General features: G+C 40.7%; 7 protein-coding genes and 1 long non-coding RNA gene across 17 annotated transcripts; 3 read left to right on the top strand and 5 right to left on the bottom strand.

The window, feature by feature from the left end:
* Positions 1 to 9,044: 9,044 nt before the first annotated feature.
* Positions 9,045 to 16,456, bottom strand: SERPINC1 (serpin family C member 1). The gene is made up of 7 exons (XM_084211433.1): positions 16,357 to 16,456; positions 12,900 to 13,278; positions 11,089 to 11,304; positions 10,641 to 10,778; positions 10,160 to 10,553; positions 9,748 to 9,812; positions 9,045 to 9,538 (listed from the first exon to the last, which is right to left on the bottom strand). The coding sequence occupies exons 2-7, from the start codon at positions 13,272 to 13,274 to the stop codon at positions 9,365 to 9,367; spliced, it is 1,362 nt and encodes a 453-aa protein (XP_084067559.1). The 5' UTR covers positions 13,275 to 13,278; positions 16,357 to 16,456; the 3' UTR covers positions 9,045 to 9,364.
* Positions 16,457 to 18,786: 2,330 nt separating this feature from the next.
* On the bottom strand, positions 18,787 to 81,820 carry RC3H1 (ring finger and CCCH-type domains 1). Of its 7 annotated transcripts, none has more exons than XM_084211327.1 (20): positions 81,660 to 81,820; positions 57,757 to 58,122; positions 50,390 to 50,510; positions 48,961 to 49,200; positions 47,672 to 47,847; positions 46,649 to 46,849; positions 45,364 to 45,496; positions 43,732 to 43,850; positions 42,327 to 42,439; positions 39,422 to 39,703; positions 38,894 to 39,111; positions 36,807 to 37,180; positions 35,648 to 35,779; positions 34,915 to 35,085; positions 31,953 to 32,163; positions 30,496 to 30,586; positions 30,248 to 30,383; positions 28,177 to 28,320; positions 27,474 to 27,589; positions 18,787 to 26,505 (listed from the first exon to the last, which is right to left on the bottom strand). In XM_084211327.1, the coding sequence occupies exons 2-20, from the start codon at positions 57,985 to 57,987 to the stop codon at positions 26,352 to 26,354; spliced, it is 3,363 nt and encodes a 1,120-aa protein (XP_084067453.1). In that variant the 5' UTR covers positions 57,988 to 58,122; positions 81,660 to 81,820; the 3' UTR covers positions 18,787 to 26,351. The 7 variants fall into 7 exon arrangements, with proteins under 7 accessions (XP_084067453.1, XP_084067455.1, XP_084067457.1 ...); XM_084211329.1 differs by having other exon boundaries at positions 18,787 to 26,502; XM_084211331.1 differs by having other exon boundaries at positions 34,915 to 35,067.
* Positions 81,821 to 81,926: 106 nt separating this feature from the next.
* On the top strand, positions 81,927 to 97,023 carry LOC311156989. Of its 2 annotated transcripts, none has more exons than XR_014616379.1 (6): positions 81,927 to 82,071; positions 84,739 to 84,816; positions 85,522 to 85,563; positions 86,828 to 86,885; positions 87,590 to 87,684; positions 95,829 to 97,023. It is a non-coding gene; the product is annotated as an uncharacterized lncRNA (long non-coding RNA). The 2 variants fall into 2 exon arrangements; XR_014616380.1 differs by lacking the exon at positions 95,829 to 97,023 and adding an exon at positions 90,359 to 91,677.
* Positions 89,755 to 105,608, bottom strand: UCHL5 (ubiquitin C-terminal hydrolase L5). Its single transcript, XM_084211338.1, has 11 exons — positions 105,401 to 105,608; positions 103,984 to 104,047; positions 101,800 to 101,905; positions 95,474 to 95,599; positions 95,328 to 95,389; positions 95,120 to 95,250; positions 93,728 to 93,791; positions 92,566 to 92,668; positions 92,005 to 92,118; positions 91,688 to 91,786; positions 89,755 to 90,354 (listed from the first exon to the last, which is right to left on the bottom strand). Exons 1-11 carry the CDS (start codon positions 105,480 to 105,482, stop codon positions 90,310 to 90,312), a joined length of 996 nt encoding a protein of 331 aa, XP_084067464.1. The 5' UTR covers positions 105,483 to 105,608; the 3' UTR covers positions 89,755 to 90,309.
* A 2,588-nt stretch (positions 105,609 to 108,196) lies between these two features.
* RO60 (Ro60, Y RNA binding protein) lies at positions 108,197 to 122,969 on the top strand. Of its 2 annotated transcripts, none has more exons than XM_084211737.1 (8): positions 108,197 to 108,785; positions 109,474 to 109,694; positions 109,958 to 110,104; positions 111,346 to 111,483; positions 111,706 to 111,822; positions 112,571 to 112,684; positions 113,088 to 113,234; positions 114,122 to 122,969. In XM_084211737.1, exons 1-8 carry the CDS (start codon positions 108,206 to 108,208, stop codon positions 114,272 to 114,274), a joined length of 1,617 nt encoding a protein of 538 aa, XP_084067863.1. In that variant the 5' UTR covers positions 108,197 to 108,205; the 3' UTR covers positions 114,275 to 122,969. The 2 variants fall into 2 exon arrangements, with proteins under 2 accessions (XP_084067863.1, XP_084067864.1); XM_084211738.1 differs by having other exon boundaries at positions 108,429 to 108,556.
* A 1,069-nt stretch (positions 122,970 to 124,038) lies between these two features.
* Positions 124,039 to 127,137, bottom strand: GLRX2 (glutaredoxin 2). 2 transcript variants are annotated; one of them, XM_084211740.1, is made up of 4 exons: positions 126,295 to 126,715; positions 126,126 to 126,195; positions 125,229 to 125,405; positions 124,039 to 124,704 (listed from the first exon to the last, which is right to left on the bottom strand). In XM_084211740.1, exons 1-4 carry the CDS (start codon positions 126,306 to 126,308, stop codon positions 124,585 to 124,587), a joined length of 381 nt encoding a protein of 126 aa, XP_084067866.1. In that variant the 5' UTR covers positions 126,309 to 126,715; the 3' UTR covers positions 124,039 to 124,584. The 2 variants fall into 2 exon arrangements, with proteins under 2 accessions (XP_084067866.1, XP_084067865.1); XM_084211739.1 differs by lacking the exon at positions 126,295 to 126,715 and adding an exon at positions 127,058 to 127,137 and having other exon boundaries at positions 124,042 to 124,704.
* Positions 127,138 to 132,330: 5,193 nt separating this feature from the next.
* On the top strand, positions 132,331 to 234,492 carry CDC73 (cell division cycle 73). The gene is made up of 17 exons (XM_084211807.1): positions 132,331 to 132,477; positions 137,911 to 138,016; positions 138,995 to 139,064; positions 140,072 to 140,134; positions 140,222 to 140,274; positions 140,675 to 140,763; positions 142,138 to 142,354; positions 152,604 to 152,702; positions 153,946 to 154,024; positions 163,036 to 163,100; positions 214,920 to 214,977; positions 218,009 to 218,044; positions 218,454 to 218,541; positions 227,029 to 227,190; positions 228,964 to 229,064; positions 232,111 to 232,252; positions 233,081 to 234,492. Exons 1-17 carry the CDS (start codon positions 132,347 to 132,349, stop codon positions 233,115 to 233,117), a joined length of 1,596 nt encoding a protein of 531 aa, XP_084067933.1. The 5' UTR covers positions 132,331 to 132,346; the 3' UTR covers positions 233,118 to 234,492.
* On the bottom strand, positions 186,448 to 193,745 carry LOC311156828 (beta-1,3-galactosyltransferase 2). The gene is made up of 2 exons (XM_084211096.1): positions 193,305 to 193,745; positions 186,448 to 188,527 (listed from the first exon to the last, which is right to left on the bottom strand). Exon 2 carries the CDS (start codon positions 188,393 to 188,395, stop codon positions 187,127 to 187,129), a length of 1,269 nt encoding a protein of 422 aa, XP_084067222.1. The 5' UTR covers positions 188,396 to 188,527; positions 193,305 to 193,745; the 3' UTR covers positions 186,448 to 187,126.
* Positions 234,493 to 239,730: the final 5,238 nt, after the last annotated feature.

Here is a 239,730-nt window from a genome sequence, read left to right as displayed (position 1 = left end):
AAAGCATCATGGGGCTGGCTCAGCACACAGGGCACAGAGCCAGGATTTCAGCCCTCTGTGAGCTCAAGGTTGAAATACATGCACAGGACAACTCTCCCTGCTTGTCCTGCTCTCATCTTGTGACAGCTCCGTGGCTGCGTTTCCATCCCACACCTCTGCAATAGGAATGTCACTTAACTGTGGGATGCCCATTTCAGGAAGTGATTCCAAGCAGTTTGGTTTTGGAGTAGAGTTCTTGCCACTTTTGGGTGATTCCTAACAAGGATCCCAAGGATGAGCCCTAACAAGGCCTTTGCAGGAGCAGAGTTGTAGCTTTTATTTGCTGCTGACTTCATCTCTCCTGCAGAATCCAACATATAAATAGGAAGACAGCTGCAAAGGTGCAGCTGATTAAACTGATTTGGGTGGAAGGTGGCCTGGGAGGTACATAGGATCGTGCATCTTGAAAACCAACAAAAAACAGCCCTTAAAATTATTTAAACTTTACCAAACTCTCCTCTTTGATCCATGACATGCCTGCCAATTTAGCCATGTCAGCATCCAAATGTTTCTGCAGATTAGTGACATCAAATGCTGTTCAAGCTCTGCTGGAAATATTTTGGAGATGGGAAAAGTCCCTGCTCATGGCAAGATGGTTGGACTAGATGGCCTCTAAAGGTCCCTTCCAACCCATACTCTTCCATAAGTCAAGAAGCTATAATTCAAGGAGACTTTTTGCCAGGGTCTGGGCTCTGAGTTTTCCCTAAGAGCTGAGTCTGTGGCCAGGACTGCAGTTGGAAAGCTTGGGATCCACTGCCATAGCAAAATAATTGTGGTAAGCATTGCTCCTGTCACAAGGTGACAGCCATGCCCAGAGTTTTGATATCTGCAGTTAAAGGGCCTAAAGAGGAGCTCAGAATCCTTATTTTAATCACTGTCATTCAAATGATATTTTAGTATAAAATACATATGTACCTGTGTATGTATATGTGTATATACATATATTTGTAACCAAATAGAATTTAGAACTATGCAAACAATACTGGCTGCTTCTTGAAACTAAAATCTACCAGAACATTTTGGAATAGAGTAGATTTGAAGTACACTTGCTGTGGAGGTTTTTTGGGGGGGGGGTGTTTGTTTTTTTGTTTTGTTGTTGTTGGGGTTTTTTTGTTGGTTTTGTTTGTTTGTGTTTTGTTTTGTTTTGTTTTGTTTGGGCTTTTTTTCTTTTGTTTTATAACCAGTAAAATGCAGCAGACCAAAGTTTTGCTGCAGTTAATCTTACTAGAAATGTAGGTTATTCCTAACCTGAAACCCACTCAAGTGGGTTATAAAATTATCTGAAGAGTCCTACCATCTCTAAAATATTTCCATCTGCTGGAAGGCTTTGGCTTGGCAAACATAGAAAAACACAGAGGCTGAGAATTAGGAGAGATTGAATGTGGTGTTTGGGCTGATGGAATCAAGAAAGGACTGGGAGCATTTCTTTTGGATGTAGGATTGAGTTGGTTTCAAGGAATCTTCCTATGTGGGAAAATGTGCATTGCTGAGATGGAGGCAGTGATCAGAGCATCCCCAGGATGAATTCTGGTTTTGATGGAGGTATTGAAAAGCTTCCTGCTGAATCTGATGGTACAAGAGTTTAGGCTGCTGGGAGAAATTCCACATGCTTTCTGCCATTTATTTGTGTCATATCTGATCTTTGCTTTTAGAATTAACTGCAATGTATCTGTAACTTTCAGTGAGCTTTGGCTTTTTATTCCTGGAACTGTAGACAAATCAGGTTTCCCATAACATTATCCTCATCCCAACTGTGAACAAGTTACTACTGCTTCTTATAATTTATTGTCTTTCTGTTCCTGAATGTCTGTGTGATCCAGCTGGTCACCAGCACCACCTTCCAGTGCTTCATTAGCTTTTATGCACAGGGAATTGTTGCAATGGATAAGTTGACCATGCTAGTTGGAAGAGTAGAAGCTTCTGGAGAATGACTTTTGCTTCCTCTAGCTGTCATTAGGGAGTGCACACACACATACCTGTATATACATATATAGAAACAAATATAATGTGTTTCAATATAAACTCATTTAGCATTATTCTTATTTAATTTATATTTTAATCTAGTTGTAAACCAAAGTATTACAGCTTGTGAAATGATGTCTCTCTGAAATAGGAGGAACCTTTTTTAGGTGGGAATTCTGAAAGGTCTTTGGTGACAAAAACATGGATAGGAGTAAGACTTAAGAACTTGTGCTGCTGGGGAGTTGCAGCCTTGAAAGGATTTGAAACTTGCTGAGTAAAGTTGGATGGTGGGGCCTTCTGAAGGTGTTCTTCATGGTCCTTAACAGTTTTGTTATAAAACAAGGACATTCTGGCAAAGCTAGAAATAAAAGGGGAGAAAGCAGAAAATCAGACTGTGACCTGGCACAGCCAGGAGCTGGGGAGGAAGCCACAAAACCAGCCACTGATGTATTTAGCGTCTAATTTAAAGTTTTAGGAAATGAGCCATTGCTATTTAGTGGTGTCTAGAAGTGGCTGGGGGTTTGTTAATAACTTCTGTAAAGGCACGTGTTCTGCTGTCACCGCTGGGAAGAAATAATGGGTTCAAAGATAAGATCTTGCTGGTTTTTCTGTGCCAGGGAGTAATTACCTTTCTGAGGAATTAGCAAGTGCTAAGAACAAATTCACCTCTAACATGTCCCACAGGCTTGGCAGTGGCTCTACTTCTTCTAGGGAGGAGGAAGAGAGCTGAAATCAGGAGAGAAGCTTATCTGCTTTCAGCCCTGGCTGGTGCTGGTGGCCCTGGAACCACACAGGGGCATGGGTAGAAACGTGGAACAGCAGCAAAGCATCACTGGGAAGAGGTAGTGCATGTATGTGGCATGCCATGGATGCTGTGGGCAGGGAAATGCTGGGTGTAGAACCTGCACAGGGGCTGGAGCATGCAGGAAATGCTGCTGCCTTGCGAGACAGGTGTCCAGAGATGCCTATCCTGGCACATGACAGCTGAGCAGCACCAGTGTTTTCCTTGCTGGAGCTGTGAATAGTAAGAAGGAAAAGGGGTCAGTCCCCTGTGGGGGCAAGATTTGCTGTGAGCATTTCAAAAATGCCATTGGAAGGAACTGAAGAGTGGGAAGTGAAGAGTGGAAGGGGCAGTACTAGACTTCAAAGTGCCGTTTTCTGAGTTTTCTAGCAAGTGGTGAAGACTGAAGTTGTTTTTGTTTCAGTGCTTTCTCCTTTACCTATATAATTTTTCCTATTTAAACTCCACAGCTCAGGGAAGGGTGCAGAGAAGATGGAGCCAGACCCTTCCTGGAGGCACACGGTGGAAGGAGGAGCAGCAGTAGGCAGCAGTTTATACAAGGGAAAATCAGGTTAGGTATGATAAGACACTATCTCACCATGAGTACAGTCAAACAGCATTGGATCAGGTTGTCCAGAGAGGCTGGGAAGTCTCCACCATGGGAGAGTGCAGCCTCCGAGTTCCTGTTTCCATTTCCATTAGACTGCACCAAGCTGTATTTTTGTTACCTTTTTTTTTAGTTTTATCATGTAAAATTGGCAGCTTTACTGGCCTTCCTAGTTTGTATCAGTTAAGCTTTTGAAACATGTTCAGGTATTTTAAAATACTGCTGTGTAAGTTCCTTTTTTAATCTGACATATTCTGATTTATTATTTTACTGCAGTTACCTAAGGCAGTACTTAAAAAAATCAGTGCATTAATTTTTTTGCAGACTTTTAGCTTAGTTTTTGATACTGTACCTAACAACCTTCCCCTCAGATCTATGGTGAAATGGCTGCATTATTTTTATACTGCAGTGAGACTTATTTATTTAAACCTTCCCATTACCTTGGCAGTCAGACCCAATATCATTGGCTACGAAACTGTGAAACTAATGAGAAATGAAAAATGAAGTTGGATTGATTCATTTTCTGCTGGACAAAAACTGTAGAAAGTGGCAGTATAAAAAGATAAAATACAGATTAAATTATTTACTCAAATCACAGAATGGTTTGGGTTGGAAGGGACCTTAAAGCTCCTCTTATTCCAACCCCCCTGCCATGGGCAGGGATGTCTTCTGCTAGAATTCCAATAGGAATTACTGAGTCTGGGGCAGGGGGAGGAGTCACAAAACTAGTTTGAGAGAAACAAATTTTAACTTGATGATGCCAATTAATTGGTTCCCCATTTGGTCAAGTTTTAAAAGCTGTTTCTTGAGGTTTCCCTGGCTCTGCTCATTCATCTACATGTCTTGGGCATTGGTTTGATACGGGGGTTCGTGCCTCTGAGAGTGTTTTCTGAGAGTTTACATGTCTAAGGAACCTCTCTGAATTACTGTGAAGCTTTCCTTGAACCCTTCCTTGCCTGTGCATTGGTAACTGAACACAGCTCCTGCCTGCAAGAGGCCAGTGGGAGGAGGGGGGCAGCACTGGGTGACACTAACAAATGGACAGTGCAATTCTCGGGCTGACAGATTGGATTTTGGCAAGGGGCATGAAGCCCCAGCCCCACTGTGGCTGTCTCCAGCCCCAGGGTGTCCTTTCAGTCAATGTTTGTTTGCAGGGGCTGTTTACAGGGCAGCCTGGATCTCCACCAGAGATGCAGGGAAGGAGGGTGTAGGTGGCATGCAGGCACTTTTCTGATGTTTTAGAAGATTTCCTAAGCCAGGGTTGTGCTGTTGGGGGAAGCACCACAGGTGGGATTGAGAGTAGAATTTTGTCATACCCTTTGCTTAAAACTAATTCCTTGGGCTTCCCCTCTAAGGCACTGGCCTGGGCAGAAAGCTGACAGCAGACAGCTTCCAGGGCTGTGCTGTCACGGGGCAAGTGCCAGTGAGGAACATTGGGAAGGAAGAGGGAAGTGGTGTTGTTCAAATAAGGCATGGTTCTTTTGCGTTGGTGGGTAACACAGCTGACATTTAGGTCAGTCAAGAGCAATCCTGGATGCCAAAACAGACTTTTGTGAATAAGGTCTTTTAGAGGCTGAATGAGGAGGAGAATAATATGCACCTGTGTGTTCTTGCAGTAACATATTCCTCACCTCGTGCCCCGCACTTGCAGGGAGAATTAGCCAAGGATGAGAAGACTGGATCAGATGGTAATTCATGGCAATGGAAGCAAGGTATTCAAAGCACTGCTTTAGTCTGAAAAGGGAAGGGAATGAAGGCAGTTTTCCCAAGCCTCTAGTGTGTTGAACACTAGTTGAAGCTCCTGTGAGCTGTGTCCCCGTTGTCCCCAGAGCTCCCCTCATTTCCCTGGTGTCACCCCACCTTTCCTGCACAACACTGTGAATATGATATCTGTAGCTCTTTTTGAAATGTTGGATTTTTCCATTAAAACTGCTCAGAGCAGGAAATACTGTCCTACTGCAGGAGCAGACAGGATGTGACCCAAACAGGGCATGGATAGTTGAGTAGTGGGAGAGAGAATTTTAAGAGTTAACAAGAGGAGTGGCTTTGTATAGCAATTTGCTAATCAAATTTCATCTTGTAACAAACTTAACTGACAATCAATTTCTAAAATACAAAAGCCTCTTAGAGGAAATAGTCAAGTATATCTTCACCAGAAAGATTTAACTGAGATAACTTAATAAAGAGCACAGGATTTTTTTCCTCTTTTTTTTTTTTCTTTTTTTTTTTCTTTTTTTCTTTTGAGCAATCCCTCCAGAAATGGAGTTGCATTAAGCAGCAGCATATTCACAGGACAGTAACTACCTCTCTCTCTTGGAGTGCTGAGGTTACCACACTACACACTCTAGCAGCAAAGCTTTCACTTTAAAGAGATTTGTTTTCCTTACCTCTGTGTTTCAGAAATGCAAGTCTGCTTTGTAAAGTGACTCTAATGAAAATGGCATCTGGCAGGAGCAATGAGAGACCCTTGGGGTCCACAGTCCTTCTTGGCCTTCAGTTCTTTACTGTGACCCTTTGCAGGTTGGCCATGGGGCTGTGACAGTTCAGGGGGACTTTGTCGCCTCCCGTGTGCTGCATGACAGTGAACTGTCCCCTGGGCCAGAGCTGTGAGACCACATTCCTGCACTGGGAAATCAGTTAATGGTGGCAAAGGTAAAGGAGAATCCATCTCCCTTCCTGCCTCCAAGGCAGCAAGCAGCAGTTAAAAAAAAAAAAAAAAAAGCAATAAGATAAAATACAAACACTTTTATATGTTGTTCATTAGTCAGCAGATCTGACTCTGCAAATTTATATATATATACACATACAGAGAGCAAATCTGTCATGTGAAAAGGTGCCATTTTTTTTCTAAACAGTCCCTTTCCAAACTAGAACAGCACTTTAAATAGGTTCCTCTTTAAAAAAAAAAAAAAAAAATTTAAAAAAAATTAAAAAGCAAACCCTTTTCTGCCGCAATGCACTTTAACTCGTCAGAGGAGTACAGCTGTGGCTGGCTGGGGACACAGCTGTACAGGCAGGCAGCTCCTGGGCAGCCACAGCTCGGGGGGAGCAATGCTGCCAGAGCCTTGGCGTGGCAGCTCTACCTCCAGCAGCCCCCCGGGCCCACACGGCCCCCACGCTGCCCGGAGCAGCCCCGCCGTGCCCAGGCACCAGTGGGGCTGGTGGCTGTGAGGAGACTTTGGAATCTTTCAAGAGAAACCCACCCTTGCCTGTCAAGAGGATTTAAACCCCGTTTTTTAACAGGTCAGAAGTTGCACCCAGTTACAACCCAGCTGGCAGCCCAGGGCTGAGCTGAGCTGAACAGCAAAGCCAGGAGAAAGCTGTAACTGGGGCTGTGGGCTTTTTCCATAGCATAAATATGGAGCCCTCGTCAGTTCTGTTTGTTTGTTTTGGTTTTTTTTTTTCTTTTTTAATCCAAGTTTGTGTGTCCCACATTGATTCTGCTCTGAGCTGGTTTGCAGAGTAACCATTTGTAACAGAAATTGTGCTGTCACCTTCAACTAGTGACCTATAAATCAAACCTTTTTAGGACAGGTGTCCTAACACTCAAGACTTACTTTCACAGTTAAGAAATTTCCTGCTGTACTAATTATTCTTTTTTTTATTATTTTATTTTATTTTTGGTTGCAGTCCTTATTTCAAGAAAAAAAAGTCAGTGTTCAGACTAGTCTGGAGTAGGCTGAAGAGTAAGCCTGCTGTAACTTGTGGATATCAGACTGTTCTTCAGTGATTTTCGAAGCTGTTTCCAAACTGGCCCTCCATGACTGCTTCCCTTTTCCTCTTCCAGCAGGCACTGGCTCCATGGCCATTGTGTCCAGGGACAGCCAGCACTGCTGGAGGGGGGTGGGCAGGGGTGGCAGGGGTACCAGAGTTGGGAAAGGGGGAAATAAAATCAAGGTAGAGGGGACTGTACAATTGCATTGAAAGCAGTTTAGCAAAAAGCGCTCTCGTTGGACAGCTTTAAGAACAATGTGAATGAGAACTTAGCAACTTGGGTAAGAATCTTGGAAAATTCTATAAATGTATACTTGAAATTCTGTTTGTATTAAAAAAAAATGCATTTTCTTCTTTCTTTTAACACTGTGTAAAAGAACATTATGCATGTGAGTGGTTTGAGAATTAAATGGTTTAATACTCAGATTTTTGTCTGTGTCTTATAGCTGACTGGTCCTTACCCAACGTGGATTTTCTGTCTGGTCCTGGCTGTGGTGCTCCGCTCTCTCCCTAAGCTGAGCAGCTTGAGAGAGGTTGCACAGTGCCAGGCTCCTGTTCCTGGCAACTCAGATTGTTTCTGTCCTTTTTGGCTGAGTTTTGGCTCACCTCTTCAGCAGGCTGAGCCCTTTTCAGTCTCCCCAGGAGGACCAAGCCCTGTGCTCTTGCTGCAGGCCAAGTTTTGGATGTTTTCCCAGCTGCCTATGGCAGGGGAAGCATTTTGGTTCAGTGCCATGCTAGGGAGGCCCAGGCCTCAGCCCTCCTCTTTCACCAGTGTCCAGCTCCAGGTTGTGTATCTCTCAATGATGTTCACAGGCAGAAGATGGGATCCAGCAAGACAAGCCACAGTGGTAACTGCCAGAGGAGGGCAGGGAGAGGGAGAGGAAGAGCTGCTTTCTGAACTCTCTGTTATTTTCAAAATGCTTCCCCCTTTCTCCCAGGGTTCCAGCCCATCACAGCTTCTTTCCAAGGTATTGCTCCAGGGGAGCATGCACCTAAAGCAGTCCCTGAAGGACGCCTCTCAGATGTGCAGGGTTTGCCATGGCCCATGGAACAATGGAGAGGTGGCTCTCCACATCCCAGTCACACACTGCTTGCACAGATGCTCAAACAATCCTACTAGGAACAGGAAAGATTCAAACCCCTGATAGCTTCCAAAACTAGAGACACAGTGACCAAAGATCTGGCATACCAGCTCTATCCCAGTTAAGTCTCTCACTGCTTGGCTGCTCTAGCAGCTCCTGCCAAGCGAACCTTTACAAAGGTGGATATTTCACTGGTCCTGCAAAATCCATAGTAAGTGGCCCACTGGGGAGTGCACCCCACTGTCTGCACACACCACTTCCATCACCTCCTGAGGACAGAACTGTGCTTTCACTGCCTGTTTGGTTTAAAACAGCTGCCTGAAATGGAGAAATCTGCATCTTCAGGACAGCCCTGCCAAAGGTCCTACAGCAATACAGCCACCCTGAGAAGACAAGATCATGTGTGGCCTGGCAGCAGGCCAGGAGACTTCAGCTCCTGGACTAAACTTGCAGATGAAATAATTTATTTTTATCAAAGCTACATGTACTGGTTACCTTACCTGGGCACTGTCGTGGTTCATGGGCACTGCTGCTACAGTAACTGTTAGATGAAACCTTAGCATTAAAAAAGAATTTTACAGCCTTGCCTATGCAAGGCTGTCACTAGTGACTCCCAGCACTTGGGCCCACAGGACACACCAGAGCTGCTGGCAAGCAGGGCACAGTGTTTGGCAGCTCTTCCACCCACAGGGAGCTGCAGAAGGGTATTCCTAGCCCAGCCAGCACAAGCCTTACAGCTGCTGTTCCACTCACCTTTTCAGTGTCGAGCCTCATTTGTTGGAAAAGAAGGATTTCAATAAGTCTAGGAAGTGGCTCAGTGTAAAGTGTGCATTCAGAGAGCAGTCTGTTACATACAGATCTAAAGGTTTTAATGAACCAAGTGGTCAGAGTTACAGAGAGTTGGGCCCAGGAAGGACAGCAATGCTGGACTTGGGTGCCACAAGAATACTGGTACCAGATGAAATTCAGCTTTTCTTGATACAAAGGACAGGACAGTGAAGTGACCTATGAGCCCCCTCACCTGACATGGCAGGGAGAGCAGGGACAGCCCAGCTGGATGCAGTCCCTCACTGCAGCTGGCACCAACCACCCCCCGGGGAGCAGCCCATACTTTGTGGCAATACCCCACCTCCCTTTTCCCGAGGCAGAGGAGGGAGAAATGAGGCCCTACCAGCCCCTTTAGGAGCAGGGATCAGCTATCCTGCCCATGAAGATGATGGTGTTGAGGGCAGCTTCCCGGATGAAAAGCAGGAAGGGCCTGTTGGCATTGAAGATTTTTCTGTTCATAGGGAAGGAACGGCCAGAGATGGTGACAGCTGTAGCAGCTGAGGCCTCGCTGCCTTCTTCATTCACCTGCCAGCCAAAAGAGAAGATGGGATTAAAATACAGGCATTATGCAGCATGGAGAGGGCTCACCCTCCTCCTCCTCCACAGAACACAGACCAGCCTCCTTCCAAAGCCCCAGACTGCTGAGAATTGAACACTGTAGGTTCAAAACTATTTTTTTCCCTTTAATATTTGTTTTTAAAAAGCAAAACACGCTGGCACAAAACAAGGCTCACCTCAAGGAAGGCTTTGTGGAAGGCCTCAGACACGTACAGGTCCGTGCGGCCCTCTGCAACGATACCTGAAATACAAAAATATACAAAGGTGAAACTCCGTTTAGAGACAGCTCAAGAAAGAACACATTCCCATTCCTCACGGCCTGGGATCAGGCAGAAGGCATGGCTGCCCTAACCCCAACAAAAACATCCTCCTCCATGTCCAACTGACTGCTAAGCTGCCATGTCTTCAGCACAGAGCAGGGCTGAGTGTCCATGGTGGGACTTCACCAGAGAGTCCATCACTGACTGCAGCAACACATAAATGCTTTCATGTGCTCTTTCCTCGTGTGCTGCTGCACCTACTGCCCTGCCTAGGGAGGAATGGCTGCCCCTCACCTCTACCCTGCACTGCCCTATCTCCACATCTCACCTGGGAGTCTGGCATTTTCTGGACTGAAGAGATCTTCCAGCCCCATTTTCCTCAGCTTTTCCTTGAGACTGAAGCTGTCCTCGACACGGAAGCGAGGCAGGTAGACGAAGAGAGACATCTCCTTCATGGAATCTATCCAGCCCTGCAGCTTCTCTGATGTCAGGTCTCTCTCCACCTCCTCCAGTGGCGTCCCAGCACTGGGCAGGACCAGCAGCATTGTGATATCGTCTCCTTTGTAAGGCAGCTCCAGCACCTGGACTTTGTCCTGGGCAATGAATGCATAGTGGAATTTGGACTCCTGGTACATAGTTGGGACTTGGCAGGTCTCACCATTGGCTTTATGAAATATATCCAGTTTTGTGTTTGGAGTTGGGAACTGCGATTTCCAGTGCCCCTAAAAAGGAGAGGGGGAAAACAAACATGAGCACCATGTGTGCTCCAGGCAGGAGTGCTTCTCCCCAGTTCTGTTAGCTCTTGTTACCTTAAAATAAATGGTGTTGACCAGGACCAAGACAGTGAGATCATCAATACCACTTTCTGGGATCACTTCTGTAATGCGCTTTTCTGTCTTGTTAGCCACCCACTCATTAATGATCTGTCTGGAAAGTTCTGGCTTCTCCTAAAGGAAGAGACCAAAAAAAGGTTAAGCCTAGGGTTTTAAACCCCTCTTTGTACCCTTTCTGCAGGAGACAGGTTCGCAAGGGTATGTGCTAGGGGAGGACAATGAAGCTTAGGTATGACAAGTGTGGAGGTGGCCGTGGTTAGGGTGAGCTGAAGTAGAGGAGTTGCATCCCAGATTCCCTGTTACTTTCACTGGTGTCCCACGCATCCAGAGCAGAGCACTTCTTCTGGCCAAAAGACAGGGATGGACAGGGGATAGGGTGTGGAACCAAACAAAAAAAGCAAAATCCTGAGTAGGTCAAACTCACTTTGAAGTTCAAGGGCCAGAGTTTTGCTCCATAAACGATTTCACTGATGTTCTGGTAAGTCTCATTAAAGACCAAAGATTTCTCCCCGAAGAGACGGTTGGCTGACACCAGCTCTGAGGATTTGTTTGCTTTCTTGTAAAGGCGGCAGTTCAGCTTGGCAAAGAAGAAATGGATCTGATCCGATGTCTTCTCCGAGATGGTGTCAAATCGAAAGACCTGGACAAGCCAAACAGCAACAAGGAGTCCATGAGGAGGCTTTTGTGCTCCTGGGCCCCAGGCGAAATAGTGGTGCAGCCTTTGCCTCAACAGCAACAAATCTGCAGGCCTTCAGAGTTTCACCCTCCGTGCGTGGGAACCCAAATTTATGGAAAATCAACACATCACCAGCCCAAGACCTTTAAGTGCTGTTAAAATGAACACGGTGTTCATAACCCCATACCACACCCCAGAGATGAGCATTGCACCACAGGGCCTAGAAGCAGCTCTTGGGTCATACCAGGTCATGGGAGGACTCACATGTGCTAAACCCTCCTGTGAAAATGCTAAAGGCTGCTCTTTCCCAGGAGGAATTCTCATGGTCTGTTGAGTACTTCTGGTACATCTTATCTATTTTTACAGGGAATGGGAATATGTAGCAATCATTTTGAGGGTAAATTTTTGCAGCACAGGGAATTTTTTTATCTGTTCCCAGCTGCCAGCTGGAAGGACAATTATGATTTGTCTGCTGCTATCCAACCTCAGGGCTTTAAGGCAAAGAAAATCCCACAGCATATCGCTCTTTATGAACCTCCTTTGGCACTGTTTCTTGCAAGACATTCCTGGTGTTCCCAGCCATTTCATAGGGAAAAGGGGGGTTAGGACTGCAGGTGTGGGTAGCTCAATGGAGAAGGTTCCCCTTCCAGTGGGAAGGGCTGCCCAGAGGGGAACACACAAGTGAAGATTTTGGAGATGTGGTTATAGCTGCTCCATTCAGGCTGTGTGGATAGTGACAGGAGACCACCAACATTATTTGTTCCAGAGGCAGGATTTGTAAGGACAGCAACAGAGGTGTTTCATTCACACCTCCTCATTGCAGGGAGAAAGGTTCCTCTGGGCTGAGGTCTCCCATTGGAGAAAAAGGTATGGGCAGCATCAAACCCCACACAGCAGTTGAGTGGGTCTGGCATTGAGAAGGGCGCTAAGACAGGCAGGGAGTTAAATCAGCTGCATAGAAGAGCCAGAACTCAGAATTACCTCTTAGAATGGGATCAGAACTACCCCCTGAGTACAGGGCCAACAGGTGGAGGGACAGACTCCCTGTTTACAGGCTCCCCTGCCCTGGATGTCAGGTGGACTGCAAGGTCTCCCATGTGTCTCATTTTTGTCCCAAGGAAGAGAGAAGGACAGTGAAAAAGTTCCTCTGCAGGAGGACTTGATATCATGGCTTTTCCTGCTTTTTACAGAAGGAAAAGCTTAGCTCAATCTGCAAGAGGCAAACTGTTGCCATTCTCTTCCCTCACCTTCCAAATGAGCTTCCTTTCCTCCAGATAAAAATTAACAGCTCAAACCCAGGAATGCTGGATCCAAATGGGGAGTAAGGGGAAAGAGCTGGGGTCTAAACAAATCCAGAAACAGGGCTTGGAGCAACCTGGTCTAGTGGAAGGTGTCTCTGCCCATGGCAGAGGGTGGAACAAGATGAATTTTAAAGTCCTTCCAACTTGGAATTTCCTCCCCAAGGCAAATCCTGAGACTCTGAGAGCAGCCATTAGCCATGATCACCTTTCCTGTCTTTCAGACCTGCTACAAGAAAAGGCTGAGGAATCTCCACCAACCTCCATGAGCTGCTGGAGGGTGCTGCCACAGGCTCCGAGCTTGGTCATGGCGAAAGCTGTGGAAATGCTGAGGGGTGACATGAAGATATTTTCTCCACTGTCCTTGGAGTCAGCCAGGTACTTGTAGAAGATGACAGCAAACCGAGAGTTGGCCTTTGACAGCTCCCAGACCCGGGGGTTGGTGGACTCTGGGAGCTTGTCCTTTGCTGGCTCTTGCCCCTCACCCTCCTGGGGCTTCTTCTCGGGGTTGCGATAGATGCAGATGGGGTTCACGGGGATGTCGCGGGGCTTGGCAGTGCAGACGTCTTCCACGGCGTAGTGCTCCGGGGCAGCCAGCCCCCAGACACTGAGCAGGCACAGCACAAAGAGATGCATTGTCCTGGAACCAGAGAGAGGCCTTACACACACGGCCTGTCTGTGAAACCCACGCTGCTGCCACGGCCCTGGGCCCCTTCCCCAGCACCACAGTGACAGCAGCCCCACAGCCCCCTCCAGTCATCCTTTTGCCCTGCACCTGCAGAACAAACAAGGACAGACAGACAGCAGGAGGACAAGCTTGCCTGTGAGCACACAGTGCTTTTAGAAGCAATACACTGAAACCAGTTTTCCCAGTGACCTGGGGTCCCTCTTTTTTAAGCAGCAGGCTCAGCCCTGACGAGTTTGTACCAAAATGGATGATTTGAACTTGTCAGTCCTCCCCACTGGCCAGTGAGGTGACTACAGTGTAAGGACCCTGCCAGGCTCACCTCAGCTTTACAGTACTTTTCAGCTACTGATGTAGGAGACACTATGACAGAGACGAAAGGTGATAAGGAAAAGGTCTCCAAGGAAGTTGGTCCCTTCGTGGACTGAGCATCTCTAATTCCCAAAGAATGTACTTTATAAGTATGTATGGTGTAGCTGATGCATCACACCAATTCCTGTCCAAAGTTCATACCACCTCAATCCAAACTGCTTGTCCTTGGTACCTAAAGAGTGCAGGCTAATGGTAATTACTGTGTTCCAGCAAAAGCAGTTCTCTGAGAATCTTCCAGCAAGAGAGAGATAATTTATATTTTCCCCTCTGCTAAAGAACACTGAACCTCAGAATGGTTTCAGCTAAAAGGAACCTTAAATATCATCTGGTTGCACCCTTGCCATAGGAAAGGACACCTTTATTAGACCAGGTTGTTCCAAGCCCGTCTGACCTTAGACACCTCCAGGGATGGGGCAGCCACAGCTTCTCTGGGCACCCTGTGCCAGGGCCTCACACCCTCACAGGGAGCAATTTCCTCCTAAATCCCATCACCCACCAGCTCTGGCAGCAAGGCCTCATGAGCCATCCCAGGGCCTGCTCGCTGTGGTTCCCAGATGCCCTTTGCATGACTGCTTTGTTTATGTACCCCATGGGAGGAAGCTCAAGCACCACAGCCACAACAGTTTGGGAAACAACTTCTGGGAGGGGCTGGCAGCCTGCCCAGGTCTTGCCTGCTACAGGGCACTTTTTCAAACCTGTGTCTAAGTTAGGCAAGTCTCTGCCTGCCTCCACATACTCACTGCCATGGCTACAAAGAATTGCCTTCTAAGAAGCTAAATTAGAAGTCACCTGCATTTAGCACTGGTGACCTCCATGTCTGTGATCTTCCAGGGCTGGTGGGCCAGCACCTGCTGGAGGAAAATGGGAGCAGGCTCAAAAGCTGATCTGGGATGAAGGAGACCTCTGGGTTCTTCCACAACCCCCTCCCCAGGCTTTTGGCCAATTACTTCATCTGTGCTCCAGTTCCTCTGCAAAAGCAGAAACTACCTCATCTGGCACCAAGACTGTCTGGAGCCCAAGGCTGTGTGATAGCGCAGCAAAACAAGAGGGACTCACTCAGGCCACGGCCACAGCTCTTGCTGGTAACGACACAGATATCATCTTGCGAAAGGTTTAGGACAGCAAAGGGAAAAAAAAAAAACTAAAAAGGGAGGGTTAACCAATTAAAAACCAAAAAACACCACCCAGGCCAAGAGAAAGGAAAAGTATTAAGACAATTGAAAATACTCCAGGAAGTGCTGTGCTTCCGAACCTTTCTATCCCACAGGAAAAGTCAGCCAGCAACAAGCCAGACACACTCCAGAGTTCTGCAGTCCTGGGCCAGGAGCAGAGCCCTTCACTGCTTGCAGCAGCCCTCCCTCACCTACACTTGGTCCTGCAGCTCCAGCAGCAACAACACACTTTGTGGCCAGTCCCACCATGGAAAGGACAACCTCACCATGGTCCCTGCCCTGTCACTCCACTCACCTCCAGGGAAAGTCATGTCCTGAGCCTGTCTGTACAAGGACAAACACCTGCTTCTGTCAAGCCAGAAGCAGCTCGTAGTCTTTGCCATCACACAAAGTGCTGCTAATCTAATCTCATATTTTTAAAGGCCAAAGCACATGAGTGGGGAGAGCACCTCCAACCTCACCCAGTCTTCATTAAATGAGAAAGACTACCTGTTTGTACTCTGCAGTAAAGCCCTGACTCCATCAGTTCAGGGAAGATACAGGACTTTATGCCAACACCTTAAATCTACTTTACCATCCATTAAGATTGACTCAGGCTCTGACACATCCAGTCTTGTCTCTTACAGGCAAGAGCCCCTGCTGTTTCTTAGACCAGCTCTTTGTCACAGCATTTGGCCAAAACCCACTCCTCCTCCCCCCACAGCTCTTCAACGCTCCCTTTTCCTCTGCAGCACTGACATGCACTCCATGTGTCAACCTGGAAGGATACCAAAAGTATTCCCATAACAGCAGTGCCTGAAAAGGATTACTGGCAGGGGAAATGTAGAAATTAGAAAAGTTTCTTACAAGGGTGAAGCAACAAAAAGTGCAGAAAGCCAAGAAACCAGCTGCTGATTCAGCTCAAAATCAGAAGACTCTGGGGAAGCATTGAGAAACTCCCCATGCCTCAGCTGCTGCACAACATGGCTGGGCTCTCACCAGCACATGCCATTTCCATCCCACTCTTCCATGGCAGCAGGACAGGATGAATAACTGGGCTTACAGACCCCCAGCACCCACCCTACTGAACCTACTGGGGCTACTGGTAGTGGTGGGAATGTCCCACAGCTGCCAAGCACTGTGCTACAAAGCCCAGCTAATACAAAAGAACTCAAACCATTTTGAGATTAATTTAGGCTCCTGAGAAACCTTCCCCAGTGCATCACACCCAAAATCAGAGTCCAAAGCAAACCAGCAGTGTTCTTTTGCAGCCAGCAATTACTCAGGGCTTCTTGACTTCATTAATTGCCCTCCACACCACGCTTGCTGCAGGCTGGGGATAAGCCAAGCCTGACAATTTAGAATAACACGTAGGGTGGGAGGACTCTCTCTAATAGAGCAAAAAGCCACTCTAGCAGCAGCTAAAATTCATAGGCTCCTACTAAGGGAAAAGCAGCTGTTTCAAGAAATTAAATAACAATAAAAGATGTGTGCAATCTGTTTTTCTTACCTGCTCCTTGTACCTCCAGCCTTCTGCTTTTAGGAGGTGAATGCAAATTTTTGAGAGAACAGTCTTGCTTGAGCCCAAAGCAGTCTCCCCACTGGATTTCTGCACTCAAACAGAGCTGAGACAGCAGCAGGGGATGGTGGGAGGGGAGTAGGATGCTAAGGCCAAAGGCTGATGACCAGCTGCCGAAGGTTAAGCAAAGAGTAGGAAAAAAGAGGCAATGTTTAGTTTGAAAGAGGTTTTAAAGTTCAGTCTGACAAGGGAGAGTTTGACCATCTACCGCACACAAGTGCCACATGCCCTCAGTTTTTGCCAACAGAAAATGAACGGCTTATCCCATGAAAAAAACCTCAAACCCTTCAAGAGTTTGAATAAAAATTATATAAAGCTATTTGTAGATCTAATTTTGGGATCTTGTAGCTAAGCAAAATGTTTCCCCCATCTGTCTCAAGCCCTGTCACCTGTATCCCATTTCCTGAACAGACACAAGTTGGGAGAAATTGCCCCACTTCCCATTCTGTAGTTTCAAATACATCCCATCTTAAACACATTCACCTGGAACAGGCTCCCCAGGGAATGGTCACAGCCCCAAAGCTGCCAGAGCTCCAGGAGCACTGGGACAACAATTTCAGGCACAGGGAGGGATTGTTGGAGGGTCTGTGCAGGGCCAGGAGTTGGACTCTGTGATCCTGGTGGGTCTCTTCCAGTCCAGGATATTCTGTGATTCTGTGACCTTTCACTTGTACAGCTGGAAAGCTGAGGATTAACAGCAGCTTCCCCAACTCCTGTCCAGATTCACAAGGCAGAGTAGTGAGCAGGACCAAACACCATTTCTGATCCAGGATGCAGCTGGTCCACAAATCCTGCAGCATTGCCCCCTGAATTTCAAATCCCAGGAGCAGGCTGGCTCAGCAGGTGCTGAGCCTCCAGTGAGAGGAACATTTTCCCTTAGTCCTCAGGGAGTTGGAGTACACAGTTAGGAGGAAGGAGGTTACAGAAACAACTGAACACATCCTAGCTGGAAAGAAGCAGTTCTTAAACATACCTGATTGGTGAGGAGGAACATAAATTGCCTTGATTTTGTTTTGTGCTTTGGGTGTTCACTGTTGAATTTCATGGATATGCACAGACTCTTGCACTCACAGAGCAAGACGGGATCAAGGAATCTCATGAGCTAGCCTTTTCAAGATTCTTTCTATCCTGCTATCCATATCCAAAGGGGAAAAAAATTCCAGCAGGTACCATCCACTTGAGCCTGCTCTCCCCTCTTTTCCACATAAACAAACTCAGCAAGTTTCCCCCAATCTCTCTTGATGCAGAGCACCCACCACCTCCTTCCATAGGGATCTGACTCTCCAGTGCTTCAGATCTCCCTTTTAAAAGCCAGCCACTGTAGGAATTCAGCTGGCTTTTTTTTTCCTTTTGAAGTGAATCACTACCTGAGGATTCTCAATCCTCAGACTTGAGGGAGAAAAGGTAAGGAAACCATCACCAACTGAAACTTAGTTTTCTGCTGGATTTCCCACTAAATACAATTCCTTTATAGGAACTGAATGCTTTGACTCATCTAGCAAGTAAGTAGAAGTGTGAAGGGGCCTAATAATGAGCAGTGCTGGGCTTCAGCCCAGCAAAACACACCTTACCTTGATCCATGGTGCCCAGGCTCAAGAATAATAAACAATAGTAATGAACATTATGCACAAACTCAAGGGGCAGAAGGCTGTGCTTGCCCTGGAGTAGAAGGAACAGTATTTCAGTGAAGCAGCAGCTTCATCCAGTTTCAGATTTACAGACAATGACTTGTTAAAGACCACAAAAAGGTGTGAAAGGAGAAGACTAAAAACCACAAAGCAGACTGTGGAGCAAAACTTACTTTCACTTTAAGGCAAGCTCCAAACCAGGCTCAATGTTAGACAAATGCTGCTCACTCCTTGCTCTGAAGGGTCTGGTTTGCTTTTAAAATATGTACACTCTGAGCAATTAAAAAAAAACCTGATTATTTTGAATATCTTTTCTTGTTCACCTCTGATGACCAGGCGAAGGACCCACTTTGTTTACAGGTGAAGTCAGAAGAGAGCAGACCAAACCCAGGTGACATGTGGCTTCTCTGCTATTGGGTACCTCCTATGCTCCAGCCCGGCAGAGAACACACCTTGAGCTGGTGAAAAATCTTACTCAGATGGTCCAGCAGTCTTACACCTCACACAAAATTTAGAAAAATGTACATTCATCCCAGACAGAAAACAAGAGATACTTCAAAGTGTTCTTCATTAATTTATCACTTAATATAAATGCTGACAGAAAAGCAGGTAAGACCTTGTAGACATTTCCATCTATTTACAAACCACATAGTGAATCACTTTCCCACTTTTTTTTTTTTTTGTTCAATCTGCAGCTCAAAGGACCCTCAGACATTCTGTGAGAGTAAGGTGAAGTCAGGGAGAAAGAGAGAGAAAAGCAAGATGAAGAGGGAAGAAGAAACAGCATTTCAACATATGTTTTTTTCTATGTAACTGCCACTCATGTACAGTAGGTCTCCACTCCCTTGTTCTTTCACACAGAACTGACACTGTTGGCTCTAGAGGTCTGAAAATTAAATAAAGACCAATACTGACTTTCAAATCTCTGGATCCTCTTGCCTTTTGCCTCCTTCAATGCATTCTGTCCCACTTCAGCAGAGTACCCAGAAGATTTTTCTGTCAAGTCTAAAAAGTATATTGTAGGAGTAAAGCCACAGGGAGTTGGATATAGAGAACTTTCTTCTACTCCTCTTGTTATCTCAGTTTTCCCAAGAGGTAGCAAAGCATCTAACCTTTCCTGGAAAAGACAGCAATTCCCCACATACCTTTGAACATCTCCCCCATGACCAGGCCTGTATGTACAAAACTTCATAATTCCTCTGAACTTGCAAAGAATTCAATTTATGGAATTCTTCTCATACATTCTACTTCATCTCTATTCCTATTATGAGTGTTTTGATAGCTATAAACAATAAATATCCATATTATCAACCCAGAGTCAGCCACTCCCATGAAGGATTGAGAATTTTTGTTTATGGGAAAGAGAAACAGGAAAGGACGAAAACAGCAGAAGAAGAAAAGCAAGGAAAAACACAAGGAGAGAATGAATGATATTTTGTTTAGCACTGATTCATGAGAACAGCAGATGGAATTTCATTTGTTTAAGGATCCTATATAAATTTAAGAAATAGTTCATAACCTGACTCAACAAATTTCATGGTTTCCTTTATTACCTAGGCTATCCTTTATTTTATTTTTTGTTAAATATACCTCTGCAGGGCACAATCACATACAATCAATACGATTGGATAATTACATGAGCTCTATCCCAAGCATATATGCACCAATGTTAAAAAGTTATTTAAAAAACCAAACAAAACAAACAACCCAAAAAAATAAAATAAACTCCACCCAAAAAGGTGATAATGACTGCAGAATGTCTCGGGGAGACTTGTAAGGAACTAACAAGATCAAAGAAAATTAGACTTACAAAAACCACAAAAAAAATCATATATCGAAAAATCCCACAACTGGAAGTAGATGACTTCAAAGAAGTGGGAGCTGTCATACAGATCCCACAATTCTTCCTCCCTCCTCTCACACATCTTGCTTCACCTCTTCCTCCCCATAGCAACAAATACAAGGAGGGGAAGAGCTTAACACAATGCTACCAGTTAGAGATAATGTGGAAAAATAGCCAAGCTACAGAACAGCTGCTAAGCTGACTTGAAGGAAAGATCCTTTTAGCATGGAAGCTGCTTACACAGCAAGCAGAGGCTGAAGGGGGAATGGGAACTCCTTAAAATCAGGGGAAACTCTCAAAGTGATTTGTTTTGCCCATGTTGATCAGCTTCACTTAGGAGAGGCTGCAGATGAATGGCACCAATTGTGAGCTGTGCAGCAGCTGTGATGTGAACGGGATTGCTTCTTCCTCTCAGGTTGCATCATGAATTTATTAAAGGCTGCTGCCAAATTTCTTTTTAAAAAGCTACAAATAAAGAGGTCAGTGCACACATCCAGTTGTGGGATCCATCTGATATACAATCTGGTTTGGATGCCAAAGACTTGTGAGTACTGTCTGCCACAGAACTATCAACGAAATCTTTTTAACATTATGAAGAAGCAAATAATTTCTTGAGCATCAAATACTCCACAATATTTTTTTTCATCTTACAGATACATTTACCCCATGTGCATTTTACATGTAATTCCATCATGTCTAATGCTTTTTATTTCCAGAGACTGCACTACCTGTTGCTTCTGTATCTCTCAATAGTGTATTTTTCAAATTGGACAATTGTGTTGTCCTAAAAGCTGCAGATCTTCAAAACACTAGTTTCCTGGCATATGAAAACATCCAACCAGTATATCCAAGGAAAGCTGCCTTGCTGGATGAAGTTAGGCACCTAAACCCTCCCAACTGCTGAACACCTTGCAATTAGCACTAAAAATCATACACAAACTCCCTGGAATTGCAAAGATTGCCTGGGAAAGATCAGTTAATTACTCACATTACTAAGCTACAGGAATCCAATTTTGATTGTTATGACCATATATTTTAGGCATCAAATGACTGTGATGTTCCTGATGCAGACAAATCCACATTGCCATGTGCTCTTTATATTGGGAAATTACAGAAAAAGCTGCAGCTTCTTTGCTTGCCACACTTCTCACAGAACAATATTACACTTGCCAATAGGAAATAAAATTATAAAGAAAATAAATGTTAAGTTTGTTCTCCTTTCTCTGCTAACCAAGGCTCTACCTGCATCACAAGAAGTGCTCTGAAGTCTGTGACAACACTAAGCAGTTACATTCTTCTTCCTACAGAAGAATAAAGGCCACATGTTAACTGTAGAAGGACACTGCTGGGATAACATTTCCCCAAATCCCTTTTTTATGTTGTATAACTAGAATTAACTTCAGTCTGTCATCCCCTGACATTCCAACAGAATATAATGCAGTTGGTAACAGTTCACTATGGAAATGATAATTCCCAATGAAGTATTTGACATTTTAAGAGTGTATTTGAATTGAGAGCAAATCAATTTGTGCTACATAATAATCTGCATAACAACCACCCATCTCTTGGCACCACAGCTGTACACAAAAGGTGGCTAAGAAGAGCTGCTTCAGTTTTACTCAGAAATTCAGTTTACACTTACTCAAGCAAGGTGGATGTTTTTCCTGTTCATAACTCCATTACCATGTAGGCAACTCAAAAACTCTTGCTCTCTCTTTCCCCCCAGGGGAACTGATTTATTGTGATACACGAAATCAAGTTGCTAACACGATAACTTTTTTTTTGGTTGTTTTTAAATCAGCAACATCAGGAGGCAGGAATGGAAGGCTGTGTTTTGGAAAGTGAATGATGACAAAATCTGAATATGAAGGTAACATCATGCCCCAGCACTATTGCTCTGTGTTCCTTCTATCTATCCTATGACCAAAATCACTTCTGCATACACACAGAGACAAGCACAAAAACTTGCACACTGCGTATGTTTGGGTCTTTTCTCCCATTTTTAAGCAGAGAAGATGGCTGGCACTCCCACTGTTGAGCCTCCTGAACACTGGCATGGCATTTCTTGGACCATAAAAGCACATCTGAAAGAGCCAGTCCAGGAAAGAAACTTTACACTGGGGGTCTTTCAGATAACTCTCCTGTAAGTCTGCTTTGTTACAGTACAAAATTATAAATGACAGTGGAAATGAGGGTTTATGCTACTTGGACTTTAAGAGATTTCTCTTTGAACTTAAAAACTTTAGTTAGAAGTCTGTGAGAGTTTGAGTAGCTCAAGGAAAGGAAATGCCAGCAGCTTTCTTGTATTATCAACAAAAGCCTCACTCCTGGCCCTTTCTAGTACAAAATTTCCCCACCTTACTCAGTCCATGCTGTCAAGAGACAATATCATCACAAGTTTGGTTCTTCCACATCTAATTTAATGCAATGCTAGTGTTTCACAAAACTTTTCGGTCCCAGTGGACTTAAAAGTCAGTCACATTTGTAACACAGATTTATCTTTTACTGTAACTGAAGAAATTTTCAATTGGTATTCAATTTAGAAACACTTAAAAACAAGGCTTTTTGAATTATAACATTTCTATGTTCCTTCTCCCTCTCTAAAAGAGCCATTCAGTCAGCTGAAAGAGTGCATGAGAGACTGAAAACACATCACAACACCTCAGATACATCTCAGTACATTGCAAATTGTATGACTAAATGGAATGATTTTCCACAATTCAATGCATGGGCAAGGCTTGACAATCATTAACTTCTGGAAATTGTTATTAGGATAATACAGTCAACTCACAATACCCTACACAAATGTCTGACAATCAAAATGGCTACACCAGGGGGAAAAAAAAAGTATAAAGCACAAGTCTTTGGCTCTCCTTTAAAGAAAAACAGCAGTTTACCATGTTTATACAGATCCCCTGTTTGCCTACCAGTAGGGGCAATATCACATTTGTGCATCACTGAGTAATAACACCATTAGAAAAGGCAACTTCACAGAAGTTATTGGCTAAGCGAATTCATTTGAATGCTCTGTTTTGAGGCAGCAAGCTGTCACTGTTACACAATCAGGGAGGGTGGATGGGAAAGCCACAGGACAAAAAGACACAGAAAGGGGAGGGACAGCTCAGAAAAGACTACAGAGAGAAGAACTTGAGAAGAACAGGGATAAAAGTGCTGCTAGCTTGAAAGGTGCTCTGATCTACAGAAAAAAAAGTCCTACTCTGAAATAGGACAGCATGCAAAAAGGGCAGAAGAAAATGTTTAAACTTCTCCTATTAAGAAAAAAGAACTAGGTCACAGGACAGACAGATGAGATGTCGACAGAAGGAGGGGAATAACACCACAGAACAGACATCATCTATATACTGACTGAATCACTGACACACTGAAGCTTAACCTACCACTTGAAGCTTCCTATTCTGAAGGTTTGTCCATGCTGTCCATCTGGCTGAAACCCAAATATCAAGAGTTGTCTGGTGCAGCAGAAAATTTAACCTACCTACCAAAGGATGCAGCAGCGCCCTGACACCATGGTAATACTGCTTCTTCTTGCCCAACAGAAGGAACTAAGCCACTTGGTAGCTAAGACCAATTTCACTGAGGTGGCCAGAATTCCTGTACAACTGGGACAATGATGGGCTACAGGACTGAGTGCAGGAAGACAAAGAGTCACTCCAGACATGTTCATGCTTGTTAGCTGTAAACATCAATGCTGCCACTACATACAGAGCTAGCTGTCCCCCAGGGTCTCCCAGTTTTTCCAGAAAACTGGAACATTTTAGGTGCAGTTTCCAGAAAAAACTTAAGAGCGTGCACTGCATTTTGCTGTTTCATTTGTTTAATCAACTAAACTTCTGCAAAAAAGGCAGAAAAAGGGTAAGAGGAAGAGGGGATGAAACAAAGTTGAAAATCAATACTGTTAGTAGATACTAAGTAAACTATTTAACAAGCCAAACTATAATTCTGGGCAAACAGGGCATTCACCTGGACACATTGATCACAACAAGGACGTTATGCACAAAGTACAGCACAGAGAGCTGGATGAAGGAGAGAAAAAACCCAGTAAGGTCCCCCTTCTAATCCACAGATTTTGGAAGCATTCATCATATGTAGGCCAGCAATCTAAAATAGTGCTTACTGAAGAATTCCAGGAGAAAATGTGGAGAAAAGAATAATCCCTAACCTGGTGAGGGAGCTGGGAAATAAAAGGTAAAGAGGTTTTTGCCCCTCTAGATTTTCTTCCTAGTATTACAAATGAGTCTGTAGTGTCCAACCTATCATAACCATCTTTGAAAATTAATTTTACATCCACAATTACTACGGTCAAAAAAAGGCACATTCTGGGCTTGTCCTCCTAGATTAGAATATTGCACTAATTATCTTGACTAAGATGAGCTCCCTGTGTTAATAAAAACACAGCAGGAAGGAGCAAACTAATTAAAATGAAGGAGAAGGCTGACCTGAGGGTGGTGTTCTGCACTGAAGGATGAGAGGGCTCAGGGCCTGTGTCAGGTGACTTGGAAGCAGGCAGCCAGGAAAAGACCTTCATCCTCCTCATGCCCAGAGCTGAGAAGGGAGGAACAGACCTGACAGGCTCCCAGCTGCATCACCCCAGTTCTGCTCAGCTCCAAGGAGAGTGGCTGGAATGCTTGGCTTCAAGTAGGAGATACAGATGGATAGGGGCAAGGGGAGATGAAGCTGTTTCAGTGCAAAGTTGATTCTTTGCCAAAAGTTAAAAGAGGCATTAGAAAAAAGCAAGCTTCAAACTACTCCAGGCAATTAAGAGGCCAAAGTTCAACTAAGAGTGAAATAAACCCGTGTTAAGACACATGGAAAGTGTGGGGGGGGTGTGCTAAAAAATGCTTTTATTTTCATTCAGTGCTTCTACCTCCCAGACATTTGATCACAACAGCTGCGCTCATGCGAAAAAATTCTTAAAACATACCCAATATATATACAGATATAACTATGTATATATGTATATATATATTTATATATAAATTTTTATTTAAATAAAAAAGAAAGCTCGAATCCCAAGCCAATATGTGTATCAAATCCTTGACCAGCCAGGTCTGTAGGGCATAATCAAATTCAATGTGAAATAGTATATAAACGCGGTGCCTTGACTGGGCAAATTAAATAATTGCTACTCAAAAGAGTCTTCTGTTTGGACTCTCCTACTGGTAGGCAATAGTGAGACTGTATCCCCTCCCACCCCCCTGTTGTTTTATCTAACAGTATGATGAATGCAAAGCTTAGCCCAAGGTTGCTAGAACCTCAGCAGGAGTTAAGGTTAAGGAAAAAAAAACTAAAACCCAAGAAAATTTATTAACTCTTGCTTTACCCAACCAAAGCAATGCAGTAATTTATTACATAACCAGTGCTTTCCCACTTAGTAGTCTAACCCAGAAAGAAAAAATGAGGACAGGCCAAGAAGGTTGAGAGGGAGCAGCAACTCAAAAATCATTTGCAAGAGGTCTTCATATCCAGGATCTTATCTCAGCATATGCCAAAAAAGCAAAAAAATGTGCAGCAAGAACAAAATCTTTAATCTAAAAAAAACAATAAAAATCAAAAGACACGGCTTCTCTGGCTTATGGCCACAAGGCATCTACTTGGAGAAGTATTAGATCTATCAGGCAAAATTTGCTTCTCAATACTTCTGGCAAGATCTGTGCTGCACCTTCAGTGGTTACTTTGGTGGAATTCTCCCCCCATGAAACAGGAACCCAGGGTGGATTCACTGCAGCCCTGACAAACTGCAGGTTGATATTCAGGTGTCAAAATCTAACACACACAGACCTTAAACAATGCCAGCCTTTAAAAGGGACCACACCTTTGCAAAGACTCTGTCATTTGTAGTTTAAATCCAGCAATTTAAGCAAGAAGCTCAGAAAAAGTTCCTGGCCACAATGGGAAGAATTGTGTTAAGATGAAGTTTGCTGCACATCTTTTGACACTGCAATTGACAGCTACTCTCCAACCCTCATTCCTTGTTTACCCTTAAACCATACAAGGAAGTGGCCAAAATGTTGCAGTACGGTAAATAAGGAATTATGCACTGGGTATGTAATAATACCAAAATAAAAGAAAACCTACTTCATTAAGATCATACAATTAATCAAACAGAGTATATATATATAATATCTTTTTTTTTAAGCCCTGGGATTCAAGGCGTCCAAAGTTATTAAAATAAAGTTCATTCACAGAACAAAAACAAATTTAATTTGAATTGCTTGCAGATACTGCTAATTTTCATTTTTTTAATTAAAAAATGCGTTAATGTGAACTATGTGCAGGATTTGTTTCTAGTAGTTGTGTTTGTGCACATTGCCTCTGGACCTGCTGCTCTGCTACTACTGCTGCTCCTGGGTTATCCAATCATCCCTGGAAAAAAACACAAGATGGAAGCTGCTGACACCCCAGCAGAAGGAGCTCCAGGGTGCGCTGGCCTCGCTTCATGGAGCAGATGTGGGTGTCACTCCCCCCCGCTGGGAGTCATGGCCATCTCCTCCTCCCTCGGGGTCCTCTGACAGGCTGAGAGATGCCATATTGTTTGACAGGAGCCCAATGTTCTCTTGGGTCAAAGCTGATCCATTTGGAACATCACTGCTGAAGGGAAGTTGAAGAGAAAGGAGAAGTGGGTGAAAAGAAGCAATTAATCAATGAGATTTTTCCTTCTTTTTTAAGAGGACTTCAGTGTACATATTCTAGAATATTTAACTTACTTAATAATAATTTATCTTCCCCCCCCCCCAGTTTTTAAAAATATAAACAGTTATTTTGACTTCATTACTTTCACAACACCATATGGAAAAGTTAGTTCCTGTTCTGGAGGTGTCAATCTGATGGTGCAACACAAAACTCTAGAACTGATCATAAAAAGAAGGCACAGACTTCATCAGCAATAGTGTATTTATTCAGAAAATGCTAATTCTGAGTAAATATTAATATTCCAAATGGCTCACATGAGTTATGTAAGCATGCAAGCTTCTCCGTTCAGTGCTGGCCTGAATACACATAGGTGCTTGTGGCTGTTTGAAAATACTTGCTGTAGAGACTTCCAGCATTCCCAGTCCACATCTTATTCTGTCCATTAAATGTGAACTGAAATCAATTCCAGCATCTACACAGATAATAGTCCACTACTGACAGCTGAAAGTGAATTTAGTTTCAAAGTGTGTGCCTTCCTAGACAACATCCACATCACAAACCTTAGCAGGATGGAATACCTTTCACATTTCAGAGATTTCTTTTATTTGAAACCAAAACAGCGGATAAGGATTTCTTTTGTGGTGGCTGTGTAACTCCTGCTTCTCCCTACTAATCATCCAGTACTGACCAGATGGATTCCTCTCTGCAAGTCTTCTGTTCCATTAATTTATATAGTCTTATTCCACTCACCTACTCCACAGCAAGAGAGGTCCTTAATTCACACCTGCACTATAATTTTTAGTCTCTTTGCCTAGTAGGTGCTTCCTCATCATAGCTGATATGAGGCAAGGGTATTTATTCAACAGGAGAGTGGCCCTGAAGAAGTGTCTCCTGTTACACAAAGACAGGTTGAAGGCCCGTGTTACCTGAATGTCAGTGTAAGGTCCTCAGCTGGAACCTTGTTTTGTGGTTCTAATTGTCCATTTTCTGTCTGTTTAGTGGTGCCCAGCTTGTTTTTCATATCCAGTGAAGACTGGCTCTCCTTTAAAGAAAGGAGAGATGAAAAATTCTGTAAGAGTGTGTTGAAAGAACTGGAGATTTCATTCCTTAGGGACAATGAAGAAGGCCTGTAAATTGCAGTCACACAGTTTAACCCGCAAAAGCCATGGGACAAAAACAGACTCTTAGATATGCTCATCCTCTCAGGACACAATATTTCCCAAAAGGAAGGGATGATCCTTGTAACAACAAGCAAAGGCCACAGACTGTAACAGCACACAGACTTCTGAACACTAGCCTGTACCTGCAGACAATGTCTCCTATGTTAAAGCAGTTTATAGAGCTCATGGCACAGTGACCTTGGAGACAATTTGGTTTCCATCAAAGTCAACACCACACTTATTTCAAATGGTGACAAATTAACAACATTTAAAGAGGCTACATTAAACTTCTTCGTGAAGAAGACTCAAGAAACTCCTCAGGAGGTTTGGAAGAATAGAGGTGAAGAGAAAGATGGATGACTCCAGCTGTGGGCATCCAGTAGGGAGCCTTTCTGCCAGGGTGAAGGGGCTGCAGCCAGTACATGGCTCTGCACTGCATCTCTCTGCCTCCCAGCCCCCCAGCACTCACCATGCTCAGCTCACGGGTTCTCTTCCCAATTTCCCTTTCCACCTGGTGTAGCTCCAAGCTCAGCTGTTCACTTGAGATCATCCCAGGCCACTTGGGAGGTGGGGGTGGGGGCTGTGGTTGGCCTGCCAGGGTAGTCGCCTCTCTCTGCAACAGCAGCCTGTTACTAACAGCCTAAATGCATAAAGCCAAGCACATACACAACTGAGCACACAACACACCAAGCACAGAGAGCTCTACAGCCATAATTCCAGAGTATTGCTCATTTACAAAACCACGGCCACACTTCACAAAGTCCCAATTGAAATCACTTCCAATGCAAGTTTCAACAGGTTTCTGTAGAGATGGACATGTATTTTAATTTTTAAACAAGCAGTGTTAAACACCTCTTGCTGTCATAAATTTGCATGTGTTTTCTTCGTGTGTCACTCTCTTCTCAAAACTAAGACTAGGCCCAGGAACAAAAACATTACTCTCTTCTGAGCTCTATGTTCAACAAAAGAAAACTGCAGATAAGCAAGTCTGCTGCTTTATTTACAGCAGTAGAATTTATCTAGTTGTACAGCAGAGCCAGAATTATTATTACATCATCTTGAGAGATGTAGCTGTAAATATGCAGGTCTCTACTGGCCCACATTAGGGAACAGAGAGGGGTAAGTGACTATGGTCATTCACAAGTAGAAGTTACTAAAAGCAGTAGCCATGTCAGCCATTCTAAAACTCTGCTAACACTTGTGAATGAGTCCTGCAAGTGTGGGCTCTGCATTTAAATACATCATCTTGTACTCCACACAACCCAGCATTTGGCTGGTCTTTAAGTAGAAATGCTCAGACAATGCAAAAGCAAAATGATCTAGCTCTTCATGCTCTGGCTGAATTGATTGCTGCAACCTTGTAATAGACAAACCAGTGAAGACTCCTTGATTTCCAATATCTATGTGCAACTTTAAACATAAGAGATAAACTGAAAGCTGGTCTTAATCAAAATAACTAATTCTGCAAAATTCATATTATGTGAAAATAAAGGGTCAACATTCAACTCTGTAGAATTTAACACTGAGACAATCACAACATGAGCAGAGAAGGCCACTTACTGGTTTTGCAACTTTTCAGTACTCTTGTATTATGGCAAATGCAGACATGCAAGATTGAAAACATTTTGTCCTCTAATTCCCAAACAAGAGCACAAGAACACAAGCTATGTTTCAAATAACTAACAAATGCATATTACTGCAACTACTGCTGTGCCTTAATTGTGAGCTCTTAATCTGCAATACCCCTCCTCTGTAACATGTGTTCTCAACTGACCATAGCTTCAGCAGAAGCTGCTATCCACTACTTACAGCAATTTCTTCTGGGAAAATGTTAAGACAAATAGTTGCTGAGGTACCTAGAACAGTTTTCTGGTAAATATTTACTGACTTTTCTGAAGAGGAAAAAAGTAACTAAGGCTTTCTAAAACTATTAATTCATTATGGCTTGACATTACTCCTGTCTCACAAAATCAAAATATTTCAGCTCATTAATTCTTTTACAAATACATACTCATCTTTCCTTATGCTACATTTCTTCTAAGCAAAGAGCCATAAAACATTAAGTCTTAATTTTTCAAGCTAAATATATTACATATTTACTTTCCTGACTCTTGTGGTTTGTGCTATTTAGGAAGAAACAGGTGCAAACACAAAGCCAAACACAAAACAGATGAAGCTCATGGCTTTCTGTACATAAAACCAAACATTTCCAACAGCAGTAAAGCCAAGAACAGGCTCCTACACCCCAAGTCTGCCTCTGAGTAGAGCTGAACACGGGGGGGGTGAAACAGAGAATGACAGCAAGCAAGACTGGGCACAGACTGTAGGTTCAGATATGGTGTTGATGTGCATGTGGAGTGCAGGGAAGTTTCTGCTGCTGAGCAGAAAGGCTGGAACTTGCACCGCATCCCTGACGCCTGGCATCACAGGATTAAGTATTGTTACTGGGTATCACCACAAAGGTCAGCCCTTCAAAGGCTTTACCAGTCTCATCTCTCTGCACCCCAGCCCCCAGTGCTGCTCCAAATGCTGGTACCAACCTCCAGCCCCCTCATTTGGGTCTGCTGGCTGATCTGATGGTCAACTTGCTGCAGTTCCATGCGCAGCTGCTGCTCTCGTTCAGCTGAGGGCAACTGCTTCCCGTGACCAGCCACATCTGCCATGGACAGCCTCTCCCTTTGGGATTGGAAAAAAAGGAGATTTCAAGAAAGATCTTTACTCCACTGGCACAGAAAAAAATAGGTAAGAAAATTTAGAGAAAGGCAAAGAAAAAATAAAGCAGTCCTACCTGTCATTGAAACGTCCCTGAGAAGGTATATTTTGATGAGGAGAATATGGAGAGCCTCCCCAGCCACCATGGGTTTCATAAGGACTGTAGTCTATCAGGGAACAGAAGAAAACCACATTGCATTACTACAAAATCACCCTTTCAGTCATTCAGCCAACACAGAACTAGACAGAGAAGAAGAAGAAAAGCCAGCCCTCTAATTATGAGAAGTTGAACATTTCTTCTGATTAAATGAACACAGAAATGCTCTTTGTGACTGGTCTCACATGCCTAATACACGACTCTTCCTGTACGACTAACAGTCTGTGACAGCCTTCCAGAGACTGAGATTGTGAAGGACTTCAAATACTCAGGCAGATGAGCAAACACAGAACAAAACTTACAGACATGATGATTGCAGCTATTTTTACTACTGAAGTTCCTAAAAGACGCAGGAGTTCATTGATAATTCTGACATACCTCGGTAACTACAGTTTAAAGATTAAGTTTTCACCTGTAATAAAGTCTAAAAGATTACTGCCTGAAAGAGCTAGAAGCAAGTTTGGGGGAATATAATAATTCAATATTTTCTTAAGGTTATGCAGTGCACCTCAAGAAAGAGACAATTGTTTGGAATAAGACGTGTGATTAGAAAATAGATGTGCTGGAAATTAACTACTACTTTTTTGCTTTGCCTAACAGTACATGAGACAATGGCTGCATTAAGTTTGCAGGAGCAGCTACCATAAAGCAGGAGAGCAGCAGTACAATACTCCATCAAGTCGGTTTTGCACAGTGTATCTGGAAAAGTGCTAAGCTTCTGGATTCTGCTGCTACAGATTTAAAATAAGCTTCCTATCAGAGGGACTGGCAGAACAAAGTAACTTCTTCCAAACAGCAACAACATATCACTAACAAAGACACTGTGTATGCACAAACACCTCATGGAATCATTGCATATCCCAAGTCAGAAGGGACCCATAAGGACAACAGAGTCCAACTCACACCCAACAATCCCACCCTGTACCCAAGGGTACTGTCCATATATTTCTGGATCTCTGGCAGCTCTGGGGCTGTGACCATGCCCTGTTCAGTGCCCCCCTCTGAAGGAAGAATATTCTCCCGATATCCAACCTAACCCTCCCCTGATACAGCTCCACTCTTATCACTGGTCACTAGAGAGAAATCAGGACCTGTCCTTCTGCATCCCCTCGGGAGGAAGCTATAGACTGCTATGCGGTCTGCCCTCAGTCTCCTCTTGTCCAGACCAAGCGACCTCAGAAAGCTGTGGCAACCTTGTTCTGAATTCAATCTTCTCAGTATAACCCTACCTGCAATTACTTTCAGTGGCATAAACACACCACAGCTGTATTTCTAAGACAAGATACAAGCTTACGGGGCTTGTCTTCCACCTGTACAACACTATAGCAGTAAAGAAAATAGCAACAACCAGCAAAATCCAAGAGCACAGATTATACCGGAAATGATGGATTTGGTGGCAGCTCCCTGAACTGCCATGGCCTGCATGGGCCCAGAGTTCTGGTACATGGCTTTGGAAGTACGGGAGATGGCCCCAAATCTTGACACAGTTGGTCGGTCTCCAAAGGGAATGAGGTCGTCGTCCCCCGTCTCGGCCGCTCGCCGCTGCAGGTCCAGTCGCTGCTCACGCATGGCTTTACTGTCCACGTTCTGCACGAGACATGGAAAAGGCACTCCAAAACTCATTCCAAAAGCAACAGGACACATTCCTCTCACAACAATATGGTAAGTGCAGTTAGTTTCTCTTGTATTCCCTATTCCCTTCACTTTTCAATTAGTTTTTGTCGTCAGAGGGGACATCTCCTTAATGGTCCACCTTAAGATGACCATTACTACACCACAGTGAAAAAGCTGCAAAACTAATTGTGATCAAATCCAGAAGAAGAGAGCAGCAGCAAAAGGAAACTGTGACAGAGAAAGTCTAATGGGAAGAGAAGGTGGAAAAAACCTCCCCCTCACATAAACTCAAAGAAGAGACCAGTGGGCAACTCTGAGGAATACACATGCCTTCTAGAATCAAAAAAGAAATTTCTCTGGAGCCCAGTGCTAATAATTGTATTACCTAACAGCCTGCAAATGACTCAAAATGAGAATTTTTCAGTACTGCACTTAGTTGGACATGTCTGGTATATCTTTTCAGGCATTTTTCATAAAACAGCAGTACTGTTTGGAACATCCTGGTTTCTAACTGAGTTGCAGACTCACACACCTTAATGGGTCAGCGTATGAAGAGAGAAAGTGTTCACTCTGTCCTCCAAGAGCTGAGTTAAATAGGAAAGCTATCTGTTGACTACCAGAAAATGTAACATGGTAAGAATTGCTAAAATCAAGTTAAGACTTTGCTAAAGAACTAAAAATTGTGCACAGTAGAACAAAAAGAGCAAAGTAACTGGGACCACTACACCAAGAAAATTGTCTAAAGGCTACACCCTTTGGTATAGCCCAATAATAAAATAAAACTCTGCAAGCTTTCAGTGGAGATAATGATTGCTAGAAACAGTTAACATATCTGAGGCAGGAATAAAGGGGTAAAAATGGCAGTAACAACTAAGTTGGAAGCTAAACTCAAGAAATGTAATACTTGGAAACTGAAACATTAGGGAAAATTTACTTTGGAATTCTGGAAAAAAAAATTACATTTTAATCTCGAGGCCATAGGATGCTAGTACCAATTTTAACATCCTTCTATTTACTCAGTAAAGCTGCATGTCATCTGCAGAATATTCAGCATTATGCACTCAGATAATACTACTCCCATCCTTCAAAAAGAATCTTATTAATGATTAAAATAAAAAAACACTGAAGAATTAATTCAGTAAAGGTCTCTGGATAATTTTTTCCTGTGAGGAGACAAAAACTGAAAAGCAGCAGAGATCCCATTTTGCTTATCTGAAAATTAGCTCTGGGACAGAAGCCTTGAAAAACGAGGTTACTTCTCTAGAACCTTATTACTCCTGGCAATTGAGCTGCAGGTTTTTTACACAGTTTTCTAGCAGCAGGGATAAAAGCCAAGAGCTGTTTATCACTCCTGGATGCTGCCACTTTGACAACAATAAGCTGATTCCAAGTAATCTCAGTACTTCCCCAGGTCAAACGTGGCAGTGCGGTAACTCCAGACAACCACACTGTGTAGGACTGAGAGCAAGAGGACAGATAAAAAAGCCAAAGCTGCAGATGAAATGCAATTTTTTGCTCTGCTTTTTTCAGTAGAAAGCTTCCTTTTTGGGTGTACTTCCAACAGCAGCTTCAAGGTTTTATAAGGAAAGCAATTGAGCAAACAGAAAAAAAGACAAATTTAATTCCAATGGGGCAGAGGGGGAAAGGGGAGCCTTTCTGAGGAGAAGCTGAACCAAAAAAATCCTGATTTAATAAGTGGTTGCAACAGGTGAGCATCTGTCCACAGAAGAATGAATTCTGATTAGAAATGTTCCCCCCAATCTCTTGTTGGCCAAAGAAAGGTCTCCATGACCCCAATAATACAAAAATAAGTCAACAGATCACTTTTGCAGATGAGGGGTGAAGGAGAATAGATGAATCTCTGTAAAACAGCTCCTCAGGCTAAACAGTCTTTTCTCTTGAAGAGCTTGAATGACTTGCTACATACATGGGCTACCAGCCTGGTCCTCATGTTGAGTTATGTGTGATTGTCAGGAAGAAACTGAATAGTGGTGGTATGTAAGACTCTTTATATTCTTCTCCATTCATGACTCCCAATAGCAACACTCAAGCAGCCCTTGCATTTTGTAACACTGACCTAGCAAAAAAGGAGCAGCACAAAACAAGATCACAGCCCACCTCCCAGAGTTCAGTGAAGGGCTGAATAAGCGCAGCAGAGACGTAGAAATTGCCTTCAAGAAGGAACAGCCTAGTGCAAAGTTTTTACTGCTTTTCTCAAAAACTTCATGCAAGTTTTGGGTACTCTTGCGGCCAAAAATCTCAGTCCTTCAAGTAAAAACTAGTAACACCCTTAACAGCAGTAACAGCCACCTTAGAAGGAATTAATTGTCTAAAGTTAAGTTACAGCACCTTTCTCTGACAGAAAGAAATACAGGCAGCAACAGATGGACATGCTTAATTAACAAGCTGCCGGGACAGAATAATTTCTGCATTTCAAGTAAGTGCAAAGAATAATCCTTGCACAATATTCTTGCTATCTATGGCTTCGTAGCAGAGAAGTTATCCTGCAACTATATGCAGAATTTTGTACCAGCTACACAAGGATAGGACTGTTCATAACCTTGAAAACAAAATGCTTCACACACCTGCAAATGCTTTCTGTGACTGCAATGCACTTCTGACCTTAAATAAAAGCACTGCCACCATCGTGGAAAGTAAATCAAAGTCCATCCCAACCCACAGAAATATTCACTCTTCTTCTGTTTTCCCCTTATCCCTGCTTACCGCCATCTCCACACTCCTTGCTGCCACAACATCTTTGGGTTTTGCATCTTTGGTTCCAATGTAGGAGCCGATGGTGTCACAGGACCACGGAGAGTACTGGCTGTAGTCATTTCCTTTGTATTTCCCAGCTACCTTCAGGTCTTCATCCAAGTACTGTACAAAAACAAAAATCTGGTTCTGTAAGTGAAGGGAAGAAGCAGTTTTACAGCCATCCCTGTTCACTTCAACAGTAGTGAACTTGAGAAACATCACCAGGATTATTTTTTATCAGAAACATCACCCTCTGGAATTGGGCCAGAGAACACATGAAGTGCGTGAAATTCTGAGCCCCTGGCTACGCTCCCAGTGCTGACTGTTCACTTGGCCAGTTCGAAGGTGATATTTTGACACTGGTTAAAAAAAACAAATCTCTATCAAGCTGTTACTTCATTCTAAATATGTCAGAAGTCTAGTAACTGTGAAGAGCGATTACTTCAATTAGTAATGGCTCTAAATTAATTTTCTTGGCTGCACCAAAAGCAGAGAGCTCAGGATCAGCGGTAGATCAACAGCCAGCTGAAATAATGGAGACTGTATTACAAGGGCTTCCCAGCTAGGCACGAAATCTACTTTCCCCAACACTTGCCAGTGCTGTATTGTTCTGATCTTCTTGTTGTCTACACCAACCAGCATGTAAACACCCAACTATTTTCTAAACATGCCAGTATCTCATGTTTTGTCAAAATACGCTTACCTCCTCTGAGTGAAAAGGATGAGGCAAGGTTGGTGATGGTGCAAAAGGAGGTGGAGAAATCACCTTCCTTTCTTCCAGCTGGGCCATGATCTCTTTCCTTCGTCTGTGAAGTTCATCCAGGCTGGGATGAGGCTGAAATGAAGACAGGAAAATGTTTCAAAGCTCCTGAAGCTTTAAAGTACAAAATGAATCATTTTCTAAGTGTTCTTTAACTGAACAAAATAAGGCAGCTATGTACTGCAAGGAGAGGGAAATGCAGAGGATAGACAGAATCATTAAAGCAACAAGTAATGATCACTTTGTTAAAGTCTACCTGTTAACTTTCATACAGGACATACACATTCCTACACTGGCCAGTGTTAGTTCAAGACACCCCACAAACAGGCAACGTGTTACAACTTGGCAAAGTCCCCACTGGCACATGTTCAGCATGGCAAGTTCCCATTACAGTCATGTAGGGTAAATTGATAGAACTCTACAGGTCACTAGTCACATTTATTATTCACTTTGCAATAGAACTAAACACACACATGGCACACTCAAACTGATAAATCTGTAAGTTATGTACTCATTTCCTGTACTCAGCAATAGGATTCAGAGCCTTTAATCTGAATGACTTAAGTCCAACTATTCTACAGAACTCTATTCCAGCTGGTGACTTATCAAAACCAATTTGTAAACTTACAACAAGAAGACCGCCCAGTTAGCTATCTAACTAGAAAAAATTCAGAAGAGCAGAATTTTTCATTCTTTTATCAAGGCAGGTTTATTTAATGTTTATTATTGAGGTACAGAGTTGGTCAGTCACAGATGGGCAGTACAAGAATGCTCACGTGATCATTTCCACCCACTGTATTTACTCTGCACTTGAGTAGCCCTCTCCAGCCTTATCTTTGCTGGAGAAGTCACTTACAAGATTTCCAAAGTGAATTACAATGCTTTTCTACTTTGAGCACTGAAGCAGCCGACATTTACATATTAACATCATTTCAACTGCAGAGCTGACCAGTAACTAAACTACCTTCCAGTTTTTCATCTGCTTCCTAAATTTCAGACTTTCACAAAGGCCACCCCCCTTAGTACAAAAACATTCAATTCTCCAGGCAGTTGATAGTTTCTCTCCCAAAACAACCACAAAAACACAGTGCAGAACCCATACCCTGTGGCACGAAGGTCTGATCTGACCAAGATGCGGAGCCACTGGGCAGTAAGCCTCCGTTTGCTGGTATCTGTCTCTGGCCTCAGGCACGTAGAGGGGCACGGCCGCCTGCGGGATGTCGATGGGCACCGGGCTGCCCCGCACCACGTCCTCGCGCTGGTAGGGCTGCACGGGGGGGTACACGCGGCGGCCGTCATAGTGCGGGTACATGGGCTGCGCCAGGGCCGGGTACCCCTGCGGCTGCGCGTACTGCGGGCTCACCACGCGCTCCGGCAGGTACGGCCCGTAGTGCTCCAGGTACGGCGTGCCCGCCTCGGGCGCTGACGGAGGAGGTCGGACAAAGCGAGACATGGACTGAGTTGGATAGTACACTCCTGAAGGGGAAAACACAAGATACAGAAAGTGATTACCACAACTGTCCACAAAAATTGACCGCAGAAAACCCTGAAGAAGCAAAAGTTGATCCAAAGTTCAAGTGACATAGTGTAATTACCTAAGACACCAGCACGGTGTCAATGTTACAGTAGCTGATGTTACAGAGCTGGTGAGACTGAGCCCACCACAGGTGCCATGCCAGCACACTGAATAGAAATACATCACCAGAATGTCTCTGCAGATTGCTACAAATGCTTTCAGCTAGGTAAGACCTAAAAAGTAAACTGAAGATTGGTCTGTACATCTTCATCCATGCAACTAAATTCAACTTATCTCACGGAATCACAGAATGACTACGTTGAAAAAGACCTTCAAGATCATCAAGTCCAATCCATGCCCTAAACACCTTAACTAAACCATGGCACCAAGTGCCATATCCGGTCTTTTTTTGAACACATCCAGGGATGGTGACTCCACCACCTCCCCAGGCAGGCCATTCCAATATTTTATCACTCTTTCTGTGAAAAACTTTTCCCTAATATCCAACCTACATTTCCCTTGATGCAGCTTGAGACTGTCCTCTGGTTCTGCCAGCCAGTTGCTGCCTGGAGAAAGAGACCAACCCCACCTGACTACAGACATCTTTCAGGATGTTGTAGAGAGTGATAGGGTCACCCCTGAGTCTCCTTTTCTCCAGGCTAAGCAGCCCCAGGTCCCTTAGTCATTCCTCACAGGGCTTATGTTCCCAGCCCCTCACCAGCCTTGTCACTCTTCTCTGGATGCGCTCAAGCATACCAGAGCCATTGGCTGGGTAAAAGAACTTGGATTATTAGGAAGTCATCTAGAGATCTGTTCTACATCCTGAACAGGAGAAAGACATTTCAGAACTGCAAATCATGAAAGACTTGTAATATCACATTGCCTGGTTACCTGAAGATTTTATTATTCTATCTGGGATCTCTGGATAATTTTAAAACAAATAGAACATGTGCACTATGTCAAATTTTGTGGACAACTCAGACATTCACTGGCACATAATGAACAAATGTAAGTAGTTTGTTTTTCTTCAAAATGCTCTGCAACTTTCTCAGAAATGGCTTCTCCCATGTCACCTTTCCTTTCTAGAATTTCTGCTTTTAACTTCCTTTGGTCTTTCCCTGCTTATTTTTTCTTTCACATTAACTTCACTTTATCTCACTTCTCTCTGCAACCTCACATTGCCTAAGAATCATTCTCTGTTTTCATATAGATAGCCATATCTTCTCTTTTTAATCCCCTTCAATATTATCTTTCTCCACGTGCTCTCTTTATAGTGAAGTTTTTCCTCTTAGTTCTTTTTTTATGACATTTTCTTCTTCTGTGAACACCCTTCTCTAATTTCATTTATCTCTACTCATCACATGTACTCTATTTCCATTTTCTCTGAATCAAACTAAATTAAGGTTTACCATACTGCATCCAGACCACTTAGGAAGAACTGAAGACAAAAGAACTTGCAACACTTGGGACAGATACAGGTATTGTTTTCACTTGCACTGAGGTCCTCAGTCATGGAATAAAATCCCACCAATTTCCATTTTATTATGACATCACCATATTATTGTCTTTTGTCCATGTCATTTGTAAGAAAACTTCAATTAAAGGGCTTAAAAACCAGAGTGGGAAGAAAGACTAAAATCAGCACGAGGATGAAAGAGCTTGGTCAATCTTACCTTGTTGGTAGGGCGCTGGATCAAACGATGGGGCAGCCCCTCTGGGGTCTTGATAAAACATATCTGCTTGTTGTGCACTGTACAACTGAGACCCTCGTGGTACCATTTGCAACTGCTTGGTGACAGACACCGAGGGCAGATCTGCTGGCACCCGAGCAGGCACAGGATGAGGGTTCACTGGCAAGGCCGAAATAGAGCTCTTGGGGACAGATTCCAGCCTAAAGAAGTGGAAAGATGGCACTGCTCATTATGGCCTGGTATAGTACTCTACCACACTGTTATTTGTCTACACTCCACCTTCTGAAGGCTTCTATCAACTTCTCTAAATAAATATAGGTAAACAGGGAATTAACACAGTTTAGAGCTTTAGCTTTCTATTCTACTATATAATCACTAAAAAACCTCCCAAACAAACACAAGAACAATCACAACCCCAGTTCTGTTTCTTTTTTAAAGAACTGGTTTACTTGGTTTCTACCCCCCATTTACACACACAACAAATTGAAGAACAGGTAGGAAGAGGCGTACAAGTCAGGAGGGGATCCAGGGGCACTGCTGCTCAGATGGTCCATCTTCCCCGGCTTCAGGGCACTTTCATAACCGGAGTCAGTCCCTCGAGAAATCAGTTGTGTCACTGTGCTGCCTGTTGACACAATTCCATTTGGCAGAGCAGAAGTTTTCCTATTGGGCAAGTCCACTCCCCCTTCCTCTGAGAGGATAGCTCCTGAAGGCAGGCCCACCTCATTCAGCTGGCCCAGGGAGGCACTAAGGGGTCTTCTGGGAACAAGACGCTTGTTCATTTTACGGAATCTTCAGAAAGACAAAACACATATCAAAAATTGAAACCAAAAAAAGGTAAAAGGAGCTGTACTTTCAAGATTTTTCAAACATGGATTCTACTGAAAGCTTCCTTTTATTCAAGTTCTTCAAGAAGCTTATGAAAATACCTCTTAGAATACAACTTTCCTGATAGTTGATCTATTATCAGGAGTGTCAATCAGAACAAGGATGGGTTTTTAATGACAAGTACATCAAGAATTCACAGGTAAATTTCACACAGCAAATTTACAAATCCCACTTTCTTTACACATATGCATCTCAAAAGAAGAAAACCAATACCAAGCATCACAAAATACTATTATCACATAAAATACAGTAATACAAGCTTCAGAATACGAATCACAGACTGTTCAAGCCTGTTTTATTCAGAAAAGAAACTGATAGCAGAAAATTTAGGTGAAAAAATATGAAGTTATATCCTTTTGCTCTGTTTGTCCAATAATAAGCCAAGTGTTTGCTACCATGTGATAAATTTTAAAGCACATTTTAAGCTTAATGTTACTATATCAATATGCAGCTTACACCATTTCTGTTGTTTGATAAAGTGATTGCAGAGATAAAAACTCTCTGAACATGCAGCAATTCCAAAAATCTAACTGCTTCTGACTAAAGCCAGAACAAATACAAGCATTTTAACCAAACTTCCATAGAAACCAGCAGGCCAACAGTACTGGAGAACAAATTCCAGAGTTGAAGGTCCTCCACTAAATACCCTGCCATTAACTCAGATCCCAGAATGCAAGTGTGAGAGCACATGTGCAGACTGAGAGTTCTCACTGAACAAGAAGCAAACAGTATTTCTTCAGCAGGGTTGAAGCCAACACTTTTATATCATAAATAACAGTCAGAGTGAGATGGGAACTCAGACTAGGAAAGTATACAAATTACTGCAGGAAAAGGTGGCAACTGATTGATTACTCAGTCTTTAGATAATCTCTGTAGTTGCCCATGTGCATTAACAGCAACACAAGAGAGCTAAAAAGGGGTTTTATTGTTGGGGCTGTTTTGTTTTTTAGATGTTGTTGCAGTCTCCACATGTGCAGGACACAAATTAATTTTTAAAAAGTTCAGTTCTTGCCTATGCACACAGGGTCTTTGTCTCTTGTCAAGAGGGGAATGAGCTGCTGCTTAAGCAAGTTTAGATGATAACATGCTATCTAAACATTACCACACATTTCCCCATAACCTTCCTCCAAAGTTAAAGCTATATAGAGAGATAGAGGAGTCACTCGGCAACAGCAATGAATATTAGTCACACTAAGCATTTTTAAAAGGAGGAGTGCTAACACAATAGCTACTTAAAGGAATTAAGCAAAGATAAAAGGTACAAGGAACAATCAGAACTCCCAAGTTCCCCAACCACCCACAGAACCTGAATAAACCTTCTCTTCAGCCCAGGACAACAGTAGTACCAAGGCATGCAAGTCAGTCTGGCTACACCAGGCCTCTCCCCCGTGCAAAGCTGACAAACAGTCCTTGATACATACAGCTGGCCCAGCAGTGTAACACTGACCCACCACCCAACACAGGTTAACAAAATCAACCCAAAGCTGCACTACCAATCTCCATTTCATTAGCCTGATGACAGAAGGCAAAAAACTTTTCAACTGTTTCTGCAGCACATAAGTACTGAAGTCCTATTCCTTGTTCATATGAATAACTGTCTTGGTCACTCTAACATCACATGCTCTGCTCTTCTTTCTCTGTGTTTTGCCAATGCACTGCATGCTGGCTATACAGGCCATGAACTGACATTCATGCTTTGAGTTTCAGATTAAGAAATGAAAAATAAACACTGCATGCCAATTCCAAGCCTTTGCAGTATTCTTCTCTTTAAAAAGCACCTTTTCCTTGAATTATTGTAGCCTAAAAAGCAAGTAACAAGCTAATATACTACATAAAATACACTGCATTTATTTCATTGAGCTCCTAAATAATCCATTTTACATTAAAAAAAAAAAATTAAAGCAACCTGCAAAACAACAGCACCTTTTTCTTGCATAACTGGTAGCCCTGCTAAATCTGTAATGGATCTAGACTGCAGATTTGATATGAGCATCATTTTTTAACTCTACAACAACAGATGTAACCAATTGAAAGTACCTGCATGAAACTCTCTGACAGATTGCACAAAGAATTGTTGCAGGAAAAAATCTTGACTTGCTTGTTTTTAGCTCTTTGGAGAGCTAGCAACACATTCCTTACATTTGGAAAACTGCCAGCAACTTACCTGAATGAAAAGCGAAGAGAAGTACCCCCAAACAAAAGCCATTGTGAATGCCATCACACAGCACGTTTAGTCACACTTAAGAAGTAGGAAAAACCCCCACCTCCAAAAACTTTGGATAACACTTGTGTAACATCAAACTTTCAGAGCTGCATTGCTGATGAACAAAGCAATATCCTGCTGTATGGAAGAAAAAGTAGCTCCAAAACCTAAGAGATGACTGTTACAAGTTTATCACATTACCTCTTACTAGTTTAACAGCCAGGTTATACCTCCTTTTCCCCTCATTCCTAAATATGAGACATTACTCTTACAGACAAGATGAAACAAGGACTGGACTGTTTCTGCTAGTAGAGGCACACTTACTTTTCCAGCTCCTCCTGTGAGTGTGCAAAGGTGCAGCTGGCTCCCCGGGGACATCCTCCTCTCTGCTTCATGTCTCGGCACATGTATGTCTTGTACTTGCTGTGCTGAGGGGGCTGACAAGGTTAAAGAAACCAGGTGAGATACCTGAACATGAAAGTGCACTTAACCAAGCTGAATGTATCCTCTTATCAAAGGCCTGGAGTTTGACCGTTGATAATTCCTCTAATTCAAGTGTTTCTGGAATACCTGACATGAAATAAATGACTGAAGTACTTGTGTTTGCTTCTTCAACAGAGCCAACAGATTCAAGAGTACGTGTTTTGACAACTAAGTCACTCTCAGTTTTCTACAGCATTTTTATTCAAATTCCTTACTAGAGAGCTTGACTGGAACACAGCTGTACATTTTAGGATACAGTTAAGTGGACAAACTGATACAGGATGAAAAAATTACCAATAATCAGATATACCCTATTGATAGTTCCTCCCAAGGGAAACATCTCTAAGTCAACATGCTTTCTGAGAAGCCAAAAGGTGAATATCTGTCAGAAATCACCTGCAAACTGTTGGGGTTTTTTTGTTTGTTTTGGTTTGGCAGGGTTTGTTTGTTTTGTTTGGTTTTTGTTTGGTTTGTTTTGGGTTGGTTTTTTTTTTTGCCTTTTACTGCAGTAGGAAGATTCAGGCAGAGCGAACATAAGTCACACAGACTTTTACTGGCCACTGTTGCCAGGTAGTGCAACTTTACCCAGACTCAGCAGACATCCCTTTCCTACTCATGAGGCTCTGGGCTCCCTTCCAAGCAGCACAGCATGTACCGCAGGCACTCCACAACACAAACTCTGGATGTTTTCCCCTCCCAGATTCCCACTAATGGATTTCTACTGTTTTTCGTTTTGCTGGTGACAGTGCTCATTATCCATCCCAAGTAATGCAAGAAGATGAAACAGCAGAAATAATTAACTTTAGGTTTTTTTTTTTTTGGCAGAGATAATCTTTTTACTAGTTGAGCTTCCCAAACCAGCTCTTCAAGAGGATGAATGCCAAAGTGACAAAGGAGTAGGACTGGGACAGGCAGCTCTGTACTTCAGCAGCACCCAGTGTCCCTTCCCCACCCTCTACTCAGGAAGGTTGTTAATCATTTCCCTAAGCCTGCAGCTGGATCATACTGTTCTCCTTCCATCCTAGTGAGCTGTGAAAATCAGTTCAACAGGTTTTGGAGGTAAATATATGTTGTTTCATGTTTTTTTCCTTTCTTGTTTCTTTTTTGATAAATATGAATCACAGTGATGTTTTCAATTAGCTCCTTGTCAAACCAAATCTTTCCAGATGACATCAGTATACCTCCACTATAAGATACAGCCAAAAAAACTTAGGAGTACATATTTCCCAAATTATGTAGCTTTTACCTGTTGTTGATCTGTTCCTTTTTTGCTGTGATTCTGGATATAATCAACTAAACCATGAACCACAGTCCTCACAGCAACTAGTCCATTTTCCAGTTGTTCCCATGTTGGAGGTGGAGCATCTGTTGCAAACACCAAATATAAAAAGAAAAATCAGAAACATTTTCCAAAACCAGGTACAAAACCCCACAACAGTATCACAAAACTTGACTAGCCAAGTTCATAAAAAACATTTCATCAGTAGATAATAAGCATTCAGCACCTTAATTCTGGGACATCTAGCTCTTACAGAATAGAGGTATCTATCAACTTAAGACTGAACTGCACAAAATACCGAATGAGCCAGTAAGACCATTATTAGAATGTAAAATTATTTCCTTTTACAAGAACTTTCTCATCTCACAAGAACTCCAGAGTAAAGGCACTGTACAAACTCTTCTCATTAAGAAAAACATCAGGTTCAAAATCCCTCTTTGCATTCAAACCTCTGGAGGTAAAATTATTCCATACGAATACAGTCATCACTAGCCTGATTACACAGGCACAGATGTAGCACAGCAACAGAAATTAATGCCTCTCATGGAAAAACATCACAAGACAAATCTATGAATCAGACCACCATCTAAAACACTGTGAATAAATTGTACAGTCTCAATTCTATAGCAGCACTTTTTCTTTCTAGCCAATTTAGTTTTCTAAGTTTTTGAATCTGTTCCAGCAGCTGACACTCCCACTGTGTGCCTGCACACTCATCTGCAAAGGACAGTACCTCAAAGAGCCTTTCAAGATCTTTAGCAGAATTAATGACATTATATTCCACTCATAGGGACTAAATTCTTCTACAAGTACTTCCACATGCTTCCCTACTGCTCTTTAGGCAACTCAACAGTACAGAAAAAAACACAAAGGCCAGACTTGGCTACCAAAATCAAGGGAGGCTATTAGTGATACCACCTTCCATATCAGTTTTTTGCAAACAAATTTGCAGTACACAGGTTTGTCCCCAGCTTGTTTCAGTGTGAAAGATTTGGGAAGAAAGTACTGCATCTCCTTTAGCTGTGAAGAACAACTGGTCCTCATTGGAAAGGAAATTTAACTTCTGTTTGTTTAAACAAATACAAAGTATGATTTTTCATCCCCTGAAGTTGTAGTTTATATCTTACTATTTTGATAAATAATATTGATTTTACATATTTTAGCAGGTGTAAAATAACACTTCAGCCACAGGACTTTGTTCTGTCCCTTCCCATTTCCCTCAGATAGTCCTTACAGCACTGCTGACATTTTCCACAATTTCTATCTTTCTTTCCTCTGTCAACAGCTTAAGTTTTATTTCCCAGTTAAATTCTTTCCAACTATCTTCTACTTGCAAGACTCTTTCCTAGTTTTGAAGAATTACCTATGAACAAGAAAAATACTGAATTCTGTAGGGTAACAAACCATTCTTGTCTAGACTGACTTTTGCCTAGCTTCTCTCTATTCAATCTACCAAAATTCTACCTTGGAATTCAAAACTCTTTAGTTGATGAGTAAGGAGGACGTTTCCTTACACTCGATGATCAGCTTTCAATCCTTGAACAGTGTTAAGCTCATCTGGCTAAACGTAAAGGTTTTTATGAAAACACCCAGGTTTACCTGGACTGGGATCAATATTTGCTAGGAGCTCTAGGTGAGGTCTAAGACGATTCAAGTTCGCTGGATCTCCAGTCCTCTGAAGAGCAATAGTTAATTCCTGAACACTCTGTGCAAACGAGGCTGGGGTCTGCAACTTAAAAAAATTATCATAATTAACTTTCTACAGGCATAGCAATCCTCATGGTTTCTGAAGGCTGCTCCACAGACAAGAACTGTCTGTCAAAACAAGAAATAAACAAACATCTTTCACAAAAGCTCATTTCAGTGAGCCCTTTCTATTAAGAATGCACAGTTCTTTGACATTGCATTAAATTACGCTTCAAAATAAACACCAGCCTCTATTTTGTAATTTCTAGCAATAAAACCCATTTCTTTTGTGTTGTGCTGCTATCCAAAGAAAAAAATGGGCCATACTGGAAACCATTTAATTTAGATTTCTGGAGAGCCTAACATCTCCAATCCCCAAACCAACAGGTTTGCAGCCTGCTTTAAATTGAGTACAGTAAGCAGAAAATAAAGAACAAGATAGTTGAAGGAAAAGATAGCTAGCAACATTCTATTTCCTAACATCACTCAATTCCAGTTTTAAAACTGTTAATTCTACCTAGATCCTTCAAGAGATGTTTGGCAGGACACTTCAAAAGGCAGGCAAAGTCATAAATATACAGCAGAAGCTATCTTGAAGCTAATCCTCTTGCACAGCCGCCGAAGCAGTTGTTTCACAGCTTTCATAACTATTCCACAAAGTTCAGTTCTTCCCACCTAATTTAGGCATTTAAAAAAACATCCCCTAATCTAAAAGCCCATTTATCCTATGTTGCTTCTGAACACAAAGAGGTCTGGGCATTTCCAGAGTTTAAGTATTTTATTTACAAAATGTGTTTCTACCGCTCTGTCTTCAGACACAGGCAAGGGGACTTATTTTTTTATCCAACTTATGCACTAACTTCCTGCCCGGAAACATGAACCATTAGCCTCTGTCACTACATTGGCACTTATCAGCCGTTCATAAAGGTCACTCCCCAGTTATTTAGCTAAACTTTGTGGGTTTCCATCTGCAGAAAGAAATAAAGTAGCAAAAATGTCCAGATGGCAGAGGAAACAAGATTCATTAGATTACAAATATATATTCTAATTATTTAGAACATAATGGGTTTTGAAATAACAGGACAAATGATTAATGGGCAAGTCCACGTGGGCACAGTTTCTAAGTTCAATGTTACGAACATTTAAACCTACTACAGCTGCAAGCAAGATGGACTGGGCTGATTCTAGGTGGCTTTACCTTGTCAATGATACTCTGCATGTGGGATTTGTGAGACTGGTCTCCATACAAGAGCGAGGACCACTGGTCTGGTGCAATGCGCAAACCCGCTTCCATTGCTATCTGAACTATCTGCGAGTCGTGTTCCCTTCTCAGAGCTTCGTAAGTCCGAAATTCCTCCTTCAGTTGCATCAGGGAGGAATCCTCATCTCGCTTGGTCACCTAGTGAGGAGAAATGAGCCAAATGCAATTAAGCAGGATAAGCCCAAGATTATGTGAAGTCCGAGGCAAGTGATGTCTTCAGTCAGCATCTAAGTCCTTCTCCCAGACTAAAATCAACTATGACACCACTCAGTGAACATCAGTTCCTACTAAAGAAACACACCCTTTATAGAGAGGAACCACTATAAAATGGATACAAAACATTGTTTTCTTGGACTCTGACCCATATATTGGTCGAAGTGTCACACTTCCAAATGACTTTATAGCACCCACACCTTGAATCAAGATATTTTGTTTGCATTGCAGAATTTTGTGCAAGGGTACAATTAGCAAAACCTAAGCATTTTCCTATTCATTTAGCAAGAGTAAATGACATTTAAGTTGAGCATCTAGTAACATATATAAAATACTGTAAAGTACATTAAGCAATTTTTCTTCATATAGCTGACACTCAAAAGTCTCCTTTTTCTTTGATTCTAACAACACCACAACTGAATTAATAGAATTAGTGATTTTTTTTGGCTTTAAGCCACTTCTAAGAAGATAAGTATGCTGCTTTACAGCCAGGTTCTAATAGCACCTCGATGAAACTAGACCGAGGCAAAACCTACCTTTACAGCTTCAAGTTGCTGCTTCAGCCTACACTGCCATCACAGCTGAATAACAAAGAACTCTAAATTCATGTGGGACTTAACGAGCAATACTTCCTCTAACTACACATATTTTTAGGCATATTAAATGTTACAGGACAATGAAAACTGAAAGTGAAAATCAATGGTTTTCATAGCATTATGAAATCTCTGGGCAGAACCTTCTTCATACCTTGAAGCAGGAGGCTCTGTAAAGGAGCTGGACAACATGCCCAATGCTAGTCTTGGAAGCCTGAGGGAATCGCGGCTCCAGTCTCTGCACCACAAAGAGAACCAAGACCTTTCGTGACAGAGCAGATCCATCTTCCAAAGCCAGCAGAACCAGCTTTAGAGCCTCCTCTTGCATTGCTGGGAGTCAGGGGAAATGCAAAAAGAGACAAAGGATGAGAGAAGCCCAAGTAAAATTTTTGCAGTTTCTTCTTCACCTATAATTGGGACAACAGCTAAAAACTCCCACCAACAGACCCACAAAGCCACAGAGAAAAAAAAGGAACCGGGCAAGAAGGGAGGGCAAAGAAAGAAGGAACCCCTCCAGATTCCCAGACATCGACTTGGGAAAACTGGACTTTTTACCTTTAGTATTATCATCATTATTGTGATTTACTATTATATATTATATTAATATTATTATTTCTACCACTAGCACTACAACAACATCTGTTTTGGGCATCATCTGATAGGAATGTTCCTGTCTCTACATCTCTTGATCATTAATATGAGTTTTCAAAAGGCAATGCCTACATCCCACACTTATCCCAGAAGAAAAAGCTGACAGGCTAAGGAAGAACAAGGTTCATTTCCATGCAAGTAAAACAAAAAAGAATGCCCACACCAATGAGCCAGGCTGCAGCACTGCTATTTTGTTACATAACCAACCTCTCTCTTCCCTGAAGTGGTAAAAAAGTTAGTATCTCAAAGTCAGTCTTCATCTGTTTCAGTCAGGAAAAGCTTCATTATTTTTCATTAAGAAATTGGCTTCATATTTCAAGACTCAACAAGTGAAGTCTATATTTTCAATAATGAGACTTCATTTTTCTTAAGCAACATTGATTTCTTTCTAGTATTTTAGGCAAAGGAATTTAATTTATAAATGCACAACTTCTCAAAAAATATGTACACATAACTGTAACAAATCTATCCCTACAACTGTTTTGTATGTTGTACGCCCTAAGAAGGAATAGAAAGCATGCCAGTCCCTTCCAGTAACCTTATTTTTTCTAGAAGGATCTTCAAGGAATAGACAAGAACAGGACACCTATTCTGAATTTTACAGAAGACTTGAAAAAACATTAAAAATTCAAGAAAACCCAACAGCAGCAGTCCAACAGACACATAAGTAATTCTGAAGATTACTATTAAGAAATTAGGCTGTTATTTAATAAAATCCCTTGGGCAATTGGACAGTCATTTATCAGTGGCTCAATTCTAAAGTGCTTCTAGTACAGCAGTGATGTCACCTACCTGGCCCAAGGAACTGGCACCCTCTGGCTCTCACTGCAGCCCAGAGGTTGGAGGAGAGCTGCTGAGGGTTTTGATGCTGGAGGATGAGCTCTGTGACTGTTCTTTCACCCAGCGACCGTGCTGCACGCATGGCTCTGATCCGCCCTTCCTCCTCCACCAGCTGGCAATGGACTAATGTCACAAGTTTCCTCTGCATGGGACGACTCAGCACACTCTGAGTGGTACTGTTAAGACCCACACCTTCAAAATAAAATGAAACAGAATAATAAACTACCTCATACTCCTTGTGCCAGTGTTCAGTGACTGTACTAGACAAGTGCAAACCTAGCTCTCCTGTGTGTCCATTTCGTCAAAGGGAATACTAGTCAAGGCACAGCATAAGTTCATTTCACTTGCTTCACTTGGCAATAAAAACAGTTTTCTTGTAGTCAGCTTCCCCACAGGCTTAATCTTGTGATTGACTTTTTAAGAAGATGGAATCTCTAATAAATCCTTTTCCCGTGTTGGTAGTTTGTCCCACACCCTCCCATACAGATTCCCAGTACATTCATGGACTTTAGGGACATTTGTTTGTTTTCAGAACACATTTAGTTTCCTGCCTACATGTAGTACCTTCATTGTTTTGGTTTAGAGCTTATACGAGTCATGAACTGCTGGGGTGATGCTTAATTTTGTGCCAAAACTCTGAATCACAAACATGCTTAGAGCCACCTAATTCAGGTTAAAGGAAGAGGTGACTCACTAGACATACAGCTGCCATGCTGAGTTTGCTCCACAGCCAGAGCTTGTTCACTGGGCCACCAATTCCCAGAGTGATACTGCTGTCACACTGCACTGGTCACAAAAGACTCAGACAGCTTCTCAAAAAAATAATTTTTGATAACCCAATGCCCATGATGATCAACTCCACTACTGGGGCTGACAGACTGTCCAAATCCAGCATGTGTAATATATATAAAATCCATACTCTTCAACATAGTGCAGGTTTGCTAACTTAAAACTACCCAGCTGTTGTATTTGACCTTGTATAAACAAACAATTTTCCCTATCTATCTTATATGTAGTAATCTTCTCATATCAGTTTATTCATCCTCTACAGAACAGCTGCATCACTATAATTATCACAAAGCAGAACTGAAATAAAAGGGCAAAGTGATCTAGTTTTACTTATTTTGCGAAGATGAAATCAAAATATGGCATGGTCATAAACCTCAGCCTTTTCTCTGAATGATTTTTGACACCTTTCAATTCTACATCTCCCTCCCCTCCATGAAAACATCATCTTAATGTTTAAGAAATCTGTTTCAATTTGTTTCTAAACTAGATTTATATCCATTTTCCAAACATACTAACTAATAATTTGGATAGTTTGTTTTGCATCTTATTTGGTTTTTTGTTTCATTTTCCAAGGAAGCAATGCAGGAACTACCTCTTGCACTGCTGAGTGGTTTGAGGTACAATGCCAATTCTTCCACACATTTCTTGCCCTCCTCATAATGCTTGGTATCTTCAGCTCCACTGCATAAAGTAATCGGCTGCTGCTCAGGAACCTGAGGAGAGATGACATGTACATCTACTATGAATACGCATAAATAAGTGGCAACCGTGCTTACAAGCACTTATAACTACACCACATTTCCTGTTTTGTTCTCCTTTTGTGATTTTGCTATATTACTTAGCATTTTTCAGCTTATTTACTAAACAAACAGCGTAAGAAACCCTGTGAGAATGAAAACAAAAACACAGGATTTATGTTTAAGAGACTTCTTTTATTTAGTGGCTGAAAGGAACTAGAAGCAGAAGACTTAACATGGCATTTCCTATAACTATAAAACTTTGGCTAAAATAGAACACATTGAAACATCCCCAAAGCTAACCAGCCAAAAAACTCAGGGGGAAGAAAAAAAAAAAAAAAAGATGAGAACGCTGGTCTGCTGGTAAGTACAAATTTGTATCTACGGCTCACAGCTCTAAAATCATCCAGGGATAAGAGACTGCAGCTACTTAAGATTAGTGGAAGAAAGACCTAGCAGCAAATACAGTAAGACACCCCTGGAACATATTCTGAGTAGACACAGTTACAAAGCATGACCAGGTTATTTCTCTGTAGTGCATATGAACACACCCTGTGAGTATTTATCTGATGATAGACGCCAACTACATTCTTGGGGTTTTGTGCTTGGTTTTTGTCAGGTGACATTTATTTCTTCCAGACATTGACCAGAAATCAGGATTTTTCCAAGGGATTTGCATCACACCCCTCCAAGGCATAATTTTGGTTCTACTTTCCTCTTGGAAAATTCTTAAAGCTTTCATCAAATTTGAGGGTGCAGTATAGCACCCTCAAATTTGATGAATTGTACTAACAGTTCTCAACATCACTGTTCAGCAGTCAACCCAATATGACAGTACAGAGAATTGGAACTCCTCAGAAGACTAAACACGAGCACTTTTTCTTTTTGCTGTCAAAGTGCAAATATATCTCAGACTTCTATTTCCAAGTCAATCCCTATCCCAGTGGCAATAACAGCAGGCTAATCCCACACAGCTGCTTACAGGGACCAACCCAGGCCTTCAATCTAAAAGCAAAAGCCTTTAATGCTTCAGTTAAATACAGATACAAACCTGCTTACCTTCATGTGTAATGCAGCCACGGCAAGAGCAGCATTATGATTGCAGCACCAAATAAAAGCAGTAAATATGTATAAAATATATATACACACATGTATATAGTTACCATCACCAATGTGAACAGCTTTTATATCACTTTTAATAAAAAGCAATGCTTCAACCATATCACACTTCTCCTTAGACAACCGCACCACCCTGCTAACTTGCTCATTTGACACACAGAGAAAAATAAAAAGTTACTATCTTGCTTTTCCAGCAGGTAACAAAGAAAAGTCTCAAAATGCAACATGTCAGCTGGAATTAACATAGTATCAACCCAAAACAACAAAAACAAGCCAGAAGCTGTGTCTGATCTAGACTTCCATTCTTACTGAAGAGAAAAACCCAAGTTCAATCACACCAACACAACAAGATTAGCCTCGATACTTATCACTGATGCAAGTTAACTTGTAATGTTCTGTGGGGTTTTGGTTTTGATTTTGGGCCAGCATTTGTTTGGGGTATTTTGGTTTTTGGGTTTGAGGAGTTTTTGTACCTGCAAGCAAGAATATTTTCAGCAAAAGGAGATATTGCGACTCTGTATCTTAGAGTGGTCAGCTGTAAACAGTCACGACAACCTTGAGTGGTTTCTTGGGATTTGGGAAACAATTATTGACTCCTGCAACATTTGCCTGCACCTTAACAGAATATTCCACACCTCCTTTTCAAAGGCACTGCCTTTTAGCAGTCTGCTTCTGCCAGAGAAGTTACGTGGCAGAACTGGCTTACTGAGCAAATGACACATCTCCAGTGAATGTGTCCAGACACTGCCCTATCTCTGGCCTATTTCCTGCAGTCCCACACTTTGTACAAACTCCTCTTGCTCCTGCAAGCATTCCCTCTGGCACCACCGCCAGCCCAAACAGTGACAGCGTCGCAGCCCCTGGCAGACAAAGGGGCTGGGAACAGACGTGGGACAGGAAGCCATGTTCAGCCCTGGATTTCGACCCTGAATTGAAGTGGGTTTAGCACACATTCAAAGCAGTGGTTTGGAATGCCAGACACAGCACAACTCCACCAGTGAGACACAAGGACTGTCTAGCAACTAACAGAAAGCTTCCCCTTCCCCCACGGAAAAGCTGGCAGAGAAAAACTTCCAAGAGCTAATCAAGCTATTCAAACACTATCTGCATATTGTTCCCATTCCTTCTCTTTTGAAGGGAAGCTTCAATGTAAAAATCTAAATGCTTTGTACAACTGTACTGTTTGCAAAATGAGCCCAAAAGAGATTCAACTTTTATCTGAAGCTGGAGTAAGTGCAGTACTGAAAAGTAAAATATGCTTTTTCTGTGGTTTTCAGGAGTGCTCAGGAGAAGAGAATTTAGTTCTCATGCAGTGTATTCATTCATGCAGTGCACTTCACAACAAAATTTACAAGTAATATTCCTTTTGCTGGCTGTATTATATGCACGTTCACAAGTTATTTTAGTATTTTAGGGTTAGAATAATTGTAAGAATAGCATCTACCAAAAGAAAAAATCATGAATACATAATTCATATAAGTGACAGGAAATGTGAATTTTGACTTTGGCGCCATCATGGAACTGCTGAGGGACAACTGAGAAATAACTGAAGTCAAAAGCATTTTCGCTTCCCCTTCCCAAAATATCCTTTTAATAGCATGCATGACCCTATGGTTACTGCTGTTTACAATGCCTCTCAGGAGCCCCAGAATAGATGCCCCACAGAGTGAGCTCATTATTTTCACACTCAGTCCATATTCTGTTCTCTCAGACATCACACCCTTATGACAGTTTCTACTGCAAATATATTCACATCATGTAATCAACACCTCCCAAAGGGGATAAGAGCAAGACAGGAAAAATGATCTCAGCTGTTTAATTGCTTTAAATCTGGGATGGTTTTGCATGTATCTGCTTTGGCAATGACTGCAAGTATCCTGACAGTGGAATGTTACCCATCAGCATGGCTTGTGGCTGTGGGAAGAGACAGGTTATGACAGAATAAGGAAGGGGACCAGAAAAGAATGCTAAAGCGTCATCTCATACCAGGCAGTGATTTTGAATTGGTGATTTAAGTGTAATTTGATGAAGAAAGTCAGCTTGAGTTGTCAGTAATTACCATTAGACATCTAATTGCACAGAATGAGAACATGTTAAACAGACCAAACCCCTTTTTGTATGGTTTGAAAACTGTTTCTAGCAATATTTTCTTCCCCCTCCCTGCAAATGAACGATTTGCTTCCTGCCAAGAGAAACCAAACAAAACCCAAAGCCTAATGTTTTTAGTTCCTCAAAAGTTTATATTAAAGACAACTTTTTCACAGATAATTCCTCTTTTGTGGCATTTAATTTTTTATTTTAACTTTTGATGAAATAATCACATGTGCCTCTAACAGCTCTGCACTTTCAACCTTCCCCTTTTGAAAGGGCTGTAAGTTAAGATCACTCAGTCTCTCATCATGTACAATTCCAATGTCTAGAATCGTGTTTATCATGTCCAGCAGGAGATTATTCCAAAATTAAAGCACCACAGGCATTTCTGCCACTCTACATCACCTGTTTGGAATGTGCATGCTGCTGTTTCATCGTTAAAAAACCATGAGGGAAGAGCTTAGATGACAGATTCATGATTAGGTACCTTCAAAACATTAGCCAGGTGAATGCTTAAAATAGTTACATATAGTGAGTAAGATGTGGATGCCTGAATAGCTAAAGCTCAAAACCTTACTCTCACAGAAACAAACTTAAGTGATTCCTTTACCCAGGAAGTCTAAGAAGCAAGTAGTTCTATGAATGCCTTGCTGATTTTTGTCCAAGGCCATTGTGTCTCCCTTCCCCCACAGTTCCTGCTTAGGTACTCAGCTATGTCCAGCTTTCACAGGAATAATAATTCTCATCTTCCCTTTATGATCCCTCTGCTCCCCTCATTTTTTGCAGGAAAACTTATCTAGACATGGTCTGAACTACCTGAACTACCTGAGGCTGTGGATATCCCATCCCTTCAAGTGTCTAAGGCTAGGCTGGATAGGGCTTGGAGCAAGCTGGTCTAGTGGAAGGTGTCCCTGCCCACAGCACAGGGCTGGAATGAGATGGCTCTTAAGGTCCCTCCTAACCCAAGCCATTCTGTGATTCTGTTCTATTCTGAAACCACTGCCTTCCAGAACAGCCCCTGTAACCAGTGTTGATGTGAGCCATGCTACAGGGGAGCAGATAGAAAATCTGAATCTGCAACAGCTAATTTTCACACAAAGGGTGGCTATAAAACCTGGGCAATGGGTTTCATTTCAGAAAGGGGTGGGGAGAGGGAAAAACTAAGAAAGAGTCTAATTCAAGTAAGAAACCAACTTTTTTCACCATTAGAGTGACAAATTCTACCCGGAGAGAGAATGATACTGTCAGAGAATACGTTACTGCTTTCCTGGGTGACCGTGTGACAAATTCAGTGTTTTCCCCAGAAGTACAATCTTGCTTATTTCACTCGCTGTACTTGTGCAAAAGCCAAAGTGACTTGCCCTGGAATCCTGTCACTGATGCCAGTCACAGCAGAATAGATTTGTTTCTTTAAACTGCCTGGTCTCCTCCTCCACCTCCAGCAAAAAAAGCACTTTACAAGTATAAATGTGTGAATTCCTCAGAAGTCACTCCAAAGGGAAAAGAACAAACTGTTCTTCCCCTTCACAGATAAAAGCTTTAGTTGGGCTTTACTGTATTTCCTTCCAAAATGAAACCTGTTTTTTTGGAATTTAGCATTTACAAATAAAATATTACTGGTCTCTGTGGACTTAGGTTAAAGGTACAGAGGTTTGTTGGAGATTAAGGGACAGTACTGACACATACATACTCCTGAAACTAAACCCTGAAGTGGAAAAACAAATAGAAGTGGTTTCAACTGAACTTGACACTACTCATGCTTTGAAAGCTAGATTGCTGCTCACAGACCATTTTTGGTGAAATAGAGTAAGAGTACACTCTCTTAGTGGGACAGTTCAAAATCACTAGTTTCTCTAAAGTACCTTTTTTTTTTTTAATTTGTCCTTAAACAAAGCTTTTTTTTAAAAAAGATTTTTAAAAATGGCCTTAGACAGTCTATTGGAAAATAGCAAATGTTTCCCTGTTCTTCACAGGAAAGTAGTTGTATTCATTTTCTAGTAATCCAGTGTCTGGTAAACATTGCAACAGCTGCCAGGATGGGAAAGGGAAGAGAAAGGAGAGCGAGTTGTACTGAACACTGATTTCATTCACATGTTCATTTGAAATGAGGAGCTGGCAGAGAAGGCGCTTCAAAGGTCTCTTAAGGGGAAAGTCTGTCAGTAATAAATACCCAGCTAGGATCCATGGTTACTGTCACAGGTAACAGAATGCTGGGAGTAGCAAAGAATCAGAAATGAGTGGCAAAGAACAGGGGTGGGAATAACGTATCCTTTGGTGGCATTTGCAGCTTTGAGGTCATGACGAAACAAGGTCCTGTGAATCTTCATCACACAAAATTTTTAGATAAAAAGGGAGCACAAAACGATGTCATTAGTGCAAAGTCAGAACCTAAAGTTCAGAGTGCTCTCAAGACAAACACTATACTATAAAACCTTTCTTCATACCTCACACATATGGATAACAAAACTCTAGCTGGCTAACTAGTAAAACCAGAAAAAAATTCTCAGTTACCTATACAGAGCAGGGTGGATTTCCATCTCATTCCACAGAATCTTGTTTTCATAAAAATTTAAATTCTGGCAGAGGTCAAATTGAATCTATCATACAGCTTCTCATAAAGGTTAACAAGTGCACACAAAATAACCAAATGCAACGGGAAGACATTTATCACAAATGTGGACATTCAGATGCAACTAGAAATATTTAACTGCAGAGGGGAAGAACATGTAAGAGAGAAAGAGAATTGCAACTTTTTTTAATGACATCACTTATAGATTTAATACTGCTTGGAAGCTCTTCAAAGATGGCAGCATATCACAGAAATGGGAGTGCACAATCTCACTGCTTCCTCCTGCAGAGCAGGATGAGTCACTTAGCACAGCCAGAAACACCGTTTGATTCTGAGCATCTGAAATAACCTCTTTACCATACACCAGGAAAGAAAAATAACAAATTAGCCATATTACTTGATAAACTAAGAAGTAGCAAAAGCACACCTGGACCTGTAAGTCACAGTACCTAATAAAAAGCAGCATAAGAGCACCTCTCTTTCCTCCACACTTTTTACAGCTCTTCTACAATTCTTTCCTTTTCCTGAAACTACAGATCTCATTGATGTTTCTGCTGCATTTTTGTCACTTATCCCAGACACTGGAGCAGTACAAAATAAAGCAATAACCCCTTTATGGTAACTGCATCCCAGCGGCGTTTTCATTCTTCACTCATAAGTTAAACAGGATTATCCCTCCTCTCCTAAGACCACAATCCTGTCCACAAGCCTTGGAAGGTGTGGGTCACAGGGAGCTACCCATGACCTAACATCCAGAAGCTTTTGCCAGCTTAAGTCTGTGCTGCAACTGAACAGGGTGGTCCTGCTTTCCACACATCCCTGCCCTTTCTTGGGGCTGTTGGAAGTCCCAGTGCCACTCATCCCCATCATATCACCACTTCAACTGACCTCACCAGTTTATTCCAGAAAAAAAGGGAGCCTCAAGCAGGCTTCCCTCCCTCACCAATATGGATTTAGAGGAACATGTCATCTCAGGAAGTCGTATTCCCATTGCATAGTTTCACATAAGGCTGTATAAAGGCTACTACCAGAGAGATCTGTTTCACATCCTTTACACGCCCCTCCTGCTTTTGGAACAACCAAACACAGGTTTCACAAGGTGAATACAGTAAAGCACATAACCTACCACAGAAAAATGTCTTCCCACAAAATAAGCTCAGAGCATGGCTAGGTAAGAGTTGAGGAAGATAAAAGGAAACACAACAAACCTCTTCTGGTGACAGCCCACGGAATTAGATATAACAAAAGTCATGGTCACCAGAAAAATAAAGATTTAAACTATTGATTCAGGCACCTTTACTACTTCTTGTAGAAATCTACAAAAAGGTAGATGCCTTTTCTTCACATAATTAAGACAATATCATATTCTTTATTATTCCTGACTTGTCCTCCCAAAAGAAGGAAAATACTGAAACAGATTAAAAAAAAAAAAATCAGGGATACCTGAGCACCCACAAGTTGCAGCAAAGCTGAGTTCACAGGAAGGAGTTCAATGTCTGTGTTGATAGTGGTCTGGTCAAAGGGACATGCCTTACGGTGGAGCTTGTTGAGGCACATCTTGCAGACAGTGTGGCCACAGCCCAAGCTGATGGGCTTCCGGATGGTTTCGTCGAAAGTCTGTGTGCAAATCGGGCAGGAGAGAAAATCCGTCCATTGTGGAGCTTGTACAGGCATTGCTTCAGGAGTTAATTGACAAGACAAAAATCTAAAGCACAGATTCCACTGGAATCAAAATTTTGCAAAAAAGTCTGTTTGGTTTTAAATATCTTCTGTAAGTACAGACAGTCTGCACATAGTGTGAAACATAACCTAGAAGAAAACAGAAAAACAAAGTTAGCATTCTGTACTAGAACAGGCGGTGAGCTCCTCTGTGCTAGTACCACTCCTCGAGGTGTAGCTGAATTAAATACAGGACTGAGTCACAACTTGCTTTAATTCCAGCTAGTCTCTGGTTCTCTATAAATGAGCAAATTGACATCAACAAAATGTGAATAAAAAAGACAATTCCACTAATCCACTTTTGTACAATATCAACCGTACAAAATAATTAAATATTTAAGTAATTTGCTTAGACAAGGCTTCATTCAAAGCCTCTATCACAAGCAACCTTTCTTCTGAGTCCAGCGGGCTCTGGATTGGCACTCAATGACTCCAGAAAGGTGTGAGCTGCCCAAGCCTAGAGGGAGATAGGATGAATGGCTCAGGGTCAGTCAGACCCTGTGCAATGCAGCTCTCACGCGTCACTCAGTGATGCTGTCTGCTGCTACTCCAGCACCTTCACACAACATCATATGTACCGAGCTCTGTGGTAGCACATGGACCCATCCAGACACATCTCAGTTACCCTGGGAATCTGTATGCACTCTTGCTGGAATTCAGCACTGTTAACTTGCCCTCTGTCTGCCATCCAAGCACCTCCATCCTTCAAAAACCGGAGGACACTTTTAGTGGTCAATTATGACTGGATGAATGACAATTGTTCCTTAACTGTTCCTTTTGAAACCCCAGTTTATATCATTCACTGCCTGCCTAGAGATTATACTGATAGAGAAAGCAACACTTTTACTCAGTTGAGAAACCACACAGAAGCTACAATAGAAGAAAAGCTGGGAGTTCTTTATTACTTATTGGCACTTTCTAATCAAAATACTAAGAAGATCAAATGCTACTCATTATAAGGGAATGGAAGATAAGATAGTGCTTTGGGACAGGAAAAAAGCAGAACTCATATGAGGAGAAATGTATAAGAATAGATGGACCACATGATATGAAAAAATCATTATCAAAAAGAAAATTGGTAATTATATAATTTCAGATGTCTGGCTTACTTTCACCAGTGGAATATTCAATTTTTAAACATTTTTTCTAAATCAAGGAGTAAAATGACAACAAAAACGCCACCCCAACCACCCATATATACTAGTTTCTCTTTTCCACACACCACTGGCTTCAGTTTCAAACCAAGGACTGCACATTTACTTGCAAAGCGTCTGTTCTGACAGGAAGTTCTTCCATAAGCAAAACAGCAACTTTGTATCAAATCTTCAGCTTAAAAAAATGTTTACAATTAAAATCTAAACTCTAAACGCAAAGAGAGAAACTTTATATCAGGACCAGTGCAATTCAGAGTCAAGACATTTTAAAATGGAAAAAAATTTCTAATGCTAAAATAAAGACTCTGAAAAGCCTCTCCCACTTTTTTTTTTTCTGGAAAAAAAAGGCTTCTTTTTTTCAGAATTTAGTGCGATGTTGTTCACATGACTTGGCCAAGGTAAACACTGAAGTGTTACGAGTTAAGCTTTTAGCTGAGTTTCATCAAACACCTAACCTTAGCTCTAAAGCTAAGGAAAAGGAGTTGTACTATGATGACGCCTCCGAGTCACTTCCAACTCAGGATGCTTTATGATTCTAGGGGAAAAATAACTATTTCTCTCTTCAAAAGACAATATACAATGCCACACAGCCTCTGGTTCCCAGCCAACAGGTAATCAATAAAAAAATCAGTATTACCCAGGCAGGGGAAAAATAACTATTTCTCTCTTCAAAAGACAATATACAATGCCACACAGCCTCTGGTTCCCAGCCAACAGGTAATCAATAAAAAAATCAGTATTACCCAGGCAGGGCAGCACAAGGAAGAGGTGGCACCATATGTGGTTAACCCGGCCACCATCATTGCACAACAAGATGCCAAGGTTGTTCAGGGTTCCCCCTTCCAAAATGCCTCTTTAATGGCAAATCAGCCATTTTCTTCCATCTTGTCAGCATAGGCTCAAATCATTCTCATTACTCATGTATCATCACAACCCAAATGAAATCTTCTATACTTTTAGGTTACTACACTAAACCATTCAGCAAATTTATTTCCAAGCCTTCCCTGGCTACCTGCCCTTTTATATACTCAGCAAACTTTGGTAACAAGCATTCAAGCTAGAACTATCCTTTGTAAACCAAATCTGCAACAGAAATTATCCAGCAATTCCACAGAAATCCTTCTGCAAAAAGCAGTACACAGCTTGGTAAATCTACTGTATGTATGGCTGTGCTATGAAATATCCTTTGGGGATCAAAATTTAAGAGCAAAGTTCTTCCTTTTGACCACACTGCTATTAGAATATCTAGCAACAATTTCCTAAACTTCTCTGCAATTCAGAAACAAACTGAGCAGTCTACTTAAATCATTAGCCAAACATTCAGGAAAAGAAGTTTTCTACTAACTGAGGAGACTTAAAAACAGAAGCTAACATGAAGCTGTACCATCAAGTCTAGAAAGCAGATGTGAACATGGGGATGCCACTATACCAAGCTGTGAACTGGAACAAAGGAGTTGAATGCAACTTTAATGTTAGTTAACTAATTAAAAAACCCCAGTAAACAGAGCCATGTTGTTGCTACCTGTACCTCTGGCATAATAAAATAGGTCATATTTATTTACAAATTCAACAGTTGAAAGAGAAGTTTGGGGAGTCTGGAGATGAAGGAACTAATTAGTGGCATCCATGATCCTCTGCCAAGACAGGTCTCCAAAGGCTGGGGAACAAGGGAAGCAAAGCTTATACTTAAGCACAGCTCTCAGAGACTCTACAGTGTCTGAGCCTGTGTCCTGGGACCTAAATGCCAAAAGAAGGCCTCTGACAATATAATATACAGCTGTGAGAAACCTCAGCAAGTCATCCATTTCAGCACAGCCTAGCTGCTGCAACCGATAGCTAACTGGTGTGATGCAGCCAATCATTTCCCCACAGACAAGAACAGCTGTTGGAACAATGAGCCTTGTGCTTCTGAAGAATCTCCACAGCAGATCAGCACAAACCTGTGGAAATTCCTCATCCCACACAAGACAGGAATGGCATCCCAGGGACTGAGGATTCACCAGCCACATGCACCAAACCAAGTACTGCTGGTGCCACAGCTTTCCACATATATGGTCCTGTTTCCCCCCAGATCAACCTTCACACAAGGGAGCAGAGCCAAGCACTGAGATACAATGTAAATCTCTTCCAGGCACCAAGCTCACAGATGTAGAGACGTGAAGCTGCTGAAGATACCTGGGCCTTGTATCAAGGTTTGTGACTCACTGTGACCTTGGAAATAACTGGAAAAAACCAGTCTCTAGCTTCAAAGAGCTATTTTGAACAGGAGACATTACAAATGGCAATAAAACAGTGGAAATAAGACAGTTTCACTACCACCGTCTGCTATTGGAACCATCACCACTACAGTAAGAGAATACTTTGAATATGTACAGCAGGAAAGGTATATTCACTTTTACAGTACAAAGCTTTTTTTAAAAAATGTTTCTCTTCAGCATTATAACAGAGGCAAGCAAATCATAAAGAATGCAAAAAATTACAAATGACATAACTATTAAAATAGCCCACCTCTCTATAATATTACATTTTTAACCCACACTCAATTCACTAAGTATTTCACACTCAATAGCTTCTAACACTGTAAAATGTATATCCATACACACTTCTTGGTGCATGATTAAAGAAAACAGATATGTAAAAACCCAAGAAAGCAAAAAACTAAAAAGTTAAAACTAAAACTAAAAAGTTACACCTTTTTGTCTTCCATAAATTGGAAGACAAAAAGGTGCAATTAAGAATGAAGATGCTCCAAGGCAGAGTTTGAATCATACACTGAAACCAGAGACAGACTGACTTTGTTATTTCTGAGTTTGAAAATATAAAGTACCTGTATGCAAGTCTCATCCTCCTGTTTACCCCTGCATAAGCTGTTTTACCCACATCTAAAACCACCTGGAAAAATGTCTCTTCTCTTCTGGGCCTCCCAACCCCCCAAAAATCCTTGAAATTCCATCCTTCAACCCAGACTGGAAATGTCATGCTGTAATCAGATCGGTGACCTGTCTCCTCTGGGACCCTGCCAGTGCTTTAGAGAAAGACATGATTATTCCATAAACCACTGGAACAACCACTCAATCCTTACTCTGCTGGACAATGCAGAGTAGCCTCATGTCCAAGCTCTGTTATGTCTGTGGCAACCGGAGTCTTCCACGTGTCCTCTGCAAATTTAAGTCTTGACAAAAAGACGCTTGTAAAACGCAGAACAGTCTGTACCAACATGCACTGGCATCAAGTTCCTCACACAATGACACACAGGAAAACTCCTCTGCTTTCAGTTTGAATTAAGTGCACTCTGAGGGAGCCCTTCAGTGCAGTCTCCAAGCACACCCCAAATTCTCTCACAAACATGTTATTTGGACACAGCATGCTCTTGCACGGACACATCACATGCTGTTTCATCACTGCCGAGCTGGCACCGCTCTCGCCCAGCAGCAGTCCACACTAAGTCATGTCACAGTTTAAGCAGATGACTCAGCATACCTAAGGGGCACCCTTGGCTCAGCTCCTGCCAATTCTGTAGATAGAGCTCTTAAGAGCATTACGCCCTCCTGAGTTTTATGTATTCCCACAGCATTTCATTACCTAAACAGCATGATCACCTTAACCAAAAATCAGTTTAGCTGAAGCTGTTTCCTTTTTGCTGAGTATTACTCCTGGCTAAACCAAGCCGAGCTTCCTGTTGCAGTTACCAGTGAACACAAGTAAAGCCTATTTCGTGCTAAGCTTAACACTACAGCAGCTCCTCAGAGCCAAAACAAACTCAGGCTTGCCAACTGAACTGCTCATGCAGATACAACTCTTGAGTAATCACTATTCATTCTAATAAAGAAAACACCATTTCATTAATTCTTTTAAAGACACTTACTCCTTGATAATAACTTACACTTTTCTGAGAAAAAGTAACCACTTCTCTCTTCTGTGAGACCGGTCCTGTGGTACATTAACTACTTCAAAACCTCTGACACTTCGAAATTAAAAATAAATCAACAACCTAAATTAAATTAACAGACCACAGTAAAGCAATTCCTAACTCATAAGGATAACCAGATACCCATAGTACAATTCTAGGCAGCAGCTGAACCTCCTCCATTCCTGTGTAATGCCAAGCAGACAAATTTTTGCCGTGTTTCACAGAACCTTTTTGTTTTCTACTCCAGTGTGCTCATTGTAACAAACAATATTTCTGAGGGCACTTAAGTAGCTTTCTTCTTTTCCCTGAGGAAATACTTTAAAAAGTCCTGAATATCATTTTAGGGAAAAACTAACCTGACAACTCGTGGGAAGCCCTGACCAGCTAAAAGTAATGTGTATTTTTTTACAAGCACCCTGTACTGCCAATTTCAAGGTTCGCAGAAAGGGGTAAATTACATTAGTTATGTTTTCCATATCCAGTTCCACAGAAAAACCTCTGAAAAATTTTAAAGAGAGAGGGAAAGTCCTGACCAGAGAAGAGAAGGTAAAAGAAAAAAAGCTTCTTACCTCTGCCTGGGAAGCTCCATGAACAACACATACCATAAGGCCAGCAGAGTATATGCGACAGATTCAGGGGTTTTTTCCCCTTCCTGTTCGCTCTCTCGAGCTCCCCAGTAAACTCCTCTGGCAGCAAGGGCCCGGCTTCCTCATTCCTGCTCCACGCATGCGTGCTGCCAGCACACACCCGCACCGCTGAACACTGCCCACAGCACGGAGCCCAGCTAAGAAATCCCCACCCAACCCACAACCTGCAAGTCTGTACGTAATGCATATTCCGGCCCTTCCTTCAAAGCCTTGGCTGGCTTTAGTAGCTGGGTAATTAACCTCTTAAAAAAAGAAGCAGAGATAAAATCATGAACATCGTCAAAACTATGTCCCAAAGTAACCGAAGCTCAGTTAAATCAGATTCAAGATCTACTTTCTCTTCTCCTCAGTAATTTTTGACTGTGAAAACAAAAGGGGAAATTTATGTCATTTCAGGCAAAAATCTCTTACTGGGTAGAGTCAGTGAAGTACCCTAGGAAAATGGGGCCAGTTAAGGACAAGATGTTATTCCTTATTTGCAGCTTCCTGCTTAGTAATAACACAAGGAAAACAAGAAAACCAAAACATCAACATCACAACTCTACCGAAATACCTCCCCAACAGAAGCTCTGATAGCAACTTACAATGATTTAAGCTTCCCAACATCCTGTGAGGCAAGACCTCATGTCTTCCTACAGAAAAAAACTGTCAAATGAAGTTATTTATACGGTGTTTAACAGGAAAAACATGGAATGAAACCTCATATATCCTTTTCTTTACCCCTATTCTCACCCAACCACCATTAGGGTCACGAACATTAAAAGACAACATGTAGACAAAATTTAAGTGCTCTTGCTCATGCCCTCCAAAATATAAAACCTGCATGTGAATAAAATAATAAATTTTCAGGGAAGTTATACAGAACCAGCTTCATAATTTCTGGTTGATATTTTACATCCCTTACAACTTATTTAAAAGAGGAAATGACAAGTATCTAAATAGCAAAATGGTTTTATGATCTACCACCTAGAAAATTTTTTCTACCAACAGACGATAAAGTCTAGGGAATTAATAGCAGACAACAGCTCTACATGTTCCTTTCACTTCAAATTAGGAGTTCTTGCATTTGTCAATGAAAACTTTAACAGGTACACAGTGATTAAACCAATATTCAAAAAATCAAGGAAAAACCAAACACATTAATAGAAGAAGGGCAGAAGGCACTTCAAAAATTCACAGTAGTTTTCAAGCCAGGGACTTGGGCTTAATGGGTCAAATCCTCAAGAGCTCTCAACCCTCCTGCCAAGAAGGCAAGCTAATAATTTGCTTTTCCCAGAGAAGACACATATTTGAAAAAAGCTATGACAAAGATAAAGAGGACAAGTTTGTAGAAGTCTTCAGATTCAAGGGTACAGAGAGATATTACCTCTCAGTGTCAGCTAGAGAAGCCACTACTCTTTCTTTCCCATTCCTTCCTAAGATATTCCAGCTGGACTGGTTGCATAGTTGTCCAAGCTGAAGTTTTAAACATAGATCTTTATTAATAAACACAGGTAGGCAGAAATGTGGGTGGACAGCAATTACACAACCAATACCTCATTTTAAATAAAACGAGGCAACAAATCAGCCACACAAACAGCTTGTCTAAAATAACCCCAAGTAGTAGACTTGAGGAGAAGAAAGCAATTGCAGTGAGTAGTGTTCTGGATCACCAAGACCAGTATTGTTCTTTTCCCTGCAGGAATGATCTACAGTTATCTGACATCTACTACTACTACAAGCATCTGGCAGATGAAAATGAAAAGTTGAGGAAAAGAGGGGGGAAATCTCGGTGTCACTACAATGCCTTTATCCTTCCTTAGTCATGAATCATTGAGAAGGCCCAGCACAACTCAATGAGAAAGAAAGAAAGCATAAAAAAAACCCAATCTAACAAAAAGGTATAAAATACAAAAAAAACCCAATCTAACAAAAAGGTATAAAATACTGCTTGCCACTTGCTTAGAAACAGCTTTTCTCTCTACTTAATTCAGCAGCTCTAGTTCTGCTTTGATGTCATTGACACTACAGCTACAATAACATCACAACTGCAATGTCAAACAATGAGACAGAAGGGCAGACTTATAGTCTGGCTGGAGATACTGGTCAAGAACTGTTCAAAAAGCCCTCTAACCTATAATACAACCTTTAATAATTATCCCCCACCCCCAGCTCCCCAGCAAACTTACGTAAGAATACTGTTTCCAAAAGGAAAAAATAATCCAGAAATTTTACTTTTTTTTAGTGAAATGTGAAAATATTACTGAAAAATTTTATTTGATAAACTTACAAGAAAAGAATCAAGCAATAGTCTGAACTTCCTCCCCACCTCCTTCCCCTTATGTCCAAGTGTTGGCATTACACTTGTCATTCTCCTATTTATTTGTTTTCAAACTCACTGACAGACTTAAAAAAAACAAACCTTATATGACAAAAATTCCAGGTGCAATAGTAAGGAAATGCTGAAATATACTGTAAGAGCAGTGTTAAGTGAATAGAAATGCTACTGCCTAGCACAGGCAATAAAATGCTTCTATTGCATTGTTATTGAAAGTGTAAAATGGAAATGTAAAATCCCATTTTATGAAGAACTCCAGGTAGAACTCCACAGAAGAAAACATTCTCAGTGTCCACCTGAAAACTTAAATCGCAGGATTTCTTTATTGTGTTTCCTTCTTGCTTCTCATTTCTCTGACTGGGAGGTGGCTTTTCTTGTAACTTAGTAGATGTCACCCTTATTTTAAAAATAGATGTCAAATAACTTCATGTTAATAACATATAATAACTGCTGTTTACATAACTACTCTCCAATAAAGCTTCAGTTATTCTATTTGCCTTCAAAGCAATTTATTTTGGAAGACTGCATTTCAACATCAAAAAATTTTTTAATAAAAGCAGAAAGTCAAGAGCAATGAAAACTAATGAATTTTTTAACAAAACTACCAATGTAGTTGCTTACTTGCATGTTTACTGTACGAGTTCATTTTAAACATCACCATCACAAGAAGGGCTATTTTTTTCTGTGTTACATACAAAGCCACCTCTAGACTACTGTGATGTTATTTCAAAAGACAATGGAGCACCTTGTTTTTGTGGCACATATACTTTATCATAGTGGGAGTTCACAGTGACAAAGAATATTTTTTCACCCTCTGAGCCTTACTGTATTTCTATCTATTACACTGTTCTCTCAAAGATGTTGATACAGAATTATTGAACTATATCAGCTTCAATAATTTAGATACTTTACTTCATGCACTTGTTCAGTCAAGCATGTGATATCATTTCTGCATTATGATGAAACTGCATGGCACCATCAGCTTCAGAGAAAAAATGCCCATTTACAAACAATGTGCACGGCAAAATGCTTTTGTGCCCACCACAACACAGCAGTTTTACCAAAAACTTGAGGCAGGCAACCTGAGGAGTTGCTAATCTAGGTTTCCCTCATTTCTCTCCCAGATCAGTCAAGTCTAGCTGCTAAGAGAATTGTCAAACATTAATTGAACAAGTGCCTTTGTGGCCAAGAAGGCCAATGGCATTCTGGGATGCAATAGGAAGAGCATTGCCAGCTCTCCCAGGGCTGATCCTACCCCTGCTGTGTCCAGGTCTGGGCTCCTCAGGACAGGAGAGACCTGGAGCTCCTGGAGCAGGTTCAGTGGAGGCTGAGGAGATGAGGAAGGGCGTGGAGCAGCTCTCTCGAGGGACCTGTGGCTGTTCAGCCTCAAGAGCAGACCCAGCTGAGAGGGGCCCTCATTCCCCTGTGTCCCTGTCTGCAGGGAGGGCTCAGAGCAAGGACCAGGCTCTGCTCCCTGGGGCCCAGCAGTGGGATGAGAGACCATGGGCACAAATGGATGCCCGAGAAGTTCCACCTGAACATGACCAAGAACTTCTTTCCTGTGCAGTGACCAAGCACTGGAACAGAGACCTGAGAGGCTGTGGAGTCTCTCACTTGGAGGTATTCCAGACCTGTTGGGACACAATCCTGTGGCACGTGCTCTGGGATTGACCCTGCTTGAGCAGAGAGGTGGAACCCAATGACCCACTGTGATCCCTTCCAACCTGATCAACTCTGATTCTCTGAAAATACCCAAGCTGTAAACAAAGAGCAAATCACAGCCACTACCTACAAGCATGATACTTCAAATGAGAAATAGCACAGCAGCAACAGAATCTCTTTGAGAAAGCTAATCACCTTAGCCTTGTGAGGGTCCAAACATCCAGACTCATATTTGCATTCTACAACCAAGGAAGACAGATACTGAAACTTTACCTATTTAGCATTCCCAGAGCATTTTCAGACATGGGCTTAGAGCAGGACTTAAGTTACTTCACAGAAAGTACTCTCCATGCCCATGCTTCATCTGCTAAGGACCTAAGCCTACCCAAATCAAATTTTCTTCCTTCTCACATTTTTTTCTAAAAGGTTCCAAAAGATGTTCCAGATCTGTTAAATGGTTAAGAAGTCCTGGAAACAAGGGAAAAAATGTGGGAAGCACAGAAGAAGGAGCTTCAAGACAGACACTTTTAGCATGAGTAGACTTGTCAAGTTCTTAGGTGTAGTCTCATAAGCAGCTTACTTGGGCACAACCAGGGCAACACAGACTTTTTATGTATTTCTTCATTAATGGAAGCCATCTTGAAAGTATTGCCTAAATTTTAACTAGCTACCTAAATGTTATTCAGCAGTCCTAACAATAAGGATGACTACACTAATAGGTTGGAATGATGAGAGTAGGTGAAATGGAATAAGGAATATGAGCAATTGGTGGAATTGTTACTTTACATTAAATCCAAAATTACCTAATTTCAAAAACAGTGCTAGATTTAAGCAATGCTTAATGGTGCAAATTACACAAATACATCCTTTCAGCTCATTGCAGTTACAGCACCTAGTGAACTACTGTCCAGAGAATGCTCTAGCAGTCCATAATTCACATCACCTTACTGCCCCTAGAACCTAGCTGCAAATAGGAAGCAATTGTGAATGCTACAATAGTTGATACAAAAATAGCTTACAGGGCCCAAACAAAACCAGACATACTTCTTTGTTGAGTCCTGTAATAGCTTCACTTGCAAAAATAGCAGGAATATTACTCATCTGTGAAACTTATGTTCGTTATCTTATTCTACCTGTTTTCATGACAGAGACTGCAATTGTGTTTTAATAACACAATCTAATCTACACTACAGCTCTGGAGTCATCCAAGGTCAAGAGGCAGCTGCGGCAAAAATGGCACTGAGCCTGGAGAATTTCAGCTCTCTTGTTAACAATTGCATGAATACAAAATTAGCTAGTCAACACACTATACAAGATTTCTCCACATCTCTAACAGATTTGATGTAAAAATCCAAAGAGTATTCAGCACTGACAAGCCTGCTCAAGACTTTTAGGCAGTGTTAAATTACCATTCACACAGAGCTTAAAGTCTTTAAGTAGCAGCAGGAGAGGTCACACAACTGTTGCTGAAAAGCAGGTTAATTCAGGTACGTCTGACTCAGAATGTAATTGAGCCTCACTTGCTTTAAATGATACTGGCAGCCGGTGATTCAATTTGTAGCACTGCTAAAAAAAGCAGTTCCAGAGGCCAAAAATAGCCTAGGGCAAGGTACTCCTTTTGAATTAGACTTTTCAGGCAACCTTCAATTACATGAAAAAAATCCCATCCTTAAATATTTTGCAGCTTTTGTGTCAGTCTTACCTTCTAGATCGATAAAAATAGAATATTTTCTTTACAGCTTGACAACATCATTAAAAGTTGTGTTAGTTTAACACTATCTGACTTTTAGTGGGGGTGGAGGAAGCCACAGAGGTTGCTTCTGAAATAGAAGCTCCTCGAAATTTCTACTATGTCCAGCAGAGGCAATCCCTAAAGGCTCCGACGATGGACATATTGGCTGGCCCAATGAGGGAAGCTAGCAACGCCTCTGTGACGACATAGTTAAAAAGAAAAAAGGGAACTCAATTCCTCTTCTGGCCCTCCAAGGGGTAGTGAGAAGGGCCACTGGGCCCCATTCCCAGCGTGGCCATCAGGGCCACGTTGCTGGGGGGACCATCCTGGCACCAGAAGCAGCCACGCAGCCGAATCCACGTGGCCGGGGCCAGCGGTGGGAGCAGCCACACAGCCAGGACCACATGGTCAAAATCGGTGCGGAGCCACACAACCACTGCCATTTCGGCATGGCTCACAATGAACTTTACTTGCTTAGCTGCTTTTAGCCAGCCATGCTGCGAGCAGAAGGGCAAAAGCAGCAGCAGCTTTTCTTTTTTGGCGCCCTGCATGAGGAGAGGCGCTGAGTGGAGCCAGTGGCCGGTGCTCGCACAGCGCTGGCAGGGACCACATGACCAGCAGTGAGAGGCATGGCGAGCAATTCCCGATGCGCTCCCTGGACAGAACCAAACTTTGAGCGCTGCGGAACGCTATAAAAACTTTACGGTTGATAGAACTTGATAACAAAGGAACCTACGGACACCAACTCTCTTCCGAGTCAGAAAAAGGAGAAGGTGAAGACATGTGAGGAGAACAACATGGCAATACTAATGTCAGTGGAGGTGCTCCAGGCATGGGAGCTGAGATGCTTCTGCAAGCCATGGTGAGGACTATAACACAACAGTTGCCCTGTAATTCATGAAGTTCATGGGGAACATGCAGAATTCACCCACAGTCCATGGAAAAAAAAGGCGCTCACACCAGAGCGTGTGGATGCTGAAAAGGTGTCATCTAGTGAGAAACTTGAACAGAGACAGAGAGAACCCTTGCTTCCAGAGACAAAGGAAGAGGAGCCTTGCTTTTATACTAGAACAGCTCATTCTTAAAAACGACATGCCCCAAACTGAACGGCCCATGAAAAACAGTTGTGGGAAGACTGCTTTGCCCATGGGAGGGACTCACATTGCAGCACATTGGGCAGGACTGCTGCTCCTGAAAATCAGAACCACGTTTGAAAAGTTCACAGAGAACTGTCTCCCATGGGAAGGACCCCCCAGCATAACAGAAGAGGCTCCTTCCCCTAAACAAACTAAAGAAAAGATTTTTAGAACTGACAAACTGACTATAAACTCCATGTTTTGTCTCCTTGTACTGTCAATGATGGGAAAAGAAGAGCTGCGGGCGTGAAGGTGTTTTAAAGGTTTATTTTACTTCTCATTATCCTCTTTTAATTCTGTTAATAAATTTTTCTTTATACCTTTTAATTTTTGAGCCTGTTTTGCCCTTAGAGTGTTTTCTCCTAATCCTTATCTCACCCCATGAGCCTTTTAGTTGTTCTTTCCCCCTCTTCTGCTCAACTACAGAGAGGAGAAAAAGTTAATAGTTTTTTTGGGTGGTTTTTTTTTGGTGGGTACCTGGCTTCTAGCCAGTGTCAAACCCATGACAAAACTACCCACCATTCTAGTGAGTGGTAACAAAAGGCTCAATTCTCAGGGTTTCCATTAAATACTACTCTTAAAACAGTAACAAACATTTCAGGCTTAACCACAAAAATGAAAGCTGTTGCCTTACATTTTTTAATAGAGCAAACAACGTAAGATAGTCATGTGTAAGAGAAAAAAACCCAATGCTCAACATCTCAATGATCTTCCCATCAGTAATGGATAAGAGGTTTATTTACTTTTTGCAGGAGCCTGAATTCAACTGGGAAAAATAATATCCTACATCCTCTCATTAAGAGGTTTTGAATTATAACCCTAGTTATAGAAGTTTAAAGTTACCTAACTTGAAAATTATTCAATCAAGAAGGCAAAATGCAATAATCCTGGGAATAATCTACTAAAAATCCAGTGCCAACTTGATGAATTTTGCTGCTTATAACTTGTAAAAACAGTACTCCTCCAAACAGGAAATGCTGTCCTCTAAAGTAAAGTCCTCTTACTTACTGCTTACTTTGCATGAGACTTATTCTAAATGGAGCAGTCCACAAAGAATTTTTCTCATTCCCAGTCTTCAAAGATTTATTCATCTCTAAAAACATATTACAACTATATTATTGCAGTATCAGCAACCAGAAGGATGTAAAATAAAAAATACATGTGATACAATTTCAAAAACTATCTCACAAACTACTGCCAGAGTTGTGTTACTAAAAATTACACAGATCTCCACAGCAGGCTGAACCAGCTTAACTTTTTAAAAGCAAAGGGTAAACTTGCACTAATGAACTTTAGTCACAGAGATTTGGACTTCACTCACGGAAAACTAAGATACTGGACTAGATAAGGCTTATCTAATCCAGTATCTTAAGACTGAAATATGCTCAGAAAGAAAATAACAGTAGCTACAAAATCAAGCATCTCTCTACTTCATCTGGGTGATTTAACTTCCATTAACAATCTCCCTGAAGTAGTGACAGCTCACCATGAGATTTCAATAGGCATTTTCCCAGACTGCCATGAGACTACAAGTGACTGAGCATTTACACACTCTGACTGCAGTGCTACCTTGTCCAGCACCTTGAGAGTACAGAGTACACCTGATCGATGTTTTACAGTTATGGCACACATGAACTACTCAGAAAGATCCTCCCATGTTTCAAATTTCCTGTTTTTAAGAGTTTTCAAAATAGAACTCAGCTGCCCATTGCACCACTGTTGCTGCAGTCCAAACCATGACAAATGACAAGCCAGCCACGTACAACCAATATTTGCATGATTTGATAATTTAAATTTCCTCTGGCTTGTGTTGTGTAAGCCTGGGTTAACAGCAGATATCCAAATATATGGTAAGGTATAGGAAAGGAAAACTAGGCATTGAAACTCTTACCACCCATGCAGTTTCTTTACACATATTCCTGTATTCGGACACTTGCTGTTTTTGGAATAAAAGTGATGTCAGTACGCTAAAACCTAATGACAAACAATTCAAAAAAGAAAATTCTAAAAATGGGTAAGCCAGAGGCATCTGTAATAGCACTAGTGTATCCCTCATAACTGCACTGTGAATTATTCAGCATGCAAAACCTTACAAGACCAAAGTATTTAAATGTATTTATTAGCATACTCGAGTCACTGGATTTCCATAGGCTTACTGTCCATTTTTGTTCTGTAATGACAACTCACATATCAGCTTGTCACATCAACATCACTGACTATTCCCACTTCTCAAATGCTACACCAAGTTTCTGAAATTACATTAATGAATTATCAGATGTACTTGAAGGAAAGGATTGCTGTCACTCACTTCCCTGTCCTAAAGGCTCCCAATTACTGTCATATAAACTGGTAAATAAGGAAGGGCTTTTTCCCCCTTTTGTCCTCTCCTGGGGAAGGACAAGCCACATTTTTATTTATCAGGTGAATGAATACCCGTATTACTCACTGGAAGACACTGTAGAAGGTTGGGTTTTTTTTTTCCAATTGAGATTTTAGTTAAAATATACCTGTGACTGTTTTAATACCTGGTGAGTAATCCTGACTCCACACCCCTTTCCTCTCCCGTAGTGCCTAATGCGACAGCCACATCATCACATCCTCAAACGCCAATACCAAAGATTTCTGTGGAAGCCTTTCCTCCTGGTATGTCCTGAAATCACCCACATCATGGCCAAGCTTCAATTTGACAAAGCACAAGTTCTGTTTCTCAAGCAGTCTAGTGAATCTAAAAACTCACATAAAAACTGCTGTGAGCATAGAATTCTCCTCAGAAACACACCCACAGACATCCCCACCCCGCCCCTGAGTGCTATTTTGTTAGAAGCATTTGACAGAAAAGTTCCACTGAGAAAGGAGTGACCAGAAAAGCTTACTACAGATCTCTGCTGAAATCATGTAAATCCTCAGATTTACAGAAAATCAGGCAGGAAATAATGCATTTCTACGAACTGCAGTGCAGACGTTGAGACTTAGGTCATTCTGCCTTAACTGATGAATTTCCAATACTCCTGGTATAGGAATGAATGCTAAAAAAAAAAAAAAGCCTGAAAGCTACTTGCCAGTGTTGATACCACCTTATTAGTCCTATTTTTATTTTTTCCTTTCTGTAAATGCTACAGAAATGAGAAAGAACATCATGCATTAAGGACAGATGAAAATTTTGCCAAGTTCCCCCCCACTAAGAATATATTCTGCAAAAATCACACTTCTCAAAGAGAAGTCTTAAGTCTAGTAATAATTAGAGAAAAGGGGTAAATTTAGTACAAGTATAACTAAAGCAATTTATTTTGATTTGCAGCCAACTGGGTTGTGCCTTTTTGCTTCCCATTTAAGGTGTTTGAGAGCTTTGTGCACAACCTTTCACTGAATTATTTTAATGAAAATTAAAAGTATCTTGCACTCCAACAGAACTTTTATGCCTACACGCAGGTCACCAGTAAAATGCAGCATCACTGAAGGAAAACCCAAAAAGCTCAGTTTCCCAATGCATTTTGGCACGAGTTATTCCACATACCTCCATTCTCATACTGTTATCAACAGGGAACTGCTTCTAAAAAAAGATATGGGATGGTATAGAGGGTTTCCAAACACAGCCACCTGTACTTTGAGCATCTTTTCTGTGCACTGAAATTATTCATGTCCCTGAAGATTCTTAACACAAATACATCCTTAAAATGGAATAAAATGTTCAGGAGACAAAACCAGATAAAATCAATGCGAGATGTCTTCAAACCAAGAAATGGTTTTGTAAAAACTACAAAACAGTGGATAAGCAGCATTAAAAGGTAGCATGAAAGAGGTCTACTCAGCTAGCATGATTTAATACAGCACACAGGTACAGGAAACTAACAATCCACACATAGGTTAGCAAATCCAGAAGACAATCCTAATCCTGATGGATCACATCTCTGTAGTAGAATCTGACAACAGCTGGCAACACACAGTTACATTTTAAATAGTCTGGTCTACTATAAACAACCAAAGTTTAAGCAATTCTCACTGCCATGAATAACATTTTATTTCCACTGTTATGATTCACTAACAAAGAAGTTACAGTGTCAATCTTCTATCCATTAGGCCTGGTTTAAACAAGGAAAACTAATATTCAAATTGACTATAAGTTTTTGCAGCAATAATAAGGCCTCCTTTTTAATTAATTCTACAGGAGGCCTTCTGACACAATTAAATGGCAGAATGACTCATAAAACAGGAAGGACAACCTGAGTGCCTTTGGTTTAACTAACCCAGTCCACCTCATCAGGCCAGTTTAGCCTAACTTATTTTTATCTTTCTCCAATGTCTCCTTTCAAATTTACAACAACAAGGTGGTCACAATATTCCTTAACGTCTCATCAGGTCCAGAGGAAGCAGTGAGGTTTCAACAGTCCTCAGTAAATTCTAAGAACAAAGAGTACCACAGGTTGCTCCATTATCCAAACCACCTATCTTGCAACTCTGAACTATAAAGAAATGAAACTAAGAGGCAATAAGCCATCTCTGTTACCTGCATTAGCTGGCTAAATTGATGAGTGGCTCAGAGCAGAACAAAGTTAAATGAAAAAAAAAATAGAGGAAAAATAGAATAAAAGAGAAGGAAAGATCATTAAAGAGAAGAGGAGAGGTAAAGATAACCAGACATCCAGGGTAAAAAAAAATCCTACAAAGAAAGCAGAGCATTTTAGCAAGCAAAGAGATAAAGACTCCTTAGAGAAAAGTTATTTCAAGTCTGGAAAGGTACATCAGAGAGTGGTATTTCCTTTGCAATTGCTTTATTAATTTATGAGACTTTTCCCTGCTTTCATCTATTTTTGATCCAAAATCCACATCCCCTCAAAGCAAGCAAGACCAAGAATTACTGTCCTTCAGAGCTGCTAAATAAGAGCATGCCATTTTCCAGCTTCCAAAACTTTCTGGATTTTGTCTACCCATACAATAATTAACAACAATGCAGGTACTAGTGACAATTTCTGTATGATGATAAACAGCTATTTATCAAGATCTTTCCACTGTGATTAATTAGTTCTGTTTACATTAGGGGACTGGTGATTAGGTATGAAGCCCCTCAGACACTATGGTAAACAAACAATTGCTCTAGCAGAGCTCAAGAAATACATGTGCACATCATACATAGCTGTGAAGATTTTTCTGTAGAGGGTTGAGGCTGAGATCTGCTTCACAACTCCTGCTCTTCCTTCCATACATAGATTGTAAAGCAGGACAGCATGTTGCTATTTCCTATCTCCTCAAACTACCTCAATCTGTGGCACAAAACCCAAGCTTGATTTTTGTACAATGAAATAGGAATTTTAAATTGTGACACATCACAAACACAGATGACTGCTTCACTGGACTCATAAGCAGATTTTTCAAGATTTCATTAGCATAATGTTCACTCATAAAGGCAGAGGAACTTTTTCTACTAAGCCTCCCAGAGAGCAGCTTATATCCAGAAAAGTGAAATTATATTATCATTAGGCCTGCATAACTGCCAGAATCATTAATGGTCATCAAATAATGTTTATGCAACATGCCACAGTTCAGGAAAGCTACATAAGCTAATCAAACTCACTTTCTTCAATTTACTTTACAATTTGGTTTCATTTCAAGGCCATTAATTTCAAGGTCTCTCCTTCAGTTCTTGCATCTTAGCACAGAACTGGAAAAAAAAAAAAACCCAAAACCACAGGACAAAACGCTTTATCTTGCAGTACAGTGAGTGGCTGGATAATGAAGTCCTAACAGTTCCATTTGTTGGTACAGTTCTAACATCAAATAGCACCTCAAGGACTTCTATTCTAAATCGGTAACAAAAGGAATAGAGGTGGAAAGAGAACAAGCCGAAAGAATGTGACTTACAGGAAAAGTAAGTCAACCTTAAGAGTTTTATTTCAGTCACTTTCCAAGGGCATTTATATTACCCAGTGACTGTAGTAAGACATGGAGAAGTTACTAATTCAAACACAATTGCTACAGAAAGTGAAGAGTGCCAAGTCATTATGAGTAACGTTTACTCTAAAAACAAAGCACAGAGAAAGTTAAATGCTACCGAACACTGGGAGTGTTCTACAGAACCTGGTTTATGAACAAGCAGGTAATTAAGACCATCCTCTGTGGCATAAATTTCAATTCATTCCCTTTGTAACACCTTCTCTGAACCTTACACCTTTTGCCCTAAAGGGAGCACCTAATTTGGAGATGGGGACCAACACTGGCTGACACAATTTATCAAAAATATTTAGTTGCAAGTCTCTGAAAACCTCCAATGCACAGCAAAGAGGTGAGATTCCTGCCACAGTAGATGACGCCTTTGTAAACAGCAATAAAGTTAAAAGTTGTAGTTGAAAACCTTTCTAAATTACTCACTATCTGAACTAAAGTAATTGCTCAAAATGAGTTCAGAAGAAAGTGCTGGGAAGACCTTTAGATCCAAGCTAGAAACATTCCTGCTCCATCAGCTGATCAACCAGCATTTTGTTAACAACAACAGGTTTAAAAGCAACCATACCTCAATTTTAAAAGCTTATCCTGACAGAATCTAATGAACACGGAAGCATCCTGAAAAATAATTACATTTGGAATGTCCAGATTTTTATTTAAGATTAACAGCCTGTTTTGAAAGAGTACCTATAAACTGGAATAGTAGAGAGATGAGACCAACCAGACTTTTCATGTTAAAACAAAAAACAAAGAAATAAGGAACCACCTGCAAGATCTCATTTTCCCAGCCTAGCACATTTCAGCTACACCAAACACTTTGTTTCTTCAGTTGTCTTATACCTGAAGCAGTCCTGTCTCAGATCAATATAACATGCACATCACAAACACCAGAAAATCAGTAATTGAAAATTAATACTTCAAAAAGTGGTTTTGCAAGCAATCTGTAGTGAGAGGGGTCTATTCAGCCAGAGGCAAGAACAACATGTCCTTATGGTGGTTTTAGTGACCATGGCTGGAAGGCACAACTGTCAATAAATCCTCCAGCTTCTGTAATATTGAATTCCAGACTCACCACAGTGTTCCCTGACACAAACACTCTCTTCTGTGTTCTTTGTATCAAATTACAAGGCAACTCTGTCACAATCTATGTGAAGCAAGTGAAAGATCTGTTCCTCCAGCAACACTTCCACTATATTTCAGTCTAACTGCGTATCTTCCGTTTCTGAAGTAGCAGAATAAGAAAAAAAGAATCCTTTTGTGTGTCAAAACAATCCTCTTCCTTTGTCTCCCCTTTCCTCCTCACATCTCTCTCTCATATGAAGATTTTTGTCCACATTCCTAAAAATGCCTTCATTCTAACAAGGTAGCTTACATTGTAGCTTAGAGAGGCCTCTACCTACTTTGTACAATCAAGTGATAAAGGGAGATCTTATTCTCCATGTGATTTTTAGGATTCCTGAAATATCTTTTTTTTTCCTGGGGGAAGAAAATCTAACCTAGCATGTGGGGCAGGCAGAAGTTTTCATGTAAAAGTCTGCATAGGATGTCCAGGGCCTTTTGAATATGCATATATGCCCTGATGCATATGAGAAGTCATCTCTCCCCACTGGAAGTTTCCTTTAGACCCCCTGCAGTGGCCTCACTTCTCACCCCACTAGAAAGTAATCTCACAGTGAGGCCAGGACACCCATCATACCTGCATGAAACACCCCTCTACACTCTCTAACACAGAGCAGTGCACAACCGGTACTGCCTCTGACAACACACATTTACAGCATATTATTTAGAATTCTTGCTATTTCTATCACTAAAATCTCTTTCTTCTCCAGCTGATCAGACCCAATATGATGCTATCATACAGTAACAGTAAAGCTGTTTCCTCAAGCACGCTAACCAGAAATTATTTTTATATCAGAAAAATCTATTAATAATAAGCCATCAGGACTTTTGCACCTTCTTGCCCATTAACCCACTTCCACAAATAAGAAACCTCATTAGGAAATCAGTTAGCCCTTGGAAATCTAATACCATTTCAATTTTAACTTAAGTGGTAATGAAGAAAATGACACTGATGCAAAAAGTAATTATCAAGAGATGCACTTCTTCAGCAAAACAAGTGGTCTGACTCAGTGATGGGAACTGCACCTAATTGTGGGCACACTGTGGAACCTGTGCTCAGAAAGGAAAGTAATATAACGTAAATAAACACTTGTGGCTTTCTTTCTCAGCGAGCAGAGTCCCTAGGCCTCACTACTGTAACAGAGCCAATATGGAATCTTGAAGGTCACACTGAAATTTCAGTCAGTGCAGTGTGTTTATATAATAATCTTTCACAATAGCAGCATATTATATCTTTATACCTGTATGATAATGGTTTCCCACTTTTTATCTAGTACAATCCAAGACATTAACTTCAAGCTACTAATTCCCCTATGTTTTATCTGCCATGTCAGATTTGTTTTTCTGGCCCACCAGCCAGTGTTACTTGAGATGTTCCAGCAAACAACTACCTGATTTACTGGGTGTGGGGAAAACCACCACAAAACCACACAGACTTTCATCTGCAAAATGACTCAATGAATCCATGGTGGGAGAGGAATTTTAAACAATGAGTAGGCTTTGCAAAAAAAAAAAAAAGTTTTAAAAAGGTCACCTGCTTAAAAGATACCTTATAGTGGCTTCTGCATCACTGTGCTGAGATTCTTGGGAAGTTTGGGAACCTACATGCAGATGAGTTCTTTCCTTCTAATTCAGCTTTACATATCATACCATTGGAAAGCTATGACTCCACAAGTTCTTTCAAATGGCTGAAACATTTTTCCCCCAGGTATCCAGCATGTAAACTGTAATTCTTGGTGCGGTTTAAAAAAAAAAGGTAATTATTCTTTGTATCACTACATATTACAGACTGGGAAAGGTCTATTTCCTAAGTATCATGAAAGAACCTTTTACAGCACTGGTTAGTTAAGAGACAGAGACCCTAATTAAATGGGATGTCAGTTTTTGCCATCATTATGAAAGGTAGCCAGCATCAGTGTCACCCAAGACTTCTGAACACCATACAAAGCAATTAAAGCATTATTTTAATTTACACTCACTGAATCTCAACTTTTGTGATGCTTAATTCAACAAGATTGATAATGGCTCCACCCAGATTGCTGGTGAATCATTGGCAATACGTCAGAAGTTTCCAAAAGCATTCCTGCTCATTTCTCTTTATCTGCTTTAGCATGAGCACTTTTATATAATACACGCCCCAAGATGCCCCTAAATTAAACTCTGTGATATTAATGTCTGCAATTCCCAGATTCATATGCTCATCTATTCACTGGAACATTAGTTTTTTAAATTATCAGTACACAACAATCCCATCAGACATTTCTAAAATATTTCACTTTAAATTAAGCTAGTTTGTGTACAAGCTGACAAAAAAAAACCTCACAAAAACGAACAACAAAACACCAGAAACCATACAAGTTACTTCCTACTTATGTCGATGAAGGTTCCTGCTGCTCATAAGTGATTGACAAACTCAAGTCTCTGGTTGTCAAAACAGACTGCTCTGATGGTACCTGCCTTTCTAAATTTCCCTCCAAGCAGCCTGTCAGGCTGTCTGCTCTGACAGATCCTTTTCTAGGACAGGAAGGCAAAGCCATAAGCTATCACTGGGAAAGGAAAACGTGCCTGATAACGTCTGCTTCTATTTATGTTAGTGGGAACCATAATTTCATTATCAGCATCGTGTATTAAAGCACTGAAGAAAGCCACAGAGCTCCTGGTGAAGCTTAGAAACTGGCAATAATGTACCAACTGCTCCTGAACACAGGTTATTTATACAGCCATGAAGTCCCATATTAGCTTCATTGACTTCAAACCCAGCAATACAGACATTTATAGCTAACAAAATTAACCACCTCCACATCCTCATAAGCCTGAAAGAAGTAAGAAAACATAAGTTTAGGAATACATTAACTTCTGCCTCAGAGTATTGCTGTATTATCTCACAATTCTATAACCAAATAATGTGAATAGACTATAAATGTTGCATTTATCTTCCAGCAGAGTCATTAAATGACAGCATTGCTACACCAGTTACAATGATTAAAGCAGCTCAGCTGCAATCCAGGTTACTTCGAACCTTTTAATTATTTTTGCAAATTTTTAATTTTTTCCCCCACTTCAGCCATTTTCAACATGGCAAAAAAGCACAGAAAACCGTAGCTTCTGCTGGAGAAACAAATGATTTGTCACGCATACTTGACTAAAATGTATAAAAATAAGAGATACATTCTCGACAAAAAGCCGTGCAGAGGTAAACAAAACATTCCCAGTTCCTAGGGGAAAAAACCAAAACCTGCATCAGTTCCCTGCTTTAAAACAAGACAGACCTCACAATGGCTTTTGAAGACAAAACCTGACACCAGGACATTCCCAACCATCAAAGCAAATTAAATCCCAGCTACACCAACACCGCACCCCCGGCATGAAACCCTACCCATTCTGTGGGTGTAATCCAACAGCCAAAACAATGCCAGGGTGGAAAAACTAGTGCAAGTCAGGGAGATCCTGTGCGGTTTCACCATCGTTTGTCCCCATGCAGAGGGAGCCGCGGCCACCTCGCTCTTCCCTTAGGCACGACAGACAAAAGAGCCACAACCCAGGGCGGAGAGGTGTCCCGGGGACGGGTAGGGCTCTGTCATTATTTTCCCTCCGTCTCTGTTGTTCAACGCGACACAGGGACGAGTTTTCTCACGCAGAGGCAGGCAGAGCCCCAGGAAAAAACAACAGCAGGCAGAGGGGGCACACAAAAGCCGCCTGTCCCTCGGCCGCCGCAGCCTGAGGCGATGCCGCCTCTCCCCACCCCCTGCCGGACCCAGCCGCTCTCCGCCTCCCCCCCATCGGGCACAGCGAACCGCGGTCCCTCCCCGCCTGCCCGAGGCGTTCGGAAATCGAGCCCGGCAGGAGCCTGAGGCCTGGCGAGGCACAAAGTCACGGAATTGTTAGAAGTAGAAAGCACCTCTGGAGATCATCTCGTCCCAGCGCCCGCCCCTCCGCCTCCTTTCTCGGCAAGGCGGGCAGAGCTCTCCCGCCCTATTGTTCCCCGCACCCCGCGGCGGAGGCAGCGCACTCACCACGCGGGCCGGGCTTCCTGCAGCGCCCACCGGCCCCCTCAGCTCCGGCACACCGGGGCTGCCACAGCGCCCTGCTGCTGCTCCTCCAGTAGTACACGCGGGCCCCGGGGCAGCGCCGCCATCGCCCGCCGCCGCCCCGCTGCCACTCCGGCAGCGGCCATCTTGTGCGTCGACTGCTCCTCTCACCGCCCACCTCCCTCTCTCCCTCCCTCCCTCTCTCCGCACCACCCGCCCCTTCCTGCGCCCGCCTTCCCCTGCAACCGGGACGCGACGGGACGGGACGGGGAGAAATAGCCGAGTCACAGCCTAGAGCCCGTGAGGGCAGGGCGGGGGAACTACCGCCCGTCTCGGGCAGGGTACCTCGCGCTCCGTCAAGGACGGTCTCCAATGTCAGATGCCTTCCTCCTTTCAGGTGGGGTCTTTTTTCCCCCCTCTCACCTCCTCTTGTCATAGTTAGCGGGCTCGGGGGTGGGAGGTCGAGGCTTTTCACGCACGGAGTGGCTCCTGGGGACCGCTCTGTGTTTTGGGAGCTTGCTGAGGGCCCCCGCCCGCCATTTTCTCTCCCTCAGGAACCTCTGTTGGCGGACCCTGCGGTTGCCTCATGCCACCGCACCTTATTGCTTCAAGCCGGTTACTGTCCTTACTTCAGGGAAAAATAGCACAAAGTAAGTTCCCTCTTACGTGGCCGTGCAGGGCAAAGCTTTCGGAGTTTTGCCCACCAGTCCCAAGTGAAGGCGTAGAGATGGACTCTGTGCTGGAGGAGGTCCGCCGTAGCTTTGTGTGCTGTAGGACACAAATCATTCTTAGCTTTAACCAACACCACAGGTAAGATGTTTGGGGACCCTCCAAGCTTTCCTGTGTCAGTCAGAACTAGTTGGGATACAGAAGAAATTTTATAACTCAATTGTAGAATGTCTTGCAGTCACTTGACTTGCAGCATTTACTAAGCACGTACTGACTGACAGTTTTGTTACAAGAGCTAATTATTTAGCATCGGGATATTTCAAGGTAACATCCACTTGATGCCTGTTTATGGGAACATGAATATGGTGTAAAAAACTAAGAAAGGTATATTTAAATTAAAGACCAAAAATGGTATTCAGTGGTCCTGTTTTATTGCCCGTCTATTTTATATCTATGCCCAGCTAGAGGCTCTGTGGGATCGATCCTGCTGTGATGTCATTGTGCAGGATGCTGTGCAGGGAATGACTGCTTTTCTGTTCTCCTTTCATAACACTGTGAGGAGCACCCAGTATATTATTGTCAGTCCAACATCTGAAGTGCAGCATTGCATGACCTGGAAACACAATATAAATAGGGCATTATCAAGTCAGAAGTAGCCATGCCCAGAGCCAGGGACTTGAGAGAGCAGGCCTGCAAAAGAAAGCTGGGTTCTGATGTTCTCTTCAGTCTGGGTTTTAATATTCCAGTCTGGGGCCTTCTACCACTTTGTCTTTTGGTTCCCGTATTGTGGAAAGGCTTCATTTTTCATGTAGTTTATGTTTTCCCTCAACATTTAATTGCATTGCCAGTAGATAGGAACATGCTAACAACAATTTTCAGTAGCACAGCATAGGTTACCACAGTAATACATAGTTGAAATTTAAAGAAGTGGGATATGAAATCACTTACTGTTCTTACTATGTAACACTGCACAGATGAGCACTTTAATTCTCAAACTCCACTTCAGACTTCCATCAGAGTCAGGCTTTTGTAGTGTTTATTCTTTGTTATGTTTTCTGAAAGTTCAGAAATTTGTAGATGAGCTTGTTCTCTTGCTGGGATCTGGTGCCACTAGATAACTTAGATTATTTTTAGTGTCTGCCTTCCCCAGTTACGCAGCATTTCTTCCTGCGTGATACACTGCTTTTAGCATTTGAAACACAAAGTGTTATTTGTCTGTAGGATTACTGTTTTCAAATCTCATTTCAGCTTATCATTAAATCAGCTATAATTAATCTCCACTTATGTACATTGTTCTTTCTTTTATGTTCTTAAAAGCCCACAGGAATTAGTTTTTATTCTATTGCATATACTCTCAATTTTTAAATCCTTTCTCTCCTTTTTCCCGTCCAAAAGGGGATAACGTGTAGGCATGGTTCTAAAATCTGACAATTGTGGCCACACTAGTAATGTTCCTCAAATTATACATTAAAAATGACTCCTCATTTTAGCCTCTATGACTGAGAGAAATACCTAAAATACCAGTGTAACTGTCAAATGGTATCATCTCACCATTCAATTTTTATATTACTCTTTCCATATAAAACTGCTCCAGAACTGTGGTACCAGGATAGCTGTCTTTAAAAAAAGAAATGTGTATTTTTTAAATGTCTTGGCAGTGTTTCAGTTTTGCTATTTTAGTTAGCAATGTGACTTGTAAAGCTGATAAAGGAAAAATTCTCATTTTGAAACCTGTGATATCAGAATGGAAGGCAAGAATGAAATACTTTTCCAGGTGGCTGCAAGCATGTCCTTGTTATTTCACACAGTAAAAATTCTAAACCACAGATAATAAAAAAGAAAATCCTTAGCACTTGTATATACTTGACCATCATGTTAAAAAATTGACCATCACGTTAACCAAACCTAAATTCCTGCACTTTTATAAAATTCCATTGACAAAAGCAGAAGACTGTATCCATCCAACAATCATTGAAAAAAAATCCAATGTTCATTAGAGAGCATGCTGAATGTCATCCAAGCCCATGGGATACAAATACAACTATTGGAGCTAGTTTTATATGCTTATTTTAAATAATAAAACAGTGTTAGCAAAATACAGCCTTCCACTGTGGACATGCTCGGTATCTCCAACATAACACACAAGGCTTCCATTTCCCATGTATAGAAAAGCCTAGAGGATCTAAAGGAACATGAAGTCCATATGTGTAAAATGAGTGCTCTTCCTTGAAAGCTTCTCTCCCAAGCATTCACAAATTCACAATTTGCACAAATAAATAATACTATATAACCCACCAAACATCAGATTTGTTTAAAAATTTCTTTACCATTCTTTGATGCTGTTCATAATAAATTTGTAGAATATCAATACAATTATTAATGTTTGTGTTTTCAGCCTACTTGGAATGCAAAGGTCTATGTAAATATACCCCCGAATGCAGCTGCTGTGGAAAAAAAAGAAATTATAAGGAAGGTAAGAAACTTTGTTTTGATGATTTCTCATTAGAGGTTTCACTTCTCTAACCATCCCATCTCATCATCCTCCTTGTCCCACTGGTGTTGTGGGATGCAGAATGCTGATTCAGGAGTACGTGCCCAGATGCTCCTCCTTATTGCCTTTTTTGCCTACATGTCATTGCCTGCTTTGCTCCAATCCCAGACCTTCTAGTACCATTCAGCACATCTCTCTTTTTGGGATAAAAATTTTGAAGCAACAGAAAGTAGAATAATTTGCAGCAGAGCAAGTCTGTAGTTCCACTACCACATCCTTGTCACTCCAGTGCCCTCTGCCGAAGTAACCGTCTCCTTGGCCTCTGAGTCCCCTTGGGCAGGGGCAGGGGCAGGAGCCTCTGCCAAGGGCCATAAGCTGCCACCTCTTTATCTTGCACTTGACTTCCTTGCTGTATTTCCTTTTCTATTCTGTCTCAACAGAAAAGCAGAAGTATGACCCCTTATTTCCTTTCCTTGCTCCATTGGTACTTAGGTTGAAATTTGTTCTTTTCCTTCATAGCATTGCTGCATCACATTTTACAGCAGCCTCTTAATGAGCTTAGGAAGGCAACATATATGGGATGATAAACAATTAAGGCAATTATATTTTATAAGAATTCCAGTGCATGTGTGTATAACGCTGAAAACCACCTAAATTAACAATGTAAATTTTGTTCCTTTCTGGCAGGTTTACTCATGTACTATAAAGCTGGAAGAAAATGAGAGACAGGTAAGGCGATACAGTTAGTACCTTTGCTTAGTTGCATGTAAACCCATTTAGCTTACCCTTTGCAGGGTAAGCTAAATTGTAAAGGTTAAGCAGTGGCAAGATGAGGAATGGTCTGGCCTTCTGTTCCAACCACTAGACCTTGTGCATCCTCCACTCTCATGCGAGTTACCGTAATTACATTATGACTAAAGTGCCATCTGAATAATTTTATCAATCAAATTTCCCAGGGAAAGCACTCTTACCACATGTAAAAGGTAGGACTGTCTTAGATCTCTGTAATCACATCACATTTCTGCAGTAAAAGAAAATGTCCTAATGATTTCTTGGAATTAGCCTTGCTTTGTGTTATCCATAAAGACTCCCAAGTTTGGTACTGGTTTGGTTTGAGAACACCTGATACAAGACCTGATACAAGATACAACTGTCAAATTTCCACAGGAAAATCAAGGGCCAACCTTAGCTAATCCTAACACATGATTAATTGCATAAGGCATGTTTAGGTGTTTTTATATTAGTGTGGATCTCAAGGAACTGCTGCTTATTCAGATCTCAGTTCTGAGATTTTATTTTAAAATTATGTTCAGGAAGTTGCAGAGGGACACGTTTTAAACTCCTCAGTGGCTTTTCAAAAGAGATAGGTAAACAAAAATCAGTTTTATAATACACAAATATATATGTAATATACATGTTTTTATATATGTAGCTGCAGCATATGCGGGAAAAACAGGTAAAATATTATTTTCAGTGAAAACCCATCAAAATTTGTTTAGGTAGGCTGAGATTATTTTTTGGAGATCATAGCTGTATGGTAATTTCTGTTAGTCTTTTACCAAAACCCCCACCTTTTTAATAAGAATTTCCTCCTTCAGTTTTAAATTTCTTTTCAGCACAGTATTCTCAGTTTCCACTCATTATTGTACTGGTAAAAACCTGTTACACATCATTCTAGCAGTTCAATTTCAGCAGGAAACACTGAAATTTCTGTATTGTAAATGTACAGTACAGTTTGTGCCTTTTGTGTATGTTCTTCTGGTTTTGGTAGATTCTCATCAAGAATTACATCATTAATCCTAACACTTAAGGACTTTGTTTTAATTTGATATTTGAACTATTCTTTTTTTGAACTTTCCTAAAAAGATGGCAGATTCTGTAAAAAGAAGTTGCTATCTTTTTATTGTTTATAAAAGATTTTTTTCAAGCTTTCTTGAAGGCTTTTATAATCTGACATGTCATAATGATGTTCCCTACTCTTCTTTGAGTCTAGCAGGTGAAAGAAGCAGCATTTACAAAAGAAGAGAAACGAAAATCACTGAAGGAAATGCGTAAGTCGAGTGAAAATTAGTAATACTGGAATTGGCTCTTATTATCAGACAGAAAGAGATAATATTTGTGGTTTGGTGAGTTAGATATTTTTGATGTTATTTTTCTACATAAGCTACGGATATAATTGCTAAAGAAGAAAACAGTGAAAAGATCAGAACATCCTGTGAGCACAGATAGAGCTTACATTGTGTATACATTTTTGAGATATTAAACTCATTTATTTTTAGCAAGTGTCATCAATTTCTCAGAGATGAATCGATTCTTTTTATATGCTCATTGAGGCACATGGAATGCACAAGTCTTAGCCTGTTAAGAAATGCTAGCTATTTTGAGAAGCACACTTTCTTTGCTGTTAGGAAAACTTCTTGGACATAAGGCCACAGTAGCTCCAGTCTGTTTCTCCCCAATATTTCTGTGGCTTTGCTAGGCAGACATGTTACCTGCTTGAAAAATATGAGCCAATAAATAACTTACCTTCCTTCTGAAATCCTTAGTCTTTGCAACTTGAATGTACTTGGATTTCACCAATTTGATATCAGAAGATAGTCTGTAATAAACTGCCACATAAACAATCTCAGGCAGCTGTTTCTCTTATTGTTTCCATTAACATAGTGCTCTGGGAAAAGAAAAAAAGGCAAGAAAAGGAGTGTCCTGTATTTTCATACACAAACCCCACCTTCTCTCCTTGGGCTTCTTTCCACAGGAAGCACATAGGCATGTATGCACTTATTTGCATAATTAATAGACAAGATAAAACTCTTTCTACCCTACACTGATGAGTCAAACACTGAAAAACAGGTGAGAGCAAGCACGGTCATTCACTGATCTCTCAGGTGTAGCTGCTAAAACTCACAAGGTTTGGGAGGCAAAGGCTGAAACCAGCTATACTGGGTTTGCATGGCCTGGTTTTTGGTAGCATGGGGGGCTATAGGGGTGGCTTTTGTGAGAAGCTGCTGGAAGCTTCCTCCATGTCTGGCAAAACCAATCCCTGGTAGCTCCAAAGATGGAGATGATGCTGGCCAAGGCTGGGCCAGTTCGAAATGGTGGTAATGCCTCTGTGATAGCAGATTTAAGAATAAAGAAAAGCAAGTTTTGCAGTTGTAATTGTGGCCAGAGAGAAGCAAGGTGAGAATATGTGAGAGGAACAGCAGACATCAAGGGGCAGTGAAGGAGGAGAGGCAGGAGGCATTCCAGGAGCTGGAACTGAGCCTGTGGAGAAGACCATGGTGAAGCAGCTGTGCCCCTGCAGCCCATGGAGGTGCACCGGGATGCAGCATTCCACCTGCAGGCCATGGAGGAGCCCCATGCCATAGAAGGGGAATGCCTGAGAGGAGACTGTGGCCCAGTGAGCCTTAGCAACCACTGAAAACATCAGTTTGTTACCAACATTTTTCTCAGACTCCATCCAAAACACAGCACTGCACCAGCTACCAAGGAGAAAATGAACTGTATCCCAGCCGAGCCAGGATCAGCTTCCTGTCCAGCTCTGCATTCACATGATGCTGTCCTAATATACAAATAACTGCCCAAGACACACATGAAAAAATGTTTCTACAAATTTGGCAAAAAAAGAAATTTGCCACAACTTTGATCAGAAAAAGATTCCTAATACAACAGAAAACACTAGTTTTGAAATGTTCTACATTAAGCAGCCTTTTAAAAAAAACTAAGCATTTTTCACTTATACATTAGAGTAACAAATTTGGTTAAAATTTGATCTTTACATCCATCCTTTTTGTGTCTGTTCACAAATCCAGAAAGATTGCTTGCAATGTAAGTTTCCTAATTTCTGAAACAATTGCTACTAAAATTTGTTGATAATTGCAAAAATAATAATCTTCTTCAGCAAAATTCCTCTTCCTTTTGTGCCCAAGCACACCAGTAAGAGGAGAATGAAATTACTTCAGTACAAATTTAAGTTGACATCTAATGTTAAATTGCAAAATTCGTCAAGGATGACAGGGTGCAGCAGGAGTCATCAGGCTACCACTTAAAAAGAGAGACAAGTATTTTCAACAAGTTGAAATGGAGTTTCAAATATAATTTTTAAAGCAGAAATGTCTCTTCCACTGTAAGAGTCTTTCCGTATCCTTGGACAATAATGCTGCAGTGAATTACTAAACTAAGAAACTCTCACAAGAGTTTATATTCTCATTAACCTGATCAATTTTCTACAAAACACAGATATGGATGTCAGGTTTTTCCCAAAACCGAGCTTACCTTTCCAGCTACAGCAATGACTTGAGGAGATCCTTCCAACAGCGAAGAGCACACTCTGTTTTACTTCTTCAGCCAAAATTTTATCCTGCTTATATAAATATATATGCAATATATACAAAGCACCATAGGTAACAATGTTTTGTATCTTTTTCCTTTCTTTTTCTTATTCAAGTCTTTTAGGAAGAAACTGGAAGTTTTTAAACAAACACACGTTCACTGACAGTGAATAATTCAAGCAGTGTGTATTGTTGCAATGGCCTATTACTATCCATACCAAAACAATCAGTTCACAGCTCACATGCTGCCTGCAGGACACCCACTGAACTCCATTCCCCAGATATTTCCTTTGGTCCATGGGACCTAGCTCAAGCATCTTCCACAGCAATATTGTCATCAACAATAATCTTCCATACACCTTGTTCCTTATATTACTTCTCAAAGTAAAAAAAACAAACAGTGCTTTAAAGACTTAGATTGAACATACTCCAGAAGAGGAATACCTTATATCCAAGAATATTAACTCCCCAAAACAATAGTGTGCCTTCTTTCTACCTCAAATTTAGAATGCATATACTCGTCACAAGGCTGATGACCTCCATATCCTAATCATCTTGTCCCATAATAAAATACCACAGAAAGAAGTTTGCCAAAATAAAAATGGGAATATTTATTATCTTTTCTACTAAAGCAATGCAGTTCTTTTGAGATTATACATTGGTCTTTGCAAATGTTTCTACAGCTTAATTCATACTTTTCCATTTTGTAAAAAAATTAGACGCATACTTCATAAAAACAAAGACACAGGCCATGTCACCGAACAACTGGAAAGGATTGTAACTGTTAGTAGGGATGAGCAAAGAAAGCTCATGCTTATACTTAAACCTCTGGCATTTGTATCATTATCATGTTCAAGTGGGACAAAATGGGGACATTTTCCTTGCACATTTCTGGGTCCACTTCCCAAGCTTTCAGACAAACTGTTAAATACTGAATGTGACCAGGAGAACCTAAACATTGCTCAGCAGTACTACATGCACAAGATGCAGGGGAAGGAAGAGTCAGACCCATGCAAACAGTACAAGACAAACCATTACAACTGGCAAACGTGCACCGGACAAAAATTGAAGTTTATGAAAAGCTTTATTTGTTGTCATGAAAATAATATCAGAAGCATGTAACTGTATGTGTTTTGCAAAGTCATCTTCATTTGGCCTCCTGAGCTTTCTTGGCATTCTGTTTTTCTTTCGCCTAGGAAACAAGGGGAGATGATGTCAAGCTTTGACAAGATGATGATCATACTGGAGCTTTGAATGACTACTCATTACATTTCTAAATATTAAAAATATGCTGGAAAAAGAAAAATTTAAATGTAAATTTGGACCCTTCAGAAGCATCCTACTATTTTACTAGGTTAGTGTATAAAGCCTTTTAATAACAAATGCAGGTTAAAAGAAATTATGCAAAAGAAATTGAGAGCAGGTAACTTGTGTAGGGAAAAAGTGCTATTTTAAAAACATAATTTAAACCCTCATTTTTCAAACCTCCATACCAATTTCATTTAACATAGAAAAAAACTCCTCCTAATGGAAACATTTTATGCCACAAGAAAACACCACATTCAGACATGCAGATGATCAAAATTGAACTCTGAAATAATTTAAAATCTTGGTGGTTTAGATCTTTGAAATAAGTGGAAAAAAACCCTGTTCCTGTCAAGAAGTTCCTGTCAAAATATTTGCAGACAGATTCTCATAACTTATATCAATCATAAATAGTTCAAATTGTTAAGGAACTGGCACTTTCTTCCTTATGAATTTACTTAAGAAACAGGTTGGGCAAGAAGAGGGGACAACTCAGAAGTAATACTGGCCAACAACTTTCTGTCAAAACATTAGTTAATTCTGAATCAGGCTGACACTTGTTACCACTTATTGGAGTGAACAGAACAGCATCTAATTCAGTGATTCAGAATTAAGATCTGTTACCACCAATTCACTGGTAATTTACTTGTGAAAGCAGCTTGATGGGTGTCATCAATGACTTCTGTTAACATGAAACTGGATTAAAACTCCACAAGTTACTCTCTTAAAAACTATGGGCCTGCAGATGTACCTTCCTAAATAAACTCAGCTAAAGAATGTACTCATTAGATAACACACAGCTCTTTTTCAGTATACTAATTCAGAGAGCCTTTCTCAGTGAGTATCAAATCCTGCCTCTGGCACTCAAGCATAAGTGCACACCAGCACAGAGCTGAGTACAATTCAAGTACCTGACCAGTTTAATAACCTTACCAAAGTGGCAGATATGCTCATTTATTAAAATTTTAATACAAATCTTAGCAGTAAACCAATGTTAATGGCTAGATACTTTAGAAAGGGGAAACCCAGGGCAGTAAATGAGCACAAGAGCAGGGAAAAGAGAGGGAACAAATCCCCAGCACTGTGCCATGGCTGCCACGGGAGCGTAGGGAGCTGTCCCTGACCGCAGAACTTGGAAGAATAAATGACATGGGCTCTTTTGTTTAAAAGAGAAGGTATGAAGAATTCTAGTAATATACTATCAGCTAGGAAATACTCACTTTTTCTACTAAGGGTATTAACTGCTGGTGCTCTGCTAGAGTCTTTAACAATTCCATGATGAAAGGCAGGTAGTTATGTTTTCTTCTAATATTTTCAATCTAAAAATAAATTAAAAGCATTAACAGAATTATTATATATTGAACCATCTTCCAGTCCCCATCCAGTTCCTTCACATTAATTGCAAAGCTCCCATATATATACATATATACACATATATATATACACACACACACACATTATATATATATATATAAAAAAGCTGACTTTATCTTACAACTGTTCCAATAATTTAATCAGAAAAGCAAAGACTACATACCTTATATCTTTTTAACTTTTGGTTCTCTTCTTCAATTAACATCTGGTATTTTGCAACTTCTGATTGTATAGAACTTAACATATTACTACTTTGATCTGTATCCATAGGCTCCTCCTTCCACAAAACAAAAATTTAAATGGATGATGTTACTCCATTTTTAAATTTTACTTTTTTAAAAGCAAATTTTGTCTCAAGGGTATTTCTATCACAGAAAGATTCAGTTTTGTTTACCATACCAGGAATTTGTTTACATACCATACCAGTTTTGTTTACATACCAGGAATTTCTGCAGTTACAAGTAGGTACTGGGAAAAAACCAGTTCTAGCACCACAGCAAATGAGTCAAGGCAGAAAGTCAAAATGACATGGTCAACACTGTGCTGAGTGCTCAGCTCAGAGCCAGCACTGAGTGCATCCACACTGTGCTGGAAAAATCTCTAGCAATCACTCCCTGCTTTTTTTGCTGCTGCTCCATTGGGAGCAAGGAAGGGAAGTGAATAGTAAAGCCAACACATAGAACTATCAGGGAAATACTTTAGCAATTTAAATTCCATGGCCTACCTCTGCCAGTTGCTGCTGTAATTCTGCAATCCTCTGCTCATAGATCATCTTCCTGTCAGACACAATAGCCATCAGGTTAAACCTTATCTCACCTTCACTGTATCTAAATGAGGAACAGAAAAACAAAACAACAAAGACAACCCACTTTCAAAATGAGTTACCAACATGACAATTCAAAAGTCCCCTCCTTGATGTCATTTCATAAAAACAAAACTTTAAATGGGTCTATTAAATTAAGTTGTGCTACAGATCCAATCTTGTTACAAAATAAAATCAGATCACAAATTAATTCTATCCGATATGTAACTCCTAATTACCTTCTCTCCCCTAAATTCACTATTCCTGTCTTGGGTCACAAAACAAATACTGAAACTGTCCAAAAAAGAAAAGAAAACATGACAACAGAACTTGCAGAAGATGCTTCACACAATAGTTTTTACTTTGTCATTACTATTACATGTTAGAAAATATTGGAGACTTCTCCACACAGTGTGGGAAGTACATTCAACAATTAGACTAACAGGCCTCTTGGAGGTTAAGTTCTCCAAAAACAACTTGGTAGTCCTGTTTTGCTTATCAAAAAAAAAGTCTTTGAGCAAAAAGTTAGAATTGTTTTCTAAAAATGGCATAAAATCAACTTTATTTCTAACAAATTTGCGACTGCATTTTGGAAACAAAGTTAAGAAGTAGGAAAGTTCCACAGTATGTTTTTCTAGCTTAAATTTCTAAGACAGGTCATTCCTTAGAAAACTTCATATCTCTAAATACGGCTGTATGGACAGAATTACTGTCTAATAATTTTAAGTGCATAGGCAAATGTTACTTATGGTTACGACACTCTTAGCTTTCACTCACAAAGATCCACAGCTGTGCAACATATAACAATCTGTTTCCAGAGCACTTGAGGATCTCTCTTCACTACACAGACACCTACTTGGATTAATTATGCAGCAGCACAGTCTATTTGAGATTTATCTATCATCACATTTGCCTCATGTTGGGCAACAGGTTCTCAAGTCACACAATGATATGCATGAAGAAATGATGTATAAGTGCCATTGCTTAGAAATTCAGCAGAAATCCTTTAACTGAAGGAAGTAAAGACAAAGGAATTTTCAAGTATAGGTAAGGCGCTATATTTAAAGGCATCACGACCATTTACTTTTGTATGCGCTTCTCTATGACGGGCCGCACTGCACTTATCCAGTCATCCTGATGGCATGCACCTGGGGAAAACACAGAAAAAATTAATCATCTTTGCAAAATTTACCAAAGGAAAAATTCAATATCATGGCAAAATTTATTGCAAAATTGACTCATATAATTCAGGCTTATGCAGCAACTTCAGAGTATATAACAAGTTTTTCCTTAGCTACTGCAGTCTGAAATTACTTAGGTGGTTTTTCAGGAGGTGGAAGATGTTTTATTAGTAACAATAGTTAGATAATGCAGTGACCAAAGCAATGGAACAAAACTAAATTTTAAGGGCATAAGCAGCTAACATTTTTTTTGCTGCTAACAAGGAATATTGGGGTGGGGGAAAGTGTTACATAATATTTTTATGACACAAGGGGAATTAGTTGGTATGACAACATAGGAAGTAGATAGCAAAGGAAAACACTATGGACAGGTACAGCTGTTTAATATTAACTCTTGATTTTGTCTATGTGGATGCAATATAACATGAAAAAGTCAGGCAGAAAGAAAAACCATAAAAGGATATATGATAGAGAACTTAATTTCAAGATCTATGACAGGATACCCACAGGTGATTTCCTAAGCTGAAAATGTCTCTTTTGCAATTTCAAGACCTTAAAGTAAATTTAGAGACTCATAACCTTGTGACCACACAAATGATGTTACTGTTAGGTCCAAAGACTGTACAGTATCTCTGGACAGACTAAAGACAAGATTAAGCAGCAAGCTGTTGCTCAGCCTTAACATAAATAAAATTGTCAACAAATCTGGGAAAACACTCCGGGAATGGAGTGTGGAACATGTTGACAATGTATCAGGCTCTAAAGTACAGACACATGATAGGCAGTGCAGAGCTTTTCAAGACTCAACAGGGCACACATATCTCAAGAAATATTACAAAACAGAAGCCTGTCTTACAGAGAACAAAGCTATTTTCTTTTAAACCATTAGGGAAACACTTGCTATCTAAGAAGAAAAGAGGGCAGTGTGTAAACACAAGCCACATAATGGAAAAAAGTGTCTGGAGTCAGCTGTATACATTCTCCCTTTATTGAAACTTCTCTCTTGCAACAAAGCTATCAAGGTTTTGGAAGGGATTGCAGGACCTGATCATTTGATTACTAAATGAAAAGAGCATCAGAGCATCAGAGACATGGAGGAAGCAGGGAGAAAACTGTATTTTCAGACCAACAAAACTAAAACAATACAAATGACTGCAAGGAAGTACAAGCCTACAGCACATTCAGAAAACTTTCAAGATATTCTTTATTTTAATAAATAATTTGCTTTGAGCCTATAACATATGACCAATTTATTGCAAAAAGCCATTGTTAAAATGAAGGATGTAAAATGTTACCTAAATCAATTGGTCCTTCCCTTAAGCCATCTAGCTCATATAGCCTCCCATTAACAGGAACATAGCTTACGAAGTGAAAGGCATCTTCTTCCTTTGCTGAAGACTTTGCATCAAACTCAAACATCTGTTGTCTGCAAAGAAAATTTAAAAACCCCTGAGATTAAAAAGGATTTGATCAAATTTTGGCCAGATTTAAAACATATGTTACCTGGCAAAACTGTTGTGAACTTGCCGAATCACTTCTGAGTTGCTCAGTGCCAAGCCTTTCATCTGAAAGGAAGTAACAGAACACCTGTAAACCACCACAGCTGTAACACTGTGACACTCAAAATGCAGAAAACAGTGGTCACTCACTGCAGCATCAAAGCTTTGGGAAAATTCTTTAAATTCTGACAAGGTCTCTCCTAGATGAATGTCTTGATGAGCACAGTTTAACAGCACACTTACTATGGCTTGAGTTGCACAGGCATTATTTATGACCTAGAAAAAAGCATGGAGAATTCAGTTAGGACTGGTGATAAAAGTTCACTCCAAACTGTGTTTGCTTTTGTTACACATACATACACTTTCTATGCTGATTCACATTAGAGCTGCACCCTAACACAGACTGGATTTGCTGCCTGGGTAGCTACAGAAAAGCCCTTGCTATGATAAAATCAGCTCTGCGTGCTGTCACATACAATTCACTGATAAAACTCATCTTTCACAGCTGTCCTCAAAAACTGTCATTCCACTGCCTCACCATCTCTCTTAAAGTGATTAATGAAAGGCATAGAAGAAAGCCAAAAATCCTTGGATCCCTGTGGAGAAACACACAGTAATATTCAAAGCAAGTTGCCCAAATTGTGTTATCTATGGACTTAAAAAAAGGTCAACTCCCCTAAGAAAAGTCCTACAAATAATCAGATCTCCTACTAGGAGTAAGAGGTCAAAAAATTTAATTTGAAGCAATAAAAAATATTATGGAACTTTAAATTGTTATTAAAAGGTTTTATTGGACAAAAAAATTCAAGTATTCTTGGGATAAACTAATAAAAGTACTCTAAGATGTAGATATTGTTTAAATGATGGTTAGCTGAATAACATACTTCTCCAACATAGCTATCTTTTTCAAGTTAAAGTTACTAGTTTGACACTGTTACATTTCAGTGTTAAATATTCCACTTCAAAAAATATAAATAACCCCCTTTGTATTAAAGCCATGTCTTTAATGTTGTTTACTAATAACCAAACTAAACCACTGTATTTAGAAAAAGAAGCTGCAAAAATTATTAAATATAATCTGAGATTTAACTAAATGCACTGTAATCAAATGATATGAGGCCATAATACAGGACTTTATATTAGCAGTTTTTTCTCAGAGAGCTATAGGTTAGGAAAGAGTAATGTATCATTAGTCTTTGAGACTGTTTTGCAATTGAAAATGCTACTTAAAACTTTCAGAGAGGATGCGACTTTTGTATAAAATATGAAAATTAGTTCAGGGCCATGAATGTGAAACCACTTCCAACAAGAAAGGAGAAAAAAAAAAAAAAACAAGAGAAAACCCAAGCAACCTGTTTTACAATCAAGGCTAGTCCTAACAAAGGAAAACCTAGTATGTTAATACTAAAAGCCACATTATAATTTTATTTTCTATACTTCAGGGTGTTCTCAGTTCAGATTATGTATATATGCAGGTGATAAATATTAAAACACTTCTTAATTTAAGAAAAATATTATCTAGTTGACTTAAATAGTAATCAAGGGAGTCAACTATACATACAGTACAGATTACAGCAGCCAAAACTGAAATTAAACCAACTGCAGGTACACCAGGTAAGGGCTGGAATACACAGGTGCAAAATAAAGGACATACAAGGAAAATCCATCAAGGGCAGCGAAATAATGAAGCCGCAGCAGAAAAATTCAAACCCCCAGATCATCAGAAGGGCATACTTTGAATTACACTGTAACATGGGAAAAAGAACTAAAGACTCTGAGATACAACTAAAGAATGTTCGCAGAGACAGTGGTAAGGTAGTGCTAGGATGAAAGCAGGGAAATCTCAAGTGGATGAGTGGGTGAAGCTGATGCAGTGTAATTAAGCTGATAGAGAAGCAAGAGAAGGCACAGAACTCTGTGCTGCTACAGTGAAGGCAGGATCACTACAGCAAATTGTATTTGTAAATGATATTAGACTTTGCAAAGAATTAATGGGCTCATCAAATATTGGCCTTCAAGTGTATTTTGTATTCCAACTACATTATGAAAGAAGTCTGATGAACTATATAGGGACCAAGCTAAATAAAGTCTGACTGCTAGAAAACACTATGCAAAAGATGTGGATCTGATGGCAACAGCTTCCAGCTGTTGAAATGAAAATACATTATGGAAATACATTTTAGCACTTCAGTCAAGTGAGAGGCAGGAGCTAAGGAAAAGGCAGCAACAGTCCTGTAGTAGAAGAATAGAAAGAAATGCAGGTGATGTGCATAAAAAGCCAGTGTGTTCCTGGATGTAGATGACACAGGAGAACACCCAGATGGAACAAGGGAATCTCTAGCTAGTGGTGGCTCACAGGCAGGGTGAGCAGTGGAGGAGAGTGATGTGACTGCAGGACCAAATGCAGGCAAGTGTGGAATTTATTTGTCACACAGACACAGTGCCATCCGTGCACACAGCCAGTCCAGCACTGCTCCACACACAACCTAGAGAACCCTTCAGGATACCCATCTCTCATTCCCAGTGTGTCTCTTACTTAGGGTTGCTGAGCATTAGCAGAAAACATTCTTTGCTTTTAGGTAACATGATAATAAATGCAGGTTGTTCCCAAAAGATTTTTATTTGGACTTGAGGATTAAGAGGATTTTCTGCATTTGTCCAGAAATACCAACATTTGTCTGGATATTTCTGTCCAGGAAGTCTTGGTAAGGTATTAGATTGATCAAGACTTCAACTTAAAGTAGACACTCAGAGTTAAAAGATTTTGTAGACAAAAGTTCAAGGTGTATTTTACAATACTTGAAAGAAAACTGTAACGCACATACACAGAAATGTATCAAGAGAAGATTGACCTATTCCCAAGTGAAGCTCAGCTTAAACCAAGGAACCACTTGATTAGGCGACTCTCTAAGTAAGACACATTACTTCTTAAGCATGCACCTTTCTCTAGGGATCAGATCTGACCTTCTGGATCAACCTTAGGCAGAAGCACTTGAAATTCTTGACTGGCATCTTCTACCTGATGGATTACGTATTTTGCTTTTCAAAAAAGCTGTGGACAAGCCTGTGTTGCAATTGGTAGTATAACCAGGAAATCCCTGGAATTCACTTACAGAACATTCCAACATTACAGAACAGTTGGTTTTACAGAGCTCAACATGAAAAATTCAGCATTAGCAGGAAGTTCCACAATTTATTCTTGTTTCAAAACCCAATATAATTTTTTTAATTTATATTTTGTTGGAGTAAAGATATAATCTTTCTACAGCTATATTCAGTTACTGAAAATCTCTTTCTGATTTGTTTCATGTCTTGAAGTTGTACTTCTTGTAAGTTATCTGTTATCCCAAACTTATCTTTAACACAGATATCTGGTCTATCCTAATGTTACCAAATCTGAAAAGGTAATTTGAGTTTGAAATCAATTAAGTACTGGAAATGTAAAAAAAAATACATATGCTTCCTTTAGTGCCATAAACGTAACCAGAGACCAATGTTTTGTTATTAACAGTATCATTTATAAGACACCCCTTCTGAAGGTATTCCCAATTAATGAAGTTAATGTTCTGTCATGACAATGCAAAATAAAATAAATACATGGCACCTAGGAAAGGCAGGATACCAACAGTTCCATACTAAAACCCTGAAGATTTATTCAACTCAGAAGTAGTTTCAGATCTGCAACAATGGCATTCTTTTTTGTCCAGAGACACTTCTGCAGTGCTCAGCAGAGAATGCAGTTCCTCCAAAGAGTGTGGCAGGGAGCTGAATACATTGAACAGCTGTAATCATGTATCCATTGTGTATGAAAACAACACCAAGGGCTCACTGAAGCAACACAGAAATCAGGAAATTCTGAGTTAAGGCTGAAACTGTATCCTTAACTCACCTCATTGTGCCTATGTATCCTAGCTCAAAGGGTATGTAAGATCATCCAGAGGTCTCTGGCCTCAACTAGAGGACCAAACCATACCTAGGCATAACAGGGAGGCCAAATTTAACATGAGTGCACATAAAAGCGACCATTAAGAAACACCCATTTAATATGCATGCATACAAGACAGAGTTCAAAATTCAACCCCCCAACACAGCTGTGATATAATTTGGAACAAGATCTAGTTGCCATTTGGAATTCAACTACAACATCACTATGGAAGTGGAAATGAGGAAAATGTGAGCATGCACAAGCTTCTTACCAAAACTGCGTTTCCTAGAGCAATTTTAAAGATGCTTTACTAGACAGTTTGAGAGCTGTAGCCTTTTACCTCTAAATAGAATTCCCCACAATGAAACAATTTTTAAGATGAAACACATAATAAAGTTAAACAGAAACAAAATTCATCTCCTCTACTCAAGTCTTGTTATATTAACAGTAACCTTGTGCTCACACAGGATTCAGGAAGATTCTTGAAAACATGTCTGCAGTAAAACCAATTGTACCAAATGTCTTCAGATGGGAAAATTTAAAAGAAAATGTGTGAGAAAAGAAAGAGGCAAAGACTTGTTGAGATTTTTCAGGCTCCAGTGTCATGACAGTTTTGAAGATACAGATCAACAGATCAATAGCCTTAAATGTCATAAAAATTGCCCATACCAATCAATTTTTCTGGGATTCCAGCCTACAGATCAACAGAGTATAATTTCATATCATCCTTTTTGTAATGAAGAAAAAGGTCTTCTGGAAAGACCCTCAAAGCAAGCATAAAATTTGGCTTGAAACATACAGAGGAAATAAAAAATACACATGAACCCAGTTGCACGATGGCTGGGAGGACTTGCTCTTTCACAATACAAATATTCAATACTAATGCTCATCTTGCTTTGTGCTCCTGGGTGACTCAGAAGGATTCACTCTGTGGTTATGAGAAGTGCAGCAACTTCAGCACTACCATAAAGAAGCCCCTGTCCTCTCACTTACCTGTTACCAGTTTTGTCCTGTACAGACTTGCTGAACAGACACATCTCATAGTACAGCAGAGACCTTCTGCAATCTCATCTTAAAGCTCAAGAAAGCTCCTCTTAGCTATTGCCTTTAAACACAGTGTCAAGCTTCCAAAAAGGAAGGAGGTGGAGAAGGCAAAAGAAGTGCAGCAAGCAGAGAAATGCTTTAAAACTTTTCAGCATTCACAAGACAGCAATTCTAGAACAACCTCAGCTACTCACAGGAAACAAGATGAAACCCCTCGAGTGAAGTAAAGTTCACCTTAAAAATAAACAACATCCTCCAAAAAAATCCCTCTCTAGATTCCAATCAGAGTAATCTCCTCCTACCATGTAACTACCTTTGGGAAGTTACATCAAGGATTTTCTCTGAGTTCTTGGCCTCATAGCTGTTCTTTAGCTACAGCCCCGGGCTACTAACATTGTTTGGTTAGGTAGAATTCACAACCTAAACCAGTGTCTATGAGAGCTACCAAACTACAATTAGTAAACTGCTACTGATCACTGCATCATAAAAATGTTGGGCAGTGCTTGACAGGACTCAAGAGCTACAGCAGGGGAAGAATGAAGAGAAGCAGCATTGAAAAAGCAAATCCACAACAGCAGGATCATAAAATGAATGGAACAGAAGTGCAGGTACAGAGTGGCCTAGATGGCTATTTGCATTGTTTTCCATACTTCTATACTTTTACCTGGAAGTGTGAAAAGATTTTTTCATATACTGAAATGTGCATTTGTGGTGGGAAATAAAACAAGAAAAAAAACAACAAAAAAAAAGCCCCCAAACCTCCCACCCTAAATACCCCAACAACTAGACCATGTAACAGTCTTCACAGAAATCCAAATAATTTGCCCTTTGATGTCAATATTTTATAATTAATACCCATATTAAATGCTCCTACTTTCATTCTGGTCACTTTCTCCTGCTCTTCTTTCTCCCAGAAAATGCACACAGCAGTCTGTTAACTAAGACAAAATTTCAGTACTACTCTGTATTTAATGAAACACAATGGACTACATCAGCTAAATCAATTTTCCAGTGATTTCTAATTTAAATTCACCTTTCTGATTTGAATACTTAAAACTTGCATGCCAAAATGGTCTGCAAACCCTTAAAGGAAAGTGTTATCCTACATATACTGCCCAAGCTTCAGAGCATTTGAGAAAAGTAAGAAACTAAAAACAGGACCAAAAAGAATTTCTTCCAACAAGTTGTTGAAAGTGGTTTCAAAAGAAGTAATTTGCTCATCCTGCTGAGAACATTTACCAAGTCACTTCTGCACAGAAGACTGAGTTACTTTATGGGTGAGGGCTGACAAATAAATAAGAGCTTTACTCTTCCATAGCTGCAATTTTTGTCTGACTTGACAGATCAAACTGATCTGCTTTGTCAATACACAGCTCCTACTCTCAGAATTTGTTGATTCTGCAGAATATTAATTTCTGTGTACATACTAACAAAAAAATAGGGTTCTTTTTGGTATTAAAAGCTATGTTTCATGACATATCTGAAACAATTACTTAATTTCTCATACCTGCTTAGCAAAAAATATTGTATCCAGTCTGGAATCCTGGACAACAGAACCCGCTGGCTCCTCTCCGGGCTGCCACTTGAAGAGAAAAATCAGCCCATGTACTGGCCTGAAAAACAAAATTTATAGTCAACAAATCACCAATACTGATGAAAAATATTAGAATTATCTGTACTGCAGTCTAGCTGCATGCAGGTATGGTAATTCTGTTAATTCTTTCTAAATACCAGGAACTTACACTGAAACTTTCAGATGTGCTCTTTTAATTAGATAAAAAACAATTCCGGCTTCTTTCTGTAAATGCTAAACAATCCTCATCTGAATTAGCATTTAGCCACTAATTTTCAAAATTCGGGACCAGTTTTCCAGGTTACTGCAATTTTTATAGTTGCAGAACTCTCATTTGAGTTGGTTAGTGATAAACAGCTATCAAAGCATTTGTCAGTCATACACAAGAACAAATGTTTTAGTAATCCTTCTAGACACAGATGAAATGCCCAAAGAGGAGCTCTCCCAAAACCTCATGCTTTGAGTTAGCTCACCAACAAGTAAGATAAACTCAGTTTTCTCTTCTAGTAAAAATGTGTCTTGCCTTTCAGACTGCATGTCTTGAATAGTAAACAGCTTTCACTACACATTGCACTGTATTTAGTATTTCCAGAACACAAAAATTCATCAGTAAAGGAAATAACTCTTACAAAATCTTCAGCTACAGTAAGACAAAAACTTATTCATCAACTTAAATCTAAGGTCATCACCAAAAAGAGGCCACAAATGGTTTCTCTGCAAAAGACAAACGTACACCTGTAGTGCACAAGAAACTTTTCCTAAGCTCTGAGCAGAAACCTGAGATGCATTTTTTCAAATTCTCTCAGTGGAATTCTCTCTTCAGCACATGTCACAGCTGAGACAGCTACAACAGGCAGAGTATCATCACACAATTTCAGAAAGCTTCAACTCATACACAGTAACATCCTACCACTTCAGGCAAGCATCCACCCTTCTGGTTCTTTACCCAGCCTTTGATCCCCTCCTGTTGCACTGCCCCTGTGTGCCCTCTGTTCCCTTTGGTGTTGCTCAGTGCCCCTGGGCACTCCATGGCTCATTGCTGTCAGTGCTGTTCACCTGCTGCTCACAGCTGTGCCCACTGGGGATGGGGCTGGGCCAGCCCCACTCCCAACTACCACACACTGTGTACTTACAGACCTGCTGTTTAGAAAACAAAGATGCTTCTATATTCTTTCACTCCAAGTATTTATACATTGTGTAAAATATTGCAGGTGTAAATGGGAAGGGAGGATGAAAGCTGGCCATCCCTCAGGACTAGAAAGACATACATCTCCCAGCATATGCAAAGCTGTCACTTAATGAACAAACAGGTAAATGCTCTGATAGTGCAGACAGCAAATAAACCAATTCATAGGCAACATTTCTGCCTTTGAGGTGTTGCTGGTAAAATATCTTCAGTCAAAAATTCTAGAAGTACATCTTCTGTACCAATTCCTGCATGTTTTGAAAAATTAATCCTACACGTATGGGATATTTGCACAGGATAAAAGAGTATGGCCCAGGTTAAATGATATTTTCCTCTAAAAATCCTGTATGTAAACATGGATAACAGCATGTTTGCACATAGACATCATGGACAAAATGCTAAAAGAATTAATGTTGCTTAATGAGGGCAAAATTGTTCCACATGACACTAGTCATTATCAGTTATAAAAAGCCTATTTGCTTTCACATTCATAGAGAAGTAGTTCTGCAGGAAAACTGAGTTACAAAGGTATATAAGTACTGGAAAATAATTTAAGACAACAGAGGCAACATCATGGGATGTCAGGAGGGGGGAGATAAAGCAAGGAACAGAAATTCGCCGAAGAATTTGTTAAGAGCTGTAAGGCAAGCTAATGAAAAAATCATTAGAAATCTACTTCCACATTCTAGCTACTATCAGCATTTCTTTCAAAACCTGATTAAGCTAGATTAAGTACCAAAGAATGAATGAAAAGCAATTTAACTGCCAGATATTCCAGCAAATCAAAATCCTACCCAACTTCTGTTGAAACTGAAGGAAAAAACACAAACACAAAATGCCCTAAACAAAAGATCCACCAAAAATACACCTGAGTTTAGTACACATTCTTTCAGGGACTTCAGACAAATGTGAATAAAAAACATGTGACTTACTTTAATTTTTCAAAGTTCTCTGGCTCCAAACTCCATATTTCTTCAACTTGTGCTCCTCTACAGCCTGAAATAAGGAAAAAATACGGGTTTCTTCAACTAACTCATTTAAAAAGGGATGCAGCCATTAAAGACAGACTTATGAAAGAAAACACAAAGACATTATGTAGTATTTACAATTAGTACATCCAGGCTATGGAAAAGTCTATCTGTGGGCTTTAACAGACCTTGATTTAAAAAACCCAAACAAGAGAGAAATTATTTCAGGAATTTCTGAACCTCTGTACGGTGATACTGTCTTTACAAGAGAGTTGCATTTAAAAAAGAAGCAGAGGAGCTTAAATATCTCTGATCACTTCATGTCCTTTGCTTAAGAGAAAACAACACTGTTTATCAAGGCATTATCAACAAGCCCAAAGCAGAACTTTTAACACCTGTCTCCAGACAAAGACCTATGGTAGTAGATCAAAAATGCTATACACTCAAACAAGACATTTGCATAATACACAGCCCAAAAGGTTCAAATACTTAGTATGTGGAAGTTTCATTTATTAGCTGAATAAAAACGTAAAAGAAGCACGTCTACACTTTGTTTCTGAGAAAAAGACACGACAAACTATGAATCAATGAAATGTGGAGTAAAATAATTTTGGTTCTTTGGCTGAGAATAACCTGGTTGCTGTAATAACCATATATTCACAGTTTCACCAAAGACTTTAAATACAATTCAAAACAAAATTTGACATTCTAGAAGGTCAGGCTGCTGCTTGCAGGCTACCCAGCCACTGCTAAGCCCCACAGCTCAGCCTAGGCACAGCCCTTTCTCTCAATGTTCTCACTCCTGGGGCTCTGTAACCTGAACACCTTCCCAGCCTCAAGCTGTGCCAGCGAAGCTCAGATTGAACATCCGGAGGAATTTTTTCAAAGGGCTGATGAGACATTAGAATGGGCTGCCCAGGGAAGTGATGGAGTCACCGCCCCTGGAGGTGTTTAAGGAAAGACTGGGCATGGTATTCAATGCCACAGTCTGGCTGAGGAGGTGGTGTTAGGTCACAGGTTGGACCCGCTGATCCGAGAGACCTTTTCCAACCTAAAGAACGCCGTGACTCCACGCGGCACGTCCCTGCCAAGCCGTCCTGCAGCAGAGCAACAGGTGCCGGGGCGAGGGCCGGGCCGGGCCGCACAGGCCGCGCTGGGGCCGCACTCTCCGGTGCCCGCAGGCGGCCGGGCCGGGCCAGCGCCGCGGACATCACGGCAGCCGCGTTCGGCGCCGGCAGCGCGTCCCATCCCCTTCTCGACCCTGCAGCAACCGAGCCCTCGCATCCCCTTCCCGCCGGCCAGGGAAAGCGGGCTCGCACCCAGCGGTGCGGGAGCAGCACCGCGGAGCTCCCACCCCTGCCCAGCCCCGCTCGACCCTCACCAAAGCCCTTGATGAGTTCGGTGAAGACGCCCGGGTCGCTCTCCATGAGGCACCACTCGCCGGCGCTGCTACCCCCGGACATGGCGGCGCTGCCGCCGCTCAGGCTGCGAGGCCGAGCCGCGCCGCTCCCTTCCCGGCAGGACCCGCGCCGGACACCGCCATGGAGAGGCGGGGCGGCCGCAGGAAGCGGCGCGTGGGACTGGATCCGGGGCAGCGGCGGGCGCCGGCGGCACCGCCCCGGCCGCGGGAGGGCCGCGCCGCGCCTCGGGGATGCGCTCCGGGGCGGCTCGGGGGCGGGCGGCGGCTGCGGGGCCCTCGGGCGGCGCGGCGGGGAGCGGGGCCGGCCCCGACCATGGCTCCATCCGGGCACCGCGCGGGGGGCGCGGCCCCATCCGGGTCCCGGCGATGCTGTCGGGGCGCGGCGGGCGGGGCTGGAGCGGGAGACGCGGATCTCTGGCGGCCGGAGCGGGACGGCCCTGCCCGCCCCCCGTGCGCCCGGAGCGGCCCGGCCGCCGCTCGGTATCCCCGGTGCTTCCCCGGCCCATCGCCCCGCGGCCCCCGGGGCTGCGGCCCATCGCCCGGCCCCGCCCGGGCCGCGGCCTCGCAGGCAAGTGGCGTTTCCCGGGCTGCAGGGATGCGGGGTCCCTGGGCCGGCCGCGGGGATGCGTGGGGAACGCGGAGAGGCCGGGGGGAGCAGCTCCGGAGAGCCCCGGGGCGTGAGGGGCCCGCGGGGCGTTCCCGGGCGGATCTCTGGCGTTCCGCGTCCTCCCCGTCACGCGTGTTTATCGTCTTTATGGAGACTGACAGCTGCGATCGCAGCTCTCCCGGTATCCGCTTTAGGTGCTTCTATCTCCTAATTCTGCTCTACGTCAGCTAAGCCGCCTTTGCCCCCCAGTCAGGACATTTTTTAAAGCGCACAGGCTCTTGCAAATTCTGCAGTAGAAATGCGTGGGCTGGTATGTGGTTCGTATAATGGGATATCTGCTGTGCTGCTGTCGTCCACCACTCCGCTGGTGGTTTGGGAAGTGTTCTCTTGGCATCCCAGTTGATATGGAGGTGCTTATTTTCTGAAGTATGAGAACTATGTGGTCAGAGCTGTAGCACAAGCCTGTTTTATTACAGCAGTGTTACTCAATATGATGGATGTGGTCTCTCTGCTCAATTAAATAGAAGACATTCCTTTTAGTTTGCAGGGTAATGCTTATGCAGAGTATAGGGAGCAGAGAAGTGGAATGCAGTTCCTCGTACATTGAAGTATATGTCGTTTTGAAGTGTTCAAAGGCAATTTGAGAAGTTGTCTTTAAAATGTTAATGCTTTTGTCATAAAAGATCTGACTTTTTCAGAGTTTAATTCCATGAGATTTTGCTACAAAGTGTCATTAGTTGTTAATGTAGTAGTTAAACTTGAGAACTTAAATTAGAAGCTGTAGTTCTGTTAAAGCTTTATACTTTATGTGATTTTTTTTTCATCCATCCATGAAACTTGTCAGACGTTTTATTTCTTATGAAAGCTAGGACAATTTGGAAAAGTCATTGAAATTAACAAATGTCAACTTAATTGAATCACGCTATGTACAGCACCAAAAAATATTGACTTCTCCTGGTGTAACTGGTGTATAGACTGTTTCAGAGCAGTCAGTCATATTTTACTTACACATTTATATGCTGGCTAACATATAGTGGGTTTTCTCTTTGATTAATAATGGTGAACAGCCATAGAGTTTAGTTTAGCAATTTTTGTTATAGAACTCCTAGTCTGGGATTTTTAAGTCTGGGAATTGCTGTTTGCATTCCTGTAGTTCAGAAATTGAAAGTGCTTGTGGAGCCAGAATATTGTTGATAAATTGTTGATAAAGGTGTTTGAAATTCAAGTTCCCTGCTGCAGGTCAGCAGGTGAAGAGTAGGCTTATAGTAGAGCATATGTTAAGTGAGCATTTGCATTTGCATGAGCGTTTGCACCTGTTAGGGTGAAAGATGTCTCTGTTGTACGGGTGTTAAATGTAAAATAAGCTTTAGGTTTGGGCAGAGGAGAGGGATGAGTCCAAGGGAGGGAATAGCTCAGGAAACTTGTCAGGCTGAGATGTAATACAGGGTTAGAAATGGCTAAAATGATTTGAGCAGCTCAACTATGAATAAGTGCTTTTCCAGTATCTGCTGGTGAAGTGTAAATCTGATACTTTTGCTGTGACTGTTTAGTAGTGAGATTGGTGGTTTGCATCAGCTATTGTTGATTTCAAAAGTAATTTTTTAAATACAGGTTTAGTTTCAAGAATTTACAATTTGTGTTAGACAGTTGTCATAAATTGTAACAGAATCTGGGTTTGTAGCTTATGGCATATTCCTAAGAAGGCAAATTAAGGAGCTAGTTGTTCATTTTAGCCTCATTTTTCTTCGGTTGGTCGGTATTTGCAATTCTTAAGAAAAATAGAGGAGGGCAAGATCTGAATTTTGAGCCATTTAGTCTGTAATATAAAAATCTACCTAAGAAAGTGATGTAATATATTAGTGCTAAAAGGCTGTAACACCAGATGGTTTTTGTGTGCCACTTATTGGGGTTAAGTAGTTTCTGGGTTGGTTTTAAAGAAATAAGTTATTCGCTGTTATAACTTAGAGAGTTTTTTGTCTCTTTTGCTCTAAATGATGTGCATTGCCGCACACTTGGAGTACACTGCGATTAAATTCATGAAAGGAAACTTAAGATGACAAGCTTATAGACAACATGCATTTACTTTGCCAAAAGAGTAGTCAGCCGTAGTTGTTAATAAAAGGTGTTGTTCTTGCAGCAGAGCCCTGGGAGTGTGAAGGATGGAGGCAGAGGAGAGCCGAGCGCAGCCCCCGAGCGAGGCGCCGGAGCCCGGCGGTGCCAGCGGTGCCGGCTGGCAGCTCACCGACAGCGCCCGGCTGCAGCACTTCCTGTGCTTCGGCTCCGAGGGCAGCACTTACCACGTCAAGGAGCAGAAGCTGGGCTTTGAGAACGCAGAAGCTTTGCTAAGGCTGATTGAAGAGGGCAGAGGCTGCGAAGTTGTGGAAGAAATCAAAGCCTTTAGTCAAGAGGGCAGAGCGGCAAAACAGGAGCCCCTGCTCTTTGCCCTCGCCGTTTGCTCGCAGTGCTCTGATGCCAAAACAAAACAAGCGGCGTTTAAAGCTGTCCCCGAGGTGTGTTGCATACCAACCCATCTCTTTACTTTCATCCAGTTTAAAAAAGATCTGAAGGAGGGCATGAAATGTGGCATGTGGGGCCGTGCTCTGAGGAAAGCTGTTGCAGATTGGTACAATGGAAAGAATGGCATGGCTCTTGCTTTAGCAGTTACAAAATATAAGCAAAGAAGTGGTTGGTCTCATAAAGATCTTCTGAGGTTGTCCCACCTAAAACCTGCCAGTGAAGGTAATAAATTTTTATTTACCTGAAAATACTGTGTTTTAAACCTTTTATATTTACTGTGGAAGTATTCTGGAAACCCGAGTTCCATTGTAGATGAATTCTTAGGGAGGATATTCTGTAAATTGCGTCTTAAAAATGTAGGTGATCATATCAAAAACCAGACCTGTTTACCTTCAAGGTAAACAGGGTTTGTTCCTTCTTTTCTTCCATATGCCAAGAGAAGACAAAATAACACAACTCCCTCATTTTGTTCCTGTTTGCTTAAAAATGATGAGATAACACTTTTTTGTTATGTGGGAAGATCTGTTGACTTCAAATGTTAAAATAGTAGAATGGTTTGTGTTGGGAGGGACCATAAAGATGATCAAGTTCCCACCCCTCTGCCATGGGCAGAGACACCTTGCACTAGTCCGGGCTGCTCAGAGCTCCATCCAGCCTGGCCTTGAACACTTCCAGGGATGGGGCATCCCCAGCTTCTCTGGGCAATGTAGCAAATACATAAAGCTCCTTACTTCTGAGGAGATGGATCCAGTAATTAAAAGTACTGCACTAAATTGTGTGTGGCTGACCTTTTCAGTAGGTGTTTGGCAGGTTTGAGAATGAAACCTGCTAATTCATTTGCATGCTAGAATGATAAATGCCAGTATACAGATGGTAATCCTGCTTGAGAAATTGTTTTCTTTTCCATCAGGAGTTGCTATAGTCACTAAGTATATTACCAAGGGGTGGAAAGATGTCCAAGAAGCTTATAAAGAGAAAGCAGTTTCTGCTGAGACTGAAAAACTCTTGAAGTATCTGGAGGCTGTGGAGAAAGTCAAACGCACAAAAGATGAGTTGGAAGTTATTCATCTGATAGAGGAGTATGGTCTAGTTAGAGAGCATCTCCTGACAAACCATCTGAAATCTAAAGAGGTAGGTCAACTTCCTTAGTCAAATTCTCCATAGAAATATGAATTCTCTACAGCGAGTAATGCTGTTCAGAGTCTTAAGTCTAGATTTCTTTTCAAAATAGCCCTTACACTGTTTTTCAAGTTGTTTACCCAAATAGTTAATTTAAAATAATTTAGATCTTAATGTAATTTGTACATTTATTTTAAAATGCACTTATTCGATGTACAGATAACAGTTGTTGTACTTTGAGAATCTCATCTTTCTGTGTTTCTCTTTCATCATAGGTTTGGAAGGCATTACTCAAGGAGATGCCTATTTCTGTGTTGTTGAGAAATTTAGGAAAGCTGGCAGCAAATTCAGTGCTTGAACCACGAGGTTCAGAAGTGGCAATAGTATGTGAAAAACTGAGAAATGAGAAACTGCTAAAAAAGGTGAGAACTTTATAATCAGTGCCAGCCTCTGTGGATTTTAATTTTTAATGCTTAGTGTATTCTACTTAAAAACTGCAGTTTAATGCCTGCAACTTTATTTTAAAAATTCTGTTTATGATTTCTCATGTGATTCCCCACCTGCTTTCTGAAGCATTCTGATAAAATAAGTGTATTAGCAGCTATTGGTCCTTCTCTTAAATGAGGGCTGTGACAAGCTTTACTAGTTGGGTTCATCAATTTCTTCTGAGTATTATAATTTTTAAGTGAGTTAAGAAAATAGCATAGCAGCTGAGGGGAAAAACAATATGGGCAAAGAGACTTTGCTCTTTTCTGATTGCTTTATTGTTCATCCGAGTGGGAGGAAAGAGGGGAAAAAAGGGTTCCCCAAAGAGAGAATAAAATTTTCAAGAATTCAGTCAAAGGTAGAGAGGATGAGTGTCTTGAGCAGCAGCTTTGTGAGCTGGGAAGATTAAAATTGGACACTGAAATTCTTCAGCCCCAGAGATGAATTGAGCACAACAACAAAAGTTCTTTTTTTCCCCATCCTGTTGCAATTCCTTTTCTCTGGTTCCTTCCTAGAGAAGGGAGAGCAAAGATCATGGTGCAGTACCTTGGTGGAAGATAGACAGCGCACAAGCATTCAGATTTACTGAGTTTTGATGCTGGCAGTGATTAAGGACTGAAACACCCCTTTTGGATAAAGATAATAAAATGTTTATATGGTTATATAAATTAAGTTTATATATGGAAAGAAGAAAAAATTATTTGGAGTGTTTTTTATCATGAGAAAAATGAATGCTATGTTCCAAAAATAATTTATTGTCCAGTGTTACTATGTCTTGTGTAAAGCTAGTTTTAAGTTGGTTCTTTTCCTTGCTCAGCTCCTTTCTCTTCAGCTGGGCAGGGACTTTCTTTTATTGTAAGCCTGTGATGGAGAATAGCACTGGACAATCATAGAGCTCCAAAATTTTGCCAGAATTCTGGTGATGGCATCCCATTTGGTGGTATTTAGAGGATTCTTGAGAAGGGAGTGAGATCCGTTATCAGTAACCCACAAGTATCAGTTAATCCAACAGCTGTGTAAAGACTGCATGAGCTCTTTAAGTTTAACAAATTTAAAGTAACCATATACTAAACCTGAGATTTTTTGTAGTAGGAACTTATTTTCATATATTTTTTGTGTGTTACTTTTTTGAAGGAGGTTAAATTTTCATGTCCTTATTTTTGATTTCTACCTGTAGGGTAGAATACATCCCTTCCATATTTTGATTGCATTAGAAACCTATAAAGCTGGACATGGAAACAGAGGGAAGCTTTGGTGGCGTCCTGATGAAGACATTTTACAAGCTTTAGATGCCTCATTTTACAAAGCTTTCAAGGTAATAATAGTTCTTCAATTTGTTAAGCTTTCTTAGAGTTCTGTGTTTTCTGAAAGCTTATCAAGAACAGGGGTGGGTAACAATTCTGAAACCTTGCTAACAGCACTGTCTTGATGTTACCCAGAAAGAGGAAAAAATGCCCTCTTGAGGAGTGAAAGCAGCAGAAGAAATTAATATAGAAATTATGTGTACCTATTATATCTTTGTCTTTTATTCTTTCAGACAGTGGAGCCAACAGGAAAACGCATTGTAATTGCAGTTGACGTTAGTGCATCAATGACACAAAAGGTTTTGGGCAGTGTGCTCAATGCCAGCACAATTGCAGCAGTAATGTGTATGGTGAGGCTTTCCATTTCTTTTATTTATGGCTTTTTTCATAGAAAGGTGCTCTAAAGCTGGTTAGAAATCAAGAGAAAACTTACATATAATATATTTTGGGTACAGAAGGTGTGACCTTGTGCCTCATTGCTGAAAGCTCCTAGCAGCCATATTCAGGAACATCAGTTTGAAGAAGTTGGTTTCTGTTGTAAATCAAGTGGTCAGGGCAGCTTTTTCATTTAGCCATAATAAAATGGCTTACTATAAGTAAAAAATGATAACTTTATCTTACACATGTAAATTTTTTCAGAAGCATTCATAGAAATATACAGATTAGATTAAGAAATATTGGGATAATTCTTATGTCTGAGTTGTGAATGTGGCCTTTATTCACAATTGCTTTCCCCTCAGTTTAGTATTCTAAAGCTTCTTGTGTTGTATTCTTTTATTTCAGAGGAACTGAACTTTTATTGTCCCTTAAAAATGGTCAGGGTTTTATGTCAGAGGGGAGGGAAGAAAATGGAAGTATCTTTAGTTACAGTAATTAGAGCAGTTATTCAGCTCTTTTTGCAGTATTTATTTACAGAATATTTATTTACAGATTATTTAAAGTGTAGAGTGAACCATTACTGTTTATGAGCAGCCATGATGATTTAAATACAAAAGCATTTGTCATGCTGTGTGTTGGTAGGGAATGGCTCAGTTCAGACATTAAAAATTCAGAGTAATGTAACTGAATTATTTTCGCTCTTTTCTCCCCCTTTCTCAGGTTGTAGCACGGACTGAGAAGGATTCCCAAATTGTTGCCTTTTCACATGAAATGGTCCCGTGTCCAGTGACAGCTGACATGACCTTACCTCAAGTTTTAGTGAAAATGTATGAAGTATGTAAAAAAAAAAAGTCTTAGCAGTTACATTGTATTTTCTTTGTAATCAATCCTACTACCTTGTTTAATCCGTATAGCTCTAGTACGAGATTGGATTTTTTGGGTGCATTTTATTTAGAGAAAGCCCAGTAAACATTGGTATTTCACTTGCTGGATATTAAACATTGCAATTTAGAATGTCAGTGCTATGTCACAATGAGTTAGCTTGAAAAGAATATTTTAAAAAATTCAAACAAAAAAAACCCTGGACAAAATGAGATAAAATGAACAAGTTTAACAAAAAAGCCTCTTTGTGTAGTAACACGTGGTAAAACATGAAGGTTACATCAAAGGGAATTTTTCCATGGTTTGTTAGTTTCTTATTAATGTGTTCCATATATATTTCTTTTTTCTCAATAAGATTCCAGTGGGTACCACTGATTGTTCCCTTCCAATGATATGGGCTCAAAAGACTCAGACAGCTGCTGATGTCTTCATTGTATTCACTGATAATGAGACCTTTGCTGGGAACACTCCTCCTGCAATGGCCCTTAGAGAGTACAGAGAGGTAAATATGCTTCTGACTATTTATGATTAATAAATACTGTACAAAGTAAGTACCAGCTCTAAAAATCTTGGAATGGTTGTGGCTTTCTTCAGTAAATAATTATATATTGTTAAAAACTTATCAGTCCTGCAGTTAGGCAGAATTAGTGCACGTATTCCACTAATTGTGTGTATTTAAAACCACAGAATTGCTAAAAGGATTTGTAATTAGCCTGCCCTGCTTGCTGTGCTCCAATGTTCATGAAACTTTGTTACTTAGGGACTGCATGAAATTCTACATCCTATATATAATTCATAGCATAAGTTATTATTGTTGTTACAGAATGATGTTTGACTCTCAGAACTAAATTCAACTTTGATGTCTGCAGTAGATGTCAAAATGTTTCAATGAAGTAATGAAGACAGGTATCAAGAAGATGAGGTGACAGTATCTTGTGAAGAAAGTCTATTGTGTTTTAAAGGGACTGCTCTAATCTGTATAGCTTCATAAATTTACAACAGAACAGAGAAAATACCTTCTCCATGTACATTGCTTATTTATTCAGCAAACAGTCCTTTATTCTTTAAAGAAACTATTTTTTAAACTACCAAAAATATGTTTGTCAGGCATGGATATATGGACTTGAATCATTACCTAGTTTCCACCCAGCTGAAATGAATACCAAAAGTCTTTAATTTGGTTTCCTTAGTTGAGGTTAGCTGCCATTCCAGTGCTGACAGGCATCCTGCAGTTCTGATTCTGGCATTCCTTGCTTCTGGCAGTACAGCTCTTCAGACAGTGGCTTACGCAAGCAAGATTTGGCCCTCTGGCATATTTAAGTTACTGCATATGTGCACATGTTTTACTCTAGATGTGTTTTCTGATATTTTTTGCTCTCCTTCCTCTAGAAAATGGGTATTCCTGCTAAGCTGGTTGTCTGTGGCATGACGTCCCACGGTTTTACGATCGCGGACCCGGACGACAGAGGCATGTTGGATATCTGCGGCTTCGACACAGGAGCTTTGGATGTCATCCGAAACTTCACTTTGGATTTGATTTAAGCTTTTTAGGCATCTGCTCTTCCCAGTGGGTCCATTGCTGGCAACAGACTTCACCCTGGGAACTCCCAGCCAAATATCCTTTATTAGCTCATGGCATATTGTATACATATCAGAATGTTACGGGAGGTGGTGGCACTTCAAGCATCTCTGACTAGAGCTTCTCACTAAGGTGTTTGTAAGGTTGAACAGAACTTCAGTCTCATGCAAATCTAACAGAGAAACTCAGTGCTGGCATCTCTGGTGTCAAACTAACTGTCAGTAGCCAGTGATCCCCCTGCCATTGGAGGTGGCAGCCACATGTCACTGCTGTCACCCTGGGACTTGGCGCCATGCAGCAGCACACTGTGCATTTGGACACTCCTGGTAATGGCTGGCAGTGCAGTCACGTCACCCTTCAGAGTCCTGCAGCACAGCTGCAGCCCTGCTCCATGCTCCTTCAGAAAGGCATCTCTACTCCTCAGCCACCTTCCTTGTATCCAGCACCCTCCTTTTCCCAAGGCAGTTGGTTTCTTCCTATACACGCATTCAAAACTCTAGTTGGACTTCATTCTCTGACCAGCCTGTGCTCTGTGTGAGCTGGAGCTCCAGAGAGAATCATCCCTTGTGTGATAACCACAGGAACTGTGCTCTGAGTCCTGTGGGCCAGCACCAGCGACTCTGGATCTGTCCCCAGGGTAAACAGGACCCCCTGTTATGATGGGATGATGGCAGGACCACAGTGTACTTCACAAACCCTTGGTCCCCGAGCTTCACCAAAGTCTTCCTGGCTAGCCTGGCCTGCACCACGTGAATCACCCCATCCCTGTTGTCCTCAAGCTCCACAGCAGCCACTGCCCTGAGGAGAAGGGTGGTTTTGCCTGGGCCCAAGGAAGACACCACCACAGCAAACACTTTGTGTCAGCATGCTGGACCCTGCTCTTGCTCTCCACCAGTGCTGGAGTCAGCCCAGACACCAGCTTGGCCTCATCCAGCTCCTCAGCAGGGTAAGTGAAGAGGACCACATGTTGTCCAGCTCCTCGTGGACTTTGCAGTTCCTCTACTGCAGGTACCCCTGCTGCAGCAGCACACTCAGCACCTGATGAGGACGTGCTGCCTTCATCAGCCACAGGAGCAGGGTTGTACTGCAGGATGTCCAGATTCCTGTCCCCCAGGGCTTCAGCAGCAGCACAGACCAGCAGTGGCAGGAAGCAGGTGGATCACCTCCAGAGCCCTGAGCAGCACCTTGGAGTCATCGAGGAGGGTGTAGAGGAAGCTGAGGAGCCCCAGAGTTCAGACCTTGGCCTTTTAGGACTGAGAAAGTCCCTTGCAAACAATCCTGAATGAAAAGGGGTCCAGGAAGGCTGGATATTCTTCAAGGATCTTAAAGATGGAGGAACAGGCTGTCCCATGTGCTGAAAGATGAGCCAGTGGGGAAGAAGACTGGCCTGGTTGAACAGGGAGCTGTCACTGGAACTCAGGGAAAAAAGGCCTTTGGAAGAAGGGGCAGGATGCTCTTGAGGACTACAAGGATGTTGTTAGGTTATGCAGGAAGGTTAGAAAAGTAGAACCCCAGCTAGAAATTAATTTGGCCACTGCTGAAATAGATAACAAAAAGTGTTTTTACAAATACGTCAGCAACAAAAGGAGAGCCAAGGAGAGAATCTCCATCCTTGATTGGACGTGAGGGGAAGCATTGCCACAAAGGATGGGAAAAAGGCTGAGGTACTTGATGCCCTCTTTGCCTCAGTCTTTAACAGTCAGACCAGCTGTCCTTGGGAAGACAGAGACAAGGAACAAAATGAGGTCCTTGTAATTCAGGAGGAAACAGTGACCAACTCCTCCACTTAAAGTGTTCAAAGGTCCCTGGGGTCTGATGGAATCCACCCAAGCTGCTCTCCACCATTTATCATCAATCCTGGCTAACCAGGGAGGTCTCCAGATGGCTGGAGGTTGGCCAGTGTGGCACCCATTGAGCAGAAGGGCCGGAAGGAGGATCCAGGAAGCCACAGGCCTGTCAGCCTGACCTCAGTGCCAGGGAGGGTTATGGAACAGATCATCTGGATCACACAGCACGTGCAGGACAGCCAGGGATCAGGCCCAGCCAGCATGGCTTTGTGAAAGGCAGGTTCTGCCTGACCAACCTGATCTTCTGCTATGAATGATGACCTCCCTGGTGGATGAGGTGGAGGCTGTGGATGTGGTCTACCTGGGCTTCAGCAAAGCCTTGGACACTGCTGCTCTCCTGTGTGAGAAGACAGGAGACTGTGGCTTGCACAGGTGCACTGTTTGCTGGCTGGAAAACTGGCTGGATGGCTGGGCACAGAGAGTGGGGGTGACTGAGTCACATCCTGCTGCTGGCTGCTCACCAGTGGTGCTCCCCTGGGCTCGCTGTTGGGGCCGGTCCTGTTCAGTATCTCTGTGGCTGATTTGGACAAGGGGATCGAGGGCACCCTCAGCCAGTTTGCAGATGACACCAGGTTGAGTTGATCTGCTGGAGTGCAGGAAGGCTCTGCAGAGGAATCTGGACAGGCTGGGTCCATGGATTGAGTCTGGCCTCAAATGTTGGGTCCTGCCTTTGGGTCACAACAATCCCAGTAATGCTCCAGGCTGGGGCAGAGTGGCTGGGAAGCTGCCCCGTGGAAAAGGACCTGGGGATGCTGGTCAGGAGTGGGTGAACAAGAGCCAGCTGTGCCCAGGTGGGCAAGAAGGCCAAGGGCATCCTGGCTGGGATCAGAAAGAGGAGCAGCAGGTCCAGGGAAGGGTCCTCTTTATTTGGCACTGGTGAGGCTGAACCTCAAATCCTGTTGGCAGCCAAGAACTGGAGCAGGCTGCCCAGGGAGGTGGTGGAATCATCATCCCAGGAAGTGTTCCAAAACCACGTGGATCTGGTGCTTAGGGACATGGCTCAGTGGGGGACCTGGCAGTGTTGGGTTGATGGTTGGACTTGATCTTAAGAGCTCTTTTCCAACCCTCATGATTTTGCGATTTTTATTAACTTTTTGTGAAGGGAAAACAAGAAAAGCAGATGAGGAATCTCTTTTTTTATTTTTCCTGTGCACACAATTTAGAATAACAGTGAGAAGTTTGCTAAAAGTGGTTACAGGGTTATATAGTATATAATTTAATTTCATTTATAGTAGACTATAAATATGGAGAGATTTTTAATTTCCCCCATTGCTGTGGAATGCTTATTTACAAGAATAAATTCATTAATTACTTTTAGAATGGAGCAGGAAACAAATGGGCTTAGTATTTTTAATAATGGCAGTTTACCAGCAGCTTCATTGAGAGGGACTTTTCTTTGGGCTTTTTTAAATCTTTGTATTTTAAGTGTTAGTAATGTTAAGTGGTTTCCATGGCTATGGTTAAAATCTACAAAAGAAGTTTTTTCTGGTATGTATTGAGACCATGTGACTGTGATACAGTGTAAAAGTTACCCAGGGACATTTTATACTGCTAAAACTGAAAGTGCAAGAGCTCATGCTAATCTTTTTCTCTCTGGATTATCATTTGGATTTTCAGGAGGAAATATGTCTTTAGGTAAATTGAGGGGCAGTTTCTGCATAATACCATTTCAGAAGCACTAGTTTAGAATTAAAAATGCTTTACAGGAAGTTCTAAAAACTGTTTTTAGTAGAAAAAGACCTTGGAAATGACTGGGATGTCACATTCAGTCCTTGTCACAACTTCAAGAAGCATCAGCACACCTTCAGTGAGCAAGATTAACAAGTGCATGTGTCTTGGCCTACTCAGCAAAGCTGAGTGGGAGCAACCAGAAACAAAAAGCTACTTTTTTTTTTTTCCAAAGAATGTATTCAGTGACTCAGAAACAATCTTCCTAACAGGAGAGTATTTCATTTTTTAAAATCTTTTTGTAGATTAGTGTTACTTCTGATTTCATAAATTAATTCAAGCTAACATATTTCAAAACTACCTCCAGTTTATAGTGACCAATTCTTAAAAACTTTTATGAACTGTACAGTTGCCTCCTTCATGTTCACAAAATCTTGTTTAGGAAGTGGTTGAAACTGGATTCTTTATTTTTAATTTTTTATTTTTAGTCTGATAGTAAGAATGTGACAAGGAGAAAGCCAGTGAGTATTCTACCACTTTGGGACAGACATTGATAGCAATTTATGTGTGTATATGTATTTAATTCTGTGTTTTCTATATGTGTGTACAGGGGGAAGTTAAAAGATCTCTTCAGTAGATCAGTCTTAAAAGATTTGGAAGATTTTTTAGTGATGCTTTTACAACTTCCTCTAAAACATATGTATTTCAGCCTCTTTTATGCTAATACAGACTGTTTTAAACAGCAAATTCGATGTTAATTTGAAAATAATTATAATTTATAAAAATATCATGTTTACCCATAGTGGTAAATGTCACATAAGACCATATTTTTCTGCCTAAAACCCAAGCTTTTAAATGTAAAATTGAAGTTCCTACTATACTTTTGGTACTTGTAACATTACTTTTCATTACGCCTCATTCCTATTGATGATAAATTCAAAGCTTGCATTGTGTAGCTGGGATATCTCACTTGGTGCTAAAATAGGATGTTACATGTTACTGAAGGTATTCTGCTCCTTCCTTACACTCTCCCTTAGTGCATAATGAATCCAGTGAGGGAAGCCTTTTCTGACACAAAGCAGGGCTAACAGAACTGCTGGGTAGAGTGTTGCCTTTCAGCCAGCATGAATGTAAGTCACTCCTGAATTATCACTGCTCTGACAGAGTGCTTGGAGACACAGGGCTGCCACCAGCTCCTCAGGTGAGTTCTAGAACAAACCAAGTGTTCCTACAAAAGCTAAGACACAGCTCTTTGGGGTTTGCAAAAAGAAAACCAGCCATTTCTCATGGAAAATTGCATATCGTTTTTAGCATCTAAACAAACACCATGAATATGGGGAGTAAACTCATTTGCTCAATACATGTTAATAATTATTTCCAGTAAATGCACTGATGTTTTGGGGTTGGGTTTGGTAGTAATGCATTTTAAATGACACAATAGTCAAACATCTGATTGGGTGTTTCCTTCTAAGCTAGAGATGTCAAAAATAACTGATAGATGAGTATCTTTTGCAAGTACTTTTTCTCATTTGCAGTAGTATTTGTGAAGTAATAGGAAATATTTTGGACTAAATATAAAATGAAAACTTAAAACAGGTGTTTCACATAACTTTCAAGTAAATTTATTGCAAATAAAAATTAGAGTAGTTACTAACAGATTGAATGCATGGTTATAGTGGTGTTGCATCTTTGGAAGCAGTCCGGTTTAAAATACAGTTCCTTGAACTAGAGTGTGGAGGTAAAGATGAACTTTTCAGTAGGAGTGATAGAAATTGTAGATCCCTATATCTCTTGACACTGGATAGCTGTGACCAGTGGTAAAAGGTTGTCATCCCTGCTGGGGTACAGAATGTGCTCCTAAACATTTATAGTAACTCTGGACTGAAAACCTGGTCAGTGGTTTCTGTGATGTAAAACCAGCACTGATCTGACCACGTTGCCATCTGCTCCTCCTTCAGGATTTGCACAGAGAGGGGAAACTGAAGTAAATGCTGATAGGTGAAATTTTGTAGTATGTGGACCTTTGTTTCTGGGAGTTTCTTTCTGGTTTTGCTATTCTCTTCTATTAAGGGGCATAGAAGAATGATGCTGCATATTCCTTGTCCATAGACTGGACATATCTGCCCATACACTGAATTTTAGGGGACAGCATGACTCACTTGCCATAACATGCATTTGGCCCATTTCTAGTCTTTAGTTATTTAGCTGATAATTTCCAAAACAACTCTAGACATGTAAAGAGGCAATAATTACTGTAATGCTTGAAAAAGAATTAAAAAAGTGAGCTAAAACAAAATTGATAAGCTTCAGTTCAGTGTACAATAAACAACCTACTCTTTCACCAAAAAGGAGATTTTCAAATCAGTAGTGGTCATTGCATTGGAGGAGCACTGACTGGAGAAGCAGAAAAGGGGCTATAATTGTGCACAGCAGTTTACCAGTAAGCATTGAGCAGGGACAAGTTTAAAGCTAGTTGATTTTATTCAAAATGCTGAATGAAAAAAGGTCTAAATGCAGAGTGCAGCTGTAGACCAGGCAAATGCAGGTTTCCTAAAAATGCAGGTTTTCCAGGTTTCCTGATACCTAACAGTTACCTGGTTTCAGTTTGACTGCCATTTGACAATTCTGGAGCATCAGACTATTGTGTTGAACACTGTAATGTTCAGGCACTTTAGCTTTGAGGAAGAAGAAAAGCATGTTGTGGTTGCAGAAGCAGAAGTGAAACATCCTCCTGTGAGGAATGAACATCTAAGGTCAGGTTTCTTCTTGAAAGGGACACAATAAATGACATGGAGAGGGCAGGAGGCTCTCAAGTTTTTAAAAATAATGCAGTGAGCACATCAGCATTGAGTAATAAATTCAATAATGACAGTAATAATTTTGCCAAGAAACAGAATTTCATGTCAGGAATTTTAGACCTGGAGCAAGGAGTAGGCGAGTTCGAGGTGCTTGTGGAATTAGATTGCAGTCCTCTGTGTTTCAAAAATGGGAAGTCTAAGGGTAGGTGTAGTTCTGAGGTCAGCAGGGCCAGTCTAAATGCCCACTGTGTGAGGGCTGCTAATAACTGGCACTAAAATACCTTGCTGCTTAAAACCACTGTTAAACCTGTTTGTCAAACACTAGTCTTAAGGAGGTTTATGTTGGTTTTTCACATTGCTGTTGTTAACTGATGCCCATAGATGGGTATGCCTTTAAAAGGCTGTTCAACAAAGTACATATTCTTGGCTTAAAAACACACCAGCAGTTTGGGAAATGTATTTTAATAATGCATCTGACTGTAAAAACACTAGGAAAATATTTGTGTGCATTGCAAATACTGCTTAAGCCTGTCCTGAGCTCACAGGCACCATAACAGAAGCTTTTGTTTTGGTTCCATTTGTTTTGTTTCTTCTTTTGCTGTCCCCTTTTCTCTGTTAGTGTTGGGGTTTTTTCTCCTTTTCCATCTTGTCACCTCAGGCCTATACTTGAATCTTTTTTCACAAGCTCTCATTCATTCCTTTTTTCATTTATTTTTGCCTCTATTCTTCTGCCTTCTTGCTGTCACTGAGTGTGCTCGCTTAGCTCCCTGCACCAGAACTGGTGGTATAGTATTTAATGTTCCTAATAATCAATATTTTTTTCTGTTCTTTAATTATATAAATCTCTTACAAAACATCTAATTTGTTGTATCTGTCAGATTTTTGGTAAAAGTTGGTGTAAAAATCAGTTACAAAAGTATACTTTATTTATTACACAAATTCAACATCTGCCTGTGAATGGCTTTATTTGAAAAAAGTAACAACTACAATTGGCTTTTCAAATGTAAAGCTTTTTTCTAGAATTAGTTCAGTGATTTGAAACTTTTCATTCTTTTAAATAGTATCAAGCTGCTGTCATGCAGAATTAGGAAAACATTTAAATTAATATTCTGGATAAACAGGCAGTTTCTTTGCAGCATTGACAAGAGAAAGTCTTCAAGGAATAGGCTATAGAAGTAAACCTAAGTAAAGAATCATTTGTCTTTCTTGTGCTTTTAATCCTTTTATTTAGTTTCTGCGAAATTCCACCAGTTTCTAGGTTTATTTTACTGTCTGCAGTGGTTTGCAGGGCACAGAAATGCTGCTGTAAGCAGCTGTTCTAATGACCTTCTTGCTGGAATGGTAGAGATTTCATCTTACCATGGCACTGTGGGGTGTGCAAATGGCTGAGCAGGAGTTCTGGGGAAAAGGTAAAACACTGACCAGGACAGTGTTTTATGGATATGCTGCCCTGAGGGAAATCATAAAAGATAAGCTAATTTCAGCAGAAGGTAGGGTGTCTTTAAATATGTGTGCTTACATGTCTGGATTTATGATTCTGATACTGCAAAGCGTGGTTTCTTTAGGTATTTCTGCATTCTGAATTTAAGTTTAAATATATATATATTTGCATATATATGTGGTATGTTGAGAACTTTTACAAATGCTTCATTAACAAATGATGAATAGAAGTAGCTGTTTTCCTAATGCTACCAGCTTAAGAGTTAAGCACAACTAGTTACAAATAAAATGTCTTTTCATTCTCCTGTAAAAGTGCAGTTCTACTCTTTAAAAATAATTCTGTGTTTAAAAAGTAACACATGGGCACATTCACAGCTCTGTGTGCTTCATTAAATAATTCAGTGTTTGTTTCCAGCTTCTTCTACTTCTTAGAAGCTTGGGATTTAAGATGGATGAGCAGGTATCCAGATCTTCTAGTGGATAAATTTCAAGATTTAGATTCCAGGACAAGCATATTTTAAGATAAACAGCTTTTTCCTGGAGACAATGCTCGGGGGGGAAAAAAGATGGAAATTTTTAATGACTATTCTTGAGGTTCTTAATTTTGGTTGGGTTTCTTCCCCCCCTAGATTAGAACCACACTTTTAACTGCCATATCATGTTTAATTAACTTAAGCATAACATGGCTTTGTGCCATCCAGTAACAAAGGCACTGTCTTGCTGCTACTTTCTGTGAAATTGTACACAATGAAAAAAACTGTTTGGATGGGGAGCCTTAATATGGTTAAAAAGAAACATAATTAACCCTTTGGGTGCCTTAAGCTAGATCCTGTTTAATGATGGGGCACTCACTTGCATCTGCAGGCACAGCTTGTTTCGACAGCTGCAAGAGAATTTGCCTTAAGTGACAATGCCCTGGGATTTCCAGAACTTGGAACTCAAAGGGTTATTTTAGACTACTGGTTAAAAAAACAAGCCTCTAAAGAGGGAACAAAATGAAACCATCTTTGAAAAATTCCTTTGCATTCTGTTATTGTTATTTTTACGTGATGGGTTTATCAGCTTTGGGGACAAAATTGTTGTTAAGCTTCTGGTAAAAACATCACTGGCTGAAGAATTGTACACAGAGAAAAAGAATACTTGGTATTCTTATGACTGTATGTGCAAAAAAAGTTGCTTTATTAAGTATAAATTCAGAGAGAGATGCACATCTGTGTGTTTACCTTGATGACTGTGTCCTAGCACCACACAGTAAACTGCAATAATTAAAATGAAACAAGGTCAGTGTGTTGAATTAGCTGATTACATATTAAAGATGCACAATGCAGGCAACTGTATACTAAAAACTTTCTACAAATGATGCAGTTTAAACTTAGTTCAAACCTGCATCACAAAAATGAAGCTGTCAAGTTTAAGTGATACTCTTGCTGTCCTAGTTAGCTGGAATTAAAGATTGATGTTTTTTTCCCTTGAGGGAAAAAGTAGTTTAGGTACATGCAGTGCTGAAAGCAATGGAAATAACAGGATTCTTAATTCACAAAAAGTGAGTAAAAAATTAATTGACTAATGTTTTTATTCTAATATGTGCACCTTTAGTTGTGTAATGGTCCCTTTAACTGAAGAATGGGATATAATTTTCTACTTGCATATGAACTACTTTGAAATAACCAAGAGTCTTGGCATTGCCCGTTCTGGCTTTGGATGTACACTGTACTGAAACTATGGAATTTTAGTCATTTCTTTTAGACATTTAACTGAAAGTTAAAATGGCTAGTAAACTGCATTCTGACTGTAGAATTTAAGTACTAAATAAACTCTATGCATATTAGACCTGCTTCACTTGCTCTTATGTTTCATGCTGTTGTTGGATCACAGTCTGCAGCTGAGTGCCCGAGCTGCCTGGCCCCCTGGAAGGCCATTCCTGAATGGCAGTACAGACTGATACCTCAGAGTGCAGAGGAAAGAGGAAAGCTGTCACTCTCTGAAGCTGCCAGAATCTTTATTCCCTTTTCTGTTCCATTGGACACATGATTTGGGAGCTGGGTGATCAGGCACTGGAGTACAGGAGAGGCAAACATGCACACACCAGTATCACTACAAACTGGGTTTGCTTTACACCTCAGTTTGACAGAGAAGAATTATATTTAAAGAAACCATTAAATAAAATGGACAATTTATTGAGACAAAGCTAGAAAGCAAACTAATGTGCAGCAAAACCCACAGGATTCTTTTTGCAAAGCCTGGGCTTCCCTGGAGCAGGATGTAATCACCATGAAATGACATCACTGTCTCACTAAGAGCCCCAAGAGTTACATAATGTTTGCTAATGACCATCGGGCTTGTGGGAAAGCTGAGGCAAGGACACCAAGTAATTCACCAAGTCCATAAAGTGTGTCAGAGTGATGTGTAACTCAGAAAGCCATGGTTTGAGGTTGTTGAGTGCAGCTCATGCTGTATCTGTGATCTGATTTCATCTGAAATTCTGTTCATACAAATGAAGACAAAACTAGAGATAGTTGTTCAGTAGCATGGCTTCATTCGACACTGATTAATTAAAGGAAGCAGTCTGCCTTCCTCATGAAGCCTTTGAGTATCTGATGCACCTCCAACAAAAGTCCCATTGATAAACACTCTTGGGACCTATCAAGAAAACAAAAGTTGCATTAGTTACCTCTTGGAAAAAAGGTAAACATTCAAGCAAGCCCATGTGGACTCCAGTACACACAATCACTGTGTTCTTCTGGATCTGTGTATAATATTAGTGTACAACCCATACTTTCCACAGTATTTACAGAGATGGGAAACTTCATGTGCCCCTCAAAAGTGGGATGAAGACACTGAGTGGATGGTTGTAATAAATTCCAATAATTGACTCAAGTGAGACTGTGTAAAATAAAATAAAGGTGTTAAACACAATGGTTTAAATGTACCAATGAAAAATATCTTTGATACTTCCATTATTTCAGTGGCAGTATGGCAAAGATCAGCTGTGAAGGATGGCCAGAGGGGTTCTAGAGGAAGAGACCTCCTGCAGTATTTAATTTAGGAGCTTGTATCCCAAATTTACCTGTCTCAAAACAATTAAGGACTTGCTATGGATATAACCCAAGAGTGATGTGTGTAGCCCAAGCTGTTACTTGTTAAGTATAAGAGAATATACTCACTGTTCTGCCACCAGTCATCTGTTCCAGAACGTCTTGGATCTGCCTTCCATTTGTATTTAGGTCCAGTTCCACAGCTTTGTATTTCACGTTCAAACGCTCAAAGATGTTTTTTGCCATTCTGCAGTATGGGCATGTTGATTTAGAGAAAATCACCACACAGTTGCGTGAAATAATGTCCTGTGTGCTCAAAAGAAAGTTAAAAGTCAGCGAGCTTCAAGCCAATGCACTTAGAACACTATTGAACAGTCATGAAAGTAATACACAAGTTAAAAAGCTGCTGTGAGAGTAGCAAACACAGGAAAATCTCTGCTGGCACCTCTGAAAGCAGGTTTGACCTGCATCTGGCTCCAAAACAGCACAAAGATGGTGGAGTGTGTGGTACAACTCTGCTCTGCAGTCTGCCCAGCTCCCTTTGTCCCCCTAAATTGTTTTAGGAGAGTTTTCTCTGTCTGTAAGGCACTTGGGATGTGGCAGGGGCAAGCACAGTGACCAAGAGCAGTAGCTGAAAGATACACCCTTATCACTTTACTGTAAATTCAAGGGGATTTCAGGCTATCATTTATTATCAGTAAATTTATAAAAACCCACAACTTCTGAAATATTTAACTTTACTTGATATCAGTAATTTTACAAGGTTCTATCCCTTGTGTGGATGGCAGCACTGAATTTGAGTAGAGGTCTAAAAAAACCCCATAAAATGGGTGCAGCCTAGGAAGAACACCCCAGGGCTGTGGGCAAACAAAACTGCCAGCATGGCTTGATAACCATGATGAACATAGGAACAGGTTCAACAGGCAGAACTATTTACAGTATTTCTTTGCATAAATAAGAAAAGGGTTGAAGTAATTGGCTTTTATAAATGCTGAAAATCAGTAAAAGCAACATAAATAATGTTACCTGTATTTGATTCGCAGCAGCACGACATGACAATCCTACACAAGTGGTCTGGTTGTTCCCCATTCTATAACTAAAAAGAAATGACAGTCAGATCTCCGCGCTTTCGAAGGATCGCCACGTTGTCCCGTGGGTGTTTCGGTCTTGCACTGACTGCGCCATGGAGGTTCACCTGAGCTGTAACATCGGCAGCTACCTCGCTTCCCGTGTGCCAGCAGGGAAGGGGAGCAGCGGGACGGCTGCGGCCGCGAACAGCCGGGCGGGGCCGTTACAGGGGAAACGTCCGCGCCGCCGCTGCAGCCACACACACGTGGGACACCCGCGACACCGCGGGACCGGCACCCCGCGCCCCGCTCCCGAGCCCTGCCCTCACCCCGATCCTGATCCCGGCCCTCATCCCGATCCTGAGCCCTGCCCTCATCCTCATCCCGAGCCCTGCCCTCATCCTCATCCCGAGCCCTGCCGCTCTCCCGATCCCGGACCCGGTCCTTGTTCGGATACCGATCCCGATCCTTGTCCCGGTCCCGATCCCGGTCCCTGTCCCTGTCCCAGCCTAATGCCAGTCGCGGTCCCGATCCCCGTCCCGGACCCTCTCCTTGTCCCGGTCCCTGTCCCGATGCTGATCCCTGTCCTTGTCCCGTCCCGGTCCCTGTCCCGACCCTAATCCCAGTCGCGGTCCCGGTCCCGATCCCCGTCCCGATACCGATCCCAGCCCCGGTCCCGATCCCCATCTCTATCCGTGTCCCGATCCCGATCCTTATCCCAGTCGCAGTCCCAGTGCCGATCCCCGTCCCTGCTCCAGACCGTGTCCTTGTCCCGATCCCAGTTCCGGTCCCCATCCCTATCTCTATCGGTGTCTCTATCCTTATCCCATTCCCGCTCCCATTCCCGCTCCCATTCCCGGTCCCGGTCCGGCGCCCCCGGCCCGCACTCACCGCCCCCCCCAGGCCGCAGCCACGCGGCGCAGCGCCCCCTGCAGGGCCATGGCTCGGACAGGAAGGGGCGGCGCTCCCCTCGGCCCTCACGGCGCTCCGGCGCCGCTCCGCGCAGGGCCCCGCGCCGCCTCCCGGGGCTGCCCGCCGCGCTGCCGGTGCTCCGGGAGCGCCAGCGACACGGGGCCAGCTCGGGGACAGGGACAGCACGGGGACAGGGACAGCACAGGGCCGGGACAGGGGCGGCACAGGGCAGCACGGGATGGGACAGCTTTCCCGGGATAGGGTCAGGAGAGGCAGAAAGAGGGGCTGGATTGCCCGGGATAGGGTCAGTAGAGCAGAAAGAGGGGCTGGATTTCCCGGGATAGGGCCAGGAGAGGCAGAAAGAGGGGCTGGATTTCCCGGGATAGGGCCAGGAGAGGCAGAAAGAGGGGCTGGATTGCCCGGGATAGGGCCAGGAGAGGCAGAAAGAGGGGCTGGATTTCCCGGGATAGGGCCAGGAGAGGCAGAAAGAGGGGCTGGATTTCCCGGGATAGGGCCAGGAGAGGCAGAAAGAGGGGCTGGATTTCCCGGGATAGGGTCAGGAGAGGCAGAAAGAGGGGCTGGATTTCCCCGAGACCCCGGAGCCGCTCCTGCTGTGGGGGAAGTCGGGGAGATTTTGCCTCCTGCCCGGCTGACTTCCAGATATGGGGGTTTCAGCGGTGCCTTTGCTTTGTCCAGTGTAAAACTTACTTTAAATCTTCTCCGTCCCCGTTTCTGTTGTCTGTTCTTCCTCAGGTTTCTTTCCTGCCTTGCAGCTCTTTGGTCAGAAACTGACCTGTGAAGCAGGAGCGTTGGGAACAGAGTGAATAATGGGCGGGGGATGAAGAGCTGCTTCTGGTACCTGGGAATTTGTGTTAGTACAGTTGGCTAATCGTGTAATGTGTGGAATGTTTTTCGTGGTTCCTGGGGAAAAAAAAAATAGGGGAGGTTTTACCTTATGTGGAGGTGTTGGATTTTTTAATTTCCTCTGCCCAGTAAAAGCTGTCCAACAGTATTCTGTTATTTCACCCTCGCATACCTTGCTGTGGAGCCCGGTCAAAAGAGTGTCCTTGGCAGAGCACTCCTGAGGAATATCCTCTGGGCATGCCCTCTGGGATCTGCACAAGTATTTCAGTAGTGGAGAAACTTTTCTATCCCCTCTTAGTTGAGAGGGTAAATCGTGCTCTAGATAACTGTTCAGTGCTCAGCCCTATGTTTTAAAAAATACTGCAAGGAAATGCACACGTGTACTGATTTAGTTTTGCTCCCATGTATCTGTGAAAAAGGGAATGTGTTTTCATGCATGATGTATCTTTCTGTTATCTTCCTAGATGTTGATTAATCTTAAATGAACTTACCTATGATGAAAAATTGTCTAATATTTTGCAACTTAATTTTCCTTTCCTACAAAACACCCGTATAACTTGTTAAAATAGTGAGAGAATGCAATTGAAACATTGTACCCATGTCATATACTCTCATTTTACTAAATGGTAACTTGCTTGCTCATTTCAGATAATGATTTTGCCTAATCTTCTGTGATAAAACTGATAATCTCTCAGGTATCTAATGCCACATGAAAATAGTTTCATATCAAATCCTGATTCAATGATATAAATGCTGGCTAATTATGTCACTATGATCCCCAAAGCAAACTGTGGGAACTATTTTGTAAACTCCCAGTTAAAACTTGTAATGAAAGTGTCGCGTTAGGAGTAAACCCACTCTATTTTTGCATTAAATTTGGCAGCAAATCACTCCCCCTGGCAGTCCAGCTGCTCCTCAGATATCAGAGGGGCTGGGACAGCTGGGTTTGGCTTCTGAGCCGTGGCCAGTTCAGCAGCAGACATGCAGAGCTGGTGTGGCACTGGAAAGAGATGACCTTTGGAGTTCCTTCCAGCCCAGCCCACCCTGTGGTTCTGTGCTGGTGGTGAGTACCCTGTGCAGAAGTGTGTGTGAGCCAGGAAATATGAACCATCCAGGTGGAAATATGAACCATCCAGCCAGCCACAAGCACAGTCAGGTGGGAGATGCCAGTGCAGCAGTAAGAGTATGATCACAAACACAGGCTGGCTTTCCGAATTTCCCAAGCAAGCACCTGCTATTGCCGAGTGCTGGAGCCTTACCCAGTCGGTGTCCCTGTGGGGAGGAGATAGGCAGAGCCCTCCGATAGTGCCAGGAATCAGTGATGGAGTCTCCTCTGACCTCTTTTACCACTACAGCTGTATTTATATTGTTTCCAGTGAGTGACAGGAGAAGGTGAAGTTGTGGCTGACATAATTTCCTGTTTAAGTGGAGTTTGATTTTAGTCATGAGCATATACGGGTGAACTGACACAAAGCTGGGTCATTCCTTTGGCTTCGTTCCTGTTACCTGCATTGTTCCTGCCAGAGCATGACCACAGCACCTCTGTGCTGCTCCATCCTTTGTTTCACATCTGCATTCATTTCAGCAGGGCGAGACCAACTCGCTCCCTGCTTCTCCCTGCCTTGTTCCCTCCTCCCAGAGCAGCACACCCAGCTCCCGCAGGGATCCTGCTCCTGAGGCTGCAGGCAGCTTGTCCCTGCTGAACTACTGCCAGTGCACACACCCCTTTCCCTTTCCCTTTCCCTTTCCCTTTCCCTTTCCCTTTCCCTTTCCCTTTCCCTTTCCCTTTCCCTTTCCCTCTCCCTCTCCCTCTCCCTCTCCCTCTCCCTCTCCCTCTCCCTCTCCCTCTCCCTTTCCCTTTCCCTTTCCCTTTCCCTTTCCCTTTCCCTTTCCCTTTCCCTTTCCCTTTCCCTTTCCCTTCCTTCACTGTTCTCCCCAGTGAAGGCAGCCTTAGGTGAAAAAGGAGACAGAATTACAATGTTTTCTGGAAACCTGAAAATAAGTCTCTTTGCAGCTGACTGTGTGCAGCTGACTGTGTGCACCATTCCCTGCTCCCTGAGCAGCAGAATGGAGCAGAATTGAAATGAGGGTTTTTTTGGTGTCATTGTATCCCAGTGACTGTGTGTCTCACTGAAAAGAGGTATTACTTGTGGTGCAGCAGATGTAGAGGATGTGTTTCTGAAGAGGTAGCACTGGTTTAGGGGATATGCTGGGGGTTTTGGGTGAGGCATGGAAATGGGACTTGGCCTGCTGGAAGCATTTCAAGTCCTGATCCAATTTTCATGAGCTGTAGCTCCAGTCATAATTCCAAATCCAGTTCAGGAAATTATATTGTTTATTCATTATGCCTTTGTCTTCTAAACACATAAATATTACTTTATACCCACTGACAAATAAATATTGGCAGTGATTGGTATAATTCACCATGTTACTGGGTGGTGTAGAACATATTTGTGTGCTAGACTATTTCAATACCATATCTGAAATGTTTAAAGACACTTGTGGTGCTCTGCGTGTGATGTTCTGACACAGATGGGGATATCACTAACATATTGAGACAGGGATTTCTATAGGCTGTTGGCTTTTTGTCTGTTTTGTCAGTCTCAGCACATGTTACTTAGAAAAAGAAAAATGACCCAATTCTGCCTTTTGCAAATTTAAGATGGTATAATGTTTTCTGCCACTGTTGGAGAGTGTTAGGAAAATTGTGAGCATCAAAGGTTAGCATAAGTCATGATGAGAGCTTGTTTTGGGGTCTCAAATCCTGTAATCAGTATTTCCCAGAGCGTGCCAGTTTGTTTGGTTCTGCTGGGAATACTATGCTTCCAGTTTTTGTGTGTTTGAGCAGGAGAAATTAACCTGGAACATGGAGAGAGCACGTGCCAGCTGCACCTGTGCAGTTGCTCAGGTGAGCAAACAGAGCAAACTGAGCACTGAGATCACAAATTCTGCAGGGTAATGTGGGATGTGCTCCATGGCATTACTGTTTGTCCTTCTTCACATTTACAGGCAACATTTTCCTAATGACCCTTTTTTCACTATGGTCTTTTGATGGCTTATTTGTATCAGAATTTTTGTGATTGATAAAGCAGAGACTTTTTAATCTTTTTTTTAACCCAGCTTTATATCCAGTTTACAGGAGATTTTCTCTCCAGCTTGCAGAGTGAGATGGACACGGTGTCTGAGAGAGTCAGAGTCACAGAATACCCTGGGTTGGAAGGGACCCACAAGGATCATTGAGCTGCACTCTGGTCCCTGCACAGGACACTGCAATAATCCCACCATGGACTGTGTCTGAAATCATTGCCCCAAAAGCTTCTGGAACTCTGGCAGGCTTGGGACCATTACCTGCCCTGAGGGAGCCTGACCTAATGGGAACCTTTTCCTAATGTCCAGCATGACCCTCACTGATATTGCTTCCCTGCTTCCTGCTGCTCCCTCTGCTCCTTTTACACGGCTTTCTTGAGGAATTCCTGTGACCCTGCAGTCCCAGCCCTTACTAGCCATGTGCAGCCGGGCACATGGTTGGGAGTAATGACATAAAACCCCCTTAATACCCCCGAACCCCTCTCAGGGCCCTTTAAAACCTCTTTGGTGTCACTAAAACCCCTCCAAGTACACCAGAAACCATCCCAGCACCCGCAACACCTCTCAAACCTCCTCAGCACCCCCAAGTCCATTTTAGCTCTCTCAGACCCCTCCCAGCACGCTCTAAAGCCCCATTAGCGCCCCAATTCCCTTTGAGCACCCTCTAAAGTCTCTTTAGCCTCACTAAAACTCCTCCCAGTGTACCACATGCTATCCTAGCATCCCAAACCCCCCTCAAACCTCTACACGCCCGAAACCCTTTTTAGTTGTGCTTTAGCATCCACGAATGCTTCCCAGAGCCCTGAAAAACCCCATTAGCACCCCCAAATCCATGCCAGCACCCCTAAAACCCGTTAGCACCACCAGCCCCCTTCCAGCACCCTCTAAAACGTCTTCTCCAAAACAAAACTCCTCGTTTCCCCCGCCCAAGCCATCCCAGCGCGCCCGCGGAGCATCAGAGCTCCAGAGAAGAGAAGCCCGCCGATAAACTCAGGCAGTGATTGTGTGCAAAGCTCTATTTCCACATAAAATATAAGAAAGCTCAGCGCGCTCAGGACGGGGAAAGCCGCACCCGTGAGGGCGGCAGCGGGGGCGCGGCCGCCGTGAGGGACAAGGGGGCGTGGTCTCAGCCCCGCCAGCCCCGCCCCCTCCCGGGCGGGGGCGGGCCCACGTCGCTCCCATGGTAACGCGTCCGGCGTCGCCCCCAGTAGGCGGCGCGGCGGCGTTGGTTCAGGCATTCGCGGCGGGCAGCCCGGGGCGCGCCGGCGGGGTCCTGCGGCGGGCGGCGGCGGCCGGAGCGGTGGCGGCCGGGCGAAGATGGCGGACGTGCTGAGCGTGCTGCGGCAGTACAACACGCAGAAGAAGGAGATCGTGGTCAAGGGCGATGAGGTGATCTTCGGAGAGTTCTCCTGGCCCAAGAACGTCAAGACCAACTATGTCATCTGGGGGTGAGCGACGCGGCCGGGGCAAGGGGCGGGCGGGGGGAGAAGTTGCCCCGAAGTTGCGCCCGGGCAGCGGGGACGGGGGTGCCGCCGTCCTTGGCGCCCCCGGCGCTCCGCGGGTGGCGGGGCGGACGGGGTCGGGCGGGCTGGTGCCGCTCCCCGCAGGGCCTCGGCGGCCCGGCGCCCTGCCCGGCTGTCCCGTGGGCGATCCCCGTCCCCTGGCAGCCCGGCGGGGCGGGCAGCGCTCGCCGCTCCTTTCGGGAACGTTCCCCGCTCCTGCCCTGGCCCGGGAGAGCCGCGGAGCCGCGGCCGGGCCGTTCCTCCGCTCTCGGCGCTCCTGTCCGTGCCGCCCGCGGGGCCGCGTCCTGCAGACTCATGCGATGAGATGGCAGCAGGCAGCTGCTCCCAAGTTTTTCCGGGTGTTTGGTGAAATAGACGCGTTTTGTTGTTGCTCGGACAACGCTGTCAGGCGCACGGTGGGATTCTTGGGGTGTTTTGCGCGGGGCCGCGAGTTGCAGTCGGTGATCCCCGTGGGTCCCTTCCCACTCAGCACAGGCTGTGGTTCTGTCTGGGGCTGGCGGGGCTGCTCCTTTGACTGGGCAGCGAGGCCCGGACCGCCGCTGCCTCTGATGAGCTGTGCAGGTGCTCTGCCCCCACCTGAGGCCTCTTCCTGGGCAGGACCTAGTGCAGGCTGTTCCCTTGTTGGTCTTATCGTAATAAACAAGTAGAGAGAGCGTTTGTGTGGCTTAAATGATTGTAGTAGATAAAACGCCTGGTTTTAGAAAGCCTCTAGAAAATGAGGGGATTTACCTGTTGAATTTCCTAGTCTAGCATGGATTGCTTACATTGCAAAGGAGTTGTTTGTTTGCTTTCCTCAGAATTTAGCAGCTGCTGCTTCTTAGTGTCCTCACTAGAAGGGTTCCAATGAATCTTTTTGAAATTTAAGAGGAAGAAATGCTTCTTATTAAAGCTCAGGTACTGATCAAAGAGGACACGTTATTCTGTGAACCTTTGTGGAAAAGCAGAAGTGCCTGCAGATTTCTCACAAAACCCTGAACTTGCAGTTAAGTCTGACCAGGAATAATTAATTTTTTTCCTCATAATTATGATATGACTATTACTGGCCTTAGATTGAGAGAGAGAAAGGAATTAAGCCTACTTGCTTATCTTCAGTTGTAGGTGGATTTTTCATAGTTAATTGTACTTTGCACCTTATATATTACTAGAAACCTGCTTTTTTCATTACCTGTCTCAAGCTTTCAAAAACTAATTTTGGGGTTATTTGTGTTTCCTGGCTGAGTGGAGGATACTGGTATGTAGACTGAAGAGGAAGAAAAATATTTGGACAAGCAGTTAGAAGTATTGACTGTATTTTGCTGGGCAATGTGTTGACAGATGTGTTGATTTCCTTGCTGCAAGTTACTTTTCTCAAGTGCTAACGAGTAGTGGTTAAGTAGACAAACAAGTTTCATTGTCCTTCTGCAGGGATCAAGAAACTGATATGCCAGCCCTATCCTATTGCTCAGGAGAGCTTGGATTAAACCCAGAAATTGTTACCAAAACCCTAAAAGCAGCTGGAGAGTAAACTTTGCACTGTACAGCCAGGCAGCTTTATCTTCCTGGTCAAGAAGGATGTGTGGGTGAACAGAGGATTCTCTGAGCACAGCAGCAGCTCCTGCCAGAGCTGTGAGTGCTCACCTCCTGCGCTGCATGTGTGGTGGAATTTGAGGGGTTTTGTTCTTGGGTTTGTTTGAGGTGAGTTAGTTAATCTTGGTTTAGACCAGTGGCTTCTGAGGTTTTGATAGGATCAGACTGCTCTCAGTTCACAGCATTTCTTGTCAACCACGGTGGCATTTTGCATGTCTCAGCTTTGAATTGAAGACACTGTAAAAATGAGACCAGTTCTGCAAGCCGTGCTCAGTAGCTTGGACACCGCACTTCAAGAGCTGCTAATTTAGGTAATTGCTACACTCAGGAGGGACATTCTCAAAAACTTTCAAGATTCAAACCCTATTATACTCAGGTCACTTGAAGGGATCCAAATTATGCTTGCACTGAGCAGATGTTGGTGGCTTAATCTTTCAGAGAACAAACCTCGAGTTCTGCTTTAGGTGTCCCCAGCATGGCTGCTGTAATTGCATCTCCAGCCTGAAGAGACTAATGCCAGGCTGAAGAGCAGCAGTGGCATTTGTCCCTGCTAGAATTAGAAGTAGTCCCAGGAGACATTTAGCTGTGGCTCCTCGAGCAGCTTAGCTGGCAGAAGTCAGCAGTGCTGCCCTGTGTTGCCTTCTCTCTCTCTAGCACGAGTGTCACCCAAACAGGGAATTGGGCTGAGGAATCAAGCCAAGTTAAAGGTAACCTGGAGAGGGAAAAAAAAAAAAGTGTTGGGGGGGAAAGCAACTTTACTCCAGTTTAGTTTCCAGATAATAATTATAGGGATGCTCCTGCTGGCACATGAAAAAGGCTGGGTGGTCTGAGATGAAGTGGTTTGTATGTTTTGACCTATGGGCCCTGAAGAGTGATTAATGAATCTTTCAAAACCAAAGGAAGGAATCAATCTACCAGAGAAATTTATTGCTTTGTTTGCCTAGTCAAGGGGATTGGATATGCAGCTGAGTTTTCAAACAGTGAGCAGCTGGCCCTGGGTATTGTCAGTTGTGTGATACTCAGTGTGCTTTGTCTTGTGGTTTTAAAGATTTCTGCTTGGTTTTGTGGATGAGACACAAGTCCTAAGTACCTCTGTAAAACTTCAGGCTTTGAAACAGGAAAGAGGAAATAAAGCTGTTAAAAATGAATAAATTCCTGGTGCCCACAGGTGGAAGGTGACTGGATGAGAAAGAAGTAGTTTCTGCTTGTTAAAAATGAGCAGGTGAAGCTTACTCTCTCCTATAATATAAACATTTTATCCATTTTTAAGCGGGAGTTTATTTTGTAAGAGATGCAACTGTTCCATATATTTTTGCTTTAATAATTGTTACTGGGCTTGTTGAGGTCTGCCTCCTAAGATTTTATTTTTTTTTCTTGAGTAATTGATGCCATAACTGAATATAGGAAATAACAGAATTAATTTCTGTTTCTACTTTGGATGTTTGTAAATTGAGTGAGACAAGCTACCCTCAGATCTGCCTGTTTTTAGTTGTCTGTTTATTTAGCAGGAGCACACACTGATTTTGAAATGTCAGTTCTGGCTTAGGTTTTCTACTTGTGTGCAACTGCTTGTCCATCTGATGATTTCCTATTAATGTGCAATATCTTGTGCTCCTAATAAAACATCCTTTTAGAGCCATAATGAGCACGGGGAATTCTTGTGTGTGTGGTTGAAGTGATGAAGTACCAGCTGTGCCCTGCTGAGCTTTGGCAATGCCTGTGCCTTTGTCACACTTTATTGTTTCAATTAATAGATAATGGTTCAGTATTTGTTTGTTTTTATATTTTGTCATTTCTTGCTAAGTATTGTAAAGCTTGAGTAGATGACCAGCTGGACTTTTCTGTCGTGCTCAGTGCATATGGCACACTTCAAAGAAATAATGAGTGCTTCTGAACTAAGACAATCTAAAGTGTTTGTTTTAAAATGAAGTGACAGCTGTATCATGTGACATCATGGCTTTGCTTCGGAGCCAAGCCTGTGTAGAGGAAGCTTTTGTTTCTGCTAGTGCTTCCAGTGTGTTTAGATACCACCTTATCAAAGATCATTACTGCTTTGCTGCTTGTCAAACAGTTCCTTGCTGAGGAATCCAGTTCTGGTGGCTGCCTGTAGTTGGCTAAGAAGCCAAGTTTTGGCTTCTTAGCAGTTGAAAGAAAAATCCTGTGTGTCTACTCCCTTTCCTCTGCAGCAAAGTACAGGCACCCTCCACCTCATGCAGAGCAAGTTTTTGGAAGGAAGAGACAGTGGTAAGAGAGACCCTTTATTCTACAGTTTTGGTACCCTGAATCCCTTTTCTCTGCATGTTATTTTTACATTGGTTTTCTCAGGCAATGTTGTGAAGGTGAGGTTTTGAACTTTAGTGCTGATAATAAGTTCTGAACAGGTTGTTGGGCACTCTTAGCTAATTTCAGAGAAGTAATGACAAGCAAAGCAGCAGGTGGCATTAAATCCACAGTACTGAGAAAACAGACTTACACCTCTGTTGGTTTAGTAGATTTTTGCGTGGCTCTTTCAGGCTCCATGAAGTTGTGGCTGAGTATTTATTTCCTCTCCCTTCCCCCAGTGAGGCTGGCACTTCTGTGGTGTGATGATGAGCCATGAATAAAGCCACTGTACTTAGAGGGAAAACTCTTTTAATGAAAGGGTTTCTTCCTGAAATCTCTTGTTTGTTGAAAATTCTCTACCAGTCTTAAATGTATAGCTTTGGGCTGGTTTTGTGAGGGCTTCTCTTCCTTAGGTTTTAAGGTGAGCCAGCTGGTCAGGGATGGAGACTAGGCAATGTGGAGGAGCCCTGTCTTGCCTGGAGCTGGAGTTTGACATGTCCGAAAGTGGGGTGGGCAGTGGAATTGCTGCCCTTGCTGCTTTCCTGACTGTCAGGGCTGTTTCTCAGAGCACTGTGAGTGTTTAGGGAATAGGGGTTTTTGAAACATGGACAGGCATTGCTTCCCCTACAAAATCTTTTAGTAACAGCATAATGGGCCAGAGGGGGGAATTCTATTCAATGTACATGGAGCCAAGCCTTGTTTGGTGTGGTTTGTTTGGGTTTTTTTGTTTTTTCTTTTTTTTTTTTTGTGAATAGTTGCACAGAACAAGTTCCCTTACAAATTTAAGAGCTGTATCTTTGAAACAAGCTGTTTGGAAGCTCAGATTGAACTTGATGCTGTTGTGTTGCTCTGATGTGGTTCGACTTCAGTATGGGAGCTCACTGTGATTTTGTATCCTTGCTGGTTTATTTGTGCAATTAGTTTGTAGTCACTCCTTATTTTAATCTTTGGGCACCGTTTTGAGCCCTTTGCTCCCTAGACTTTGTGGAATTTATATGTCCCAAGTTCACACTGTGCTTTCTCCAGTGCTGAGCATTCTGGCCTGTTGCACCTGAAGATGATGTAATGCTTTACTTTTTTTGAAGCTCAGTTCTGTTTTTCTGGCTGTCTCATATGTGATAGACAGTTCCTTTGATAATCAGAATAAATAGTGTGAATGAGAGGGAATGTGTACTTACATTTCCCAAGTCTTGCTTGTTTATTTTACAACGCATCCAACTCCTCTTTTGGCTTATTTTGGGAAGGTTTTTTAAATAATTCGTTCAGTAAAGAGGCTGCAAGAACTCCTCTCCCTCACCTGTAATTTTTAGCACAATTGAGAGCTCACTAGTTTGGCAATAGCCTGATAATAATGTTAACTGCTTGCTTTTTATACTGTCTTCTGAAAAGAAAAGAGACCTTTTCTAAAAGAGGATGTGCTTGAGACAGAGATAGAGAAATTAAATGCTACAACCTTTTCTTGTGTTACAGGACAGGGAAAGAGGGCCAGCCCAGGGAATACTACACTTTGGATTCTATCTTGTTCCTGCTCAATAATGTGCACCTTTCCCATCCTGTGTACGTCCGTCGTGCTGCAGTAAGTAGACCATACAAAATGTGATTTTTGTCTTGTGATGATGAATATGTGTGTAGTTATTTTCAGGGAATGATAAATGCATTTGTGTGTATGAATTTGGCTGGGGAAAGTGAGAATGAGATGCAGCAGAATGTGTGTGAGTGTTTAAAAACAATCACCTCTGCAGAAGGATCACATGACAAGTCCTGTCAGGGTGGAGTATTTTTCTTGACAATTCACTTCCTAACAGATTATACCTTCAAACCACCAAATTATGTTTACAGCAAGAGTTTGTTAACCAATTATTAACAGTAATGGCAGCATTTTTCACGATAGTCTATGGACATAGTTGTTTCCAGCAATAAACTATTTCAGGAGTACTTTTGTCCATCTGTTGTGTGGAGTGATCCCAATCTAGATGATCCTTTAGTGCCTTAGATGGCAGGGATCTCCAGAATGAAGTAAAGCAGAACAGCTTTGGAGTGGACTTGGAAGTAAACAATCCAATTAAAAAAATTACTGGTTAAGCCCTACAAATAAAGATAAAGGAATTTTTTTAAAGTCCTTTTAATTTCCATTTGAATGTTTTCTATGAGGCTGCTCTTCATCTTCCTTTGTGCTTCATTGTTACCTGAGACAGCAGTGCTGTGTTGGAACAACACAATTGAGATACATGATTTCTATGTATCAACACAGACTCCTGGCAGGGAAGTGTTTGTGTGTGTAATAAAGCTAGTTCTTGATCTTATTTGCAAGTTTGAAGGAAGGAGGAAAAAGGCTGCCCTCTCTTTCAGTTTCGTAGCTAGCTGTATGTTTAATTTTGTGTAGCTGAACATCCTCTAAGATGTGGTTGCACTTTAAGCTTGATAGTTAAGCTTCTTTGGGTGGCAGGACACATGGTCATGTCCTGGTGTGAGTATTTTTCAGTAAAAGTGAAAAATCTTCAGTGAGTCTCTGTGAGGGAAGAACAGTTTAATATCACATCTGCTGTCTTTTCAGACTGAAAACATTCCTGTGGTAAGAAGACCTGATAGGAAAGACTTGCTTGCATACCTAAATGGGGAAACATGTGAGTGATGTGTTCTTTTGACTTGGACACACAGTGCTCTTTACTGTTTCATATTTGTGGCACAAGTGAGGGCTAGGAGGGGAAGGCTGGGTAACAATAGGCAGTTTGCATCTTAACTGAATGTACTGAAACTTCTCAAAGAAAGTTATTCTTGTATTTTTAATTGTGTTCTTAAATTAACTGTTTTGCTTGGATAGGAGCTGCATTCCTACATGCATATTTAGAGGTGAACATTATTATTACTATTAACCTACTCTGGTTAATAATTATGTGTTAGAATGCTTAGCATGTATGTTTTTTCCTTCTCTAGACTATGGGAAGCTTTCAGTAGCACATTGAATGCAAGAAATGTGTAGGATGAAATCTTCAGTTTAATAAAATATATGGAATCACTGCTTTGTCAGTCTGGCAGATTTGCCTAGCATTTCATAATCTTAAATTTTTTGTTAACAGTAGTCAGAAAAAAGAGGTTTCTCTGAGAAAAACAGAAATATCACCTTTGTAAGATGCTCTGCTTTGTAGGTGGTCTTTAGATTTCAAGCATCCTGGAATATGAGAATTATTTCTGTAGTATGATGAGTAAAATCACTTTATATATATATATATGTATATCGGGGATCAGCAGGTTGTTTTTAAAAACAAAACAAAGCCCTAGACAAAACTGTAGATCTTGATTCTAGATTCTAATTCTCATTGTGACTCTATTTTCTTTTATTATTGTTATATAGAGATCATAGAATCATTGATTAATTTATGTTGGAATGGACCAGAAGAGGTCACCTGGTCCAATCCACTTTTCAGAGAAGGGCCAAATGACCCTGAGCAACACGATTTAGCTTTACATTCAGTCAGGCTCTGACTAGTTCCAATAGTCCCAGTGTTTGACCACCTCTGCTACCTAATATGTAGAGTTTCCATTGCACTTCATCTGTTGTCCTTCTTTCTTTTATACCCAAATATTATTGCAAATATTTTCTTTTTAAATTGCGTGTTCTGTTTGAATTCAGCAACCTCATCAAGCATAGACAGAAGTGCTCCACTTGAAATTGGTCTTCAACGATCCACTCAAGGTACAGTTTAACTAAAAAATAACTTTGAGGTTATTTTATAAAAATCTACTGCAATCTTGCATTTTCAATATCCTGTTTTTCTTCTAGTTAAAAGAGCAGCAGATGAAATATTAGCAGAAGCTAAGAAACCAAGAATTGAGGTAATGACAGTGACTGTCATCAATACAAATTGTTGGTGGAGGTAAATTACGGGGTTCATCTGTTTTTGAATTCCGTTGGTTAATTGTCCTTTGGTGTACAGGTAACATGGGAATGGCAACTGGAAGGGATTAGAACTCCATGGGAATGGCAACTGGAAGGGATTAGAACTCCGTGGGAATGGCAAGGGGAAGAGATTAGAAGTTAGACCTGAAGAATTGTGGTTCTTGAGGAAACTTCCAATAGCTCTGCAGTTAATGATAGTGCCTAGATCAAAAATCATTGGAAATAAAGATTGTCCTTGCAAATGTGAAGAAAATACTTCTGAATAGCTTTAATTCTAGCCATATTTATATTTGAAAAGAGAGTGCACAAGAACTTAAACATGACTGTTCCTTCCAGGATGAAGAGTGTGTGCGCCTCGACAAGGAGCGCTTGGCAGCTCGGCTGGAAGGACACAAAGAGGGCATCGTGCAAACAGAGCAGATCAGGTGGGATTACTGTTCCTTATGCCTAATGCTTAATTACAGGATAGAGAACAATTCTTGTGCTGTTCTAAGCAGCCAGTTTTTCTTCTGTCCAGCAGCTCTCAGTGGAAATTTTCTTCTTTGATACTCTCAGTGATGTTCGAGGAGTCAGACCTTGAAATACTTATGACAGTGCAGATTTGAGGCATTTATGAAAACCATAATTATAGCTAACCGCATGAAAAATATGTATTTTGAATATTTGAATATGTATTTTGAATGATTTCTTCCTATCTCTTATAGGTATACTTAAAAGGGAACTGTAGGGAAAAAAAATCTGATTGTGGCATGGTTAGAAAGCTTAATTAAAAAAAATTATAAGTATGTGTGGTTTTGTATAAATTATTAATGTGGATGCTACCTTGAGTGTATTACAACTTTGCAGTATTGCAGTGAGGATTACTATGTGTTGTTTGAATTAGTTTATATTCTCTAGTTACCAGTTCTTTTAATGCTGAATGTAAACAACTAGCCCTTTAAAAAAAGTACAAGTATTTACAGGTGGTGAGTTTCCACTCCATGCTTGACCCTGCTGTGCACCAAGTAGCAACACAAACAAGTTCCCTTCCCTGTGACATAGTTGCAGAGGAGGATGTTTCACAGCCAGTACATGCATTAATTTTTTCATGTATTCTCAAAGGAAAAAAACCCTTGTAATAGTAAATTCGGTATGGACAGTTAGTGTTGTGCAATTCAGTCTTGATCTTTTTTCCTTCAGCTCACCTGCAAAACAGCAGGGCTCACTGACAGCCCAATGCTGTGTTTACAGTTAAAAACAAACACACATAGGTGTTGCCCTCTTGGACTGGAGTGAGTTCTCTCAAACCCAGATTAATGTGCACAAGGTTACCGCTATCTGTTGTTTGCTGACCTGCATGGTCTCAGAAGGTACCGCATCTTCCAAGGGACCAAGTCCACATAACTGCACCTCAGCCAAGATTTAGAGTAATTTTTTGAAAGCCTCAGAGCAGCCAGGGGTTGGTTGACAAAATTGTAATCCACTAAAAATATCAGGGAACTGAAATTTGGATGTTGTTATAAATGAAGATGTTAGTCCTGATGCTTTACATTTGGGTTATTTATTTTTGTGCGGTATACTTGGGATTTTTGGATGGTCTTTGTGTTAGTGCTGTGAGTCTTTTATCACAAATTGGATTCACGTGCCCAAAACAGAAATGCCAAGTCTATATAATATTTCAGTGTATATATAAGGTGACTGTTTTGTGGTTTATAGCACAGCCTTAAACTTTGGGAGGATGAAGTTACTCATTCACAAATTATTTCAGAAGAATTGTTTGTGCAATAATTCAATCTCTGCTGTTACTTTTGCTCATTTAGGTCCTTGTCTGAAGCTATGTCAGTGGAAAAAATTGCTGCTATCAAAGCCAAAATCATGGCAAAGAAAAGATCCACTATCAAAACTGATCTGGATGATGACATAACTGCTCTTAAACAGAGAAGTTTTGTTGATGCTGAAGTGGATGTAACTAGGGATATTGTCAGCAGGGAGAGAGTATGGAGGACAAGAACTACAATCTTACAAAGCACAGGCAAGGTAATGCTCTGGATATGAAGCTGGGTTTTATGATCCCTATGACAAACTGCATTTTTATTTCCTGTATCTAACTTGTTAATCAGAAATGACAGTGGGATTATGGTCAGTGTTCCATGTAAAGGTGGGCTTGCAGGGCTGTTGGCACAGTGACAGAAGAGTTTGTCCTTATCATGTTACAGTAAATCTAAATTGTATCCCCAACTACTTGCTTCAGCTATTTAAAAGATACTAAGTAATCACCTAATTCCTCTTAACCAAAGCTGGCTTGGGCCCTGCAGTGGGGAGGGCTCCATGAATGGATTGGAAACAGACCAAAGTGGGGAGTAATTGATAGACAGAACAGTGCAGGTACGTTAAAAGCCCTGAGACCTCTAGGTTGTGGAAAACACCAAAGAAGTGAGGAGGAAAAATGCTGGAATGAACAAAACCAGAGAATGTTACCATGAAGAGGTTTTAGTCCCTTGATGCTACTTTGGGCTGCACTTGGTTATGTGCTATTCTGAACATGTTTGCTAGCACAGCTGACAGCTTGCTCTCTTTGGACAGTGAGGCTTTCTTTATTGCAGAGCTACTTGGCACTAAATTTCTCAAGGAAGCAGTAAGTCAATTTCTAAAAGATTTCAAGGGTCTGTTTTCCTGAGGTTATTGTCAAACTGCATCCTTTGCCTTCACTACTTCTTTTAAGTATTGTCACAGGAAAATAATGTTTAGAAATAAATGAACTCTCAGTCTTCATTTGTCTTATTTTTAACAGTATTTTACATAACTCTCAACTTCCCAGTATTGCCCAGGGTAGATGTCAATAATTTAATTCATGAATTATGGGGTAATTACTGGGTATGTGGCACATTCCTGTGTGCCACCTACAGAGTGAGCGTTGCTTCTCTGAATCTCAGAGATTTGTAGCAGCCTCGCTGCTGAGAGCTGATAAATTGGTAAAAGCTTTGATGTTTCAGTCATTGGAAAGATTTGTACCAAAGGAATCTGTGTAGTTCTTCTTCCTTTGTGAATCATTCATGGCATTCCTATCTCTACTTTTCTTCCAAGTGAAATTGGATACTGAAAGATAGTAGGGAAGAGATGAATGTTTTCGTTGTAGTATCCCTGTAGTAACAGTGAGATGAGGTAGTGACTTTAAGCAAAACATGACCCAGGAAGAAAGACAAGAAACAAGAGGTGAAGTTTGTTCTTGGAGTCTAGCATGCAGTTACTGTGAGCAGCCTGATGAGTGCATGGGCATAACAGCAAATCTTCTATTTCGGTTTGTGCAGGGTTGCAGGAACATTCTTGGTAGCTTGGACAGCAATCACCGAGTGTTAATGTTTATATTTTCCAACAAGTAGCAGTGAAAGTAAGTAGCTAGAGAAACATCACATGTTACTGAGGGCTGTGATTTATCCCAGAACAGCTCAGGTTTTTCATTTGTACTTTGGGTGGGAGGGCTGTTTGATTTTTGTTTTTTTTTTTTTCCTTTTTTTTTCTGTATTTCAAGAATCTTTGTAAAGACCTTGAAAGTTGTAAAGAAACTCAGATACATTGTCTCAGGCAAATAATTTCTTCCCTTCTTCCCTGTTCCTTTTAAGAATTTTGATCAGGGAACCATGATACTGCTCTGCCAATGCTGTTTTGACTCTTCTGTATGATATTTGAATTGCTGATGTGCCTGATAATTCTTGTTATTGTAGATTTTCACTATCTGTTTGGTATGGGTTTATCTGCAGTCTCTTGAATCCTTCTAGAGTATTTAAAACCAAAATTGACTTCAACAGTGCATGCCTTTTTAATATCTGTATTCCTTTGGAACTCCTGGGTGAATGGTAACAAACAGTGAGCACTCCTAAATGGAAATTTTGTTGTTTCTTTGCAAAAATTGCTTCAGTCCAAGGCTGCTTCTGAGGCTCTTTTCCACAGAGAAACACTCCTGTGTGTGTAGGTTTTCCCAGTGTTCTCTGTAATAAACTAAGATGCACAAACAGCTTAAGATGCAAAAAGTACACAAAAGTAAAAGGCCATAGTAGGCCACAGTACAAAAAAAATTCTTGACCTTTTCAGCTTACTGACAGGTTTCCTCTGCTTTTGATATGTTTGAAGAAAATATTGATTCCTCCAGCAATATGCTCCTCCAAATTCTTCATAGATGTCAAAAATATTAACTGCATTTCTGAAGCATTTACTGGTTCTCCTTTTGGACACATTTCCCAGTTCTGAAGTTTGCTTTATAGAACTGTTCCAGGATGTTTTTTAAGTCTCTGGTAATATAGTGTTCCTTTCTAACATTTTAAAAAGTTTTCATGATACTTGCATTCTGTCCTTTTACCTGCTGCTTTTATCACCAGCATCTTCATTGTCACAAATCTCCCCTTGCTGAAATTACAGTGGTAGATATTTTCCTGGCTGTGAGTGGTTTTTTTTGTTTGTTTATGAGAATGTGTACTTTGAGTGCATCGATGCTCCTGTTGTGGAAGGTGCTTCAGCAGCTGTGTCATTCCCAGTTTATTTGACCCTTAAGATTTCTGTAATGCATCTCACAGGTCCCTTGTCTGTGTGACCTCTCTGCTACCCTCTTTTGGTCAGATGTTGTATTGATCCCTAGATGTCTTTTTACTGATTTCTGTGAGGTTCCCTATTGTTTGCAAAATCAGACATTTCAGTTCACCTGTCCTCTTTTGGTTTTAAGATTTCTACATTTGCATTTATCTGCTTGCTTATTGTTATTCTTTAAAATTTTTTGTTGAGTTCTTATTCCATAGTTTTCTGTGTGATTATTATGCAGTCCTACCTCTTTTGGAAAGTCAGTGTTTGATTTAATTCCTAGTAGATGAATCATCCTGCTCTCTCAGTTTTAAATTTTGTTGGCTTTCCCCAATTCTTTTAGAAGACTGCAGTCTTCTAAATTATTATGAATAATGTGGCATTTTTATGTGATCACTTTTCAGAGCCAAATTGCATCAGTTTAGTATAAAGATTTTTTTCCCTTCTCATAGTGACTTAATTTTAGAACCCTTTGACAGTATATATTGTTTAAAGGAATTTAATTTCAGGAAGAGTTTTGTATCCATGCATAGACTATTTACTATCATAAGTGTTTGAAATGTTAAGTTTTGCATCAGTGCTCTGCACAGGTTTCAGTTGTGTGCATGTTTTTAGATAAATGGGAGGCTGTTTTGTAAAACAAACCATTGAATACCTAGAAAACCTGTGTTTATACTGAAATTGAGTCTTTCCTTTTGCATCCTTCCCCTAGCTTTCTTTCCTAAAAATCCTTTTGTTTTTATGATCTTCTGTAGCAGGCAACAGCAATTTTTTCTGAAGGAAAAACCTCATTTCATCTCTACTGTAAATGTATTTGGCACTTGAATTTTTCCCATGGGAACAAATTAAAGTAGCATTCACAGGTGTATGTGGAGAGTGTGTTTTTGTCTGTGACTGCTGGTGTACTTGATTTATATTTCATTATTTTAATCTCCCAGATCGGTCAGAACTATTTCTTAGATAATCAGCAAGGTAACTGGGTGGGATCTTAAAGCTGGAATCTTGGAAATGCACTAATATTTGCCTTGTGAATTTGTAACTTTTCAAAATGAACCAGTGCTCTGATATGAGCAGCTCTGAGCATTTCAGGTGTTCTTTTAAAAAAAGAAAAAAAATCCTTCATTCTTTTCTTTATGGAGTGTGGTGGGTTGACCTTGGTTGGATGGATGACAGGTGCCCACCAAGCTGCTTCCCTCCTTAGCAGGATGGCTGGGAGAAAATAAGATGCAAAAAAAAAAAAAGTGTGGTTCAAGATGAAGGCAATTTATTAAAAACAAAGGATGTGTGGGGAAGCAAAGGAGGACAAAAGATGTATTCTCTGCTTCCCCTCAGCAGGAGATCTCCAGACACTTCCTGGGGAGCAGGGCTTGGGTACCTCGAGCAGTTGCTCCTGAAGACAAATATTGTAACAAGAAATGCCCTCCTCCTTCTTTCTCTTAGCTTTTACTGCTGAGCAGATGCTGTGTGATGGGGAATGTCCCTGGAGTCCGCTGTCCTGGCTGGCTGTCCTCTCCAGATCCTGCCCAGCCCCACTGGGTGGTGAGGAGGCAGCCTTGGGGCTGGGTCAGCACTGCTCAGCAGCAGCCAAAACACTGGGCTGTTAGCAGCACCTCTCTGCCTACCCAGGCACAGGGCAGCACTACCAGGGCAGCTAGGACACAATTAATTCCACCTCAGCCACACCCAGTTCATGAGAAAATGCTACAGTTTATTGCTAAAACTTGAAATTTTGGCCAGCACTCTTCAGTTATCTTTTCACCCAGTTGCAGGTATATTAGAATTAGATTTTCTCAAGTGAACTCTAACCCTCTGTACAAGGAAATAACATAATCCAGCCTGTCCAAGATATGGGAAGTCTTAAAGGTTATAGCACATAACCTTTCTAAATCTCTACAGCTAAAAAGCTGAAGAGTGGCTGCACACTCCTGATGTAAGTGCATTGTCCAGGCAGACACATGTATACATCTGTCAGCAGCTGGCCCAGCTGCTGCTTTGATGCATTTCTCAGCTTTTAGCACATGTGTAAGTATTTTCTCCTCCTTGAGCCTTGTATAAATCTTTTGAAGACTTTGCCTGGCACTATGTGGCTATGAGTGACCTGTATGGCATCTTGACATTACTGCCTGCCTGGAGACACTCCAGGGAAAAAAAGAACTGAATAGAACCATGTAAGTTGGACAGGAGAAATGGGCATTTGAGGTATGCACATTTCTAGGGGAGTTAGGTGTGTATCAGATCTAAGAATGATGGGATGTGGGCTCTTTCTGCAGGTAACTGTTTATTATGGAAAAACTATTAAAACTTGGTATGGGATCAGAGTTAGGTGGAGCTGAGTCTCTGTAATTTCATAACCTTTACATCATGAAATTGTATCTTTCTGTAAGTGTAACCTTGTTCCTTTAACTGTATATTACTTACAAGGTCAAGGTTGAGATGTTGAAGCAATGGTCTGTTTTTTTTCTTATTGTTGCTTCACTGCTGCAGACTGGTGAATTTGATTCTCTTGCAGTCTGGGTAGTTAGGTTTTCCCTGCTTAATATATACAAAAGACTTAAGAAAATATTCTAAATTACAGCTTTTTAATATAATAATGTGGTTTTTTTTTCTAATAAGGTATGAACTAAGCCTGAATAAAATAAAATATTTTTGTGCCTTGATCCTTATATTTATATATCCTTTGTTCTTATGTAAAAGACTTAGACTGGGCTATCCAGCACATTTTCTTAAGTTTTGTATTGAAAGCATAGAAATCTTAGACTGTAACAAGTAATATAATTAAATAAACAATTTTTTTTTAAACCTTAATAGATTTTTAGCTTTTATATCTTTAGCTATTGCAGCCCTGTTGTAATATACTAGTTATTTGTACTTTTCTTTGGGAAAGTTACCTGATGCCCAATGTATTGTTTTCCATGACACAAGATGTTAATACAGAAGGGAATAGACCTTCATAGCTCTGTGAGTTTTATGTATTACATTTCATAATTTTGATTTGTATTTCCCCACTGTGCCACCCCCAGATTCTGGGTATTTTTGTGTGCATGGTGAGAGAAGACCAGAACTGAGTAGGATGATTAGAGTTTATAGCTGACCTAGCTAGAAGGATTGGAATTTTCCTGCTGTGTGGCATTTACCTTGGATATAACCCACAATTGCAAGTTTATCTAATACAACATCTGAATTATTCCAGAATGTTGTTATTTTGTGGTCTTCTGTATTCTTTTACACAAGTATTAAAAAGCAGAATTGTTTTTTTTTTCCACATGTGTAGCTTATCTTTGTGGTGGTCATGATTTTTAGTTTTGTGTTACCACCTGCAAAATATTACTACTGCAATTAGTACTTGCATATTTTATTTTTAAAATTAATATGTTTTCTTTATAGGTTTGATCCTTTTCACAGTAACTACTGTATTTGAAGTAAATGTGAGAAATCATGTTTTCATTTCGTTTCAGTTCTCATATTTTTGTTCTGATGAATCTTGGCCATTCTTACTAGTGAAGTCACCCCCGAGGAGGTTAATACTGCAGTTTTAAGTAAAGTTTCAATAATTTAATTTAGCTGGAAAAACAATTTTGGAGCAAGACTAATAGTATTTAAATCACTTTAGACAACAAAGAGGTCTGAGAGTATTTTGCTTATTTGAAGAGAAATTGACTGTAAAAGCATCTTTGTGTGGGCTCTAGGTGGCAGAATTGTCTCACATTCGTGGAGTTCACAGCAGTGAGGCTTGAATAGCAAATTGAAAAAGTAGAGGTGTGCCAGGCTAAGGGCAACTGGTGTCCTCATCAGTGCTTCAGGTGCAGCAGGAGGCTGGCTTTAGAGGGGCTGTGCACAAGTGTCACAGTACAGCTTGAGTGCCCAAACTCCAGTTTGTGCAGGACTGGCTTCCTTAGTAAAACTAGGCAGATTCTTTTATTGCTGTCAGGCACTACTGCAAACATTTTGAATGCAGCATTTAAAGGAAAGATGGGGCAGATGTTAAAAATAGTATTTACATTGAGCAATAATAAATCTTGTTTTGTCTTTCTGTGCCTTGAATTCAACCAAAAAATCTGTAGAACAAAGCATTGTTTCCTGAAAGAATATTTGGGTCAGCTAAAAAGTAGTTCCTTAAACACTACTCTAACATAGTATTAAAAAAATATGTATTTGCATATGCTGCATTCATAGGAGAAATAAGCTAGGATTATGTATCAAGGGGATTGGGATTTTTGAGATTTTATGCTGTACTGTATCTTCAGGCTGTTACAGTGTTGCTGCTGTTTCACACTTCTGAATTAACATTTCAAATTAAATTTTTCAGTTGTCTTTCATATAATATTCTTGCTATAAAAATGTAGTGAAGATAACATAGAACAAGTGAAAATTGCACATTTTACTGAACACATAGTCCACAAATATACAGGGAGCTCTACAGGGAGCATAGTCTACAGCTATACAAAGAGCAGATATTCTCACAGCTATGTTTTCAGTTCAGCTTTAGTAATACACTGTTAACTTATTGAGTGGAACACAAAGAAATGCCCAGATTAACTTTTTGTGGAAGGAGTGTCTGATTTTTATTTTTTTCCCCCAACAGTTAGTAAAAAGTTCAATTTTTATCAACCTTTTTTATAGGCTCCCTAATCTGAAGCTTGATAGAGTCATCCTGTGCTCTTAGTTGTTTAGCAATATAAGTTTCAGTAGTGTAATGTGAATTTCTTTAACTACCATTGTCCTGAAAGCAGGATTGCAAACACCTGTTTATCCAGGTGGTGAATCTAGACTCTCCTGTTGTGTGTCCCAGCATGGCTTGTCCAGCTCCAAAGTGTGCAGAGAGCAGTTTGAGGGGTACCATGAGCCCCTGCATTGTAAGAGCAGGCAGGAGAGAAAATCAACTTGAAACTTGGTGAACAGTTTGCAAATTGAAGATACATATTCTGAAGGCATAGGAGAGTGATGCCTTAAATGATTTTTTACTTTTTGATTTGAATTTAAGATTTAAATATGTGCTTTAATTTTAGATGTGCAAAATATTTCTTTTAAATATACAGTTTATCACTTCATTTTCCTTATGAGCAGTGTTTTAATTTCTGCTGTACTTTTATGAGGCCATCTCAATGCTGTTTTCATTTTTCTTGTCGTGCCATATATAGGAATTACTGAGAATGTGTGATAGGAATATTGCCTTTTTGGCACAGCATCATGCCTTTCAGTCTGCCAGTGGCTGTAAAGGATTTAGCAGTATGTCTCAGCACATCAAGCAAACGTGTAAGGAAATGTAGTTGGGGCTCAATTCCTCCTTCTCCAGCCCTACTCTAAGTCTGGACAATGTTTACAGCATTCTGCAGCTCTTGATTTTCCTGGGATGCATGTCCAAGAAATCCTTACTGTCAGTTCAAATAAGATTTTTTTTGAATTTATATGGTTTTTCTTAGGCTCCTCTTTTTCTGCAGTGAAACACCAGAGTGTAAATCTGATAAAAAATTGATTACAACTTAGCTATAGGAAAGGTTTGAAGCACTGTAAGCCATATTGTGTAACAGGGTATATATTTCTAGTTTTACAGGTTAGATTTAAGGGTTTATTTTTGCCAGATGATTGAGATGAAGTATACTTTTCTTCAGTTTTTTTTTCCTCTAGAATTGTTTTTAATGAAGCTGAAACCAATGTTTTTCCTTGATGATCACTATTAGAAAAATATTTATTTATATTTGCCCGCATGATAAAGCTGCTGTAATGACTAGAAGTCTTTGTTAATGAGAGTTAGGGTTATGGTGGGCTACAGAAATTAAAGACTGCAGTTTTTTAGAATAAACTGTGATATATTGTGATGGAAGTATTTTTATTACAAAAGAAATTTAGTTAGTGATGTGACTTCATGAAGCCTTCCTCATCAGAGCAGTCTGATCTGACTGGCCCTGGGATTTCTCCACAAATGTTGGCATTAAATCACCACCAGTGAGAGTAACTTGAGTTGATGTGTGTTAGTTGCTGTGTTGGCTAGGGATAGAGCATCTGTGCAGAGAAACAAATATTTTGATGTTTGGGTTTTTTTCCCTCTTCTTTTCTGCTCTGTCCCTCAGACCAGCAGTTTTTGGTAGTGAAAGTGTTGCACTTGGTTTAACTAAGTTTAACTAAATCTAGGGCAGAAGCTAATGGATATTCATATTCTGCTCTCTGAAGGGATGAACAATGAAAGCTTAGCAGTCTTCAACTCTGCAGGGCTTTACAAATTCAGCAGGTACATGCAGTGCACTTGCTGCTCAATCATTTTGCTGTCACAGTAATATAATCCCAGATCCCTGACCAAGCCAGTGACCAGCAAGAAGATGATGTTAGTTTGAGTGCTTGTTAAAACACTGCTGGTTTTCACCCCTTCCAGTCATTAGTTGTGGCCCTGGGGGACTTGCATTTTCATGCTGTGGAAAAAAGACATCAGCAAGAACACTTCTCATTCCATGCTTATTAGTGGCTTGTTTTCAGCAGATGGGAGAAACAACCTTGTGGGGTTTTTAACCTGAGTTTGGTCCAGGATGTGCAATTTAAGGCTATTAAAGTCCCACGTGTTTAAAGGCCTTGGAAAAGTTCATAATTTGAAGTTGCAACTCCCTTTAAGACTGTATTAACTGTAGGTTTTATGAGTAAAATACGGATGTGCATGTTGGTTTTAACTTCCTTGTGACTGGGAGATTTGTCTTCTGCAGGGACAGTCACTCTTAAAACGTTGCTCCTCTTGTTAATTAGTTCCTCCTTGTGAGTTTCTGAAGATGGAGTAGCCTTGTTTCCTAGAGACAGTATGTGATAAAGCACAGCAATGACAAGAATTTTGATTGATATGATGCCCTGGCCACAGACTGGGAGAAATCTGAATTTGCAGTAAAAGCTTGTAGTTTAGACTTTGAGTATCCTTTTGAAATTGATATGTGCATGGTTTGCAGCTCTTGAAAGTTTTTTTCCCTGGCATTTTTCTGACTGAAAAGAACTTGAAATACAGTTTTGTGTGAGTTCTTTCAGACTTTGTCAAAAGAACTGGGTTTGCTCAGGGGATGGCTTTGCCTTTATAAGTGGTTTCTGGTGGTTTTCCAGTTCCTGCCCTTAGTGGCCTGCTATGGATTGACAAGATGTTCACTGAGGTCAAGTGAGCAGGCTTAGGGAAGCTTTGCAGTACAACTCTCTAAGTGATTTCTACAAAATTTACCCCAGAAGTCTTTGTTTTGTAATTCATGTGTTTGTTTCATGATGCCACTTCAGTGTTAACATACAATACTCTGGAACAGTGTTAGCATTTTGTGAATACTGTATATTATTCTGAACCACTAAAAAACCCCCCAAAAAACTGTTTTCCCTAATTGATAAAAAGGTTTCCTTTACTGATGAACCATTACTGAAAATTGACATTAGTAAGAGACATTGTGTACATTTAACTCTGTACCTGACAGGTTACAAGTGCTTTGAGAGGAGTTTGGTTTACCTTGGGATATAATGAAGCCAGTTAGATTTAGCAGGTGTGGGCCTTAAATAATAGAGGGGGTAGCAATGATGCCTTAAAACCCTGTTAATGTTTGGATCCTGTCACAGAAAAGGGGTCAGAAATGAACTATTTAGAAAATTGGTGCACCAGTTTTGGGTTTTGGTGAAATATAAGTTAACCAAGTGGTGTCTTCACCTGGATTGTTGTTATGTGAAATGCAGATGGTCAGTAAGGTTCACAGGTACCTGATATCTTTTTCAGAACTTTGCCAAGAATATTTTTGCAATTCTTCAATCAGTTAAAGCCAGAGAAGAAGGCCGAGCACCTGAGCAAAGACCTGCGCCGAACACAGCACCAACGGTAAGAGCGGTGTGTGGCTGGACACGGGGGCTGGGACACCAAAAGGGAGAGTTCAGTGTCTTGTCACTATTACATACACAATTTGTTTAGGTTTACTTCCAAAAAATGCACATTTTTCAAGCATAACTTCACAGCTATTCTTTGACTTAAATTGCCTTTATTGGTATTTAAAGAGTTGAATATATTAGTTTAATTAGTTCAATATGCTCTTGTTACTGAGAGGTGAATCTGCTAGTGCCAGCTTCTGCATCTATCAAGCATTAGCCACATGCTGCATCTATTTGCAAAAAGTGTATTCCATGAGAGTGCTGCCATTTCAAATGAAATGTTTTGCTGCTTTTCTGACAGATAGGGTAGCAAATGTTTAAGAATCTGGAGCATGACTCATGAGTGGGAACAGCTCAGACCAGTTTTCTTTTGCCTGTGATAAATCAGGACAGACTTAGAGCTGTATTGTTTACTTCTGTCCAGGTATTAGACAGGATTTGTTTAGAAGTGTGCTGTTTACTATTGTGTTCTATTAAACCTAATATATCTTTGAACATGGTGGTAGTCTGCTCTAAAAGCTGTTTAATTATACTGTGTTTTGTTTTTGCTGCTACTGCATTTAACAAAGAACTCAATTTAAATAGCAAGATGAATTCCAACATGTAAATATTTGCTTTGTGTTGAATTTCTTAAATTGTGCATGGCATTATTCAAATGTCCCACTCAGAATAAGTGTGAATACATAACTAAGCCATCCACAAAAAGGATTGAATTGAAATTGAATGTGCCTCTAGATTGGTGATTTTAAAAAACTTTTTTCCCAGAATGCCTTTTTTTCCCCTCAAAATTTATTTTTTATTTATTTTATTTAGCAAAATGTTATCTTAATCAGGCTGACAAGAGAAATTTTGTGTGGCTGAAGCCCTAATCATGAATTGTCAGTTAATGATTTTTTTCCTCACTAATTCTTTAAGTACAACAAAAACTCAGTAGAGATTTTAATAATGTAGTTTGTTACTGTTTGTTATTTCAGTTTTGCCTCAGGTTATTCTCTTTGCATTCAGTACTAAACTGTTTCTGTAAGACTGTAAGTGGATATTGAATGGAAACATCAGAAGTTTTCAAATGCATTGAAACTCCTACGAAAAGGAACTGATTTTATACTCTTGAGTAGTTCTAAGTAACTCTTCATGAAATTCAAAAACCATCAAATACTTTTTAGTATGTTTTACAAATGTTGTTTAACTTGTTTTAGGATCCCACTTTACGAAATAAGCAACCTATTCCAGCTGCCTACAACAGATATGATCAGGAAAGATTTAAAGGCAAAGAGGGTAAGTTGATTGCAATGCTTTTTTCAAAATTAAAAAAAAATAAATTGAGAACCGAAACTGACCAGTCACCAAGTTCATATTAGGGATTTTCCCTGCTAGTATTTCAAAAACCTATGAAAAGACAAAAAAAGAGCTGTAACTATGCCTAAAGATAGCTTTCCAAGTAATAAAATCCAGAAGTATTATTTTGTAGGAATTGTTTCTACCTCTAAGGAAGCAAACTGAAAGCTTCAAACCAGAACTTCTTGGGGGAAAAAATATTTGTTTGGGGAGAGTCCTATGCAATTAATAAAAAATCACAAGTGCCAGTGGGTAACTGTCAGGTGCGTAACATGTAATAGATTCCCTCTCCTCAAACAATCACAGTTACTCTAAAAATTGCCTCCAGTGATTCCAAGTAAATATTATCTAGTTGTAGCTATTTAAATTAAAAAACAAACTAGGACCAGCAGTGCACAACACAAGCACCCTCCTGGATAGGAGATGGAAACAATCTACAATATTGAAGAAGTCTCACCAGTTTTAAAAGATGGTGAACATTGAACTTGAGTGATGATTTGTCTTTCTAATGCAATTTTTCTCCTGTCCCCATTGCTTTTTTTATCTTGTTTTTAGCACAAGTTCAGTTACTTCACTTTCATGTCTTGCTGTGGTTTTATTTTGCAATCTAGTGTTTGTTGTGCTTGGATGGTTTTGTGCTTCTTGCAGAAGGTCATGCAAATTTTGTTACATTTCTGAATTGCCTCTTCCTCCTGTGTGATTCTCAGAATATGGTGCTGGGGTTTCACTTGGTGCTGAAATGGGATTGACTGGACTGCAGCAATTTTTCCAGTTGAAAGATTCTTTTGGGATGAGGCCATATTCTACCTGCCTAAAAAAAAATAACTCACTGTCACACTCCATTCTAGAGAGTGTTTCTCTGCCTTAACTTTCTGCTTACTTATATTTGGTGTAGTCACACAAAGTTAATTTTGTATTTCAGGTTTCTAGGGATATTTAAAGAAATACATAGGTTAAGAATATCAAGTTAGCTAAGTGTAGGCTAGCACTGGAAATAAAAATGAGGTGTTGGAAAGAAGGTATTTTAAACATGAGGTTGACTTATGAAAGGTATTGGTGCATCACTTATAGAAGTTACAGAGAATTAGTAATTAACATCTGGATTTCTTGGGAGAGGACCTAGAGATATTTGAGATCTTCTTTTGCTTCAAATTAACTTCAGAAAACAGCCAAGATCTCATTTACTTCTAGGGTATTCTATTGTAAAAGTATTACCTTTTAAGTTGTGGTCTAACTGGAACTCTGAGTACAGGTGGTTTTCCTGTCATAATTAGGCATTAATGCACAGATAATGTCATTTGCTGGAAACTGAATGATGCACATCACTTGCAACTCTGTCACAAGTGAACTCATTCCTTATGGGATTTTTAATTTAGTTGTGCTCAAAATGAAGCTCCCAAATACTCAGTGTAGAAGTGAGACTACAAGCAGACAAGTCATCAATAAAAATAAGGGGTTTCTTTTTCATTAAACTCTGTTTTTTTACAATAAGTCAAGTAAGGACTTGGTATTACACTTGTTTATGGAAAGGTTGCGGTATTGGGACTTTTGGGAAAAGAATTCTGAAAGAAAAGAAAGATAATTAAGTTCAAAGGGTAATAACTTGCAGTCTTTATGCCATTGTATCTACATTTATGTGGTGATGGTGGATAACACCTACAATAAAGCTGAATCCTACAGATTTCTGCCATTCTGAAGGGTTTCCACACCTTGCCCTCCCTCACTGCCTGTGTTGGCCACAAACACTGGAAGGCAGGATGGTGTGGTGCTTATAGCAATGGGCACAGTGGTGGGCTGGGCTAAACAGTGACACAAAGCCAGAGGACAGTGTCTCTAGGCTTTGTTCTTTGTGTCTCCCCTGTTTGCTCTTTCCTCAGAGGTTCTGAAAACCTAGGAAGGGTTCACAGTAGTCCTCTTCTAGTGGCAGCAGGATTGTGGCACATTGCTTATATTCAGTTTTGTATGATACTACAGTATTTAAAGTTTAGGCAGCAAAGAGGGGAACTGTTTTTCTTTGAATATTTTTGGGCTTTAATAGAGTTTTTCCATTAGCTGTCTTGTCCTTAGCATAAGAAATTCAAAGCTTGTAGAGCTAAGAGAATAAATTTAGGAATTTTAACATGCATTAAGTAAACTGTTGAGTTGCAGCCAAATTTCTCTGCTTCTTGTGGTGGATCATTATTTCTGATGCAATGTATCAGGATGCCTCTCTGGTAGACTAACTTAAAATTTTCCTGCCAGATGGGACATGCTTTGCTGCTAGAGTGGTTTAAGAGTCAGCGTGAGGGGGTGGTGATTGTGCTGTTCTTGAAGAGCAAACAGTTCCAGATGCATTCAGTGGAACTGCTCAGCAGCCCAGGGCAGGGCTTGGTCACCTTTTGTCCAGGGGGACTTGTTCCTGCAGCTTTGGTCAGGCAGGACAGAGAAACCTTCCTTTGACATCCTTCAAGTTCTGTGAAGCATTAGAATGTTGTTTGCAGTAGGAATTGTACATGCTGGATGTTCCTGCATGGAAAGTGGAAGAACGCTTTTCCTGACAGTGCACCCATCTTGCCCAGCTGCTCAAATATTTTGGAGGTGAGGAGGTGAAAGTGGCTTGCAGTCACTTTCCTTGGGTGCTGATTCTTTGCTGGTGCTTTGGTTTCTTCCATGCTGGCAGTTGGTGATGGTATTTTCTCTTGAACAGCATAGAGCTACATCCTGTGCTAAACTTCCTCTTTTTACCTTGCTAGTCCTCTTCCTTTCCTTTGGATTATTTACTTGAGTGGTTTTTTTATACTTTATTAATGTGCATCTTTGAAACTGGAGAAATTTTTCCAGACTGCAGTTTGTCATACCTTCTTGAGCAACATAATTTTAAAATCTTGTTCAGGATTTAAAAATCCTATGCTCAAATGCCATTTGGTGCTTTAGGAGCTTATTTTGTGTTCTCTCTTGTGTGCCTTAATGTTTGAGATATAAACACACATTATTGATATATATGTTTTGGATACTATAGTGTCTTTTCCCCCTATTTTCTTGGGTAGCTTTACCTCAGAAGGTTTTTTTCAATGTTTGTTCTGTAATTTCCAAGAGTGCAGTAGTGCTGGGATGGCAGTCTTGCAGATGTAACATTTTTGTGACCCACATCTCTCAGTGTGGATGGCAAAGTCAAATTTCCCTGTGCTGCTCCAAGGTTAGGTCTTTAAGGCTTATTCCAGGAGTGTTCCTGTTGTTCTCAAAGTTTCAACATAGTAGCAGCCATTTGTTACTACTCCCCCCAAAACAAAACAAAACACCCCCAAAACCTCCAGCAATATTCAGTCCTACTTAGGGTAAATCAGAGAGTCTTGCTGTGTGATTTCAGCCTGTAATGGTGAAAAGAATATTCCTGACTGTGTTCAAATGTTTCCTTCAGGAAAGTTTGCTGTTGACTTCCTGCTATTATCATCTTATATTTTATTTATAACTTTACTGGATTTTCAGACACAGCTGTCATTTTCCAGAAGTTTGTCAGTCCCAAGTGCTAAGCCCAGGGAACAGAGGACTGTGAAATTATTATATTTGAGGTGACTCTGCACCATAACATTTTGTTTCTCATATACATTGTTAAGAAAATTTCTTTATAAGACATTTCTCATAAGTTATTTTGTTTTAAATTGTGTGATAGCCTTTTACACAGGGAGAGTAGAATTGGTAGCAGGAGATAAAAGGTTCTGAAGTTTTACTGGTCAGACTTAGTTTGACTGGTTAAACTTTCATTTATTGCATTCACTTTAAGATTCTTTTTTTTCCCTAACAGACAGTATGTGCGAGAGATGCACATTTGGAAAAAGAATGTGATCTGTCTGTATTTTCTGGCTTGGTGTGACCAACTAGTTTAAAAACTTGTAGCACTGCACGTTCACTTCTGTGCTGGAAAATATCCATAAATTGCTTTTACAATACACATAAATTGCTGTGAGGAACTTAAGATGTTGGTGTTAATTACTGGTAAGATTATTACAGAGCTGTTATATATGAACTGTACAGAGAATTTGTAAAGTAATCAGTGTAGCTTGGAAATTTAAATGTGAAACTTACTTGTTAGGATACAGTACTGTAAAGGAGTACTCAGTACACTCTCATGCAGAGTGACATTTGGTGTCAGGGATTAAATTACTGGGGCTGTGAAGTGGGGTAGTGAATCATTTCCAGGCAGTATGCAGAGTGTTGCTATCTGGGGCTTGAAGAGTATACAGCTGAAAAAAGAAGTGGTTATTCAGGCTTATTCATCCACAATTCAAACCAAGGCTTTAACTTGAGCTCTTCAGTGTCTGAGACATGCTGCTTTGTTCTGTTTTTCTTTCCCTTGACTTCCTTCCAGAAACTGTTGAGTCTTTTTCAAGCTTTTATTCTTTTGGTAATGTATCAGAGCTCAGGTTTGTAGCTGGATTGGATGACTGGAGCTGCAGAAGGTGCAGAATCAAAGTGCAGAGTGACCTAGATGGATGTGGAGCAGCGGCTTTAAGCAAATGCAAGGCACCCTGAGCATCAATATTATATGCAAGGAAACAGAACATGCACCCAAATGCTCATTCAGAATATCATCAGTCCAAAAAGCTGATGCATTAGGGTGCCTATTTTCATTTCCAGGTCTAATTATTTTAAATAATGAAAGGCACTCAGACTGATGCATGGGGATGCTAGAAAGGTAACTTGTGATAAACTACACTGGAAATGTTTATGGTTCTTTTATCGGTCTTGGGGTCATGGAACTGAGAAACTGTGAGCATAATACATGCAATGACTGAAAAAGAAAAAAAAAACCTCTGGTGATAGGTTGTGCTTTTAAGGCATTAGAGTTGTTTATTCAGTTCTAGTTATTATGTTTACATCTCAACATGTAGTTTTAAGGCCTGTGTTGATGTTGGTGTTTTTAACAATGCATATATATCTAAAATGGATTCTATTTGGCAGAATAAAGGTTGCAGTACAGTTTTTCATGACAAAATTATTGCTGGGCTTTGCTTGCTTTCTTTAGTCCTTAGTGTTAGACCTGTGATTGAAGCATTTAATATGGACTGCCCTTTGCCTAAAGGAAATGTGTGTCATAACTTTGTAGTGATTATATTGAAAATTCCTGGTGTACACAAGACCCTCAATACGTTTTTTAATAGTTGTTCTGAATCTAATTCCAAGCTTAAAAACAAGGGTCCAAAGTCTTACCATCATGGTACCTTTATTTGTGAGGCTCTTTTTTCTTAAATACGCTTTTCTTAGTCCACGGTTTATCATTTTAACTGCTTCTATTACCACAGTGAAGCTAGGATTTTGAAGCAGGAGTTAGAAACTAATTCTTGGCCAAGTATTACCATGTCAGCTCGCTGCTGGTGCATGACTCAGCAGCACAGGTTGGAGCTGCTTTGGGAGGGGGAGGAGAAGCTTTTGTGTTCCTGGAGGGTGTGGCACAGCGTTTGTGCGGATGAGCGCTGGGGGCATGGCCCGGGGTCTCTCTTCTGCTCCTCTTCACTATGGCCCGTGGTTCCTCTTGTATGCCAGGTCTGCCTTTGAGCAGCTGTATCAGGGTCAGAGCCTGGCCTTGGAGAATAGCCTGGTCCTTGAATATCTTTTACAGCATTAACCTGCCTGACGCCCTCAGCAATTTTTGAAGTGGGAATGAAGCTGAAACTGTGGAGTCCCTGACCTGGAAACATTTGTTTCCTGCTTTGCGCAGGCTGTGCACAATGAGTGGAGCTGAGGGTGCTGCTGGATGTGCCCAAATGTACAAACTATTGAGACCTAAAGGAATGGTACAGACGTGCAAGGGGCAGGGCTCGTGCTTCTGGCAGTGTTTATTTCTGTAAGAGAAGTGATTGGCTGACAGGTACAATACCACATGGTGTGTGTGAGAGGATTGAATCAATAAAGCTGTGTTCTGACAAATGTGTCACTGCTGTTCCTGCTTCAGGGGGGCTGCTACCCCCCTCAGGAAGCTGGAGATGCTGAACTCTACTTCCCCAGTTGCTGGAGAGTTTGAGGCAGGAAGCTGGAGAGCTGGTGGGCACTTTGGGAGGTGGTTTCTTCCATGGTCCCACCCTAGTGCAGCCAGCAGAGCATGGGCCCTGCAGTGGCTCTGGTAGAGGCTGCAGTAACTGTTTGCAGGAATGTGGGTGGGTACCTACACTGACCATATAACATGTCTTACATTTGAATTAGTGCACAAAGCTACTATGCCATTATTTGCTAATTATCAGAACTGTTTTATTTGCTACCTGAGTAGCTTCTAAATAGTACTGGGGTCCCAGTGTAGCTGCTGGGAACATTCATCAGGCAGGAACCTGGGGTTTGCTGGAGGCAACGAGTGGCTCTTCATCCAAGTTACTGACTTCTGCTAGAAAGAAGGGTCAGGACAAGCTGGGAGCAGGAAGCTGCTGAGTGCCAGTTCTGTGGTTTGTGGCTCCTGTGGCTCATTAAATGAACCAGGACAGATTTTATGAGAGACTTGAGAAGACTTTTGCAAAATATGAAACCGGTGGCAGTTGAGCAGAGATTTTTTTCCCTGCCAGGTGCCTCTCTCCCTTTGATTTAGTTTCTGACTGTGCTGCCGGCTCTGTGGGCCTTTGTTCCCTTTGCACTGCTGATGGAGACAGGGAACAAACATAGAGAAATAATTACAAAGTCAGGATTTGTGCTGAGAGGAAAGAAGCCACAGCAGGCCAGGCACAACGGAGCATGGTGCTGTGCTGGTCTTGCTATGGGGTGTCTGTATTCTTTGCAAAGAATATCTACTAAAATAGTTGGAAATGCTCTGTGTCACAGGCATGAGGAACCCATAATAGGTTAGTCTGGAAAAGACAAAGGTTCTTCTGGTGGTGATGTTCTGAAATTCACAAACAACTGTCGGCCTAGATTAGACACCTCTGATTTACATCACTCCAAGTCAGCAAAAACATCCCTTCAACTTAGGGAGTTCTACCAAGTACTCTACAAGGCTCCAGGCACCACCTGAAATATTAACGTGCTCCCTGCCCTGCAGCAGTGACCTATATAGTCACAGAGCAACCTGTTCTCCATGGAAGTGTTCGTGCAGTCACATCTTGACCATTCAAGTTCAGTGGTGTGATCTCTGGGCTAAGACTCAAGACTCAAGGCATAGTTATAGCTTGGGGTTGAGGGGAAAGGTGGGAATGCCTATCAGTTTCTATAGGGAGGCAGTATCAATTTATATAGGGAGGCTAGACAGCTTTTTTTTTTTTTTTTTTTAGTAGGAAGGACTGTATTCATGTGTGTCTGTACCTGCATTTTACTTTCTCAGAATTATATCTGTAGTTCAGAAATGTTAGTCTGGCAGAAAGGGAGGGGTGGCCTTGAGAAGTGAAGCTGAAGAAGAGCTAGAACCGAGGGGACTGTAAAACAAAACATGGTCAGTGACATGGGGCATCTTGACTTGGTAGTGGTGGCAGGTCTGGCATAATTGAGGGAGTGAGGGGGAAAAGGTGAAAGCCCAAACTGTTCAGTAAGTAGATAGCTGTCTCTGTGCTGAGAGGAGTATGATAGGTTCCAAACTTGAGAGCATCTTTTTATAGGCACTGGAGAGTTCTTAAATCTGGGAAACTTTTTGGCCTCCTTTCCTTTGAGTGCCTGATGATCTTCCTCATCTAAGGAAGAAAGGATGAGCAGGCACAGATGCTTCCTACATCATGTGAATTGCTTTCAAGGTTGTCTGGGTTTCAGTTTAAGTTAATTTACTCGTGATGAGAGCAAGAAGCTCTAACGGTTTTGAAAATTCAATGTTTTTCTTGGACTTTTTTTAGATTCGGGTAGGAGCCATGCTTTGGTTCTGCCTTATTTCTTTGTCTATCATGATTTTGGGCTGGTGCACAAAATGAAGGGGGTGTAAGAAATGACAAAAACATATCAGTTCCAAGTAGCTGTTTCTGTGCAGTATCAATTACCTTTACCCAAGTCTAATTGAAATATTGCTTGGATACAGACAAATGCTTGTTTATCATGGTTTGAGTGGTGATTGTCATGCCATTTTAGGTAGAAGTTTTTGGATGGTTATGTGATGGGATCAGTCAATGGTAGATGCATGAGGCTAGGGAATTTACCAAAGGAAAAAGGTTTTTTTATGAATCTTGGTGGCCCTATTCAGGAGCTTACTTTGATCTTAAATTGCTGAGAACTGGGGGACAGGGAAGGTGTCTTAAAAAGCAAACAGGCTGCTGACAGCAGGTTTAGTCATTGGGCAGTTGCAGGCTTCTGACACTTAGCATAAATTCAATCTAATTAAAACTAATTAACAAAACCTACCCCAAGAATGCCCCTTTTTATAACCTTTAGTCTGGTATTGTGCATTTATGCAGATTCTGTCCTCTATATCATATGACAATGACAGTGTTACTCTTCAGCACTCCAGAAGTGAATGTATCAAGTAAAATGGCCACACTTTTCTAGTTGGCATGTAGCTGGGTTTCTTAAGTATGTTTTTCCACTAATACAGGTTGAACACATTGCATTGTAATGTATTCTGGGAATATGAATGGGGCTTCTCAATCTTGTAGTGAGGAGAATTTCTGAGACCACATGCAAGTTGTAACATATTCTCACAAAGATTTGGGTTTATAGCCTTTCTCTGAAGTGCTTCCAATTATTCCATGTAGCAGGAAAAGTACTATTTAGAAGCTACTCAGGTAGCAAATAAAACAATTCTGATAATTAGCAAATAATGGCATAGTAGCTTTCTGTAATAATTCAAATAAAAGACATGTTAAATGGTTAGGGGAAAGCAGCAATATCACACTGACCTGTCTAAAGAAAGCAGATTTCCTAATGACTCCCCAGGTTTTCTATTGGGAACAGAACCTAAACCACCACCCCAGCAGGATGTGTTCTTTGACAAAAGAACTTCAGAGAGATTCAGTGATGTCCATTTAGACAAGACACTGCTGTGTTCACAAGGATTTACAGAGGCTTCTTTCTCTTGGCAGAAACGGAAGGCTTCAAGATTGACACCATGGGCACCTACCACGGGATGACTCTGAAGTCTGTGACGGTGAGTGGGAAGTCTTGGCTCAAGTATGTTTTATGGATGTGATTGTAAGCATGGATACAAGATATGTTTGGAGATAGAGACAGCTTGTCCTCCTGGCCTAGGCTCTGGAAGGTCACTTAGACTGAGTAGCAATTGGTGAAAGTTCTTGTCTATGAAAAGCCCAAATGTGTTTTGTTTGGTCTGCATGTCTGTGCCCAGGGATTTGTTTGTCTGCAGTAAAAAGATGTGCTGGAAGGCTTCTTGAGGTGCAGCCTTTTTCTGTTATACTTAACATACCCAGGTTTTTGCTGACCTTAGCTGTGTCTGGAGAAGACATAAGTGATCATAATCAAAAGTGATGAAACTATACTTAGAAAACTGAAGTAATGAACCCAGGTTTTGGAGTATTGCTCTGTTTCTCACTCTGCATTTGATAAAGTAATTTTTTTTGGTGGTGGAGGAGTTAGACCTCAGCATTACTGTTAAAGCTTTCTAGCCTGGTGAGATGGACTTCTATTGTATGGCTGTACAATGCTGTCAGTAGGAATTGAAGCATTCACAGATGAGAAAGAGAGACCCTGAAACAGATTCCCTTTTCTTTCTTTGGCCAGTGTTGGTCTGCTTTTGTGCAAGTGGGTTGAATGCTCTCAAATAAATGCTATTTTGATCTGATGGCAAGTATGACAGATGCTAGAAAACTGCTGTAGTGCCCTTATTAAGGTTTTTGCCAGCTGCATACCTATGCAAATGTGATGAATAGACAGCACTAAACACTCTCCTAAACCCATGCACTACTTCCAGTTTGCCCTTCTCATTTGAACATAAAATAGGATCTTAAGTAGAAATTTCAGAAAAACATTCAAAGGTGTTTTGTTTGATAAAAGTCCTTTCCCAAATCTTTCATTCCCAACTCCCTGTGACTTAGGATACTGTAAAATCAAATGGAAGGGAATATTTAATTAGAGAATCTACTTAGCAGGAAATAGTGTAATTTCTAGAGGAATTCAGAAATTGATTGGATGAAGAAAAAATAATCTGTTATGTCGGAAGATTTGTTCTTGAACTTTGCATGAATTTTGGGCTGCTTTGTGATGATCTAAAGTGTTGTTGTACCAAACCCAGGTTTCTATGGGATATCATACCTGCTTCAAGGGGTGGGGATTTGAAATGGGTTAATAAATAGGTTCTGTTTAAATTGCTCTGTGGGGAGGAAAAAGAAAGAGGAAAGAGTAAAGCAAGATTATAGTAAAGCAGAAATGTTGAAATATTTTAGGCTTATAAGTGTAAAATCTGTAAAAGTGAAGGGATGCATGTTAAAAATTATATGTTTTTTTAAAAATCATAAAATAAGTAAGGTTTTTTGTTCTAGGAATCCTACCTCATGTATTGAGCATTCTGCCTAGGGTTTTGAGGTTGTTAAACTGTCCTTGTTGCTTTCTTCCATTTAGGAAGAAAATATAATAGATATTAAATACCAAGTAAACCTTTTTTAAACATAAACCAGAATTTTTTAAAATAACTGTTTAAGAGTGCACAATTGCACATAAAGCATCATCTGGTGTCATGAGAAATATTAAAACTCCATCTGTTACTCAGCTTTTATCTAAGAAAGAACTGGTGAGGGATTTTTGGAGCCTTATTTTCCAGACTATTAAAAAGGTGCCCTCAATATTTAGCTCATTCATAAATTGCAGTGACATCCTGGCTTTGTGTTTCAGATGGGGGAGAAATAAATCTGTTAAATATGTTCATCTGTTTTGTCTAAACTTTGTCATAGTGATGGACCACTCAGTTCAAACCTTTAATGTCAGATCATATTTTTGTGGAAAATAGTTAATCTCCTGCCATGAAACTATGAAACTATGAAACTTGGCAAGTTTCATATTTTGCTTTTACTCAAGTTTTATTTTTTTTTTTTGTGGTTAGTTTATATTTTTTTATGCTAGGCAAAATTAGGGAGGAAATAGGAAAGTAATTGCTTTCCCTAGGTGTTTAATGGGAAAGTACATTATACTCATTGGCTAAATCACAGGAATATGGAGGATAGCATTGGAATTCATTCACCTGCATGATCTCATTGCTGTCAAACATTTCCAAGGAATTAAGAGTTCTAGGTAGCTCTTGGTTAGAGATTCTCTTCAAACTTCAGACCTCTGATTTCCAGGCGGATGCTCATGTTTGAAAGCTTCTTTTTTATACTATTGTGCTCCTTGACATGATGGCTCCTTGATTTTTCCTGTGGTGTTTGCTTCCATTAATGTATTTCTGGAGTGTGGTCAGACTCCCTTAAATCTTCAGTTCTTACCTCCAGTGTCAAGTGATGCACTGGTTGGAGTTGCCCACCTGCTTCTTATACAAAATTTGTAAAAGTTTTTTTTGTTTGTTTTGTGTTATATTCCCTACACTTGCACTCTGCCTTGCTGTAATTCTTGGTGAATGATTTTAATGAAATGTGCAAAATTTATGTTTTGTGTTTGTTCTTACTGAAATGTGGGCTGTCCTAGATGCTTGTTCTTTTTAACAGCAGAACAAAAACTTCTTCATCTTGACTGCTTTCTTTTCATCAGTGATGTTGGAAACTTTCTTAGCTTTCAGAATTTGTGCCAGAGCAGATGGTGAATGGTGGGCTTTTTCTGAAGTAATGTCAGCTAAAATAACTTGTGCTGCTGGCAGTTCTTCCCTGTAACAGGGTTTTTGCTTGATTGGCACACTACCTCTTAGGAAGAACTGACTTATTTATTGAATTTTTATTGTGAAGGCATGATCTCATTATTCTGGACCTGGAATTGTTTATAGCGAGGCATTTTCCTCAGAAAGGTTTTTTTAAAAATATTTTTTTTCCTTATTTTAATACCTGTGGCACCTTCTGTTTGCCTGGATTGATGATGTTTTGGAAAATTAGTAAGTAACCTGGTGGTGGTAGCTCTTGCTGCTGGTTCCCCAGCAGTTCAGGTAGCAAACTGTTCAGCAGGACTTTCCAAAACCTGCAGGTCTCTCAGCAGGCTTCACTTCCAAGCATAATCCCCTGTGTAGCAGAACAACTTCTGATTATCCAGGAGAGTTTGGTGTTTGAGGTGGATCAATCTTTGGAAGAGAAGTATGTTTGTGTTTCTGTACCACACAGGGTGTGAGGTGATGCTTAAGCTGATATTCTGAAGATTCCCTGTTACTTGTGTAAATTTGACGTATTTGGGGCTTTAGCCTCCTGCTGTTCTAAAGGGCAATGTTAGCTGGAGGCCAGTGTCATCTGGTGGAAGCCTAGAGGGTGGCTCTCACCTTTTACATACAGTGAAATGGAATATTGGACTATTCATTTCTGTAACTAGGATATGTGGCACATTGAACTGCTAGTGTAGCTCAAGATGGAAAGATCAGAACAGACCAGTTAGCTGCACCTAGGGCAGGATAGGAAGAAGTTGCTTGTTCTGTGAGCACCTGATAAAGCTGGCTGTGAGCACCTGATAAAGCTAAACTCTTCCAAGCTGAGGCCATCCTTTGCATTGACTGTGTGCACTTGCAAAGAATATTTGTTTATCCATTACAGTAATAGTCACGGTGATGCTGGTTTTACTCATCTTTGTGCTTTTATCCTTGGGCTCTCGTGGCTTTAATATGAAAGAAAGAAATAGCATGAAAGGCTGTGGAGTTCTGTAGGGTGATTTCCTCTGAGTTCTGAGTGCCCTGGCTGGTCAGGAGCTGTGACTCAGGATTCAGCTGAAACTTGTGTCCAAGTGAACAGGAACTGCATAGCACTACCATGGGCCCTTGTAGAAATTATTTTGTTTGCTGGAAAAATCTCCTGTTTTCAGCTTGGGGTTTCTTTTAGCGTTCAGGGCTGCTGAAGCTTGGGAGCTTTTGTCTTTGTTTTTTGCTGCTAGCAATGGAATGTGTCATTGATCATCTGCACTCCTAAGCAGCCAGAGCTACTGTTGGCATCTTCCTTTTCAGTGAACAGGCAGGTGCAAGAGCTCCTGCAGGACTGAGCTGATGGCCTTCCCAGGGAGTCAGGAGCTACGCCTGGATGATCAGTATAGTTAGTGAGGACTTCACTGGAGGCACTTCACTTAGAACAAACTCAAAATGCAAATTTCTGTGGTGTATTCAAACTTTGTAAGTAAGGAATTCTATGTAAATTTTCAGTGCTTCTGGGTTGAGTGATATTTTTCCTCCAGCCTGACGAAAGTAACATCCCTCTTACCATTGTATGCTGCCAGGCTTTACAGCAGTCTCTGGGTAAAAGTGCCCTGAGTAAACATAGGAGAATATCAATAATTAAAGTGAATGCACTACATTTCAGTTACAACAAATACATTTCATAATCCTAGCAAACCAAGTAATTAAAAAGGAGTCCCTATGCAAACCACAGTACAAGCAGGTCTAATTTCAGAAGAACTGGGGACTTGTTCAGCAGCCCTAAGGTCAACAGCATTTTTCAGTCAGTATCAGATTTGGGGAATTAATTAATCAAAGGATTTTACTGTTATTGCCCTCAAAATCTTTTGAGTTGGGTATAACCTCTGTAGTTTTTTTAACTGAGAGTTTGTTTAACCACCTCTGGTGTATCTTCAAAGGAATAGTGTGCAGTATAAACAAATGGAATGACTAAATTATGGCACTTTACAGACTGAGCCACTGGAGAGGAAGTGGTTGGGGCACAAACAACATGGTGTATGCATGTGTTTTTTATATAAAAGACTTAAGAAAATTGATGTGCTTCTGTGTGAGGAGGTAAATCCACAGGATCCTATAATTGATCATGAGGAATTTGTGATTCAGTGCCAAAATTCAGAATGGCTGTTTAGAAGCATATGGTGGAGTTGGATGTTGTCTCTCAGTGTTCAGATAAATAATGGTTTTAAAAAGAAATAAAAACTTAATACATCTTTAATATTAGAGATGGAAGAGAGATACCATCTTATCCACATCAGCAGTTTTCTGTGTCGTGTCCTAATCTCATTAAAATGTTGGGGAACAGTGGAATTGGGGGAGGAGTCAGCAAAACAATGGACTCTTTGAAATGTTTGAAACAGGCTCTGAAGTGCCACATAATTTTTGTGCAGCCTGTGCATAAGGTGGTCATTATTCCCCCTGTGAGTGCAACAGCAGCCTGCCTACACCCCCACTCCCCTCTGCAGGCTGAGCAGCATTCTGTGAATTCTCTCTGTGCATCCTATTCAGTTTTTAACCAGCAAGAGGAGGTGAGGAAAACTAATGATATAAAATCATAAAGCTACATAGATTTGTATGGAGGGCAGATGTTTTTCTTAGATGATACTTGAGGTAGATACTTGTTTTTATTTGGTTTGTAAATCATTTTTCACCATAAATATACTGCTCTTTAACTAATTCAGACATACTCATGAGGTCCTTGGTCCATTAGGGTTAAGGGCCAGGACATGACCATGAACTCCAAAAATCTTTTAGCTGGAGAAATGGATGTTTCTTCAGAACAGTCAGCCAACAATCTAACACTGCTCTGGGGTAGCAGACAAGAAGGCTTTGAGTGTCTGTATTACTCTAATGAGAGTGGATAAAATGCAACCAAGAGCTATTACTGTATTTTACATTTAAGGCCCACACAACAGTTTCAGTGGTTGGCATTTCATTGCTTCACTTGTGTTTCAAATATTAAATTGCTTTCCCTTAAAGAGGTTTAGTGTAAATAGTGAAGCTGATACAGACCAAGAAGAATCACACATAAATGCTGCTTTCAAGAAAATGTGTTAGGTTCAACAATGGTGCACTCGTTTTCTTTGGGATTGGAAGTTGTGTACATCTGTGCCAAGATATCTGACTGTTGTACTGCATTGCATAATAGAACTGCCTGGTTTGTTCCCTCTAATAGCTTTTCTTTTATGTTGGGGCTAAGAAATGCAAATTCAGCTGCAGACAGGGATGTTGTATAGTCAGTCATGCCTCAGGAAGGTGGGCATTGCTGTGTGGCACCAGTGTGCTGCTGAACAAGAGGGAGCAGGACCTGGAGCTGTGCAGCTTTGTCCCGGACCCCGTGCCTGGGTCACTGCTGTGTGTGCAGCTCAGCTGTGGCACTGCCCTGTGTGCTCCTGGCACGGCTGGCAGGTCCTGAGAGGGTGGAATGGAGGAGTGCCAGACAGGGGAACCCAAAGCATTTCTGAGAATACATTCAATGAGAGCTTTAGATGTCAGGAAGCTTTGCTTAAAAAGGCTTGAGAGCCTCAGGCATGCTTGGTATGAGCTCTGAGATGACCTTCTACACCTGTCTTGATCCAAAGCTGCATGACAGGAGTGTCTTTGCCAGCCCTAGGGGTACCCCTGAGAAACTCGCCTTCCATGCATACCCTGCACTAGGACTGGTGTCCTTTATAAATGTTTCAGGAGTCACTCTCATTTGGAAACCTAGCCCAAATAAAACTGCCTAGGACACTTCATTTGTGTTCCTTGTGTTGAATGTCCACCTTTTCTTGAGTCCTGTATAGGATTCTGTTTAGATTCTGTTTAGGATTCTGTTTCTCAGGTTTTGGGTTTGTGTGTAATCAAAGTTTTATAGGGTGCTGCTCAGTGCTACCAACTGAACCTGAGCTACGGATTTTTTACTTTGTCCTAAGAGTTCTGAGCAATCAGACATCATGCACTGCACAAGTTTATTTTAAAAAACTGGGTCAACACCTTTCCCTCTGCAAATTATCTCCAAACATCTCATGGACGTCTAACAGCTGCATCTTCACTTGACAGTTCTGGGGAAAGAACAGCTCTGCTTTATGTAGGGTTGTAATTTGTTCCCACCTACTGAAGATGGTATAAAAATCTTGCAGACCCAGTAGAAATGAGCATGTGTCAGATGGGAGATCAAAAAATAATTCACTTTAACATACCTCCTTCTCCCTGCAGGTTATGGGTAGCCATCCTCTTGTCTTGCAATTAGAGCTTTAAGAAAGTTTTGAAGGTTTCTAGCACGCTTTGCAATTCATAAAACAGTAACTAAATCAGGATTACAATTAAAGAATTGAACGATCATCTGAGTAATTCATGTAACTGATGTGAGAACTGAGTCAAGGTTTCCTTCTCTGGTCAGTTTTTGAGATCAAACCGTTGTCATTAGGCCCTGTGACACTCTGCTACTTAGTTTGCTTGTAATAGAGTAAGGTAGAATTCATTATTTGTGAAACGAGTTTTCTGCTTTTCTACTTGGAGTACTTGCTTATATCTAACCTATCAACTTCTTCTGAGCTTGGAAAGTAGGGTAGCTTGTTACCTTAGCAATATCCATAGGAACTGCCTCAGAGCCCAGGCTCGTGTACATCTCACTTATGCCATTTACTTCTACTTAGTTCAGCTAGAGCACACTCTCCTTTATGATTTGTTTATAATTATTTTTGTACACTCTGTGCTTAGTCCTTACTGTTGCCCTCTTTGAACACTCTTAAGGACTGTTGTTTCAATTTGTGGACTGTGTTCTGGTGTTGTTCTTTGAAAGGTCCACTTCCTTTTTTTTTTCTTGCAGTTTCTTGTGGGTTTATTTTGTTGTTTAGTTCAGGTTTTTTCCCTTTCTGTTGAATTCTTTCAGTATGTGGCTGGGAGTGTGTGATACCAGAGGGTACCTCTATCTCAATGTGGCAGATTTTGTTCACAAGTACAGAGTTATTACAGCAGTGTGACATGGGCAGGTGTTCTTTAGTTCTTCAGTCAGAATATGTAAGGCAAAGATAGTATTTTCTAAGTGCATTAAACCTGCAGAGCTCAGAACTTAGACAGAATTTTAGAGGCCAATGTTGATGGAATGCTGAGACAAGAGCTCTGGTTCTTAGTCCTTTGGGGGATGGATTATAAGTGATGTCACTGGGCACTATTTCCAGGTAGTGCAACATAACCAATGAGAAGATCAAGTTAGAATAGCAAAATAGAACATATTTTTAAGCTTTTTTGGCAGCTCCTTCTTGCACCATTTAAGAAGGTAATTGACTGAGAGTGACTATATTTAGGTCTTGAAATGTGTGAGATTTTAGTGTTCCATCTAAATCCAGGTGTTAATCTGCCTGTGTCCTTTATGCAGCCACACTGTTGCTGTTGAATCAGTGTCCTCACTTTTAGGATGTCTGTAGGCAAAGTCCTGATTTATTCAGGTTTGCTCCTGGTGGTTCTGGATAAGTCTGTTCAGTGCAGGCTTTCTCCTTAGGTAAATGGCTGTAAAGGCCATCTAATGAACTCTGCATTAGTTATGGCTCACTCACCTGGCATTGGGGCAGTGGGGCTCATTCCTCCTGGAATGTACCTGTGACTGTGGGCTGCTGGGCTGCCATCTGGAGCTGGATTTGTGCTTGCACTGAGCAATATGCTAGTGCTGACACCGCTCACATCACTGCTGCTGCAAGGGTGGGTCCTGGCTCTTTGTTCATCTCAAACTCAGCTAAGCTGAGGGAGTTGAGGTGAGATGTGTGTGTATGCAAGTGCATGTAGGCAGGCACTGAATGATGCATTGGCTGGTTTAATTCTCATTCACCACTTTCTCTGTTGGCCCTCTTTGTTCCCAAAAGGCTTGTGGGATTTTCTGGAGATTTTTGGTTTGGGGCTTTTCTAAGTAACGTGAGCCTTGTGCAAATGGGGCTTAACACTGAAGAAGGTGATCTGGTAAAAATAAATCTTCTTCCTTACCTTTGTGAATCAAGAAATGTGTAGCCTGAATGCAAATTTCTCAGAGAGACAAACATTTTTATTTTCTTGTAAAATGTAAAAGGCTGACCTTGGATCTATGCATCTGTAGTACTTAACTGCTTTGAATAATGAAGTTTTGTCCAATGTACCTAAAATGTCAAATTTATCTACGGCACTTGGTAAATTGAAAGAAATTTATAAATAACTATGAGAACAACTGTGTGTTTTGCAAATACATCATTTAATTAGCTGGCCTGTTGTAATAAACGACCCAGACCCCAAGTGGGAATGAGTTATAGAAGTTTCATTGAAAACAAAAAAAATCAGCAAAGCAAAAGGGACAGTGCTGGGAGTGTGGCAAAATGCCAGAGGCTTGTGCTCAAAAGGGTGTCTTCACCTTTTATCCCCCTGATATTGCATCAGCTTTATGCAAATTTACTTTTGGTTTTACGTGGTCTCACCCCATGTCACTTTTTTTGGCACCAGTGTGGTTTCATCACTGTGGTTATCAGGGGCCTCCTTGGATGAAGTTCTCCTCCTTTCAGGTTGTGTCTCAGAAGTCAGGCTGGCAGCAGTCTGTCCAATGCAGACTCATGAACCCACACTGCAGCACACCAAACCACACTGTCCTCATGAAAACCAATCTCACAACTAGGCTATTGTAACAACATTAACCACTTTATAACATCAATTATCATCTTAATATTAACAACATTATTGTATCCATTCAGATAATAGTTTGTGAAATCCAATTCCCACTAACTTATCACACCTGTAAAACTGTTGGTTAGACTTTATACAACATGAATATTAACAAAGCATGTTTTTATTTCATCTTACATTTCCATTGCATTTGGCACATTAAGGTTTAGGAAGTCCAACTATTCAGCTGGGTTGCTGCTTTTTTGCTGCTTTAAGAAACTTAGGATGTATTTTTGGAATTTAAATCTCTTCCTTTCTGTCTCTCCATGAAGATATATGAGTCAGTTTTGTGCATGAGCAGCAGATATGCTTTTAAAATTCAGTTCAAGTGCGAAGGAAAACTTGGTGTGACTAAGCAAAGTGATGTGATAAGTTTGCTTGTAGTTAACTGTCAGTCTACTGGCTGTAAATTTGTAGTACCTTTAATTTAGAATATTGTTAAAAAATTCTAGATTTCTTCAAGTGAGATGGGTGTCTCCTTGTGCCCTCCCTTGGCCTGGAGGGAGGGGAGTGCAGCTGCTGAGTTACAGATGGGTGATTTTGGGTGGCTTGGTGCTGCTGTTTTGAGGAGACATGGAGAAAGCACTGCCTGCCTTTCACTCCCTGGGAGCAGTAATTCGAGGGTTTAATTTCCCTGGCCAGCAATTTTCATAAAAGTTGACAAAGGCAATAACTTTTCTCCAGGTTTTATTGAAATTGGGAAGTAGTTTGGAGCCATACCGTGGGAGAAGGGAGGGAGTGTTACTGAAGCAGGCTGCGAAGAGCTCTGTTTGCTGAGGGGGGGAAAAAACCAACTCTACTTTTGTTTTAGCATAGGAGACCTGAGGGTTGCTGCTATTATGCAGCACTATCCATCAGCCCTACTTCCCAGTTACCTTTGGTGTAAATCAGGCAAACAGATTTACATATAACTGAAATAAAAATGGAATATAGTCATCAGTAAAGCAGATAACCTGCCTGATTAATTGTGTTTTATCATGGTTGCTAACTAACAAAAGACCTGTGGATGGAGAGGGCTTAATAATGTCTTAAGACAAATATTTTGTAGCTAATAATACATAGAATATTATAATATACAGAACATATGCAGCTACCTCATCTGGGTCTATAAAAGCCATTCTGTTTTAGGTTGATGTTGTGTGCTGTAGCAAATAATGATTTTTATAGTAGCTTTCACATGTATAATTATGTCTGGAAAATAATGTCAAGAAAAAGCTTCCAAAAATATCTGGACATGAACAGCAGGTGAAATGCAGATTAAAGTAGTAAAATACATATTAAAATCCTAAATGGATTTTAATGCTGTATTAGAAATTAAAATCTAAAGAGACTCTGAACTGCCTGAATGTTACATCTGATTTTAAAGGGTAGGTTTATAGCTGGCTCAGATTTCAAAGGTGAAGTTTTAATAAGTAAATCAACTTTCTTGTTCATAGCTGAAATCTTTTGGAAAACTGTGTTTGCTGGTTTGTTACAGTTCCCACTCAGAATAACGTAAGTGCCTAATCAGGCAGTTTGCTCACCTAAGGTGAGCTAAATATTTAATATGGGTAGCTTGCATATGTGTGGTATTGTACTGCACAACAGAGCCACAGATTCAATATGTCTCTTATATTCCTTCCCCTGGCAGGGCTCAGCAAGACTCTTAATGTCCTTTGATTTTCTTCTCTGGAAAGCTGCCTGCACGTGGCTTGTAATGCCAAACACTGTGAATTGTAAGCCTTTCAAATATGAATGGGGGTATTAGACACTTTGAAAGAATGAGTACCATAACAGTAATCCATATGCAGGGAACATTTTATAGGCGGAAATTTGCAGTACACAGAAAATATTTTCAACTATTATTTTATTACTCCTTTATATGGAGCTGAGAGAAATAGAATATAAAAGGTAATAAATACTCAACATGCTCCAGGTTAAGATCCTGAGTGGATTAAAGTTAAACACTAGGATAGTGTTCCTAATATTAGTATACTAATATTTGTGAAAGTTTTCAGTTATGAATAAAAATCATACCTTTAAGGAAATAATATAACTTTTCTGATGCCTCTCCTAAGTGGAATGGAAGTGATTGATTAACCTGACATTTAATCTTTGGCATGCTTCAGGGAGTTTCTGCCATATGTTCAGTAAAGTGGTGTTTCTTTAGTGAAGTCATATTTAAACTATGGTAAAATGCATAGGAATGTACTGATACTTAATAAATGTAGCATAACTAAAGAGTGCTCACAGCTTATGATTTTTTCCCTCTCCTCCTCTCTCTTTTTCTTTTTTCTCCTTTAAACAAAAGACTGACTTTGGCTCAAATAGGCTTGGCCAGTTTTCTCTCCCATCACATTCCCCAGAAGGAAGCTAAATTAATTCTGTCCATAAGAAGATTAAAAGCTGATGGGGTGGGCAGATGTTTTATTTTCTCAGGGGTGAAGGAAGTAGCATGAGCTTCTCTGGCAAGTCTGAAGATAATGGTGGTGGGAGGGAATGTTTTGCTTCTAGTTAAATAGCAGAAAGGCATTTATACCTTTCTGTAATACATTTCATGTGCTCTTTGACATTATCTTGCTGGAAAAATAAAGATGTATTCTGGGTTTATGTATTAGTAGTTCATTTACTCAACACTGATTTGTAGTGAATCTGTTAATGCTTCAGGATAAATTCTGGTGTTATTGTGAATTTTATTTGCTTTTTATTTCTTTTTTTTTCACTTTTAAATGTTTAAAACTCAGAATTTTCTTACATTATTTATATCTCAGTTTATTTTATGTAGTTTAGTTAGTTTTCAGTTATTTTGCTTAATATTCTAGTATTTTTCTTTTGTGTTGATAAAGCCCTGGCTGCAGTCTGGCTTACTCCTTATGGCCAAGCTCTTGTAGGAGAAACTCATGGTGGACCCTGTGTGCCTTCTAGCAGAATGCACAGAATTCTCTTCCTGGAATGAACTGACTCTTAACCACTGAAGTCTCATCTCTCTGTGGTACCCTCTAGCCTGGTGCTGACCTGGGAGCTATTAAATAATTTAAAATGACAAGTTACTTCCTTTCTCATCTCTGCATCCTCCTGGATTCCAGGCTTGTTAAGGGATTTTGTGACAAATAAATAAGTTTCTGGAGGTGCCTTTGTGCTCACACAAAATACAATTAAAAAAAAAAAAAAACAACAAACAGCTGTGTAAAGCTTTGGGGTGATAAAAGCCCTCCCTGTGTCTGAAACATGACTGTGGTTCTTTCTGGTAGCCTTGGTGTCTCTGTCAGCCCCTTCAGGGGCTTGAAGACTTTGTGGAAATTCCTCCCAGATTTCTGTTGTAGCTCCTGAGCTCCCCAAAGCAGGATTTATTTCAATGGGTTAAAATCTTAATTCATATTTCATTTGTAATGAAACACGTCAGGACTTTGCAGGGTGGAGCTGTTGCCACCTGAGCAGGGTTGGGAGTCATTAGGAAGTTAAGAGGCTCCAATAATGGTCTGTGTTTTCCTGTTGAAGCAAGTACTTCATAGTTCTGCCATTCACAAATAACCTTTTCTCCTTAATACAATAGATGATGCAATCTAAAATGGCAATATACAAGTTTTCCTTAAGGCTATATCTAGATCAAGGCACTCAAGCAAATTAAAGCAAATTACCAAAGTGTTCAACATCAACATTCATAAGTTATAATGCATTAAATTGCCATTGGCTGGTGATGTCTTTAGGAATAAAATTAATTTAGTGAGCTGTGTGTAGTTTGATTTCCTTGCTTTACAGTGAGTGAAGGCCAATTTACTTCTGCATTAGAAAACTCACATGGGAATTCAGTGCATTCAAATTAATATGTTTTGACTTCTCACCTTTCCTTGAATCTTGATAAACCTTCAGATCTTTGTTCTCCCATTAAGGGAGCAGCTTCCCCAGACTGTCACACATGACTGCTGCTCCTCTGCTTGCTGGGGTCCCATTCCTTAGTGCTGTGTGTAGCCTACATGGGATTGCAGATGTGATCTGCACCAGGACCACAAATAAAATGCACTCGCTGCTCTTCACTGCAGGCACTAATGGCTGGGTTATACAGAGCCATGCCAGCATTCATTAACTCACCTGCACAGCCTGCACAAGGCACAGTTCAGGATCCTCTTGATCTCATGGACATCCAGCAGGAAATTCACTGCCTTCTAAATTTTCCATAATGCACTTGTTCTGTGTGTATATATAGAGAGAGTTAAAAATTGTAAAGGTATTTTTAACTTTGGGTTTTATTTTCGTTGGCAAGCACAAGGGTAATTTGTTTTGCTTTCAGTTTTATGTTTGGGGTGTTTAAGTTGAGAAAGGAATAAGAAATTAAATTGCTGGGGATGCTTAATAGGCTGTTTATTTTTGGGCATAGTCAATGCTTTCACACTTTACCTCAATTGTCATTACAGAAGAAAAAACACTCATTTCCAGTACTTAAACTGATGAATTGAAGCCTACCACTTAAAATTTGTCCACTTATTTACTTACACAAGCTCTTTAGGGCAGAATATTTTGTCTTTTAAGTGCTTGTCTTGCCTGTGTATTTCCCCTAAGTATGAGTTTGTGGGTTTTGCATCTTTTATCTCCCTGTTTAATAGAAAGAGATGTACTGTGCCATACTTACTCAAGTGTCACAACTTAAAAAGTTTGTAATTACTGTCCATTATTCTAAAGGATTTCTACTGGGTTTTAAAAATAATTTCCATTTAATGCAGTTAGCAGCAGCAGAATAAATGTACTGATAATTTCTGCTCCCATTCTGCATGTGTGGAGGATGGTACAGTCCTAGATTACAGCATCCCTATAGCTGAATCTGTGTAGGTGAATTTGTCTTCTGCCCTTATATTTTTCAGTAAATGGGGAAACTTGGGTATTATTTCTGTGACTTGTTGGCTAAATTTTACCAACTGCTTAGGGAGGGAGTATTGGTAATAACAGGTCCTAATCAACATTTATGTATACTTACTGGTTTTTAAAAACAAATAATTTTGATTTGGTCTAATATCATCTGATGCCACGGTTAAGTAAAGAGTTGGTCTGCAATATATGATCAATTCTCTAAAGGACTAAATCTTATTAGTAAGCTTTGAAAATGTTCTATAGAAAATTCAGAAACTGTAGTTTGGTATTTATTAGAAAGAGAGAGGTTTGTGTCATCTCTGGGAGTCATTGGTTTTTAGGGAGTTAGTGTTCACTTGTTTAGAAGGACTAGTTAGAAATTTCTCTGAGAATGAATGTTTAATGTGTTTTTGAGGTGTTTGGGTGAGGAGGGAGATTGTTATGGGGTTTGTATAGAAAATGTTTCATTTTTCATATTGCATCTTGCAAAGACTTGCTTCTAGCGGGTTACAGCATATCTCTGATAACTTGAGAAAACCTCTAGCTGTGAAGAGATAGATATAAAAGAGAAATAGGACAACAAGAAAAGAAAGCTTTATTGACAGTTGGATTTTTTTTTTTTTTTTTACTTCTTAAAATCCAGGGACAAACACATTCTTATCCGTATTGGCCACTGAAACAAATGAAATGCCAAATGCTTTCGGTGGCTGTGGTGGGAGGCAGCCTTTTTATTTTTTTTTTCTATGGCAACACATCTCATTGTCATCATTTTTCACTTCAAGTAACTGACAAAGCCAGTGTGAAATATGTTCAGCAAATATGTAAAGCTATTTTTGCCCAAGTCTTAAAGTGTCACCAAAAAAAAAGGAAACTGTCCAGCACCTTGGGTTACACAACTGAACATGGTGAAGAGTGAGAAGGCCCACGTGAACCCAGTGAGGTTCAGTAAGGCCCTTCAGCAAGTGCAGAAGGTGCTGAGCTGGGTTAGGGCAGTCCCAGCCTGGAGAAGGACTGCTTGGAAAGACTTGGCGGTTGTGTGGATGAAAAGCTGGGCATGAGCCAACAGTGTGCACTGCCAGCCCAGAAGGTGAACTGAATCCTGGGCTGTGTCAAAAGCAGGGGGCCAGAGGTGAAGGGGAGGGGGATTGTTCCCTTGTGAGACCCCACGTGCGGTGCTCATCCAGCTCTGCAGTGCCTGCACAGGACAGACAGACACGGTGGGCTCTTAGAGCAGGTCCAGAGGAGGCTGGAAAGGTGCTTGTGGGGCTGGAGCTGCTCTGCTCCAGGACAGGCTGAGAGCTGCAGGAGAGGAGAAGGCTCTGGGGGGACCCCATTGCAGCCTTCCTCAAAGAGGGTTTGTAGAAAAGACGGAGAATGTCTTTTGATAAGGGCAGTTTAAATAAACTGAGAGGGGAGATTGAGATTTCAATTAAATGTCAGGAAGAAATCCTTCCCTGTGAAGGTGGTGGGGCACTGGAACAGGTTGCCCAGCTGTGGAAGAAGTGTGCATCCTTTCAGAGTGTGAGCATTGTCCAACTGCAATTTATCTTACATTTCAACTGGATTCTGGCTGTGTGTGCTGAAATGGCCACACTTGGAACTGGAGCAGAAGAACTTTGCTGTGTTCTAGCCAGGATATATCATCATGGAGTGCTTGCTGCAATTCCATTATTGTGAGAAAAAAGAAACAACACTTAATGCTCCTGAGCATCTGTTTTGTCATGAACATGCTATGATTTATCTGTTCCATGGGTAAATCAGGGTCTGATGAATTTGAGGGCAATGTTAGTGCTTCAGGTGCTAATACTATGAGTCCAGGAGAATATTGTGATAAGAAATGGGGGGAAAAAACCACTCTATTTCATGTAAAATATTTACAATGAAAAAAAATTAATATAAGGTTCATAGGTGTTTTTTTCTTACAGAATTGGAAGAAGTAAAACATTAATACTTGACTGGTTGTCATAAGAAGTCTCACAGGCAAAACCAAAGTAGTATTTCATAAAACTCTCAAATTATGGAATATGTGCAGAAGATGCTACTTAACAAAAGTGTGCTCATGGGTGTAAGTTTTTTTAATGAATAGGAGGATGGGTAGGGAAGAAATGTCATTGTATAGTTTATTCTAGTTTTTCCATTCCGCTCTGCTAGCATGAAATTTGGACAATAAATCATTCAAATTACTTAACTTCTAGTAGAAAATATGGAAATGGTGGAAGGGAAAAAAAGAAAATTAAAATGTTCGAGGGATCCAGGCAGTGCACTTCTTAATGACTAGGACAGCATTATATTTCATTCAAGCTTAGTGCCTCCAAACTATTGTCACAGGGCTGTCATTCCTTTATTAACATTAATGAAAGCTGGATATCTGAAGTTGTTTGCAGCATCCATTTCTCAATTGATTTTTGGTTAGGAAAAAAAAATCATACCTTTGATGGATGTATCAAACAGATTTGCCTGCTTTTTTAAAAGGGGATATTTCACAGCTAGATAGTAGGCAGTAGTGACTACAGCTTTTAACTGAGAAAAAAATTGTAATTTTTTTAGAGTAAAAGAATTGTGATTATCTATCATTCTTGCCTAATTTTTTCTTTATTCATGGAATAAATGAATAATTCATGGAAAATATTAGGTTTCTCAATTAATCTGGATAACTTCCACAATAGTTAAATCATGTAAAATTTGATCAAATAATAAAAGCAAACTGCTACATCAGGTTTTAAAAATCAATTCAGATTTGGAAGACAGAATTTTGTCAGGGCATAAATAGAGGTATTACTGAAAATACTTTACTGTTGAAGATATATCCATATAAGAATAAGGTGATTTCTGGGGGTGTGCTGGATTTTGGTTGGTTTTTGCTTTTTCCCTGTGGTATACCTCACTGTGGGTATAGCATAAGCTTTGTAATTGGCTTTTTGAGCAATAGAGGTGTCAGTTGTTCCCTCAGGTATGTTTTAGTTATTTACCATTATTTTAGAGTCTGGAGTAACATTAAGAGTACCTCTAAATTGTCTCATTTCTTTACATTTTGGGACATAAAAATGTTATCCTTTTCTGCACTAAAAACCAGTCAATAAAAGACAACATTTTAGATTAGTTAAAGATGATGCAATGGGAAATGGATTCTCTTCATTCAGAAGGCTGGATAATTGAGTTGAATTTTTATGGCAGCAAAAATCGATGTCTAGGTGGACTTTGGAAGAATGCCTAAAAGGGACTGGCATTTGCATTAAGGAGCAGCACTAAATTTTTGACTGAGTCACAGATGGTACTTTCCAGTGTTTCTTTTTTTGTTTTGTCATCTTGTATCAACCTGTATGTTAGGGGAAAACAGGTTTAAAATGTGACGTAAATTGATGCTTCTTTTGAAAGTGATGACAGTGACACAAATCCTGAATGAAACCTGCAAGATTGTAGGTTATTCTTATTCTCAAAATAGTTTTTATGCAGGGTTTGTTAAATATTTAGGAAAGGCAGTGAGGAAGGTTTTAGTTTCCTTCAGTGTCTTGTCTGGTATTTTATTAACAAAGCATTTCTTGTGGCAGTTGGTTTTTCTCGTTATAAACTTTGAGCCTGACTGAGATGTGGGAACACTTGGCCTTTCCAGAAGAAAAGATGTGGTGAGGTTGTGGTTTTTCGAGAGTGTGAAGGGATTTGGTGGTTTTAGGATGGCATGGATGTTTTTAATTTTTAATTTAATATAAAACTTTAAAAAGTGTTAACGGCAAAAGAGCTGGGAATACTTTACCTTCTGAGGACTTTTTTTTTGTGTTGAAAAGATTTCCCTCTTAGATCCTTGCAAGCATGACTTTTTCTTCTGAAATCTGAATTTTTGTCATCTTGAGAAATTTTTAAAGATTTCACACTGTTTTCAGTATCTTAATCTCTTTTAGTTGAATATATTGCAAGACGTTATCAAAGCTGGTATCCTTAAAATGTTAGGATGACAAACATGTTTCACACACTTCACTTTTTAATGAGGTAAAGAAAAAGAGACTTCTCCATTATGCCCACACTGAGCATCTGGGGGATCAGAGTGAGTGGTTCACAGAATATTCCTATTAAACAGCTGAAATGCCACTTATTATTAGCTAAAGCTAAATGGGCTAATAGGAGGTGGAGGCATTGCTGTGATGCCCCTGTCCTCAGAGCACACTGTGTATTCCTCAGTGCCCTTTGGCCTCGCTGAGGTAGAACAGCTTGCAGTGTTTTGTTATTTAAAAAACACTAGTGGTTACAAACTGATAAAGATTGTATAAAAACACCGGTTTTTTCCTCCTCCTCTTTTCTTGAGCAAATGACATCTTGAAGGTCAGCAACAATTCACTCCACCCTTCAGAAAGTGGGTTTTTTCCTCCAGCCTTTCCAGGCTAATGAAAGCCCTTTGAGAAAAATCCCATCAAAGATTTTAGCAGCCTTGACTTCTCCACCCTGGACACTGCTCAGCTTAAGCATTCACATAGAAACCTTTGAGAGTACATAAAGCTTTAAGCCACGAGTACTCCCTGAGCTGGGGGGACTTTTTTTTTTTTTTTGAGTGGTAATTCAAGGTCACTGTCTTGGTCAGAACCCTTTGACCAAAAGCACAGTCTTGAGAAAAGTGAAGGGAACGGTTCGTACCCTGTGGTTATAGAGCAGTTAGCTCATGAACCAAAATGCATCATTACTATCATTCAGTTAGTGTTATCAGGAAAACTGTCAGATTGAAATGCTTAAGAGAGCTCTTGTAACTGTTGCCATGGCAATATCAGAAAAGCAACGTGGTAATGTTCATCCGTATCCCATATTCAGTTAAATTCCTTTGCAGTCTTTTAACTGTAAAAGCAAGGTACCATATTGTACCAGACTCTGTTTCTTTTGAGCTGGAACAAATGAAGGCTGAATTTAACTCTTTGTGTGAAGATGAAATATAAATCCTAGGCACAAGTGATCTCATTTGCTTTGCTCTTGGTTTGCTTGTGTTCTATGTGTAAAGTACTCTCTGCAGAGTTACTGATCTGCTGTTCATGCCATGGTGTCATGACTTGGAATTTAGTTCAGGCTTTAAAAAAACACATGCACTGCAGTCACAACTGAAACATTTTGTTAGAAGAAGAATGCATTTGTTAGAATAATGGATTTACCTCATATGTAAATCTTCTTTAAGTGCAGAAGTGTGACACTTATGACTAGAATTCCAGATCCTGCTTTCTCATTTGGCCTCGCTTTTGTAATGCTTTTCCCTGCCACTGAGCCTGCCCTGTGTTACCAACCTGTGTGATGTTGATCAGCTGTGCATTTTTAGTTTCACTCTTCTGTTTTCTGACATTCAAGCTCCTTTTTCACTGACTTGCTGCAAGAAGTTGTTTTCCAGAGCCCTCCCCCAGCCTCCTGCCCTGGAAAGCCTTTGCCTTCACTCTTGGTACAAAGCAGAGCCCACGTCCTGTCCTTGCTGACCTACATTTGCACAGAGCAGCATTTCAGAGCTGGCCATGCAGCTTCCCTGCCTCCCTCCTTCCCTGGGGCTGCCCACGGACTGGCTGGGGAAGGGAGGCAGGGCTGGGTGGGCTGGAGATGGCATCTGCAGGGAGAACAGCCAGTGCCATGTCCAGGACATGTTCTCAGCCAAAGGGGTGATACTGTGCTCCGAGTCACATTGTGCTTTGGAAGGACAATCTGAAATGAAAAGGACAATAATGCTTTTCACTGAGAGGTGCAGTTCTCACAGTGTAACAGAGTGATTGTCCAATATTTGCTTATTTGTGCTATTTGACAGCAAGAGAGGGATTGAGAAATAGCATTTAAAATTGGGTGAATATGGCAACAAGTGACGTTTTTGCAAAACAGTTGCAAGCCTGTTCTTTCCAAAAGCACAAATGGAAGAAGTAGTAGCTCCTATATTAGCATCTTCTCTCTCCCTTTCATTTCCTCCTAGGATGTTTCCATGCATTGCAATGAGCATTCGTTCAAGGGAAAAGGTTTCTTACCCTGTGGGATTATGTAGGTATTTTAGATTGATGTGTGATTAGGGACTGTGTTAACATATCAGGAAAATAAGTGGGAAGAGGGAGGCAGTCTAAAGTAATGGCCTTTAGGTGCTTCCCTCCCCTCCAGTGCCTGATTTAGCCTGGGCTCAGAGACAGTTAATGCATGTCTTAACATGTTGATATATTCTGAAAATATTTTGTAAATGAGGACTGACACATTTAATATTACTGCACTGCAAAGAAAAGCAGATTCTAAATTGCTGTTCTAGTAAGGTTAACCTGAAAAGCAGTCTGTCTCATCTCTTCTAGATCACTGCCATCCCATAATTTAAGTTTATAAATTTAAGTGAAGATCTTAGTGGCCACTGAATTTTCTCTCAGAAAAACCACTGATGCTTGGAAGTACTTTGACATGTAATTTTTAGAATTTAGAACAACTGCAAACTTTACCCATGAAAGATCTCTCAGTGACTGGGGATGGGATCAGTTCTACTACACCAGAAGCTATAGTTGCACGTTTTGCATTCTTAATTCTATTGGTGTGGGATGTGCAAATATCTCATACCACTGATTTAATTGGAGATGTGAAAGGAACAGTTCTATTGTTCAAGAACTTTTTTTTTGTGGGACTTCATTTTGGTCCTATAGTATCAATGTGTAAATCTTCATTAAGCTGAAAGTTACATAAATATGGTGAAATGATGGAATTCCAGTTTCTGGTATTTGTTACCAGGCTAGCTTTGCTAAGATTTTTCTTTGCCGTAATAATGGTGCTGATGATGTCACAATTTTTTTCTCCCATCATAACTTTTGAGCCATTATGACTTTTTGTATTTGTTTTAAACCTGAAGCAGACATACAGAGAAGTAAAAACATTTAAAGCAAGTATGATACAAACTCTTGTACTTCTGTAATCAATGAATAGTTATATCCTCTTTTTTACTGCATTGCAGACATGTTAGAGTTTTTAGCTGCAAGTTTGTATGCTATTGCTAATGAAAAATGCTTTTTTTTCTTGCTGTATGGGGAAAGGAAGTGAGAGAACTTGTCCAAGCTTTTAATGATATAATTAATTATTGCACTATTTTTAACATGAACCATTTTTATATTCTAGTAGAGTGAGCAAATAGCTTAAACACAAGCTAGAAAACAGTAAAACATTCAGAGAAAAGAATGTAGAGCATTCATTCTGTAATTGCATATTTCATCATACAAAATGATTCCCTTTTGTTTTTGAAAGCTTTGCAACAAACTGTGTAAGAAAACAGTACTTGGATGCAAATGTTTTTAGTAGCCTTTGACCATCTTGATAAGGGTTCAAGTATGTTTATAGAGTAGTTTCAACTTACACCCAAACATTAATACAAATTTAAAAAATCATGTTGGACCCTTAAAAGGGCATTAAAATGGCTTTTTATTTAGCATTCTGGTGCTCCTCACTAGTCCTGTAAGTAGCAGGAGGTTTGGTATGCTGAACTCATGGGCATTTTGTCGTGGTTCTGCCAAGCTTGGGCAGATCAACATCGTGTAGGAGCTCCAAAGTCCAGCATCCAAGAGGTGGTTTGGCTGCCAAACTTGATGATTCCAGTGCCAAACTATTTAAGGTTTAGTATTAACCTCTTGGATTACACCCAGGAGCCAGAAGAGCATTTAGGACTGGCCAGGGTTGGTAAAATCAAGTACATCACAGTGGAGCTGGAAAATGCCAAGGGCCGGGAGCAGGCTGAAGTCCTCTCCAGGAGGCTGGATTGTGTTCTTGGCCAGCACTGCCTGGGGAGGGGCCACTTATGGCACTGGACATCTTCCACAGCTCAGTCCCCTGCAGTAGCTGGCTTCCCACACTCACTCTGGGGTCTGGAGCTGGCACTGCAGTTAGAGCCTGCCTCCTGTGACCTTCAGCCAGGTGCCTTCAGCTGGGAGCGAGCAGCACATGGACTGGGGAGAAATGCACTGGGGGCTGAAAGCACACTCCCAAAACATCTGTCCAGGGCAGCTCTCTCACATGAATGCCAACAGGCATCGTGTCAACTGAGTGTATGACCTTTCAATTTAGTCAGAGAAATCTCTGCAGAAGAGAGTTATTACTTTTACAGGTCTTTGTTTTCCCCAAAACCAGACATTTATATGATTTGAGGTGTTTTGGAAATGCAGAAATGTACAATTAGCACACCCCAAATACAACAGAGGAAAAAATTTAGTGGAAGATCACAAAAAAAAATGGTGTTGAGCAAATTCCCATCTCCATCTTCTATTGGACCTGCTGGAATTGCTTCAGAGGTGCATTCAGTGCCTTGCAGTCTGTTCATATGTGAGAGTTGCTGCAGACAGACAGCCCAAGAGCTGCTGAGAATGGTCAGTAATATGATTTGTCTTCTCATTACAAAGGAGAAAACCCTGCTGTGATCTCTGTACTGTGCATGAAAACCAGGCTTCAAGGACTAGGGTACACTAGAAAAATCTGGTAATGCTAAAGTTAGAAATTTCTTTCTTCCTGAGCAGCTTTCCCAGAAAAAGTAAAATCTTAAGACCATAAATATAATCAATTTTATTAAATAATAAAAGTACATCAAATATTTGTATTTTGTCCAATTAATAAGTCCCAGTCAAACAGAAAACTAATTGCAGTTTGATCATGTGCTGATGATCAGAGGTGGGTATTGCTTACCCCGGCACTGTGACAAGCAGTAATAACCTGAATTTGATACAACTCTGCTGTAACAGTTGGAAAATAAGCTTTAAAAGTTCTGTTTGTTAGAAAACTGCAAACCTGTGAATAGATTTAACCCACTTCTCACAAATTATTTTCAGTGGTACGTGTTGTGACTTTAAATTGCTTAGGCTTTGTTCCTGCCCATCTTGCTGGCTGGAACTCTCAATCTTATTGTGACCTAGTTTTCCCCACCTATAAACTCAGGTGTGGGGCTTCATTTTCTCCAGCAGATGTGCTTTCACTTGGCTGACCCTTGCTTTCTGTCAGACAGGAAAGAGCAAAGAAACACTTTTGATTAATTTTCTCCCGCTTTGCAAAATATGAAATTTTGTCAAGAACAGTGCAAGACTGGAACTTATGTTTTACATTTCTCATCAGCCTCTGAGTTACCTTGAAGTTATGTAGGGAAATTAAGAGCAGATCCAATGAACTTGCGTGAAGGTTCCAAGTGAAATGAATGTTACTTGGCACCAGATCTTAGGAGCTTGCCCTGTGACTTCTAGAGAATCAAGTAACTTGCAGTCAGCTCTTTGTGGACTGAAAGTTGCATCCAGAACACTGCTTGCATTTCTGAAGGCAATGTACAAAGCAACTTTGCAACTTTGATTTCATTTGTAACTCTTTCCAAACCAAATGAGCAAACTTCTGAAAACTGGACTACTTCAAGGGAGTACATTCTTAGTGCTTTAGAATTTATTGGTAGTGTCTTACTAAATTGTGACATTGCTGAATGTGTGGTACATTAAAGTAGTGTATAATAATTGTCATGTGGCATTTGAAGGTAAAATTGATCTGCCCTTTGTGCAATTCCTTAGTTTTTAATTTTTCATTTTACAGCAGTTCTGGATAATAATAAATTACATGGAAGAGAACTAGAGCTATGAATGCACTGCTTAAAATAAAAATTTTAGTGTGGAAAATATGCTCAATTATATTTTACTGGCACATGAATCAGCAATTGTACCACCAAAGTGTGCATGCTTATTATTGCATGTTAACACAGAAATCCTTATATACCATCTTGTCTTTTTTTTTCCTTAATCTCGAATTTGCTGGGAAAACCTTTTCATTATAATTTCATCATATTCAAGAGCTATAATTTTTTAACTTAAAAAAATAATTTCCCCCCTGCCCCGTGTGCTGGGCTCAGAGCTGGGGCTGCTGCGTGTCCGTGTCGGTGCGCTGAGCGCCGTTTCTGTACACGTGCCGCGGGGCCCTCAGTGCAGCCTGCGGTGGCGGGACCTGCCGGCCTTGTCCTTGGCCGCGTTGGCGCAGGCGTTGTGCTTGTTCTGCTGCAGGTGGTTCCAGTATTTGATCAGTTCGCTGGGTTGGAACTGATGGGAGGTAATTAGGTGGCTGTATTTACAGCTGGAGTAAGAAACTCGCCAGTGATTGAAGACGAACTCGTTGGGTGGGGGCATGGGGTCAATCCGCAGCTTGGCGAGACAGATCCCCACGTACACGTCCTCTAAGTGTAAACGTCTGATGCTTAAGGAGACCTTAAAGATTTTTTCCGCTAAGTCTCCAGAAAAAACATAACCAGTTCCAGAGCAGAATACAGGGTAACGTTCACTTGGATACAAATCAGGTGGCATATACCACTTGCTATCCTTGTTCCTATTAGGTGCATAACCTCTCATTAAATAACCTGTAAAATACTTGTGCCTCGGAGGAAGTTCTGGTTTCAGAAGCTTGTGTATTAAATACTCAGTATTGACAAACATATCACTATCAGTTTTCATAACATACGGAACATGTGGACAGTAAGTTGCAACCCAGTTCATTCCCATCAGAGTTTTTATAGTTAAATTATAGTAGGTGTCGAAGTATTCTTGTTGAATGATGTCGTGGTACTGTCTGCTTTCCTCAAGGATGGTTCTCTGGAGGTATCCATCTACCTTGGTGCTTAAGCCCAACAAAAAAATCCGCACAATTTGGATGCCAGGTGTCAGGCTCTCGTTGCCCCAGGTCTGTCGAATCGCTTGTCTGGCTTCCACCTGGCCTGGCTCTGCAGCTATGAGCAGTATTAGAAAAGGGGTTTTTCCCTGGCACTTGTCAGGCTCGTTGATGACGTATTTGAAATGATAGGAAGTTGGATGCCCAGTGCCTTTCTCGTTGTAAATACTTCCATTGGCCCTGAGGGTGTTTTCCAAACCGGTTACTCCCTGTGGGGACAGATCCGTGTTGTTGGGGTTGGTGACTGTCTGAGGCCTGAGTGTCTGAGGCACAGCATCTCTCCACATGCTCCTTAGAGAGCTGTGGTTGGTCTCACTTTTTGTAGATCTAAATCCTCGTATGGTGTAAGACATGGGGTTTTCTCTGAATCCAGCCTTGCCTGGCAGCCAGTCATGATGGTTAAAGAACAGAAACATGGCAAAAAGAAACACCAGAGAGACCAGGCCAATGAGATGGGTGCGAAACAGAGACCTTTTGGTATTCCAGGTCATCTTTGCCAAGCAGCAGTGTCGTCTTCTCCACTGAAGCATGTTGTAAGGATCCAGAGATGGGATATGAGACAATGCTCAAGGAAAAGGCTTTTCCAATTGGTTTAGAATCCACTGCTATTCTTTGGTATTCATTTTCCTTTGAGTGGAGCAATCGGCTGCAAATGGCTCACTCTGCAAAGAATAAAAAAAAAATCAGAAATCTTTCATTTTACACACTCGTAATATAAGCGGTTACAAATAGAAACTAGATATAAACATAAAATTAAGTTAAATTTACTTTTTCAAAGAACAGCCCATGTCAATGGAAATAAGATTTGACTGAGGCTAAAAGCCAACCTTGTTTTATTATTTAACTTGATTTGTTAGCTTTTAAAAATGCTTTTTTGCCTGGTAAAAGCTTCGACAAACATCCTGGATACCAAAGATAAAGAGGCAAAAAAAAAAAGGATCATGTTAGCAGGAAAAAGTGTGAAGTAGATGTGAATAGCTTCATATCCATGGCTGTGAAATCCTTGTAGAGTATTTGAGAAGGACTGAATGAGAAAGCCTTGCTGGCAGATGGAAGGTTTAATGGCATTAATTAAAATTGATTTGACATGCAGAGGCTAGGATGGCTGACAGTTTTCAAGCCCTTTTTGCAGATGGCCGTGCCTGGTGGTGGGACAGACGGCGTGGGGCTGGCGATGGCAGGGCTGTGTTAGTCACAGGACACTGCCTGGCGCGCCTCCGCTGGCCCCCACTGTGCAAGGAAGGTCAGGGAGAAGATGCACCTGTCAAAATTCATTTTAAGGGTCCAGTAACCTCACTGCACAGCCCTCTGATGCTAGTGCAGGATAACATTCCTGGTCACTTCTCAGGCACCTTTCACCTTCTACTCTGCCTTGGAGGAAAACATTGCATGGAGCACTGGGCTGTGGTGCCAGGCTCAGAGGCAGCTGAATTAAAATTAAGCTCTTGATGTTCAGTAGACAGAGATCTTGGGTAGTGATCATGTTAACTGGAAATAAAACTGCTCAGGACTAAGTTTCTGGCCAACTATCTGATGATCATGATAGTGGGTTGGGTTTTTTCCCCTCTATACAATCATATGTAAGTACTGCACATAGCAGTTGGAAATTTCAAGTGTTCTGACCAGCAGCTGTAGCTGTAGGAAAAAGTGCCAAAGTAGTCCGTGCTTAATTTTCTCTTAAATTTTTGTTCATATTCAGCAGCAGAGTCAATATGGCAGCTTCATGATGCTGCATATTAAAAGCTGATCACATCATCTCGTAAATGAACTTTCACTGTACAATAGCAATTCGTTTGTGATTTTCAATTTGCCCTAATTTATTCCTGGGCCCTAGGGTCTTGTATAGGAAAAAAGGATGACAGTTGAACAAGAGTCCATAGAAAATGCGGTTCCTAATAGAAATATGCGATTTATTAATTGCTTCGCTATCTTCTTAAACCAATATTTGAATTTGGGCATTTAAAAACCAAGTGATACGTTACATGGGAAATTACAGGGTTTAATTCTGTAAGAGAGTAATTTAAGATGAGATGTCAGTCAAATAATAGGGTAGTAGATAGATGTGTGTGACGCAACATTGAGTCTGCCCTGCTCACCAAAGGGAATATTTGTGTTTCGGAAGGGTGGGGAGAGGGGTGCGCCTGATGTTTATTTTACTCATTGCCGGGATCTTTACCGTCACCCTCCGCATGAGCGGGAGCTGCCTCATGGCCCGCCGCCGGCCCGTGACCCCCGCCAGGGGGCGACGCTGCGCGGCCAGCGTGACGCGGGAAGGCGCGCCGCGATCCTGCGGGAACAGCCGAGCCCGGCCCGGGAACAGCCGAGCCCGGCCCGGGAACAGCCGAGCCCGGCCCGGGAACAGCCGAGCCCGGCCCGGGAACAGCCGAGCCCGGCCCGGGAACCCCCGAAAGGCCCAGGGCACTCCGGCTGCTTTCGTGCGTTTGGTTTTAAAGCTTGCTGAAAGTGTCTCTGATTTTCTTATTTAGCTGTTGGGGGCTGATGCCACTTCCCGGAGACTCAGGTGTGTCTGTAAAAATCATAAACCCTTGTGTCTAAACTAGTTCAGGAATTAACCTGGCACTCCGTGCTTGTGCTGCCTTAGCTCGCATGTGAAAGAAGATGAGCCCCAAATGTGTGAGACTCGTGTTTGTGTGACCATTTGCACCTGCTTTTCCGTGCTGGAAAAACAGAAGCTCACCCTCAGAACTCGTAATTGTTAGTTTGTCTGCAGTGTGCAGTGAGTTGTAAATGAAGGCTCAGCTATTCGGGAATATCTCTGTCTAAACAAACAGAAATGTCACTTCAAAGGATAGCCCTGATCTCAGGGCAGTGCACTGTTTGATTGGAGGGCAGCAGTGGGAACGTTTGATTAATTACCGTTCCATTGCATGCATTCACAGTTTAGGAAGAAAATCAAACCCAGAATTTCACAAATGTGGAGCAGCAGCTAGAACTCAGATTAATTTTGTTACACTGAATTGTTCCACTTATAAAACTACAGTCATTAGATGGAAATACTTCAGCAAAAAGTGCACGGCAATACTAATCTTTGTTTAACTGAGGCAGTGTTTTGATGAGCACCTACTTGGATAAGGCAACAGGCAAAAGTGAGAATCTCGAGTTACATAAATATTTGTGTAAACTGACAGGGGTTTGCAGGTGCTGTGTTTCCCTGATGCACCGATGTCCCAGCAAAGGCACTTGCCATGGCCGAAGCCTTTCTTTATGCACGCTTACATAATGCATATGAAAATAAGTTTTACAGTGAGTGACAGATCTAGAATCAGAAGACATTTTAAGAGAGTCATCTTTCCTTGATATTTTTTTATGTAGTTGTTTGATTTTTCAAGGTAGGAGTGTCTTAGAAAATCTGTCTCTGTTTGCCCTTTAAAAAGGCATTTTATGAATAGGGGAAGCACCCACATCTGTATTTCAGCTTCATTGACTGAAAAACCCAAATAACATGGGCTCATTTTCTTTGCAGTTGTGTGTAGAACATTTCAAAACATACAGTGGGGTGTTAAGCATTGAAAATACAGCAACAACAATGGCACCTTTGAAAAAAATACTACATGCTAGGGTGTATTGTTTAAAAATAATGTATAAAATTGTCAACAGATATTAAACCCACCATCTAGTTCTATAATAAAAATATTATTTTCTCTCATTTAATTAGGGTTAGAGCATGACTTTTTTTGCCCAAATACTTAAAATTCCATTTCAGAGAATGGTTATGAACAGGCACCAACTATTGACAGTAGATGAGAAAACCCAAGTACAGCAGAGGGTCTCTAGAACGCTCACCTTGTCCTCGGGGAGTGTGTTGTTGCATGTAACTGCATTTTGGAGATGTTATTTGTGATAATGCTGCTTCATTTTTGGAACCTGGCAGTGCAGTCACTGATGCATTATCAAATGCCAAATACATAAACTGTGAATGCCTCTTGAATTTTTATTTGTGGTCTGTGCTCTGCTGGTGTTTTGGTTCCTGGTACTTGCAGTTCTGCTCTATAATTACAGCTTTGAAAATTGAAGCATTCGACTTCCTATTCACACGTCTTAGATTTTCATATTTTGATTAGCTGTGTGGGCAAACTCTTAAATTAGAGGGAAGAGTTCAAAAGGCAGCCAGAGTCTCTATTCTGATGAACAGCAGTTGCATATTGGGCCTCATTTAATGTGCCTGACTTCCCTTACGAGCTCCATTAATCTTCTGCACAAAACAGTATTTGGGATAAGGTTTGATGTGCAGGTTTTTAAATGCCTGATACCAATGTCTTACATTAACCAGGTGTGCTTCTCCTGGAGTGTTGCCCGAAGATACATTTTTTGTTGTTGCTTTAAAAGTTCTCTCAAGTGACTTTATATTCTAAATGCCTTAAAACTGATTTGAAACCGGTGTCTGATGTATGCTGCATCCCTTGGTTTGTGAACTCCTTCCAGCTGCAGTTGTTTTATTTCATGTTGGCATTGCCTTGGGCAAAGAAAGCACATTTATATTGACATGTAATGATTTATTATAGTTTATTGGAAGATTCTGCAGATAAGCACTTTCTTTATGTGGTGTATTGAATTGCTATAGATTTAGGTCTTAAATTTGTATTGCAAATATTCACCTTTTCTTTTGTCACTAGAGACAAAGTATTTAAATTTCAACAAAAAATAGGAATGAATGGCAATTAGATGGAATGTCATTTTGCAATCCAAGTTAAACAGTAAGTGTTTTCATATTAAACAGAAATTGCAGTGATGGCAGGAGATAAGTTACGTGCTTACCATTTTGAGTGTGCAGTGTTTGAAGGTTTCCTTTTGGGATGTCAGGGAGCCTGACGTTACTTGTAAATCGTGGTGCCTGATTGCACTGCTGATGGTTTAAATCATGCCCAGTCTTTTGCATGCTCCCAATTTCTGCTTGGCTGCTAGTGCCCTTGTGACATTTTGCTTGTGTTTGGGGGGCAGAAAAGCAAGTGTAAAAAGGGCTGAGGGGACTTCTAAGATAATGTATTTTGACTGTGTGGTCTGTTTTGATGGTTCAGTGCTCTCGGTATGTCACATTATGGCCATTTTACCATGCTTTAAGATTACTTCAGATAAGGATTAATTCTGACCTAGTTTGAGAGGATTTCTAACTGGTTTTTCTGTATTGGAGGGGCTTGAGTTTTTAATTTCCCAGTTAAAAGCAATCATTACGGGAACTCCATTATCCCTTTAATCCTTCCTCTCCAGCCACACCAGCCTTGGCAGACTGTGAGCACCGCATTTAGTCAGTGTAAGGGAGTGACATTGTGCTGGGGGAGAGCAAAACCTGCTAGAATTCTTTCTCCCTGCTCTGAGACCCTGTTATCTCAGGGCTCTGCAAATTAGGAGCGATCATTATCTGGAACGGTCGAAAGGTAACAGACAAGCGAATGAATATCACACACAAGGGTTTTGACATACCTTCCTTGGTCAGGCCATTTATGGTGCAGGATTATACCCACAGAAAATAGTTTGGGCACGCCATCACTTCAGCAAAAAAGATGCTCTCGACCATGCGCACATCCCCCGGCAGCAGCCGTGCTTCCGCCGCGCTCGGGATCCGCTCTGTCCATCTGCCTCCCGTGGCCGTGTTACCTTCCCGGCTGGCCAGCGGCGTCCTTGGCCGGGCGCTTGCCGTTCATGCTGCAGACAAAGGACGGGAGCTGTGGCCGCTGCGGGGCTGGCCGCGCTCGCAGCCCGCGCTGGGCTCTCACATCTGGCGCCTCGCCGCTCGGACAATGCAGGGCTGCGCTCTGCTCTCCTCGGGATCCATATTCCTGCTGGAAATGTTAGCGGGGAGTGCTAGCGCGTAGTGCCTCAGTTGTCTTCAGTAATAGGATCTCCCTCTGCTCCTTCCTTCATTGTTGCTAGGCAGTAATAGAAATGGTTTGGAGTTGTTTTAAGCCGGAATTGTGGTGTATAAAATCCATTCCGTAGTTCTTCAGCTGCTGCACAGGCAGGCAGCAGTTTAAATGTGGGCTTTGACAGATGCTGTCTTCTGACAGAGCAGAATTTAACGTCACTGCTTGGCTGAATCCCACGTGATTGTTTGCATTCATTTTGACTAAATCCAAAGGCAGACAGGAAGCTTTACAGGCTCTTGCTCTTATTTGATAAATGATACATTCTCAGTTCATGCACGGTGATAGGTGAATTGTATAAAAATTGTATGATCGTTAAGTGAAAAATTGAGGGTTTTTACAGGTTGTTTTCACTTTTCCTTGACGCTGCAACTTAGATTCTTTAGGAGATTTTTAATGCTAGATGTTGTAGTCCCATATTCCAAAAGCTGTTCTGCAGTGCAAGGGAATTATAAGCATTTAAATGCTGAAGGTTGATTTAACCCATTTGTCTCTCTTGGAGTACAAATGGTCTGTGCCTTCATGCCAAAGAAAAGATAGAAGTGCCTTTCTTTGCTCATGTTTCCTTTACACATTCTTACTCTTTAAAAGCTGCTTTTTGTTATCTGAGGTTATTCAGGTGGGCTGATCAACACTGATTTATAAGCACATGCTGTTAAGCTGCCTCTCTGCTGTTAATAGCTTTCTGCTATGGGCTGGCATTGTAAAGTCAGGAGCACTTCATTTCAATTATTGATGAACCTAAAATGTCTTTTGTCTGTTACAGAAATACCTATGTCAAAAAATTTGTCTTTTTGGTTCTAAGGAAACTTGTGTTCCTTTCATTTCTCTCCTTACAATGACTGACCCTTCTATGCTGAAGCATCTTATATTTACTATATAAATAAAATACCATAATACCTGAGAAAATAGAGACCTAGCAGTATACTTGCCCAGGTATTTATTAGTTGCTGTGTTTGCCCACTCTGTTTTGAAAAGCTAATGACTGGCTCTTCAGACCTTTTTTTTGACAAGGAGTAAAGAAACTGTGACTTATCTGGTGTGTCTGATTCGTAGTGATGGGGGTTGGCATGTCCCTTAGTGGGAAATAAGGCTTCCCCAGGCAGTCAGTGTATTTTTTATTCTAGATGCATAATATGATAATTTATTAGAAACATAATCAGATTTAGATCCTCCTAACTAAATCATCTATGTACACTAACTTTCTCTATTAATTTAGTCTTGTTTGTAATGCATGAGTTTTCTAACCTCAACGATTTCCACAAATCCTTTGATCCTATCTGAGGACATTTTAGGATCATGAGCATATTTCCTAAAGAGTAATTATAAATATTAAGTGCATATCAGTAAAGACTTTGTATCTCCTCCAGTCTAAACAAATCAGTGTTTAAAAAATGGAGGGGAGGGGTCAGTGTGGGGGTAGAGCATGAGAAGAGGGCCTGTGTCCAGCACCACTTACTGATCTGGGACCTTGTTGAATAATTGAGAATCAGTGCATTGAGACGTTCCATATGTGCCCAGATGAGTCCATTTCCCACCTAGACACACAAAGCTTTCTGCTGCCCTGTGTAACATCCAGAACTTGGTGTAGTCTGTTGCTGGAGCACACAAACATGCGAGAGCATGGCCAGGAGTCCTCCCAGTCTGCTGCACTCTGGGCTATGCGTAGGAAACCAGGTGGGTTATTTGTGTAGTCAGTGCATCTCCAGGCAGAAGGAAGGAGTGCTTTTGTCAAACACAAACCTGTAAATCTGCCTCTGAGTTTGGGATTTTCAGACGAGACATGTAACCTTGTATTTGGGAAACGAGTTCAGATCTCAGCAGAATGGTTATTAAAATCTGTGCTGTTTCAACTTAATTTATTTGCTGCTGCTTCACTATACCTGGTTCCTAAAGCTTGGGACCATTTGGAAGGGGGAGAGTGTTTTTATTTTTCTATAAATGCTCATTAGTAAATATTAAAGGTACAAAAATCCCAAGGGCTGTTTTTCTAAAGAGAATCCTTTTTAAGGTAAATTTAGAAAGGAACAGACATCAGCTCTGGCTTTTAATTAAATGGCTATATCCCTTGTGTGTAGCCTGTAAAGTTCAGGCAGAGCTGTTGTCTGTTGGTATGTGTAAAAATTGTCATCTTGCCTTGTGAATAAATTGAGTATTGAATTCTTAAATATTAATGACCAATTTCTTTTGTTCATTCTCTATTTTTTTTCCAAATAAGGTTTGAGCAGTTCTTTGCTCGTCTTACAGAAAAGTAAGAAAAAACTTTAATTTTTGTACTGCTTTCCATCTGGGAGTGACTGATTCAACTTCAGAGTCAAAGTTTCGGGAACAATTTCTTTTTCTTTTATAGCACTTTGTTCTTTGCTACTTTCCTAGGATACTGTGCATTTGTGGGTGTTTCAGGAGGGCAGGTCTTGCTTTGGACTGGGAATAGGAGCTTCAGGTTTTGGTAATCTTGCTGGGCTGGAGGTTGGAATGAGCTTTATTTCAGCCCAGTCTCAGCACGAAGGGTCAGTTGACTGCTTGTTCTCCATGCCGGGAGTAGTGTGTTCTGTAATGTTACTATGGTTACATCCCAAATTAGAAGCTGCAGTGTTTGTGCTTGAAAGGCTGCCACCTATTAAGGCTCCAAGGAGTGAGTGAAGATGTACAGCCTGTGTGAGGAGCAGGCAGAGTTACTGTGACCAGGAACTGGAGTGCTCAGCAAGTCCTGCACACAGCCCAGGAGAGAGAGCAGAGGAGAGGAGAGGGCTGCTCACAATTCCCTGTGCACCTGACCACTTGGAACTGAGCAAAATGTACCAATGCAAAACAAACTTGTGCTGGTTTGGAATATTCTCTTCAAAAAACTTTAAAAACTCTTTATGTGTTGTTTTTAGAGGGTGCTAGCACAGCTTTGTCCAACTGGTTTTATAATAAACTCTTAGGTTGAATTCTGTCTTAACAACATTAGCAGAAATTCCTCAAACTAATTTGGATTAATTGCAGTAGTCAGGCGTGCACTAACTTGGTAACTTCTGCCTGGTGGCACAAGCCCCTTGAGAGTTGAAATACTTAGGCCATGGGTGGCCTATCCCTGTTCCCATGTGGATTGTGCATTCTGGATACTCCATGAATACTTTGCAAAGTTCATTTTATCATAGTAAAATGGAGTATTACATCAACTGTAATGTGTTGAAAACCTTCCAAGGGACAGTTCAGAATGATTAATGGCAACATTGGTTATTCTTGACTTTAAGCTTTATTTTTACCTTCTGGAAATGTGTTAATACAATAATTAATAAATGCTTAGTTTTAATTTTCCATGTTGAGAATTATTATGTATGTGGCCAGTGGCTATTCTGCTCTTTTCTTCAAAAGTAATACTTCTCCAGTAAGTTCATTTAAAGTGGAGACAGGGTTGGCAAATACTTGGAATTTGCTTGCCTACTTTAAGATCCCAACATGTTTCTTAGCTATCCCAGATATGTTTGTAAGTGAAGGAAAAATAGCAATCTAGAAATGACCACAAGTGTCAGTATTGCCTGCCTTATTTTGCTTAGTAGATTTTCACCATTGCTTAGCTGGTAGTGAAACCCAGCTTTTACATTTGGTGCATTTTTTATAAATGGTCAAGATTTTGCTCTCTGTTCTAAAAACACCCAAACCATAAACCTGGTGATTTCATTAACTACCGAGTGTCATAACTTTAGAACCTGAATGCAACAATACAGATCAGTCCATAGAACTAGAAAAAGTTCCCAGTTATTACAAAACGTGGATCAGGTTTTATGCAGTTGATTTTTATGTTTTAGTCCATAAGGAATATAAGCATTTCCCCAGCTTCACAAAGTTGTGGGGGGGAAGTCCAAGTGATGTTTTCAAGTCAGAAGGGTGTTTCTTGGGAAACATTTCAGGGAGATTTCTATAATTTTAAAGCTTGTATTTTTTAATTAATAAACTGATGTTCTAGGTGTCCAGCTAGAATTCATTCTGTTCTATCACAGCTTCCTTAGAGGATCAGAGGTATGGAATGATTCAAAACTTACTCAAAAAGCCCAAGTACAAAATACCAAGTTTTGGTCTGCTTTGATTCAGTTCTGGTTTTGTGTGTTATGCAGATGTATATGGACTACTTTCCAGATGTGTTTCTTTCGTCAATATTGTGTTGTTTGTTTCTCATATCTTTTCTTTTTTCTGTATTCTGATTTTTCATATCTTCCCCCAGGCATTGCATGCAATTATTGCTGATCTCAAGTGCTAAATGCAGATTTTATTCATCCAGAGGTTGGGCAACATAATTTGATTTATATTGTGCAGGATTTTTGGTTGTGCAGTTCTCCCCTGATGAACTGACAAGCCAGTGCCAGCAGTAATATTTTCTGCCTGTCACAAGTGTTGCTTTTGCATTCTGAGGAGAGCAGGGACTTTATGAAGCTTTGATTCAGCACAGCAGGGGAGAGGAGGCCAAGCAGCTGAAGTACCAAAATTCACAGGCAGCTTACAGTGGGAAATGGGCTGGTGTTTTCCCCTTAGCTCATGGGTGGTTTCCTTCTCCTGCCTGCACTGTATGATCAAGGTACCCCTAACACTCACCCCAGCATGAGGGTTAGAAATAAAAACTCCAGGACTTACAGAAAGTGGGACTCTTGTGGAAGAAGTGGTACTAAATATCCAGTTTCAAAGCATGGAAGATGGAATGAAGGAAGATGGCATCCTCTTGGAGATAATAGGCACCAGCTTTACCAGCTTTTATGCTGAGGAAAGAAAAATGTCTTGTTCCAGTTGCTGCCACCTGTCCAGCCTTTTCTGCCCCTTTTCCTTCAGGCTATCTTCAGGCTCTTGAGGCATCCCACACTTCTCCCCCAATAACTTAGAGAGTCTTGGCTCATCAGGCTGAGCAAAAGATGCAGCCATTCTATCCTGCCCAGTGCTCTTCCATGCTGGAGGAGCTACCTAGGTTGTTTTTTGTTTTTTCTTTTGTGTGGGACTAATTAAGAGATTAGCAACTCCAACTGTTCATCCTCTCACTAAGTTTGTTTCCCATGTGTACAGTTTGTATAGGAATATGGAGACATTTTGTTTGCCTCCACAATTTACAGTACTGAAATTGGTGAGGCATTTGTTTAGTGAATGTTAAATAATGTGAAATTGAAGAACTGGACTTTCAGAGCTGTCAGAATTTCCTGTGACTTGGGGTTGAGACCTGTACTGACTCTTTCCATCTGTCACATTTCCTCAGTAGCTTTAGTATGTTAATTCCTACAGCTCCATCCTGGAGATATCCTCATTTACAGCTAATTCTGGGGGACATGAAAGGTTTACAGCAGAAATAACAGAGATTTAGCAGTGCCTTAAATGCCTGAATCCTTTCCTTCAAGCACAGATGCTTAAACTAGGAAAACCAACAAAATCTGTGGAAAAAAATCCTTTCTCCAGTGACTCGAGGTCCTATTCGTGTAATAAATTTCAGCAATATTTGTTCATAGCCAACAGAAAACCTGGATCATGAAATGGAGAATAAATCCCCTTTTAAGAGAAATTCCCTACTGCTCTTTTTTTGACATGTTGGAGAGACTGAAATTTCTCCACTTTGCACATCACCCAGATCTGACTGAGCTGCTTCAGCCTGGCCAGCTGGGGATGTGTCCCAGCTACTCCCCCTTTTACTGAATGTTGTTCCACCTTCATGTTTCCCTCAATTTGCTGTAGTTCCCAATCACTGCAGATTTTCCACTTCTAAAACTCACATTAAACTTAAATGATACCATTCCTTGAGTGGCTTCCAAGGAAAAGGAAGCTGTGCTGTGGAAATAATGGATTTTGTCTGAATAACTGTGTTCATAATTCCTTCTGTAATCTGTGTAAGACTCTAGATTAATTTCATGAGCCTGAGGATTTTTTTTCACATAAATTACTAGTGTAGAGTCAGTAACCAGGACTCTTAGTCCTCAAATACTTGATTTAGAGGAAATCCTCAGGGTCTGCTTTGTATAATGTAAATTGACAGATTGAGAATTAGAGAATTTTTATTATTTTCTGCTATCTTAAGCTATATTTCAAAATGAAATTCCAGGTTGTTTATTTTTTGTTATTTAGTGGCTTCCCACAGCAGAAGAAATCAGAGACAGCTCTCTTGCATCTTGTCCTCAAGACATAATATTAAGAATAATCAGTGCATTCTGTAGGAATGTGTGTCTGTAAAAGAAAAAATACTGATTGTATTTAATATAAGAATGCTGAATTCATAAAATTTGGCCTAAAATTCACAATTAAATTCTTCTGTTAGGTATATAATCTTGCAATTCATTATCAGCATCTGCAAAGAGTTCTATTGCTAATCTGTCTTGCTAAAGTAAATTCATAGAGAGCATTTGTCATCTAAAAAAACCCACCCCGCTTCTCAAAACCATCACAAAACCTGTCATCCTCTTAAAAACCCCACAAAATCTCATGACCTTGGATGATGTATATTGCAGATTCTTTGAAGTCTTCTCCTCTTGAGGATTTGTGTAAGCAAACATTCAGACTTCTACAAATGCTTTTTCTGAAAGTTTTGGTTAATGTATGCTTGTTTTATCTGTGTGCAAGTATTATGGTTTGCATTACATATCAAAAGATTGAACTGTGGATGAGACCAAATCTGACCCACTTTTTTTCTGGGTTTTTTTTTTTTCCCCCTATTCTTTTTTTCCCTCACACCTTTGGATCTCCATGTTAGATTTTGCCTTGGTGTTCCTTATTTTGCCAAATATCAAAAGCCCTTCTGTTGTATTTCTAGGTAACAAGCAAAGTAATAAGTAGAATAAAAATTCCTTCTTTATTTAATAAGGCCTGGATACAGTACAGAAAGGGAATCCCTTTGTTTGAGAATCTAGGTCACTTCATAAGGAAGAGGTTTCCCTACTGTGCAAAATTTACATTTGCCATTTTCTTTGTTTTTTCCTTTTCTATTTTTCCTTATGATGCCACAGTCTGTACTTGTATGCTGTGTTTGCCTAATGACAAGAGGGGAAGAGGTTGTTTATTCCATGTAATTAAATGTCACCTCTCTGAGGTGCATGGGAGGAAGGGGGTGAGCAAGGAGCTATGTCAGTAAAGTGGGAAATGCTGGCTGCAGCAAGAAAGGTTAGAGCAGCTCTCTGGAATCCCTGTTCTCCTCTCCCTGGCAGGTTGGTTGGGACCAGTGCCAGAGTAAAATTGGATGTGTGTATGCACAGGATGATGCACACAATCTCCTGGGCCTTGTGCAATTCCCACCATGTGGGAATAGATGCAGCAGCCCGCTCAGAGCAGGCTGGTGCAGCCCTGGGTCCCCTGTGGCTGATGACTCTGTGCAGTATTTCCTGCTGCTCCCAGAGCAATGCTGAGGCAGCTGGGAGATGCCTGCAGGAGCTGAGCAGCTTGTGCTGGGTGGCAGGGCTGTGGCCTGGGAAGGAAGTGAGCAGTGGTTATGGGAAGCTGCCCTGAGCTAAGGAAAGAGTGAAACCTGAGGCATCTCCATCATCTGCAGTGGAAAATGTGCTGCCTGGAAATATCTGATCCCAGCTGATTGGGATCTGAGGGTGATAGTAACTTGGGGTTTTTCTTAGAACAGCTTTCAGAGTGGTAGTGCCTTCAGATAGATGTTTCTTCCAACTAAGCACTTATCAGTGACAGAAATGTCTGTTGAAGAAGATAAGGATTTTTGCTCTTCCTCCAGAATAGGCGCACTTTCATTCCCCCAAGAATATGCCAATGCGGAACCTGCAAAATAAGGAAGAAATATGTAGTCTGGCATTAACTCTGGACTGGTTGTTTTTTCTTAGATTTTCAAAATGTATTTTTGGAAGCACAGGAATGAATAGAAAAGTGTGAGGCCTCTGGTCTGTGTACAAATTATCAGCCTGTTGAGCTACGTGTAAAATTACTCTGCTGCCCTTGCTCAAAAGGTGATGCTGCTGTTTTGTTTTGGTGTTTTTCTTGTAAAAGTAGAGCACGACCTGACTAAGGCAAGGAAGTTATTGGATGAGTCTCTATGAAATTGAATCTGTTTGTGACTGGTAAAGCCATCCTAAGCACGTACAGAAAGTTCCAGGGTGTCATAACAGAGGAATCTTGTTACACTTTGTGTTGTTTTTTTTTTTCTCTCATTGAAATCTTGGCATTGAAAGCCTAACTGTATTCCAAAACATTGTCTGCTCTTAGTGGTTTACTCATTTTTATTTCCTGCCACTTTAGTGTTCTGTTTTGAACTGAGGGGATTTTACTTTGCAGCACAGTGCAGTAGAACAAAAAAAGAACTTATTTATTTTTTTTATGACTGACATTAGACTTTTCAAAGGTGAAACAGCTATTTGGAGTACCAGGACAGATGAGAGGGCTGAAGGAGAGCTGAGGAGGTCTTGCTGCTCATGGCAGATTTCCTTCAGATAAACTGTGAAATCCCCAGGATCATCATGGATGACTGATGGTTGCTAACATGTGAGGAGCAGAAGCAGTGGTTGTAGTGAACCTCACCTGTGAATGTGCTGACTGGCACTGTCATCTCCAGTGGCTGTTCACAGTGGGAGGTTCTTAAAGATGAGTTTGTGTGTCTGTGTGTGTGTGTGTACAGAGCAAGAGGGCACAGCCATTTGAAAACTTTCAGAACCTGTTTTGTGATACCTTTTGGAGTCTGCTCATTTGTCAGGAGTTATTTTTTGCAGCAATAGATGAAGACTGTATAAAATTTACAATGTAACTGGAAGATGCTAAAATCTGTTGGTTTTGTAGGGCCCTTATCCTCATCTTTGAATAGGCTGGCCCCACACTATGTGAGGTGGTGTCAGTTGACCTTTATTTAAGAGGATGCATTTATGCACTACCAAAAATACAGCTGAGAACAGTCTGTGATAAACCAGTTCTTCTAATGCAATGCTAGAAGCTTGGAGATAGACTATCTAGTGTATGGATTGTGTGTAAAATGAAAAAAATTAAAGTTGAATGCTGTCATCTTAGTGCTTTGAGAAGGGCTTAATTTAATCTTCTATACTAAAGAAAGAAGAATAATGGGGAATTTAGATATAATGCCAAAGGAAGCTGAAAGTAGAGGCAGAAGGCCAAATGGAAAAATTCCTCTTTTGTGATACAGCCAGAAGCCTTCCTGTATTTTAACTTAATGCATGATTTATTGCCACTATGGTAAGTTTTTGATATGGCCATGTAACATCATCAGCTTTTATATGCTCCAGCAGGGTAGTATGAAAGATGTGTTTGTTCAGGATACCAATACCAGCAGCCATTTGCACAATCTCTTTGGTGTATGGTATTACAGCAATAATACACAGATCCTGCTGAAGCCATGCTAGCATTAAAAACCTTGAAGGCACTTCTTTAAACATCTCTGTTTCTCAAGAAGCACACAAGTAGGAAGCTTTGTTGCTGTAGTGCAAATACAATATGTTTTATTCTGTTGTTTGTCCTCAGTATATGAATCTGTGATGTGTGACTGGGATGCTTTTCTGTCCCAGCTGGCTTTGTTAGGTGATGGTTAATATTGTGATTCTGTTGTTTGGTCCCCCTGTGTGATTTCTTTTTGAAGGAAATCAGCCATGTCCATAGGCTGTATTGCTTTTGGCAAAGAGCCAGGCTTTTAGGACATGCTGAAATGGAGACAACTGAAACTTTAATGGATGTTGTCTGTTTGTTCTCTGGGTACAAACCAGAAGGCTTTAATTTGTTGTTGTGTTTGGGGGATTATTTGGTTGGGTTTTGTTGTCTTTAATTTTGGAATCTATAGGATAAATATAAAGGCTTAATTGAAGAAACACAGAATTTTGGGTTCAGGTGGCTGCCTGGCTTTCTGCTGACACGTACAGTAGTGTGATTTTGTGCTCTGTAGTAGTGATACCTGCAAAATGCTTTAATGTTTTCATCTGCTTACATCTGTACGCAGAGAGGGAAACTCCAGGCCTTTTGTGGTTACCTAGTTGCACTCAGTGGAAATTTCTTCAATAAGGGGGAATAATAAATGCTTTGGTCTAATTTGAATGCTCCTTCCTAATTGTAAATAAAAGAATATTTTAATTAAAACAGACTCTGGAATGAGAGTTCTGCAATGAAAAGTATGTGTTGGAATGGATCTCCCAGGGAAAGCTGGAGGCAGAGAGAACTGCAGGACAGGGTGATAAATGGCACATAACAGCACCAAACCCTTTGCATTTTTATGGGGGGTACTCGATTATGATGCTGCATATGAAACTTGGACATCCTGCAGCCAAAGGGAAGGTAGTCTAGCAGGCAGTTTTTGTCAGAGCTGCTGTGACTGTGAGAGGAATGCTATTACTGCAAATTTTGGAAATGCTGACTTCAGAATATTGTACTGAGAAAAATAGGTTAATGATGTTGACTCTAGGTGGGAGCAGCCATTTGAGGACACTGAAGAGCACACTTTTTTTCCAGTGATGTGTTATTGTGTTAAATATCTAAGCTTACCTATGGGAAGCTGCAGGTAAGTAACTCCTGAAGTGTAACATTAAGATTGAGGTACAATTCATACACTGCTTAGCATCTTAGTAGGTTTGAAGTTTGTGTTTGAATCCCAGACTGCTTCCATGCCATGTCTTAAAATGTGGGAAAATGATTCCAAGGGTGTGTTTATATTGTTGAAATTGGAATATAAACATTTAAATCCAACAGTAGATGTGTTGTGTTGACATCTTTTGTTTTGCTTGATGCAAATGTGGAAAGACCTGGGGCAGAAAGAAACATTGCAATCAAATGTCAGCTGTGGTCATAATGTGTAGTGTATATAGTATGTAGTGTATGTAATATAGTAGTTCTCAAAATAAGGCTTTTTCATAGGGCACCTTATAGCAGACCTGGACATTGGAAATGTAAAGTTTTATGTTTTATCAGGGTTTTATCAGAGAAACAGCTGTTTTCTCTGATTAGTATTTTTAGTGAAATAAAAGTTCATTCACAACATGACCAGTAACTTCCTGTTTGGGGGGAAAATTTTCCAGTTTCTTGTGATAAAATCTGAGCATTGCTCAATTCCTCTGAACACATTATCAGCCTGTTAGCAAGGACTGCATGTGAAGATGCTCAGGAGGGCAAGGAGCCTGGTGAGGGGCTGGGAACACAAACCCTGTGAGGAACAGCTGAGGGAGCTGGGGGTGTTTAGCCTGGAGAAAAGGAGACTCAGGGGTGACCTTATCACTCTCTACAGCTCCCTGAAAGGTGCCTGTAGTCAGCTGGGGTGGGTCTCTTTCTCCAGGCAACACTGACAGAACCTGAGGACACAGTCTCAAGCTGCATCAAGGGAAATATAGATTGGATAGTAGGAAAAAGTTTTTCACAGAAAGGGTGATAAAGTTCTGGAATGGTCTGCCCAGGGAAGTGGTGGAGGCACCATCCCTGGATGTGTTTAAAAAAAGACTGGATGTGGCACTCGATGCCAGGGTTTAGTTGAGGTGTTGGGGCATGGGTTGGACTCGATGATCTTTAAGGTCTTTTCCAGCCCAGTCATTCTGTGAATTCTGTGACTGTTCTGGGGCTGCCCATGGGGAAAGGAGATGGGAAGCACAGTCTGGGCTGGCAGCATGGGAGAAGTGGCCCAGATGGAGGTGGGTTTGGTGCAGAAAGCCTTGCTTAAAGCTTTTGTTGCTCTTCCCCTGCCTTTTAACCTTGCATATGCTGTATGTGCGGTGCTTGACAAACATTTCACAGGGGCTTTTCCAGTTGTACAACCTGTAAATGCAAAGCTCAAGTTCAGCATCTGAGGAAAGGGGAAATGACTAAATTGTGTTCTTACCAAGGAGAATTGATACCTTTTGCTGCCACTATGATCAGGGGTGCTTAGCTACAGTGTTGTAGAACAAAAAGTCTGCTTGCCCATTGTCCTCTCACCTGTCCTCCAAAAAAACCTCTGCTTGCATCCTGATTTGATTCACTTTCTGTCTTCATGGTATTCAATATATTTTCTTCCTTTCAGTCTGTTTTTTTGTTTTTGAAAGGATAAAATGCAATAAAATCTGTAGAGTGAAAGCAGGATAGGATCTGGAAGGTCTGTGAATTGTGGTGTTCCTTTGGTTAATTTTAACTCTTTTTCCCCATATGACAACTAAAACTGAACTTCTGAACTGAGACAGCTGGGGCAGGACAAATGTTCACAGACAGAATTCTGGTTATCTTGTAAGCAGATTAAAATATCCAGTTTTCTCTGTCTGGGGGAATTACAGGGTGTGGATAATTGCAGCATGTGCAAGTCCAGAAATCTTAACACTTTTGTGCTGGACTAAAACTCAGAAATTTTTGCAGAAAATTACCACTCTATTTCTAACTTGCTTGTCTCATGTTGTACAGATCTCTCTTGTGTCTCAGTATCTTGTCAATAGTTTTATCACCAGCAGCCAAGGCAGTGAATCTGCTCTGTCTGAACAGGACAGTTTGTTGATCCAAGGGCTTTAACCAATGTCATGCTGGGGTTTCACTTCTCTATTTGCAAATGACACAGATAATTTTTGTAATACACTTATTTTTTCCTTTTTCACCTATACCTACTGTTGGGTCACTTAACTTTGCTGTAGCCATTGAAGCAGTGGGCATCCCATGAGAATCTCTTGGGGTGTGCTTGTGTAAAAGTCACAAAGTAAAAAATACAAGAGTTGAGAAGAAAATCTGAGCTAGCACAAGTTCCATGACTCGTATACTCAGCTGACTGCCAAGGTATGGTTTAGTATTACCAGCAGCTTATTACAGTTACAGCACATCTCACAATCATCACCTTTTGGGCATTTAAAAAACAGTGATTTTGCCTTTTCAGCTGAATTTGCATAGCAGATGAGCTGTTGTTCATCAAGGGAGCCTGGAATACAAGACACTCTGCAATTTGGACTTTTTTTTGCCCTTTTTCTGGCCTGTGGCAGTTCAAAATAGCCCTTTCCATATCCAAGTGGCTACAGTCCCTTGAATGCTCACATCCATCGCTGTCATCACTCAAGCCCCCATCTCTTGGCTTGTTTGTTACAATTTGTTATAGCTGCAGCTAAAGCTTTTGATCCTGAAAAACACATCTTTGAACTCAGCAGTGTTTTTTCTAGGCAGCACAAACAACTTGGAGTTCATTGCTCTGCTGTTCAGCTTTGCACATTAGCTCCTCAAGGAATTCAGTCTCAGGATTTTTCCCCAGATATTTTAAGTTTTGCTGGGAGATTACTTGGAAAATTGCTTTCATCTCTCTGCCCATGACCACCGATGATAATTGTGTTTTCTTGCAACATAATGTAATATATAAGCATAGTGCTGGAGTTGCTAAAGCTGGTGAGGTACAGAAGAATAATATTGAAACTACTTTTGAGTGAATAGAAAGGAGAAGATCACATCAGGATGAAGTACAACTGGGAACAACTGGTGCTGGATAATTTATTGAACAAGCAATCATGAAATAACCCAAGGTCTTTCAATAGCTGCCCGTGTATTAGAATTCTAATGCAGCATCACCTCTGTTGTAGCAATGGGTGTCAGTATCAGCAGGAGAAGGCTGGAAAGAGCCTCAGCAGTTTCTGTTGCATTGAGATGTTTGACAGCCTCCCAAAAAATTATTCAGTTACATGGGTCTTGATTTATTCTGGCAGATTTTTTTGGATAAATTTTGATACAGAAGTCAAGGGTCTATCTGTATTCATTCAGGCACCTGCAGAGCTTTTAAAAATATTCTTCTCACACAAAGCATTTCATGAGTCTTTCCAGAAGTTGCAAAGGAACCTTTCTGAGGTCACTTAGACCTTTGTTTATGTATTGCTTTCTCACTGGGTGCAGGTGTAAGTGGGGTCTTCCTGCTGCTCTGTACTAAGCAGCATTTTCTGCAATGTAAATGTGACTGTTCCCTTGAATCCCATTTCCAAAGCTGAATCTGAACACAAAACCAATAGTGCTTCTCTGTTTGGAATTTGCATGCCAGTTGTGCTGTTGGGCAAATGGGTTGCTTGAGCCCCATATTCTGTGCTATTTCTGATGAAAACCATTTCCTGTGGGTGACCAGTGCCTGTCCTTAGAGGCAGTAGTGGAACTAGATAGTTATGAATATGTCAGGCTGTAAGTTAGAGACTCAAACAGGAGCCAGTTCAGTACATTCACCATTAGATGCAAATTCCAGTTGAACTAATGTATCCCGGGCTGATTGTGGCATGTAGAAAACCAACAGGGTAGAAACTTTACACCTGGCTTTAGAGAAGGATGAAACAATCCCTTAATACTCAAACTGTGCTTCTCAAAACCCTCCCTGGCTGCCAAGAAATAAGTGTGAGGCTGGCTTAGATTAACTAACCCAAAGGGAAGGAAGTCTAAGCAAAAATACTGTTTTAGTGATAACTGCCTGTGTCTTTTCACTCAGTTCATGGAAATGAATCATTAAAATGAGCATAGGGAGGTACAGACAAGCCTTTATTTTTCAAACAAACAAACAAGTCCTCTGGAGTTCTCAGGATTAAGAGTTCTTGTTTTTGATGAAAACAGCTTATCCCCAGGAAAATGGAAGTGTTTACATGTTTAATCTTCGCTACCAACATCTCTCTTCTGCTCAAAAATTGCTATTTCTATAGCAACAGTTTGAATTTATGTGGCTGATGTAAATTCAAGACAAAGTTCTTAATTTTTCAGATATTCTTTGCAAGGATAAAGGTGGGAGGAGCTCTAGCACACTTCTGAGAGGACTCTTCAGAGGGGTTGGATAGCTTAACTTTGGGGGTAATGATTGTAATGCATCTCAGTAGTTGTGCCTTTGATTAATTCTTTTCAAAAGCTTCTCCAGTGATTTCCATTATTGTTATTACTGCAGCTTTTTTATTTGCTTTTATAGCTGCTCACTGGTCACTACAATTTTCTTTTAGATTCAGTTGTGATTTGGTTTGTTTTCTTTGCAGAACCAGAGTATTTCTTAAGATATTAGTAAACAGTCCAGTTAATTCAGTCACATTTAAAGCTAATTTCTTTTGACCTGGTAATGAACAAGAAATTGCAGTGAATATTTTTAATTCAATGACACTCACTGCCAGGTCTAACCTGCAAAAGACCCATCAGTTCTGTTTATCATGTTTAACAGTGTAAAGGTTTCTGAATTTGAATTTTCTCGTCAGTTTTAGTTCTGTAAAGGATTAATAAAGGACCAGATTTGTAAGTGAAAGTTGAATTTGGATGGTGTGGTACAGCAGGTGTTAAAGTTTGGGTAGTCCCTGGGTGGAACCAGCAGAGTTTTATTTGTCCCACCCTCCCCTGGTTCTCCTTTCCCCCCCTCCTCCATCACTGTAGCGCTGTGCTCATTCTGATTTCCCTCTTTTGGCAAATTTGGTATATGGACTTCAGTATTTGGAAAACTATAATGAGGCTTCTATTCCCTTCCTAAGATTGACACTGAGTTTTGTGGCATGAAACTGAATTTCAGGATTGGAAGCCTTCTGTGCTGGATAAGACATGACCTTCAGTAAAATACCTTTTAATATAATACACTAAAGGTTGGACTCAATGAGCTTGAAGGTCTTTTCCAAATTTAATGATGAGTTTTCCAATTTCTATGATGAGTTTTGTATTTTGAAATAAACATGTTCTATATATTTTTTTATCAGTCCTCTTTGTCTTGTCACATCAGTTTTTTTGGTTGTGCAGGTATGAAAAAGTGAATCTATGCTGTTATTTTCTTTAGGTAGTTGGTATAGGAGTCCTTTGATAAATACTGGTAAGCTGTTCTTCTGTTAAAATTTGTTCTGTAAAAATATCTTTAATTCTGCTTAAACTCCCACTCTTCTTTCCAGAAAATAAGAAAGCTGAAACAATAGAAACATTAGAAATGACCTTTTCATTAATATTGCAAACAATGGAAGTGAAAACAACCATAATATTAGAAGTATTTGCACAATAAATTCTATTTTTTACTGTAAAGTTTAAAATTAGGAAGGCAGTTAAAAGCTTGCAATTTATTATTTAAGTATGTCCTATGGGACTCCATGCAGATTTGTGTGTGGATAGAAATATGAAAATAAATGATACCAGTTTGATGTATAAATAAAATGATGATGTGAAAGACTAGTTAAAATATTACTAGAATTTTCTTGATGCAAACATAAATCAGAGAATTACTGGGAAGGCTGCAGAGGCAGAGCCACTGAGTTGGATTATTTTGCGTGGCTCTTTGAAAAGCTTGGATTTTTTTTTCCAAGGCTTCTATGGGCTTTAAATTTTTTGAACAAGGCTCTATGTTTTCAGAATCCAATTTATATGAAATAGGTGTTTCTATCAGGCTTCAAGTAGGGCATCTGGACCAATTTTTAGATACTTGCTTTGAAGTCAGCCCTTTGTTTTGGCTGTTTGTTCATACATTGACATATGCAATATTTAATTTATAGAAAAGTTGTATTCTTTTTAACTATGCAGTTGTTTTAGGTTTTTTCATAGTTCTTTAGGCTGACTTTACCAAAAATTTCAAAGGTTCAATACTTTAAGTCAGGAAATGATAATAGAGTTGCTGGTAATTAAAGTGGGTTTTTACAGTCTCTTGTACCTCAAATTGAATAGATACATTGAAGGCTGTTCTTAAAAATAATTTTACAAGCTTGCCATCCACAGGCACTTCTTTTCTTTCTCTTTTGAATCTGAGTTTTGCTGTGTTCCTATTCACAAACAGAGCTGTCTTTGGCTGAATTCTGGCAGGGCTGGAAGCTGCTCTGTGTTTGACATGCAAGCAGTTGCTAACACTTCTTGCAGTGTTACTTTTTGCTTCTACTGCTTCTGGGCCGGAGCATGCAGGCTACCCAATAATCTTCAGGTTTTTTTGTGAAATTCTGGGACTAATTTAAATATTATTAAGGAACAAGATAGTAATTAAATTTACCAAATTAAAGCCACAAGATGGCATCAAATTGTCAACTCTGTCCTTTGCTCCTAATGTTCTTTTAAAGGTCAAAATACTAAGGCTCTTATGTTCTCTACTGAGAAACCGGTTGGGAAAGGGAATATGCAATGAAATAGTTTTCCTTTCCACCATTTGGACCTGTACAGCTGCCATAAGATATCTTTGATAATTTGGTTTTAAACAGGGGGGTTTATTTTCTAAAGTGTAGCAGGTGTACTGTAGTGTACTGTTGAAGCAATTTTTCATTCCAGTTGGGAAGTGAAAGTAACCTAACTATGGATGTTAATGCTCATTTAGATCTAAGAAAACCACTAAGTATCTAAAATACAGACTTTTTTCTAAAATATAGGAAAATAACAGTTGGGTCCTGATGAATCTGTCAGGTAGATATTGGTAATGGGTAATATTTTTGTTAATTAATACACGTAATAGCTGTTTTTAAAAATTGTTGTTTTAGAAAGGTCAAAAAAACCCCCTGTTTTAAAGATAGAGGTTTAAAAGCAAGGGGTTTTAAAAGATGTCTAAAAGAAAATAAGCAGACAAACCCTCAACAGCCACTGAGGAAACTTAAACCCAACCGTGGCTGTACTAACCACAGGTACTGAGCTGTTTCCCACTCATCCATTGCTTTGTGAACCCAGTGGTTTTTAGGTGTTTAGGTACAACGATGCTGAATAGCAAAAGGAATACACTAAACACAAAAACATTGTTAGGCACAGATATTTTAAATGTCTAAAATGACAGGGAACATAAGCACTAAAATGAGTCCCACAGAGAAGCAGATCCAGCCCTGTAGGGAAGTGAGCCAGCAAGGCTCAGGGAGGTATGGAGCTGATGACATTCTGTGTCAGGTTGTTGCTTCTGAATGGTTAAAATGTCAGTCATAAGTAAACTCTCTATATGTATAACCTTCTCTGGTAAATTAGCAGAAGTAAACCAAGTAATATGTTTTTGATTAAAAAACAACGTTAAGTGGTTGTCTTAAAGAAGATTTGTATTTTTCAAATTACATGGTTTTGTTACTAAATTAGTTTCAACTTATGAATATTCATAATATACTCCTTAACAGTGTCAAACAGCTTATGCATGAGAATTAGGTATGTCATTTTCGAGCAAAACTGTCTAAGTATTCAGAAATTTTGAGGAAATGAATGTTCTTTAAATAGCTTAACAGTGATTTCTGCTGCTTGTGATGCTTTGGGTACAGCTGCATGAACAAAAGCTCCCTTAGCTGGAGTTCAAATTTGCAGCGTGCTAGTTACTTAAAAGCAACTTTTAGATTAAAAATTTCACATGAGAAGATTTGAAATACCTTTGTGTGTGCTCAGTGAGAAATAACTCTGGCCTTGTGTGTGGGATTGAGAGTGTACAAACCAGGAGTTGCCTCTGAGTAGCTGAGAGACCACAAATCACCAGTAGCACCTCCTTTGTGTAGCTGGATGAAGCAGCTACAGAGGTTATTCTGTCATATGAATACTCTTTTTTCTCTGGAAGAAATCCTGGAATGGACTTCTCTGGGTTATACCTCCTTAAGAGCAGAGCTTGTCTTAAATTAGTGTGTTGTCATAGGAAAAAGCTTGTATCTCTATCTGAATGCTTTTGAAAAGCAGTGATTTAAATCCAAACTTAGCAGGACAAAGGAAAATACTAACAAAATTATCCTGACAATGGCTTCCTTACTGACACCAGGGTTTCCTCTCCACTTGCAGGTCTTGTCAACCATCCCAGCTCTGTACTTCTGTTCTTTTCCTCACCTTAGTAGTATACATTTCTCCTTACAAATCTTCTGAGAAATGTGGGGGTGAAATATTGATTGCAGTTTCTTTTGCTGCATTGGCTGCAGCTCTTACAGAACAGGAGGTAGTGGTTAGATCACTGAAAATTGTAAAAAGAGAAGGGGTGTAAATCACCTCCAGAGGATTGATGGTACACCTTCAGTCAGATGACAGCTGAGCTTTGAGGATACCTCAATATCAGGAGTTGTGAGCTGAGGGAGGTTCATTCCTGAGATTATCATAGTCTAAGGTACCAATTTATACAACTAAAAGCTGTGACCTCTATAATTTATTGATTTGCTGAATTTGGTCTTACAACAGAATGGTCATAGGCATAGAAGTGGTATTTACTAATTTAAATGTATTTATTTCCTACTATTAATCAGATATTTTTATGTGGTTATTTTCTGTGCTTTGTTTTTCATTTGTGGGGGGTGGGTTGTATTTTGTTTCTTTCAGTTGCCATGTTCTCAAAGCCTTCCTGTTTTGTTTTAGGCTCCTGCACTAAGTTTCCCGTAAATCACTGTAGGGCAGGCAAATCAAAAGACAGTAAAAAGAACCCCCAAAAAGATAATTTGCCAGTTACTTCATTAGGCCCAAGCCACTGGTTTGGCTTTGGTTCTTATTTGGTTATAATTCTTCAGCAGTTTCTCTGCAGCAGCTCCTGGTTGCCTCCTTCACTGCAGGCTGTGTTTGAGCCATGGGAAGCACTGGGTGAGTGGCAGAGGAGGCAGCAAGGCTGCCCTGCTCATTGCATAGGGGCGGAAGGAGGAATGAAGGTGTGGGACAGCACACAGCAATGGTTATGCATCTAAATTGGATTTAAAAACTTGAAACTTGGCATTGCAGGAGTTGATGTTTCTTTAGCTTGATAATTTTCTTTACATTTCATCAAGTACTGTGAATTTAAGGAAGTGTTATGGGGGAATTCTTGGTTTCTTCAAAATGAGTGACTAGTGCGGCACAGAATAATTCTTTTGACACAGAACATGGTATCTTTCTACAGAAAGAGGCGCAAAAAGTTTTATTTTTGCTCTCTTGGAAAGTGGAAGTAAAAGAAAGATGCTGTTTCTCAGTTGCAAGGCTTGTCTCAAAGGTAGTCAGCCTTTCCTGCTGCTCTTCCTCTAGAGCGTGGTAGTATTTTCATTTTTATAATTTTCTGAGTAATTATTGTGAAAGGACATTGGCAAAAATACCTTTCTTCTGCTGCTATAAAAGTAAGTCTTAAAATAACAGGTACTGACTCAACTGCCCTACATAAATGTTGGTATTTCAATAATCAGAAAAGAGTACAGCAAAATTTGGGATAGACACATTACTTGCAGTGCAGGGTTAAATTCTTCTACTAAAGATTAATGGGAGGTTGCTGCCTGTAAAAGTTACAAGAGCTGCTCAGTGCACCAAATGTCAGCTCCAGCTTATTGTAACTAATCATGGGTGGCTTCACTAAGGCTCAGGGAAGAGAGGCTTTGGGTAAATTTGTGTTTTCTATGGGCTTGTGTGGGAGCTTCTATTTGTACTTCAGAGATGATGAGATAAAGAGTTTTAACTTTCATGATGGAAACTTAAAAGCAGCTCCTCTAAGTATTATTTAAATCATGCAGTGTGCCCTCTCCTGAGCTTTCTTTTATTTTGCATTACAAAACACACTGTTATTTATGCATGAAGATAGAAGTCTGATAATGCCTATTGGAGTCCTTTCCAACAGGTTTTTCTCTGAGTGGGATCTCTGACCTTTCTCAGTGTCTCATGCTTGTAGGGATACCTCACATAATGTTTTTAGTAATTTTCAGCTGAAATCCATGGTTTCATGTTAAAATGGTTTTTTTCCTGTCAGCTCTGCAAATAGAAGCGGCTGGAATATGCTGCAGCTTTTTAGCATGTTGGTGCTATGTGTTGTGTTCAGTGAGGTTTCACAGCAGAAACTGAGAGCAGAATTTGTTCTTGCAGGAATTGTGTTGCTCTGGAAGCAGACATGTGACCTCACTGTTCTCTTTGGGGCTGTGTTGACTCTGGGGAGTTAACAAGAATAAACAGTAGTGCAGGTCTTTTGTGTGTTACATTAAGGTAATTGGATAAGGCATGAGCAGAACTAATTATCATGAGAGTGCTATTTCTGAGCACTAAAACTCCTCAAGTCAGGAATGCATTGCAATTTCTTGGTCCTGGTTTTCCATCCAAAGCATAAGAGGATCTTGTTTGGAAATTTCTACAGCCAATTGCTTATATTTACATTACTAACCCTTGGTGAAAATGGTAATAGGTAAAATGAAACAATACTATAAATAGGAAAGATTTTTTTGAATGTATATTAAAAAAAGTTTATGATTGCTTAAAATGTAAGACTGTAAAAGTTTGAGGTTGTCTGTCCTCTCTAAACCTAAAACAGCATCTATAAAGAGTTTGGAATATTTTCTCTGTTTTTTTCCATCTCTTTAGTGGAAACATACTGCTCTCATTATCATGATACTTTCTGTACCTCTGTGTTCATTTGAAAACTCATGTACCTGACACGAAGCTCAGCTGATCATGTTGCTCTTCTGTCTTTCCAAAGGAAGGTGCATCTGCCCGGAAAACACAAACTCCAGCAGCACAGCCTGTGCCACGACCAGGTAAGGTGGCCACTGTCCCATGGGCTTCTGACCCACATGTGCATGAGTTTCTAAGGAATTCTTTTTGACGCTTTAGTTAGTTCAACAATGAAGTACAGGTCATTTATTTTTGGCCTTTAGCTGTGCATATATTGGAAAAACCCCATAGCCTTTTGTTTCATGTTATACTGTGAGACTTGGGGTTGTTCTCTTCAGTGTGGTGCCCAGGTACCCCATTGAAAGGATGCACTGCTGAAATTAAAAAGCCAAGAACTTCTCTTGGTTGTGGGCTTGGTATGTCAGCAGTTAAAATGTCACAAAATTCCCACTCAAATATCTAACAAGTGCTGGTTAATACTCCAAGGATAAACAAACAGAATACCTAATCTCAAAAAGAGATGTATTATTACTTCTAGGATTAATATGTCAGAAATAAGTAGTTCTCTGAATGTGTTATCATTACTTCTTCACACTTCATAAGCACATATTTGTAATGGGGCCAAAATCCTCAACTGGGTTTTTAATTCCCATTCAGTGAATTTTGGCTGCCAAGTCCATTTATCTGTCAGATTGAATCTCGGGTTTTGATGCAGTGATGGCATGATAAATGTACTTTGTTTAAATAAGAAACCCTTGGGATGAGTTTTTAGAAGCATGTAGGACCAGTACATGAGAGGGACAGTGTTTGCAAACTGATGTGCAGGTTTGCCCCTGGTTTACATACTTTGAGAGTTTAGTGGTTTGGTGGAAGAAGGTCTCAAGTGAAAGGTGCAATTTCAGGACAAGATGATGTTATGAAGGTCCTGGGGACATTCTGGGGGGCTTGGAAGCAAAGCTACTAGTTAAAATGAATATACTTTTTCTAGAAGTACTGTTGGAATACTGTATATCCTTGTTGAGACTCTAAATGCTTGCAATGTGTGCCTTGCTAATTCCTTGAGATTTGTTTGCAGGATTTAATGCTAAGACTTAATATTGTAAAGCTGCTTCTTTGTCCAAAATCCATTCTAATATTGAATGTTCTCAGCATGCCCAAATGCTGTTGTGCACAGATTCTTCTGTTTGGTTATTTTGGAACTGGAAAGGTCATGCTGCCTGTCATACTTATCTCACTAGCCCCGTTAAGCATCCTAATGCAGATGGAGTTGACAGACAGCAGTATGAAAAGGGTAGAAGTGGCAAGAAAGGAAATGTGACTGAGTTGTCACAGTCCCTGCTGCTGGCTGTGACTTCCTGGGCATTTCCTGCCAGCAGCGTGGGCTTTGTACATGATAGAGGTGACACTGATACTGCCCTGCTCTGAGGCCAGCCCCATCCATTATCTTGCATCTACACTGGAAATTGAAGAGAGAATAAAGAAGACAGGTGGAGTCAGAAGAGGTTTCTCTTTCTGCCTGTCCTAGGATATTTTTGCATTTTAATATTTGGATATTTTAAGAATTCAGCTGTTCTATTCTTAGCAGTCAAAGCAACTGAAACCTGCTGTTTCCAGGAGGATGCTGCTTTGCACATAGGAAGCATTAGTTAAATTAGGCCAAACTGTTGTACAGCAGTGATTTGAGGAAAATACTCGAGATGCACTCTTAAATGATATTTTTTGGTGCCATTTTTCATTACCAGCTTTTCTCCTAACCTGTCTTTGTACAGCTACTTAATTTCTTACAGATGCTTATTGTCCCTCCCCCTCCTTTTTGTTTTGAGGTTTATTGCCTTAAGGCAGCTGGCTCTGCCCATAATTTCAAGAATATTTTTACTTTAGGGAGATACCTAAATTAAAGAAAAAAACTAAAAATCACTGGGTAGGTAAAGTTCATGTAGTTCAATATAGTGTTGCCAATTATATCTGTGCATTTGACAGTGTCAGGAAAAGATAATTAAGGATATGGTCTCAATATTTCAATAATGGCAAGTATGTGCTGTGAATATTTATACTGTTCTAGGAAGTTTCTGAAACAGTTGGTCATAAATAAACATGAGCAAGTTGGTGCTAAGCAATTGGAAGTCAATTAATGAAATTTGTCATGCATAGTAGCAGTTGAGACTTGAGTTAGTCTGCATCAATCTCTCTACTACTCACCATTTTCTGAATTAGGATAAACATGGATGATGATGATAATCAAGTGCTACACTTCTCTCCTGAAGTTAGGGCTCCTGAAAACTGAACTATAAAATGTTTATTTGGGGAAACCAGGCAGGTCACCTGGTAACCAGGGAATAGCACCAAAGTGAAGAAACAAAGAGGCTTTTCCACTCTTGGAATGCAGTGTCTTCTGTACTGAGGTGGTTTCAACTTGGAAGACTGAAGGGGAAACATTTTGCTGGAGAGGTGGGGGGTTCTTTGGTTTCTACCAGTCCAGCAGTGGTTTGGTGGATTTCTTTGGTAGTTGAGGGTAATTTTGTTGGTGGGTGGGTTGGTTTTTTCTTTTTCTCTTTTTATTTTTCTTTTTTTGGTTGCTTGGGTGGTTTTCCCCTTGAATGTCAAGCTTGACTGTGTCTGGCTCCTGAAGACCTCATGTAACTCCAGCTGCAATCCAAAATTAACCTGAGTAAGCCTGGAATTCAGGTTTTGATTGTTGAAAGTTCTGTGTGTTTGGGATAGCTAAACCCCATGGATGTCATGTGCAATAATAACTCCTAATGAAAAGGTGAGGTGTAGAGATCAGTTTCTTGTAAAGGCTGGTTCTGCACTACTGAACTGAAGATCTACAAGCAGCTTTTTTCAAGATCACTGGGAATTTTTGTCAATGGTTTTGTGTCCTGGCCTTTTGTGGAGGATGGAGAGGGATGAGTGGCTTCAGTAAAACTGGGAGAGATTGACTGAACTCTCTAATATCTGCTTCAGATAGTCAAAAGCTGTTTGTTTTCTGAATGCTCAAACCCAAATTATGAATCTCTTCTTCATCTTAGTGTCTTGCATCTGTAAAAGTGATCTAATGACTGTAATGTGACTCTTCCCTACTCACTCCTGCAATTAAACAGATGCCTTGCAATGACATTTGGATTGATGTCCTAGTCATTCTGCTGTATTTTTTGTTTTTTTTTTTGTTCTCAGTTTCTCAAGCAAGACCTCCTCCAAACCAGAAAAAAGGTGAGTCAATTTTAGTTACATGATCCTTTTCATTTTTGTGTGAATTGTGCCCACTTTTCCTTTTTGTTTTTTTCCTGACACTACAAGCAACAATATAAGCAAGCAGTGGAATATATAGCATGTGTTCTGTATAGCCTAATAGCATTCTGTGGTGCTAAATATGGGTCCCACACATGTTGAGACACTTGTGATACAGGGATCTGCTTTCTTGGTGAATGAAAACCTTGACTTTAGGAAAGCTTTACTACTATTTTCCTTTACTGTTTTTCCATGATTGGGACCTTGTAAGCAAGAGTTTTGTTGTGTACAGTTCCTTTAATGAAAAAAAAGGGGGAGGGGAGGAAACAACAACAACCAGAACACAACAAAAAACCCCTCCAGGCAAAGTCTGACTTTATTATCTCTACAGGATCTCGAACTCCCATAATCATTATTCCAGCAGCCACGACCTCTTTAATAACAATGCTTAATGCAAAGGACCTTCTGCAAGATCTGAAGTAAGTAGCTGATTAGAACATACTGTATAACAATTTGTTTTCAGATACAAAGTTATACTAACACCTAATTAGTGATTAAGCAAGAGGGTTCATTTACACTCTTGTGACAAGCTAGTCTTACAGACCAGAGTATAAAAGAAATTAATTCCTCTTGACTAGTAGGGAAAAAAGCAAAGACCTTCAGAGTTTTGGCTCAGTTGTGACCTGTGGGCAGATTTAGGAAACTTTTGCAGTTGGAATGTGTGCAGTGCTTTTCTTTGATGGAACATCTGTGCAGCCACGTGCAAGTGAACCCTTCCTGTGGAAGAAGGCTGAGAGGAGCTGACCAAGGGAGCTCCTGGAGCTCAGAAAAGATTTTGGGAAAGGGCCACAGTTATTGTAAAGGAGAAGGTGACCAGATGGGCTGTGTCAGCCAAGCATCCCAGCTGGTTGTGCAAACAAAAAAATTTTTCTGAAGTTCACGTATTGTCATTAAGTATTGATGCAAATGCATCCAGGGAAATTTCAGTGAGTTACTAAAACTTGTTTATCACATCACACATCTGATTCTAAGATTTAATTTATTATGGGTGAATGAATCTTTCTGCTTGTCCAACAGATTATGGTTTTTAGACTTGCCCATCAGTAAATATAAGGTAATTTCTTGGAAACAGTCTTTTTCACAGAGAAATACGCCGTTGTAGGTTGTCTGCAATGGTATATCCAGGAAATGGAGGGATCATCTTTCTATCACCTCCAGCACTCATCTTTCATGATACTGTTGCACACCTTTTCATCCAAACCAGGCTGTGGTGGTGGTACATCTTCTGCTGGAGTTGCCCTAGAATTGTTTAAACTGTGCTCTGAGATGCCAGGTGCCTTGTGATCCCCAGCTAGTTCCAGTTCTGTCTTAGTGCCACAGGCCATCAAAGGTCCAGTGAGTGTACTGGGCTCTCAGTGTCTCTTCTGAAATACTTTGAGGGAAGGCTGGCTTTTAACATTACAGTTTAATGTGCAAGCTGTCACAGCACTGATCCAACTGGATTGACAGAGAGTGTTTGTTTATGTGGGTTTTTAATATTTAGGAAAAAAAATAGCCCTGGCTTTAAAAAAAGTAGCCCTGGGTTTTACAGCTGTATAATTTGTGACTTCCTGGCACTGGTGTACCCAGAAAGGAATGAAGCACCTGCTGGCCAAATGCCAGTGCACTCATGAAAATCATCTACTCTTCTTCCTCTTCTGTAATGGGAGCAGAGGAGGGGAAAATAACCAGGTAAACTAAAGCTCATGGGGTTAAGATAAGGATTAGGAGAAAATGCTTTAGGAGCAAAACAGGCTCAAAACTTTAAAGGATGTAAAGAAAACTTTATTAACAGAATTAAAAGGAGAATGATAAAAACTAAAATAAACCTTTAGAACACCATTCCTCCCTCCAGCCTCTTTCTATTTCCCATCTACAATGTAAAGAGACAAAACATGGGATTTTGAGTCAGTTTACCACTTCTAAAAATAAATCTTTCTTCAGTTCACTTAGGGAGAGGAGTCTCTCCTGCGTGCCACAGGAAACAGTCTCTCATGGTTTTAATTTTCACGAGCAGCAGCCAGCCCAGAAATCTGCAATCCTGAATTCCCTCCCACGTTTTGTCAGTCTTCTCACAACTGCCTCCGTGGGTCACTGGCTTATGGGGTTAAATTTTTTAAGGATGAGCTGTTCTAGTATAGAAGCAAAGGTTCTGTTCTGTCCCTTGAAGCAAAGGTTCTCCTCTTCTATCTCTTAAAGCAAAAGTTCTTTCTCTGATCACAGCTTCTTTCAACAGCTATGTGCTCCAGTTCTCTTCTGCACTGCAGATGGACACTGCATCTCCCCATATGCTTTATGAGTTACAGGGAAACAATCTGGTGCATTATATTCTCACCTTGGCTCGCAAAAGGTTTTCAGCTCTTAAACCGGAGCATCTCTTCTCTTTTCCTCTGGGCTTCGCTCCCTCCTTCTTCACTGACCTTGGTGTCGCCCTGTTGTTTTCTTCTCGTGCCTTCACCTTTCCTTCGCTCCGACTCGGGAGAAGATTGGCGTCCACAGGTTTATTTGTTACCAGATGGGATTTTTCAGCGCTGAAAAGGTTAATCTCGCCCGGGCCCTGCCTCGGGGCCATGGCTCGCTGTGTATCTCCTGCTGATGGTGCGGGCTCCGCCGGCCGGCAGCCCACGGTGCCCGTCCCGCGGTGCCCGTCCCGCGGTGCCCAGCCCCCGGTGCCCAGCCCCCGGTGCCCAGCCCCCGGTGCCCAGCCCCCGGTGCCCAGCCCCGGCTCCTGCGGCTCCGCGGGGATTCCCCGGCTGCAGAAATCTCGGCAGCCGCGCCGGGGGCGGGGAAGGGGAGGGGGGACACGACGACTTCTCTCTTCTCTAGAAAGCAGGAAGTAAGAAAGAGCTTTCTGTGGGTTTTTTTAATTCTTAAATATGATTTATAGAGGCGTGTCCAGCTTCTCTAATTGGCTTAGCAGCATATCAGTTTTCAGTGCCAGCTAGCTGTTGTTTGTGTCAGCTATGAAGGAAGCTGTGATATCTGTCATGGGGAAAATCACTTCTCTGGCTGACCCTTTTTCCTTCTCACCAAAAATTCAATTAAGGCAAACCCAGGACAATTGGTCTGTCATGTCTAAGAGCATCTGTGCCAGGAGTCAGAGTTTTTAGCAGTCAACTTGCCAAGGCCTGTCCCAGGAGGATGCTCGCATTTAGAGTGCAAGGAACACGATGCAGAACAAGCTGAAAGAAAGGGTTCAAAGGATGGCACTGCATAGTTAGCCTATGTGAAAGAGAAAGGGGAGAGGCAAGGTATGTTAATGAATCAGAAGTGCAATAGCAGGATTCAGAAGAGTAAAATATTAATTTAGCCGTGACAGGTCTAGCACTCTTCTGGAAAATACGCCACCTGGCCTGTATTTGTTTGCATTCAGATTTATGGAGGTACTTTGTTCAGGAATGGCTTCAGGGTTTGTTTTTACTGTTAAGATATGCAGAGTGTAGAACTAGCCTTGATGTGGAGTGTGATTGATAGATAAGTGATGGTTTTCCAAGGAAAGAAGACTTAGCTAATTTCTGCCTCCAAGTCAGCTCCTCCTTTAACTCATTCCCCACTTGCAGCTAAATTTGACAAAAGAGCAGAGATTTCAGAGACTCCTTTCACTGCCACAAGTTTTGGGATAAAGAAATATTGTCCCGGTAGAAAAGACACACCTAAATTAATCTTCACTCCCTTACCCTTGCTGAGGAACATGCAGGTGTATTTGCATTTCTTGTGTTTCTAGAGATAGTCAGCCTGCTTGTATTTGCCATCAGGGGGGATTGGTGATACAGCAGAAGGAGGAGAGATTTTTGGAGCTGGAAGGGTAAGAGCCATTGTAGGGGAGACTGTGAAGAAATGTAGCAGAAGCCTGGGAGGATGATGTCCCTGTGGTGGTTGGGATATGGATATCCATGAGTCTGTGAAGTGTGTGATCATAAAGAATGAGAATTTGGGTTTCATAAATCAACTTTTGTGCTTCTGTCCATTTAAATGTTTCTTAAAACAAAAGAAGGAAAAAAACCAGCTGAAATTAAAGATGAAAAATAGAGATCAAAACTTAAAATCATAGCTGGGAATCTGTCCTTTAGGATACTTTAAGTCTACAATCCTGGATTTTTTTTTTAAGGAACTGGATTGTAATACATACTTTGGATATGAGAAGAATTATTTGTATAATTGCCAGATATTTTAGGTTGGTGGTTGTAAAATAAACAGGAGATTCTTCATCCAGTTCTGTGGTAGGACTTGAATTGCCAAGAACTGAGAGAAACTTATTAATTAAACCAAGATTTTTACTAAGCCTATTTATAGCTCTGTAGTATATTAGTTTTTCATGCCAAATTTGGCTGACGTTTGTATGATGCTTAGCATCTTACTTTGTCACTTATGTTAGGCTCTCTTTTAAGGTAGAGATGTGGAAAGCAGGAAAACTATCATGTGTAGAAGGAAATACATATGACAAACCCAAAGCATGGCACTAGTTTAAGATTTTATTTTTAAGATATCTAATTTTTGTATTCAATATATTTGTTGCAACTTAGATTTTGAAGGGAGACATTTCTGTATGTGATTGTAAGATACACAATTCACCTGCTAAATAATATGCAAATAGTCTTGCCAAGTTTTTTTTAAAGGTTACTTTTCTTAGGAGCCAAGTACAGTATAAAGTGAAGAGTTTCTAAATTAGTAAAAAGATAAAATTTAATTTTAAATCATAACTGCAATACATTCTGATATGTTGTGATGGCTCTTTAAAATATTTTATGTAATACATTTTGTTCTTACTCAGTATCTGAGTGCAACACTGGTTATCACAATTACTATGTGAAATTGTGACTCAGTATTTGAGAATACCTGGAGTCAGGCTTTTGAGAGACAAGGCTTCTGCCTTACATGGAGCCAAAATGAAGCAGGAATTCCATCAGGCAGATGAGAATGACTTAATGCTGATGATGTATTTTTATTATGATGATACTCTTGCCTGTGATACATTTAACCACATGTGGCCAGGCAACTCACTGGAGATTTATCCAGTTTTGATACCAAGTCAAGTATCTGGGATAGATTCAGGCATGATGTAGTGTAAAAAAGCTTTGTTCTCTTGCAAAAATAGGTGTCTAAAGCTTTGGATACTGTAATTTAACAGAAGTACTGAGAGGGTGGTAGAAATAAGTCTTCAGTTCTGAACACAATCAATTGTGTATTGCCATGATCTCAGTTGCTGGTAAGTTGCCTTATTCTCCTTTCATGCATTTTTCAGTGTGCCTGAGCTGGGGGCCAGATAGTGCTGCTCTGACCTCAGTGGAAGTGTTTGAAAGGCACTGCTGCCAGTGGCTGTGAGTTTAGAGCCAAGGCAGGAGTAGCTCAGGCAGTTCAGTGGGTGTTGTCCTACCAGTTACCTCCCAAACCTGATGGTGTTCAGTTGCTTGCCTGTCACCTTAGGGAAGGGACCTGCTGCCTTTACAAAGTGACAGTGCACCATTTTTCATGTGGATAAAGATTTGGCAATTAACAGTGAGGGCTAATAATTTCCTACCCCTACTAGGGGGATACAAGTACATTCTAAGTAGATATTGATTTTTTTTTTTAAATAGGGAATAGTAATCTGGAGAAGCAGCAAGAAACTGTAAACTCCTGCACACTCAGGTTTCAGAACCCATTTCTTTTGTTTAAAAAGCTGTCAAGTACAAATGTGTAGTTAAGCCCCTGGCTATAGTGTTATGTAGTAATATTATAAATAATCTCCAAGGGAAGATGGGATTTTTGGTGTTTAATACTCAGTTTTCTTATGATTATGGGTAGTGATGGCCATAAATATATTTATAATCCTCCAGTAATTTCTATTGATTCTCAGTTCTTGAGCACATGACTTTTGCTGTGCCGACTGAGTCGATGATGCCCGGAAATGCAGGCACAGATTCCATAAACTTTGTGTAAGCTGTCCTTTATTCCTGTGCTCTGTGTTTATCTGGATGTAAGTGCTTGTTTCAATGCTTGCTTTGTGACAGTTGTCTTCTCTGCTGTGCCATTTGAATCTGCTCATTGATAGTATGTCCTTAACAAGATATCTTTGTGTTGTATCCTAGAGAATTGCACTCAAAAATTCAGATTTTTTCCCAGGAAATAAAACTGAAGCCATTGTCTAGGAGAGACATAACTGAAGCACAAGTGAATGGTGCCTCAATGGCTGTAACACAGTTTCTAGCTGAAATGGGCAGAAACTGCCAAAAAACTGGTGTTGAAATGAATTCTTAAACACAGAAACATTTAAAGCCCAGGATGTGAGAAGACTCAAGAGTGGTGAAGTTGTTACTCTGTGGCACAGCAATGTTGCCTCTACTCTCATGTGGCAGGGCTGCTTTGCTTTCCTGTTTCCATTTAAAATGTGTTTGCTTCTTCACATTTACAAATTAAATTTAGGATGTGACCTTTTAGATCCCTGTTCAGATGAATACTTGATTATCACTGTAATGTGTGTAGGGCTGTTTGGTTTTTATTTATATATTCTCTAAGAGTTTGTTCTTGTTTAATGTAGGGGATGGAGAATAACAAAATCTTTTCAAGCTGCCCAGCATTTTGGGTGACCCTGGCTTTCCCTATAAACACTGCCAGTTGAATAAAAGGTGTTTGAGGGCTTGTTTCTCTAATTTTTTTTTTAATTTTTCTTCATTCTTTTCAGCCCATATTCCTTTAGTTCTAATGGGTGATGAGAAGAAGAAACTCATTAGTAGTTTTCTACTAAGAAAACTCATTGGTAGTTTTCTTAAAAGCTGAGGCACCACAAAGTAAATCCTCATTTTAGGTTACAGAGTTTTCTATCAGTTCTTGTTGGTAAAGCACAGCCTGTGACACACTGGCAGGGCAGGCTGTTAGGAGCGCTTATGATGAAGGTGCACCTCACTTCGGAGTTTTTAAATTAGCAAATTGATGAGAAATACTTGAATTCTGGTGCCATGTTAGGTGGTTTTTTCCAGTGCAGAACTCAGCTGAATGCCTCTGTGTAGTGTGCAATTGTATGTGTCAGTCTCTTGTGATGGATAAAATATATGTAAATATTAACTGTTTGCTAATTACTCCAGTTATTAGGGAAATGATTATCTTAACTTCTAAAACAATATATTCCAGGTGGCCAAAGTGTACTTTTCTCCCAGTGTCCTGTACAGCTGTTTTGTCTGTATTTCTTTTAGCATGATGGTGTTTCACATGTACTAGAAAGACAAGCATAATTTAATTTATAGCTGCACATTTAACACCTGTAATGCTTTCTCTGTATTTACATTCTAGTCAGCTTTTATGCACCATTCCTAGTTATTAGCAAGTGTTGGGCTTTTTTTAATTTCTCAGTGTAATTGAATGCATTTGGACGCATATTTCAGAAATTGCTTGTGACTTTGTTTCTGAAATGCTGTTAAGTCATGACGAGTAAGAGGGGACATCATCTGTTAATTTACATTGGGAAAGTAAAACAGTTCTGCTTGGAGGTTTGTTGACAATTTTCACCTGCTGCCTTAAAGCATGTTTGCTTGGTTTTTTGGGGTTTTTTTTCGCCCCCCAAAATGCCATTTTCTCATTGAATATATAATGAAAATGAGTGTTTTCAAGTTGACTGAATAATGAACTTTTCTTCATATTCAATCTTGTGTTCTTTTTTCCTGTTTATCCAACAACAGGAAGTGCAGTGTGCCTGTTAAAGCACACATTCAAATTTGGTTTTTAGTATTCAAATAGAAATAAATTGAAGAGGACAAATAGAAACGCTGCAAACAACTTACCCAAAAAATGTAGTAAACTGCAGCATGTGCACTGTAATGAAGAGAAATGTTACCAGCTATGTACTGTGGTTTTAAAATGTACAACACAAATCCTCCTGCTAACTACTGTTAAGGGAAACAGAGTTTTATTTTCATCAGAAGCTTTGGCTATGAAATGTCAGCAGCAGACAGGGTTGTAGTGCAGCTGGGTGGTTCTGAATAGAATATTAGAGCACAGGCCTGAACTCTGTTCTTGTGCTGGCCTGGAAGGTGCTGCTGGTCACATCAGCTTTCCTTTCCATGACACATTTCCAGTTTGAAAGGCAGGACTCTGTTAACTTTGTTTTCTCTATCTCAAAATCCACTGAGGTTTATCAATAAAAAGGCTCACACTGCTCTCACATTTATGATACCAGTTTTGAGACCTGTTCTTGGTATTTTATTATCCCCATAAAGAGGAGGGCCTTAAAATGCAATTGCAGTTGTTTTTTAAGGTGAGGGGGCTGATAGATTAAGGATCTGTAATTAATTGGAGGAAGGAAAGCTGTGCCACATCTTAGCATTTATTTTGTCATATGGAGGTAATATATGACATGAGGGCCATATTATCTGGACTTTACAAGCACTTATTCCATCACAGGATCTATTAAGAAAAAAACCCCAAAAAAACTGTAGCGTCATGCATCATAGTAACCAGATGAATAATTGCAATGTAAAATCACCATCCTCCAAAAAAATACAACCCCACTCAAAACCACTTTTTGACCAAAAATCCCAGCTTTCTTGAGAAAATTCTAACTGGCAATAATTCTAATGGCTCCAAGAGCTCTTAAAATTTGCTCCTGGAAGCAATTGGTTTAATGCCTAGGTTAACCTTGGTTACTAAAAAGAAAAGTTGTGGTCAGTTAGCAGGTTGTAAATGTATTGTGTAAGGCCCCAAATGGATCAGGGTCAGGCTGTATTTTTGAGGCACAGAGGACCTTTTAGTGTGACTGTTTTTATCAGGAGGGCTTCTGAAATATTATTCCTACATTTTTTTGATGTTCTGAATGTGAGTAGTGGTGGAGACTTGGGATCGAGGTGTCTTCAGTGGCTGCTGTCACTAATGCCAAGCTCTGATAAAGCTGTTACTTTTCCTGCTGATTCCATCAAGTAAATTGCCCTTGTCTACTGAGGGGTCTGTTATTCCCTAAGGTTTGTACCATCAGATGAGAAGAAGAAGCAGGGCTGTCAACGAGAGAATGAGACTCTAATACAGAGGAGGAAGGACCAGATGCAGCCGGGGGGAACCACAGTCAGCGTCACTGTCCCTTACCGGGTCGTAGACCAACCTCTGAAACTCATGCCACAGGACTGGTAAGAACATTTCTCCTTTATTCAATTTCTTACCCTGGACTATGCAGAATTTGGAAACAATAAAATGCTCTGAAATCTACTGAAAAGTGAAGGTACAGATATAAGAGTCTTCATTTTATTAACTGTAAAAGAGTCTTCAGCTGAAAATAATATGAAACAAAATTAATCTAAAAGATCTTTAAAACTTGCACACTTGATTTTAACAGTGAAGCAGCACAGTTAATATTATTGGGTTTGCCAGAAGTGTTCCAGAAATTCCAATAAAAATGTTCATATTATTGTTCTGGTATGTGGTGGTGTAACGTGCAAGTCACAGAACCATGATATGCAAGAAAACTTCCCTTCTCTCCTGTCTGCTTTCTGAGGGAGAACTTGTTGGGAAGATGCTTTTGCAGGCCATCAGCATTTGACATTCCATCTTTTTTAATAGTTATAGAAAGGAAATACATCAGACAGTAAAGACTGAACTGTGATTCCAGTATTGGAACTACTGGAATTTTACTTCTGAAGGAAGAGCCCTAGTTACAGAAAGGGAATCGTAGATAGTTTTTTCTCTTATAAAAAAGCTGGAAACGGATTATTTGCTCTGTAGCCCATTTTTCAAGGCTATAAAAAAAATATCTCTTTTTGAACAGAAAAACTCTGGAGAAGTTTTTATTGTTGTTTGACATATTTTTGTTATTTGATGGCATGCATTATATGCAGCATTTTTACTTCTTCTTGACTAGTGAGAAGATCTGGGATGTGGACAATGGCATATTTGGTGGTTTTGTCATTTCCAAATTGGATTTTAATGGAGAGGAATACTTTGAAAAGATTCTGTTCCTAAATCAATTATTCTCTGTATTTAGAACTTGAATTAATCAGAAATCAGTGGATTTAAAATTCTTGATGTTAAATAGCACTTAAAATGTTTAATTATCAAACCTTTAAGAACCATCTAAACTGCTTTCTAAAGTACTTATGACCAAAGACATGAAATGGTGTATGATTTTTTATCTTGGTTTTACCCAAGGAAGCCATTCTAAAACCTGCAACAAAATAACCCCAGACCACAAAACTTCACCTTGATTATTCTTTTTCATTTGGGATTTAGTGGATTTAATGATAGATTAAATTTGGGGATTAGATTAGAGAGGTAATTATTTGTTGTGGTAGGTAAGAGCTGTGGTTGGATGATGTAAATGTTCAAGAGAGAGATAGACCGTATGTGAAGAGGTGATTTCTTCTCAGAGGTTGGGTTTTTAAGATTTTACTAATGCAAAAGCTTAATCACAAATTTATTTTCTTAGACCACAGGTAATGGTTGTGTACTCTTAAAATAGCTGAAATTTGACTTTGCAGATATTTAGCAGCTGTTGCTTCTCATTAATTTTCAGCCTGGAAGTCAGCAGTGTTGAGAATAAAGGCTTTTAAATCTGCACATCGCAGTTTCAAGTGCCGTTTGCAGAAGATTATCTCTGAAAATGTTGGAGCACTTTTCAAAAGCAAATTAATGATGACCACAAATAAACACTGCCTTCTAAAAATTGTAACCTGAGAAACTGAGTACCTTCTGCAAAGGGGCAGGGCTGAAAGCCCAGAGGAATCACAGGAATGATTTTTTTCCTTTACAAGAGGAAAAGCAATTGTGCTGGAGGTGTGGTTGTTAAGTGTGCTCTCCTGCTCTGTAAAAGGAGCAGCTGTGCTAAGGCACACTGCTGTTCAGGGCAGCAGGTGACTGACATGTCCCAGGCCATGCCCATGCCATGTCCATCCCTCTGTGTGTTCCAGGGACCGCGTGGTGGCCGTGTTTGTCCAGGGGCCTGCCTGGCAGTTCAAGGGCTGGCCTTGGCTCCTGCCGGATGGATCTCCTGTTGATATCTTTGCAAAAAGTAAGGGATTTCTTTTGTTCCTTGGTTTGGGGTTTGTTGGTGTGCTTGGAGTTTCTTGTAGGGTATTTATGCTCATGACACCCTACAAAGTGCTGTTGGGTGCAGGTGGCTGAGCAGGCTTTGGGCTCCTCACGATGGCAGATATTCCCATGCCCTTTGTGGTTGTTCTGCTCTGATCTGTGCAAGCTCATGAAGAGAGCTGTCAGCTGCAAGTGTCACAAGTAGCTGGTGTACAAATCTGCTTTCCAGTCTTCTAAAAACAGGGTGAACAGACAATGTGTATTCCTGCAATTCATAGCTAACAGGTTTATAGGCTGGCTGCACATTCTAGTGCAATTTTGAAGAGAGGATTAATCACCTAGTGCACCACTAAGAAAGCATTGAAAATATGATCTGGTGTCTGAGAAAAACTTCAGAGTTTTAAAAAGTTGAAGTTTCCAGTGAGCTAGATTGTATAGATCTCAACAGGTTTTTTGGGTCCCTACGACTGTGGTGCTTTGAGGCACTTCTCTGGCACAGTTCACCCATCTGACAGAGAGGTGGGCCATAGTATCTGAGGAATCTGTCAGCTTCTCTTCTCTGTTGCTTCAGTTTGGAGTTGCCTTAGAAAACAGACCTTTTGATGGTCTTCTCTGGTTTCAGATGTAGACATAACCAATACACACACACACAAAAAAACCCCAACCAAACAGGCAACAGACCCAAACCTACCTTAGTTCAGTTCTGGCATCTTGCAGTCAGTGTGATGAGGAAACAGGTTTGATCAGGTTTTGTGTGCCCCTCTTTGGGTTATGATGTAGAATCTGGGAAGACAGTGCCACTTTGGGGAGCAGCAAGGAAAAAATCTCAAGGGTGGGACAGAAGGTTAAGGATGGGTCTGTGAACAAGAGAATAGAACGAGTCAGTTAAAGGGGGGATTAAGAAAGAGAAGGGAAAGAGAAAAAGAGCCTGAAAGTCATTGTGAAAGTAAAACTATGCCACAGGAGAGAGTTTAACAAGAGATTAATGAAAGAAGGAAATAGCACTTCAAAATAAAGATACTGAGAAAATGGCAATTGCAAAAAGCAAAGCCAAGAAAAATGTAGTGAAATATTGAAGGTCTAGCTAGCAGTTACATGCTGCTTCCTATTAATTTTATCATTTTTATATATACATGTATGGAGGGCTGTAGGAATTGTTCTGACTTGCTTTGACAATCCTGGTCTCAACATGCCAAAAGATCACTATCACAGCCTGCACAGTTCAAGGTGCAGGTGTACAAATTCATACATTTTTCAAGTGAAAGAGGGCTATCTGGGTCTTAATTCATACATTGAAATGGATCTTCAATTTGGAAATGCATTCCATTCCTTCAAAGCATGGTATTTTTTAAATATTTTCCTGATAAAATGTATTTCTAGAACTTTCCCTGATGACTTTACTCATCCTTTAAATGAAGGTAGCACAGACAGCATCAGTCCAGTTTTATGTATCTATATTTATCTGAAGCTATTGTTTTGCCATATTTACAGTGTTCAGTAGTCTTCACAAATGGGGTTTCTGGGATTAGCAGTTGTTCATTGTTTCATCTGCAGTTTGCATTTCTTCTTCTGTCTCTGGGTCTGTTGTGGTTACCCAGTATTGAAGGCTGTCAGTTGGAAAAGGAGCAGGTTGCTTACCAGAAAGAACTCCTCAATAAAATGTGTACTGGGCCAGAGCCTGCCAAACTGGTTTTATTGGAGCAATTACTTTGTCCCAGAACATTTCATTAGCTGAGTCCCTAAAACTGTGCCTCCTTAGTTTCCCTTCTGCATGGTCCTGTTTCATGTTCATGTACCAAACCAGCCTAATTTCACATTTACAAGTGAGTTTTTGTGATGAAGTTTTGAATGCTGTCAGTTTCATGGACAAATTGACTACCACTTTAAAGGTGTTCCTCCCAGAGCTCCCATCAGGGAGCTTTAATAGTGATTTGTTTCAGGCTCAGAAGTGGATCCTCGTGTGCTTAATAACATTTAACTCGAATGCAGAGACTCTGTCAGATATTGATGGAGTTTTCTGTAAATACATGGCCCTGGTATATCTTTATTTGTTTTTTCTGAAGTTATATGAATATATGCAACAATGTATAGTGGAGATAATGGATATGTACTCTTAATCACAAAGCCTGGAAATTTATCTGTCAGAGATACAAGTCAGATGATCATTTCTTTAGTTTGTCAACAACAACAACAAAAAAAGCTAATTTCACATACGAGCCTTTTAGGGAGTTCCCAAATGGATCTGGAAAAGAGAACTGATTTTGTGGAAGACAAAATTAAGAGTGTGGTATCCAAAGAAGATACAAGCATGGCATTAAAAATAACTAGTTTCCACAAGACTAATGGCTTGTTTTACTTTTCCAGTACTACTAAAATAATCAGATTGGGTTGCCAGATAGGAATTGTACAAGGCTTAAATATGTTGGTTTTAATGCTCACTGTGCAAATACTTAGGCTTTACCTAATTCACGTGTGACAGTACTTCCCAAGAGAAAAATAACAGTTAATATTTTACCATTTTTAACTGAGTACTAGATGAGTGGAAATTGGCAGATACTAAATTTCTCAGAATGCTTTATGCAGCATTTGGGGGTCACACTGGCATTCTAGTATCAATCTTATACAGAATCTTTTAGGAGATAGCCAGGCTTCCTACTCATAGGTCTCAGAAATACCTTTTTGATTATTATTTTAAATTCCTTGACAGCTCTTTCAGAAAGAACTTCTTTGTTTCTCAAAGAGAGTGTACTTGAATTGGCAGTGTGCTTCTGCTATTCCCTTGGAATCCATGCATCTAAAAGTAGAGGCTGCCCTTTCCCTGCACCCTGGAATAGCCTGGGAGCCATTGACCTCTATATTTAACTGTGCCCTTTAGTGAGTAGTTGACTTCCTTGGATTATGGGCTTGTTAATTTTACTCTCAGGCTTCATTCTGAAAAAGGAAGAGCGGGGTGGGAATTTTCTTTGACCATTAAAGAAACACTAAAGTCTTGATGTTTGTACCAAATGCTCTCCTGTTTGCTGTAGTTAAAGCTTTTCATCTCAAGTATGATGAAGTGCGCCTGGATCCCAACGTACAGAAATGGGATGTGACAGTGTTAGAGCTCAGCTACCACAAAAGACACTTGGACAGGCCAGTATTCCTACGCTTCTGGGAAACTTTGGACAGGTATGGTTCCTGCTGGAAGTCCTTGAGATTCATGCTTGTATGCTTTTGGTGGGAATGAAAAGTTCTGGTAACCAGGGAATTGTTTACAACTTAGACATCTAAACAATGATTTAGCTTGGAAATACTTCTTGTTTTGATTTTCTCTGATGGTACAGTGAATAAAATGTAGTGGTATATGTTTACAGACTGTAAGTAATAGTCTCCAAAGTGTGGATTTAAAGGAAGGGTAGTTACCATTAATCATTGATTAGTCCCATGATTCCCCACCTCCTGACTCTGATTCTCTGGGTCAGAACCCTGCTGAAGGGGAAATTCACTGCAATGTTCATGTTGTAGAGAAGAAACTTTATTATCATGGAGCAGTTGAAGAAATATTGAGGGAGGGGAGAAGCCCATGCATTTCATGAATGTTTAATTTTTTTCATGTTGATTCACAGTGAACTGCTTGAATGATTGAGTGAAAAAGAAAAATCCTGTGGGAATTGTCAAAATGATTCCAATCATCAAACTTTCCATGGCTTTCTATTTAAAAGTCTCAGGTGAACAATATATCTGAACTCCCAGAACAAGCTAGATGTCTTTACAACACTCTTTCAATGTTAGAGGTCATGCAATGCCTTGGAAAGCCGAATTTTCTTTGAGGCAGGGCTGTAGCCAGCTGTTATTTAGTGGGAGAAATCCGGCACTCACCACATTGCATCTCTTTGGCATTTTTCTAATTCCCTAAGAATGCTCTTTTAACAATGCCTGGGCGTTTTATTCCTGCAAGTAAAATTCCTATAAATGCCACAAGGGTAGTAATGCTGTTTTCTGTTAATTTTTTTTCAGGTATATGGTAAAGCACAAATCTCACTTGAGATTCTAAATCCTTCAGCTGCCATTTATTTCCTGAAGTATGGATTGAAAAAAATGGAAGGGGCTCCAGTTTGGAGACCAGAGCTCGCACTATATATGTCAAGAACTTTACAAATGAGGAAGGGTCACAGTTTAAACTTTTTATAAAATCTTATTTGGATGATTCATGCTATGGCAGGTTGATACCTGTTATTCAGAAGCAAAGGGGTTTTGCTTAAAACTATTTTTTTAATGTTGTTAGCCTTCTAGTCTGCAATCCAAATTGTATATTTTGATAGCAGCAGTTTCTTCTCTGTTTTGTTAAATTAGCCACATTTTTAAATACTGTGTTTTGTTCCCCAGTAGAGGATAGCTGGATCTCCACGGCGGGTACCCCGTGTGTGTGTGCGTGTGTGCGTGTGCGCACGGGTGGGTGTAAATACATGTGTGCGTGTGTCTATAGATATAGTGTACAAAAAAGTTATAGACACGCTGACACACACCTAGGTGTTTCCAGGCTTTCTAAACCACTTAGCTTCTGAGCTTAGTTTGGGGTTTCTTTGCTTACTGTTTCACTTACTGAAAATATTTTGTTGTGAATGATATTACATTTTAGTCAATAGGACTTGCGAACTGAGCAAAGTGGAAGTTGTTTTCGAAAAATCAAAATGTCAAGCTGTATATGTATATTCTGTCAGTCTTTGTTGAAAAAGGGAAGATCAAAAATCTATTAACTCTTTTTTTGGATTTGTAATGTCCCAGTTTACTAAATCTTGAAAATTTATTATAGGCATACCTTCAAGTCATGGTAACTCTAAATTGCCATTCTCCACGCACATCTCTTTCTTTAAACTGAAAGTATGCATGTGTACATTCCCATCTAGCAAAGACCTTTGCATATGAATCTAAATGTTACCTAGATTAAATGATGAATAGAGGAGGAGAGTTTTTTTTCCTGGAACAGCCACCACAAGGAATGAATAATTTTAACTTCTTTGCATTTCTAAATCTAATACTATTTTCTTGTGACAAAAGTAGCCCAGACTGTCAACAGGAGTTGTAATTTTCTGAGCTGAGTGGCTAATATGGCCTCCCAAGAGTCCTGCATTGGAATGGAAAATCAGCCTTCTCAAATTACCAAAGAACAGATTTGCTTCATCTACAGTGTGAGGCCAGAGGATCCTGGTATTTGTACCAATTTACAGCATCTCTGTATCTATGGAATAACGTTAAGTTGATGTTGCATACCAGTGAATGTAGAGAATGATCAAATACTGTAACACCTGCATGATTTTTTTTCTGGGATAGAAAATACATGTTTATATTCCTGTTCTTGAAATTCCAAACCATGTTTTTTTAATATACTTTACATTTAAGGTTTGACAAAAATAAAATGTTCTACCTATTCTGTTTTGGTTTTCATTTGATGTTAACTTCATTTTTAATAAAACCCAAAGTCACATATCCATAAGAGGTTTTTAAAAATATGTCTTAAGTTTATGAGGACAGTGAGGTCTGACTTTTAATTCTATGTATCCATCTCTGCTATATTGAGACTGTGTTTTCAAATGGTCTTAATGGAACTGTGAAATCTCAAACGACCAGAACAACCCTCCGTGAATCCCAAGAGTAGAAGCAGCTGACCCTGGATTTTGGAATGGATTCAGCGTGGTGACTGGGAAGACTGGGCACTACAGAACTTCTGGGATGCCTCCTGTTTGTGTGAGCAGTTGGGCAGTACCTGTTACTGTGTTTTCCCTGTACTTAAGCTTATTAGAAATGTGTCCATGTCATACTGGAGGTGGCTGAAACACTGAGTACTTAGTTTTAACCTGTACTGTACAGAGCAAAGCTGTAATGGCTTCTTCCAACATAGCAGCTGCTACTACGTGGTAGCAGTTTACAGTTCATTTCTGCTTTAAACAGCAAGATATCATGTATGCTTTTTTAAACCTGAGCATTTCCAATTAGAAATATCCTTTTTTTCCAGACTTAATCAGTACATCATGGCCTGTTCTGTTTTAAAGAGATTTCTAGGCAGTCAGCTTGAAAAGTAAATTTTGGACAAGTGTGTGCTTCACATGCAGTGTGATATGCAGACCATAGAAAGGGTTTGCTGTAGGCAAGGGACAGTTATCTTTTCTGTATCCTGTACTTCACTTATGTTTTCAATGCAAGGGTAATTCCAGATCCAGTATTGTGTGCAGGAGATGGCGTGATTTAGATGGAGATTTATGTATTTATTGGCAGTTAACTCCTCTGAAATTACTGAAGTTACATGGATATGGAATGGGCAGAAGAGCAATATCCATGAAATCTATGTGACCTGTGTTTGTTTTTATGGGTTGAGGACGGACCTTTAACATAGAATTTTGTACTGGCAAGCAGTTTGTGACCCAAGTTATACAGTATGTATTTGTGAAGGAGCTGGCACCTGATTGTGCATATTTTTGTCAGTCATAAAAGTAGTGATGTTTATAAAATGAGCCATTTTGCAATCAGATTCCTGCTGACATTATTGGAAGTTTAATTAGGTTGTCAGAATAGCATTCCTGCTGCCTTCATAAATAACTGTACATAGATTATGAAACTACTTGGACTTAAAAATTTAGCCTTACAGCAGCATTTTGCAACACAGCTGGAATTTTAGACACTTATGCTTAATTTGTCTGCACGTTAATGTAGAGGAATAAAGAAAAGTGATACTAAGAAGTGGGCAAGCTGGAGGAGCAGACATCTCTTTTACTGAGCTACTTTCTTTTTGCTGAGCAAATTTCACACACTGCTTAGAGGTGTATAAAGTGTGTAAATTGTATTCAATTAAAATGAACAACTATAGCTGAGCTACTTCCCTGACTGCAGTTTATCGAATGCTAGAATGGCACGAGTGTGAGAATGAGATATCAAATTGGCTGTTCCTGTTCTACACCTTCAGTGTCATAACTCTGCACTGTTTCATGAGGGTGAGATGAGTGAGATGAAGTGAGATGATGATAAGTTGAGAACTGGTTTGAAGTCTGATTGGGCTCACATGCTGTCAGCAATGATTATTTCTTTTAGTAAACAGGGTTAGTGGGGCCAGTAGTTGTACCTGAAGTAATGATTTTATATTAAAAACTAAAATACTTGTGATTTATACTGTTTGAGCTTTTGAATGTTAGTCTGAACAAAGCAAACAAAAGGGGAGTTTTTTTGTAAGATGAAGTAGGGCAACTGCAGGGACTTGCATACCTGAAGAAATTGCAGATCAGCATCCTCAGCTGAGTAGGCTGAGCCCTTTAGCTATTACCTGGAAATTTTTGTAGGAAGATGGTTTTACAAATAGGTACTAAAGTCAGTGCATGAGCTAGACAATTTATGGAACTGTTCTGCAATGCTGTAAACCTTTTTATTTCTGAATTCAGAAGAAAATGTGGATAGCAAATTGTGTGCTAAGTTGCCCTTCATCATAAGTTAAACTATTATGTTATATTTGACAGCAAATTTGGAACAGCAAATTTGTTTTTGGCTTTCATTTGCTGTGCAGTTGGTGTATAAAATATTGCCATTCTCTACAGGGACGTGCAAAAGTAAGTTTTATTAGTACAGCCTTTATTCTTTTGCTGGTGAAATATGCACTTAGTTGCTAATTCTTGCAAATACTATACCAGAAAAGAAAAAAAAGCTGATCAAAATTAATGGCTTAGAGGTTTTAAAATTTAATGTCATGAATGCATTTTAATTCAAAAGCCATAACTAATGCCAAGTACTTTATTAGAGCAATGTGTTCATGAAAAATTAAAATCCCTGCCTGAAGAAACTGCTGGCCAAGTAGGTTACAGTTCAGCTAACGTGTGGAAAAATCTACCACAAACTGGAATCTCCAAATGTCATATCCTGAGTTGCTCATTTGTAACAAATGGATTTGTTTTGAGAGGTGGCAGTTCTGCTTCCTTTGCTAGCAGTTGCATAGTTCAATCACAGTTGTGTAGTTCCCTGTCCTAGGTTTGGGTTGCATTGAGAGTGTACAACACAAGGGTTCTGAGGCAGGGACAGAAAACAGGTCACTGAGGATGGATGGAGTTGTTGGAGTGGAGCTCAGGCACTTGGCAAGGATAAAGATGGTGTCTGAAGGGGACTGTGATCCAGAGGGTGACATCTGATGATCCTTGTGGAACCTTCCAACTCAGCACATTCTGTGATTGCTCAGCTATCATTGACTTCTCTCTGATCATTCTTCTCAGTGGTGAGGCTATCACAGAGGTGGGGTTTGAGAATGAGATTTAATCCAGCACAACCTGTTGGTGGGTAGTACGCAGTGGCAAGCCACGCATACAGACTTTTACTGTGGTCCTTTTTCTTTAAACATGAATTTTATAATTTTAAAATAAGAATGCAAATGCAAAGAACAATTTCAAATGTTTCAAAGTTTATTGCAGACACTAGTTCACTTGTAAAAATGAAAAATATGAGGTGGTACAGAAAATCTGTAAGAAAAATAACTTAGTGTCTGTTTTTTATTTCCATCGGTAAATTCTTTTGGTGTATTTCAAATGCAGAAAAAACTGTTTACTTGCTTTACAGGGTTCCTGCATGTATCACTGAAACTGTCAGAGGTAAATCTTCAGTTGCAGTTGCTTGAAAGATTTGCAGTTGTTTGTAGATTTTATGAGTGTGTGGGTTATAAGTTCTGGCCTGTGTCAGTGGGCCCAAATTTTAATAGTGGTTTTGAAGGTTGAAATTCTAATGAAATCTCAGAAGAACCCTATGGGAACAGCTACTATTGAATGACAAAGAAAAGAAACTTTCCATACGACTAAACCTTTAAACTATGACATAATTGTCATAAACTTGTGTTTAATAGACTGTTAAATTTAAATTTTTGGAAGTATCTTGTCACATGACCTATTATTTAAGATCTGAACGATATTAATGATGTTTTTGACAGAGTTATAGTTCAACATTAGCTCAAGTCCAACTTTTGAAAATTCCTAGGAACAATTCCTTGCAGACTTTAAAAGGTGGGATGTCTTTCTAATTGCAACAGTCATCTTAGCCCTGAAAGAAGAAACAAAGCATGTTTCTCATGTTCTTATCAGTTAAGACCAAACCTGTAGTTTCATAACACTGAATGTATTTTTATTGGTTAAATAGGATGTAAAAAATACCTTAAAGAAACAGCTTCTAATGTTTCACTTGTTCCTTCCCTCTTGAAATCCTTTCCAGAGACCTATCCAGCTACTCTTCTGCTTCTCTCTTCCTGCTTGTTTCTGCCAAACTGGGACTGTTCCTAGCCCACAGTTTTTATGTAAGCACAGCACTAGGAATGGTTCTTCTGCCCTATCAGGGCACACAGGGCAGTGGAAGCACAAGAAACACAAACTTCTCCCTGTTGTGTCGTAAAGCTGTTTACAAACTAAAAAACCCCGAACAAACAAAAATGTCAAAACTAGTAAAAATGCATGTATGACCTACTGAATATTTCATCCTACTTCTTCCTAGTTTAATTTTGACCTGGAGCAATGAAGCTTTGAAGTTTTGAATATAAAAATACTGAAGGCATACTAGTTGTTAGTATTTCTTTAATTACTGGTATGTCGCTAATTATTCTCATAGGACCTTTAACTGCAGAGTTCTCCCTGTTACTGCAGATTAGTCTTAGGTGCAGAATGATTATCCTGAGCTCCACTGAGTCATTCTTAATCTGAGACTGAGTGAAATCTAAACACTTAATTACCTGACAGCCTTTGTTCACAGCTGGCACAGAGTTTGAGGAGCATCACACTTGTTTTGTTACTGATTTTGTGAGACAGGTCATAATAAAAAAATTATGAGCAGGGAAAAACTAAAAGTTTGATACTTGTGGATTTTGTGGTTTTCCAGGGCTAGGAGTTACCAGTAAATTTTGCAGCATACCCTTAAAAAGTTCAGATGGTCACAGGAAAAGAAGGTGTAGCTGAACAGCACCTCACCAGCTGTGTCTGTAGTGGGACATCTGGGCTGAACCCCTCCTCAGCTGACGTGTCCATACTTGGATTGTAAGTTCCACTGGAGCCAGGGCATCTTTTTACTCTGTAATAAAACTTGTAGGAAGGAGCCCATGCTTTATGCACAATGGAAGCAATTAGTCTGGTTGCTGAAATGTTGCTAAAAAGGTAACAATGGGATTAAAGATTAAAACGAAAACAACAACCAAAAAAAAAAAAAAAAACCCAAAACAAAAAAAAAACCCACAACCTGCAAAATCTATCCAACAAGAAAATCAAATTAACAAAAACACCAGCAAACCCAAACAACATAGAAATTACTAAACTGAAATACATTTGGAACAATGCATTGTGAAGTCTGTATACAACAAATTTGTTCTGTATGGATTAATGCCCTAAATTGTCTTCCAAATAATCTTGTTTTGCCTTTGTCAAGTTAACTGATCCACAAATTCACTCACTGGTGTAAAATTCCTCTTGAATTTTATTTTCACTTCCTATTGGATTTTTCTGGCTTTGGTCAGTAGCTATTGGTCTGTTCATCTTGCCTTTTCTTTAGCCCAAATATCAAGGCAGCTGGGTGATCTTGTAAGTACAGAATTAGGTATATAAAAAAAGTAACAGTTAATTTTGTGTTTATGTGCATGTACATTATTGTTCTACTGAGAAATGTGTGTC

The sequence above is a fragment of the Fringilla coelebs genome (genome assembly GCF_963513975.1).
Source record: "Fringilla coelebs genome assembly, chromosome: 9".
In the NCBI taxonomy this organism is placed as follows: domain Eukaryota; kingdom Metazoa; phylum Chordata; class Aves; order Passeriformes; family Fringillidae; genus Fringilla; species Fringilla coelebs.
The sequence above is the reverse complement of the archived record's forward strand: the minus strand, read 5'-3'. Positions and strand labels throughout refer to the sequence as shown.

What these genes read in the sequence shown, in the direction of transcription:
- UCHL5 (XM_084211338.1), bottom strand. Translation starts at nt 105,482, where the DNA reads ATGTCCGGGGGTAGCAGCGCCGGCGAGTGGTGCCTCATGGAGAGCGAC. An exon ending in GGAAGGACCAATTGATTTAG is followed by an intron (nt 93,792 to 95,119) that starts GTAACATTTTAC and finishes TGTTTTCCCCAG; the next exon opens with GTGCATGCCATCAGGATGAC. An exon ending in TAATACCCTTAGTAGAAAAA is followed by an intron (nt 90,355 to 91,687) that starts GTGAGTATTTCC and finishes CTTGTTTCCTAG; the next exon opens with GCGAAAGAAAAACAGAATGC.
- SERPINC1 (XM_084211433.1), bottom strand. Translation starts at nt 13,274, where the DNA reads ATGCATCTCTTTGTGCTGTGCCTGCTCAGTGTCTGGGGGCTGGCTGCC. An exon ending in CCCTCCAGCAGCTCATGGAG is followed by an intron (nt 11,305 to 12,899) that starts GTTGGTGGAGAT and finishes TGGCTTGTCCAG; the next exon opens with GTCTTTCGATTTGACACCAT. An exon ending in AGAAAATGCCAGACTCCCAG is followed by an intron (nt 9,813 to 10,159) that starts GTGAGATGTGGA and finishes TTTGTATTTCAG; the next exon opens with GTATCGTTGCAGAGGGCCGC.
- RO60 (XM_084211737.1), top strand. Translation starts at nt 108,206, where the DNA reads ATGGAGGCAGAGGAGAGCCGAGCGCAGCCCCCGAGCGAGGCGCCGGAG. An exon ending in CCTAAAACCTGCCAGTGAAG is followed by an intron (nt 108,786 to 109,473) that starts GTAATAAATTTT and finishes CTTTTCCATCAG; the next exon opens with GAGTTGCTATAGTCACTAAG. An exon ending in TTTTAGTGAAAATGTATGAA is followed by an intron (nt 112,685 to 113,087) that starts GTATGTAAAAAA and finishes TTTCTCAATAAG; the next exon opens with ATTCCAGTGGGTACCACTGA.
- RC3H1 (XM_084211327.1), bottom strand. Translation starts at nt 57,987, where the DNA reads ATGCCTGTACAAGCTCCACAATGGACGGATTTTCTCTCCTGCCCGATT. An exon ending in ACCACTCAGCAGTGCAAGAG is followed by an intron (nt 49,201 to 50,389) that starts GTAGTTCCTGCA and finishes TTTATTTTGAAG; the next exon opens with GTGTGGGTCTTAACAGTACC. An exon ending in ATCCTTTTCACTCAGAGGAG is followed by an intron (nt 35,086 to 35,647) that starts GTAAGCGTATTT and finishes TTACAGAACCAG; the next exon opens with ATTTTTGTTTTTGTACAGTA.
- GLRX2 (XM_084211739.1), bottom strand. Translation starts at nt 127,107, where the DNA reads ATGGCCCTGCAGGGGGCGCTGCGCCGCGTGGCTGCGGCCTGGGGGGGG. An exon ending in GCTGCGGCCTGGGGGGGGCG is followed by an intron (nt 126,196 to 127,057) that starts GTGAGTGCGGGC and finishes ATTTCTTTTTAG; the next exon opens with TTATAGAATGGGGAACAACC. An exon ending in CTGCTGCGAATCAAATACAG is followed by an intron (nt 125,406 to 126,125) that starts GTAACATTATTT and finishes TTGAGCACACAG; the next exon opens with GACATTATTTCACGCAACTG.
- CDC73 (XM_084211807.1), top strand. Translation starts at nt 132,347, where the DNA reads ATGGCGGACGTGCTGAGCGTGCTGCGGCAGTACAACACGCAGAAGAAG. An exon ending in TCTTACAAAGCACAGGCAAG is followed by an intron (nt 142,355 to 152,603) that starts GTAATGCTCTGG and finishes TATCTTTTTCAG; the next exon opens with AACTTTGCCAAGAATATTTT. An exon ending in TGACTCTGAAGTCTGTGACG is followed by an intron (nt 163,101 to 214,919) that starts GTGAGTGGGAAG and finishes GTCTTTCCAAAG; the next exon opens with GAAGGTGCATCTGCCCGGAA.
- LOC311156828 (XM_084211096.1), bottom strand. Translation starts at nt 188,395, where the DNA reads ATGCTTCAGTGGAGAAGACGACACTGCTGCTTGGCAAAGATGACCTGG.